The sequence below is a fragment of the Equus caballus genome, chromosome 29 (genome assembly GCF_041296265.1).
Source record: "Equus caballus isolate H_3958 breed thoroughbred chromosome 29, TB-T2T, whole genome shotgun sequence".
Taxonomy (NCBI): domain Eukaryota; kingdom Metazoa; phylum Chordata; class Mammalia; order Perissodactyla; family Equidae; genus Equus; species Equus caballus.
This window is the reverse complement of record NC_091712.1, coordinates 24,902,087-25,165,682: the sequence shown is the minus strand read 5'-3', so window position 1 is coordinate 25,165,682 and position 263,596 is coordinate 24,902,087. Positions and strand designations below refer to the sequence as shown.

General features: G+C 43.0%; 1 protein-coding gene across 3 annotated transcripts; it reads right to left on the bottom strand.

The window, feature by feature from the left end:
- Positions 1–93,467: 93,467 nt before the first annotated feature.
- Positions 93,468–258,419, bottom strand: PIP4K2A (phosphatidylinositol-5-phosphate 4-kinase type 2 alpha). 3 transcript variants are annotated; one of them, XM_023631945.2, is made up of 10 exons: positions 257,970–258,419; positions 158,291–158,388; positions 156,371–156,467; positions 141,532–141,684; positions 128,994–129,140; positions 123,887–123,925; positions 109,777–109,890; positions 99,761–100,004; positions 98,299–98,402; positions 93,468–95,751 (listed from the first exon to the last, which is right to left on the bottom strand). In XM_023631945.2, exons 1-10 carry the CDS (start codon positions 258,417–258,419, stop codon positions 95,671–95,673), a joined length of 1,527 nt encoding a protein of 508 aa, XP_023487713.2. In that variant the 3' UTR covers positions 93,468–95,670. The 3 variants fall into 3 exon arrangements, with proteins under 3 accessions (XP_023487713.2, XP_070111371.1, XP_023487714.1); XM_070255270.1 differs by lacking the exon at positions 257,970–258,419 and adding an exon at positions 207,627–207,763; XM_023631946.2 differs by lacking the exon at positions 141,532–141,684 and having other exon boundaries at positions 257,970–258,407.
- Positions 258,420–263,596: the final 5,177 nt, after the last annotated feature.

Here is a 263,596-nt window from a genome sequence, read left to right as displayed (position 1 = left end):
ATTCTCAAACTCTTGTTTCTTTTTTCTCAAAAGCAACCTACCCATTTATTTTTGATGTTTTCTCGATTCATCTGTCATCATTTCCTAACAGTACATAGCTTTGTTGCGTCTCTTTAAACGTCACCATACCCAAGATTGTCCCATTTCTTTTTGCCTTATGTCAGTCTCAGATTGCTTGCAATTGACTTTTTAATACTTTCTTAGGCCTATTTTGTTTCCTTGCAGTAATTTCTTTGATTCATTGCATGAGAAAATGTGATTTTTATTCTCAATTCTGTAGCTTTCCTTTCTCCCCTTCCTGTCTGCCCAGCTTTTCTTATGAACTTTTTAACAATTTGAGAAAAGCAAAGCAGTTTCATCTTTCTTCGTTAAACTGTTTTTCCTACGTGACCATGTTGGTAATGACAGAAACTTGTCTATCTGGGATAAAACCTCTCCAGATATTATGGGAATGGTGAATTTCCTACTATGTATTTCTTGCCATTGTATGTTGTACTTGAAGTTTTTCACTTCACACATCATTTCGTACTTATCAAGTAGTATTAAACTAAGCAAGGAATAAAATTTTAGTGTTTGGATGGGTGTTATAATGTGATCATATGCGATTTGGAAAATTTACACTATGAAATTTTTCTTGACATAAAACACTTAAAATAAAATGAAGCTTTATTTTTTGAGAAGTCGATTATGAGACTTTTTAAAAAATAACAAAATCTTTTCTATTTGTGCTAGAGTGAAAATACTGTCTTTCCTTGAGGGCATTCTTTGATATTTTCATCCCTGGTTCGAATTTTGTCAGTTCCAATTCTCGGGGCAGACCAACCCCTGTCCACTGTTTCCCCTTCCCCTTGCAGTTTATTTAAAATTCAGCTCTCATTAGGATAGCTCATTTAGCTCACGTGAACAATTTATTTTTAGGACTTCAATTCAGGAATAAAATCTGTTGAACTCATTATTGGTTGACTCTTATTATTATCCATTCAGTTCATCTGTTGTGGAAATAGATGCATATCAGTGGTGCCTGAAAAGAGATGTTGAAAATCTGGGTTTTACTCATATCTGTTAAATAGTACGGGTGATAATATTTGCTCAGCTTACTCATAAAATAACCATGAATAGCTTATGAACATAATCTGCAATGTTGCATGCAACAGTTTTGTAAACTGTTCCATTCCGTGCGAACCAGCAGTCGATGATAGATTACACATTTTGGCCAGCAGTTGGACACACCAGGCCCCATCCTCTTAGATAAGTGGAGTTTATACCAGATGATTTATGATAAAGAAAAGCTACATTTCCTGCCCTCATGGAGTTTTCTAATATAAACACATTTGCCCAGATAACAGGGAGTAAAATAGGCACAAGACACTTGAACACAAAACAGGCATATTCATTTAGGATGTAAAAGCAAATGACAACCTCATAGTTATAGGAGGTTGACCTGTTTTTCTAACCTTTTCCTCTCAAACTACCCCCTTAAAGGCAGGATTAAAGATTTGCTTGTTTCTAAACTTGATTTGAAGTCCTGCTTAACATAAACCCTGACCTTAAATTCCTGGGTGAGGCCATCTCGAATCCAAGATGTCAAGTTTAGAAACTGACCTTTAAAGAATGAGGATCTGTCTGTTGTGTTTTCAAATCACTAACCCTTTCCTTAAATTCATAAACCCTGACCTTAAATTCCTGGGTGAGGCTGTCTCCAAGCCAAGACGTCAAGTTTAGAAACTGACCTTGAAAGAATGAATGATTTGTCTGTTGTGTTTTCAAATTGCCAACCCTTTGATGAAGTTAGGTGCTAGCAAGTGTGGCGGCCTGCGTGTACTGTGGCTTATTCTACCACAAAATTCACTGTCTAGAAAATATTAATTTGTAGCTGTTCTGTTTCAGAGATTAAAAGGATCAAATGACAGTCTTAACTATAACTATTGCATTTACCAGTGGGTGAAGGGACTTTGAAGTTTTAAAATTTGATTTGTCTATGCAGTGTTGTTCTACTGATATGAATAATTTTGTTTTTAAGAGGTCTGGGTAGGCCTTAAAATTAGATACATATTCAGTGACATTGCTTTAAATAATGGTGAGTTTTATTGTTTTTGTAAAAATCAGTAAGTTATCTTTTAAAAAATTTAGGCAGTATATGAAAGTTTAAAGAAAAGGCAAAAACATCACTCCAAATCTCACAGCCCAGAAGTTAACATAATTCCAAATACCTCTCTGAACCTTTGTACAGATGGAAAAGTTTTTAGAAAAGTATATTCATGCTATACTATTTTACAATAAAAAGCGAAAGTTATAGCAGTTTGCTTTTTTCATGGAAGATAGAGTTTTCACTTTTTTGGTTTATTTCAGTGGGTTTAGGAAAAGGTCTTGGTGATAAATTAGGGATCAATATAAAATATTTATAAATGGCCTCCTTTTATTAATGATTGACTAGTATTTGCTATAGAGATTTTAAACCAAGTGCTATTTATGGCTTATCAGTTTTACAACATTGGATCAAGAATATTATATCATTTTGCCAGGTGGTTTGGTATAGATATTTATACAGTAAATAAAGCCTCTAATTTTCCCCATGTATATAGAATGTGTGGTAATGCACTCTGGCTAACATTTATACTAAAATGTAGAGCTTATGCATTACTGGTGGCAAATGTTGACTCAAAGGATTTTGTATATGAAGAAGTCCAACTCTTTGAGAACATTGTAACCTGTATCGAGTTCTCTGTTTTTTGAATTTCCTTAGCATGTGCAGTTTAAATCATACAAGTGTAATTAAAATGCCAAAGAGAATGTCATCATTCTCATTTTTTTTCTTCACTCCCTCAAGCATGACCTTTTTCTTAGCTGGGTGAAACCTGCCCTGTTCTCTTCAGTTCCCGGGCACACGCAGCATTGTGGTGAGCACACAGTAGGACTAGCGGCAGGCTGGCCGGAGCGGCAGGGCAGCAAGTCTCTCTGCGGTCAAGTCTCTTCAAGTCCCCAGGCCTTAGTTTCCTGAACTGTCACAGCTTAGCGCAGAAGAGGCTCTAGAGTTGGAGACCCGAGTTAGAGTCTCAAACTACTCCACCCTGACTCAGTGGCCTTCCACGAGCTACTGACAGCACCCATTTCCTGGGATCCTGAGGATTAAGCAAACAGTGAGCACAGGGCCTGGCATGTAGTAAGCAGTGCCACCACTAGTCTATATGAAATCTTTGTGTAAATAGAAAAAGGTGCATAGGGCTCAAGACACTTTACTTCCATCTGGCAGAAATTGTTGTAATATTCTGATTTTGTTAGGGCAAGACACTTTACTGCCATCTGCTGGAAAATCCCCTTAATAAATATGCAAATCCGTGATGTCTACCCTGTGAACTGCGCCCCCTTAGATGTGCCAGTGCGTTTGCAAAATACACAACCTGCACAACTGTACATGTAAGTGCTCAATAGATTGTATTTGCTACTCTTCTTTTCATTTTTGTAAATGGGGTTTGGAAGAGAATTCTAGGTAAACAATGCTATTGTAGGAAGCAATTCATTTAAAAAAATCAAGGAATCAAAGTTAATCTCTATAAAAGAATCAGCATTTTGTTACAAAGTCTGGAGACATATGGGTTTACTGCTTCCCTCACTTCCTACTTCCCCCACAGAAAAGTATGTTCTACGAGAAAACCTGCAATTTAAGTTAGCAGAGATACTAATTAAGCCATTACTTTCGCATTTATAAACAGTGAATGTAAGACCAAATTAGAGGACCTATTTTATATACGCAAAAGCAAAGCATATTTCGGAATAATCCATATAGTCCTTTAATCTTGATTTTTAAGAGTGGGTCAAGAATACATTGTTGGGTCGAGGATACATCATTATTGCAGGCTGGCACGTCTGCGGAAAACCGCTCTGCTGGAGCTCCAGTCACTTTTCTTCGTCCTAGAACCTGGGCTGGGATATGACAGGTTTTCCTCTCTTCTAGCCAAACAGTCCTTTTTGAAGGGACCCATAGAGTCCCTTTTTGCACACAATAGGGAAAATGTGGCTCATTTTCATACCTAGCAGTACGATCATGAAGAAGATTGACTAAAGTTGGATAAGGGAGAGTTTATTGATAATGGGAACACTCTCCCAGGATATAGGATTTATCACCCTAACAAGGACCCCAGATGCTCTTGAAGGCTTGGAGAAAGCAACAGCCCACACTAAGGGAAGTGGAAATGCCACAACTGCCATGGTGGACTGGAAGAAGACACCAAGTGGCTTAGAGGGGTGGGCATGCCAGAATGCATACCCTATGTGGGGATGGAACTCCCTCCCACACACACACCAGCTGACTCTGTTCCAAGAGAAGGCCCGGAGAACACACATTTACAAAGTGATAAGAAATGCGCTAAGAGGTCACCATCACTGAGAACCTCTGTGGCAGCGCCCTTCTGTATGCCAGGGCTCACTGGGGGAGACGCTGTTACAGAACTGGGCTCCTGAATAGGGATGACAGAATCCTGAAATAATAGAGGCCAGGTGACAGTACTTAACTGTCAGAAGCAAGGTTTGTACAATTACTGCAATGGGTTGCAAAATTGGTGCGGCATCCAGGGACCCAATCCAGAGAGTGCTATGAAGATGGTAATAGAACTCAATGTTCCTAGAGGCAAGACAAACAGGCAGTCAATAAGGGCATCAATTTATAAAATAAAAATCAAGAATGGATGGTCAGGAGGCTAAGGACAGCTGCCCCAATAAAAAGCCACAGTCAGTTGCCCAGTTTTCAGACCTAAGTCAGTTCTCAGATCTGGAGCCCATTGACTGAAGGAGAAGCTGGTCCCTAGGAGGATGGAGTCTGAAACACCTCAGTAAGTGGATTCAGGGGTTATTTCCCATGGACTTGAGAATATTGTTCCAACCCTTTCACTAAGTGACAAAGGTAAAAGATCAGCTCTGCAGCAGGTCTAGGCACGAGTACAAGCAGCCCCGCCATATCACTCAGCAGACCCTATGGTATTAGAGGAATCTGTGTTGGGAGAGGATGCCATGTAGAGTTACTAATAATCCCAATAGGAGAACCATAGCACAGCCTCCTGGGACTCTGGAGCAAGGTCATACCAAATGTAGTAAAGAACTATGCACCATTCAAAAAGAAGTTCTTACAGACTAACGGGCCTTGATTGAGATGGGAGCATCTGACCATGGGACATCAAGCAACTCTGCAGCCAGAGATAGCTATCATGAGCTGGGTTCTGTCAGATCCAGCAAGTCATAAGTTGGGAGGGCCAGTAGTAATCCATCATAAAGTGGAAGTGGCAGATAGAGCACTGGGCATGAGCAGGGCCAGAGGACACAAGTGAGTTGTACCAGCTGGTGGCCCAGATCCCCATGTCATCTACCATTAATGCATTGGTGTTCACAACTATGGTGTTCACAACTATGCCTCCATGGGGTGTCCCTTATGGCCAGCTGATGGAAGAGAAAAAAGGCCAACCTTCATTCACAGATAAGAGTGCAAGCCAAAAATAGATGCTACTGCACTGCACCCTACTTATGGTGACCCTGAAAGAGACCCTAAAGAGAGTGGTGAGGGAAAATCCTGCTAGTGGGCGAAGTTCCTGGTGATGTACCTGGTGTCCACTTTGTGTGGAAAGAAGAGTAGCTTGAGGTAAGAGTATACACAGGCTCAGGGACAGTGATGAATGGGGTGGCAGTTTGGTCAGCTGCTTGGAAGGAGAAATATTGGAATATCATGGATAAGCTATGGACACAAAGTGTGAAGAATTTTGCGTCCCATGTCAATGCACATCTAAGCATCCTCTACCAAAAGGGCATTAAACAATGTTCATGGCTCAGTCATGGCTGTCAGTTAGCCTCTCTCATTGGCTACCGGTAAAATGAGCACGTGAACGGAGTAGCCATGGTGGTGGGGGTGGTGGCTCTGAATAGGCCCAACAGCATGGACTTCCACTCACCAAGGCTGATCTAGCTACTGCTGCTGCCGAATGTCCAACCTGTCAATCACAAAAACCAATACCGACTCCCCAGTATAGCACCATCCCTCAAGGAGACCGACCAACCATTTGGAGGTAAGTTGACTGCATTGGACCTGTTCTACTCTAGAAGAGGCAGGAATCCATTTTGACTAAGACTGTTATATATTCTGGGTATGAGTTTTCTTTTCCTATCCACGGGGCCCCAGCCAGCGCCACCATCTGAGGACTTAAGAATGCTTGATCCACTGACGTAAGATCCACTTACACTGCCTTAGATCAGAGTCCACTGGTCCCATCCCATACTGTACCACTTCTAAGTCACTGGCCTGATGGGAAGGTGCAACAGCCTCTTAAAGACACACCTGAGGCTGTAGCTTAGAGATGATACACCGTGAGGTTGAGATGCCACCCTAAATCAATAACCATTATATGGTGCTATGTCCCAAATAGGAATGCTATCTGGGTCCAGGAACCACAGTAGGCCATGCCTACTTCCCAGTGGAGACTTTGTGCTTCCTGTCCTCAAAACTTTAGATTCCGTGGGTCAAGAGGTCTTGGTTCCCAGAGGGATGATACTTCATCATTGGATATAGAGTCCCATTGTACTTTCTGTTATAGTTGCCACTCAGTCACTTCAGTCTCCTTATGCCAAGAGATCGGCAGAAAGGGAGTCACTATACTAGCAGAGATCATTGACCTGTCATCAGGAGGAACCAGGGCTCTGTTACAGAATGCAGGGAGGGAAGAGCTTTTGGCATACAGATGATCCAATGGGGGTCTCTTGATGCCCCCGTGCGCAGTTTTAACAGTAAACAGACAAGAATGGAAGCCATGGGCTGGGATGGGCATGGTGACCAGGGCCTACAACTCTTGGAATGCTGGTCTGGGTCACTCCACCAGGCAATCTGCTGAGAGCAGCAGGGTTGCTAGCTGAGGCTGAGACAAATCTAGAATGGGTGGTGGAGAAGGGACTAAAGTATCAGTTACTGAGGCTGGAGATCCGTTTCCCACTAACCTCATAAGTTTCTTCAGCAGTAAAGGCCAACCAGAATCCTGAGGTTGTTGGTTAGTAGGTGGGAGAACCTACTATAAGAAGCAAGTGGAGGGGCCAGCCCAGTGGCACAGCGGTTAAGTTCACACGTTCTGTTTCAGCGGCCCAGGGTTCACTGGTTCAGATCCTGGGCACAGAGATCCATGCACCGCTTATCAAGCCATGCTGTGGCAGGCGTCCCACATATAAAGTAGAGGAAGATGGGCACGGATGTTAGCTCAGGGCCAGTCTTCCTCAGCAAAAAAGAGGAGGATTGGCGGAAGATGTTAATCTTCCTCAAAAAAAAAAAAAAAAAGAAAAATAGCAAGTGGATCTGAGCACCACAAGGGGCGAACTATAATACATACTCCAGTGCGCCACCCATATCCCCTCTTCAGAGCCAAGGGCCCACACACCCGTCCTCCTGCTGCTGCTCTTTTCTAGTCACACATTCTAATCCTTACGGCCGGTAAGAACTGAATTAAATCCTCAAGCCATAACCAGAATGAACTTTAATAATTTGCTAAATCTTAAAATTAACACATTAAGTTGAACCTAAAAGAATTTAAGAGCACTTAGGTGACTAGTTCAAATTGGAATCAAACCAAAGCACAACGTCAAATTTTCTCAGATCTAAACCCAAACCAAAGTTCCAGACACTTGGCACGTAGAATCCTGGGCAGACTTGGTGGCCTTAGCAGCCCTGGCTAATTAAATGCTCTTGCCTTTCCTCGGGCAGCTTAGCTGATAAATGTCTTCCAAAGTGTGCTCCCCCCTGAGGTTAGGGGAAATGGCTGGAATTTTTTAAAATTAACTTGCACTCAGTTATCTATTTGGTTCAGACAGAGAAGAAAACATCAGTTACTTTTCAAAAAGTAATTCCACACTCAGCCAACATCAGACTCTCCAACTCACATCATAAAAATAAGTGACACTTGGCTGTGGGTAACTGTGAAGCCATTTCATTTCTCATCTGATGTAGCCTAATTCTTTGAGTACGGGGAGTAAAATCTTAACCTCTTTAACGATGAGATTGCCTCACAGCTCAGGCAATATCCTTGGGTTTCTCATCCAAGGGGGTGAGGGGAGGGCATTAAGAAAACCAGTATGCATGTGAAAAATTATTCTTAGAAGCCCTTAGATTGTCGCGCACACAGGAAATACAGGTCTGAGTTTAAGCCATGAGGGCAGGAACCATTCATCTTTGTATCCAGCATATAGCTTAGCACAGTTGCCTGGCGCTCAGCGGGAGATCAATAAAGAATTATCGAACAAACGAAGGAGGCTGCAGAGTTCCATGAGCCATCCTGGTTGTTGGCACCCTTGAGGGGACTCTGGCCAAGACATTCTGAAAGTGTGGCTCACTCAAGCAAGAACAGCTCTGTTGAAGCCCCATTCTGCCAGGACTGCTGCCACTTTGTTCATCCTCGGCATCGGAATCTGGCTGTGCCATCAGCCGCGTCCGCTCAACTCCAGTTAGCAGTGCCGGAAGTAGTTCTCCTCAGGACTTTAACGTGGTGGCAAAAAGGACCAGTCTCAAATGAACCCACACTGTAGGACGATTGGGAGTTGGGAGTTGGGTCATTAATGGCAGCCCATTGAAGGAATTCTGCTTCTGAGGTCCTGGGCCAGCTCTCCTGAGGAAGGCTTCAACTCTTCCCTGGATTCCACGAGATACCCAAGTGTCTGTCCAGTAAATTTACTTAAATTCCCTCCAGTTGGTTTCCATTGTTTGCAAAGAGAAGAAAAGCTTTTTAGAGGAAACCAGTGTTTCTAAGTTGGACGCTGGCAGAATGGCAATACTGCTGAAGGAAATGGTGGGACGTGGGAAGGAAAGCTGAGTGGGGAGTTGAGGTGAAGGCTCTCGAAATGATCACCTTTCCGCCGAGAGTCAGCTGTGGACAGGAGGCTGCCAACCGGACCGTTGACCAGAGCTCAGCAGAGGGCTGCCAGGGGTCACACTGAGTCAGGTTGGCTTTTAAATATTCATTTCAAAAGCTGAATGCTTCCTCTTTGCCCTCCTCTCTGCTCAGGAATCTCTCCTACAGTTCTTGCCCCAACCACTTGTTTTGGGGTCTCTCTCCCTCAGCTTCTTTTCTTTACCTTCCAAGGTGCTAACTCACTGCCAACAAGAGGGCCACATGTCTTCGCTTTGATCCTAGGATATTTCTCTGAATTACTAGCCTTTTTATGGAGCCCAAGAAAGGAGCGTAAATGGTGACTTAATCTTTGCCCCTTTTCTCCATCTGCCTAAGTATTTCATTGTGAGAATGTGGAAGGCAAATTCTGCCTCTGCTTCAAGCCTTCTATTTAGACGAGTTTATTGGGTGCCACTGGGAAGGAGAGGCTAAATTAGGAGGAGGAAGGGAGTTGTGAATTTACGAAAACTACAGCAAATCTATGTGGGAAGAGGGAAGGGAAAGAGGAGGAATGTGGACTACTTATTTGCAGCGTGTCTTACTGACAGTTAAACACAGTGGTTTCTTCTGTTTTCTGCCACTCGAGGGTTATTTAATTAAATTCATGACCTAGGATGCTAACCAGCCCCGCATCTAAAATAATTGCTTCTCTGTTGGTGCAATGTAAAGCCGGATTGATTTTCCCCCGGCCGATAGCTCTCCTTTCTGAGTCATGAATGTCATCTCCACTCTCCTCCCCACGTAATTTGATCTCTGTGTTTGATCCCTATTTAGTAGTACACTTCACTAAACAGATGTCTGAGTAATTAAAATCCCACATGGGCACATTCGGCAGTGAGTTACATCTATTTAATAGTCAGCTTAGAAACTTTTCACCCTCAGCTTTTCTCGCATCCTGGTGTCGTATGTCACCGGCCTGTAGCAGGCTTGAAAAATTAGAGTTCAAATCGGCTATGTTGTTTTCCTGCATTCATGGAATTTCTCTTTTCTTTTTCCGACTACGTTTTCTTCACAAGTCCCTGATCTCTTTCTCCTTCAACTCACCTGGATTTTCTGTTCCGTTTTCCACCAGCACTCAAATTCTCACTGGATGAATCATCCTAAATTTCGTTCATGCCAGCACCAGCAATTTAAAAGAAAAAAAAATCAGAACAAAGTTGTTAGAACCATGGATTAAGAGTGCCTTTTATTTTTTTTCCCCTGAGGCATAGCCAAATATTTCAGTCTGAACAATCTCCCCAATTTTTTTTTTTTAACTATTTGAGAACAAATACTGGAAACCCGTTTGGTTGCTACAGGTCACGGAAGGATTTTGATGGCAACGAATTATAGAAGGAAAGAATGCATGTTTGGAGCAGGAAAGGGAAGTTAGAGAGGGCTTGTTACATGGAATTTACTCACTTTTGAGAGAGGATTTAGATGGAAATTTATTTATGAAAATGTTTATACCTAAAGAGACAATGTTCTTATGATAAACTTATGACACTGATATAACATTACATAAAACTTGAGGCTAGTGCTGTGGCTTACAGTAGGTAAGGAATTTCCCTTGCAGTTCACGATGCATATCAATTTTGAGAACGTTTCGAAATAAGTATAGAATATATGTATCTTTTCTGATACCTATCGATTCACACTTGGACAACATCAGATAAATGAGCCAGCAACAGTCACACAGCAAAAGGATTCTTTATGTTTTACGTATTAAATAGATAGAGATCCAGTGCATTTAACATGGATCATTTTATAAAAGTAAGTTTCTCAGAACATGCATGTTTCTTGTGAAGTTCCCTTATATTCACAATATTGGGGAATAAAAAAATAATGTGATTGGAAAGCAAGGGACAAGTTCAGAAGTTAACTAACACTGTTTTAGTTCTGTGTAAGCCAATTCTAAAGGTATTTGTATAAACTTTATTACGATGATTGTATTGGAAAATGAGGTGACAATCCAACTGTGCAATGGGAGCTTCATTTTGGTGGTTTAGACACCACTTCTAGCCTTGTTAACTAAACTGCCAGAGGTCAGGTAAATAAACAGACATCCAAATTAACAATAGGATTCTTAGACAAACAATGGCGTGGAATAGGAGCTCTTCAGGAGTTCAACATGACGGGAGCGGTCACGGACTGCAATGATGGGAGCGACCTCTGTCCCTGTTGGTCATCGAGCTTCGTTATAGACCTGGTGGCTCGTGAGCTGGAATGATTTTCATTCTCACCATGTTCAGGATAACCTCCCCTTGCCTCTTCCCATTTCCCTTCCCCTCCTCACAGCTTGTGTTTAATCTACTTAAAGCATTGCTTTCTCTGATCCCAGCCTTGTCAGCCTTGTTTTCCCCCTAGTCATTTCTTACCACAAGTCCATCCATGCTCTGCTGTCAGCTTCTTTCAGATCATTGAAAAAAAAAGATCACTAATTCCAATAACCCATTTCTGGCTTCCCACTGCCTTAATATAAATTGGGGAGAATGTTTCCTGACCTGCTCACAAAGTTGTGAGGGTCAAATGAGCTCTTGTGGATGAAAGGGCTTCATATATGGTTACGTGCAGCCAAGGAGCTTGGGCTCCAGCTCCAACTGCCTGGCTCAAATACAGCTTCTAGCATTTTCTAGCTGTATGAACTTTAGCAAGCTACTTCACTTTTCAGTGCTTCGGTTTCCTAATGGGGAAAATGGAGATCATAAAAGTACCTAAATCCTGGGGTTGTTTGGTGATGGTTACATGAGACAATTCATGCATATTATGAGGTCAGAACGTACCTAGAACAGCCCCTGTTTTAAGCTCGTGTAAGCGCTAGCCCAAGTGTAGCCATCAGACGGTGTTTCCCATTGAGGTCAGCCAACTTCCTCACAGCCTCGAGTCTCTCCAGCGAGGCCCTCTGGGACATGTCCTCATTTGGGCTGGTACAACCAGCCTGCATCCCTTGGGCATGGTCTGTGACAGCTAAGGATGGAGCAGGATGGAAGAACCCTGGCTGTGCACACGTATTTGAGGATTGGCAGGAACTTCTAATAGTTGCCTCTCTCTTGAAATCATGTTCACTTGGCTCAGCTTCTCCTCTAACGATTTTATTTCACATGGTTTGTTTACGATAATATTTCAGTTTGCTGTCTATTTGTGCTTAAAGCCAAAGGATACCTCCTTCCTAATCTGGGAAATGGGGATAGAAAGAGTATTTACCCCCAGGCCCGTGATGAGCTAGATCAAGTGAATCTCTTTCAGAGGATCCAGGGGAGCACAGCATTCAGGAGGTGCTTTTGAAAAAGAAGCTGGAGGAAAAAGCACGCGTAATCCAAATGTCACCTTGTACACGTGACATGAGGTGGAAACAAACGAAACAAAACATACAGACAGCAAAAACCTAGCATTCCAAAAGTGGGACAAACGATTCTTCCAAATGAATTCTCTTCTTCAAAGTGGTGCCCTCTGAGTTGATGCCCACAATACAATGCTGTTGTTGCCCAAAAGGTGCTGAAATTTCTTTTCTTTTTTTTTTTTTTGAGGAAGATTGGTGCTGAGCTAACATCTGTGCCAATCTTCCTCTATTTTGTATGTGGGGCGCCACCACAGCCTGGCTTGATGAGCGGTGTGTGGGTCCTCACTTGGGATCCCATCTTGCAAAGCCCAGGTCACCAAAGTGGACCAGATGAACTTAACCACTATGCCACCAGGCCAGCCCCTGAGATTTCTTCTTCAAAAAGACATTTAAGGACCTTGGTGCAAATACTAACTCGGCCATTTTATGATTTTTATGACAGATATCTTTCTACTTTGCATCTTATTATTCTATATTGTTTACAATTTTTTGACATATAGATGTTCTAAAATGCTTGTGCAGATACATCTGTATGATTTCTTCCATTGTTTTAGAGTTTGTTCTTTCCCGTCCAAGAATCACTTAAATATTCACTTATATTTTCTTTCACAGTTTCATTTTCACATTTTCCTCTTTAATCCATCTGAGATGTACTTCAGTGTATAGTACGAAGTGAGCATCTAGCGTGATTTTCTTCCTCCCAGATGATTGGCTGGTTTTCCTAGTAACAGTTATTGAGTAATCCATGTCCTGCTCATTGGTGACACTTCATTTATTGGTACATGGAATTTTCTTTCGGGGCTCTCTTCTGAAATATTAATCTATTTATCAATCTTTTCTCAGCAGTTCAAAATCATTGTAATGATTGTGGCTTTCTAATATGTGTTAACATCTGGGACTGCGGATCTCCCCTTATTACTCTTCCTTTTCAAAAGTTTTCTGGCTACTCTCTCCTGTTTTTCTTCCAAACGGAAATTAATTTTTCTCAACTTCAAAAAAATCCCATTGGAATTCTGGTTAAAATCATAAATAAAGGAAAAGGTACATTTATCTAGAAGCATAACAGATTTCTCAATCCATTCAAATCTTTTTGCTTTCATGTTTTTTCTCTTTTTTTATATAGATCCCTTCCAGGTCTTGCCAATATTTATATGTGAATAGGATCTTTAAAAAAAATATATTTCCCAACAGGTTATTCTTGGATAACTGGAAAAGTTATTGATTTTTTTAATAGTTACTTTATAATAGCTTTTCAATCAGTTCTCTTGAGTTTTCCAGGCAAAAATATTACCTGCAAATAAAGGCAATTTTTCTTCTGCTTTTCAATATTTTACCTATTATTTCTGTTTCTTATTACAGAATTATTTCAGCACAATTTTAAAGAATAGTGATGATAATAGGTATCTTTATACCTGATTTTAATAACACCTCTACTGTCATATCAATAAGTATGGAAATTTAAAAATATACCCCAAAGTAGATTGAATAGTCAAACGCTTAGATGCCCATCACCTAGCCTCAACAATTATCAACATTTTTGCATACACTTATATACTGGATTATAAATTAATCCAGCCTTTTTGGATGTTAAATTGGAAATGTCTATCCAAAAATGAACCTAGCATTTCCACCGCTATGCATTAATCCTACAAGTACACCAGCACTATCAGACAAAAGTATTCAAGTATGCGCACTATAACTGCATATAATTGCAGAAAATTAGAAAATAGCCTAAATGTTCCCCAGTAGGTGAGTGAAAAATTATGGTACATTTATATAATAGTACTCAGCTATTATGAAGAATATTGGTATATCTATGTGCTGATGTGGGAAGATGTCCAAGGCATTTTATATAATGAAAAAAGCAAGTGCAGACCAATATGTATATTATGATTCCGTTTGTTTCTTTCAAAGTGGATAGTCATATGCTTTTATGTGCATGGAAATTTCTGGAAAGATATATAGAAACTGTTAACAAGGTTACCTCTAGGAGGGAGAAGGAGGGGTGGTGACAGAAGGTTGAGGAATTAACTTTACACTTTCTCCTCTTCTTTACAGTTTGTCTGTCTTAACATTCACGTTATTATTTTTGTAAGATCTTACTAAAAAATCTGATGTTGGCTACTGGTTTAATATTTACTAAGAGGTCTTTAAAAATTTAGTTATTGTTTTAATCAAGAGGAGGTGTTAGATTTTTATCGTCTATTGCGATGATAGGAATTTTTTTTCCTATATGGCCTAAAAGTATAATTTGTTATTTTGATTATTTTCCTATTATTAAAATATCCTGGCATTCCTAGCATAAAATCTACCTGATACTGTTAAAAATGACTTACTTCATTGAATTTAATTTGTGGGTATTGTCAGGGGGAATTCTGGCATTGGATTTCTTATATGTTTATATTTTTTGAGTGTTCTTTTTGTACCATTTTTGATAGATTTTTATAAGAACTATATTTGTTTCATAAAAATGAATTAAATTTTAATACTTTTACGCATTTAGAAAGGGAATTATATGTCCTTCAAAATTTGCAAGAATTTGCCTATATAGTCTCTAGGGCTGAGCCTTTTTTGATTTCTTTCTGGTTTTGATCACTTAGCTTTTCTACTTCTTGATTCAATTTGGGCAATTTATGTTTTTCCAGGAAAAAAGTATTAGAGCTTAGCTAGCTACACATGGTATTCTCATATAATTAAAAACATAAACTTCTCCATATCTGTTGTGTCTCCTTTCTCCTTTCTAATTTTGTTTATATAGTTTCTCTTTTTTTATTAAATAGGTTTGCCAGACATTTCTCTACTTTCTTCCTATTTTTCCCAAAGAATTACTTTTGGAATTGATCAATAATGTGTTTTTTGTTTTCTAATTCATTAATTTCTGCTTCAATCTTTCTTTAATTCTCCTTTTCTCAGAGTTTAATTTTTAAAAAAGTATTAGTTCATCTAATTTTATTCTTTCTTGTTAAATCTTTCCCTGCTAAACAATGTTACTAAGCTTGGTCTGGTTTCAAATGACTTTTGGGTGTTTCTAAAAATTAAATCTACTCTCAGAAGAGGTAGATTTGCTTTTACTAATGATGTCATTTAAAAGAATGTGACTCAGTCTCTTGTGGTAAATTTCCAAAGAATTCTAAAAATGTTTGAGTAGGAACAGCAACACAATTGCAGTAAGCTTATGACCTCTTCTGAGGGGGCCAACATCTATTTCTATATATAAAACCTGTACGTTTGCTGGGACATTATCTTCCTTCAGATATTTGGGAAGAATCCAGTGCTAGGATTTAAGGAGAAGCTCTCACGTCTGCTTAATGGGATCTCCTCTCATCCTGCGTGTCTGTGACCCAAGATATTTCCAAATGTTTTCTCTTTTTGTGAAAGTGCATTTAAATACATTATGTGTACAGCCTCGCTTGATGTTTGCTTATGATTGGAATTAATCCAAGAAAACATTTTTCAAATGCAAAGATTAAAAATTGTTTACATGATAGGATGACCAAGTCTTCTCTGCAAAAATCAAGTCACTCTCATGATGTAGATGAAGGCAGAACATATTTTTTAAAATAATTTTTTAATGCTCTTATAATTGAGATTATAAGCAATAAAAATAAATCTCTAATAAAAAATATTGTGCCAATAGGAAGGCAGATTTGCAGGTGTGACCTCTGCCAGGGTACGTGGCGACAGATCATTAGACCCGTGTGTGTAGATTACGTAACGGTGTTTAAGTGACCAGAAAAGGGAGGACTTTGTGGTCAAGAAAGTGGAAATGTCCTATTTAACATATGACCCTGGCCAGTCCCATCTCAAATTACTGTTGATCAAGTTACAGATGGTTGGCAAGCCAGGTGGGAGGGAAGAGAAAGGTCCCACAAACCTGCAATAAACAGGAGGCCACAAAGCCCGTGGCTGTTATCACTAAAAATACGAACTTACTGAAGTCTTCAATATTTAAAATAATGCAAAGAAAAATTGTTTGCAAAGCATTCTGGACCAGAAAAATTTGCTTTAAAAGGCTTCAACATAGCTTCCCATGATGATAACATTTTAGAGAAGATAGAACATGGCCTTATGAGCGAAGCAAAAACATATAACTAGACCCCTCCCCCAGAGACTAACAGCTTTATGATGATTGAAAAGCATTTTCTTTGTTTTGCACCCACATGCATCCCAAGTTTTTCAAGCTTCCAAATGTTTAAAACATATAAGTGCCTGTGCTCTAGGAATTTACTCTTTCGAGGAAACACCACTAGGAACCAATAAATGGAAAACCAAACTTTTATCTCTACCAACTTCAAACAGAGGCACGTATATATAAATTTATGTATTCAGCATTGGACTCAACGGGTTGCTGTTTAAAGTAGCAGTTTAAGGCTAATAGGACAGTAAGCCAGAACCAAAAATAATCTTAATTTTGTTTGTTATTGTGGCTGTGAAATTTTCAATAAAGCCCGGACCTAAAGCCCAAATGCTTCCAAAGGATTACCTAGAAAGCAGAGCCTGAGGCCAAGTTTAAGTGCTAAGATTTTATTACACGCGCAATCCCAGGGCAGCCAGGGTGAAAGGAACGGCAAAGGAAAGCAAAATACAAGGCAGTGCATCATTGAGCTGAAAACTTCCCAAGAAAGTGCTGATTGCTCAGTCCCAAAGGACAGCTTCTAGACAAGCCATGCAGGACCATCATGCCTTGCGACCTCTGTCCATAGAGAAAAAGGGGAGGAGTTTATATGCTGGCTACTTCTTGCTTTCTGCCCTCTTTGGTGCTAGTTTGCCTCATGGGGCTCTAACGCCCCCACTCTTCTGGGTGTGCCACCTGACCCCTCCAGGCAACTGCCAGGGAAGCAAAAACAGGCTGAACCCCAGGGTTTTTTCACCGGAGGCTGGAACTGTGGGAGGAGCCAGAACCTTCTACCGTCACAGCCAGGGTGTGAAGGAGGCGGTGCCAAACCCTGACCCTCACCCAGGGGGAGCTGTCCCCAGGGGAAGCCACAGCAGGGGAGGCCAGACCTATGCACTGCCCAAGAGGCTAAGATGGGGATTGGTGGGATGAGATTGAGCAAATCAGGGCGGGTGCATAAACTGGGTCTGGTATAGTGCAACCTTCTTGGACCTGAGCTATTCCTAGCGCTGGTGTCCACTGATTCTCAGAGAACGAGAAGGAGCCACTCAACTCAGAGACAGGACCCATCTAGTTCTCAGATTTGGTAAATTGTAAATTTTCCCCATCAACTTGTCCCTTATTCCTCAACTACCCCTAGCCAGTACTTTAACTCTTTTTCCCCCGTTTCTTTGAGTTGTAATTTGAATACAATAAAATGCACCCATTTGAAGACTACAGTTTGATGCATTTTGGCAACTGTACCTGTTCTGCAGCTACCACTCCTATCAAGATACAGAATTATTCCATCATCCCCAAAGTTCCCTCCTCTTTGCATTCCATCCTCTCCCGTTTCACCCCTCCTCAGGCAACTGCTTTCTGTAACTACAGTTTTGCTTCTTCTAGAATTTCATGTAAACGGAATCAGACTTTGGTGTTTACCTTTTTCCCCATAGCATAACGTTTTTGATCTCCCTCCATGCTGCTGCGTGTATTAATACAGTGTCCGTTTTTATTGCTCCCTCTATGCTGGAGACATTACTGTGTATGCTAAAGGTCGGCATTGTACCTGCATTAGCTCACTTGCAATCCTCCCAACCACCCTGCTTTACAGGAGGTAGCGGGGCTCGGGCAGTCAGTCACCCTGCCAGCCACGGCCCGGAGCCCGCCCTGAGGCACCTGCTGTCAAGCCCGAGGGGGCAGACGGGGCTCGAGTTGGACATGGAGCCAGGCCCCAGGCGCCGCCCCCGCCCCAGCCGCCGGCCCGCTGGGCTGCGGGTTCCCGCTGCGGGCCTCCCAGGGACACTGCAGGGCGGCCGCGGTGACGCCAACCCCGCGCGCGGTCCTCGCGCCGGGCGCCTCGCGCTCCTGCGGACGTGTCCGCGCGCAGCCCCACGGCCCGGGCGCTTCACCGCGCGCCGCCTGGCATTTCCCTCCGCGCGCAGACGGCACTACTTCCGCCGGGCCGCCGCCTCCGGCCGAGGGGGGCGCGTGCGGAGGGGCGGCAGGGGAACGAGCGAGCAGGCGGGCTCTGTGGCGTCTCCTGCTCCGCCGCGTCCTCCTCGTTCGGCTCTTCGGAGCCTTCGCGGGAAGGACGCGGCGGAGACAAAGACGCTGGGGCCGCCGAGTGCCGCGGCGCGGCCTGCTGTCCCGCCGCCTGACGGGAGCGGCCGCGCGACGGTCCCGACCCCGGCCGGGGTCTCCGGGCAGCCGAGGGACTTCCAGGGGGCGCTGCGGCTGCCGCTCCCGAACGTCGCGCGCGGCCAGCTTCGCAGGGGACCCTGTGACGTCTTTTCTTTTCCTCTCGGAAATGACTGAACTAGGACGCCGGAGGCGGCGACGCGCGCGGACCGGGAGCCTCGCAGTCCTGGCGGGACCCTGACGGAGCCGCCGGCGGGGGAGCCGGGCGAGGGACCGGCGCTGGCGGAGGCCGAGTCGCTGGGGGATGCGGTCACTCTGGGATTTGTATGAACATCCTGTGAAAATGGCCGTCAGACGACATGGGGGCAGCCGCACCTGAGAAAGGGGCTTCCGGGCAGCCGATTTCACAGCCCCCTGCGAGGACCGAGGAGAGGGCGGTGGAAGAAGGATGCAGTTGGGGTTCAGAGCTTGTCCCTGCGCGGCGCCCCTGCTCCTCTCTGTGTGTCTTCAGAGCTCTCAGAGCCGCCGGCTAACGCTGCACGTTCACACATTGATTGATCGGCCTTTCTCCCTCCTTGGTACAAACCTCTGGGAGCTGGGGGTTGCTTGTTCCCTGGAGCCCTAAGTGCCTGGGGCTTTGCAAATATTTCCTGAATTAGTGAACAGAAAACAAACACGGCGCATTGTTTAAAGGCGTTGTGGGGGAAAAAGTAAATAGAAGCATTGTGAGAAGCACAAAACCAAAAGCCACGTGATCCGAGGGATATTTACCTCTTCAAACCTACTCTTCATTTTGGAGCAATAATTGATAAGGAATAGCCAAGAGAGAGTCACTTCACTATTGCATTTTCAGAAGAATAAGGAGAGAAGAGCTCGCGCTTCCAGGATGCTGTCAGTTCCTTCTAGGCATTGATTCTCTGAGGAAAAGGGAAGCCCTTTCTTATGTTCCTCCGTGACCCTGGGATACCTGCTCACCTCCGTCTGGGACGTGAGGCTTTGGGACGTTCAGGACACCTACAAGACGGACATCAGTGTGCCATAATATTTTCCTGTGCTGGGGTCTCTACATCATGTACTTGGAGACACGTGGGGGAGTGTGTTTCACATGGAAATTAGCTGGTTAAATCCTTCTGCTACTTGGACACCCTTTTAAAAATGGCCCCTTAGGGTGCTGATTCATAAATGATGGATTCATTTTGAAGGGAAAATGGAATGCTTACTTTGAGAGCGAAGAGGATCGGAAGAGCCAGCTCATCTAAGGAATTTCCTCTGTCTCAACCTCCATTTCTTTGGAACTTTTGGTCAGGAAAGGGCCACGCCTTGGCTAAGAAAGTTTATAATACCTGTCAGAGTATACCTGATGGGTTGGCAAGTTCTTCATAAAAAATAAGTTTAAGATCTCGTATCTTAATGCCTCAGTCATGCAGTAATCATAGCATCCTGGGATGCAAAAGGTGTCCTGAGAGGTCATTCATTCATCCAATGATTATACTATATTTATTGAGCATCTATTATGTGTCAGGCATTGTTCTAGATGCTGTAGATGTAGCACAAAAGACCACAAACATCTCTCCCCTGTTTTATATTGTTCCACTCCCAGGCCCCTTCCATCCTTTCACTGCATCTTTTTTCTTTCTTTGTTTTTACCTTTCATTTGCCACCTAGTTTACCACTTTTTCAAAACTCATTTCTGTTTTCTGCCTCTCTCTTCATTCAAAATATGAACATACCAAATAAAAATATGTGATGAAATAAATTTTAGAAATCAAGTCCTTTAAAAAAAACCTAACTTTTTATTGGAAGGGATCAATTTCTCAAATTTTTCTTTTTATGGCTATAATTTTTAAAAGTTTAAAAATAATTTTCCTGGTTTCCTTCAATTGCCTATTGTGTAAGTGGAAATAATTACTATCCAGTCAGCTTGCACCCTTCCATGACAGTGTTTCCTTCACCCAGACTTTGCCTGACCATACCAATCTCATAGTAGCATACAAAAAAACGTGATGTGGAGAATGGCAATATTAAACAAATTGAACAAATTTTTAAACAGATGTTCCTTTCCCAGATTTTGTTTTTTTAAGGAGTAGACCGAGGGTTGGCTTCGAGACTCAGAATCTAAAGGTACAATAAGGTTCCAGTGCACACACAGTACCAGAAGGAGTTTTCAAGCCTATTTTATCTTAGTTGTACCAACTCTGCTCTTTTTCACCAGTTTTCTCTAAGGTTTTTCCCTTTCGTTCAGTCCAAAATGCTCACGGCCCCAAATGTTCCCTGAAGGCCACGGCTTCACTACAATATTCCCCCTTCTCCATTTCACATTTAGATGTGTTATATTTCAGACTCGGTTAAACATTCTGAACTCTCCCTATATTCCTGCTCATTCTCGGCCTTCACTGAGGAAGCAAGGTAACGGCCTCTCTGTCCTGCCTCCTCCCTCTTCACCCCAGTTGTTCAAGCCTAGGGGTTACAGCTGGATTACCCAGCATGCCAGTGACTCTCAACCCTGGTTGGCATCCTAGAGTCATTTTTTAAAAAATACTGGCTTCTTGGACCTACCCCTGACCAATTAAATTGGAATCTGTGGAGTTAGGGTACCCTCACTGGTATTTTTATAAAGCTCTCCTGGAGATTGTGATGAAGGCCAGTTTGAGAAACAGAGCAGTGGGCAGCGCGATATCTGTCTAAGGCAGTGATTCTTAAACTTTAGTGCTTTGGGATCACCTGAAGGCCTTATTAAAACAGATTGCTAGGTCCTATACCCTTAGTTCCTGATTCAGTAGATTTGGGGTGTGGCCCAAAAATTAACGTTTCTAACAAGTTCATGGGTAATGCAGATGCTGCTGGTTCAGGGATCACACTTTGAGAACCACTCTTCTAGAACACCAGCAAAAACAGGGGCACCACAAAAAAAATGAGAGGAAATGAATCAGATTGTATTTGATATTTCCAACAAGTGTGATAGTTACCATCATAGTGCTAGTCAGAAACTTTTTGGGCTTCTGTACCCCTTTATTTTATGGTTTAGTATGATTATTTCGAATTGTATTTGGGGAGAGAGATAGGACTCTCATAATTCTTTCATTGCTGGGGTGACTCCTAAAAGTCTTAAGCCCTGTAGTTGTCTCCCACAAGTCAATGCATCTCGTCATGTAAACCTCAGCTTTCCCTCTTCCACGAGACTGTTTCCTTCACCAGATTCTGCCTGACCATAACAAGTCTTATAGTAGCCCACAACACAACACTATATGGAGAATAGCAAAGTAAAACACACACACACACACACACACGCACAAGCACATCTCACACTTCTCCCAACAAAAAGCCATAAGGCAGAAATAGTGTTTATCTTGTCTTCCAGGTGATAGGCAAATGAATCTTGATATTCAACTTTATGACACAGAACTTGACATGTGGAGGGCATGCAAATATCAATGCAGATGACCTGTCAGAATTATGGAAATGAAAGGTACTTTTGCTTTTGAATAACTTTCCCATCTGTTTTTGCAGTTTGTCTCCTCTCTACCAGCCTATGAGATATTTCTATTGTACACGGCGAAAATCAGGTGCAGGAAGCTTTTTTTTTTTTTTTTTTTGAGGATGATTAGCCCTGAGCTAACTACTGCCAGTCCTTGTCTTTTTGCTAAGGAAGACTGGCCCTGAGCTAAAGTCCGTGCCCATCTTCCTCTAATTTATACGTGGGATGCCTACCACACCATGGCGTGCCAAGCACACCTGGGATCTGAACCGCCGAACCCCGGGCTGCTGCGAAGTGGAAGGTGTGCACTTAACCACTGCCCCACCGGGCTGGCCCCTGCAGGAAGCTTTCAAACTTGCCCAGAACCATACAGTTCTTTAGGTATGAAGTGACGTCTCTTGGCTCTTAAACTCTGCATTCTTTTCTCTAGAACATGCTGTAACTTAAATGCCGTAACACTGGATCTGAAGGGAAGAGAGAAAGAATTTGAGATGTTTTTTAACACTGTAGAAGTGAAGTCTAAGGAAAACATCCTGCAGTTTTAAAGTCCATGTAAATAGCAGAGTTATCATATAGTTAGAAAGAATTTAGATGCAATTTATGATGCCTGAGGGAACAACAGTGTGAAAGGGGAGGAAAGAGAAATAGAAAAGATTTAAGGTAAAATATTTGTATATTTAGCTTATAGTCCTGGGGCCTGAAAGGAATTCTGTTGCACTTTAAAGAGAAAACAGGGCAAAAGATGCATTGTTTCAATTAACTACTGCTGTTACAAGCGACCACCAAATTTAGTGGCTGAAACCAAGACCGTTTTATTTGCTCACGATTCTTTGGGTTAGGAGTTCAGACAGGGCTCAGTGAGGATGGCTCCTCTCTCCTCCATGTCATCTTGACTGAGGTGCCCCCACTGGGGCTGGAAGATCCAATGTGGCCACGTCCATATGTCTGGGCCTTGGTGCTGACAGTCGGGTGGGGTACCTTGGTTCTCCTCCACATGACCTTTCTCTCTCCCTCCATGTGGTCTCGCATAATTCAGTAGCTAGCTCAAGCATTTTTACAAGGTGGGTGTCTTCAAAGGGGCTGAAAGGGATTATGCAGCATCTCTTTCACCATATTCTGTTGTTCAAAGCAAGTCAGAAGGCCAGCATGGATTCAAGAGATTGGGAAATAGATTCCACTCTTTGTTTTTTTTTTTTTTAAAGGTTGGCTCCTGAGCTAACATCTGTTGCCAATCTTCTTCTTCTCCTCCTCCGCCAACCCCAAAGTCCCCCCAATATGTAGTTGTATATTCTAGTTATAGGTCCTTCTGGTTGTGCTATGTGGGATGCCGCCTCAGCATGGCTTGTTGAGCAGTGCCATGTCCACACCCAGAATCAGAACCTGCGAACCCCTGGGCCGCTGAATCGGAGCGCATGACCTTAACCACTTGGCCACAGGGCCTGCCCCAGATTCCACTCTTGATGGGAGAATAGTACAGGCACATTGCAAAAGGGATGTGGTTATCCTAGGTGAAAGAAGCCAGACATAAAAGAGTACATTATGAATGAATCTATTTATATGAAATTCTAGAAAAGGCAAACTAGTCTAGAGTGACAGAAAAGCAGATCACTGGTTGCCTTGGGCTGGCAGGTGGGGATTGACAGCAAAAGGACATGAGGGAACATTTGGGAACGATAGAAATGTTCTGTACCTTGATTGTGGTGGTGTATACACAGGTTATACATTTGTGAAAATGTGTGCATTTTATTATAATTATTAGGTAAATTATACAAAAAAAGGACGGGGAGGTAGGAGAGACTGTGGTGACCATCTTCAGAAATAATCTCCCATTGGTAAAAATTTAGATCTGAAGGAACCTTTGAAGACCATTGGGTCCAGTGCCTTCATCTTACAGAGAAGGGAAGTGAGGCCCAGTAAGAGGAAATGCCAAAGGTTACTGTGCAAGGTAGTGACAAAACCAGGACTAGAACCCAGACTCCTAACCACAGTCTTCCTGTCACTTCTCTCATAGCCTCTAAGAAGATTGGGGAAAAGGATGCCCTGGACCTGTGTCCCGCTGAGACTTCACTTAGATGTGAACATGTCTGGGGATGAGGCCTGGGCCATGTGAGCTGTCAATATTCCTTTGCACTCTAGAACTTTCCAGGGGTCCCCAAGAGTCAATATGAAGAGTCAGGACGAGATTTCTGTGCTCTGTTCCTAGCTTTGCGAGACTATGCACGAGTTCCTGTAACTACTCCGTAAGTCGGTGTCTGTAATAAAGGTGAATGGAGAATATTTCTAAATAGAATTGAACACCGTGGGGAAAAAAATAGAGGAGCAACTATGCCACAGCCACCTGTCGTCTACAGTGCTATCTTTGGGTTTCCTAGGAGGGTACTGGTGGGAAAGGACAAGGAGGGCTATGGAACTATCAAAACAGTATTATTTACTTAAGTTTTACTAAATTAGCAAACCTACCTTTCAGGCTTGTAAGATGAGGATTATTGCTAGCTTTCATAAAATGTTCCATAGTAAGATAGAGCTGAAGTAATAATAAATAGTATTGCAACTCATAGTAATATGCAAATGTTAGGACATATTTGAGGAATTTGAAAAAGTACATACAGGCCATTCTCTATCTTTAGTATACTATCTTTACTCAGAAAAAAATGACTTTGAACCTTGTCTAAAGTGTCTCAGATATTAATCAGATGTATTCAACTCCTTTGGCTCCCAAAGAATCTTTTTAAACAACATCTACGAAAGAAAGCAGAATGCTGTGGGCCGAAATGATTTGCGGCTGGTACATCAGAGAGAGAGTAATACGCTGCTGATCTCGGGCGCTTGCCCAGAGGACCGCGAACTTGAACTGTAGATAGAATCTGAACCTTTTGCTAACACAAAGTCACTTTTGAAATTAGTTACCAAAACACTAAAAAATGAATGATTCAGCAAGGGAAGTTTTTTCAAGAGAACATCGCTCTGATAGATTTCTGAAGCTTGGGTTTTTCTTCATTTTAGTTTTGGGTTGTTATTTCTCCCTTTTTCTAGTTCCTATATCTTAAAAATTATTCATAGTAAACATTGTATTAAATGAGAGGACACTGATTTGCATCTTGAAGTTGTGGTTTCTGTCTCAAAGCTGCTGACTGGAAGGAGCCTGTTCATTCACAAACTTGAAATGCAGTTGCAGAATAACTCTGCCGGCCTAACGCTAATGCCCGGTGGGAAGAGATGCATTTATGGAAGTAGTTCAAGCCAAAGACATCTCCTCTCATTTGGCTTACCCCGTCTGGGCAATGCTTTGGTCCTGAGTGGATTCCGCTTGGTATAAGTTGGGTTAAAGAGGGGAAAACAATATGGAATATAGGGGAATTACCCTGAGGCTCTCTTAGAGTCTAACCTCAGCAACCCTACAAGACTTAGCTTCATCTAGGCCAGGCATTCTCACTCTTCAGACCTTCTTAAAAGTTATGTTTCTTGGAGCCGGCCCGGTGGTGCAGCGCGGTTAAGTTTGCACATTCTGCATCGGCGGGCCGGGATTCACCGGTTCGGATCCCGGGTGTGGACATGGCACCGCTTGGCACACCATGCTGTAGCAGGCGTCCCATAAATAAAGTAGAGGAAGATGGGCATGGATGTTAGCTCAGGGCCAGTCTTTCTCAGCAAAAAGAGGAGGATTGGCAGCAGATAGCTCAGGGCTAATCTTCCTCAAAAAAAAAAAAAAAAAAGGTTACGTTTCTACTCCATGGCTGCCATGTTTTGAAATATCTGGACTACCCAACATGTAGCATCATTCATAACCCTTGAAGCTTTTAGTCAGGTACACACACGTTGTGGCAAGGTTTTTTTTCAGTAGCATTGGGAACCATGTACGGATCACCAGTACTGACTTAAGAACTCAGGAACCCAGCATGAAGTGAAGCTCACAAGGGAGACACACCAAGACTTCTGGGTCTTCTACTTCCCTGCCAGCCCGGCTGCCACTTCCCACCATCACTGCCGTTCCTCTGGAATTGATGGTTGTTTTAATCACCTCCGATTCATGCCATTAGTAAGGGAGGTATTCCCACCCTAGAATTATGGGGATAGCCAGATGCGCAACACCTGACACTGGACAGATGCGATTGACCTATACTCGCAGCCAGGGAAGGGAGACCACCGCATACTGGGCACGTGGAGGTTGCACTCGGGGACAGAATGAACAACCAGGAGCTGTGGGGGCGCAGGTTCTTTGTAGTATCAAAAGGGGTGGGGTGGCCCCTGGCTCCCAAGAGAGGGTGTGATTGGCTTGTTTTGGTTCTCAGGGCTGGCAGGGAACTGGAACCCCCCACCCAGGGATAAGCAGAGGTGGCACCTGGTCCATTTGATAAGGAGAGTGGTTTGGCTAGGGGGCCTTAGAGTGAGGCAAAGGATGCAGGCCAAACCTTTCTAGTTAATACTTACAATTAGTCACATAGCAAATGATTACTGAATATCTTCATGTGCTAGCACACACATTAGATTAGGCGTGGAGACTACGGTGAACAGAACACAGTCCCTATTCTGAAGGAGTCAATGGAGGAGAATGGAAGACATAAGCAGATGGTCACGATACAAAGCAGGTGCAGGAACAAAGATTTGTGCCTGTGCTGTGAGAGCACAGTGATGGGAACAGTTCCTCCAGAGTGGGCATGATGAAAGGCTCCACAGGGACCAGGGAGTGGCCCCTGAGCTGGCCTTGAAGGATGAGTAGGAGTTTGCCCACCAGAGAAGGGAGAGATGGGAGCATCACATCAGAGGGACCAGTGTGACCAAAGGTGGAAATGATCATGTGTTAAAAATAAGTTAAATGTTAAAAGTAAGTGACAAATAGTCCAGCAAAGGTTGGGGGAGGGAGGTGGTTAGCATAGGGATGGGGGCAGGGTTGACACTGTCTCGGAGAGGGCAGTTTGGCATAGTCAGGGACATTGTGCCAGGAGGGCTGCCCTGGGAGCTTTCTGCTTCTCTCACCCTCTGCTCTCCACATTTCCCTCCAGTCCTTCTTTCTCCCCAGGCATCTTCTCGTCTTTGCAGAATCACATTCTGTTCTTATGTTAAGTGGGGGTGAGGTGATGGGGGAGGGAGCAAGGAGAGATGAGATGTGAGGAGCTTGCTAAGGGAGCTGAGGAAATGACAAGAATAAACTTCACTCGCCTGACCATCTTACCAAAGACTGCTTCTAAATACATGTGTAAAATATTATGCCAATCTCTTAATGTGCCAAAGCTCCCAGCCACAGGCCAGGCCAGCTGGGCACTGCCCAAAGCTTTGTCAAGAGCGCTCAGATCCCTTGCCCTCTCAGCTCCTCCTACTCCTTCTCTGCTGCTCTTGGAATCTTCTCCATCCTTGCTCCTGCTCCCCTTGGCCAAGATGATCAACTCTGGGAAAACCACAAACTTCTCTAGACACTGAGGAGGCTAGGCAGCTGATTTTCTTGGAGTCGAAATAAGGGAGAGAGAGTTGAAGATGTTTTTATCTAGTTCAGGAACACTGCCATCAATGTTCCTACCTTAGATGGATAGATCTTTGAGCTGTGTTTGTTTTCCTATACAATTCTTGCCTTCACAGGTGCTCACGTCTTGGGTTGGAAATTGCCTCCCCTTCCTCTCTGCCTCAGTTCTCATCTGGAAAACCCTTACTCATCTTTCAAAACCTAGTTCAAAGGTCACCACCTTGAGAAGCCTCCGTCGGGCAAGCTAGTCACTACATCCTCCCTTAGCAACTATTTTGAAACACTGAACACATTGCTTATAATTATGTCTGCATGCATTTCCTTCACTCTTATCTAAATTCCTGAGGTATCTTTGTTTCCGTAGCAACCAGCAGGAACAGACACATAGTAGGTATTCAGTAAAACTTGAATGAATAAAAGGAGATGAAAGCCAAAGAAAGCATTTTAAAAATCATACATATGGATCAAGCTTCCAACTACCAATTTACAGAAAATAGAGTACAGAAAAAGATGTTAAATACCACCCCAGGATACAGTCGGCAAAATCCTGGGAGAGGAAACTCTTTAGTACAAACAACCCACTTGCTTGAAAAATGAATTGCAAGGAGGGAAAAAAGAGAGATAGAGGAGGACCAGTAATTTAAGAGACAGAAGACCTGTGAATCAACTGCAAAGCATGGACTTTATTTGGATTTCGATTTTTAAAAAATATTACATTGACATGTATAAGGCTTTGGAAATTTGAACATTGATTGACCGGATATTTAATGACTTTAAGGACTGATTGCTGATTGTTTTAGATGTGATAATGGCATCATATTTATTTTGAAAAGAGAATAGTTGTTATATTTTAGAGATAAGTCCTGAAGTGTTTATAGGTAAAATTATGTCTGGAATTAGCTTCAAAATAGTACAAGACAGAGGAAGTGGATGAGCGTGTGAACGGGGCAGGGTTGGCCATGGGGTTGGTGATTGTAGGCTGAGTGACGGGCACAGAAAGAATCACCATATATATTTTTTAATGTACACTTGAACTTTTTATTGCATTGTTTAAAAACAATAAAAAAATTAAAAAAAATTTTTAAAATGTGAAGTCTTGAATATTTCACATTCACAATTTGTGGCACAGTAACTAGTTTAATAACAGAATTAAAATGAGTCCTCCTCGCCTTAATGTGAAAAAATTTTAAAGTTTAATGTATGCATATTTGCGGTTTTATTGTGTACTTGTGCTAGAATATTTTCCAAAGGAACGTTTTTATTTAAAAAAAAAACAAGTAATGCCAATTAGAAAATAGAGTCTTTATATTTGGAAATGCACTTTCTCAGCTAGTTTTTAGGAACACCTCTGTTTTTTTCAAAGGGATATCTATAGTGATGGCCAGTTGAACTGGTCCGCTAGTAAACTATAGTATTTTAACATTGTTACGAGTTGCAGACAGTTCTTAGATGCAAAGCAAATTTGGAACAATGGTCTCTAAGCACAATCACCAACAACATTAGCAATACGAAGATTTTGAAGTCTGTTCACTTCCACCAAGTCCAAAGTTCTATGAGTTAAGCAGTGGGTTTCCCAGGGTGCTTATCGGTGTGGTTAAACAAGGTGTGGTGATACCCACACGGGCAGTGCTTTTGAAAAAAATATTCTTTGAATCAGTCTGCGCGATATTGCTTACTTAGAACATTTTATTATCTGTATCTTCAACTTAATATTGCCTTCGATGTTTCTTTATGATAAATATCTTCTAAAACTTAACGATTATGTATCAAAACTTGTATTTTCTTTTGTCAGACTTATGCAGAGTAATCTGAGGATGAGGGGTCATTTTCCCTGCCCCTCCGCCCCCCCAACCTCACCGTGAATGACTTATGGACACTGAATCACTTGGTCCTTGGAACTGATGGTTGCCACTAAATGTGTATGTTTCCGTAACATAGCCATGTTATATGTAAAAGTTTAATTAAAAATATTTCTCAGGGAAATTAAACATATTTCTCAGTTTTAAATGGATCTTGAGTTTTTATATTTTTAAGTTGTGTATGAGTGTTGCTGTGTAACTGGGAAGTGGGGCTGGAGGGTAAGAACCAACCGTTATCGAATGTCTCCTCTGCCAGCTAACAGGCTAAGTGCTTTTCTGATGTCGTTTCATTTAATCCTCCTAATATGTAGTCAAGAAGAGCTTCACTAGTTCCACTTTGCAGATGGGGAAAGTAAGGCTCAGAGAAGATAAGAAATTTGTTCCATCTCACATGTTGGTCAAAAGAAGCCAGACACAAGAGAGTCCATACTACGATTTCATTTCTATAAAAGTAAGATGTTTATATTAAAATATAAAAACATTTTCAGGGCTGGCCCGGTGGCCAAGTGGTTAAGTTTGCGCGCTCCGCTGCAGGCGGCCCAGTGTTTCGTTGGTTCGAATCCTGGGCGCGGACATGGCACTGCTCATCTAACCACGCTGAGGCAGCATCCCACATGCCACAACTAGAAGGACCCACAACGAAGAATATACAACTATGTACTGGGGGGCTTTGGGGAGAAAAAGGAAAAAATAAAAAATCTTTAAAAAAATATAAAAACATTTTCTAAGGATAAACTAGTCTGTGGTGTTAGAAATTAGGATTGCAGTTCTGTGGGGCAGTGACTGGGTGTGGTGGGGTCTGGAGTGCTGGTAACGTACTGCTTCTTGATAAAGCTGCTCGTTACACGGGTCTGTTCACTTTGTGAAAATTCGTAGTCCTGTGCACTTGTGATTGGTCCGCTTTTTTGTATGTACGTTATACATCAATACAATTTACAAAATGTGCAGTGAGGTCTTTGAAGCTTTTAAAGAAAGTCTTTAAAATTTTCAGTTAACTCTGACGTTGTTTCTTTACCAGGAGAAATAAACTAAATTCTGAAATCTTGTAGCATTTGTAATATACAGACCTCATGATGGTTTACGTGTTGTTCAAAATGATTAGTCTCAAAAATTTTCTGTAAACCAGTAGTTGTCTGTTTAGAAAAAAACCCATTTGCTAAGCATTTTTGTAAGAAGCATTTAGTGAGAACCATGCAAGTTTTTATAGCCTGAAACTTCTTTAGAACAACCGTTTGCCGTTTTGTTAAGGAACAGTAAATAAATCAATTTCTGAAGGCAGATAATTTCTAATCCATCAGTTTGCTAATGTAGTCATATTAATGACGGGGATACGTCCTGAGAAATGCGGTTAGGCATTTTTTTTGTGTGCGAACATCATAGAGCGCACTTACACAAACCTAGATGGTACAGCCTACTACACATCTAGGCTGTATGATATTAATTTCATGGGACCACCATCATACATGTGGTCCATCATTGACCGAAATGTCATTATGCGATGCATGACTGTAAAATAAAACATGAGAAATCGAAAAATTCCTGGCATCAGAGTGAAATTACAATACAAAATTTCTTAAAACCACAAGTAAACTGACATCTGCCAATCTGGGCCTATGGAAGCAAAAACACATTTCGGCATTCATCCCAACGCGAGGTGCATCGTAGCTGCTCAAAGGGAGATGAGACTATAATGTAATACAGGATTAGTAATGCTTTAAATTCAGACTCTGCCAATACACTGTCACAGGCTTAAAATCAATATGGTAAGCATTAAGTGAACAGTGGCCAAATGCTATGGTAATAGCCCTCAATCCAACCCATGACAATGCTCCTCCTTTCCCACCAAGCTGCATAGTGAATCTGTTTTAAGGAGCTGATTTATTCCTTCCAGCCCCTACACTTACATCCCCCTCCTTGGTTATTTTGTTGAGTAGAGAAGTCAACTCAAATCTCAAAGTCCCAACCTAGCTTTTCAAAAGGGGTCCCCTCTTAGCCCAGTGTTTCCAGAAGTACCCTCAGCACGTTTCTTCTCCTATAGGACCGCACGCAAGAGTAGTAGTGCAGTAGTAGCAATGGTAGGAATAACAACAACAATGACAATAACTAACATTTGTATAGTATTTTCTGCGTACTAGGAACTTGTTTTAGTCAGTTCAGGCTGCTGTAACAGAATACCACAGACTGAGTGGCTTGAACAACACACATTTATTTCTCACAGTCCTGGAGTTTGGGAAGTCCAAGATCAAGGCTCTGGCAGATCTGGCATCTGGTGAGGGTCCAGTTCCTGGTTTGCAGCCAGCTGACTTCTCATTGTGTCCTTACATGGTGGAGAGCAGAGAGAAGGTAAGCTCTGTGTCTCTTCTTATAAGGGCGCTAATCCCATTCATGAGGGCTCCACCCTCCTGACCTAATCACCCCCAGATTCCTCCCCACCATACCATCACATTGGGGGTTAGGATCTCAACATACAAATTGGAGGGAGGCCACAAACATTTGATCATTAAACCATTTAATCCTGCCAACAGCTCAGTAAGGCAACTATTAAACTACCATCCTCATCATTCCATTTTATAGGGGAGAAAACTGAGGCACAGAGAGGTGAGGGGACCTGTCCGGGGTGACACAGCCAGCAGGGGGAGGAGTTGGGATTCTGGCTCTGGGTGGTGATTCCCAACCTTGATTGCACTTTGGATTCACCTGGACAGCTTTCAAAACTCTGATGCCTGGGTCTCACCCGCAGTGCCCACCCCCCAAGCTCCAATTCCAGATTCTAATTTAATTGGTCAGGCATTTTTTTGATGATCCTTGGGCAGTTTTAATGAGCTGCCAGGTTTGGGGCCTCTGGTCTGGGGTCTGGCATCTTGGCATCATCATATGCAGTCCATTAGAAGCGCTCGAGGGGCTGGCCCTGTGGCTGAGTGGTGAAGTTCTCACGCTCTGCTGCAGCAGCTCAGGGTTTCGCCGGTTCGGATCCCGGGCACGGACATGGCACTGCTCGTCGTGCCACGTTGAGGTGGCGTCCCACATGCCACAACTAGAAGGACCTGCAATTAAGACATACAACTATGTGCTGGGGGGATTTGGGGAGATAAAGCCAAAAAAAAAAAAAGGAAGTGCTCCAGTGCTCAAGCGGACGCTATACCTTGGTTCCTATGACTTTCCCCATTGGGCACAAACTGGTTAAAGGAACAGTCAATGGAAGAAGGCTTGTTCATGAAATAATGACAACTCGTGGGCTTTTAGCTAGCCACAGGGTCTTAGGCAAGTGCCTCAGGACTTAGTTTTCTCATCTGCAAAGCAAAAGGTTTGAATTGAATGATTTCCTGGTTCCTTTCAGTGCTACGAGTCTATGAAATCAATATATTAAACCCTTCATTATCCTTGAGTGGATGATCCACAGAAAACGCTTAGTCTGAGGACTGCTTCCTTCAGTCAATCTTCTTAGCAATTGGTGTACGCCCAAGGAATGTGCATCAATTTTATTTTTGGCCTAAGCAGAACCTAATGAGGAAGGAAAGAATCATGTGTGTTTGCGCGTGTGTACATGTGAAAACCATTCAGAAGATAAACTAAACGATTTGGAGGGATTATCTGCTGTTTGGGATTGTCCACGTCACTGCCCCCTCCAATAGCGTTGATAATTGAAAGTGGCCTGTCATCTGATTGTTGACAGCTGAAGGATCCATGTTGCCAAGGAAGCTGTGGCTGGATGCCAAGTAACAACCTGATTAATTATCCTTCTCTTTGTGCTGTCCCAGTGACACATACTCTTCCCTCACCAGAGTGGTGTCCAGTTTCAGGACCAGGGAAGAGAACAGTAAGTCCCCCAAATGAACAGTCCCTATTTCCTGAGGCAGAAAATACATTAGAGCGACTTTTCATCCCCACTCAGGTCCTTTGCTCACGGCCCTACTTGTTGACTCTGCCTAAGACAATAACTAAATCAAGGAGGGGCTGTCTAGTCGCACTGGCTTTCCACGTGGAGGGTTCCAATAAAATGCTCTCTCTTCTTCAATCTGATGCATATCGAGGTTGCCCCAAACAGTTTGTCGGAGGCTCCAAGATAAGACAAACCACCATGGCCAAGAGGCTGAAACTTATTTCCTGTGGCTCTACGCTGACTGGGCTTAAACGAGTAATTATCTTCAGCACATAGTTTAGTTTGGAGTATTAAATAGAATTCTGACAGCCTTTTCTAAAACCAGTTTGAAATAGTGGGCTTTCACACGGTATTAAGTGGGCACTGAACTTATGACGGCAGGGCAGAGGCACTGATGGCGGAGGGCGTGGTCTCTGGGCCACACCACCTGAAGGAGCGCCTTACCAATGGAGAAGAGCCCACTCAGATTTCTCTGTGGCCGTGGCTAATATCCGGGCCAAGGGATACTTCGTGCCATGGCAATTTGTGGACTTCAAAGGCTTTCCCTGTCCTCGACTCAGTCAGTGGCCTCCGCGCAGAGTCCCCCAGTCCCTGAGAGGCCAGAGTTTTACTGGGTGTGCCCACCAGGGGCCAGCTCTGCACTGGTATGCTGGGGCTTTCAGTGCTGGCACTCCAGGGCTCACCTCTGGGATGTTTCACCTTAACCCTGGGAAACAACTCCCAGGAAGAAGGTAGTTCTACTCACCTCCAGAGCTGTCCTGGCCCATGAGGGTTGGCTTTCTGGGTGATAGAGTCAGCCAGACCTTAGGCCTGGCTTCTGCTCAGTGGTGGTGATGATTTCACGGGGAACCTGTCCGACTTTACGTCAATTTCAAACAACTCTTTTAACAGTGGGGTCCCATCCTGGAGGTGGATGGAGGGGGAGAAATTACCTCTTAGAACTTGAGCTTTGAAGTCAATTCCGGCAGCCATCTTGCTTGGAGCTTTTCATGAATACAGTTGTCAATTGCTTTGCGATTTTATCCTAAAGGGCTGGAAAATGCAGCTTTCCTGTGTAGGGTAGCTCAGTGAAGGCACTGGAGCCCCACACAGAGCCCCTCTCCAGTGAGATTCTTCTAGACACCTCCTGAGATCGATAGAAAGAAGCTGAGCCTGTGTTTCTAATAGCAGAATACACAAGTTCTCAGACACTTGGACCTGATTTAGGCATAGAATTGTGCCTAGACCACAGAAAGAGTTTCCTCTGGGATATAAGCCATATGGATACGTGATTTCACTATCTACACAAGTCTATAGATCTAACTTATTAGCTTGTCTTAATCCCTTTCTTCCAAAGAATAATTTATTTCGCCTTTAGAAAACACATTGATTTTTACATAACAACATAGCTTTATAAAAGAACTTCAGCCTGGTCTAAAATTGTTTTGCTGGTTTGCACATTCCGGATTTACTGGGGTGTAAAATACCAAATTGATATCCTCTTTATCAGTTCACTAAACTGCTTCATGACTTTACCCATTGCCCTAAGGATACTTGTTGATAATCACCTGGACCTATGACATTTTCCTAGACGTCGAAGGAATGTAAACAGAGACTAGAAGGTAATTATTTTCCACCCATCACATAGCCATATTAGCAAGGAAACTAACATTGCCACATATTGCTGGTGTGACATCCGGGAACATAGCCTGACACAGACTTACTTTTAAATAGGATGAAAAATTTATGTACAAGTTACTTAGCACTACTCTAATTTATAATAATAAAAAAGTTGAAAAAACCTAAATATTTGATTACAAAGGAATCGTTGAGTGACTCACCATATTGCAATTAAAAATGGTTCCGATGAAGAACATTGAAAATGTTTATGATATACAGCTGAGAAAGCAGGCTATAACAGAGTGTGGACAACTGCAACTATGTTTTAAAAAAACACGCAAAGTATGAAGTGTGTTTCTGGAGACAACCCCCACCTGTCTTCTTCAGCGGCTGCTCAGGGCCTTAAGATAAAGCCCTGAAATTGAAGGTCATTCCCAGCTGAGCCCAGCCTCCCCTCTACTCCCACACTGCCCTGCTTCCATTGGGCCAGCCTCCTCGCCAGTGTATCCTGCCTCTGGACCTTTGCACACGCTGTTCTCTTGCCCAGAAAGTGCTTCTTTCTTCCCCTTCTCAGTGCATCCCCCAGTCCTCCTTGCCAAGTGTTTTCTGTGCCATATGTTGATCATTTAAGGTCTTGCATTCTGCTCTAATTTTTCACATGCTTCCATTTTTTTCATATTCGTCCAAAGCAGACTTCAGGTACCGAAGAAGATGAAAGCTCCTAGGAGGCGGGTGATTACTTTATTGTATTTACTAAACATACCCTGAAATGTATTTCATGAACAAACCAAAGAGTTACAGGTGCCCAGATCCCTTGCCACAGGTCCCAGGGAAACTGGGAATCAGTGCTATGTGATCCAGCCGAAAGTGGAACAAAGTTGTGACCAAAAAGCCTTAACTCATGTTGCATGACAAACTAACATTTGTGACTTAGATGCGAGGTCACTGGCCCTGGTAGCAGCAGAGTCAGTGATCTTGTGAGAGACAGGACTTGGAAGCAATGCGGCTGCCTCGTGAGCCCGCACTTGGGACGCTGCCCTGGTCTCCCTGAGTTCTGCCTGAAGCTTGGCGCTGAGCGTTTATCCCCAGACTAGACCCTGCTCCTGTTAAACAGACAAGCCCAAGGCTGGTGGGAGCAAAGTATCAGGAAAACAAAATAACATATAATGTTTAAAAATGCTATATAAGTCTTCCATGATTAGAAACATACGGATCAGGAGCGGGGCCAGGATGCTTTATGGCGACTATAGAATGTCCCTCAATATTTTTCTGACAATACAAAATCAATTTACGTTTAATACATTTTAAAATAACCAACCCACTCATATTATTTGATATTACTAACGAGAGCTGAAATTGAATCTTAATGTGATTCGTGAGCACATTCAGCAGAGGTTTATTATTTCTGAAAACACTTTGTGTTATCACAGCCCTTTATCGTTGGAATTGCTGGGTTTTGTGGTACAAACACATTAGATTCATAATTAAAATGCTGTTGTCTATTAATGCTACCATAGCATTTTCTCCAAGCAGATATTTAAAAAACTCCTGTACACTTTCAAGGATGAGTGGACTCCTCTGTGAGGAGAGATTCCTTCCTACACAGGCTCTGTTTGTTCATATGATCAATTCAGGACAGAATAGAACATTATAAGAATGAGCGCTAATGCAGCCTAAGGGCACAAAATTGGAGCTGGGCATCACCTTGCCCAAACTGTGAAATAGCCCCTCCAAACTACCCACCTCTTCTGTGATTTTAAAGTGGTATCAATTCCAAAGGCTTGGCAAACAATGTGGGCAGAATTATCGTAGGGAAAAATATAAAGATGTAACGAAAGTTTTTTTAAAGAAGGTTCCAGTATGGTCAGCATAGCTTACCTGATGCCCTACTCTCTGGTTTAGGCAGGGACGAGAGGTCTGATCCCCACCTGTTACCCACAGGGCTCTGGAGCAAGAGCGGATTTCCACTTATTTGCCATAACTGGACAAACACAGTGAAGCCAGTTGACAGGCAAGAGTGAGGCAGGAGTGGGCCTGGGTTGGAAGGGCAATCAAAAAGGGTATGGGACTATTCCTCCAGGTGTCTCTGCCCTCCACCAGCTAGGTGGTCAAAAATCCAAATGGGCTTGGAGGTATGTTGCTCTTGGAAAGCAATAATGTGTTTCGCCATGAAACTTACCAAGGGTGCCTAGGTGCCTCTGGCCTAAAAGAAACCAGACTTCTGGGTTTCAGGCAAACCAGGCCTTGGCCCTCAAAGGCTCATAATATCCTCACATTATTGTATAACCTGTCTAGTCCCCTTTTGTGGAATTTTCATGAAAATCTGTATAGTAAAATGGAATTGACTAGAGCAAAGGCATGCAGCCTTTTACCAGCAAGAACTCTTTTTAGTATTCTCCAGCATGGAAAAAAAAGTAATCATTAATTACTTTCCACTTTAAGTTCAGATCATCTGATCAGCAGAAGGGACAAATTTTGCCCCAAATTGTTGATGTAGTTCTAGACAAATGCCATGGCATTTTAATCAATCATGGGGACTCTTACATCAGGTCCGTGTATGATAGTTGTTAGACTTTGGAAATATTTAAAATAGTCTGAGGGCGGCATTCACTGTCACGCAGACTCTTGACAAGCTGGACTTGTTGTGCTGAGCAGAGCAGAATCTGGAGTGGTAGAGAGCTGGGGCAGGCTAATGGAGATGCTACGGGGTTGAGTTTTCTCTCTTTTTAATTAATTTTATTTATTTTTTATTGCAGTAACATTGGCTTATAATATTATATAAGTTTTGGGTGTACATCATTATATTTCGATTTCGGTGTAAATTACATCATGTTCACCACCCAAAGACCAATTACAGTCCATCACTACACACATGTGCCTAATCACCCCTTTCACCCTCCGCACCCCTCCCCTCTGGAAACCACCAATCCAATCTCTGTCTCTATGTGTTTGTTTGTTGTTGTTTTTATCTTCTATTTATGAGTGAGATCATATGGTACTTGACTTTCTCCCTCGGACTTATTTCGCTTAGTAATACCCTCAAGGTCCATCCATGTTGTCACAAATGGCTGGATTTCATCATTTCTTATGGCTGAGTAGTATTCCATTGTGTATAAATACCACATCTTCTTTATCCATTCGTCCCTTGATGGGCACTTAGGTTGTTTCCAAGTCTTGACTATTATAAATAATGCTTCGATGAACATAGGGGTGCACATATCTTTATGCATTTGTGTTTTCATGTTCTTTGGATAAATACCCAGCAGCAGAATAGCTGGATCGTATGGTAGTTCTATTCTTAATTTTTTGAGGACTCTCCATACTGTTTTCCATAGTGAATACACCAGTTTGCACTCCCACCAGCAGTGTATGAGGGATCCCTTCTCTCCACATCCTCTCCAGCACTTGTTATTTCCTGTCTTGTTAATTATAGCCATTCTGACGGGTGTGAGGCAGTATCTCATTGTAATTTTGATTTGAATTTCCGTAATAATGAGTGATATTGAACATCTTTTCCTGTGCCTGTTGGCCATCAGAATATCTTCTTTGGAGAAATGTCTGTTCAGATCTTTTGCCCATTTTTAAATTGGGTTATTAGTTTTTTTGTTATTGAGATGTATGGGTTCTTTATATATTTTGGATATTAACCCCTTATCAGATATACGGTTTGTAAATATCTTCTCCCAGTTGTTAGGTTGTCTCTTCATTTTGTTGTTCGTTTCCTTTGCTGTGCAGAAGCTTTTTAGTTTGATGTAGTCCTATTTGTTTATTTTTTCTATTGTTTCCCTTGCCTGGTCAGAGGGGCTGGGTTTTTTCGCAATAGCACAGTGAGGATCATGCAGACTGTCCTCATACCTTGTCCCCACGGACTCACAGCCAGATGCCAGCGTGAAGGGGACCGTAATTAGAACAACAACAGTAACCTCAGCTACAGCAACATCGACACGTTGATGGACATGTTTACTGAGTGCTGACCAGATTCAGGCACAGGATAAGCCTTTCACCTGGATCAATTTGTTTAGTCCTGAGGACATCCCAATTCCAGTGGTACTGCTATGATCATCCCCATTTTATAGCTGGAAAAACTGAGGCTCAGTGACTTTCCCCAGGCCACAAAACCAGAGAGGAGTGGCTGGGACCCAAATCCCAAGTCTGTCTGACTTCAGAGCCCTTGCTTATAATAATTAGACTAGGTAAGGAGGAAGGGATAAAAATGAAGACCTGCTCCACTAAAATTTCCACGGAACACAGAGAGCAAAGCAGGCCGTCTCAGTGGCCGTGGAGGTGGAAGAGTGCAGAACATGGAGCCTCGGGGGAGCCTGTGTAGACTGAGGCGGGCCCTGCAGTACCCAGCTCCCCCACTCCTGGCCGTAAGTGACAGCCTGCCATGAGTTGGGGCAGAAAAGAGGGAAAATTGCACCCCGACATAGGAACCAAGAGAGATGACTTCCACTCTCCTCACCCGTCCTTTCCTCCCAAAGTCCTGCGAATATTTGGGAGGAATCTGGGAACTCGAGAGGAGGGCTGGAGCTCCTGCCGGGTGAGTGATACTATGTCCTGAGAAATACCAGATGGTGACTATGGATTGGACACTGTTTTGATGCCCCAGCTAGCGGGCCTGGGAAATATGGCTTCCATTTATCGGATGTGAATAGTCTGGCTGGCTGATGGATTTCACATCTTTTTGGTATCTATGTAGGTATTTTCTGAGGTGGAGTTCAAGCTTCTTTTATGCAAAGACTTCACCTGCTTCTTCATATTTTGCAAATACGATTTTGCAAAGTGTTGTACGAATTTCAACGTTTGTCTATTTTTTATGATGGTGGCAAATATTACTAGGCAATAGGCATCTTCTTCACAAAACTCTTTAATTCTAGAGGACCCTTTTGTTAACAGATCCTTGGTGTAGTTTTCTTAGAAATGAGGAAGCTGTTCCACTGCTATTTTGAAATCACTGGGTTAAGTAGGTTCACTGTGTGTTAGTTCCTTTGTCTGATACTGACACATCTTAGATCAGAGGCTTTGAGCCCCATCTAGACCACTATTTGTCATCTGACTGTTCAGCCATCAAGTAGATTGCTTTATGATCTGATGTGATTGTTAGACTTCCAAAGGAACCAGAAGACCACAAGACGGATGATTCTTAACAGGCTCTCATTGTGTCACTACTCCAGGACATACAGTGGCTCCCGATTGCCCTTGGCATTCACCCAAAACTCCAGCCCATACTCATTCCTCCCTCTCACGCAGCACACAAATGTGTGCCGCATGTCATGCCTCAGCCCCTGTGTGCTCAGGGGCCTCCGCTCCCATGGGGAGCTCCCGAGGAGAAATGTGCTCCACTTCCCAGAGCCAGCAAGCCGCGGTAACCAAATGAAGATATGCTCAATCAATTTATAATTAACATACCATTCAATGGCCTGACGAGTATCACGCATTCTGAAAACCAAAGACGGGATTTGGAATGACTGTTTTCAAGAGTGGAAAGAAAAAACAAGCTTTAAATAAGGACTGTTTACATTTGTCAACATCTTCTACTTGAAATAATAAAGAACAGAGAGCAGAAGCAGCCTCGTGCAAAACAGCCTGTTCAAAACCACTGAGATGTATTAAAATACACAGCAGCACAGACGCTCTGTCACTTTAAAAACGTTTTGAATCCCTAATGCCAAGCAGGATGCTGGGGGCTTCTTGCAGCCAGCACCAAGTGTTGGGAAAACAGAAAAAAACAAAAACCAAACAAAGCCCTCTGTGTTGACTCAGCCATAAGTCAACTTCTGTACCCCCATAATAAGGACAACTTCGTGGAGTGATGAAATTCCAAGTAGACAGCCTTCCAGGTTTCATTATATATATAGGCAATTTTCAGACCCGCTTAATAATAGCCTGCATGATAAAGTATTGGACTCGATTGGCTGGAGGGACATCAAAGGAGAAAGACGGTCCTGTGAATTGGTGGACTCGGGTGCTCTCGGGGAATCTGAGGGATGATTGAACCCCAGGACTAGTGTGCAATGTGCTAGGTGCTTACTGACAACGTCCAGAAACTTAAAAATAAACTAACTGTTGAAAATGCAAGGAGGCTATGTCCAGGAGACATGCTAAAAAAACAAATTTCAGGCTGGTTTATGGGGTTTTTTTAAAAAAGATGAAAGAGAGAAGAAAGGAAGGAAGGTAGGGAGGAAGGAAAAGAGAAAAAAGGCAATGATTTAAGTGGCTTTGTAATTTCCCCCTCTGTTCATGCGAGTAGCAATTGCCCACACATTCTTCAAGGCATTTCCTCATATTTTATCTGGTTTCATTCTCATCACAACCCTGAGGGAACGATTTTTTAAGGGAGGAAATGAACGCACGGAGGTTAAGTGACTCACCCAGGATGATCAAGCCAACAGGTCAAGGAGTGGCAACCACAGCCAATCCCTCTAACAAACAAAGCCAAGAGGGCCTGCTCTGTGTTGTGGAATGAACCCTCATGCCTCTTGCCTGGGGTCCCCCTGTCCTCGTGTTGCTATTGAAATTACCATATGGAACGATTTAGAGAAAGTCTCTCTGTAGACAGGGGCATGGACTTAATGATGCCCAGAGATCCCCAGCCACATGATGGTTTTCTTGTGATTCTAAAAATGCACAGTGGGCCTCCATGGAAACAGAGTTCCATGTGCTGGAAGTTGGGACTGGGCTCCCTTTCTTGTCATTGATCCGTTGCACATGTTGGGAAGGGCATAAAAGGAAAATAAGCAGATGTTCATTGATGGTCTGTCTTCCTAAGGAGATCTTGTTGCTTGTCAACCAGTGGTCCTCACCTGGACTATGTGGACTTCATGTGAAGTCCAGCTGACAGAGTGAGAACTCTGAATTTAGGTGGCTTCCTCTCGGACTCTGCACCAGAGCCTCCTCATTCCCTGATCTTCTGGGCTTGAAACTGTGTTGGCGTCTACACCGCTCAGTCCCTTATGGTAGACAGGGGATGGAGGCTCTTTGAGGGTGTGGGGGTGGCTGGGAGGGGTCTTTGGGATGGCTTTCTCCCTCTGATACTCAGATCATCTCCTGGAGAAAACCTGCTGCCATTTTGACTCCGCAATCATTTAATGTGGTGAAGAGTTGCCGTAGCAACGTGATTTCTGCATCCGGTTGACATAAATTCATGCCTGCCTGGTTTGAAAAGAAAAATTGGACATTCAAGCCCCATCAGAGAACTTACACATAGGAGCAGAGAGCAGCTATAAATCCTGACTTCATTATTATTTTTTAATTTTTTAGCATGGGTTTGAACATATGCAAAAGTGGGGACAAGTCTAATGAAGCATCGTGTGTCTGTCGCCAGCTTCAACAGTTATCAACACATAGCCACTCCTGTTCTTTTCTACACTCCTTCCTTCTCCAGCCCCCACCCACTGTATTATGTTTAAACAAATCCCAGCTGCCATATCATTTCATCCTCAAATACTTCAGTATGAATCTCTAAAAGATCAGGACTCTATTTTTAACAAATGATTCTCACATGAATAGTAAGCAGAAGATAAAAATAAAAGAAGATTTCAGAACATAAATTCTGCCTTTCTTCCAAACCAAATTATTTAAGCTGCATCCATTTCTTTTTATTAGTATCTCTGCTTCAGACACTACTTACATTTTGGCTTAAAATATATCAGCGCTACGTGGCAGACAAAGTTCCGAGTACTTTACGTGAATCATCTCATTTAATCCTCCCAACACCCTGTGTAGTAGATACGAATATTATCTCGTGTTACAAACGAGGAAAATGAGGCACAAGGAGGTTAACACCTTGGCTAATGTCAAACACTTAGAACGTGTAAATGAGCAAATACATTGTTTTTAGTTGCTAGTCAGGGCTAATCTTACCATTGAAATGGTTGCATATTGAGCTTACAACTTGCAGCTGGTCAAGCAGAGCCTTCTCTCCTGTGCTTTGCATTACAGTACCTACTCCTAAGACTTGTGGGCTGGCACTGTTACATAGCGGTTAAGTCCAGTGCCCTCTGCTTTGGTGTCCCGGGTTTGTGGGTTTGGATCCTGGGCGTGGAACTACATGCCACTCATCAGCCGTGCTGTGCTTGCAACCCACATACAAAACAGGGAAAGATTGACACAGATGTTAGCTCAGGGTGAATCCTCCTCAAGCAAAAAAAAAAAAAAAAAAAGTGGAAGATTGGCAACAGATGTTAGCTCAGAGCAAATCTTCCTCACCAAAAAAAAAAAAAAAAGACACCATTAAAATCTTATTGAGCAGAAACTAAGAAGCATGCTAGGTGATTTAAGATTTATGCTCAAGATGACCACCTATCTTCATCCTCACAAGTATATTTTCAGCTGTTATACTTATTCGATTAAATCCTGAACAATGTCCTTCAATGGAAATATTTGGGAGGTTTGAGCCCTGAGAGGAAGTACCATGAGGCAGCCATGATGTTGCTCAACCACCTGCTGTGTGACGGAGGACAAGCACCTGTCTCTCAGCTCCTGGTGCCTACCCTGGCCCCGTCAAAACCTGGATACTTTGCACTGTGATTCTCTCCTCACAGGTCTGTTTCCTTAGAGGCTCCTTGAGACAGGAGATGTCGGTTTGGCTGTTTGTTCTTTTTCTGTGTCCGAGCACTGAAACCGGCTCATAGTAAATAAGATTCTCCAGGTATTATGATTCTCTGAGTTCTTCTTATTCTTCTTTCAAATCAAGCAAATAACAACATATCCGGCAGTGACTAAAATTCAGAATAGATAAAAGCAGCCACGTAACTCAGAGAAAATGCTAATTTTTAAATCGAGGGGAAAGATATTCTTGTCTGATTTTCCATTATGTCTGCCCACACTGACATTATTCAATGCACGATTTTCCAATGCGTTCATAGACAGAGTCTTTGGAGTTGATCTTGGGAAAAATTAGCAGTTTTTTATCTGAAGTTCACATTTAACATTTCTCTGAAGTTTAACATTTTAATATTTAAGATTCTTAAGTTGACTTGTTATTACTAATAGTTATTTTAGGTTTGTAAAAGATAGGCAAATATACAGAACAAGATCTGAAGAGGTTCAAATAAGGTCAGTATTAATACAATGTTTAAGCATTCCCAAGTTACCTCAAAGTGCTTTTCTCACACTTAATAATACATTAAGAAGATCAGGGAAATTCTCTGAGACTCTTCTGGTTTTGAATATTTGCCCTGTTGTTCCCACATGTATTTACCAGAGCAGATGCCAGGTTTTGGTTTAGAAAATATTACTGTGCAGGGGCCTGGCCCAGTGGCCGAGTGGTTAAGTTCATGCACTCTGCTTTGGCAGCCCAGGGTTTGCCGGTTTGGATCCTGGGCACAGACCTACACACCACTCATCAAGCCATGCTATGGCAGCATCCCACATAGAAGAAGTAGGATGACTTAGAACTAGGATATACAACTGTGTACTGGGGCTTTGGGGAGAAAACAAAAAAAGAGGAAGATTGGTAACAGATGTTAGCTCAAGGCCAACTCCTCAAAAAAAAAAGAAAGAAAAGAAAATATTACTGTACACAATCGGCTAATAACAATGTTAAACTTGTGCATTGACTTGACACTTGTCCTTCTTACACAAGCTTGTGCTTTTTTCTGTATTTTATTCCAAGTGGCAGCAAATATGGAAATGTCTTATATGATGTGTGCTGGGATTATATTGACAACGATTTTTTTAAAAAAAATGTGCTGGGTAGTCTATATAGTTCAAACTATTTCCTGAGAAACAGAAATAATCCTAGGTGAACACGATGCGAAAAATCAGAAGTCTGGTAATATGTTCTGCCCTTTTTGCTTCATATAAAAATATAGGAAACAATTTAACATATGTCACTCATCACCCATTTTCTGCATTTTTGTCAAGAAAGATTCTAAAACTGGGACTTTTGATACTGAAAGGTGTGTTGGTACAGCCTAACCCCACACCCCTTGATTCACCCTGGAGTTCTTTTTTAACTGAAGAAAAATCAACTGGCAACTGAACCATATGTATGCTGAGCACACAAGAACAGGTTGGAAGTGCAGAAGTCATGCCGGTGTCACGCGTGAGCAGGAGCGGAGGCTTGTCTGCGCTCCCTCACAGGCCCTGCAGGATGTGCTGACTCCACCGCGCTGAAGAACAAAACCCTCCCCCGGGATTCCCTGCGCCCCCAGGGTGCTCTCCTGAGCAGGTCCCATGCTGGAAAGGCGGCAGCTCAGTGCAGAGTGGTGCCCCTCCCACAAGACACAACCTCCCACTGCTCTTTGCCACATCTCTTCTCCACTGGACACGGACCAGGCAGGGATGTTGGCCAAACATCATTACTGTCAATGCAAACTTCCTGCTGAATTAAACTCTACCCCTTGTCAGAAACAACATTTAAAACTGTGTTTCCTTGTGAAGCAGAGTCTTGGTGCGCCTGTTCCAGAGCTCTCAGAGAAGCAGCATGCACACTTGTGTTTAACCAAAGATCATGATGCTAGTGCCAACCACTGACACGAGGGCTGGCCTCACGTTCCAGTCTACAGAGCTCACCCTTCGAATGGCTTTCAGAATCGTTTGGACAGTGGATGGGAAATTCACCTAAACCGAAGGTCAGACAGTGTTGCCTTTATCTGAAAGGAAAAAGCCTTTTGTTGCCGCCGCCATTATAATTCTGGAGAAGTGTAGAGCAAGGTCTCAATTTCACCTAAGAAATGACACCTAAAGCTTGAGATTTGTTTTTATTGATGTAAAATTACAGTTCCTGAAATAGGCAAGGCCAATTCTGGTATCATCTATTTTAAAGGCAGGCATAATTCTATGGACAATAACAAATCCTGGGATGGCTTCTTGGAAGAGCCAAAGCTGGAAGACTTCGAGAAGTGAACAATCTGAGAGACCAACCTACTCTAAGCGGAACTTGGCCCCAAGATGGTTAAGTGGGTCATCAGTAAGAGCCACATTTATTGAGACTTACCATGTTGCAGGTGCTGTGCTAGGATATTACACGGATTACCTGATTACCTGATGGAATCTTCATGACAAGTGAGAAAAGTACTAGTGTGGTAACCAGTTTCTAGAGGAGGAAACTGAGGCTTGGAGTGTGAACTTGCCCAAGGTCATCCAGCTGGCAAGTGGTAAGGCCTGGCAGGGTCCACACTGCCCCAGCTCCGTCTAATGCCCCTGCTCCTATCTGTCAGGCCACACGGTCTCTTCCAAGCGATGGAGTCCTCTCTCCCTCGACACCCACCCCAGTCAGGCCATCTGAGTCAGTAAGAGTGATTTCTTTGTTCATAGCTATTAGAGCTTCATATTTTGGTTACAAGTGTGCCCAAAAGAACAAGCAAGGGAGTCGGCAGAAGTGAAATGTATGTATTATAATCCATTTTCACAATTCTTAAAACTCCCTGAGAAGTGGTGTAAGAGTTAAACGTTTTAAGCTAAATGAGGGAACGAACTATAATTCTGTACATACTTTATTGGGGGATTGGAATACGTATTCAATTTAGTTATAAAGTGACTTTCTATGGAGAGAATGCTATTTTCCCTTTGGGTTTTCCCACTGATGAAAACCATAAGCCTATTTTTCACAGGAAATTTTCTTGACCGAAAAGGGTTAAAATTATAGGAATGATCACACAGGACATCCCGGAAAACCTTGTAGCAGGCTTTCGTCACGTTTCCAAGTCAGGTATGGCCCTTCCCCCCTCCCATTTTCCTACTGTTATGTCTTCCCTCTTCCTGGATCACAGAGGTTTCTCCCAGGAGGGAGGTTGGCATCTCACAAATTCTTGGCGCTCTCCTTTGGATTGAGTATTGAGCCTTGTAGAGCTGGGAATGGCAGAGGACCGCAGCGGCCGCCATTAGGATGCCTTCTGCTCCAGCCCTTCTTTGAGTGGCTTGCCCCTCATTCGTGTGGCCTTAGGGATGGGCTCCTAGCAGCCCTGTACGCACAGGTTACAGCCCCTCCCACCTGCCCTCACTCCTTCCGAACCTTGTATCCACCTGTAGACTGGGACATCTCCACTTGTCTGTTCCCTAGACACCTCAAATTCTTGTATCTGAAGTCAGACAAGACATCTTTCTCCCCAAACGTGCTCTTCCTCCAGGATTCCCCCTTGGTCAATGGCTCTACCATCCACTCAGTCCCCCAAACAGAAACCTGGGGTCCTCTTCACTCTCTCCTCTCCTTATTCCCCACATCCAATTGGTATCCAGGCTTTGCCTCTCCTTCCGCTGGAATTTAATTCCTTCTCTCCATCCACAGTTCATTCTCAGCTCAGCTCTCCTTATTTCTCACCTGGATCAATGCCACGGTTCTTCCTCTACACCCAGGGTAGGCACCTTCTCTGGGAGGTTTTTCTTGCCTACCCACACCGCTCACCTGGGCCCAATGCCCTATATGTTCACACTGCCTCTTGTGTGCGTCTCTATCATAACACTTATCCTGTGTACCCTAACTGTATGTTTACTTTTGTATCTTGACCCAACACACCATAAGCTTCTTGAGGGTGGGGACCGTGGCTTATTTATGAATAGCCAGTTCCGAACAGGGCCTGACCCTTGGTGGTTACTCATTAATGGCACTTTGCAGTTGGCTCTGTCACCAGCCATCCTGGGGGAGTCTTGTCAGGATCTGTGTGTGATTACACAGCTTATCCACCTGGGCCTTTGGGCTGGCTCACCAGGAGTTACATTTCCCTTTTGTTTATATCTCTTTGGTGATAATGAACAAGAATACAGCAAAATTACAGGTCCAACGGGGCTCAAACCTAGGGATTCAGTTTTTAGGCTCCATGCAGTTAACAGGTCTGTTTTCTACATTACTGAAAACCTTGCATATAATATATTACCTGGCTACAGTAGCTACTCAAAAATTAATAACAATAGAAACAATAATGATAATATTTATCACTTACTGAATGCTTCCGATGTGTTTCCTATTTGGAGCATTACGTGCATATATCATTTAATCCTCAGAACATTTTTATAAAATTGGTATTATCCCCATTTTACAGTTGAGGGCACAGCGTTAGGGACATGCTTAAGGTCACCTGCAAGTCATGGCACCAGATATGGCCCCGGCTGTCTGATTCCAGAGGCACATTCGTTAGTCATTACTGCCTGAACCAGTGTTCATGGGACTCTGTGTCATGCTCTCCTCAGCTGAACTCTCAGCCTGTGAGTGACGGCTGCTGAAATATGATTTGTAAGCATGTAGAAAACACAGATCTTTGTTTCTGACATCCTTTCTGATTGTCACAACTTCCCCAAATTCAGGCAAATATTTAAAATATCACACATGCTAAGTTATTTAACATTACATCTTTGCTTAGCTGGAATTTAAAGTAGACTTCATTAAAAAGGCATTTCTCCACAAAGAATTCATATTCTCTTCCTCCCAGAATTATCTTCCTGAATATATTTGTTCATATTACTTGTTTTTTGCAGGACTTGAGGGTTTCTTTTTAGAATAGGAGGAAAATATATTTATGCTATTACACAGATTTTTGAATCTTCTTTTGTCATGGTCAAAGAATGAAAACCATCTGCTTGTTGCCACCCAACCTTTGAACTGTCTTCTAGCCCAGTTGGCTTGGCTTTTATTTGTAGACTGGGAAAGAGAGCACTGGCTAGAATTGTGTTGGCACAAAATTGGCCTGACTCAAAAAGCTATGGCAGCCAAAAATGTCTTCTGAACGGCAGTTCCTGGAATTGTCGACAGAAGTATCCTCTGCCATGACCGGCTTCAACTACACGTGGTCAGAAGGTCTCCACCCCACTGGGCAGGCTTGTGAGTTTCTTAAAAATAGTTGTGCATGATTGCTGAATGGCAAAGAGGAGAAATGTGACCTTAAATTTTGTTTTCTCTCTGACGTCCACTATTCTGTGCTACCAACCATAAAAATGTGATCCACTGAGCCTGCTACCATAAAAATGAAGAGGAAATTAGAAAAACACAATTGATAGAATTGAGTGCTTTACTCATCTGTTTAAAATGTATGTCTGCATCAAGTTCTGGGTTATTGGATCCGTGTTCACACTGGGGTATGACCTTTGTTTCCTTTTTCCTCATTATTGAGCACCAGTTCTAAGTTTGTTAACATCATTTAAAAATACATCTTTGGGGGTTACACCATGTGCCAAATTCTCAAGGACTTAAGGAAACGTGGGGAACACATTTTTGCACAGTTCGGGGAATCAGTGATCTATGAAAAAATTGCTGAAACGTAGTTAAACACAATTCTCCCAAGAGCTGTGCACAAATGCGTGCATTAATTATCCCTTCAATATTAAGAACATAAAAATGAAGAAACTGTTTTCAAAATTGTTAAGCTACCCCAGTAAGCTTCCCAGACTGACTCATTCCCCAATTTGTCTGGTTTCTTAACAAGCATGCCTAGACTATACTCTCCATAGAGAAGCAAATGTTCTAGAACAGAGAACAACCAGTAGCTTAAATTCTGTCCAGAAGAAGATTATGGAACTAAATGATTAACAACTCATTGAGACCAGATTAGATTAACAGCTTTTAACATCCTTTGAAATGGAAAAATTTTAAATATAAAGTTGGAATTGGAAGGTTGTGGGAAAGTTTTTAGTAAATTGTGTATAATTGTGGGAGAGACTATACAAATACCTCTGCAATGTTTGTGTGACAATACTTCAAATATAAGATTCGATGTTTTCCATGAAAAAGTGGATTATATTAGGTATATGCAATTGTCAAAACTCATAGAGCTGTAACTTGAGGTCTCTGCATTTCTCCATGTATATGTAAATTTTACCTCCATTTAAACAAACCCTCAAACTCTTAAGGTCAACAAAAACAAGGAAAGTCTGAGAAACCGTCGCTGCCTAAGAAGACTTGAGGGCTAAAGGTAATGTGATATCCTGGATGAGATATAAGAACAGAAAAAGGAAAACAAAAAAAAGAATGAAATCCAAATGAAGAGTGGATTTAGTTAATAACAATGTAACAGTATTGGTTCAATATTGTGACAAATGTGCCACATTAATGTAAGATATTAACTACAGGGGAAACTGCGGCTGGGTGTAGGAAAACTCTGCCACTTATCCGAAGCCTGAAACTATTCTAAAATGTAAAAGGCTTATTTTAAAAGTTAGAAAAAAGCGGAATAAGGGGAGGTGGAGGAGAGGACAACATGGCAGTTACCCCAGACAGTACTGGAAGGTCAAGAAAATGAAAATATCGGTATACATCATCTATTTCAAGATATGTGTAAACTAGCCATAAAGAGCAAATGTTTTTTATCTACTGGCCATTAGCAGTGAACAGATTACTCCTCCATGAGACTTATTTTCCCATGATAAAAAAAGATTGTCATCATTATCACATTTTTTTAGCTGGGCTTAAAGTTAAAAGGGTTGTACACACACAAATGGCAATGGGCTGAATAAACAGTATAGTTTTTATTTTCAACGGAGCATATTCCACATGGTAAATTATCTAGTGCCACGGTTCTGTCCTGTTTAACTCCACCACCCATGAGTTACATACATTCTTTATATGGATAAACAGAAAAATTCATTTCGTGCCTGCCAAAACGTTTTCTTCTCAGGTGTTATTGTGTGTATAGAGCGATGTGTAAAGAAAACTCGCTTACAATGTCATCTGTGTCTCTTCGTTAATACGCCTTTATGCTATCATCCATAATCATTATAATTGTCATATCGATCTCCCTTTTAATAAACGGAGTCTTCCTCATCATTTATTGGTGTCGATGCTAACCAGCCCTCGGGGGCTTGAAGGGGCCGAGCACAACCGCGAAGCAGTGTCTGGTCCAGTGTCGCCACATCTGGGTCTGGCTGCCAGGAGCAGAGTACCCACAGGATGAGGCAGGATCCTTCCTTTGTGGCGCGCAGCTCCCTCGAAAACACCCCTTGCGACGACAAACTCCTCTTTTTTCAGTTAACAGTTCGGGGACAGAGGTCGGTGGGGAGGCCCCAAGCTGACGTAGACCGAGATGAAGATGAGGAAGACCGGGAGGAGGAAGACGCTGGCTGCCGCGGCGGCCCCAGCGAAGAGCTCCATCCTCCAACCGCAGCGCAGCCTCCCGCAGCCGGGACTCGCTCGCTGCCAGGAGGCGCCGCGTTGCCATGGGAACCGCGACGGCGCCCCCGCGGCACCCGCGTTTATTACCGGAGAATCGACCCGCGCGGACGCGGTCCCCACCCCCCGGCGGAGGGCCGCGCTTGCTCCTCGCCCCCGTCACGCGTGCGGGAAAAGCAGAGCCAGACCACGGCGCGAAGTGCAAACTGCAAATGCCTCGTAAGCGTTGGCCGGAGGCTGAGAGCGCCGCTGCGAGTGGAGGTCGGTGCGGGCCCGGCCACGCAGTCCCTCCTTCCCCGCCGCTCCCGCGCGCCCCCCAGGCCCGGAGCGCGCCCCGGGACGCAGAGAGCCGTTCTCGCCCGTCCCAGGCTTTGCAGACGCCGTCGGACTCCGCCCGCCCGGGGAGGAACCGCAGCGTAGCCCCGCAGATGGAGAAAGTTAGAGGGCCGACTTGAGTTTTTGCAGGACCGCCCCCAAACAAGCCCACCTAGAATCCTTCTGGTCCTTGCCCCGCGGGCTCTCCAAGGGGAGGGAGGGAGCATAAAAGACATTTACCCCGAGTCCTAGTTATTGGAACGATTCCTTAACACGCCGTCTGTCCCGGGAGCTAGAAACAGATTGCAGGACTGCAATGTTTGGGTAATTAATAAAGGGACGATAACGGGGCTTCCGAAACGTTGGCTGCCCGGAGCGGGGCCGCAGGCCGGGCGGGCGGCGCTGCGAGGTGCTCGGCGCGGCTTGGCCGCCCTCGGGACGCACAGACAGTGATTCGCTAGGGAGTCCACACCCCGGCCTGACTTTTACGATGCACGTATTAGGAGAAACGCAGAAGGCTGGCGATCCCCATTTCACCCACCAAACTTTCTCCTCCTGGTCACTGGCGGAGCTCCGGGCTCTGCGCCTGGGCCTGAAAAATCCGCCTCCAGGGAGCAAAGGGCTTGTCGCTTCCGCCTATAAATATTGATAAGCTGAGAGGTTCGGGCGTAATTATCTCCCTTTAATTGCAACTCAACCAAAAATCCAGCCCCCTGCCACTCAGGCCCCCCTAAATCAGAATTGCTGGGTTTCGCTTTCAGGAGACTCCCTGGGCTCAAAGTCGTTCTTTGTATCCGCCGCCCAACATGGAAACCATATGCCGCGCCTCGCCGCGTGTTAAAATCACCCTCCGAGAGATCCGAGCTGACGCCCCTTCGCCTTTCATTTCGTCGACTGCATCCATGGCCGCCTCATGCCCCCAATTTCTCTCCCCGCCACCAGGGAACCCCGCGTCTATGCCCCCTCCCCCCGACCTCACTCTATTAAAACAATAATCTGAGGGGTTGACACGCAGGGGCGGCCCCTGGAGGGGGTGGGATTCGCCCATGTTTGACCCGAAGTCACCTGTGCTGCGCCCAGGGGAACAGCCCTAGCGGCCTCACCGCGGCCGCGGCGCTTGGGTCCGCAGGCCCGGCCTCCTGGGGGCCCTTCTGCTTCCCGGACCCTCTGTCTCCAGCACCCCGCCAGCCCACTCCTTCCCCGAGGGCTCCTCCCTGTGTCCCTAAGGAGCCGCGCGCGGTAGGGAAGGGGCGCCGGGCTGCTTGGACTCAGCGCGCTCTCCCCGGGGCCAAGGTTGGGGCGGGGGTCGTGGGCTGGGGCATTTCGCCGCGCTTTGTCGCCACGCGCCACCAAAGCTGAGAGCCGGGGTTCCGGCGCGACGCCCGGGATGCTCAGCCCCGCGCTGGCTGCGCCCATTGCCCCGGCCTCCAGGCCGGGGGGCTTGCGGGGGGGCGCGCGCTGGGGGTTGCCAGTCAAGGCCCGGGGTGCGGTCTCCTCCGTCCCGCCCCGCGGGCTTCGACAGCGCAGACCCACACTCCAGCCCGCGCCTCCACCGGGTGTCCTGGGGCTTGCGGAGCCGAAAGGAGCCTCCTTCTCGCTCCACAGGCGTGGGAGCCAGCAGCGGGAGGAGGCTGTGCGGAGCCCAGGCGCCCCGGACGCGGGAAGGAGCCCGGCCGCTCCCCTCGCAGGAGAGCGGCGGAGGCCAGCAGTCCTATCGGGAGCACTCATGTCCCGTAGGCGCCTCCAGGAGGCCCAGCTTTGTGCGCTCAGACATCTGAGGCTCCATCACAGGCCAGGAGGAGCTGCCGAATTGTTTCTTGCCCTCATCTTTCTGTTCGGAGTTGAGCGCTAACAAACAGCTGCCCAAGGCAGAGAGGTGCGGTCCGCTCCCTACGGGATGATTATGAGCGTTTGAAAATATTAATGTCCATTTACTCGATACATTCCCATTTAAACTGCATCAAGAGGAGAGATCAAAATGCAAAATAAGGATTTAGGTTAAAACACAGCGATGAAATTAGTACCCGTTTTATTTCAGTTAAAAATGCAGACCCATCCAGGAGGTCCAATGAAAAGATACTATGTGCCCTACGATTTGAAGGTCAATTCCAGACTGTGGTGGTCCCTGAGTTTCATGAATGTTAACTGTCCACTGAAATGACAAAAAGAAATCCACCTCGGAGGTCAGATGCTTGGGCTGTAGCTATGTGAGATGCAGGCGGTTTCTTCAAGGCACTCCAGAGGCAGGATCAGCTTTTTTGCTGACCAAGTCAGTTTCCCGTAAAATTAACACAGGCTCAGGGCTCTGGCAGCAAATGGTTAACTGGGGCCCAGAGTCGGGAGGACCCATTTTGGTGGTCAGGGCGGGAGGTCAGTGCTACCACCATTAGCACTGTGGTTTGGCATCTTCCCTTTTCTGCTCCCACCATCCAGCACCCAGGTCGCCATATGTGGGAAGTCAGCTGCAGTAGTGGCCTGGGAGGAGGTGGTGATGAGGGCAAGAGCTACAAGACAAATGGAGGTGGTCGCACTGGGCATCTGGACTGGCGTGGGTTTTCTTTAGTCGTATTCCTGCACCCAGGACGTGTGGAGTAAATGTTGAAAGACCCAGAGCTACAGGAAGGTAGTGTGGGGTTGGCCTTCTCCAAAGGGGAAATCTAGCCTGATTCTAAACCAGGCCTCAAGCCTGCCTGGAGTAACAGTGCTCTGTCCCACTGTGCTTTCTGCCGTGGTGGGTGGAGGCAGGCAGTGGTGGGAGCGGGCAGCTACAAAGGCCTCCTGTCCCTTAGCGCTCAGGCCGGCATCTGGAAATCTGCTAGTGGGAGTATTTCTCCGATCGTCTTGGAAACTCTTTCATCTCGACCAAGAAGGGTTTCACAAGGCTGAGACGAGCGTTTAGAAATTGTTCTTTGCTAATGACAGTCTTGGGATTCTGTGTCTTTCTCTCTCTCTCTTACACCCACCCACCCACACAGACGCAGACATACAAATCTGCCCTTTTCGTATTTTGTGTTAAACTTTTTAGCTTGATAGAGATCAAAGTCACGCACCAACTTGTCTCTCCGACACCCTACACTCGACTCCGAGTCGTCCCTGGCAGTAAAAGTCTAGAAGCTGTTTCTGAATCCTGCTGGCTCAGCCTCACCCTGCTCCTCCCCGGATGATGCAATCTGAGCAGGGCCGGGAAAGCTGCTGGGTCTGTCCCCAGCCGGCTGAGTCTGGCCTTGAGGGGCCGGGCTGGACCGAACAAGAGCTCTGCTGAGTTGGTCTCCCCTGAGCCCCGGGAGTTGTGACAGGAGTCACAACTGTCCCCTTCCATTTCTGTAGGACTTTAGGGCTGACAACAGTCTTGCTAGTTCCTTACAACAACTTCTTTTTCTCTGCATTTATAGGTGAAGCACCTGAAGCGCAGAGAGGTTGGGTGATCAGGCCAAGGCCACATGGAGAGAGGAGGGTCTTGGGAGTCTGGCCCTGGGCTCTTGCGACCAGACCTGTCACTTTAAAGTTACGGTGAACACTGTGAGCGCTCCTGGGTGTTTCACCCTGAATTCACATTGCGTCTCCACTCTTTTTGGCCAGAGGTGGATGTGACGAATCTCTCAGCAGTGGAGAGACTTGTGGCGGCCTAGTCTGGGTGAAACTGGGTGCGGTCCCGGCCACAGCGCCGAAGACACAGGTGGAGCCAGGCCTTCCGGCAAAACAAGGCCTTCCAGCTGGGGGCATTACCTGAGGAAGGGGAAGCCCCTTTACAAAGACAGCAGAGGACAGGGGAGTCCCCCCGTGGCGGTGATGGGGCCCCTGTTTCTCCTCTTCCCTCCCCGCCACCCTTGCCTGACTCTCTGGACACAGGCCCAAGCAGCTGGCCTTGATTAGCAGAGCCAGCCGTGGACTGGGACAGTTTCTTTCTCCTCAGAAGCTGCAGGGTGTGACGTTTATTAGCACTAGACATTCGACAATCTCAGACATGTGGTGCCTCCTGTATTTTATAGAGCATAGGCACCCGGACACACCCGCCATCCACGGTCGCGACAATGAACTGTCATGTCCACCTGGCGATGAGCGAGACTGAGATTTACAAGAGCTGAATGTAGTCTTTCTTTCTTTTGCTTGGATTTTCATATTTGCTACTGAGAGTTGCTCGTGTCCTTAGCCTGGTCGCATGGAAAATATCGGACTGAGGTAGCAAGGAGTATTGGAAGAAAGGAGATGGCACCTTTGATGAGTAGGGCAGGGGCTAACAAGTATTTGAGGATTTGAAGATTTTTGTAAACTCCTTATAACTCTATGAAAATTATTGCTCACCTGCTGTTCACTCAAGCAGTGAGGCTGGTTGGTCATGGAGCTAACATTTATGAGTACCAACTATGCGCCTGGCACACTGCTGTCTCTGTTCCCCTTCACAATAGCCCTATGGAGTCGTGGCTATGACTATACGCATTTTACAGGTGAGGAAACTGAGGCAGAGAGAGGTTCTGTAACAGCGCTGGAAGCGGCGGAGTCAGGATTTGACTCAGTTTTGTTCATCCGTGAGTTAGCACCAGCCATCCGTCAAACAGGTGGAGCTGGTTTCACCAAACTTGTGGTCATTAATGCCAAGTCGCTTCATTTGGAAAGTAAGTCTTCCCTATTTTAGCAAGAACACGGTTCAAGGTGTTTTCTCCTCCTGACTGCCCCGTTCCCCATCAGAGCTGAGATTCCTGTAGTCGTGCCTTGAGGAAGGTGGCAAGTGTTAAAAATGGGAGATTTGTTGCCATGAGTTCCCCTTGTAACCTAAGTCCCACATCGCTCTCAGTCCGCAGCGCCCCAGGCCGATTCCGGCAGGGCTGAAGTGTGCTGAGAAAATACCTGGGACCAGTCGTTCAACATTCGATGTGTCTTAGGTCAGTGACAATAGTGCCTTTCACACAGATTGCGTGTATGTACAGTCCACAAAGCATATGCACTCACGGCCTCTCCTTTTAGATGTTTCCTCTTTGCACTTGGGGCCTTATCTCTGACTGTGGAATGAAAGGCTGTGTCCCTGGTTAAAAAGATCCCAGGCCAGGCTGGCCTGCCCCAGGTGGAACTGAGTGACTTGATGTGCCCTCTGAAGGAGGAAGATGCAGACGGGCCGCCCTCAGGATCAAAAGGAGGCTGGCTTACCAGACACTCCCACAGGGGGTTCGCTTCGTTACAACGTGTAGTATTTGCTCACATTTCAACTTGTTTCTCCTAAATTGTTCCCCAGTCAGAGCTTGGAAACCCTGCTGTCCGTGGGCCGGTCCACAGCATGGCACAGAGCTGCTTCTCCGCCTCTTCTGTCCTAAAGATCCATTTTGCTCTTAGGTGACATTCAGACAAGATCCAGGATGTCAGAGTGATTTCTCCAGAAAGTGGATGTGTGTTAAAAGAATTTCAGGCATCTTTTCTCTCTTCCTCCTTTTTTCCCCCGTCTTCAGCAAGACAGAAGGTGGGGCGATCACGTGCAGGTTTCCTCATCTAAGTAGAAGATTCAAATTAGGTTCCCGGGTGCATACACCCTCTGCCGTTGCGTCTGCTTCTCTCGGCTCTTTCAGGAACACGTCCAGCTCTCTGACCTCCTTCCCTGTGTTATAGGGCTGGGACCAGGTGAGGTGAACGAGCTCTTTGCCTTGTGCACAAAATTTAAGGGGATTGGTGCCAAAAAACTCCAGATCAAGATCAATATTTTAATGCAATATTTTAAAAAATCTAAAGTAACACAAAAAAGTCCATGATGAACAAATAATCAAAATTTTTAATAAAAACAGTATTACTGACTCAAGCTTCAGTATGGCTGGTCACGGCATTGCTTTCTTCCTTATCTTTCTCTTAGATCAGAGGAAATGAGAGAGGCGGCAGGGATAAAGCGAGCCGAAATCGAGGTAATAAACCAGAGAAACGAGAGGTGAACAAAATGAAACCAAAAGTAAAATAAAGCTTTGAAAATAAAGAGAGAGAATAAGAGGGAGTGACTAGATTAATATATAAATAGCTTTTTATCAACGCCGATTAAAGATTGTCGTAGAGAACTGTTCGACTCAAGCTGTTACCTTGTTTGCAGTAATTATTAAAAACCTTGCTCAAGTGTTCAAAGTGTTTTTAGACATTTGTGTATTTCCCCTGGTCCTCCAAACATACTTTTTAATAACAATACTCTCTTTTTAGGGTGCTTGTTTATTTTTCAAAACTTTGGTTTTTTGCATATTTTTTCACTTATACTCGAATCGAAAGATGTGGGTAGGGCATGGTCTCCTTTCTCAGAAAATGGGTAGGTGGGCTTGGGGGACAAAAGGAAAGGATGTTTCCTGAGTGCCCGACACTGAAGTCGATGCTCTCCATATGTTTTATTTATTTCCCAAATAACCTAGAGTTACAAATATGGTCAGCTCCTTTTTACCGATCCAGAAACTGAAATACAGGGCATGGGTTAAACAGCTGGTCATACGTTCAGAATATTGATTTCCTAAAAAAACATATTGTGTCATTGTTCTGGTGCTTTTGGTTGTTAGGAAAACTAGAAAAAGCTCGATTAAACTAAGACGAATATTCTAGCTCCAAAAAATGTTTTTTGCCTCCGTATCTAGTCAGAGGAACTCCAAGACTTTCTCTTTGCTTGTGCTGAGTAGGCAGAACCAGTCAACCTCCAAAGTTCGAGTTTGAGAGACGTAGAGGGTCTCTGAAGGTGGAAATATTTGGAGTCAAGTAGATATAAATGACTGGTCAGGAAAGTGATTTGGTCTTTTTTTTCTTCTCTACAAGTGGCTTATTTAATATACTGAATACGTGCTAAAGTGTGGAATCATTCTTGTGTGGCCTGATTTTAGTACCCTACTGAATTTTATAAATAACAGTAAAGCAGTATTAAAATAACGTTTAATCAGCCACAATTGCCCCCACCCTTATTTAACTGTTTTTATTTTTGAATAATGAATAGTTTCAGTAAGAGTAGCATATTCTCTATGTTTTACTTAATATATTATTGTATAAACATCTCAGGATTTCTGTAGTCTTCATACTACAAAAATGGCTATGCAAATGTTTTACTGATTTACCACAATGTGTTAAGCCATGCCTCTGAAAATGAAAACTTAAGTTGTTTCAATTTTATTGTTTTTTTTAAAGATTTTATTTTTTCCTTTTTCTCCCCAAAGCCCCCCAGTACATAGTTGTATATTCTTTGTTGTGTGTCCTTCTAGTTGTGGCATGTGGGATGCTGTCTCAGCATGGTTTAATGAGCAGTGCCATGTCCGCGCCCAGGATTCGAACCAACGAAACACTGGGCCGCCTGCAGCGGAGCGCGCGAACTTAACCACTCGGCCACGGGGCGAGCCCCTCAATTTTATTGTTTGATCTTCAATTGGTAATGAGATGCAGCCTGCCACTTAGTAAGCCTTACTTTGTGCCAGGCACTAAGCTAGGCTCTTAAAAGCATGTATGATTTCACTTAAGGCTTACAGAAGCCCTATAAGGTGGGTTTTATTAATCTCATTGGAAACCGAGGCACGGAGTGGTGGTGGCAGACACAGGAAGGGGCTGACCTGGGATTCTGAGTGAGCTCAGGCTGCCCCGCCCCCGTGTGCTTTCAGTCACAGTGTGACAATCCAGGCTGCCGTGCCCCTCCCTTTAGACTTTTATTGATCAGTTTCCAGGGGAGAAAAAATCTTTTTGGCTCTCCCTATGCCCTGCCCTTTACTGTCTGAGAGGGTTGCAATAGTGCATAATCCTTCCATCAATGAAGAAGAGAACCAGTCTCACCTTTACCTTGATGACATTGGATGTTGTTCAGACTTTAGAAAGATGCTACCTGGGCAGGTGTAAAATCACAGCTTGGGCTTGTTCTGTCTATTTCCTTGATTACAAATGAGGTCAGATATATTTTTTAGATGTTTGCCAATTTGTCCTTTTTTTTTAACAACTGTTGCCAATCTTTTTTTTGTTTTTTCTCCCCAACTCCCCCCAGTACGTAGTTGTATATTTTTTAGTTGTGAGTCCTTCTAGTTGTGGCATGTGGGACACCGCCTCAGCGTGGCCTGACAGTGGTGCCATGTCTGCACCCAGGATCTGAACAAGCGAAACCCTAGGCCGCCAAAGTGGAGCGTGCGATCTTAACCACTCAGCCGGGCCTGGCCCCCTTTTTTTTTTGTGGCCAATTTGTCTTCTTATATGTGAATTGTGGTTAATATATTTTGCTCCTTTATCTGCTGGTGTCAATGTTATTCTTAGGAATTCGAATGATCTCTTTGCACTTTATACGTAATAATCCTTGTCTTTCAGAGCTGATTTAAATATTGTCCTAATCTGTGGGTGACCTCGTCATTCTTCGTAGACTACATTTAAGAAAATAGTTTCATGATTTAAATGATCAATTTTGCAGCACTGCCAGATGACTCAGTGATAATATGATAATTATGCAGTATTATTTATCAAAATTAATTGAAATTGATCGTTAGAAGTTAGTCAGGGGTGAATTTCCTCAACTTGAACAAGTCAAGCTGCAGCTCGGGTGGAATAGGGAACTTATTCCTGCCATTTTCTATCATTGAAGTCAGAGACACTTAAATAGAATCATATAATTAGAGTAAGCTTATGTAGCGTTTATGTTTCTCTTTAAAAATAATAACTTACATTTATTTTAACAGAATCTGGCATAGGCATCTCTGATTTTTATGCTTATAGCCGTAAAAATATTTTAAAGCAAAGAACAGAGACGAAGTTGTATTCAGGTCAACATGAGTAACCTGGAAGAATAGACTATGTTGTTAATTCAGACTTAGCTTTCACTCTCCTCTTCCTGTACTTTCCCAAAATGGAAGAGAAAAATTTTCTGTAATCTTACTAGGTCATCCGCGAGACAGCCTCTGGGGACTACACATGACTGTCCTCCCCTAATTGTGAAGGCTTTCTGAGGTGGAAACACCACGTACCTCAGAGTTAGTCTTTCCTAATTTAAGGTGTAATCTCTGCCTATACACCTTAAAAATTGTGCATTTAAGGGGCCGGCCCAATGGCCGGGTGGTTAAGTTCACGTGCCTCGCTTGGGTGGCCCAGGGTTTCACTGGTTCGGATCCTGGGCACAGACCTAGCACCGCTCATCAGGCCACGCTGAGGCAGCATCCCACATAGCAGAGCCAGAAAGACATATAACTATGTGGTGGGAGGCTTTGGGAAAAAGAAGATTGGCAACAGATGTTAGCTCAGGTGCCAATCTTTAAAAACAAATTGTGCATTTTAGCAAGCACCCACCACACACACAAACACTGAATCTTTTAAAACTCATTCACGGAGGTTTTTAATTTTTGTTTTTGTTTTTTAAAAATCTGCTCATCGTTAACCAAGGTCCAGGAACACACCTATTAGGTGGAGAGATGTGACCTGATTAGAAAGTGTTACTCTCCGCAACCAAGTCCCCACTCGCCACCGACACACAAAGTCCCTGTTTGTAAAAGTTAACCCCTAGGTTGTTCTCAGTTCTCCAGAGCTGGCACCACGGGCAAATCGGCGCTTTGCGTAGAGTCAGAAAATCCCCTACTTCTTCCTTTTTAATGTCTGAGAACATGTGTCTTCAGCCATCTTGAAAGTGTCTTTGCTGCAAATACGCAGACAGCAAATCTAAGTATAAAAAGAGGTCACGAAAATAAAACGATTACAGAGCAGCGCCTGCCCTTGTGAGGTGTCAGCGGTCACCACCCCGTTGTCTTAATGGCCACCGTTAGCCTTTGCCCGGCCACTCTTCCTTTCCAGAAAAGTGCCCGGAAGCAGAGCCCTCTCATTTCTCTCCGAGACCATCAACTTTTGGCAAAGCTCTGCCACCAGAAATGAGTTATGTGCTCTCAGAACATCTGAAGGGCTTGCTGAGGCAAAGTTCAAAAATACAAGTGAGTTGGAATAGGTTATATTTTACTTCCAACGGACGCTTCAAAATTGTTCAAAGCACAGTAGCTTCAGAAAACAGGATATCCTTGAACCGTGAAGTTAATTTGACCCATGTGGCGTCCAGAATACTGAGGAATCCATCCCGAGAGAGGTTTACCGCCAATGTGCGCGCTCTCTCCTGTTCTGCTATGCGGCACCGTGTCACTATTTATCCTTGGGCCTCCCTTCTCCAATTCTGAGATCTTTACAGATGCTTTTCTTCCTGAGCTGATTGTATGCCCAGGGCTGGAAGTGTCCCTTTAAAAATCTCAACATTCACATTTAAAAGCAGCTTACAAGACCCTTTTTTGAGAAAGAAGAATCAGAAACTGTGTCCCCTGCTGGGTGGCGCATCGTCCCTTTTAAGAATGCCAGTTTATTTTAAACAAACTTGTTTACATTTTTTTTAAAGATTGGCACCTGAGTTAACTTCTGTTGCCAATCTTCTGCTTCTTTTTTCTTTTTCCTTCTTCTTCTCCCTAAAGCCCCCCGGTACATAGTTGTGTATTCCAGTTGTGAGTGCCTCTGGTTGTGGCATGTGGGACGCCACCTCAGCATGGCCTGATGAGTGGCGCCATGTCTGCACCCAGGATCCAAACTGGGGAAACCCTGGGCCACCGAAGCGGAGCTCGCAAACTTAACCACTCGACCCCGGGGCCGGCCCCCTGTTTACATTTTTAAAAATTCACCTGATCTTCCTTCTACGTGAGGGGAGGGGGAGTCACTTATTGTAAAGACCCAGAAAAGTCCTCTTGGAGGAAAGATGGAGACATCTCATAACTCTTCAAGTTTGAATGCAGCAGCCACTATTTGTTATATCAAAATAATTATTGGGCTGTCTTGATTGCATTTTAGCTTCCCACATTTGTGGAAGAGCTCATCAGCAGTTCTTGGCAATTTTTGTAAATCAGAATATATTCACTGATTTTCTTTGAGGTCAAGTAGACAGGAGCACGTGCTATCACAGGCTCTTTTCAACAATAAAGCTCAAGGAACGCTGGAATATAGAATGAATGCCATATTGATTTAATAGTGGCTTTTAAATGAAGTGGAAGGACCTTTGTTTAATTAACTCAGTCATTTGTTCAGTAAACATTTATTACGTGCCTGTGGCATGCCCCACTCGAAGAAGCATCTGCCGGCCCCTGGGTGCTTGCTGAAGCAGAGTCGTCAGACCGTGCCCTGATGGCTGCCGTTCCTGTGAGCTCGTGCCACACGGCAAATTTTGCGCTCGGGACTCTACACGTATCATTTTATTTAATCCTCTGAACAGTCTGTCCAGGTAGGCATTATTACTCTCATTTTGAACATCAGGAAGCCGAGCCTTACGTGCTTTCTCTTTCTCAAGCTGGTGGCGGGGGAGCTGGGGCTGGCCCCACTTGGCCTAACTCCAGGTTTGGGTCTGGAATCACTTTAGGGCCCTGACAAGTTCTTCAAAAGAATACTGAGGATGGAAGAAAGATAAGAGGGTTGAAACTGAGGGAATCATGAAAAGTGTGAACTAAAGTCACTTTCTGGCCTTTATTGTCCATTTCATGATGGCTGCAGGTTTATTTTTAGATCACGTTATTGGACCCTGTTGTTGCCTGTTTATTTACGAAGCCATCGCTCCTTAACTTAAAATTGTAGGAGAATTATTGTTCTAGGCCTCTAGTCATCAGTCCCTACTGGTCTCTAATACCTTGCAGCTTCCCAGGGGTTAGGTAAATCTGACCACCTCCTCCAAGGAGCCCACCCTGATCACTCGGGCCAAGCTGCTCTCTCCCGTCTTAGACTTCCACGCACAGCCACCTACCCCTTTCACTGCGTGCTGCTGCTGAATGCTTTGCCTCTTTGCCACCAGGGCAAGACCTCTCTCGTGCACTTCTCTTGAATCCTTCCTGGTGCCTCACACGTGATATGTTCCTTCTAAATATTTGCTAAGTGTAGGAACACCACTTATTGTTTTCGAGTGATCACATAGGTGAATAAGGCTGGATAGTTTCATGATGTGTTAGGTTCTCTGAGAATAGCAAAACCTCGGCAGGTGGTAAGGCTCCACCGAAAATCACTGTCAGTTTGTTACTCCCCGAAGAGGCTAGCCTGAAAGCCAAGAGGTCCACGGTTCATAAAGACAGATAAATGTTTTATACGGGAAATAAATTAGCAAATTCCCTGTCAAATTCCAAATGGCAAGGAAGCATGGAAAGTCAGTTTAAGTCCTTAGCCATCCTGTCACCGACAGCCAGATGACAGAGCCTGTCAGAGGAACCATGTGTCACTCTGGGAACAGATTGCTGTCTGACACGCAGCATTCATTCCTGGGCCCATCCCTGAAGACTAGAAGAAGAGTGAAATCTCACAAAACCATTTGTCATTTGACTGTACCAAAGTTTCCCTTCAATTTTGAGGGTATTTTGAAGCCGTGTAGATTCCCACCTATGAAGAGGAGTACGGTCATGGGAGTCTTTTATGGGAAGTAAAAAATATTTGAAAATTCACTCCGGTTACATCATTTCATGTAATTTGGGGTTTTGCTCATGGCAGACATGTTATGAGTCAGAGAGGGCAGACCCAACTCATTTCTTTGTCATAAAGACTTCCCAAATCTGGCCCTGGCTGCTAAGTGTATCACTGTTTGATCAATGTAATGGGGAAGTAAGAATTGCCACACTAAAAATATGCCAAAGTATTCCGAGGGGCTGGTGGAGATGATGATGAGAGTCTCATCGTCAGTGATGAGATGAGGACAAATTCTCCCATAATATGGTTGGAGAATGAAACACTGAGTGGGATCAATGATCTCGTTTACAGCCCACCTGTTCAACTGCAGACATTTATTGGGCATCTGCTGTTTGCCGGATGCTGTGTGAGGTGCTGGAGAGACAAGATGGAGTCGACATAGCTGCTGTTCCCCAGAAGGCAGCCGTGGAGCAGGTCACACGCCGTGTCGTGAGATGAGCTGTGATGGACTTAGGTGCCCTGTGGTCCTTGAAGAGTTCCATGTATTCGCTTCTGGAAAATCACCTTCACTGGGTCCTCCATTTATGACATCTCACACTTAAAAATCATATACAAAGAGAATGTGGATGCTTTTACTGCTGAAGAAATGGCCCCTGGTGTCTCTGAGAAGCCCTGTTACTAAACATAGCCCTAAATTTTGTTTTGCTTGCTCAAAAGGCTCATGGATGAAACTTAAGCAGGACAAAGCTCCAACTTTAAAATAAGACCTTACTAATACAAAAGAAAGCATGGCATAATAAAAGGAAAAATAGGTAATAATAGTAAAGGTATTAGAGGCACACAGATCTAGGCTCAAATCCTTACCTCAGCTGTGTGACATAGGTGGCTTTCTCAGCTTGGCACATGGTAATTGGTAGCTATTGATGATTATAATATCAGTGACGGGAGCCGTTAATTCATAGAGCAACTGCCCTGACAAGGTAGAGACTCGACTGCTCTGACGGCAGCTCTGGGGCAATGCTAGGAGTGATCTGGAATAAAGGATTTCTTGTAGGGATTACATGATTCCGTGTCACTGCTGCCTCTGAGCCTGGGGCCACCCTGAAGTCACTTTAGGTTGGCAGGGCTGGCAGTTGGGAGGAAAATCTGCATGCAAATAGGGGAGAGTGAGAATAAACCGGAACCATCAGGGACGAACTGGAGCCTGCATTTTCTCTCACTAACCCCAACCTTGAGTGATCAGCACAACTACAGAACGTGTTGGCACCCTTTACCTTGGAGCTGCGTGCACACCGGGTCCAGGCCTCGGAGAAGCTGAGGCAGGAGATCCAGTGGCAGCTGAAGGAGCCTCGCCAGGGGCTGCTCCTCACCCACAGGTGAGCCAGCAGATCACGGGCATGTGCCGCGCTGGCTCCTGGCGTCCTCCATGGACCTTCAGAACATCATGCTGGCCACTTGGCTTCTGCCTTCCAATCCAGTGCAGATTTCTCCTGGCCAAATCTCACTGGAACCTTCTGGGAAGGGATCTGGGGAAGAGTTTCAGCTCAGCGAAGTTGACACAGAGCAAACTGCCACAGAGGGGAAGCTTGCATTGCTGCGCAGCTGCGGAGCCAGCCTCTTCACCTCTCTGGGTTCCTGTCCCCCTCACTCAGTCCCCCTTCCCTCATGACTCTTCAGGTCTAATGGGGGGCAGGGGGAGACATTAGTTAAATAACCAGATGCATAAATGTGAAATTTCAGCTATGGTTAGTGCCATGAGGCAGAGGGTACATGGTCCTCTTGAGAATGCACCAAAGGAGGAGTTCACCTAATCTAATAAAAACACCTGAAACTCGATAAAGTTTCACTTCTCTAAAGACTCCAGATTTATCTAGAATCACTGAGAATGCTATCGATTCTCATTGACTCCTAAGGTCAGTCTCAGACCACTATCATCACTGATACACAACTGTCATGGTGGACCAGAATGAGAGCTGACGATTATATCAAGATCTGGAGAGATTTCTTGTAGTTTTGTTGTTATCTGACAAGTTAACTCTTCAGGCAATTCCCGTTCATGTACCCACAAAAGTGCTGAGTCACAGGGAAGGGGATGGGAATGGAAAGTTCAAGCAGCAACACCCGTGTTACTTACCCAACGTCCCAACAGGACATCCCATTGATTGAATCAATTTTGAACTGTAAGACCTGGTACAACTCAGATTACTGTACAAACGTGGCATCTCAGTTGCTGAACGGACAATTTAAATATGCTCCAACTTTTTGTAAATGAACTGCTTTTTCCAAAGTGGCGTACAAATACTGACACAATGCGTGCTACACAAAGACAGGAACTTGTTTTTCTTGTTCCCTGTCTGCAGCACCTGGCATAGTCCCCGCCGTGTGGTAGGTGCTCAGTACATGTCCCAGGTCAGCTTGAGCTGCTATGACAAAATACTAGACAGAGTGGCTTATAAACAGCAGAAATTTATTTCCCATGGTTCTGGAGGCTGGCAAGCCCAAGATCAAGGGACTGGCAGATTTGGGGTCTGGTGAGAGCCCACTTCCTGGTTCACAGATGGCTGTCCTCTCACTGTAACCTCACATGGTGGAGGGGATGACGGAGCTCCCTGGGGCCTGTTTTATAAGGGCACTAATCCCATTCATGAGGGCTCCACCCTCAGGACTCTCTCAAAGTCCCCACCATCCCACTGAGGATTAGTTTTCAACATATGAATTTTGGGGAGACACAAACAGTCAGTCCAGGGTAGTATTAGCTGAATGAAGGAATCCCTCCAAATCCCTCCAAATGACTGGTTGGATGCCAAGATCTGCCTCATATGTTAGGTTGCTCTATCATAGCAAATATTTCCTTTTGTTTCAACAGCAGGAAAGATAAAAGGTTTCACACTAGAGTCAGGATTTGTCCAAATCAAGGTCTTCCTGTATCTGGGGTCTGCCATTGTCCTGACTGCTCACTTGGCTTTGACCCTCAGCTCTGGAGTGACCTTTGGGCTCTCCATACATGGGTGGAGGCAGTTGTCCACTGTAGGCTCACCCCTCAGTCACCACCTCTGACTCCTGTATTCCCCAAACCCAGTTTGTCTCTTTGGTTTGCCCTGACACTCAGTTTATAGAGATTCGGCTTCTGTTTCTTGGATCTTTGTTCTATTTCTGATCTTCTTCCTGCTGCCCATTTCCCACATGATCTACAGTTGTCAAACCTCCAGCATGCGAAGGCCAGCATGCCAGCTGAGGACCACAGGCTGAAACAACGCATGGGCGAGTTACCTGACGCCCACAAGGCAGCCACCAGCATCATAGGTGCTGCCGAATGTGCCATCATAGACATCCCAAGGCTGATTTCTCGGAGTTACATTGATTAGCTGCAGACTGAAGGCGCTACTCCTATTTCTTAAAATTCTCTTGAAATTAGATGCTAGTTTAATTTTTTTGGTAATAGCTTTGCTTAAAAAAAAAGAGTGAGCTTTTCTGACTGTAAGAGAAAAATATGCTCATTATAGATAATTTGGAAAACATAAGACATTATAAAGAAGGCACATTATCCGTGACTTACTATTCAGAGAGAATCGCTATGAATACTTAGACCCTGTTTAGATGCCACAAGACGGGAACCATGGCTTGTGGTATATATGTCGTATAAGCCACAGGGAGCACTTCCTTCTTAATCTAGGGGATTATCCATCTTGTCTCCTTCAACAGCCCCACGGCCAGCTGTGACAGTCCAGTTTCTAAGCTGTCTTCCCTGCTGCTGTCAGAGCATCTTCCTAGAGCAGGAATCTCATCTTGTCACTCCCCCACTTAGGCTGTTTTCCATTGACTCCCTGCACCTTCCGGATAAAGTCTCTCCCCTTCGCCTGACACACAGGCCTTTCTTTCTTCTTCTTCTTTTTTTTGTAATCAGCTTTATTGAGGTATAATTTACATACAATAAAATTCACTGATGTTACCTGTATAGCTCAATGAGTTTTGACAAATGTGTTTATCCATTGATCTATCACCATGACAATTAGGATACAGAACAATTTGCTGGTGTCCTTTGGGTACCACCCCTCCCCTTGTCTCCACTCCCTGGAAACTATTGATCGGCTTCATGTCATTGTAGCTTTGCCTTTTGAAAGAATTTCATATACAAGGAATCACAGAGGATGTAGTATTTTGTATCTGACCCTTCACTTATCATCACGCTTTTTATATTTATCCATGATGTCGTGTGTGTCAGATGTTTGTTCTTTTTAATGGTTGACTATATTCCATTGTGTGGACATATCATAATCAGTTTATCCATGCACCAGTTGAGGGGCATTTGGGTTATTTCTAGTTTTTCACGATTCTGAATAAATCTATTAGGAACATTTGTGTGCTTGTCTTTGTGTGAGCATGTGTTTTAATTTCTCTCAGGTAAATTCCTGGGAGTGGCACTGCTGCATTGCATGGTGAGTATGTTTTTAACTTATAAGAATCTCACCAACTGCACAGTGGCCGGACCACTTTACAGTCCCTCCGCGAGCATTTGAGAGCTCCAGTCGTTCCACATCCTCACCAACATCTGGTATCACCCATTTTTTAAATTTTAGTCATATAGTGGGTTACACGAGGCTTTTTAAGCCCATCTTGCAGGCCTTCAAGGGGCCCCCTCCGGCTCCAGTCCTGTGGGGTCACACTCAATTCTGGACGCAGCTGCTGTCAAGCTGCTTCTCAAGTGCCTAGCTTTCCTAAGGGAGCCCCCTGCCTTTCTCAAGGCTGATCTGGGCTCCTTGCTCTGGCCACCTCAGTATCCGCTGCACATCCACCCTCACTGTGTTTGCTGGCTTTCTTCTGCCTTCTCCTCTCCAAGCTGAGGGGCAGGACTAAAGAACGAGAAGAAGTTTCCACATCTTTGCATCCCAGTGTCCACCAGAGCATAAAGAATTATTTGTTGAGTGAAAGAATGAACAAACAAATCTTAAGGCTTTAATATATTTTCTAATCACCAGGACTCACCCTCCATGAAAACGTGCATTCAGCCATTCTTCAAAGAATGGATTCCTGCACATCTCCCCATGGGCACCTTGGCCGCCATTTGCAAGAAAGCCAATGATGCATCCAGCTCCAGTCGATGAGACACAAAACTGAGTAGGCCTTAGTGGGACTGGCGCTCTGACTTTACCCACTCTGTGCCCATCGAAGCCATTCACACATTCAAAAGTGTCTATCAGACACCATGTGCAAGTACTGTGCTAGGTTCTGAGGGTGCCATCCAGAAGGGCTCCAGGGAAGGGGGGAACATGGGTGAGCACTTAGACACAGCTGGAGCCGTGTGAGAGACCAAGGAAAGGTGTTCCTTCTTTGCGAGTTCCTGCTCACAGAGCTGGAGGACGGCCCTAAGTCTGGCCTGCTCACCCAGTGAGGTCCAAGTCAGAGCCTGGTTAGAACAGAGGGTCCCTGTGGAGAACGGCGGCACCTGTGATCAGAGGCGTCCACGGCCAGTTGGGGAGGCTCTGGAATGCTTGGTGGAGGGGACTGAATTGTGTCTTACAGGCAATGGGCTGGAGGGGAGCTGGAGCAGTCTTATTTTATTTATAACAGGGTAGCAAAGTGATGAGGTCAGTATTTCAGGAAAAGATTCTGATAACCGTGTGAGGGAAAGGAATGGGAGCCTGAGCGGCCCAGAAACCATCTTCAATGTTTCCACTAACCAGCGCTTATCCTCTGGGCTCCTAGGCCTCCCGGCAATGTTTCCCACCTAGCCTCCACTCCCCAGGTCTATTTCTTCAGGACAGTTGCTGATCCCATAAGACGATTTCTGATGCTATGTGGTCTTCCAGATTGGATGGCTTTCCTTCTGTCCTGGCCCCATCACCAATGGAGCAAAGCTACTGGGTGACGTCTAGTTTTATTCGACTGTACTAATCATCCATCAGATAAGAAAAATGAACATCGGCACAGTGACTTCGAGTGTACCGGGCACCCAGGAGCCCCTGCATTCCTGGGAAATGTGACTGTCAGTGGGCTTCTTGTACAATTATGCGTATGACCACCCAGGACTCTTCTCTGTGGGCAGATCACCAGGCCTTGAGGGGAGGCCTTGCACAAAGTTCTGCTCAGCAGCTCACAGACTCCTTGGGAGAAGTGGGGCGAGCCCCCTGGGGCTAGGCAGGGGTACTGGGGGGGGGGGGGTGGTCACTGCAACTAAGAAGACAGGTGGTGCCTTCTCCACCATCGCACTTTTGATCTGTCCTCAAAGGGCACAGGCTTCCTTGCTGAACCTGCCATGTTCTCACGGAATAAGCACCTTCATCTTTCACACTAGGAAATCCCCATTCGGGGATCCCACATGCAGAAGATTCTGTGAAGATACCCCCCGGCTTAAAGTAGTGTGGGCTTGATTGCCTCTTTAGAGAGCTGGAAACAGCGCGCAGCTGGTGTGCGTGAGGGAAGCAGAGCTGTCGTCCAGGGCTGCGCTGTGGTTCTCTTGTGTTGATGGTCATCCCCATCACCTTTTGTTTATAAACTGTTAGAGCAAATATAAAATGCTGTAAATTCAGATAACCTCAAGAGGATGCTTAGTTCACGAGGGGCGTCCAAGTCCCTGCATAGAACACTGCGTCTGCAGGATCCTCATCTGGTCCTTCTGATGGGGATGGCTCAGCCCCTGGTGAGGCTCCCCAGGGAGGCGGTGCAGCCTCAGTCCTGGATCCGTGTTTCTTGGCAAGTCTGTCTGCTCTCTCCACGTCACTACCTCAGCTGATTTCTCTCTTCTGTCCTTGCTCAGAATGGAAAGCATCTGGCCAACCTCCTCATCCTTGAGAGTGATTTTTGAGTTCTGCCCTTTAGCATTTTCCTCGGTAGCTTGTAGCCCTTTGTCACTCACTGGGCATCTGAGGTACTGCATGAAACTCATTACCTGCCTGCCTTGTTCCGCCGCCTCAGCTCCTTCTTGGAAGCAGGTGGAATTCTCCATGATGGAATTCTCCATCAAAAAGAAAACACTCGTGGTTTGTTGTTAGACCGGCTCCTTATTAGAGACAGTCCTCGTTCCAGTTAAGTATATTCCAAACCACATGAAGGAGCTTCCTGTGTGGAAAGTAATTTTTCTTCAGCAATTGTCAGAGGCAGTGATTGAAAAAGTGCAAGTTGCTGGGTAAATGAATTAGCCAGCTACGGGAGATATAAACGTTGCTTAGTTATGCATATGCAAAGATGTTTCCTCTTCCAGGCGTGGAAGAAGTCCTGGATGGTGGAGGTAGGGACACAAAGAGCTGCGTTTAAGAGACGTGCCCCTCCCTCTGGGGCGGAACTGGCCTGTCAGTGGTGAGCTGATCTGGAGAGGGGCTGCGTGTGGAAGAGGGACAGCTTGCTAACTCAGAAAAAACCGTCAGCAATTAGTAGTGAGAGAGTGGTCGTCAGCCGTGTGAGGGCCTGGCAGAGAAAGAAAGTTTCCAAATGTGGTCTCCAAATTATAACGTTAATTTCAATGACTTTGGATTAATGAGTATCACTTCCCTTAGGTTCCTCCCAAATTTGGACAGAATATAGAATAAGAGAGAAAGGAGAAGAAAGGAAAAGTGAGGGGCTGTGATGAGAGAGGAGGAGAGAGAGGGAAAAAGGGACTCAGACATTTGTAAAGTCAATGAAAAATTACTTGGTGAAATTGGACCAGGCCTGCAAGGTCTTTGACTGCTGGGAAATGTGAGTTTGTACCCGGTCATTTAGGTTGTTAGAGCAGCTGTCATTGGATAGTAAAGAAAGAGCTATTTAAATTTTGGCAGTTTGATAGACTTTTTTAAAACCTCTTTTGCAAGGTTGATTTTAACATAAATCTTGAGCAAGCATAACATGTAAAACACCACTCAGGGCCATTACAGTTATGTTAAGGTTTTATTTTCTCTCGCCAGCGGGATTTCTCTCTCTGCTGGTATTATATGTGCCTGCCAAAACCGTATAAAAGGCGTTCGTGAAGAAAAGTTTCCAGCGCCAGCAGCCAATCCAGTTCTTTCCCAAATCTGAAGGTTAACACGGGCCTGCAGCCTGGTGGGAAGTAGACGTTAGAAAAGATGCTGAGTGAGAGACACGCGAAGGAAGATGGATGCATTCAGCGTCCAGTGGTCCCAGCCTCGGGGGAGGGATGCCGACGCTTCATCACGGCTAAAGCTGAAAAGAGACAGAAGTTGGTGGTGTTTTTCGGTGACGTTTATTTTCTCATCTGTCAGGAGTTGTTTTCTGCCAACATAGATAAGCTGCTAAAAAAAAACCCAAACCAAACCCTGCAGTTCACAATCATCAATATGCACATTTGCATTCTTTTACACAAATTTACGACAACACGAGTCATCCCGTTTCCCCTCCCCCTTTTAAAATTAGGAATTATAGAGGGTCATAGAAAAAAAGTGATGGTCTGTAGTAAGTAATGGCTTTGATGAAACACACACAACCCCCGCCCCCCACTTCCTGCGGCATTTAGAGTAACACAAACCTGCCTTGAGCTGACAGTCATATTTTTACACTGTGACACGGGCCATATATTGAGGACCACCGAGACAGATAAGAATTCTGAAGTCCCCTGTGATTACACTGTATGAGGAGGCCTTTGTTTAGCTGGTGGCAGTGTTCGCAGGACAACGGACTTCAAGTGATATATGCAAATGTGTCCTTTTCCCATTACTGAAAGTGACCTTTATGATTAGATTGGAATAGCAACATCAGTTCCTGGGTTAATAAGGCTTACTGGCCTACGGGGAGGGAGCACGTTCTCCTCGCAAGATTTAAAAACTAGCACTTAGACACATCAACTTCTAGCCTTCACCACGGCTGCAGGATCTCACGTGATGCTGGCGAAACCCTTCGCCTCCGTGCGCCTTGTTTGCTGTCTTGGGAAATCAGAGGAAACCATCTTTCCCAGGAGTGTTGTGAGCCTTTAATAGTTTCACATAAAAGTCAGAAGAGACGCCTTAAATAATATCACAACATATCAGATCCCCATACAGGACACTTTTCAGATTATTCTAAGCCCCAGTGGCATGGGCTGATTCAGGTCAGATGCAGAGACATCATGTCAATAAAAGTCATTTTTAACCGCAGTTAAGAGTTATTGTTTAGGGGCCGGCCCAGTGGTGTAGTGGTTAAGTTCACGTGCTCCACTTTGGCGGCCCGGAGTTTGCGGTTCAGATCCTGGGTGTGGACCTACACACCATTCATTAGGCCATGCTGTGGTGGCATCCCACATAGAAGAACTAGAGGGACTCGCAGCTAGGATAGACAACTATGTACAGGGGCTTTGGGGAGAAAAAAAAAAGTAAGATTGGCAACAGATGTTAACTCAGGACGAATCTTCCTCAAAAAAAAAGTGATTGTTTATTGGCAAAACGGTCCTGCTGCAGCTAAATACAGAAAACACCAGAAGGTCATCTTCCTGAAGGAGTGGTATGGCCTCCCCAGGCAAGCTGCTCCCTCCAGCTGCCCGCCAAGCAGGCACAGTGAGGTCAAGCTCCTGCTTTCCCTTCGGGACAATGGGTTTAGCTGTAAGTTAATCGCCCTTTCCATACTCATCATCATCATTTATTTGCCCTGTCATAACAACTTTACATTTTTTAAATGCCTTAAAATAACCTGACCAGTTTCTCCAAGTCAACATGTAGTAAGAATCGGTGGAGAAAGCCAGACTAACTTAAAGACACAGAGCAAGAAAAAAAAAATTAAAAGTAGTGTTATTTAAAAGAAGAAAGCACCAGCTGCGGTTAGAAAGAGGAGACTCTAGCCACTTTTAGTCAAAAAAAAAAAAAAAAAGAAAAAGGCAAGGTTTGCAAGTGCATGAACATTTGTATAGGTTACACTTACTGTTTGCAAATAAAGGCCCATTTTAAAGCGCTACTAAAGTGTATGTAGCAAAAGAAATTGACATCAGCTTGTTAATGTATTGTTCTTTGTGCAAGAGGCATTTGGCTGGGTTTCCCATCCATCAGGTTAAATGGTTAAGTACTTAATTGCTTAGAAAGTAATCCTATTATTTCAGATTTCATGCATAATGAATTTTTTCCCCTAATTTGAGGAATTATGAAGGGAAAGTGAGATTCTCTGGTAAGTTTATTTTTGGAAAAGCACTTGACAGATGTTGTAACATCCAGGCGGCCTCGGTGAGCACAAGGTTGCCAGCAGCAGACTGAGGAGCGGGTCACAGAGGGTGACCATGTGAAACCCACGTGACAGTCAAATGAGGTGATGTCTGCCTTTGGTTCTGAGCATGAAATCACCGTCAAAACACGACATTTTAGGAGCAGGGCATAAATGAATACTTTGTTTCATTAAAGCCTCTAGCAGTCCTCAGGGGAAGTTGTGAGTTTGAGGATATGTTTCAGTCCCCGGCATTTCACAGGAAATTTGCGCACCTATGAGAAGTTTCGGGGAAACAGGGCATGCCTTTATTTCACCATTTCTGTCACAAATGACTAGACAAGAAGGTGAGTACAAGCAGATGGGGCGACCAGGATCGACGGGCCAGAGGAGGTGCTGGGTGAATAGAGGAATTCTGAGCACCCACAGGCTCCCAGTATGTAACGCAAGTGTCCATACAGATTTATGGTGTGGACGGAGGACCTGACAGACCGAGTGACAAAGAAAGATCAGCCAATGCTTTTCCTTGTAGGACCCCTCCACTCCCCACCTCAGATGATTGGGAAATGGGGCTTCTGATTAATATGCCGTAAATGAACCACTCAATTTCCAAAAAGTGTTCAAAGGCCTTAATAACATTTTCACCACCCAGACCAATCCAGCCATGATTCATGTGACTCTTTGATTCGTCCTAAAGCCCTTTAGGATATTGCAGGGCCTCGGCATCATTTGTCATGCCACAGTTCAGCAGAAGCATTCTGCAAATGCTTGTTTTCAGCTAACTTTGATTCTCAACAAATAGGAATTTATTGCACTTACATTTTTATTCTTGCTGTCATCATTAGCCAGAGAGATAGGTTCAGGAGGATGTCGAGCAAGTAGCTAGGTAATGATTAGACAAGGTGAAGGTGAAGAAAAATATGTCTAGCATGTTGTTACAACACCTTCAGATCAAATTCTAGTCCCAACAGAAAAACCATCAGAGCTATGTGCATACCAGCTACTTTAACGCTGTTTTTCTGTCACTGGAGGTGAGAGTCTGTCACATTATCTGCCTGGGAGAAAATTCTCATTGGAACGTCGGTGAGTGGGGCGAGCAGTTGGCCAGAACTCCTTGCCCACTCCTGTTTCCTCTTCCTTTCCCCCAGAGCCTGGGGCTCCTGAGGCAGGCCACCAGTCCTAGGGAGTTATAACCTTCTCCTTACTGTGTTGCTTTCCAGAAGGGCCTGAAGAGACGCCACTTCATCTAGGGCACACTCTGATCGCATTTGATGACCCATTTGTTCCTGCTACCTTGGAGCCCACCTTCTTGTACCTACAAATCAAATCATAACCCCAAAACGTTGACCTTGCCCTGACGTATTAAATTAGACATGGCTGACCTTGCTCTGAGACATCATGTGAACATATAACAAAGGAAGTTTGAAAGGAAGAATGAACGAGACAGAAGGACAATTGTCTGATAATTTGGGTCCGTAAACAGAAAGGAATGGAAACCATGGATGGAGACAGAACAGTGACATCTCTTATAACTATACAGCATCTGCGCTTTCGTACTCATCTCTCATGTTAGACGATTCTAGGAAATGGATTCAGTTATTCCTTCTAACTAATAAATTAGGAATTTCTGATGGATAGCCACAGTTCTGAGTGATCTAGGGGACCTAAGCACCTGCTGTATGCTAAGTCCTAAAACCAGTGCATAACATAAATTATCTCAGCTAATCACTAAAACTACCACGTGAGCTGATAATATTATCCCCTTTCTATAAATGTGGAAACGGAAGCTCAGAAGCCTGGTCAGGGTCACGCTGCAGAGCTGGGAGCCAACCTCAAATCTGAGGGATTTTAAAGTCTGTGCTCTTTTATGGTGGGATATGAAAGGAGAACCTCGAGGTTTTCCACTTGGAAGTGCAGACTGTGTTAGGAAGATGTGCATCTATCCACGCGCAGCAAGCAGAGAACAGCGCCCATGATCGCGATGGTCCTGGGATGGTCACGCCTGCTGGTATCCCTAGCCGACAGTTCAGGCATGACATTACAGCTATCTTTCATCCCAGCCATAATCTCCTTTAGTTCATTTACTTTTACACCATCAGTAGCTCAGACAAAGCTTAATGCACAGTAGGAATGCAATGCAGTTCGTTAAACGAGAGATTATGATGCATATTCTGCATAATCAAATCCTAGGGGGTCTGCCATTTCCATTCGTCTGGTGCTCTTGTTTCTTGGCAGCATTTTCTCTGTCTCAGGCCTGGTGTCACAGGCGCCTGGGACACCTCCTCTGACAGCCCCAACACAGCCTGCCCACGCAGCCCTCACTCCTCCTCTGCCGATTGTTACGGCTGCTGCTGCACAAACATCATCGGGGCTGCTGTTGACATCTGATTCACACGTTTCCATTGTTTTTGCCCCTGTGAGAATTCTGGTTGGGGAATAACTAATACATGAAAATAAGTGAGGAAATAAAAATGAGGAAGAGGAGAGCGGGAAAAAAGCTTCCACATCCTATTTTTTTACAAGTCAGGGTATAAATGCTGAATAGACATTCACTCAAAGAATAACGAGGAGGTGAATTACATCTGGTACCCTCGCTGACCCTTGTGATTCAATTTAGTCATGAAAAGGTCCAGCCAGTCATTGCCTAGGTGTGCCCAGACTTATGCAGTCTGCTCAGGGCTGTGGAGAACGTGGAAGTGAGAACTTAAGTCAAGGTGAACCCGCAACTTTCTCTGCAAACACAAGGGCTTGAAAATCGGCCATGCATTACCCTGTCTGCTTAATACTCAGGCAGCAGCACTTGGGAGCACAGCCACCATGAGAAAGGAGAATGGACCGCGTGCTTGCACAGCTTCGTGGACATCCCCATTCCCACTGTTTTCTGTGTACCCTTTGAAGCATAAATGCCTCCAGAGGAGGTGCAGATCAACCGTGTTACAGTCTGAGAACAAGTTCTATATTCCCCGCTTGGAGGGGTTGTAGTGGATGTAGGAAGTGAGCCAGCTCACTTTCCATCTCCCCTACCTCCAGGCCTCACTCTGGCTTCTTCATTTTTTTTTTTTTTTTTGAGAAACACATCTGCTGCCAATCCTCCTCTTTTTGCTGAGGAAGACTGGCCCTGAGCTAACATCCATGCCCATCTTCCTCTACTTTATATGTGGGACGCCTACCACAGCACGACATGTCAAGCAGTGCCACGTCCGCATCCGGGATCTGAACCAGCAAACCCCAGGGCCACTGAAGCGGAACGTGCGCACTTAAACTGCTGCGCCACCGGGCTTCTTCATTTTAATGAGAATGAACACCCAGAACAAGAGAGAGGCTGAGTACTCCAACTGACAGCAAAGAAAACTCTGAAAGTCAAAAGTCTTTCCCTCAATTTCAGTACCATTGCTCTTTTAAAGAGTTAGGATTTAATTTGTATTTTTTATTTGCAAAAGGTACAAAAGCGTAGATAATGTAGAGGAAGTCTGTCTCCCGTCTCTGTTTTCAAGTCATATACTATCCCCGCCAAGGGCAATCACTGAAACTGGTTTCTGGGGTTTTCTCTGAGAGACACTCGATGTATCTACAAGCATATATATTTAATATTTAAATATATTTAAATATACGTACATATATATTTCAAACACAAATGGAATTATCCTGTATACACTGTTGGGCACCCTGTTTTGTTCTGCTTCTTGTTTTCTCCTTTGTCAGTGTGTCTTGGACAGATCATTCCAACATCAGCACATTTAGAGCGTCCTCATTCTTTCTAAGGGCTGTGTAGTATTCTCTTTTTTGGACAAACTTTATTTAACAGTCCCTTCCTCTAGACATTTAAATTGTTTTCCATTGTTGCCAGTACGAACAGTGCTCAGTCAATGTCCAGATATTATTTCACACGTTTCTGTGTTTAAGGAGGATCAATTCCCACTGGAGGGATTGGGGTGTCAAAGGAGTAAGGTCTAACTACTACCATCCTCAGATACAGGTGTACACTGTGAGCTACCCATTCGCTTCAGCCTCATGTCTACTCTTGGCCTCCACCTTACACCCCAGCCACAGGAAACCACTAGAAAGTGCTGTGTTGTCTCAATCCTCTCTGTCTACTGTTCTCTCAGCCCGAACAGGCCCTCCTACACCCCATCCCACCTCCTCCTTTGGCACATGATCCTTTGGATCTCAAACTAGACAGCATGACTTCCTCTTGGTAGCTTTCTGGTTTCTCAAGAGATGGCGTCCACGCCTTCCCGTGTGCACCCAGAGCACCTGCGCTTTCACCTAATGGCAGAGAACATACAGAAGACCAAAAATAAATTAGCAAACAACACACAGGAAAAAATTACAGACCGTGAAATGGATTATAAAGGAAATAAACAGAGCATTATGACAGAGAATGATGGAAGAACCTTCATTTCCTGGAATGTTCCGCAGGAGAGGGAATGAGTCAGGTGAAGAGCTCGGGGAAGTGCATTCCAGGACGTGGGAAGGGCAAGGACAAAGGCCCTATGTTGGGAAGAACTTGGCTTCCTTGAGAAACAGAAACAAATCAGGTCTAAGCTGGAACACAGGGAGCCACTGCGAGAGGGGTAAATAAGCTCTAAGAAGCAGGTAGGGGCAGGATGATGTAAGGTGGCCATGTGAGCAGTGTGGATATTATTCTAAGTACAATTAGAAGCCATCAAAGGGTTTTATAGACGCGAGTGACATGTTTTGATTTACAAAAGGAGAATACACCCTTTAGTAACAGGGCGCTTGGTGAGTGATGATGGTGGCCTGGACCAGGATGGTGGCAGTGGAAATAGAAGTTGATGGAATGAGGTATTTTGAAAGAAGAGGCAGCAGGATCTGCTGATTGATTGAATGTGATAGTGAGGGAAAGAAATGAATAATGGAAGTTCTCGGGTTTCTGTCTTGAGAAACTGAATGCACCCTGGGAGCTTAAACAAGGTGGTGGCCATGGAGAAGAGTGAATGGATTTGAGGGATATTTAGGAGGGAGAATTAGGAGGGTGTGATATTGTTGGATGTGGGGAAGGGTGATGGAATGGAGGTTGGGGAGGAACGACTCCCAGTATTTTGATGTATATGCCTGAATGGATGGGAGTGAGACAGGAAAAACTGCAGGAGGCCTAGGTTTGGGGGAGATAATACCATGAATTTAGTTTGGTCTTTGTAGCATCTGTGGATTAAGGGCCTTTGAAACATCTAAGTGAAGATGACAAATAGGCAATAAAGTTTTGGATCTTAAAGGAGAGAACTGGGTAGGAGATATATATGTAGGAGGTAATGATGTATAATTGATAACTGGAGTCATGAAAGCGGTGGAGGTTGACTGGGAACAGTTTTATACAGTGAGCAGAGGACCCAGGCCCACAGCTGGAGGAGCTATGGCATTTAAAGCTCAGGTGCAACTTTCAGGTTTGGAGGACAACGTTGGCTGCCTAATTCTGAACTTTCCCAATTACTCTTCCAAAATATCCATAAATCCAACAAGGAGGGCAAACAAAACCACTTGTGACCCACATCTTCAGCAGTACTAGGAGATAGAAAATACCATGACACTCAAATTACCTGTAAGTAGAAAACAAACCAAATTCCAACAGCTCCTGCCACCCACTCCCCACCACAAGCCTGTGGGTGTGGAGAACAGGGGAGAGGGAGCTCAAAGACTCAATAAAACAAGAGTGGAGGAACACGGAAGACAGAAAAACGCCACCTCCGGAAAGAGAAGGTCTGAATGCAAGTCTGGGCCTGGTAATTATAGCACTAGCTGCAGGAAAGCAGCTTGAAAGTGTGCAGGAAAGGAAGTGGCATCGTGGAGAAGCATGGCCTCTGGGGGAGACTCAGCTATGTGGGAAAGGGAAGGCACCTCCTGGAGACAGGGCAGTGAAGGAAAGGAAGGAAACGAGGAGAAAATGAAAGCTCCTGTGGAAAGAGAAAGCATGCCAGCGCCTTCCCCCACTCTACTGGAATGAATGAAAACAGAAAAAAGCAGACTACATCCATACAAAACTCTACATTGTAAAGTCAGAACACATAACTCAAAGTATTTCAGCTAGTGAAAATTCTCTCCAGAAAAATGACCACGAAAATGAAGAAAACCATAGCATAATACTTCACGCTGGATTACATATTTTCAAGCAGCATTTAGGGATTTGAGAAAACATCTTGAATGAGAAATACAAAAATTGAGAACAAAAATGAAAAGAAAAAGAAATGAAACAAAGGAATATTAAACTCAGGAAAACAATAGAAAAATATGAAATTCTTACAAGAATTGAAAATTCCTATCCAAGGGAGAATAAATTCAAATAAAGTTTTCATAAAGGATATTGAAGAAAAACAGGAAAAAATCAGGAGACAAAAAATGAGGCAAAGATATAAAAAGGGTCATAGAAAAAGTGATTGGAATGGAAGGCAAAATAGGTCCAGTATTCTTATACTTGGAGAACCTGCAGAAGATTTAAGCAATGAATCAGAAGTTAATTTTAAAACTGTAATCCAAGAAAACTTTCTAGGAAAAAACTCAAACCCTGAATCTATTCATTAAAAGGACCTACTGGTACCCATGTTCATAGTAGCATTACTCACAATAGCCAAAAAGTGGAAGTAACCCAAGTCCATCAGTGGATGAATGGATAAATGAAACATGGCATATACATACAATGGAATATTATTCAGCCCTAAAAAGGAAGGAAATCCTGACATATGCTACAATGTGGATGAACTTGGAGACATGCTAGGTGAAATAAGCCTGTCACGAAAAGAAAAATACTGAATGATTCCACTTGTAAGAAGAACCCAGAGTAGTCAAGTTCATAGAGACAGAAAGTTGGGATATGGGAGTTGTTGTTTCATAGGTGTGGAGTTTCAGTTTGGCAAGATGAAAAGGTTCTGGGGATGGGTTGCACCACAATGTGAATATACTTAACACTACTAAACTGTACATTTAAAAGTGATTAAGATGGTAGATTTTACATGTATTTTACTATGATTTTTTAAAAAAGGAAAGACTGGGCACCTCAGAATGAACCCAGGATGATCAACTTTGAGATATCCTAGTGTATTTGTTATCTATTTTGGTATAACAAATTACCCCCAAATTTAGCAGCTTAAAATATCAGACAATTACTATGTCACAGTTCCCTTGGGTCAGGAATCCAGGAGCAGCTTAGCTGAGTGCCTCTGCCTAAAGGTCTCCATGGAAGCTGCAATTAGGTTGTCATCCCCGGTCTCCCCTGGAGGCTCGATTAAAGGAGGAGCTCACATGGTTTCTGGCAGCTACGATCCTCAGTGGCTGTTGGTAAGCCATATCAGTTCCTTGCAAAGTGGGCCTCTACATAGGTCAGCTCACAACATAACAGCTGGATTCCATCAGAGTGTGCAAGCGAGAGAGCGAGAGAGGGTGAGGAAGAAGGAAGCCAGAATCTTTTTGTAACCCAAACTTGGAAGTGACATCTCATCATTTTTACCATATTCTATTTGTTAGACGTGAGTCACTGTTTCAGCCTACACTTGAGGCGAGGGGACTAAACAAAGGCATGAATACTAGGAGGAGGGGATTGTTGGAGTCTGCCTACTAGGCCTAGTGAAATTATTAGACTTTAAAGACAAAGAAGAAATCTTCAGGGCCTCCAGGCAAAAAGATGAAATAATTTTCAGTGACAACGGTAGAACAGTATTCTCAAGAAACTTAAGGAAAGAAATTATGAACCAGGAAAAGTATTCAGCCAAGCTATCCTTAAAGTCTCAAGGCTATCGAAAATGGTCCGGAGTGGGCAAGAACGCGGGAATACCAGACACAGGTGCTTTTCATAAGAAATCTAGTAAAACAGGTGTATTAGGGTTTTCCGGAGAAGCAGAACCAATAGGATAAACATATAGGAAAAGATTTATTGTAAGGAATTGGCTCACGCAATCATGGAGGCTGAGAAGTCCCATGATCTGGCACCTGCAAACTGGAGACCCAGGAAAGGCAGTGGTGTAACTCAGTCTGAGTCCAAAGCCCTGAGAACCAAGAGCGCCTGGGGCAGGCGAAGATCAAGGTCCCAGTTCAAGCAATTCGGCAGGAATGATCCCATTCTTCCCTCCTCTGCCTTTTGCTCTAATCAGGGCCCTCAACAGATTGGATGATGATCTCCCATACTGGGGAGAGCAACATAGATTGCTTTCCCCAGTCCACTAATTCAAATGCTACTTTCATCCAGAAACACCTCACAGACACACCTGGAAATAATGTTTAGCCAATTATCCAGACACCCTGTGATCCAGTCAAGTTGACACATAAAATTAACCATCACAGCAGGGATCAGCAAACCGTGGCTGTGAACCAAATCCAGCCTGCCTCTCATTTTTGTAAGTAAAATTTTACTGGAACATAGCCCCACCCATTCACTTACGTATTATCTATGACTGCTTTCACACTACAGCAGCAGACTAATTCGACAGATTGCCACAAAGTCTAAAATATCTACCATTAGGCTCATTAATGAAAACGTTTACCTACTCTCATACCAGACGATGGGCTTCACCCAATAAGAGACGATAGGAGAAATTGGCAAAGGAACTGACGGTGAGCATTTCCTATATTGCAGAGCCCAGGCTAAAATAAGGCTGGAATTATGGGTATAAGAATAATACATAAACATTGTATGTTCTGAAAAAGCAGGAAAAAAATGCATCTCAAAATGGGAAGACGAAAGAGAGTGCAAAGAATAAGATTATACATTTCTCTACGCATAATACTAAAGGATGCTATTAAGAGTGCGCATGCGTCGGCATTGGCACGCCGGGTCAAGATGGCGGCGGTGGCTCGCGGTGGCTGCTGGGCCAGAGCGGCAGGTGGCGTGGAGCCCGCTATGGGGCACCAGACGTTTGGGGCTGTGAACTTCGCCCACTGGGGAGAAGATCGTGCACACTGACCGGGTTTATGTTAAAGCCTGCAGGAAAATTCCATCTTTAGGTCATCAGAGAGAGGTGAGTGAGACCTTGCTGTTGAATTTGACAGCAGAGCAGCCGGTAATGAAGTTGAGAGTCGAGTGATGGCGTGTGACGGCTGTGGGGGCTTTTGGCTCCCCGAGAGTGTATGTAAACTTGAACAAAGAAACCCAGACTGGGTCGTGCAGTTATTGTGGACTCCAGTTCAGACAGCACCATCCCTCGAGTGCATCCTGCCCCCTGGGTCTTAGGATCCTTTGGAAATATATCAAACACCACTCCCTGATAATAGAGCACATACAGAGAACATTCTGAAATGTGATAATATTTAGGGCGCAAAGAAACCTTGATAGGTTTTATCAAAGTGAAATATTACTAACAATTTCCGAACACAATACAATAAAGTTAGAAATTAAAGACAAAACTAAAAACAAAAAAGACACTTCCACCTGGAAATTTTGAAAAATTTCTGTTAAACAACTTGGGTTATAAACAGAAATGTGAACAAAAATTACAGAATTTCTGAAAAATAATGATAGTGAAAAGGCTGTAAGTCACTATATATATATATGTCTTCTATGTATAAGAAGCAATGATCATGCAGCATTATTCACAGTAGCCAAGAGGTGGAAGCAACCCAAGTGCCCATCGACTGATGAACGGATAAAGATGATGTGGTATGTATATACAATGGAATACTACTCAGCCATAAAAAAGACAAAATCATCCCATTTGCAACAACATGGATGGACCTTGAGGGTGTTATCTAAGTGAAATAAGCCAGACAGAGGAAGACAAACACCATATGATTTCCTTCCTATGTGGAAGATAAACAAACACATGGACAAAGAGAACAAATTAGTGGTTACTAAAGGGAAAGGAGGTTGTGGGGTGGGCGAAAGGGGCAAAGGGGAGCATATATATGTTGACTGATACACAATAATGTACAACTGAAATTTCCCAATGTTATAAAGTATTATGACCTCAATAAGATACGAAAAAAAGAGGAAAAAAAGAGGCAATGGTCAGAAAAAAATTATGGCCCTCAACACCTACATCAAGTAAAATTTTAAAATGAAAATAAATGAATTACATTCCCAATTCAAAAATCCAGAAAAAAGAATAAACCAAAAGAAAGCACAAAAAGATAATAAAGATAAATATGCAGAGATTAATGAGATTGAAAACAGAAAGATAGTAAATCAAATCTACTAATCAAAATTCTGGTTCTTTGGGGAAAATGCACAAAATAGACCACTAGCTAGTTTAATCAAGAAGGACATGTGATGACAGAAGCAGAGTCAGAGAGAGAGAGATTTGAAGAGGCTACACTGATGGCTTTGAAGATGAAAGAAGGAGCCACAAGCCCACAATGCAGGAAGCCTCTAGGTGCTGGAAAGGCAAGGGAGTGGATTCTTCCCAGGGCTTCCAGAAGGAATGCAGCCCTTCTCTTGGGTATGTACTTAGAAGTAGAATTCCTGAGTCATATGGTAACCTGTGTTTAACCATTTGAGGAACTGCCAGACTATTTTCCAAAGTGGCTGCACCATTGTACATTTCTACCAGCGGTGTCTGAAGGTTCCAATCCCTCTGCTTCTTCACTAACACTTTCTATTGTCTCTCTTTTTTTTTTTTATTATATCCATCTTTGTGGATGTGAAGTGATCTGTAGCTTTTATTTGCATTTCCCTAATAACTAACGATGTTGAACATCTTTCCATGCGACCATTTGTCTATCTTCTTTGGAGAAACACCTGTTCAAATTCTTTCATCATTTAAAAATTTCTCTCTTTTCTTTTGCTTTATGAATTCTGGATCCAAGTCTTGTTCTTTTCTTTGGAGCATCTTTGCCGGATTGTTCATTTTCCTTGACTCTCTGTATTGGTGTTTGTGCATCAGACAAAGCAGGTACCTCTCCCATTCTTCATGGACTGGTGTTGTACTCTGGTCACCCAGTTCAGACAGAGATTCTGGGAGCCTCTACCAACTCTTTTCCTCCTCAGGGAGGAGCAGGTAGCTGTGGTTTTCATCTGCTCACTCTGTGCTGAGCTGGGGTTTGGGGGAAGCCCTGGCAGCTGTTGGTCCAAACCACTGTCTCTGTTCTCCCCCATGCAGCTAGACTGTGCTGACCTGTCAGAGATTCAAGACTGGTAAGACAGATGCTAGTTCTTTGGGCAGTCCCAGAGAGGGGTAGTGGACAGAGAGATCAACTGTTTACCTCCCTAGGGGGCAGTTGATGGCTGGGATTTTTCATCCACTGACTCTGTGCCAGGCTAGGGAGGGTCTGTGGCAGCTACCAGCCCAAACCACCATGTCCGTTTTTCCCTAGGAAGCTAAACTGTGCTAGACCTTTTAGAGCTCCAAGATTGGCAAGACAGAAGCCAGTCCTCTGGGGAGCCTCCTTGGGAGAGTGGGGTGCTGGATGTGTAAACCAACCCCTTCCTTCCCCTGGGTTAAGCAGGGAGCTAGGAGGTCTCTTCCTGATCAAACGGTGCTGTGCTGGGTGCAGGGACTCCAGCCAGAGGGTGTCCTGAATCTCCTTACTGGCGTTGGTGAGTCCAGTTTTTGCTCTCCCAGGTGCAGGAGGCTTTCAACTAGTTTCTGGATTTCTCAGAAAGAGACTTTGTGAATTTTTGCTGAATTGATGTGTGTGGGGGGGGGAAGGAGGGTCTAGGGCTTCCTACCCCACCATCTTGCTGACATCACTCTCATTTCAGCTTGAAGGACCTCGTTTATTATTTATATAGGGAAGGTGTGCCAGTGACAGATTTTCTGTTTTTCTTTATCTGGGAATGACGTAATATTTCATTTGTTTCTGAAAGATAGTTTTGCTGGATATAGCATTCTTGGTTGACAGTCTTTCAGCACTGTCACTGTGTCATCCCATTGCTTCCTGGTCTCCATGGTTTCTGATGAGAAGTCAGCTAAAAATCATACTGAGGATCCCTTGTATATGATGGATCACCTTTCTCTTGCATGTTTCAAGATTCCTTCTTTGTCTTTCTATAATTAGACTATGATCTGTCTAGATGTGGATTACTTTGAATTTGTCCTACTTGGAGTTTGTTCAGTTTCTTAGATTGTTTTTGAATCAAGTTTAGGAAGTTTTTGGTCATTATTTCTTCAAATATTCCTCCTGCTCCTTTCTCTTTCCCCTGTTCTTCTGGAATTTTCACTATTCATATATTGGTATACTTGATGATGTCCCACCAGTCTCTAAGGCTCTGTTCATTTTCCTTCATTGTTTTTTCCTCACATTAGGCTGGATAATTTCAATTGGCCTATCTTTAAGTTTGATGAGTCTTTCTTCTGCCAGTTCAAATCTGCTCTGGTACCTCTGTAGTAAATTTTTAATTTGTTATTGTACTTTTTAACTCCTGAATTTCTATTGTATTTAGTAATTTCTCGCTCTGTATTGATATTCTCCATTTGTTGAGCCATAGTTCTCAAACTTTCCTTTAAATCTTTAGGCATGGTTTTCTTGAGTACTTTGAACATATTTACAATAATTGATTTAAAGTCATTGTTTAGAAAGTCTAACATCTAGGCTTCTTCAGGGACTGTTTCTATTAACTGCTGTCCTCTCGTTGCCAAGCCCCCATCATAGATAGGACATACTTTCCTTTTTCTTTGAGTGTCTCATAATTTTCTTGTTGAAAACTGGACATTTTAGATATGATGAGGTAACTCTGGAAATTAGATTTCCCTCTCCCTGCCACCTACCCAGGGTTTTTGTTGTTACCATTTGTTGTTGTTGTTTGTTTCATGACTTCCCTGGATTAATTCTGTAGAGTCTGTGTTCTTTGTTATGTGCAGCTACTGGCGATCTGCTCATTTAGCTTAGTGGTCAGCTAACAATTGGACAGATTTTCTTAAATGCTTTGGACCATTAAATCTCCCCTTTGCTGAGGGGCTCTGTGTGTTTGTTGGGGCACACCTTCAGTGCACTGTCAGTTTGTAACTCTGCCTTAGCCTTCACTTCTTGCTCATGCAGAGCCTCAAGGTCATCTAGAAGTGAGAGATTAGGGCCTTCTCAGAACTTTCCTGGGCATGAGCACAGCCCTGTATCTGTGCGTGGACTTCTAGATCCCCAGGAATATGTTGGAGCTTTTCAAAGCCCTCTTTGTACATCTCACCCCCCAGATTGGCCTTTTCTGTTTTTCAGCCCCGCTGTTTATTCACCTGGTATCCCCGCCTCAGGCAGCCAAAATGTAGACAAGCAGCTCTGATTGTTTCTGACAAACTCCCTGGGGACAGGGCCATTTCCACTGAGTGAGCTCTCAGTGAGGTCAAATAAAGGAAGTCGTATGAATGGGGCTGTTGCAGGGAACTGCCAGACAAGTCAAATAGTGACAGTTCTCTGGGCACGAGCCTTGGGGAGCTGCAAACCCATTCTGTCCCCTCCAGTGGCTGATAGGCTGCCATTTTTCACAGTTACTGTTGTTGCCAGGCTGTTGGTTTGCAAAGTTACTGTGGCACTGTGGAGAGGGGAATGAGAATAAGGTAAGATAAAACACAGAAAGCTTACTGTTCTTTCCAAGATTCAGTTGCTGTCTTGAATTAGGACCCCTCAGATTGTTGCAAGCTTTTGGTTAATGTCCGCAGTTCTGAAAAAGTTGATGACGACAATTTTTGCTAGTGTTGTGATTGCTTTTATGGAAGAGTGGATTTTCAGAAGTTTTTATCCCACCATTCCAGAACTTCTTCCCCTTGTTCTTGAAAAATTTCTGGAAGATCTCTATCAGTTAGGGCTCCATCAGAAACACACAACCACAGGAGTTATATATGAAGAGATTTACTGCAAGGCATTGGTTTATGTGAGTGTGGGAGCTGATGGGGTCAGTCCAGAATCCACAGGGCAGGCTATCAGGAAGGCCAGGCTGGACCTCTCAGGCACAAGCTGAAGCTTCTGTCCACAAGCAGAATGTCTTCTTGTGGGAAACTCATTGTGCTCTTAGGGCTTTTCAACTAATTGAATCAGGCCCACCCAGATCATCTATAATAATCTTCCTCAAAGTAAATTGATTATAGACTTAAATTGCGTCTACAAAATACCTTGACAGCAACACCTAGATTAGTGTTTGAATATTTTCATCTGGTCTCTGGGGAAACCCAGAGTGAGTCTCTGAAGGCAGCAGGTTTCAACAAGAGCTCTAAACAAGGCAAGCCAAATATGACTGTCCAAGTTAGATGACGTCCAGAGTTAGAGGAAGCGGTTTGACGCCACAGGCAGTAAATGGAAGGAAATTGAAGAGGATGTCTAATATTTTTGGGAAACTTGAAAGGAGAGGTGATGTGATGTTGTACTAAGATGATCTGGCTGAAGACATGGCCCTGTGACTTATGTCTCAGAGAGGTTACCAACATGTCTGAGCCTCAGTCTTCTCAACTGTGAAAGGAGGATAATAAAAACAACCCATGGGTATGAGATTTAAATGAGAGGATGCGAAGGAAAATGCTTTATAAACTGTAAAGCACAATGCAGACAACTGAGCTAATGTAAAGACTGTCAGAATTAAATTTCATCACACCAGTGATTTAAAAACCATTTTATGTAACTTTACTTAGAATAACCAAGAAGCCAAGAGCATCTATACATCTATGGCGTGTGTATCCTCTACCCACATGGGAACAGTGGACGTGTGCCCGGTCAGCACGTCCCAAGTGCCCCTGGGTCTGGTCCACTGGAGCTGTGATCAATACACACAATTCATTTGCATATTTTTAGCATTTTTGCTGCTGCTTATTTTTGGTCAAAAGAGGCAATGCTCAGTTTTATGGCATTTTGTTTAATTAAAAGCTAAGTCCGTCCATGTAGGAAAATATTAAAAGAAAAAATGAATGGCTTCATAATTAAACAGTCAGTGTTTGCTTTTTAGAGCCTCGTGCTGGACAGCGTGAGGACATTCTGCCTGCGTGCCCGGCAGTGCCGCTGCGTTCACTGCAAGAATATGTTCTGTGTACTTTGTCATTATTTACCTAGTCTTAGAAACTTACAAAGACCTGCTAATTTTCAGTAAATCAACTCCACAATCTAGAAAAACAAAATGGGAGCGGAGTGGGGTGGGGTGGGAGAAGGATGGGAGGAGGATTCTCTTCTCAGAATTTAACCAGAAAACTCCCTCATTTTACCTTCCGAACCCTGACTTGGAGATGTGCAAGTACCACCCAAGCAGGAAGCAGCTCTTTTCTGGACTTCGGGGGGAAATTATCTGAGGTATGTAAGCCACAGGCTAGGGAGTTACTAATCCTCAGACTACAGCAAAGCTTCAGGGGAAAAAACGCTGGGTAAACACAGTCCAACCAAATCCTTTATCATCTTTGGTAAAATTAAGTAAAAATAGCACGTAGTAGTTGCCACAGAACCCTTAACTAATACTCCCTGAGGCCAAAAAAATCAAAAGAGCTTGTATGAAGATATTAAAGTTGTTTCTTAAAATAAAACAGGGGTTGGCCCAGTGGTCTAAGTGTTTGGTCCGTGCAGTCTGCTTCGGTGGATCCTGGGCATGGACCGACACACGGCTCATCAAGCCATGCTGTGGTGGCATCCCACATGCAAGGTAGAGGACGATTGCCACAGATGTTGGCTCAGAGGCAGTCTTCCTCAAGCAAAAAGAACAGGATTGACAACAGATGCTGGCACAGGGCTAATCTTCCTCACCGCACTCCCCACCCTCCAAAAAAAAGAAAGAAAAGAAAATGTCACATATGTTGAACTCAACCATCTGTTTTTATGGGACTTCAACAAACTGATTGACCAAATGACTTAAAGTTCTGAACCTTTTATAAATGGGTTTCTTGGATAGTCAACTCCACTGGTAACTGTGATGTTAGTTTAAGATAACCACAGCAATTTACTAAAAAACAAATTCGAAAGGCAGTATAACTTCAATAAAACCCAGAGGAAATCATGAAGTTGCAACAACTTTAGTATAAGGATGAAAGAAATCTCGTCTTCAGGTGGAGGTCAAAGTTTTCTGTGGATAACATAGGAATTGCAGCTGATGTCCTGGCTTTGCAGAAACTACTTTGAGATACTAAAAGGAGCTTCTGTTTCAGAGATCAACAGACTTTCTCTGAAAAGGGCTCAATAGTAAAGGTTTGGGATTTGTGGGCTGTCAAGTCTCAGTCACAAATACTAACTCTGCCACTGTGGCTTGAAAGCAGCCATAGAATATATATGAAGGAATGGGCGTGGCTTGTTTCAATAAAACTTTATTTACAAAAATTATGTGGTGGGCTAGATTTGGCCCTCAGCCTGTGGTTTGCTGACCTCTGCTTTAATCAGTGAGAAGTCACCTTGTTTGTATGAGTACAGAAAAAGGGGTGAGGAGAAGGAGAGAGAGAAAAGTGAGAGAGGAGAGAAGAGAGAGAGAGGAATAGAAACGTATTACAAAAAGTATTTAAAATTAGTAATCAGTTCAGAGGGAGGGGTTAACCACTAAAGATAGTGGTTTCCAAATTGGGCCATTCATCAGAAGCACCTGGGAAACGTAATAATAGATTTCCAAGTTCCACCCTCCCGAGACTGCCATTCAGTAGATCTAGGAATATTTTTATATTGCTCAGTGATACTTTTTATCTAAAAAGTCAAGTAACCGTAAGAAAAAGCCGTTGACCCAAGGGAAAATGATAAGAAAATGAAATGATATAGATTGACTCATAAAATGAACCGTGTGGAACATTTGTTCTAACATCCAGGCGGTGGACGCCAGGCAGGGCTCTTCAAATGCAGTTGAAGGGACTGGCAAAAGAAGAGCTTTGGCAAAGGGAGGGTGGCAGGGAGGTCCTGGAGCGCTGGGAGGGGACTAGGGCCATCGCTCATGCATTGAGCTTTCAACCTCCAGTTGCGGCAGAGAGCTGAGTTCCAGCCCTGGCTTTGCCGTGAATGTCATGTGACCTTGGGCAAGTCCCTTAGCTTCTCGGGGCCAAGGTTTCCTCATCTGTGACTCCTCTTCTAGCAACAAGTGTGGGATTCTGTAAAACACAGATATATCACAGTGGATTCTGAGAAATCCTAATCTTTTGTCCTTTTCTTATGACGTTAAACTAAACACAAGTGTTTAAGAGTGAGAGAAAATTAGACTATGGCATTTTAACTGCCCTCTGGAAGGGTTTTCAGTTGCAAAAACAAGACTAAATGAAACTTCTGGAAGGACTTTTGGTTTAGATGAAAAGGTACCCACTCTACTCTTCAGGGTTTCCTTTTATGAAGGATGTCTCAATAATCGCTCTAGGTAACTCATCAACTCTACTTTTCCAGAGACACTTCACTGGTCCTCCGTGTCACTTTGCCACAAGTGCGTCTTCAATATGCTGTTTAAAGATACTAGTTCATCCATAGATGGGAAGAGGAACAGAAGGAGGGCTGGCCAGAGGCTGAACAAGGCTATTCAGGAAACTCCTGAGCATAGTAATTCGAAAGGCACAGCAGGTTTCTACCCGTTAGGGAGAATGACTTTTTTTTTTTTTTTTTGAGGAAGATTGGCCCTGAGCTAACATCTGTGCCCATCTTCCTCCACTTTATATGTGGGACGCCTGCCACAGCATGGCGTGATAACCGGTGCATAGGTCTGTGCCTGGGATCTGAACTGGCAAACCCCGGGCCACCAAAGCAGAGCCTGTGAACTTAACCACTACGCACCAGGCCAGCCCCAGGGAGAGTATCTTTTATATTTTTAACAAAGCAATCTCCACATCCTGTGACTGGAGCTGAATAAAAATGCTATTTAAGATAGGGAGAGAGGAAGAGATGGGGGCAGTATTTTGAGAGCTGAAGTCCGTACATGTGCACAACATGCTATGACCACTGATTTTGTGCTAATTTAAAATTCCTAGGAAGGCCGTGTGCGGTGGTGCTGGAGCCCTTCAGAGTCTGCTGATGTTAAGAACTCCAGTTTAATTTCATATTCAACCTGTTGGCCTACCTTCTCTTCACTACCCCACTTCACTAGATACATTTCTACATCATATCTGTTACCGCTCCATTATATGCAGTTCCTAATCTCTTGCATTTAATAACCTTCACCACTCTTTCCAAAAGGATTAATGCTTCATACCAACTTTTATCTTTCTGTGAATTAGCAATAACCAATTTCCTGAGACCGATGTGAATTCAATCCAGGAAATTAAATAGCCAAAATGAAAATGAACGTCTATATTCCAACTGTCCACAGAGAAATCTGAATTTAAGCTTGGGCCGACCACAGTCAGCTTTGCTGTAACGCAACACGTGCGTTCCTGGAATTCCCTGCTCTGCGCAAAATCGCACAATAAAACCACAGAGCTTATGGGAATAATGAGACTAGGGGAACACCACCCAAAAACGTCATCAGTGATACATTAGAAAAAATCTAAGAACCTAATAAAAACAGTAGCACAGTTTTAAACATGCTAAATGGTCAGGAAATATATAAATACCCCAATAAATGTGGCAGGATACCTCGAAAAAGATTTGAGGGATGCCTGTGGGAGTGGGCGTGGGAAAGGCTGCAGTTTTTGGGTTGTTGTTAAGTCGGGAGAGGAGAGTGATTTGAAGTTGCATGGAAAGTTGTAACTCCAGATGTGGGCCAGTGTGACTCCGTGACTCCAAACACGTGTTGAAGTGAGATAGCTGGTAGATGTTTGAGGGATGTGTGTCTTGTGTATTCCTATGCAGCACAGTTCAGTTGGGTGCAGTTTTCTGTGTTCATCTAATGTTCCTTGAGGACGAAAGTGCATACAGCAAATGTGAAAAGTGCTTTATTCTCAAATTATTCCCTTACTATAGCAATTGCATTAGAACAAATACGCATTTTCAAAACAAGTGTTACAGCTGAACTGTGTTTGCTAACCTGGCACCAATGACAATGAAAGGCTATAAAAAAGCCTTCTATCCATCAGTGGTATCTCAGTAGTTTCAAAAAATGCTGACAGAACACAGAATGGCTAGTAAAAATTTAAAATGAAATTATATAACTTTATTCATTGAAGAGACGTCTTTTCTCTGTCCGCCCATCTTGCAATAAGTCAGTTTTGTCACGGAAGTTTCTATTACAGTCATGTGTTGCCTAACGATGGGGATACGTTCGTAAAAACGCGTCCTTAGGTGATTTCGCTATTGTGTGAACGTCAAGGAGCATACTGAAGGGACACAGAATTTGCCACCCCAAAATGTGTCTCTTTAACATGAGGATTATTTAGGCTGATTACTTTTAAGAAAAAGACTCAAAATTAAATTAAAAAAAAAAAGAAACAAAAGGCTCAAAGTTTTTGTTACCTCCCCTTTGACTGTCTGAAAGAATTTAGAAGAATTTAGATTTAAAAAAATCTGTCTCAGGAAGCGAACTATCACCTTGGCATCACATGAACTAGGTGGCAGACAGGGGGCAACCTAGAAAAGCTTGCTTGTCGGGTTCCCTCTGCGTTCTTGTGTTTCTGTGTGACCAAACACTTGTTTTCCAAACATTTGCTCCTTTTCCCTCACCTGTGAACTGCCTTCCTTCCCTTTGAAGTCCCTGACTCGCCTCACCCCTGACATCTTGCTTGTCTTTAGCTGAGGATGGTATTTAAGGTGAGGGCTTTGGCTGTTTTGGTGAGTTAGTCAGTTTTCCTGGGTTTCCCTGATGTATACATTATTAAACTTTTGTTTGTTTTTCTCCTCTTAATCTGTGTCATGTCAATTTAATTCTGAGACCAACCAGAAGAACCTAGAAGGGTGGAGGAAGATTTCTTCCTCCCCTCCAACACTTACACAAACCTAGATGGTATAGCCTACTACACACCCAGGCTGTATGGTACTAATCTTATGGGACCACCATTGTATACGTGGTCCGTCCTTGACTGAAATGTCATTGGGTGGCACATGACTGTATTTACTAATAACATAGTTCACAGGTTGAAGGCAAAGCTCTAGTTAGTGAAAAGACTGAATTTTACTTTTACTTCTTCAAGGCTCAGCTAAAGATGCTCTTATATTAATAGATACTCTTATTATCGTAACAGAGAGAAGCACAATTGAGAGAGAGGAACAAAGGATCCACTTGTGAGTCGTCAAAGTGCTTTATTTTGTAAAGCCCGGCTCGTGACTGGAGTGTGTTGTTAGCACTAGGAGATACAAGGCAAACTTCCTCATTCTGTCCCAATACTTTATCGACAGAAATGAATGACAGAGACTGTTACAGACAAAAATAAAGCATCTTGTAAACTTCTAAAAGCATACACAGATTGGCCACAAAGGAAATGGTTACTCAGATAATGTACGTGTACCTTGTCTTTACTTCAGGGTCTCACCTTTGTAGTCTTGGGTCAAAGAAACTTCAGTCTAACTTCAGAACACTGAAAGGGACTTGATGCCAGAATGCATGATGGGAAGGAAGAACCAAATCACAGTCTCAATTAATTGAAATGTCTAAAATCCAGATTTGGACAACCATGGCAAGGTGGTGTTACATCCTCTGTTGAGGATAACAAATCTGTGGGAAGTCAGTGGATAGTAGCAGAATGGCATTGCCGCTGGCTTCCAAAGGTGATGCGTTGGGTACCATCTCGTGTTTTCTGAAGTAAACCTGCATACCTCGGGCACACGGCAGTCTTGACAGCCCTGAAGGAAAGCTGCTGGAAGAGGCAGTATGGCGGGGGAATCGGTTGAGTTATAAGTAATTATTGAAGGGTGGATTTTTTTTCTTTTCTGAAACTGCCTACAAAAATCATCTCGTGTTTTAAACAAAGAATTTCAAAGGCACAGCTTTAGCACAGTGTATAAGTTGATAACCTACTCTAAGCAAGTCTAACATTTTAGCTCGACGCCTTTCAGAAAATGCCGGAAAGTTGGTAAATACATGATCGATGTGGGAAATTTATAACTTGATTAAACACAATCAGCACAGTTTAGGGCAATGAACTTACATAACCAGATTTGGGTTAAACATTTTTTTAAAAAAATCATTAGGTTGATAAATGTACATCTGGAGGAAACAAAACCCTTTTCCTTTTATTGTAAAAGACTGCCTACCATGGACTCTGAATAAAACATTCACCCCAAAACATGACTGCGGATACATTTCAAAATATGACAAACATTATTTCACCTACACTGTAAAATGACTTTACATGTAAACTTCAAAAATCACATGCTGTACATTAAATTTTTAGATTCAAAAATATCCCTGTTTTCCTAATAATGTAAACAGTAAAATTGAGGGCTTCAGTTAAGGGATAATTCATAACAGAATACCACTGTTGAAACAATGGTTAACATCAACGTCTTCTAAGTCAGATTTGCAATCAGTAACAGGAGAATCGAGAGTTCTAATGCTCTGCTCACCTTCCCACCATGGGAGATGTAGATACCATTGCCCAAAACTATGCACTTTTCGGGTAAGCTTTATTTTTATTTTGTAGCATTAATTCCTATATTGCAACATAAGAGTGTAACAGTGAAGAAGCTCCAGGCAAGAAAAGAGAAGTAAGCAGTTTTCCTGGACATATTTACTGAGGTGAAAATGTACAGAGAAGGTCACCAGGGGCATCAGCTTCTTGCTGGAGGAGGGGCGTTTGTCCCCGGACACCAGGAGTCCTGACACAGAGCGGAGGCAGAACCCTGAAGCAGGACACGCTGGAGAGAACAGCGCTCTGCGGTCCAGTGCCAGGTCTTGGGGTACAACTAGTAAGGAGTGTCAGCGTGCGTGATGGAAGTGTAACATTCGCGGTAAGTTTTTTTTCTTTTAATCACCATCATTATTATTATCATCATTATTATTATCTTCATTATTATTATGAATACTGTCTCACATCTTTCAACTCCAGAAAATAAACTGATCCACAGTTTATCGTGTGATGATGCCAACATGGTTGGGCTGACATGCATTTCCTTCTCCCCCTCCCCCTTGCATGTGCTCACTCATTCACTCATTCATTTGTCCACAGCTGGAATCAGAGGATTGTTGCCCAAACCCACTCTGACTGAAGCTGATCCGTTTTCATTAATTAATTAATTAATTTTAAAGATGCGCACGCTCGCTCGCTTTCTCTCTCACACACACACATACACACACAAGTCAGAAATAGCTAGAACAATGCTGGGAAATATCAGGTAGCTGTTAAAGCAAGTAGCCCCCGGATCAGTCATCGTGGCCTGCAGATGTACACAAGGAGGGGCTTCACTGAGTGTGGTTCTCGTTTGTCCCACACCGAAGCCACCTCTGTCCTTCCCATACTCGTGTCTGTCCAAGGCCGTGCAGGAGGTTACGTCAAGATGTGGCCAATAAAGTCCAAAAAGCGCTTTGAATACTGTTCCGGGTTCACGGTCGAGATCTCCGCACCAGCCTGGGCAGTTTTAAAGGAGAAGAAGATTGATATAATTACTACGCGAGATGTACAGCAGTTTCTGATTACAGCTGAATGTAAAGCTAATAATTTCAAATCTGTGCAGCCTCTGCTCTTAAAATATAACTCAAAGCATCTTGGATATTGTGTCTGAATAACCAAGGTTCTTAGGAGTCTGTGTGTGGAAATGAGGCCGAGCCGTAGGAGCAACAGACGCTGTTACCACACACTGAGCCTGCTGCACCTTTAAAACCAAAATCCAACCAGCCATGTTTGGGACGTTCCTGTCCAACGGTGACACCTGTGTAGCCCACAGTCGAAGCCATGGGGACAATACTGTTTTTCAAGGAAGCAGATTGGGGATACCTTGGAAATGTACAGACGTGGCATCTGGCTAAAGGGAAACCCTGATGACGATAACATAAGGATCGTGTTCATTCTTCAGGACTGGGGTAAGCACTTGCGTGCTCAGAAATGAGGGGTGACAAGAGCAGCAGTGAGTTCCATGTCAGCTGCCTGGGCTCTCTCCTGGCACCGTAACTGGGTGAGACACAACACAGCTGCGTGCCTCTCCCCAGAGGGGCCGGGGCGGGCTTCCCTCAGCACAGGGCACAGGGGGCCATTGTTCCCCTTCACAGAGACCTGCTTGCAGCCAGGAAGCCGGGCCCCTCGCAGAGGCCCAGCGGGGGATTTCCTATTAGAGAGGCACAGCGCTGGCAAGCAGACTCCGCGTCGTTACTGGCCAGCTTCCTGAGCTGCAAAGGGCAAGCCCAGCGTTGTACTAAGTCACCAGGTGTTATTTTTAGACAACCGTGCCCACCAGGGATCCTGTAATTTCCATGCCTGGCCTGGGCCACTGGGGTCTCCATGGAGGAGCCCAGGCCTCGAAGACAGAGAATGGTTCCCAGCAGCAGCTCAACACAGCCTGCCTTCGCCAAGAGTGATGTCTTGTTCTTGCAAACGGCCCCATGATCTGGGCCCAGGCGGCACAATATAGAGCTGAGCGAGCAGCTCACAGGAGACTAAGGTGGAGCCATGTTTGGCATGGTACATTCCAGCTCCCTACGGTATGGAATATTACAGCAGGTTCGAAGGGGGATGGGAACAAACACAAGGGGTCTCCCCCGTGTTCAGCCTGTTCACCTCATGTATCCCCCTACAAACCCTATCAGCAAGGCTTTAGGACCCCTTTATCAGCTGGGGTAACTGAGGCTCCAAAATGTCCCCTCAAGGTCACACAGCTGGGAGAGATGAAACAGGGCTTCCCACCCAGCTCTGTCTTTGCGGTATATGCACATTTCCAAGCTGAGGTGAGCATCAGAATGACCACAGGGCCTTTTAGAGCCCCTCCCCAAGTCCCTGGACTGGACTCCAGATCAGCGAAAGGGGACGGTGCAGCTGGCACGCACACAGTTTATGAATGGTACCCAGAAGGTGGCGACACCAGCTGCCGGGCGAGAGCTCCTGTGGACGCCCCTCTCAACAGCGTCTGCGGCCAGGCAAGGTCTCGGGCGGTGCTCTGCACACAGCAGGGACGCCCTAAGTCACTGTGGAGGATGTGCCTGAAGTATTTCTGTGGCAAATGGAATATGGTTTTGGATGGTTCCACTGCTGGGATGACAGCCTGTTTGATTTTAAAATAGAGCAAAAGAGCCTGTAACAGAGGTGGATGTTCTGGTGTATCTTGGTTAGCTCTACACTCTGCTGGGAGGTACCTCTCCTTCCAGTGTGAACAAACCAGGGACCAGGTCCATCTCTGTAGGATGGGCTCTGTGGCTTGTCCAGCGCATCGGGAAAGCCTAAAGGGAGCCCTATGATATAAGCATAATGGGTACCCCATGCCTTGTGAAGGTCAGTTGGGCAGGGGGCCGGGCCTGGTTCCGGGGAGTGATCCCATCTCTACCACTTCCTAGTGATGCGACCCCCGCAAGTGACCACTGCAGCTCCTCTCCTTAGCTTCTTCAACTGATAAACAGGGCAACACTTGTGTCCCTCACAGGCTTGTCATAGGGAGTTGACTGGTTAACAGATGCCTGGAGCAGCGACAGTTCCGAGCAAGCACAACAAAGGCGAGGAATTCATACTATTAAACTGTGACCTTGCACTCAAAAGATTTCTGCAATAGGAAGAATATAATTCATTGTGTGAAAAGAAATGTAATACTGCAGATTTCGGAAGTGCCTGAAGCAGAGAACAGTGCTTCACTTCTGAATAGTTCATCTTAAACACTTAACTATCTTCAGCACTTTTATCTTTGTAATAGTTTTCAAAAAAGAACATGTATGATATTCTAGGGATGCACGTGTCTATTCCTGTCCCCAGTGTGTGAGTTCCAGTGACTTGCCAAAAGCCTGGGGTGCGCGGTGGGAGCAGGCTGGTGTTGGCATTCGTGGCCCTGAACCTCGCACTCAGAACATGGGCCCCGCAGGAACAAGAGCCACTGCAGGACTCTGAGCGGCTGCGGGAAAGGCAGACCTGCGCTGGCCCCGGCACCGCAGACCCGGTCGAGGGCCCAGGAGCAGAGGGGACGAGCCGGCAGATACTTACGCCGTGTTTAACAGTCTTGGCTGCGTGGGCCGCTTTCTTTTTCGCATCATAATGAGTCAGGATGTCGATAATTGCCATGAAGTACACCTCTTTCCTCGGCGAGTCTGTAGAGGGATGAGAGCAACGATTGTGGCACACGTGGCAAGACCTGGGAGGGCACACGCTGCTGCCCGAGGAAGGAAGAGGGGACCGGACATGGTGGGGGGGCGGGGCAGGCTTCAGTAGGATGGGGACTGAGGGAGTGGGAAACAGAAAGCCACAGAGCTCCTGCATTTCCCTATCAAACAGCTTCCGTCCCGTGACCAGCTCCCTCTCAACTTTAAAAGTAAGAGAAAAAGAACAGAACCCCAGGACATTCACAGTGGAGGTCTAAGGGTGACACTTTTTATTTTTTGTTAATCTGCATTTTCTTTAATGACTGTGTATTGCTTGGATGTAAAGAAAAATGCTATTTAAAAAATATTCCATAAAACAAGTAGAAGTAATTATGCTCCTTAATCCTTTTCTACTATTAGATGCCACTGTTCACTGGATTCTCATAGGATATTATCATATCAGAAGTGGATAAGGCAGATATCATCTACAATATCTATTTTCTAAATATTTCCACAACAATGATGCTGTTTCAATTATGAACAATAAGCAAGGCACATTTGACTCATTGTTATAAACTGTTATAACAGTTGAAGAAACAATTTTGGTGAGTAAAATAAAAAGCACAACTCAAGCTCACTTGGCTGATATATCAGATTTTTTTAAATAATGATAAACTACAGTTTTTATTACTCAAAAAACCCAACTGCTTTGATCATATCTCTAAAATATTTTGCTTTTTTTCATGTGTAAGTAGCTATGGCAGAATGTAATATTCCTTCAAATATGCAACTGCCCAGATATTGAGGATTAAGATGGGTCCCACCCTAGAGAAGGGGGCCACAGACCCCTTAATGAGGGGAACAGCAGAGGACAGCCAGAGCGGCACAGCAGAGAGTGTCATCCCCACCCCGGGCCGCCTTCAGTGCTCTTGGGAAGAAAGGACTGTAGATGAGATGCCTGCCCCACAGGAGGTCCACGGGGGTTTGCAGGGGACCATGTACAGCTGGCTCAGGACAGATCCGTGACACTTTAGATCCACAAAAAAGCGAGAGAGCTAAGAAACAAAAATGCTTTTGACATATGTTATCTATATGTATATAAGTGTGTTGTATATAGAAAATAGTTTGTGGTTTTGCTCTATTCTCTCAACATCATGAAACTGAAGGACCTCTTCACATTACACTTCAAAAACCAGAGATTACAGTTACCTTTAACGGACTCTTGTCCCCAAACCAATTTATTGGGACTCTGGAGAATGAGTCTTAAGGGCAGCATGCTTTTAACTGGGGTTACGATTACGGGTAGATGGCAGTGCAGAAATCAAACCACTTCATAGGTAGAAAGAACTGATAGTAACTCAGCTTACTTTCATGGCATTTAATTCCATAAACATCGATGTTTGGATCAAACTCCCCGGGAGCCAAGGGCGGGGAGCTGTTGAGTGTATTTCCGGGGCTGTCCGGAGGGGTTCCCACGGGGTGGGTGCCATCACTCTCCCCCTCCTCCTCCCCTTCATTCTCTTCACACTCCACCTCTTCCTGTTCGGCTCGCTCCACGTCGTGGATTCCCACCAGAAGGCTGTAGTCCATGAGCTTTAACTGGGCAAGAAACTGGAGGGTGGGAGGTCACATGGTCAGTTATGCCTCAAACAAAACCCCAGATTTATAGAAAATAAGCTCAGAAAAGTGCCCACAGGGGAAGGCTGTGAGGAAGGGGCAGCAGAGTGAGAAGAGGACCCCCCCTAAGAGGTGGCCAGGAGCCCCTTTATGATCTCCCACAGCCCCAGGCAGCTGCCCCAGCCCCAAATGTAGCCTCCCACTCGGGGCTGGCTCCGAGCAAGTGTTTTCCTGAAGTGCAGAGCTGGATGCTGAGAGGCATTTGTTTATTACACGGAGGCTGGATCACAGCACAGAGCAGAGGGCATGACTGGCAAGAAGGAGACACCGAGGGAGGGAAGAGACCATTGCTCCCAACAATTCAGACCGGCTAATGGGAAGAAAACCCAGGACCTCCCAAGCAGCTTCCAGCAGAGTCTCAGAACGGTTTGTGGAAGCACTTTGAAATGCAGCCCACTCTGCTGAGGAGATTATTATGCTGTCTGTCACAAACAAGCAAAAGCCCAAATGTCCCCATCAACCAGCAAATGCCTGTGTCAACGCTCTGGTGAGTAACCCAGGCCGTCCGTCCTGGCCGGTTCCTTCTGCTGAGACGCTGAAGGGGGTTTGCTTTCCACGAGGCAGCGCAGACCCAGATTCCTGTTCTCCCTCCCTCTCCTGGTCCGGCCGTGGCTAGAGGGTAATGTGGGGCAAGACCTAACTCTGTGGGTTTGGCTACTCCTGTCTGCCAAGTGCTTTTTTGACTTTTCATGTCATGATTTTTCTCTTCTTCTCTTCCTTTTTAGCAGATGCATCCAGACACATGACCTTAAGCCCAATGTTCTAACTGATCAATTAAAATGTGGGTGGTATTACTGAGGGCAAATGTGGCAGCCCATCTGCTGGCTGGAATGAAGAACTCCCTGCTCCCCAGTTGGCTGGCTCTGCACAGGGGCCAATTCTACTCTGGTCCTGGGGGTCTGAGAAGGTGACCCTGACTCTTGGAGGACTTGGTGCCACCCCCGCTCAGTGATGCAGAGCAGCTGATGGCCTTGGGGTTACCCTGGTGGAATGTAGGAAATAAACTTCCTTACACAAAGGGTAAGCATATGAAATTATGGGTCTTGAAGTACTGGCTGAAAATGACATGAAATTGATTGATGAGACCTACAGAGCCCTTTCTTCTCCCAAGCCTGCTGGGAAGTAGCTTGTCTCTGAGCTGAAAGAAAAGCCATGCTCCCTTGAAGACAAGGCAGAGAGGACCTCAGGCCCGAACTGTCTCCTAAGGCCTTCAGTTCCTCACCGGCCGAGGCCTCCTCCTGGCGACCCCTTCCTCAGCTCCCATCTGTCTGCCTGCCCACCATGAGTCCCCGGGGGCCAGGCTTAATCTCCCACATTTGTTTGGAGCTCAGAAAAAAGAAATTACACAATCGTTGTGTTTACATATTTAAGCAAAGTAGGAGAAACCTAATACTTAAAAATAGATAGAAGCAAAGCCTTTATCAAAAAAGGGTGCTTAATGGCCAAAGGCGACCGGAAAAGGTGTTCAGTATCACTAAGCATCAGGGAAATTCAAATCAAAACCACAGTGAGCTAGCACCTCCCGCCTGTTAGAATGGCTCCTGTCAGAAAGTCAAGAAAGAACAAGTGTTGGCGAGGCTGTGGAGAAAAGGGAACTCTGTGCACTGTTGGTGGGAATGTAAACTGGTGCAGCTGCTATGGAAAACAGTATAGAGGTTCTTCAAAAAATTAAAAATAGAACTACCATATGATCCAGCAATTCCCTTCTGGATTTATATCCAAAGGAGCTGCAACCATGATCTTGAAGAGCTATCTGCACCCCTAAGTTCATGGCAGCATTATTCACAATAGCCAAAAGAGGGAAACAACCCAAGTGTCATCAATGGATGAATGGATCAAGAAAATGTGCTATATACATATGCATATACATCCACACACACACAAACACATTAGAATATTATTCAGCCTTAAAAAAGAAGAAAATTTGTGACAACATGGATGGACTTTGAGGGCATTATGCTAAGTGAAATAAGGCAGTCACAGAAGGACAAATACTGCATGGTATCACTTATATATGGAATTAAAAAAAGTCTAAATCATAGAGAGTGGGAAAGCGGTTGCCAGGGGCTGGGGGTGGGGGAAATTGGGAGCGGTTGGTGAAAGGGTACATACAAACTTTCAGTTATAAGATGAACACAGTCTGAGTATCTGACGTATAACATGGTAACCAATGTTGGCAACACTGCATTGTATAATTGAAATTTGCTAGGAAAGCAAACTTAAATGTTCTCAAAACAAAGGTAAATATGTGAGGTGATGGATGTGTTACCTCGATGGGGGGAATCTTTTCACAACAGATATGTATATCAAATCATCACATTGTACACTTTAAATAGCTTACAATTTTGTCAATTATAACTCCATCAAGCTGGACAAAAATAAATGTGTTACTTACTCTATTAAACAAACAAACAAAACAGAGTGCCTATTCTCAAGCCTTGGATCAGTTTTCTGAGCCGCAGAGAGAGAAGCAGCCTCTGCTCCTCCCCATGGCTTGCCCCAGACTCCCCCATTAAAGTAATCACAGAACCAACTTGCCACCTCCACCTGCCTCCACCAGACTTTCTCCCTTGTGGTCAGAGGCTGTCCATCCTCCCAGAGCTGTCAGGCTTCAGGGTGCATCCGGCTAGGAACCTGTTTATGTGGGTGGCCTTCCCCATCTCGAGAGAATAATAACACCATAAAACACTTGAACCCTGAACCAACACAGAGCCAGTCACCCAGCCCTCGGTCACCTGTTCTGCTCCACATGGGCCCATGGAGGTGGCAGAGAACTAGGCTCTACGGGGCACAGAGACAGCTGGGCTGGCACGAGGCAGGCATTCGGATCCCCGTGCGAGAGGGCAAATAGGCTCGGAATGATTAAAAAGAACTTGCGCAAGGATTCAAAGCAAAGAAGTAGTGAATTCAGGACCCGTGTTCAAAGCTCTTATTCTCTTTGCTGTATCACGCGGCAGCTTTTCCCAAATCTTGTTCTTTACAACACTAGTAGGGAAATAATGAGTTACACGAATCAACTGGTCTGCGAGGAGGAGGCCCTCCCAGAGCTCCTGAGTCCCGTGAGTCTCCAGGAGGGGCACCCGCCAGAGCAGGCCTCACACTGAATTATCAGGGAACCTTTTCTCGACCACCGTGTAGGCCTAGTGTTTTGGAAACAAGACATTTGGGAAATAGTGCATTAGATGCACCCAGTCATATCCTCTGACCCTAAGAGGCATCCCGGGCAGGATGCTCACTAGTGGCCCCACTTTGTCTCATCTGCTGCCAAGGTTCCCAGGAGGATGTGCCTCAGGCTGAGCTCAGCCTCTGGGCTCCTAGAGAACAAGGTCAGTGCCTCCTGCTCGCCTCCATTGCCCCCTCCCACGCCTAGCATGGTGCCTGGCCCCCACCCCTTTATCTAGGGCCTCTCTGGCCCGCTCCCCCCGCTCCCACTGCTCATCCTGGAAGCCTCTGGAGGTCCTGGCACAGGTGGAGACACTGGATTGCCAGGTGGCAACATCTCCCAAAAGAGTCCACCTGTGTGTGGTGCATGCAGGGTGGGTGGGAGCTCAGCCGGGCTGGGTCCTGCTCAGCTTGTATGGTGGCAGGGCAAAGGCCCCTTTACCCCATTCCTGCTCCCTCTGGACCCTTGAAAGGTCCCTGGGAAATAGTAAAGATCAGACGCTACTCGAATTTTCCCCTCTAGCCCTCTGGAAAGGGAAGATCTTTTCAAAATGTAAATTTGATCCTGTCATGCTCCTGCTTAAGACCTTTCAGTGGTGTCCCATTTCCCAACAGGCAGTGGCAAACGCTAACATGGCCCAGGGGGCCTGGATGGTTGGGCCCCATCACCCCTGGGGCCGTCTTGAACCCTGTTCTCACCCCGTTGTGGCCCTCTCACCTGCACCCAGTTACCTCTCACTCAACCTGCAGACCCCAGCTGCAGGGGCACCTGCTCACGGAAGTCTTTCCAGATGCTGTCCAGGCCACATCCCCAAAGTACGGGCGTGGACAGCACTGCACACTTCTCCCTAATGGTGCTTGGCTTAGCTGCACATTCAGTTTGTTAGACTATCTGAGTAGCTTCTGTCTTCCCCAAACACGGCAGCTGTGTGGGGCAGGAGCTCTGGCTGTTTCTGTCACTGCAGGAGCGGGGCTCAAGCGAGATACTCAATATTTATTGAACAAATGTATGGAGTGCCTGCTGCTTCTTCCCCAGTCCCCCCAACTCTCCTTTATTTCCCTCAGCCCCTTCCTCCAAGAAATAACCATCCAAACCAAATAAAAACGAAGAACAACAAAAATGCTTTGTCTGAGACTGCAAGAGGCAGCACCTGTCAGAAGCAAAATGAGACCGTTTACAACACAGCTTTGCTCTGTGGAACAGAATCTCTCTTTAATGTGTAGGTCTACTGTTTGACCTTGAGACGGGTGACCTTCCAAGATACGTTCAAGAGTGCTTTACGTACAGAAGGAAGGGGCTGCCTTTAATCAACCTGCCAAAGGTCAGACACAGAAGGGGTGACAACAGGGTGGGGCTGCTGCCCTGAGTAGGGTGGGTCTCTGTTCCCCTTATATCTGTGCTGCTCACAATGGCGGGCAGGCCCAGAGACCCCTTCCTGGGCTTCCGTCTGTGGTCACACCACTGTTGAGTCTCCTCTTCCAGGAGGAAACATTTGTATCCAATAAATGAAAGTGAAGTTAGCTCCCAGCACTGCCCACTAAACCCTAGTGAAATGACAAAGGCACCTCTAGGTAAGGAGCCATCTGACATACCCAAGAAGATCAAGGAAACCAATTACAGTTCCAAATGGGTTATTATATACATTTCCCAGTCTATGAGACCAAGATAGAAATGGAAAGACCAAGCACAGCATGGTGGTGAAGAGCAGAGGTTTTGCAAACAATCTGATTAAAAAATAGGCAGAAGAGCTGAATAGACATTTTTCCAAAGAAGATACACAGATGGCCAACAGGCATATGAAAAGATGCTCAACATCACTAATCATCAGAGAAATGCAAATCAAACCACAATGGCTATCACCTCACACCTGTCAGAATGGCTGTCATCAAAAAGACAACAAGTAAGTGTTGGTGAGGATGTGAAAAAAAGGGAACCCTTACATTGCCACCAATATTCCCACTGTTGGTGGGAATGTAAATTGGTGCAGCCACTATGGAAAACAATATGGAGGTTCCTTTAAAAATTACCAGTATAACTACCATATGATCCATCAATTCCAATTTTGGGTTTTTACTCAAAGAAAACAAAAATACTAATTTGAAAAGATATCTGCACCCTTATGTTCAGTGCAGCATTATTCACAATAGCCAAGACATGGGAGCAACCTAAGCGTCCATCAATAGATGAATGGATAAAGAAGATGTGGTAACACACACACTGGAATATTACTCAGCAATAAAAAAGAATGAAATCTTGCCTTTTGCAAGAACATAGATGGACATGGAGGGTATTATGCTAAGTCAGACAGAGAAAGACTAATATCATATGATGTCATTTATATGTGGAATCTAAAAAACAAAACAGAAACAGATTCACAGATACAGAGAACAAACTGGTGGTTACCAGAGGGGGAAGAGGTTGAGGGGTTGGCTGAAATAGGTGCAGGGGATGCAGGGGTACAAACTTCCAGTTATAAAACAACTAAGGCACGGGGATGTAACACACAGCATGGGGAATATAGTCAACAACATTGTAATAACTTTGTACAGGGACAGATGGTTACTAGACAAATCATGATGATCATTTCATAATATACATAAATGTCAAATATCTATGTTGTACACCTGAAACTAACATAATATTGTATGTCAACCATACTTCAATAAAAAAAGAAAAGGTAAAAAAGAGCATAGGTTTTGCTGATAAGAGCGACTCATTTATTCTTCTTTAATTAAAGTATCAGATAATCATAAAAACAACAAAAGAGTATAAGTTTTCGAGTCAGATGGGAGATTAAATCTTATTTCTCTCGCTTCCAAGCTCTGTGCCTTGACAATGAGTTCACCTCTCTGAGCCTCGGTTGTTCTAACTGTGAAATGGGACAATGCCACTAACCTCGCACGGGTGTGGAAGGATGAAAACAGAGAATGCAGCCAGGACTACAGCAACAGTGCCTCGAATGTACCGAGGGACGCTGCTCTTAGAACAGTCAGCGTTGTTATGACCATGGAAGGGACCTTTTCTCAACAAGTATGCAATTCAAACTTGAGAGATGGGATCAAGTTAGGTGGGCCCAGAGGAGAAACATGTGGAAAAGCCCGTTGATTCACTAGCTCTTATCTTCACAAAATTTACTTAAAATCTCTTCTGCAGTCGAGTAAAATGAAGCGTGGCAGTAAATCCCAGATTCTTGTTAGAGAAAATTCCTTTTGGGTATCACACAACTACTGTGGACTGGAAAATGACAGGCTCAGAGGAGAGCAAGGGTCAAGGTTCCGCTGTTGGGCTTTGCCTCCAGCTAACATCAGCAACTTAATATATGTTCGCTCTGCTTTCTGTTCATCCCTTTGAGCTTCTGACTCAAATTTATTGATTTTTTTAAGTGCATCAGATTTCAAAGTATGGAGATTTTAAAATCTTTGTCATCTTTAGGTCCCCTCCTTTCCAACCTCTTAATAATTATCTGCCAGACCTTTGATCAGCCTATTTTTCCCTCAGAATATCCCATCTAATCTGATTTCCCCATAATTAATTCCTTGTTACGCCAAATCCTCGCGCTAGTATCTTCCTCCTGACCTTTATGAGGCCTGTCACAAACTCTTCTAGAAACCTCTGTGGCAAAAGAGCCGTTAATAAGCTCTCCACAACAGATTTAAGTTCACTTTATTTGCTAACTTTATTAACACATTCGTTCTACTGGATTACCACCTCCTAGCACATCTGTGAGGCAGAATTAAAATTCCAACCAGCTCTATTTAACAGTTATATTTTATTGCTTGTTGAAAGTTATAATAATCCTCCTTTGGGGCATTTATCAGAAAACAAAGTCTCAACTGTGCTCTCATAAACATTTTTAATTTGCATTTTATATCAGAGCAGTTAGGCGTGTGGCCTCTGACGGCCTCAAATCTCAGTCTGAATTTAATAGCTCTGTGTCTTTGAGCAAATTATGTAGTGTCTCTGGACTCAGTTTTCTCATCCATAAACTGGGATAATAACAGCACTCATCCTCAAAGAGTTGTTATAAGAATGAAAAGAGATAGTGATGCCTAGGAGGGACTCAGACCCTACGTGCTCTGTAAATTCTGGCTGCCAACCACCCCCCACCCCCCAACACCCTCTCCAACCATTTCCAAGGCTGTGGGACCATCAACATGAGAGTTGAGATGCCCTGTGACAAGGGCGCTCCCAGATAGCCACAGGGAGAATGCAGTTTTGCATCGTGTGACGTGGTCCCCAGTGTGAGCCAATGAGAGGAGAAATCAGAGTCGGCTCTCCGGGACCAGAGTTAATAACAAGCAGGTCACAAAGCAAAAGTGACTTTCACTCTCTGTAGAGCACTTTCTCTCGGAGAAAAGAGCTCACAAATATTTAGTTATGTGCAAAGCTATCTGAACAAAAGCTCTTTTCGTGGCATATGAAAAGAAAAGGATTACAACTGCAGAAAAACAGCAGCTGGATTCTCCAGTGACAATTCTTTCTTCTCCAAAAAGTGATTATTTATTGAGCTATAATAAACTCATCTTTTACTTTAAGCATTAAGGAAACAACAAACCCCTCAACCTGCCCCCCCCCCCCCCGCCAAATTGTACTCACACTAACAGGCCAGCCAGCTAAATTAGAAAGCGGGGAATTGATGAAAAACCTAAACTAGATTAAATTCTAGCCTCATTATCAAGATCAGATGTCAAGCTACTTCACCATAATTACCTGCTTAAAAATTTAATGATGCTTCTGCATGAATTTCAAAACTAAAGACACTTTTATCAACCATTGAGAATTTTTTTCAATGAAAGAAGGCTTTATGCCCTGCTTCTATTTCAACAAGACATCCAAGTGTGAGAGCCACGTATGGGATTAAACTCCCAAATCCTCTAATCAACACCATTATTACAGACAACAAAGGGCCAAGAGGATCCTTATGCAATTCGACTGTAAATCTGAACTGCTTCAGTTACGTTATTTCTGGAGTCCAAATATCACAGTGATATTCAGCCAACTGAAAAAAAGATGAAAACAATATTTTTGGCAGATCACAGATAACCCTAAGGGCTAGTTACTGTAATTGCTAAAATTATATTATTCTCAGGATCAAAGGTTTGCTGATTAATGAATAAAAATCCAAAGACAGTATGTCTACCTACGGTACTTAGTTATCAGACCAAGTTAACCCACAGTAAGATAAATGCTTAACAAATACGCATTGTAATAATAACCACTGACAACTGAGGAAAATAAATGCTTATTAATGAAAGACTGGAGAAGAATGTTCCACGATGAAAGCAAACACTTTTATCTACTTTTTTTTAAAGTAGACACTTAGATCCTTTACTAATAACCAATCTTTAGGTTCTAATTGAAGCATATACATCATGTAGGTTAAAATAAAGCAAAAATGTTCTTATTAAAATAGTTTATGTCCTAAAAATAACTAACTAACTTGGTCAGTCTGAGTGTCTTTCAACGAAAGAGCTGTTGGATGATTAACAAGGAAATTGTAACACTCTTCTGCCCTCGTGGGGAATATGATCTAACACACAACATTCATTCTTTGGCTCAAGTCATTTAATTGTTTTTGTTTAATGACATGGAAAAGAAAATCATTCCACAAAGCCTCTCTCTCAGCAGCAGATCTGTACCGGTATGCGGAAACCGTCTTTCAAGGAAAAAAGAAGTACATAGGCATACACACATTCATATGAATGAAAGCACCAGCTAAGAAAAACTTAGTTTAGTAACTATCTAAATTGGAATTCTCTTTGCACTGCCTTGTAACCTAAGGAATTTCAAGAAAATCACTTTTTTGCTGAATTTATTTCTAAAAGAATTATATAAGGAAGTCCAACAGGAGAGTTGCAATGCCTTCACGATAAACGAAAGGATAGGAAAAGGTCTATTTTTAATTCTTAAAATGATACTTAAAAAGAAAATGCCTTCATTCCAGACTAAAAGCCCATTTCCACATAGTATTTTATTTCTCATAACCCTCCCCCGTGACCCCGGAGTCCCAAACCGTGCTGTTCCCATGATGTGGAAGGCTGGCGTGATGGATCTACTGACACTGATGTCATGGCGGCTGGTAGAAATATTAAAGCATCAAGTGACTGAGGCTGTGTTTACCAACATCAAGATGTGGTTTAGAGGGAAAAAGCCCCCAATTCAAACAGTTACTAAACATTTGTTCTTGAAATGCTCCGTTGTTTGACGGGACACAATCTTCCCCTCCAGCCAACTCCGCTTGCTGGGGACAGTCAGTCTGAACGGGCTGTGACTACACACAGGCTACCCCCACGACACAGAACACGGGAACCTGAGGGTGGGGACACCCCACAGAGACAGCAGGAGCTTTCTCTGGCCTGTCATCTAAAGGAGAGAGATGCTGAATGAGTACACTTCTTCTTTAAACCAGATCCGATCTTAATAATGTACAATATATATTTTTGCCTTGATTGCAGATGTAAATAGGTGGTTTAAAAAGCTCCTAAAAACCAACAGTGTTGAAATTTATACAATGGGGTTGTCCTTTATATCGATTTCTCTTACCTCAACATCCTTTTTCAGTTTTTCCAGGAACACCTTTTTGTTGTTGTCATCAATATAAATCTTTTGGCCCTCATTAATGAAATCATTATCCTTTAAAGTTGGCAGTTCTTTGGCCTAAAACAAATGAGAGAAAAGAAGGTTGAAAAAAAGCTGAAAACAACATACTCCTTCCAATCCTGGAGGTTAGGCGTCCACCCCTGGAAATTGAGTTCGCCCTGTTCACTGCAGGGGTCTCGCTCAAGACAAGGAAATGTGAGGTGGCTTGAGTACCGCAAGGGGGCACCAGTGAGCTACGAGCACTGGAAGCATTCCCACCAGGAATGGAGGGTTAGACACACCCCATCTTATGAGGCTTCTGTAACACATTGCATGGTTTTCATAGGCACGAACCCGACTGCTTTCTTAGATTCACTTTCCTACAAGAGGTCTTCTAAGGATAGAATTTGTACTCTTGGAATTCTTCGCCAGGAACCCTCAATTCTCTTACTCGTACCACCCAACTCCACACTCCCCCACACTTTTGGGGCAGCCTTTGCTGGGTTCATGTTACCAATAACATGTTGTCTTGTCTCATAAAAGCCCCATCCATAATCGCATCTAATTTCTGAGTCAGGGAGAACATGCAGCCAGAGTTAGCCACCTGCCCTTCCAGGCTTTCCTGCTCACCACCCCACTGAGAAGGAAATTCTGTTTTCATTTGGACAATGTCAAGGGACAATGTCTTCTTTTAATATAAAACATTAAGACGAGAAGTTCTATCCATTACAAATAAAGAAGGTGGTGGGCTTGTAACTAAACTGTACTTAACGCTGATCAACACAAAGTAATGAGCAACTATCAGGACATGGGTCGCAAGAAAAAACTTCAGCTTGTGCTGCAGCATACGGGATAATATAGGCATATAATTTTAAAATAGTGTGCATTATTCTATTTAACGTCATGCAGCCTGCATTCTGGGTGAGTTCAAGACCTCAACCCCCGCTTGCCTCCTTTCGGCTAACCACAGCTTATTTCTTCCAGTTAATCCAACATACTAAATTGCCTTTCTTAGTATCTGAATGGTTCCCTTTTCCAAAAATATGAACCAAATGAAAAAAAAAAAAAGATCCAAGGAAAGAACATATTCTCCTTCCTGGTCCCCACCTGCCTCTCTCCTCTGATAAAAGAAAACTACCGAACCATCTTTCATGCCTGAACTGCTTACTTTTTCTTCTTATTTTATAAAGTGTACACACGTATGTAAACTACTCATCTATCTATACATGCACATACACTACGCAATTCCCAATTAGTAGCAAAGCTACTTTAACTTTGAGAAGATTTGAACAGTTGCGTGACTTTAAATTTGATATAGTGACTGCCAAAATAATTACCCTTACAAAGCGGGTGGAGCGGAGCTCAGAAACCCAAAGATTCAATTCAATAAGCAGTTACTGAAAGACCGTCATGCACAGGGATGCAAAAATGAGTACGTCAGCATTTCTATTCTAAAGGCGTTTGTAATCTAGTACGAAAGACATGAAACAAGGCTGCCCGGATACGTACGATGTAGTGATAAATAACACGGTCCTGGGGGAAGACTGACCTACCGTCAGATACTTTTATGCTGAGTCATAGAGTTGAGGAAATGAAAACGCAATGCCATTCTTTATAAAAACTAAGGAGGGGCCTGGTAGACTAACCCCCCAAATTCGTCATTAATAAGTTAAAAATAATGTAATACATGTAAAAGGAAACCCTGGATGTGAAGACAGCACATTAATGTTAGATGTCTGAGGCAGTCACACTAGACCAGCATCAGTTCTTCTATCAGGATTATAAACCTGATGAGGTTTCACAGTGAATGAAAGCGAGGATCTGAAATTTAACAAACCCATTCAGAGGACAGCGAGCAATATGGCCAAAAAAATACAAAACTGGAAGTGCCTGAGAAAAAAGGGTGGAAGCCAGATCTACAGACAGAAACGGAGATGGAGGAGGGACCATGAGGCTCCAAGGAGACCACGTGGCATTTCTGTCTAACTATGTTTTGGAGATGGGTGTGTGTGTGGATGGTGGTGTTAAGGATTAAGATGTCTGCCTCAACTCCACAACTCATTTCATACATGGAAGAAAAGAAGGGGAAAGGGGTCTTCTGTTTTTGTGTGACTGAAACCTGAAGGCAGGGATGACAGACCATGACAAGGCAGCTATGTGTTTGTGAGATCAGGCATGTGAACACAGGTGAGTGCCATTTCAGGGTCACCCCAGCAGCATCACCTCGTGTGACCGGGACGGCATAATCTGCCTCATAAAACTCCGCACACCCTGCACGATATTCCTCAGCGTCCTTGTGAGTTTCACAGGCACGAGGGATGTATTTAGATTGGAGCCAGTTCAAAAAAGGCCAACCAGGTTGTTTAAAAGACTTAAAGGCTTATTGAAAGGCTCAAGAGGCAAAGGTGGATCCTTCGCAGGGCAGCTGCTAGAGGAATCCAGCCGTGGTTGACAAATACCCATCCCCATGTCCGTGGGAGGGGAGGGCGCTCGGGAGCCCCAGGGTTGGAGGCTCCAATCCCGGTTCCACTCCTTACTTTCCAGGGACAAGGCCCGGTTCCTGAACCTCTCCCGGTTGTCTGCTTAGGTGTAGAAGGGGTAAAACAGGAAAACGGCACCAGCACCAGCAGCAGCCTCGGGTTAATTTATTTAAGTGCATCGTCCCATTTACTTTGCAACAATCCTAATGATTATTCTTGAACTCATTTTACAGACAAGGAAACTGAGTCTATAGAGATTATGCAACTTAACTAAGGTCTTGCAGCCTTGCACGTGAAACTGGTTGGCCAGTTCTCATGCTGAGATGGGACGCCAGGCTGCCCGACTCCTCATCATTCTGTTCTGAGAATTCGACTGAAGCCTGTGCGACACATTTAGAGAGTGAATGTCACTTGTTCTTGTTATCATCATCACCACTGTGAGCATTCAGCGAACTGTATGGATTTACAGCTGGCATTACAGGTTGAAAAACTGCAAACACAATATTTTCTTTAAAAAAACCTTTAACTTCTTTTCTACTAAGAACTAGATGACAAAGATGAGGTCGCCTGATAATGATTCATCCTCAAGAAAACCTTACTGCTTAGCTTTTAAAAAATTTCAATAGATCTCTCTGATAATAAGCAGTGTTTGTATTAAAAACACATCATCGTTTTAAAGTGAATTCATTTTACTATGAGTTCATGAGCTTCATGAACTCTTGGCGTGCCACTGCCCACAGAGGTGTGTCTGCAGAGAAATTATTGTGGGCAGCCACGAGTCTACCTTTTGCTTTGCAACACTGGATTATTTGCACTTAGGGGAGTTCTGAAGGCCTCAGAGTCACTGGGTCTGGTTCTCTAATGGGTATCTTTCACACCCATTCGAGTTCAATGTGGAACCAGCCAGAGGGTGGAGGAAACGGCCAGGGCTCAAGGCATCGGCTCAGAAAGGCTGCTTAGCTGCGGACTCTCCGAGGCCGGCTTCCAGCCAGCGGTCAGCAAGCTTTCTGAAGGGGTAGTAGGTTAAGTCTTTATTTCTTCGCTCTGAATTAAGTTCTCCCGGCCACTTTGTGTAGACTGGGAGCCTCCAAGTGTGATGGGGGAATTGTGGTACCACACAAAGTAGCTGCTGGGAGGTGACGCCAAGGACAAGGCACGAGAGGGAGCTGCTTTTCCCACGTCACCCTCCCCAGTCTGCCCAGGCCTGGACAGGGTGTCCTGCCTGGCGGCCTCCAGCAGCTGCTCCCAGGGGGGAGGCTGTGTACCACCCAACTCAGCACCGAGTCCAGCACTGCCAAAGGAGGCGGGGGAATTTTCTCTTTTGCCTGAGGTAATTCTACTGGGGTGGGCTGGACTCAAAGTGGCATTCATCTCTACTAATGTGACATGTATGTGCACAAACACAGCTAAAGGCATATGCAGAGCGACACCGTTCCCTCTGCAACCCAGCTCCCCTGCTTCCGCTGTTCGGATAAAATAAGCAGGCTGAACATCCCTCACACTTTCCTGCTGTGTAATGCCAGGCCCCAAATTGATTCAGTATGGCCCAGCTTTCTATTTAGGACACAAATTGAAGCCTGTGGTTATGAGCACAGACTGGATCCGGGCTGCCCGGGTTATATCTTAGCTTCTCCAATTATTAGCTGTGTGACTTTGGGCTAGTGACTTAACCTCTCTGTGACTTGGTTTCCTCATCTTTAAATGGGGATTAGCAAACAGCATTGTTGTGAGGATTACACTAGTTCAATCATACATGTACAAAGCTCAGGGCAGTGCTTGCCACCTGGAGAGTTATATACAAACATGGCTCCTGTTATTCGCTGGTCATGTTCTCAAGCATGGCTGGTGTATCTAGAGAAAAGCTCATCACTAATACATCAAGAGCAAGATTTAAAAAAAATTATGTTGGCATATTTAACATTTTTGTACTAGCTGTGATGTTCTGGACCAGCTGCTTAATCTGCCCAAACCTCCTTTGCTTATGTGTATAATGGGAAATCAATGATACCTACGTCACAGCGTGAGGGTGTGAACGAAATGACACAGAACACACGGGGCTTGGCAATAAGAACTGGCTACACATTAGTTTGTTTCTCTTCTTTTTTCTCCCCCTTCCTGACTTTTTTTTTTTTTTTTAAAGATTTTATTTTTTCCTTTTTCTCCCCAAAGCCCCCCGGTACATAGTTGTATATTCTTCGTTGTGGGTTCTTCTAGTTGTGGCATGTGGGACGCTGCCTCAGCGTGGTCTGATGAGCAGTGCCATATCCGCGCCCAGGATTCGAACCAACGAAACACTGGGCCGCCTGCAGCGGAGCGCGCGAACTTAACCACTCGGCCACAGGGCCAGCCCCATCCCCCTTCCTGACTTTTTAAAGCAACAGGCTCTTTAAACTTGAGATATCAGTAATCTACAACCATGTTTGAAATTTCCTTTGTTTTGGGGCTTTATCCTTAGTCACAAATGTCTCCCATGGCTTCTCTACAAATTGTCTTTGCGTCTGGAAGACACTTCCCTTACTTACTGCACACAAACCTGGCATACCCAAGCGCAAGGTTACTATTTCACGTCACTGCATCAGACACACGAGGGAACGCGGAGGGTACACGAGCGGTAAAGGCGACACTGGCCACAGACTCCTACCCCTGCCGTGACAGCTCCATGCCCTGCTCTCCAAACCTCTATTGTAAATTCCGGCTAGAAAACCTGCGGTCACCTGTAAAAGCTATTCCTAGTTGGGAAACCTTGCTGAAAATACCCTCTTCCTGATTTGATGTACAATTACTGTCATCTGCAGGGAGTTTAGTAATATCGGATATTTTGAGGGTTAATAAAACCAGAAATTATTTAGAATTCTTATTTTAGTGAGATTTGAAAAATCTAATCTTTTAGACGACTCAAAAAATGGTTTTTCAAAATCATAAATATCTTAAATCTGTATTTACAGTCTAAAAATAACTTCAAATACATGGAATTCAAACTAAAATGATACTGGATTTTATCATCATTCTATAATTATATGAAATTATGCAAAAAGAGTCTATTGTATTTTAAATTGCCACTAACAATCGGGAAATTAAAAATATATGTATTTAAAATGCACAAAGCCAAAATCTATATAATACAGAGCCATGTTTTTCTTTTAGCCTAGATGAAAACCTAAATAGGAAGATGAAATGTGCTCCTGTCACAGTTGAGTGTTTAATGCAAACAGGATTTTGGCACCAGAAGGTTTCAATGCAAAGGGTAACATATAGCATAGTACTCAGTGATTAAAGGACTTACATTTCAGAAAGAAATGAATTTTTGTTCAATGTGCTCATTTGGTTGGCAACTCGTTTTAAAAACGTCTAATTGTAAGCCTTGATGTCAAAGACTGCCGCCTGGTGTCCCTTTGATGGGCCATATTGTGACACCTGGGGCTGAATACACAACATAAAAAATATGTACTAATTATTGTCTTATGTTGGGACTGCTTCTGTTCCTGATTCACTTGTTATTCCAAGCTCACCTAAATGAAAATAAATTTGTATAAAAAAGAATAATCCCCTTTCACCAAGCTTGCTTCATAATATGAGAGTCCATGGGGTTGAAAATATAACCCAGAAATATTGCTGAAAGAGAGAGAATTTCAGGTGATCCTTACGTTGGAGCTAGGATAAAGATAATTTGATTGAATAACATCATATATGTGATATCAATTTGGCGGTAATAAGAGATGGTGCAGATTGATAATAAAATCAGTTCTGTTTCTCAAAACATCCAAGCCACAAATTTGATATACAAAAAGGCAAATTAGTAAATATGGGTAAAATTCATACAGAAGTAGTAAAGATAACAGATGTTTTCTCACAAAAAGCACATATAACAACCTTCTTTAACAGAAGTGGAATGTTTACACAAGTTCATGGCTGGGGAATGACCTAACAGGTCATTAATAACCTGTAATTTCCACAAGGAGAATGTGTACATTTGTGACCAGCACCTGGACGTGGTCCTGTTACTTTGGACGGTTCGTCTGTGTGTAAATGTAGAAAGAATATACCTCAATGTACTCGGGAAACCGAGCTGCAACTAAGCAGCACAAACCTGGATAAGCCCTCTCTTGATTTCGCAATTTAGAACTGTTAAGGCTGGTAGAACCCAGCTGTTGGTTATTTATTTTTTCCTAAAATTTTCAAGCTACTCTTTAAAAAGTGGAATTTATTCCTTTTCTAGTCTTGTCATGCTTTTCAGAGTGTAACGGCCCTTCATCTCTTGGTGAGGATGTTGATGGTGATGGTTTGGCTTTCCTCCCCAGGCTGTGACGTGACAGTGAAGCTGCACGCAAGACCTACAAATAGGTCTGTTACAATCTGAGCTGAAGGTGAGCTGCAGGGATGTCAGCGGTGGGAAGCTAAGAAATGTCAAACTCCAGAAGTCTGCAAACCCAAGAACTCTGCTAAGTCCTATTGTTTCCGGTTTAATACTAAGCTAGTGAAGCCCGTAATTTTATTATTTTAATAATTATACATCTGCAGCAGCTTGGCTTAAATTCAGGCCACAGACGAAATTTTGGAAGTCTTCTCTCCACCCCAAGTCTTTCTGGAACCAACTGCATAAGAGTTGTCAGCTTCAAAAAATTCCCACACCTCATAGCACTGCTCCAGATGGGGTACTCTGAGCTGAGTTCAGTCCAGTGAAATAAAAATGCATGTAAGGGGCTGGCTCGATGGTGCAGTGGTTAAGTTTGCACACTCCAAGGTGGTGGCCTGGGGTTCACTGGTTCAGATCCTGGGCACGGACCTACACACCACTTATCAAGCCACGCTGTGGCAGGCATCCCACATATAAAATAGAGGAAGATGGGGAGAGATGTTAGCTCAGGGCCAATCTTCTTCAGCAAAAAGAGGATTGGCAGTGGATGTTAGCTAGGGGCTAATCTTCCTCAAAAAGAAAAAAAAGACTGTAAGGCAACTGGGAGTTTATACCCCACCACAGGCCAACTGGCTTGAGGTCTTTAATGCTGGCGTCTGGGAGATGCTCACAAGAGTCATTGTATGTTCTTTCTCACAACTCTTACCAAATTCCAAATGAACTGAATCATAAAAACCCCACTTTCCAGAATAACCCCCAGGGTCTACATCATAGGGTCTTAAGGCTTGCTCAGACATCTGCTGATATTATACAATGGCTCAGAACATTCTTCTCATTAATAACAGCCATCACCTTAACCCATACCTAGAACAGACAGGATTTTAGTGCCTGTCAAGTCCGGATTTAAAGTCAAGTGTGCTGCCAACCTGCAGCTCTGCAGGAAAGGAAAGCATCATTGGAAACAAGAGACTCTTACAAACACTAAAGAATGGGGACCAATGATACAGTGCATCTTTTAATTCTACAAATGAGGAGAGAGTCAAACGGTTTATCCCCAAACCCCAAACTTCCACTGATGCCAGAGCAGCGGCTGGGACTCAGACGCGCTAACTTTGGGTGCCAGGCTCGGTGATCCTAACAGTGGCTGGCCAAGGGAAAGGATGCCCCTCCGTCTGGGGAGAAGGGAACTTCTACGGAAGAAGCTTCAAGCCTTAGCTGAGTTTAGGGCCTAAGAACCTTGACGATCGCCCTTTAACTGATCATCCGCCGACAGCGGAAAAGGAAGTGCTTTTGAACTGAACGACACACTGCTGTGCATTTGTACCTTATGCTCCCAGCCTGCCATCTGAGTTACCTTGCCTTGAGCTGCAGCGCAAAGAACCCGAGAGAGGTAGTAATTAATTATAATTTGTTACAATTTAAAGATCACAAAAGAAATGCTGAAAACTGGCTTAGGAAAGCATTTTTCAGTGTGAGGGTATTAATGACGAATTCTCCTGAGCCTTCAGTTGGTAAAATGTCAGAGACGGTGACAGTCAGTTAATTGCTAGCACGATTCACAATGCCTAAGAATTGACAAGGCGGCTTTTGTAGCCCATTATCAAAGTGTCAACAATGATTATTGCCAATATAGTCATACAAATGCCAATGGCAGGGCAGCTGTTTGCTCTCCAATGGGTTCCAGGGAGAAGGTAATATGTTAAAAGGAATCTTCTTCTTGTGACCCTACGACTCCATTACCCAGGCTTTACTTTACCTAATAAAATCAGACGTGAGTTTGGAGAACTGTGCAGGACGATGAACGAAATGCATATCTGTGCAAATCCCCAGGACTCTCTCTCTCAAGAACACGGGCTTTCTCAAGAGTCAGGTCCAATCCCCCGGAAATCAAGTGAGTCTAGTTATGTTTTCTTTTACTCGCCCGGCTTCCCCGCTGAGTGGCTTGCTTGCTGGCAGCATGCTAAGACTGTCATTTGTAAAAAGCAGTCTGCTCAGCGATAATTACTAATTTGATGTCACACTGGAATCGCAGCGCAGCTGTGAAGAGATCGACCACCAGGGAGATTCGCATTTCTCTGTCTCATTTAGAGGGGGCTAAACTGCTGGAGCCATGAATGGAAGATGCCCTTCCATTAAAAAGGAAAGAATTAAAGACTAAAACAAGTCATAGCAGCTGTCAGAATTTGACAACGGTTTAAGAAAAAAAAGCACCGTTCTGCTCTTTTTTTTAGAAATTCAAGACATCCGTATGTGCATGTTCTGATACTTGTTGCCATGAAAGTGATTCCATCATTGTTGGAATAGAACTTCTTTATTCCCTTCAGTTCCAGCTTCATTATCATGCTAATACAAATCACACTAATTATGTGTCAAGCTGAAATCGAAGGGATGGGACTTGTCTGCACCTATATCACTAGATATTTGAAATGACAGTTTTAAAACTTGTCATCAACAAGTTAAAAGTATGGGAAATTAAAACAGTTATAATGACTCGAAAGAAGAACTAAGAATTCAGATTACTAATTAAGCCATGTCAATGGAGATTCTCTGAGAAAATTGTTCTTTGCACTGTGACAATCATTTTGTAGAAAATATGGTTATGCAAGGATAGCAATGAAAATAACATTCTTGCAAATCATTTGGTTTCATTTACAAAAGGCTAAAATGTAGAAAGTATATATTTTTAACCTTCTGCAAATATTTCTAACCAGAGGTAACATGATTGTTTTGATAATGTTTGTGGTTTTATTTGTAAAGACAAAGAATAGCATGTTTTTTGGAAGAGTCAAAAATATTAACTGATCATGGAAAGAAAACCCGAAAATGGACATAAAAAGGAAATTTTTTTTTTTTTTTTTGAGGAAGATTAGGTGTGAGCTAACATCCGCCACCAATCCTCCTCTTTTTGCTGCGGGCGACTGGCCCTGAGCTAACATCTGTGCCCATCTCCCTCTATTTTATATGTGGGACGCCTGCCACAGCATGGCTTTACAAGTGGTGCATAGGTCCATGCCCAGCATTCGAACTGGTGAACCCCGGGCCACCGAAGCAGAGCGTGAACTTAACACTGCTCCACCGGGTGGCCCCCAAAGAAATTTTTCAGAACTTAAAAACCCAATGTTTTTAAGAGTTCAGTTCCATTAATACATTCCACTTATTTTTACGTATTACAGTTTAGTAAATGGCACCTCAGTTGTTGCCAGGTTACAATCAAATTGCCCTATCAGGGAGACATAATGCCCCATTACCAAGGCAGGCACAGCTCCAGCAATGACCAATTTTCATTACTTTTACATTCCATATCTTCAGGCTATCTCCTCTTGCCCTTCCCAGTGAGCATTTGTAATGCAGAGGGCCAGGTGGGGTGGCCTTTGGCCCTGCTCCTTCTGGAAGAAGAGCTGTCCTGCACGCCCAGCCCAGGAAGAAGCAGAGAGCACTGAACCCGTCCGCAGGGCAATCGTGGAGAGAGTTTTACTGTTTACATAGTGCAAGACACAGGAACACTGTTTTGTCAGTGTAGTGAAAGTTTCCTTGTTCCTCTTCATGATTCATGGGATTAACATAAATTTTTGATGATATGTCCTTTAAAAAAAGGAGAGAGAGAACTCCCAAACATTTAGAAGCCAGAACCACACAGTAGTTAGAAATGTGAGCTCTGGGCTGGAACCCTGGCCCCGTCACATCCTAATTGTGGCCCCGTGGACAAGTTACTGAACCTGTCTATTATGTAACTTCATGTACTCAAAGGAAGCCGCCACAGCAGCTACCTCATAGGGTGGTTGTAAAGCTTACACGGCCAAATCCACGTAAAACTGAAAACAGTGGCTGCCATATAGAATACACTCAACAAAGGCCAGCTATTATACTTACCTTTCTAAATCCCAATACATCGAAATTAACAGTAAAAAAAAATAACCCCCTGAATAGGGTGAGGTTTTACCTCTGCCGCTGACTGAGATGCAGCATGGGAACTTAAGCTTCTGGGTCTCAATCTGTCACGTGTCAGGAAGGGAAACTGAACTCTGACCTCTCAAGGTCCTTCCCATTTCTGGCTTCTCTAAGCCCACCCCCAAAGGGAGATGTTTTGAGGAACAATAGGCACATATTCAATACAGGATAGAAGCATCCTAGCAGCATCCTCAGAAAAGTGGGTTTCCGTTAAACAAATTCTATAATTCTATGTCTTTTCACAGAAACCTACACCACTACAGGGCGAAACATTTTTGGAGAGGTGGGCGGTGGAACTGTGGCGATTGCCATGGGTTGGTTTCTGGAAAGTGTGTGGTCCTAGAGGCAGAGCAATGGAGGGAAAGATAAGGAACTGAATGGTCTGCTTCTGATGAAATATGACAGCTACAAGGACATCAAATACTCGTGGCTTTCCTTCATACGTGTCCTTGTTTGATGAATTCTGCTTCAGCAGCAACCACCCCTTTGGCTGTAACTGTCTTTCTTGGCATTGGTTACTGTCAGAGCAGACCAAGCCCTTGGTGATGTAACCTGAAGAAATCAAAATAAACAGAGGGGGGAAAAAAGGCCACCGGCGGTAGTCTCAAGGGACTTGGGAATGAACCAAAAACAGACGCGCCAACATGGAGTAGTGGTGGATCATGTCCACAGTTCTCACTCGGGGGCTGGCTTCTTGTTATGATGCTGAAAAGTCTGTGTTGGCTCTTTAAATATCCACAGTGGGATTTTCTCCTAGGAGAAAATACTAAAGCTCTGAGCTTCTCAGGGACTAAAACTTAAATACCCACTTGAGTCTTTGGCACCTGGAAGAAATGTTTAGTCACAGCAACATGAAAGTGGACTGTCCATCGTTTCTGCTTCTTTTGGCCAAAGTGGGTGCCTTCAGGGGGATGTATGTGGAGGTTGGAAGTGTAAAAATATATTCACTAATGCACAGTGAAAAGACAAACTGTCAGAGAAGGATCCACTGTGTCCTTTTCTCCTCCTACTTCTTAACCCACCATTGTCTGGGCTTCTGCTCCGTCCATCATCACTGACAAGGTCACCAGTGATTTCCCTGCTGACAAGTACAATGGATAATTCTCAGTCTTCATGCTCCCTGACCTTGCAGAAGCATCCAATTCTGGGAAAGCTCTCTTCCTCTGGTTTCTGGGATACTTCTAGAATGCAACTTTCATAAGAGTAGGAACATTGTTTGCTGAGGCGTTTCTCATTAATGGGTGGCAAAACGCCTGCTCATAACAGATGCTCAATAAATATCAGACCAAATGATCCAGACTTTCCTGGCTCATCTCCTGTCTCTTCAGCAGATCCTTTGCAGGACTCTCTTCCTTGACCCACTCCTTAAATGATGATGTTCTTCTGGGCTGGTTCTGGACATGCTTCTCTTCTACTCCATACACCCTTTCCGGGTGACCTCATCTACTTCCCTGTCTTTGCTGAGCATCCTTCCCATGAGGTTTCCACGCCCTTTTTTCCAGCTGAAACACTCTCTACAGCCTCTCCTGCCTATTGGACATCTCTGTTCTGATGCCACATTGACATTCAAAGTACTCCTCCCACTCTGCTCCCATTTTCAGCCAGTGGAATCAACACCTACCCAACTGTCCAAACCAGAAACCTGGGAGTCATCCTTAACCCTGCCCTCCCTCCACACACACTCCCTGGAACCACTCACCTCCCACACTCAATCTCCGAGTTCTGTGAATTCTTCTTCCCAAATCTCCCTATGATCCATCCTCTTCCATTATCCCAACTCAGGCCACCATCTCATCTGGGTTATTTCAACAGCACTTCCAACTGGTTCTGCTGACCTCTGCGGCTTCATCTCACCCTCCAGCTACAGCACCAAGCACGGCCCGCTCTGGGCCCTTGCACATGCTGCTCTTTCTCGCCTCTTCCCCTGGCTAACTCCTACTTATCCTTCAGGTTTCCAAACACCTCTTCCAGGAAGTCTTACCCTGACCCCACCAAGCCGGAGTTAGGTGCCCTCGTTACGTGCTCCCTGTGAAAATACTTATCACATGATGCTGTCATTCCCTATTTAACGTCTGTCTATGCTGCTAGATGTGTCTGTGTGGTTCACTATTTCAGCCCCTCACGCTAGGACAGTAACCATAAAGATGCTGACAAACACTTCTGAATGGATAAATAAAAGCAGATTTCCAACTGTGTAAAATTCCAATCAAAACTGAATGATATCATTCTAAAAGAATTTAATTTAAAAAACAAAAACAAAACGTTGAGCCTAGCTTTAAATAGTCAAAAGAAGGCACTTCCCAAGGCGATGAGGAGGAATAACCCTGAGTACAGAGGTGCCTTCCAGACAAGCAAACGTCAGTTTTGGTCAATTTATGTTTATATCCACAAAGCTACTTCCCAAACTTATTCAAAGTGATCCTTCAAGTTGAATCTGTTTATAATCTTGCATAAAAAACTAAATGTGGTTCAAATATTACCTAATGTCCAGTGACTCAGGAAAAGATAAAAAGATGTGGTCTCCTCATCTCTAATTCTTTAAGCAAAAAAACACTCTAATCGTATCTTAACATTTTATAGTTGGAAAGGAGTCTGAAGCTCATCTCAGCCAGCATTTTACAGGTGAAGTTGAAGCTCAGCAGCCTCCTTTTACAGGTGAGAAAACCGGGGCTCAGAGAGGCAAGAAATAATACGTATTCAGGCCACGCCTGGCTAATTAGCGATACGGCAGGGCTGGGACCCTGTGGCTGAGCTGTACCTGCCTGTCTGCATCCTAAGTTGCTACACAGGCAGCGATGTTTTCAAGACCGTGTTGCATGTGAAGAATTTCTTTCAACCACACTTAAAACTAAGAACGATGTCGTTATTCGACAAAGAGGGATGGGCCAGGTACTCCAAGGAAGAGAACTAAGGTGGAACACTTCTCAGTCCAATAATGTGTTTTTCACGGGTGCGGCAGCAGGAGAAACGGGAAGAACCCAGGGGTGGAAGTCAAGAAAGAATGAATGAGGGGGCGGCCCCATGGCCGAGCGGTCAAGTTCACACGCTCTGCTTTGGCGGCCCAGGGTTTTGCCAGTTCGGATCCTGGGCACGGACATGGCACCACTCATCAAGCCAGGCCATGGCGGTGTCCCACATGGAAGCACTAGAGGGACTTACAACCAGGATATACAACTATGGACTGGGGCTTTGGGGAGGGAAAAAAACCTCCTTAAAAAAAAAAAGAACAAATGAAAATAAGAGGTCACACAGGCTGGCAGGACCGCGGTGAGGAATGTGTCAGGGGACTTACCTTTTCTTTGTCACTAGCTTCTCTAGCCACTGTGGAGCCCTGAAACACACAGAAAAAATAATAAAAACATGCACACGCCAGGCATCGGGTTTCACACATTTAAAATAGGCAGACATTCCAGGGCAGAGCGCAGAAATAACTGCTCTGCTCTGGAGCCACATTCTGAGTGAGCGCTGTCCCCTCCCCAGTCACTAGCCTCCGCCCGCGCGAGAGCTGCTCCTCTGCAGGTGTCCTGTCCACTTGTCAACCACCCTCTCCCTGTCATGTCACCTGTGTGTCTTTTCCCTGGTTCTTGTCCCCCAGCTGGAAATCAGACAACTTGACAATCATTGAACCATCACTTACTAAATATGGGATCAAAACCACACGCTCCTTGACTCAATTGCCAGAAACGGTTGGTCTTGGGGTCTTCGAGTGTGAAGTGGGCGGTCAGCTGGCCGCAGTGACCGCTGGGGTATTAAATGCCTCTTTTCCCACATTAGGTCCTCCAGATGGGGGCATGTCCTAGCCCTTTGATGGCCTCTCTCTCCTGTTTTGGGCTAGTGAGGACCATATCTTCCTCACTTACTATGAGTCAGACCCTGGGGGTGCTTCGCTGTGGAGATCCCTTCAAACACGCATGTTCACTTGCCTCCCCTGTGCCAGGCCCTAGGCTGAGCACAGAGTGGAAGAAAACACAGTTCTTGATCTCGGCGACTTCTACTCTACTGCACTGGTTTTTGAAACCCTGCCTCAGAGCTCTGGGGTTGTCTGAGGAGACCCGAGTCCGCCTCCGACAGGCGGCCTTTGGGTGGAGTTCAAGAAGAGAAACCTTCCTTTGTTTGGGGAAGATTTTAATGCAAAAGAAATGCTGAAAAACAAAGGCCAGTGAATTCCTAACTATGTCAATACAACAATGACTATTTATTCTTTGTGCTCCTCAGTGACCATCGTGGTGTCTCGCACAGCAATGCTTGGCGTTTGCTGAATAAATGGTTGGAGAAGGATCACAGACCAATTTACTGCTCTCCCTTCCCCTCCAGCACTGGACACCCAAACCACGACTAGGTCAGCACAGAGATTCGTCTACCTGACCCGTCTTAAACAGACATTTATTGCCCTGGATACCGATCATTAACAGAACTTGCATGTGACGGAGAAAGGTCAAAGTAGCTTCTAGGATGGCCATTCTTAAATCAAAATTTTATTCTATGACCGTCTTCCATTCAAGCAGTTCAGGCATTGATTAGGATGTGTGGAACCTGTAATTCATAGATGAGGTGACTCGACTAAGGTGTCTGCTCGTATTGGGGAAGAGAGCCAAGACCAGGCCAGGGTCTCCCTCGGGTCAATTCTCCATCCCCCTGGCGCTCAGTATTCCCAGCTCTGGTGGATCCAAGAGGCACTGCTGCCAGCCCCGGGAAAATGTTCAGTTTCTTGGGGACGTGTTGGAGGAGCACAAAGATGACCCACCAAATAAACACGGATGATGTGAATTGTTCATGAAGGAAGACCTGTGGCCCGTTCCACAACCACAGCACACAACTATCACTTGCAACGGCCTGTTCCTCCCTTTAGGAATTCTTGAATACAGGCCAAAAATATTTTCCTTTACACACTGATTTCTAACGAGGAATGTTCCCAAATTAAAAAAAAACGAAACACCAAACTGGGGACATCTGTAATACTTGAGCACTGCCTATCCTACCAGGCAGAGGAAGAAACCATTTATTCCTCTTTGTATCTTTAACCAAGTTTTTGGTCTGTGTGTGTTCTTTCCCTCCTACAGTATAATTTACCCTGCTTCTGATTCTCAGCGAAGCTTCATCTCTATGTGAATGCAGATCATTAGCCTGGAAAAAACTCACCAAAGTTCAAATTAATTCAGAATAAAAAATTAAAACAAAAATAGGAAAGTAAGATTAGTAAGTCAAGGCCAAGAGTTTGAGCCATGAAATGATGCCAGATGTCCAGGTTCCATCACAATGGAAAGTTCTGGCAAGAACAGAATTTATTTATTCTACCAGCTAAAAAGGGAGATGAAATTATGAAGTTCAAGGCAAATTCAAAGTATAGTGTCCAGTCTGTAAGTATAATTTACATCAAGATATGTTTACCAGATGCCTACTTGAACGAGGCACTATCTTAGGCATTTCAGGGGGATAAACAAGAAAGTAAGACAAAAAATGTGCCTTTAAGTCACTTCCTCACTAGTAGAATGGATGAGACAACCACATTTCATTGACCAATTTCCATATGCTACGCTTTAGGCTGGACATGACCTCTACATATGTCGTTTAACCCTCACAATGACCCAACAAAGGCAGGTAAAATTATCCGTGTTTTACAGATGAAGAAACTCACTAGGTTCAGCAACTCACAGACTCCTAACTAGTAAGAAAACCAGGACACGTGGCTTCAGAGTTGAGGTTGCTCTGGCTTCTTACATGGGGGAGTCAGACCAGGGACCAGAGTCCTGTGATCCTCAGCAGAGGACACTGAGTAACACTGCAGAGGCTTTGTGAGAGAGATGGTGCTGGAAAAGAGGTACATACGGGGGCGGGGATTTCCACCAGGGAACAAAATGGCTACGACTCGGAGGCAGATAGAGCACAGCTGTATTTGGGAAGCTTATACGGTTTATCTGAACTCCAGAGGGTAGGAGATGAGCCTAGACCATTTTCCTTTCCTTAGACTAGCTTTTCTCAAAGCGTGGTTTAGCACCCTGGGGCCCTAAGACCCTTTCAGGGGTCTGCAAAGTGAAACTTATCTTTATAGTAATGATGACACATCATTTGCCTTTTTCACTGTCTTGATACTCGCATGGCTACTGCAAAAGCAATGATGGGTAAAACTGTTGGCAGCTTACCACAAATCCAGCAGGGCACCAAATGATACTACTACCGTCAAAAATATATGAAATATATGTATATGAATGTCCTTGATGAAGCAATGAAATTATTAAATCTTGACCCTGGAGTACACATCGTGTCAATATTCTGTATGGAATTATGCACAACACACTTCTGTTTATAAAAAAGGAATGGCTAAAGAACAGTCATTTTTGTGATGGTTTGAGTTATGAGCTAAACTAGCTGCTTTTTTATGAAATAACATTTTTACTTGCAAGAATAACTGGCAATCTACGTTTATTCAGATCTGGGCATTTGGAAAATATTTGCTCAAAGATGAAGAAAGCTGCTGGGCTCGGCTATGTGCAGGGGGCTGCATGCTGTCACTTCAGAGAAAACAACTGACAGGACTTGTTGCCAATGGTAAAATTTGAGCTTTCGAGTGAAAATTAGAATTTTAAAAAACCTGTATCCATCACCTTGAGCTTGACAGCTTCTCAATACTCAGAGACTTTTCTGATAAGACTGGTGATGATATTAATGTGACTTCTTGACATAGTACACTCATGCGTCGCTTGATGATGGGGAATACGTTCTGACTGAGAAATGCGTCATTAAGCGATTTCGTCATCGTATGAACATCACAGAGTGTATTGACCTAGATGGTATAGCCTACTGTACATCTAGCCTGTATGGTGCTAATCTTATGGAACTACCATCATACATGTGAGTCCATCATTGACCAAAATGTCGTTATGTGGGAATAACTGTATAAAGAAATGTGTCAGTTATTTGGAAGAGCACATAACTCAGTGAACCCATCCGTTCCAAATGACCAAAGCATGATGCATTCAGACAAATGCATGCAAAGAGACTAGCAGATTTTAATGATGCTGCATGGAAACTAAGCTTTGAGGAATTACCAGTTGTCAGGTTTTGGTATAATATCTAAGAATATCCACAAATTTCTGAAAGAGTTAAAACATCCTCCTCTCCTTTTCTAATTATATATTTGTGTAAGGTCTGATTTTCTCCATACACTTCAATCAAATAACAATTGCAACCGACTGACAGCAGAACCAGACAGGATATTCCAACTATCTCATTTTAAGTCAGACATTAAAGAGATCAGCAAAATGCAAAACATTGTCACCTGTCACTAAATTTTTTCATTTGGAAGATACTCTATTTTTCATAAAAGTATGCTAACATAATAGTAATATATAATAATTTTATTATTTTAAATTAAAATAAGTATTTAAAAATTTCTCATGTTAATTTCTAACATTGTAAATATCAGTAGACACAACCTAGATAAGCAAAAGCTTTTGGGGGTCTTCTTTTAAGAGTGTGAAGGAGTCAGATCAAAAAATTTGTGATCCACTGATGAAGACCAAAGTGGTTGGCAAACTTTTTCTGAAAAGAGTCAAGAGGGTAAATGTTTTAAGCCTTGTGGTCCACAAGGGTCTCTGTAGTAACTACTCAACTCTGCCATTATAACATGAAAGCAGCATATGCAACACAGAAACAAGGTCATGGCCGTATTCCAATAAAACTTTATTTACGAATATGGCCAAGCTGGATTTGTCATGCAGGCAGGTCATAGCGTGCCAACTCCTAACTCGGACATTCTCCATCTAAGTCAGGGATCCTAGAAGGCTGACCATTTCATTACACTCTCACAATTTCCAGTGGAATGCTTCTTACTCAACGCCATTGAAACAGCCTGTCTCAGGGCCTGTTCCCTCTTCTAGAAATGTTCTTCTCTCAGCTCATTCCCTCACCTCCTTCAGGTCTGCTTCAGTGCCATCTTTCCAGTGAAACCTTACCTGACACCTTCTTTGAAACGGTATCCCTCCCCATTCTTTCCCGCCTTCACTTCTATCCATGGCACTTATCACTTCCTACTATGCTATAGGACTCACTTACCACTGTTACTTATTGTCTGTCTTTTCCCACCAGAATGTCAGCTCCTTGAGCCTAGGTTTGGTCTGTTTTGCTTATCACACTATTCCCAGCACCTAAAACAGTGCCTGGTACGCAGTTGCTGTTTAATAAATACTCGTTGAATAAATCAGACATGATATCTGTGAAACGTTCAAGGGTGTTCTAGTAAAACCAGCAAGTAATCCTTGCTTAACACGAAGGAGTGTGCGGCTAGTCGCCTGGTGGCTTTAAGCTCTGGGCACCTCCTGAGCATTCAGCACAATCACAATATTTACAATGTGGATGAACAAGCTTAATTATTTAATACAAATTAACAAAATCACTCTCACCTTTAAATCGTATTTCCTATATACAGACAAACGGTGGCTGAACACATTTCTTGTAACAATCACATAGATTTCAACTCCATCAACATTAAGCCGGTACATGCCCAAGAACTGGGGGAGGAGGGTGATCCCGTGACATTCCACTATGTACTGCATAAGAGAGAAAGAAAGAGGAAAAACAATGTTATCCAACCAAAAGGTGCTCATTCACATGCAAAATATAACTCTTCTGCCTCTGGTGTTCATATAAAGTGAAACTCTCTAACCATCAAGGTCCTTTTTGCAGAAAATGACCATGTTTGTATTATCTAACAAGCATCCGCATTGACCATATATACACAGATAAGAAAATTCACCTTTATCTCCAAAGAGATATTTTTTCGTAAGCTTCTCAACTAATTTGTAAAGTCAAAACTGGGATATAATTAATTATGGAGAGAGCCCAGTGTTAGAAGCTGCAAGGGTTGAACTCTAGTTCTAGCTTTTCTATTTCTCACTGAGACGGGGATGTCTTGAGCCAAGATGCCCACCAGAGAAACGGCTGAAGGGCAGGTGCCCTACCACGGAAGGCTCGCTCCTCGCCAGACAGATGGGATTCTCTGGCCCCATGCTGGATTTCATCAAGTCCACTAGACAAGTCCCAGCTTTGACTCCACTGCCAATTAGCGTTGCAAAAATGCAACATGAGTCTATAGGTCTTTAAAGACCATACTCTAAAAGGCCACAAGATGGAGACACTTCTCCTTAAAAACCTATCTTTATAAAATGGGTCCCCCTGCACTCTACAAAGCAAAGTTAGATTTTCCTTTCTTTCCAATGAGGGAGAAAGAAGATTTCAAAAAAACCTCTTTTATGTCCACGATATGTGTGTGAAATGTCTAAGCTATGGAACAGCATGAATAGTATGAATCCAAAATTGTAAAAATTGTATGCATTATGCATATTTACAAAAGAGAGGTGCCTGGAAGAATGGTGACCAAAATGGTAATGGTGGAATTTGGGGGAACTTTGCCTTCTTCCTTTTTTAAAAAATTATACTGTTTGAATTTTTCTGTTTTACAATGAGCACTTTATAAAAATAAGAAAGTAATTAGAATGCACTTTCAAAATCTTTAGTGGTAAACACCGTCAATAAACAACTCTCATAATATTTGTCCATCTTAGAAGTTAAAAAGCCTTTAGCTTTTATCACTAAAAAAAAGATGAAAAGCATCTGTATGAGTTTCATTTTTGCCACCCAGAATTTTGGCAGATTTTAAAGACACTTCCGCCCTTTTTTTTTTTTTATCATACTGCCCATACTTAAGCTATATATTTGAATTTGGTATATTTTCTGAGTAGAGTTTCACCTCAACTTGTTCTTAATTTGAGGTCAGATCAGTGAAACATTTTCTATTTCTCTCCTTTTGAAAAACAGTAAATTAACTTGAGTTTTGCTAATGGAAAACAGGTGGTAAAAAGTCCTTGGTTAAAAATAAAATGTCTCACAACTGATCTAAAGAAATAAAAAGTGTTATTGTCCCTCACCTCTGAAGAAAGATGGTTGGGTGGGCCTTAAAAACACAGAGGCTACGGGAGTCTACACTGCGTAAGCACAGTAGACAGAACGTAGGTTTGTGAGCCAGAAAGATGTGTGTATATATCCCGGTGCCTCGATTTACCAGCTGTGGGATCTTGGGCAACTTACTAAATCACTCATCATTTTACTTCCATTTTCTGGAAAATGAGCACCATAGTTTGTACTATGAAGGTTATTGTGAGGATTACAATAAAAGACATCAGAATTACACAATATCTGTGTACTGTACTATACTCTTCCTCCTACTGCAGATGACAGTAATAATAATTATTTTCATTCAAAACTCTGATAAGAAACGTTACTGCTACACCTATCTGCTTTGTGCTGCAAACCAACTCTCAGACGTGTTCTGGTGTCTATGCTGAGGGAGGCTCTCCAAGTATTTTGGTGGCTCACAGGACGTGCCCCCTGCCCTGGGGGGGACACACCAGTTTCAGTTTGGCCATTCAACCCCGCTTTGAGCTGGTCTGCTCAGATGATTCTCATCGTGGCCTATCTTTTCAAAGTCCTGCCAGTAGAAGAAGTCTCTTTGATGAAAGCCTGTGTAGAGGCCACAGGGTACCGTGGAACAGACCGGATACTAATCATTATTCACGTTGATGAACATGTTAAAGAAACCTTCTGAATACTACACAGGAAATGGCTGACAAGCTTTTTTTTCCCCAAGGAAAAATACCCATACAGATAACATTCTACATTCCTCTATCTTTAAGATTAAATAAATTATTACATAGAAAAAATATAACAAATCAGGTCTCCTTCATCAGCAAGTTTCTACACGCACGCGTCCTCAAAGGCACGGCTCAACTCGGAGGCTCTTGGATGAACATCTTGAAAAACAGAGATTGAATAAACAGAAAACTCCTGAGTATTTGGGGCTGGCCCGGTGACGTAGTGGTTAAGTTCGTGCACTCTGCTTTGGCAGCCCAGGGTTTGTGGGTTCAGATCCCAGGTGTGGACCTACACACCGCTCGTCAAGCCATGCTGTGGCAGTGTCCCACATACAAAATAGAGAAAGATTGGCACAGATGTTAGCTCAGGGCCAATCTTCCTCAAGCAAAAAGAGAAAGATTGGCACAGATGTTAGCTCAGGGCCAATCTTCCTCACCAAAACAAAACAAAACCCTGAGTATAGAAATATGTACAAATCCACAAACCTATTAAAATCTCTCACATTAGATTCCAGTACTGACAAGCAGCAGTGGGTGACAAAGGTTTAGAAAGCATTCAAGTGTCAAAAGTTTGCAGAAAAGAAAATTCTACCCATTCATTGAATTTCTACGTGGGAACACTGGGAAAAGAATACACTGTTTCATTTTAGTAGAGGAACATTTCACTGGGTCTCTGAACACCAGGGGTGAGGGACCTCTGTACTGTAGCATATGTGTCACTGCAGGTGGGAGGTGACACAAAGAGGCCTGAATGCTAATCCTTTCAATTCTTCCCCAGCTGACCTGGGGAACGCTGTGCACAGACTCTAACACCAGTGGGCACATCTACAAGGACTCCGACCCGCACATACTGCTAGAGGTAATCCCACGACCAGGGAGATGGCCACATCTCTGGCTGGGCTTTCAACACGACTCAGCCACATCACGCCGCTGGGAGCCCTCTTAGTCCAGCTCCACATTCACTAGCTGTGTGACCTTGGGGGAATTACTCAACCTCTCTGTGTCTCTGCATTTGGAGAAGGGGGTAACAATAGCACTTAGCACATAGGGTTTTGCAAAGACCATGAAGATCAGGGACATGGGAAAGAAGGGACTGCTGGTGACTCCAGCAGGAGCAAGAAGAAACCAAGGCCCTGGGGCAACGGGTGGATAAGGACAGAAGGAAAGGGTAAGGGAGGGAAACTTCCAAGAGCACCTGATATGTTCCTAAAATGCCCTCTGAGAAATACTCTCCATAGAATAAAGACTTCCCGAAAATGAATACGGTTGCATACACATATTTTTGTATGTGTGTACGTATTTGTTTATAAAGTGAGCAAATACTTTTGTAAATATAAAAGAAACACTAAAAAATTACATTTCTCACATGTCTTGATTTTAGGATCAGAACTCTGAGAATTCTTCCTTCAAGAACTTAAACATCATCGACAAATTAACAAAATAACGTAAATAAATGCTTCAAAAATAAGAGAAGATGTATTGGGGGCACTACAATAGCATGTCTTTCTTTAATAATCAATTATTTGGCATAAGCACCTTCCTTTTTTGAAAACATCCTCAGCATCAGTTAATTTCTTTTTAACATTGTTGATTTGCTCGTAAGGCAATCTAAGCAATCTCTGCTTCCTCCCTTCTACATGTTTAATTTCTAGATTGCAGGAATGGAGAAATATCAATTTAATCCCGAGGGTCACTCTTTAAGAAAGGGACCAAGATTTCTTTCACTTTCAACCACTGCCTTGATGTGGCTACCAGGCTATCTACGTGCCCGTGAGAAGGACAGAATCAACACTGGTGTTCCCTGTCTGCCATGTTAATGTCTCTGTTTACAGACTCAACAGCTGCAGTGCCCTGGGGCAGCCTGGGAGATTCCCTTCTAGAAGTCAGACGAGTCTGCTGACTTCCCTCCATCACCTGCAGACACGCTCTTCCCTCACATCAACACAGAAGCTCTGTCTGGCACCTGGCGTGGCAGCTCAGGACGACACTCAGCGTTCATCTGAATAGGCACTGACTATTTACTCCCAAGTTTTTAAAAAGTGAACTTGGTAACCATCAATTCTCATTATGCTTACTATACAGAGCGATTCAGTCACAGTTATTCTTAGGGTCAGTGTCCAGATTCTCAGTGTTAAACTCACTGCATCATCTACGTTTGCATTTTAAAATGCTGCTTTTATTAAGTATTTTGCACTTTTGCATTTTCATAGCTGGACACCTCATGTCACCTCGCTCTGCTATTTATCATGCAGCAGCTTCTGTTTTTCTCAAGCATGTTCTCAGAGGCTTATATTTGCTCACAATGTTTTGTCTGTACCCTGTGTTTCCAACACTAAGAGATTTTACCTTTTTGTTTTTTTAAGGAAGATTAGCCCTGAGCTAACAACCACCACCAATCCTCCTCTTTTTGTTGAGGAAGATTAGCCCTGAGCTAACATCCGTGCCCATCTTCCTCTACTTTATATGTGGGACGCCTGCCACAGCGTGGCTTGACAAGCGGTCCAATGGTCTGCACCCGGGATCAGAACCAGCGAACCCCGGGCCCTGAAGTAGAGCACGCGAACTTAACTGCTGCTCCACCGGGCCGGCCCCCAGATTTTACTTTTTTCTGTGTTTTTTTCAAAAAGCTACTTGTCAATGATTCCATGGTGTCATCAGCAAAACCAAATGCTCCCTCTTCATAAGTCTCCCTTAGAGCTTTTTCCTCTATAATCGTGGGCTTGTTAGAACGGTAATGCAATGATAAATTGATGTGGTGAGATCAGAATTTTAAAAACTTATGAAATCCAACAGCCACAAGACCTCAGTTTGCTTTGCTGTCAGACGCTCAACAAGAATAACAAGTATTATGAGTCCCCAATTTGTTGCTTTTCTCATGCAAAATGAAATGCCATTAACAGATTCACAGCTGACTGAAGGTTTCAGCCGAGAGGACTCTAAGTGACGCACCGCAGCAGATAAATATTTATGTCTCCACAGGATGGTGTGAACCTGGGCGCTGGCTTTTGGAAATTGCTGTTATTATCATGTTTCTCCCCTTTTTTTAGAGGCTTGAAGTGACAATTTAATATAGCACCGAATTAATACTGCAGTGTAAAGTCTTGTTTCAGTTAATGTTTTTGAAAGGTTAAATTATCTGTGATCCTTATTTGTGCCTCTGGCTATGTTTACAGATCATTCCAACAACATACTTGACATAAAAGAAAGAAAGAGAGAGAGAGAGGAAGAAAGCCAGCCAGCCTGAAATTAAGGACTGCTTTGTTGTACACTGACCAAATAAATAAATAATTCAAACGTTCCCTGACTTGATGTTTTGGGAGAATGGTCTACAAGTGTCAGCTAATATAATTTATTTTGGTTTCGAATAGTTTTTAAGTCAAAAAAGAATGTAAGGGTGACTACATTGAAGCTAATGTAAATACAAAACTTTACTGCTTTTCTTAAACTTAATAAAACCAGATTTAAAAGGAACAAACACTCCTCTGGACTGTTTATAAACATTCTTAGTACTGAGATAACAAAGATATACCCGAATGCAAACACTGATGTCCCTAATCCTGTTTGTTACACTATAATAAAGACCCAGAAGTAACAGTGTCATCAAAGATGAAATGACTCTGTAAAACATACTCTATCATAAGTACATGTGGCGTTTACTCATTGACTACAATAAATGTGCAGAACGGCGTGATGACCTTTGAGAGGCTCTGCTGCCCAGCTGTGGCGTGCGGTCCACAGCCTTCAGTGGGGACCTCCTTCTGGGTCTGCCTTTCTGTCCCTTTGGCCCAACACGGGAGCTTCCGGGCGAGGACTCCAGTGTGCCCCACCAGGTTGGCTGTGGCCTGGTGGGGCCTGGTTGGCAGTTCGACTTCTCCCTCTGTCCAATGCTACTTCTTTCCTCTTCCCTACATAGGCTTTGGTCTCTAATCAAGCCCAAACTGTGCATGGGCTTCTGCTTGTACAAGTCACTCTGCTGCGAGTCAGCAGACACAAGAGGCAACAAGCTCCGGCCAGGAACTGTAGAGCTTAGGGCTACTGGAAGTAGAATTTAAACACAAAACTTTAATGCAAAAACGCTTAAAGAAATAAAGGATGCGATTTCAGAGATGAGCACATAACAAGAAACTCTGAGGAAGGAATTGGCAGGTTTTTAAAAATGGATCTTCTAGAAGGAAAAATATGATTAATAAAATAAAAAAATCATTGAATAGGTGAGCCAACAGATTAGAATAGTTGAAGAGAGAATCAGGACTGCGACTAATGAGGAAATGACGCAGAATCGAGCAGAGATGTTTGGAGACGGAAAACGGCAAAGAAAAGTTAAGTGACATGGAGGCCAGAAACAGAACGTCAAATATATAGCTGCTGGAGAAGCAGAAGGAGAGATCGGAGGACACAGGCGAGGTATACTGACAAAAGGACGACAGAATTTCCAGAAACTGGAGAAAAACTGTAGCAGAAAATGTGTGCTGGTGAGGCGGCTGGGGACCCCCCTGGAAACCTGGGGAACAAATGACAAGGACGCTGGGACAGAGGGCTCCAAAAGTGCCCTTAGCAAGCGGTGACTCCCTGTCTGCAAAGTGGACCCTGGAGATGGCAAACACCTTCCCGACATTTCTAAGAGAAAAGCAAGAAATGTGTCTCCAGCTTCTGACAGCAGAGAGTCTCTGTGGGGACCTCACCTGTAGTCACATAGTCCTATGGTACTTAGAGACTTAAAACTTGAACGTACTTGTCAAATTTCAGTTGACCTCTCCTCCAGATAGGGAACAAAAAAGCCAAATGTTTCTCCTGTTCTAGAACACAGGGACTGCCCTGCTTCTTACAGGACTTCATCAGCATCACCTGGGAGCATGAGAGAAATGCAGCATCTCACATGCACCCCGGATCTACCGAGTCAGAATCTGCGTTTTCACAAGATGCTTGGGTGTTCTGTCTATAATCAAAGTTTGAGAAGCACTGATGGACGGTGTAATTTTTTCCTCTTTCAGCACCACACTCCCAATTTTTTTTTTTTTTTGCTTGAGGAGGATTATCCCTGAGCTAACATCTGTGCCGGTCTTCTTCTACTTTGTATGTGGGATGTCTCCACAGCGTGGCTGATGAGTGGAGTAGGTCTGCACCTGGGATCAAAACCTGCAAACTCGGGCCACTGAAGCAGAGCGCATGGAACTGTAACAACTCAGCCACAGGGCTGGCCCCCTACACTCCCAATTTTTTAATTTTAATTTTTGGCTTTTATGGTTCCTATTTTCTCAAGTTTTCCTCTATTCGTGGCTCATTCTTCAAATGATAACGCCAACCCACAGTCCTTCATGGGAGGATAAAAAGGTGTACTCCAAGGAGGGTCCAAAAAAGTCAAGTGTTCACCCTAAAATCGTTTACTGAAATTTGAGGTACCAGCTAGCTTATTCAATAAGGAGTTCAGAATTTTAGCCATAATTTCTAGATTCAGCTAAAGTTAACTCATTGTCTCCCAAATACAAAGGATAAGAAAGGATTTTTAAGTTACTTTATCATTTTATTGATTTATCAATTCAGGCACTTTGAAATAAAAGAACAAATAAATTTAAACCCTGTATTTCAAATACCTCAAAAATATTCTTAATGTCACTTTCTGAAGGCATTTCTTCATCATCTACATTGTAACTTGTTCTCACTCCTGAAACTTCTAAAATTTTACTGATGTTGACTCTTAATTTTAATTAAGCCTGAAGCTACATGATACCCACACACCCAAGGAATTCAGGTCAGTGGGAAAAAAATCAGTCAATTGAGGAGAAATAAGAAATTTATGTAGTGTCTTGCTCATTTTTTCTTTTGTGAATGCTCTTCTGACATTGTCTAGCTAATCAGTTGATAACCATCATTTATAAGACCTGAGTTTGTTCTAGCCTAGCAGAAATTTAAAGAAAAGGGTATTTACACCAAAACATTAAGTTACTGTCCCAACTATAAGAAAGAAAAAAACCAAATAAAGGAAATGAGACTTATAAACGTTTGCTCTGCTTCATATGAATTTTCCGTTGGTCTGAGAGATGATGTCATCCTTTTTTGGTACAGAATGGAAATAAGGGTAGGATTTGGGCAGCACATACAGACTAAGGCAAGATGCTGGGGCTTGGGACAAAAATCTAACCCCTTACGGTTCGAATCTTCCTAATTCTGCGTCAGTGCCACGCACCCAGAAACCAGGCCCCCTAGTGGATTGAAAGAGTTCACGATTTCAACACTGGGAGGCAGGAAACGGAGTAGAACAGTATTTAATGATCTTATTCAATCATTTATACAGCACTTATCATAGCCCGACACTGTTCTGAGCAGATTATAAATGTCAGTTCACTTAATTAGCACAACATCGAATGAAGGAGGGACCAGCATCCAACTTTTATAGATGGAGAAGCAGGTGTAGAGAGCTTAGGTAGCCTGCCCAAGGTCACACAGCTGGTCAGGGGCACTGAGATTTGAAGGCCTCAGCCAGCTCCAGCATCCATGCTAGGAACCACCTCCCACACCGCACCGTGGGTGAGGTTGGCTCTCAGAAAACTAACCACAGGGAGAATTTATTCAAATATCTAGCAATGTGCCACTTCCCCAGAGGCTGGGACTGTGGTAATTTTAACCTTCCAGAATATACCGGCAGCTGGATATATTTCATTAAAACAAAAAACAAGGAAAGAGAAGGAAACAGAGAAGTCAAAGGGCCATCGGGTAACCAAAGCTGCCAGAAAGTCCAACCAGTTGACTCCATAGGAGACGCCCTGAGGGCCTGTCCCATCCTTTGATACGCGATTGGAACAAGACTGATTACCTGTGCAGACGGGGCAGTTCAGAAGCACAGGAAATCAGAAGGCCAAAGCAACAAAGAGCAAAACTGACAGCCACCACCAAAGCAGGAGACTGAAAACTTATAAGACAAGAAATAAATCCTAAAAGTAATCAGGCCTATTGAAAATAGGAAGAAAAGGTCTAATATCCACCTCAATGCCTCTGAGCATCACTGACTGCAACAGAGTATGACAAAGCTGGGAAGGACCACTCCTGATTACAGACGGCGAGGCCTGCGTCTGATCGCATGGAATAGCTACACCCGAGGATGCACAAGGCTGAGCACACCGCTGTGTAACACTCATCAACACCTTGTTTGAAAGCAGCCCTATGAGAAGAGAAGCTTGCAGAACATTCAAAACCCGCCTGGTAGAAACCAGACTGGCGGAGCACAGGGGAGCCGGGGCGCCGGGCAGCCTCCCTGGGTGCAACTGCATTGACTCAACGCAAATGATATGTTAGTGTGGTTTCAGCAGCCCATAGTCATGATTTTCTGTCAAAGTTCTATGAGATTCTTGGGTGTTACACGGCTGGCTGCAAGGATGATGTTTATCTGTCACATGTCCTCTCTGTGGAGCAGGCCAGAGAGGCACCCCGTCTGATCTTAGCACCAAGAACAGTAACATTCCTCCTTAACAGCTGGCTCATTTGGCTCTTCAGGCAAGGAGCTGTGTAACTGGCTTATTCAAGTTTCCTTTTCCAGGGGCCAGCCTGGTGGAACAGTGCTTAAGTGTGCACGTTATGCTTCGGCAAGCCATGCAGTGGCAGGTGTCCCACATATAAAAAGTGGAGGAAGATGGGCACGGATGTTAGCTCAGGGTCAGTCCTCCTCAGCAAAAAGAGGAGGATTGCCAGCAGATGTTAGCTCTGGGTTAATCTTCCTCAAAACAAAAAAAAGTTTCCCTTTCCAGTTTGGCTACTAGGACACGGGGGTCGAACAAGTGGCCCTCCACGTAGCCAGCATGCCCATCACCAGGACAGGAAGTTTTAGGCTCATTCCAGGCTCCATTTTGTGTCATCATCCCTGCCTCCCTTTTCTTCCATTTATTCTATCTCATATTTCAGACTTTGAAGACCACCTTACATCCTTTCTGGAATTAGACCAAGAGGACATACATCAAGAGATGAATGAATGAAGGAGATGCAGATGGGGAAAGTGAGGTTCAGAGGAACCAGCTCATAACAAGCTAGAATCTGTCTCCTGACTTCCGACTTAGTGTCCTTTAAATAAATTGTATTGATAATGGTGATTCTCAATCAGAAAGACCCTTTAAATTGTATTTAAAATAATATTTCTAAAAAGAAAGAAAAACACAGATGTTGGTCAAATGACACATCTCTGGATAAAGAACACCAAGAAAATCACTATTTTGTGTAGTTGAAAAGAAAGGAGCTCTTTAGTACTAAGAAAGCCCTGAAGCATGTCAACAGGCTTATTTTGATCCCCAATGTACTTCATGTAATACTGATGTTACATCACATCTGCATGTTAGGTTACAGTAACTACCCCAGAGAAAACATCTCAAACCGTGACTTCCGCAAAGTCAAAAAATTCTGAACGCAAAGCTGTCATCAAGAAGCTGACATATGAATACAGTCACATTGTATTAGAATGGTATGATAGCCATTTATCAGAATAACATGTCTTCATCAGTCACTGAGGTATCACTTTGCTTTGCAAGTTCTGAAACAATTTAAAGAAAGTATAAAAAGAATGCGTAAGTATGACATTAAGTGCCAGAGGGAAAGAATGAAACAGCAGACAGTCCAAAAGGCACGTGGTTAAAAGCTGCATCCTGTAATTGAATTCATTCAGAAGCTGGTGCCTTGGGGTGCTCACCCTCACAGGCACCAACCGGCACAGTAACATTTCCTTTGTAAGACACGATAGCGTAAGTCCTGCAGTACAAATCGCAAAAGGAAGAGATGTTATGAAAGATTTATTCGATGTTAAACGAATTTAGAGGCTGACTGATGTTTTTAGAAAACAAATTAGGGGAAGTCCCGAGTTTCCAGAAACAGAATATTGCTCAAAGACCTTTATAGACTTCGCTGCAGGCAAAAACGCAATTGATCACCTTGCAAAATCTAGAGGAATAAGTAACTGCCAAGAAATAATCCAGGATGTTAGAGCATAAATCATGACCGCGAAGAAGGAAGCTGACTGTTAGACATCTCCGAGCTCACAAACCCAAACGGGCGGTGCCTTCAAAGCACCACTTTGAGAGGCCGATACTTAATAATGCGCTTGTTTAAACACTCTGAGAACCCTTTAGTTAACCTTTGGTGAAGGCAGTCCGGGTCCTCAGCACTTTATTTTGAATATCCTCTGCGACAGTCAATCTTCACCTCTGAGGGGGATTCAGAGCTATTTAGGTAAAAAAACGAAGCAGGACTTGAAAAGCATGTGCGCGCATGTGCGTGTTAGCGCATGTGGTTTAAACATCAGTCCATAAGACGATTCCTGCGACGTTGCAAGCAATGGTCCTATTCATGCCATAAGACTACAATGTCTCAAGATGACCCGTTGTTACTGATTATTTGTACAACTTGACGATGACGACGACCACCACCACATACTGACCGCCTCCATGTGTGGCAGAAACTGTGCTAAAGTAAGTACCCGGCTACCATCTCCCGATTAATCTTCAGGACTCCATAGCTGGGTGGTGTTATTCTCTCCATGGCATAAATGAAGACACTGAGGCTTCAAAGTCTCGGAGTCGCACGGTGAGCAGGTGAGAGGGCTGGGGTTTGAAGCTAGGATTGTCGCACACTGGACTTCACGCTCTTACGAGTCCACAGTAAGAAGGGCCCCTCACAGCTCAGCGCCAGGGCCTGCAAACAGGTGCTCCACCAGCAAACCTGTGCTAGCCTTTATTCCATTAGAGAGAGAGCGCACGGCTCCCAAGGGCTCTTTCATTTTATCCCCAGGCGATCATGAAAAGGCGGTGCTGAGGGGTAAAGGGAGGCAGGAAGCAGACAAACACCCACTTCCTAAAATCAGAGAACTTTCTCGCAGTAGACTGTGAGTGGGGGTGGGCCTTTCTGGGGCCAGGATAGGAAGAGACCAGCGAAAGCAGGATAGGATTTGGAGGTGTCCAATGGAGAAATACTCAGAGATCAACACCCAACTTCTGGCACGGGCAGCACTTCTGAAACGGTGCCAGATCTTAAGCTGAGTGATTTTGAAATTAGAAGGGTAATCATTGAAACTATTATTTCAGGAGCATTTAGATTAAAAGTGTTATATAAATATAACTAGTGACCTTCATCGTATAAGCATCCCTAAACGCGAACTGTCAGTCATCGGGCCACAGTAATTTAAAAAAACCCAGCTAGAGGAGATGTCAAATGCGTTCTCATCATTGCCTAACTACATATTTAAATCTTTGGCCTTGATAGTAATTAGTCATGAATGTTGACTTTCTCAGAGTTTCAAATAAAGATAAAGAAAGATTACCTGGTGGTATTTCTTCAGGATGTTGTGCATTTCGGCCACATCTTCACTCGTGATGGTCTTGATGACGTATCTCTTGTCGCAGGAAGTGTGGAAGCGAGCTCCGCTCCGCGCCTGGGAGTCGTTGGGAAGCGGCGCGCTCCTGGTCAAGGAGTTCTTCCCGTTGGGATGAGATGGGAGGAGGGAAGAGAACTGGTTAAAGACATGGCTTTCTGATTTCTGGGTAATTTGTTGTCCTCACAAGTTTTCGAAAACATTTGTGTTTGGAAGAAATTGGTAAGCAGAGTGACAACATTTTATATTCATCATAACGCAAACTGCTAGTCTTTCAAATGAAATGAAAACAGCTTGGGTAGGTACTGTGATTCTTAATGTCCTTAAAGTAGGCTGACATCTAGAATTACAATCAAAATTGTTTTGTTCACCTTGGTCTCTTCTGAGTTGGACAAGAGCTCAAATTTTCCTCTGAATGAAATTAGGTTCCAATCATGAAAGAAAATTTTATATTCACTGACTCTTTCCTCATATGACAGGTATTCCGCCAAGCATTAGGCAGAAAGTATTTCTCCCAGTTCTGACCACCTCCCCATGAAACGGTTACTATTAATAGCATCATCATTTTACAGATGAGGAGATGGGGATCAGAAAGGTTTAATACTTGGGCAAAGGTCACACAGCTAGGAATTCGAAGAGCTAGAATTCCATCTCCAGTGTGGCTGGCTCAGAACCCCAGTTCTCAACTAGTAAACGACTGGATAAGTCACCTACGCTGCCTATAGTGTGCCCTGGGAGGAGCCTGAGCGGGTGAATTCTAGAACAGCTCCTCAGAAGATTCTGCTTGGTCCACTCTCCATGCCCCCATCAGTCATTTTTGAGAATGACTAATATCCTGGAGGGTGGACAGGAGGGGCTCTGAGCAGGGGCTCTTCCCGCACCATTTCCTTCCAGTATCCGGCTCACGCTGTTGACATTCTTGCTAGGTAAGTCTACCCTTTTCTCACACATGACTCTGAAATTCCTGTTTTCTTAGAGCCTCCAGGAAGCCCCTCCCTTGTCCCCCAACCTTCTTTCCTGGTCACCCAGATGACTGGGACAAGCAAACACCTAGCGTCTAAGAAGCCTGCTCTTCCCCTCTGCCACCTGTGTTCTTCAGTACTGGCTTTCCTTTCCTGCCTGGCCCCACTGGATTGCGTACAAGGGAGTCAAAGGCAAGGCACTTGCTCTCAACTTCCTCCCTAAACGTGGGCATTCAAAGCCCCCGTGAGCCAAATGCTGTCTAGCAGAGGGACACAGATATCATTAGAGAGGTAGGTGATATCGGGCGTTACGGATTTTCAAGGAAAGAGTTCCCTTTCCTTCTAGTACACTCAAGGCTCTTAACCCTTTCCTTCCTTTCTGGATGAAATCCAACACCATCTAGTCATAGGAAGTATAACTGCATTGCAGAGGCAGAGTGGCTCATGGAGGTCCTTCGCGTGCTGAGGGAAGTGGCCTATGAGCTCACTCTCATTTCCGAGGCATTGAAAATGGGCCCTGGCACCGCTGCAGTGTATTATGACTTTCTGAGCTAGTCCACCTTGATCTGAATGCAAGCAGGTGCACCTGGCCAGTGCAGAGCCAACACTGCCAATTAACTGAACCTGCTTTCCTTAGTGTATTAGAAAACTAGAGAGAAGGAAAAAAAAAAATCACTGTAACTCCCAATGACTTTAAATAGCAAGATTTGGGAGTGTTAAATTATTCTCAAGACACTTGAAATTCATTAGATGGATTGAGAATGATGAAAATGATTCTCAGGATGAAAATGACTATCTTAACAAGAGAACAAGAAAATGACAATATTCTCAAAAAAATTTCTCCTGGTGCCGGCCCCGTGGCCAAGTGGTTAAGTTCGCGCCTGCTCCGCTGCCGTGGCCCAGGGTTTCGCCAGTTCGGAGCCTGGGCGCGGACATGGCACCACTCATCAGGCCATGCTGAGGCAGCATTCCCAATGCCACAGCTAGAAGGACCCACAACTAAAATACACAACTACGTACTAGGGGGCTTTGGGGAGAAAAAGGAAAAAAAAAAAATTCTCCTTTACACTATTTCCTACTAAGAATAAAAAGGAAGAAAATCAAAATGAATGACCCCTTTTGGGGTTTTAAACCCTACCAAAAAGCTATCATTGCTTTTGGATAACAGTCTTACTTTTTCATCCTAAACATTAATTTGCAAAACGTTATTCCAAAGAAAACAAGAACACTAGGAATCGTAAGATTACAAACTACTTTCAGGCATAAAATCAAAGCAGGAACAATCAACTTTACGACAGCCAGGCAGAACAGGTTATAAACTTTGTAAAATTGACAATACGAGTAAAGTAATTTCTGGGGGGAGTGGGAAATAGTGAAGGACAACGGTATCCGGCAAAGGCCAGAATTACAGCCGCACCAGTTTCACGGATCATTGTCTTCGGCATATTAGATAGGAAAGTAATGTTCTATCCCGGGCCAATGGGACAGAGTAAAATTGAAAGCTGCATTGTCAGTGCTTCTCAGACTTTAATGAGCAACCGAATCACCTGGGAATCACGTTAAAATGCAGATTCTGACCCAGCAGGTGTGGGGCGGGGCACTAGAAGCAGCAGATGATGCTGACACCGCGGGTCTGCAGACCACAGGGGAGAACCAAGAGTTTACTGATTTGTGGCTGTGATGTGTTTTTTCAGGTGCGGAGTCTATTATTGTGTGTTGTAAGCGCAGTAAGTGTGTTATAATTACAGACTGACCTGCATGAACACATTTCCCATTATATTCTGTCCAACTCTGTTTGGTTAACATGAGAAACTTTACAGCAAAGAATAATAATTCACTGCATTCACTGTATTAATTCTTTAAAGAGATGTTTAATGATACTATGTTCAAGGCAACATATGGACTTATGAAGTAAAGGGCTAGAAATGCATAGTCAAATAACGTAGTAACTCCTTAGCTCAGATGTGGCCGCTTTCCAAATTCTTTGCCTTTCCCTTCAGTTTTGAAGACACCGAGAATCACTTCTTATAGACTTGGCACTAGGATACGGGCCATCCTATATTGCCCTGGGATAGAAAACCCTACAAATTCGAATCTTGATTCTGCCCCAACTCAATTCTTCAATAATCTCATGAGTAGTCTCAACCCATAATACCTACTTCCAGTGTGTGGAAAAATTTTTTTAAGGCTCTTAGTTGTCAAATAAACTGAAGTCAAGAACAAACATTTGTCCAAATTTAGAATGTACCTTTTACAATCACTATGAACATAAAATATATGAATCAAATTTATTGAAAGCCTTAGACAAGCAGAAAATCAGGGAGGTAAAGGCAATTTTACACAAAATACATGATCCTTGGAATGATTCTAAGGCCTGGAAAAATCCAACTCACTATTTCATATTTATTTTCACGACATCCCTGGGAGAGGAAAAGCCAGGTGCATTTTCCCATTTGAAGATAACGAAACTGGAGTACAGTGGAGTCAAGCAATATGCCCAAAGGCGCTGCCTAAAACTTTCTCTGAGGTAACCAAAAAGGGCAGTTTACAAAGACAAGACGAAACTTTTGCCATTACTTAACACTGTAATCACAGACTTTTTGTGGCCTTTGAAATAAAGCAGAATTGCTTGTTCGTGTGTGTGTGAAGGCGGTACTGTGTAATGTGTTGGTCTGGGACCTAGAACATCTGTGACTCATCAACCCCTGGATACGTCAGTTAGCCTCTTTGAGCCTCAGTTTCCAGGTCTGTAAAGCGATGAAGAAGCCCAGGGGAGAGTGTGAGCTGAATTACATCTCTACCTCAGACTTTCTGTAACTCCAAAAATGTGTTTACCTGAAGGCAGGGCACACTGCCCCAGCAACCGCTGGAGAGTATAGACGTCAGAAGGTGAGTCAGTGTGTCTCCCAACAAAAGAGCAGTCAGAAGAGAGTCCAACCATCATCTCAGGAGGGGCATAATGATGGTTTAGGACATTGGGGCCAAGATTAAATAAGTAAATAAATCTCATAATCAAAGAGCACTACAGTCGGAAGCAACCTTGGAGATTATTCCAAACCACTCAATTTACAGATAAGAAAACAGGGACCTAGAGAGCGGAAATGACTTGCCCGTCTCAGTTCTTCAACATCTGAGCGGGATGGAGTACATGGAGGGAGGTCCTGCTGGGCCTTGCCCAGAGCCTCCATCCCTCCCGCCATTGCTGCCTCCCTGCCTGGACTCCAGTCTGGTGGGCGTTACAATGGGATCACTGAGAAAGATTCTTCCATGGTGACAAACACCTTCTAATCACAAGCTACAGCGTGAGCCAGCTGGCACAAAACCAAACCTGTCTTTATGTTTTCCATTTTGCCAAGTAAGACATGTAAAAATATCAATAACAGCCTCAATGTGAACACAGCCCAGAGTCTTTAATTTACGCCTTTATTAACATGTGTGCAAATCTATCTTGACTCATTCTAGGGCTGTTCATTACTCCATTTTAACTGGGGTGGGTAGGAGTTGGAGCTGTCTTCTCTCAAGGCAACAAGGCTTTGGGACAGGAACACTATGTGTGGCCAAATAGAGTCAGACAATCCATGCGGCGCAAAGACAGGGCTGAAAGATGCCCAGCACCTACCATTTCCTACAATCCCGTGGGAATGTCAATCCTGAGAATTCTTCACATTTCTGACCACGTGGCACAGTTCATCATGTCTGTTTTAATTAACTCACGTGTTCTAAGAATAGCTGGAGGTGTTCATTCTCTTTTGCTCACTGGCTTTTATCTTCAGAAGACTGTTCCATCCTCTGTCTTTCCCTGCTTACAACTGTATGAGTTTTCTTAGCAAAGAATGCCAAGGCTGAAAGGAGTAACCTTTTACACTGCGGATGCTGAATTCTGGGTTACTTCTATAACATTAAATGTGTGGGGAAAGGTGCGAGGGGCAGAGAAAAAGAAGTTAAGACAAAATTTGCAAGTTAGAACAAGATTGCATGGAAAAAAGAAGGTCTTGCTGAAGGCATCATTTAAAAAAATTCTTTCTCATCTTAACCACTTAATGTAAAAGGGCAAGTCTGAGATGAAGACTTGATCCAACCAACGGCCGAAAAAGCACCATTTGTAGGGTTGGTATAGTCATCTTCAAGATAGCCCCCATTTCCAAAGCAAAATATTCACTTTCAGGAATGCTTACCTTTACCTGCCTGTCTTTATTAGCAAGCTCTCAGATAAAATTACCGGATGAAATCCACCCAGGGTTTGGAGAGATCTACTTTCATTAGAAAACAAATTCCTTATCCAAGACAAAGCTGAGACAGTTCCATGTTCAGAATCTGGGATTCTGAACCTCTCAGTTCAAAAGTGTGAACATGGACATTTTGGGTCAAAGTCACAACACAAGACAAAGGCAATCAAGGGCTTATTCAATGTGTGAAATCGTCTGCTGGTCTTCTGAAATGTCCTAATACACCTCCCCAAGTCTAGAAACCATCAGAAGAGAACACATTCACAAACCCATTAGGTATACATTCACAGAATGTTCTGAACATCATAACCATCTCTCCATGTGAAGTCTAGTTTCTTCATCCTTTATTTAGTTTATTCATATTTCCTCAGGTTCATATTGCCGTGAGCAGAGGCCCAACAGCCTTTCAAGTTCCAAACAGTGCTGATGACGAAGCTAGAAGGCAGGAGAGCATGGCGTCAGACATGGAAGCTTAAGAAGTCCAGACTGGGTGATTTGGGGTAGTTATTTAAGCATTTTGTGCCTCAGTTCCCATATCTGTAGAAAGGTGATAATGATGATGATGATAATAAGAATAAGTTTGTTTGGGGGTTTAATTAGATAATACAGTTTTAGTGATAGTGCCTGGGATATAGTAACACAATAAATGGTAGCTCTTATTAATAAATTTCAAATTGGAAGATGAGAAGTACAGCCCAATATTAACAAATTATTCTGTAAGCTGGTAAGATAAAAATGAAGAATGTCTTATAGAATAACTTCTTCCAATTTGCTCTTGATTTGTTTTCCCCCACCCTGGCCAAGCCTCTGGTTTGTACCCAGTGAAAATGGAGAGCTACACACCCTCCCTTCACTTTTACAGGTTACTTTCTACAGGCTTCAATAATAACCACTTGTATTTTTAAAAGATGGTTTGAAACTTTATACAAAGAAGTTTCAAGTTGAAACTTCCTAACCCACAAGGGCTTCCTTCTATCCTTGTCCCCTGCTCACCTCCCAGCATCCTCTCCAGCCAAAGAGAGGGAGGGATGACAGAGGGTAGGACAGCTCTCCAAAGGAAGTAAAAAGGATGGGGGGGTGGGGGGGAGAAGCTGGGGCAACTCCTTCCCGAGAGGGAGGAGGAAGGAAAGCAGGCTGGCCGGCCAAAGATGCGAACAAATTTGAAGGTACAGGAGAGGGAAGGCCCAGGGAGCCGGAAGTGGGGCCTCTGCTACCTTGAGGCAGCAGCAAGAACCAGGGGGGGTGGGTGGGTGGGGCCTGAGGAGAGAGGCAGGTTTGGCAAAACAAGCCTGGAACTGACAGTCGTGGAAGTCATCTGTGTAACATGCTGGGATACCACGAAATCCACAATCCCACTCAATGCGGAGCCTTCCAAGGCGTTTGCCACATTTAAAATAGAGATGTAACAGAAATCTGATCCGGCGTCCTGTTCCCTCCCCTGCCCACAGCGGTCACTCATGGGCTCCTTTACCACCTTTTCTATCCTGTTCAGGCTGTCGGGTCTCAGCATGGGTGGTGGAAACAGAATGAGTTAGAAGGCGAGGAGAGCCCGCCCCTTACTCTGTTATCTGATTATCTGCAAAGAAGGACAGTTGGACTTCATGGTCTCGAGGTTTCCTTCTTGCTCTCCCAATTATTCAGTAATTACTACTTTGACCCCAAATACCCACAGAGTACCATGTTTTGCACACTCACACTTTTGAACTGAGAGGTTCAGAATCCCAGATTTTGAATTTTAAGATAGTTACTATTCAGTAATAGTAACAGCTCAGTAACTGTAATATTCAGTTGGTAGAGACATGGGAAATAGACAAAGACTTGCTATTAGTTTAGGGGGGAAAAATCCAATGACAATTGTAAACAAACAGCAAAAAACATGCTCTATTCATCGCTACCCTTTTCTTCCACACATTTAACAGTTTCATATGATAAACTATGTAATTCCTTAAATTCATTTGTTCTAAATGGAAATACTGTTATCATAACTCCTACCCTCAAGAAAAAGGCAGCCAAAACCAGTGGTGGAGGGAAACAAAAGTCTCATATTGAATATAAACTGATCTGAAACCCAAACATTCTTCTTTCTTAACGGCTTTACTGAGAGGTAATTCACACACCATACAATTCACCTATTTAAAGTGTACAAATCAATGGTCTTAGTACATTTACAAAGTTAAACAACCATTCCCACAATGAATGTTAGAACATTTTCATCTCCTCAAAAGGAAACCTCACACCCGTTAGCAGTTACTCCCATCCCTCTCCCCACTCCCCCAACAGGAGACCACTAATCTACTTCCTGTCTTACAGATTTGCCTATTCTGGACATTTCATCTACACGCAATCATACAGTACACAGGCGTTTAGGAGTGGCCCAAACATTCTGTTTGCAAGTCCCCAGAGCACACTCACCACCCTGAGGGGACCCACTGTGCCAGGTGCAGACCCTGCGCCGTCTCTGGGTGAGTGAGGTAACATTGTGGGTGCTCTCAGTTCAGTGCAGTGGACACGTTCTAGCCAGCAAATGCTACTTCTTAGGATGCTCCTAGGCTTGCTGGGGAGTTGGGGATAAAATGAACTGTCTGACAAAAATTGAAGTTCTAGGGCAAAACTATTAGGCGCAGGGCAGGTAAGAATATGACAATGGAGTCCATTCTTGCCTGGCTATCTTGCCACTTGGTAAGTGAACTTATGTTTCACCATTTCCATTTTCCATAGCCAAATACATTTCTGATCTTACAATACACTGTCTCAAACCTCAACAGCTGTGGTGCCATGTCAGCCCTCAACAGGAAATAAAGGAAGATAATGAGAGATGAAGCTCTCTCTTCAATGGCCTTCTTACAACTGTAATCGGAAATTTATTGTTATTTCCCCTAAGAAAGGGATTAATGGTGCTATCCTTCCTCCCCACCCCCTCAAAGTCTGCACTGAAGACATTTATTTCCGAGGCGGGAGGTCCAGGATTAGCGGGGCCTCCAGAAGGTGCAGAGAACGTAAAGGTCAATTTAATTAGCTCATTCCTCCACCAATCTCCTGTACTTCTCATCAAAATGTCACACTTTACTAACCATTACAGTCCCCTGTATATTTTTTAAATACCCAAGCATTTTGAACACTTAATTCTCTTGAACTACTCATACAGTCTTACATATATTTTTGGTCTTTTTCCATTTTGATATGTTTGTATTTCTGCTAAATATCATGTATGAAAAGTTTTTATTTTCTGTGAACAGAAAGGCCACTTTAAATCAATTCTGCCATGCTCAGTCAAAAAAGCCACCACCTTACGAAGGGAACATGTCGATAGCGTGTACAAGAATCTAAGTGACAGCCATCCACTCACGGTGACTTCATAATAGAGTCAGAGATTTGGCAGCTGGGAGGGCCTCAGAGAGCATAAGCATCCTTCTCTCCCATTTCACAGATAAGAAAATTGAGACCTACCAGGATGAAGTGACTGGATTAAGTCATAGCATTAGTCACTAAAGATCCAAGACTCAAACCAGCCTCCTAACTACCAGGAAGATGCTCTTTCTCCTAACCTAGACTACCTGTTTCATGGACTTTGAAACCTCGAAGCCAAGGGCCGCCCTGCTGACAACTCAGGATTGTGATTACATGCTTCAAATCACACAGCCCAGGAGCTGGGGACGACCGCCCAGATGAGGCTGCTTTCTGGGTTTGCATTTGACAGATGGTCCTCGGACCTCGTCAGAGAGGCAAAGACCAACATGCTAACTCCAACATCATCATCAAGGATTTATTACAGGCCCACTGTGTTCAAAGCCCTGTGTGAAGGTCTTGGGGGATTTCAAAGGAAGTTTGAGCTGTGATCCCAGGTGTAGAGTGGCTTTCATTATCAAGGGAAGCAAGACACAGTGCAATTTCACACTTATCAATAATGAAACAACTTTTCAGAAAAGAACACAAAATGAACAGGAATGACCAGCAGAGAAAGAAGCAGAGGTGCGGGAACTTCATGGCACGCCATGAGACCTCCTTTAAAAGTTTCAGGCTGGTACTTGACTGAGATTAAAATACCAGAGACCTGGGCCCAAGGCTCACGAGAAACCAGTACAGGGTCCCGCCTGTACCCTGGACAGGGCTCCCTGTGGCAGGGATGACTGACCGTCAGCTCTTGTTGAAAATCATGAGTCATAACCCAAAGTGGGTTCAGGGGCAAGAAACGCAGGCCAACAGGAAGCCTGAGTCATCAGCTGGGGGCTGTTTGTGGTGGGGACAGTAATGGGTTCAACTCATCAGAAGGAGCAGCAAAAGCACAAGAAAAAAAATCTGATGATGCTGATGGGTGGTGAAGGAGTTTCCCCAAAAGTCTATCATGAGACTTGTCCAATCTGAGGGGAGCGCCTTGGGTTTACAGCCAGGCGGAGTTTCTGTCTGATATCTGCTGTGAGGTTCATGGTGCCTCAACTGTGAGGCCAGCAAGTGTGAGGAGAAACAGTGAAAGACTGGGCTGAGCAAACCCAAGAGACAACAAACTGTTAATGAGGAAAAGAGAAGCTCACAGCGTTTGCGGAGTAAGCAAATCCAGGGTGGCGACAGCACAAGGCCTGTCAAGAGGCTAGCACCTCTATGCCGAGCACGCCCAGATCCGGGGTTCTGCTCCGGGTCCCCATCCTGAGCACCACCCAGGATGCCCAACTGCGTGACGACCAGCCACACACAGGCACCTCCAGGTCACCTCCACATTCAATAGGCTAAAAGCTCAACTTCATCTTCCTCTCTCTCCTTCCCCATCTGCAAACTTACCTCCCGCAGTGCGCGCCCCCCTTGCCCTCCCAGTGTCTCAGGCCCCAACACCTCCAGCTCCTGTCCTTGGCTCCTGGGGACGGTCAGCCACCGCTCCTATCAGTTTTCTCTTCTCCCTGCCTTGTGAAGCTGCTCTCTGCTTGATTCTATCATTGCCAAGTGCCCTGTTCACACCTCTGCTTCACCTGAGATATTTCACAGCCTCCTAATTTCTTTATCTTCCTTGGATGCATTCTCTACATAACCAGCTCAATGATCTTTAGCGAATCCACATGTCATCACATCACTCTCCCGTGCACAATCTGCAGGGCTGCTCTCAGACTGAAAAATCTGGTCAAGGCCTGCAGCCCAGTTCCCACATTCTCCGCCTCCCATCTTCATCTCCGGCAGTCCCCAACCATCCAGTCACACACTTCCTGAGCTCTCGGGCCCAATGCTTAGGCCAGAAGGCTCACTTCTCTTGCTATGCCCCCCTCAGCCCTCCCTCCCTTTCCTTCTTCCACAAATATTTCTGAAGTGCCTGCCCAGAGCCAGGAGGGTGCTAAACGCTGGGCCTGCAGCCCGGGAAACACGCTAGACTCAGTTCCTGCCCCCAGACAGTTTAAATCGTATTTGGGAAATCTACATATGAAAACATGGTGACAGGCTTCATATTCTAGAGATACTGGCAGAAGTTTTTTGCAAAGTTTAGTATTCTCTGAAGGTCTTAACACTTTGGAATTGTATTTTTAAACTTGAAACAAGAACATCCAAAGTTTAAAAAGTTAGCTTTTAAAATTAATTACTTTAAAATTAGAATTCTCTGCTACAAATACAAAGAAGAAAATGCATCAGATGCGAATAATGAGGGATTCTAATTCAGGAGGCGCAGTGGCGGAGAAGTAAACCTGGTATTATCCCCCATGAAGAACAAGAGGCCTCGGTTTCGATTATGTGGTGAATCTGGGTGTATCTCCATCCTGCATAACTTTTTGGTTTCTGCTGGGCAGTCCTGTCTGCAGCTCAGAACTTCAACAGAAGCCTACCTTTGACTTTCCAGGCCTGTTATGAGAGGTTCTGATACTCGGAGAGGCTGGAAGGGGGGATGCAGATATTCTTGAAGGACATTCAAAGTCAAGATGTCTGGGTGTCTGTAAATTGCATTGAAACTGGCATGCAATCGTGAAAAAAAAAGGAATTCCTTCACTCTTTCTTTTCTTCTGCGTCCCCTAGAACGGCTAGTACAGAGCCTGACACTTGGAAGGTGCAAATAAACACACAGTGAGTTGATAATTGTGCGTGAAATCTCTGACCTAAGGGGAACCGGAGTTGAAGGTGGCGGTAGTGATGGCAGAAACAGAACTACAGGAACAGCAACAGTGAGGCCTCCATGGGAGCATTCACCAGGAAAGACATCTCACCTTAAAAGTACGGTAACGGGGAGTCACACTGGCCCAACAAGGATCAGGAGAGCATAGTTCAACTCTGAGCATATGACAAACCAATGAAGTAATTTTGAGAAGCACCAAAGAACTGAAGACAGTTCTGAATCTCGAAGCACTAGGCATGCAGACACACAAACAGGTTTACAGCTGTATGTTAGGTGATACTGTTATTGATGATGACTATTCCAGAACTGTTGCTTGAATCTTTCTTTAAGAGCAAGAAAAAGTTTTATTTTTATTTATTTATTTGATTTTTTTTTTTGTGAGGAAGCTTGGCCCTGAGCTAACATCTGTGCCAATCTTCCTCTACTTTAGACGTGGGATGCTGCCACAGCATGGCTTGCTGAGTGGTGTGTAGGTCTGCGCCCAGGATCCAAACTTGGGAACCCTGGGCTGCTGAAGTGGAGCATATGAACTTACCCACTCCGCCACTGGGACAGCCCCATTAAGTTTTATTTTTAAAAGACATTCAAGAAATCAAAACCAAAGGAAAGATACAAATGTTTACGGGGACTGCAAGAAGGCTTCTCAGTTCCTTTCAAGAAGTTTAAGTTCGCTAGTAGAAGTCAGTTAGGTAGGCTAACTACTGTGCTCTTTGATCAGAGTGATCAATGCTGACTTTTTTCAGGTGCAGCTAAATGGCGTTCACACACACACACACACACACACACGGTGGGTGGAGACCATTCATCCATTTGATTTAATCTGAAGGTTTGAATACTAAATGAACCAGACAGCAGAGCTCCTTATCACCTCGCTGATTTAAAGGCCACTCGTCCAACAAGCAAGCACCTAAGAAAAATAAACGCAAAAAGGCAAAGCAAAGTAGCATGAGGCCTGGTCCCCTTTGGCAATGCAGTGTCCCCAAAAGATGACAAGACCCCAGGTCACTGATCCTACTTTTCAGATCAGAGTGGGAAAGAGTATTCAATTTGGTTCTACATGTGTCAACAGATACCTATTCCTTGTTCTGGCCACAATGAATGAAACATCTGGGCAGTGGTGCATCCACGTGCCCAGCAGCTGAGATGACAGGCCCCGCTGGTCCAGGCCTATTCCACTGCCGGCCAGGGCCTTCACCCCTGCAGTGCGCAGGGGCCCTCGAGGCAAGGACCCAGAGCCAGAGTTGGCACAACTTCCTCCTTTTTTCCAGGTAGCCAAGAAACAGGGTGGAGCCCCACATGTATAATCTTATCTTTGGTTTAAACTCAGGGGCCCTGCCCCTGCTGGAAATTTTTTAAGAGGTATGGATATTGGGAAAGGAACATGGGATCGAGGAGGGAAACTGGTGTATCTCTAAACACCCGCCTTTTTTTTTTTTTAAATAGAAACACAGTTGCCAAAGAGAAAGCAACAATTTAAATGCACAAAGCACCAGGCATAACTGAGCAAAGGAGCGGTGTTCAAATATTAATTATACCCACACTGGCTCTCCTCTATACTGATCTCACAGAGCTTAACAGACTTGCCAGTTAGTGCAGGCGTGAATCATCTTCCACTTGCCTAATTTGCCTGCAAACTTTGTACTCAGCAATTGGCACTTACTTAAATATCACCTTCCATGGTTTTGTTTTTGGGGGAAAAAAGGTGGTAGTATTTCAGCAACTAAATGGGTCATTTTAGGAAATTTAAAAAACTACTTTTATCTGCTGCAGCACAGAATGCAGGATGCAGTGGGTCCATTTTAGATCTCACTTCCCAGGGCTGATTATGAGAAGAAATACAAGGACTTCTTTTTGGTAACGAATTGAGGAAGCTAATAAGATCTTGTAGCAAGGCCCCCAAAAGTCAATTTCTATGAAATGCCGGAGGAGCTGTTTTATTTAAAAAAAAAAGAGGGGATGAAGGAAGAAACACACCTGAGTTGAGCATGAGAGAGTCCGGCAGACACCTTCTTAGGACTCAGACAAGTTCTCAGCTGTTCATTCCTTTTAAAGTACTCAGTTTATTTTCATTTGGCCTCTTTAAATGTAGTAACAGTGCTCAAATAATGTAGAATTACTCCTTTTTATTATTCCAAAATTTATTCTTCAAAACGGACTTATTTTTTCAGTGGTAAATTTCAAGTCTGGCTTGATCTGAGTTTTCTCTCCTACACATGGAACCCAAACCTGAGCGTGGACTCCACCGCAGCTTTAAAAGTAAACCCTGAGCCCACATGCTCCTGGTCCCACTTCCCCTCAGCCCTCTGCAGGGTGTGCCCGAGCTGCTGCTCAGAGCACAGACCTCCGTGGAAACCTGGGCCCTGGTCCACCAAGGAGGGAACGTCACCAGCAGCCTGACCAGCATCGCTTTTTCAGAACGCGGCAGCCTGAAGGTTTCTCATGCCTGAATGAGCATGTGAGAAATTCCTGGAAACTTTCAACAATGGAACAGGGCAGGGCAGGGCAGGGAGGCCCACAAATCTTTAGGAAAGTGTACTCACTAAGCTCCATTTGCCTCAGGGACCCTTTCATTAAGGAAAAATAGAGGGTAAGCTGTGCCAATATTCAACTTGCAAGGTCACCCAGGATGGCAATATGGCACTTAATGCAGGATAAATTAGGATTTCCCATTGAGAGCAAAGGAGAGAAAGTGTTTACTAGATTTGAAAGGATTTAAAGTAAGTCAGTACTCTGACAGTGAAACAATTAGACTGTCGTAAAAGACCAGAAGGCAGCCCTTGCATCTCCGAAGGGAGATTTCTTTCGTGGCTTTTACAAACCTGGCTGGCTGCGTGAAATCAGGTAACTGAGGGCAAGCCCCTTCTTAGGAAAAATGAGCAGGGCCCAACAGAAAGGACAGCACTATGATCTCGATTCTAAAAGTTAAAACTGAGAACCAGGCAAATATGGGGAGCAAGGCAATGGGGCACATTTTTATGTGGTGAGGACCAAGAGCAAAGGAAGGCGCTCCACAGAACTGCTCCCAGGACAGCGGGCTCCTGATGATGACAAGAGCACTGCGGTCACTAGGCCACACCATGTCACAGTGCACAGAGCGAGGCCTCTGACAAAAACGCTGTGGGCAAGAGGCGGGGTTGGCCAATTTGAAAAGCAGCAAATCAGCAAGAACAAAAATAAATTTCTAGGATTCCAAAGTGGCCTCTATAAGTACAGGAAATGCAAATTCAACACACACATGCACAGTTGCACAGGCTGTGGACCTATTATATAAACTCTCACATACTTGCTCTCTTCCCAAAGGACAATTTCTTTTCCTACCGACTACTGAAATCATATTGCATCGAAGTTCCTAAATGAAAAGAATCCTTTATTTCAGAAAGAACATTGAAAATTCCTTATATAAAATGAAAATTACTATTATATAATTACTTGTCATGACAAAAATGTAAATTCCTTTCCCACAAAGCAAAAGGCACGATGAAACTCATCTGAAGCGAACGTCAACGAAAGCAACTCACCTGGAAATCTTGATCGTCAATTCCAAACCTCTCCCGCAGATTCCGGAAAACCATCGGGCAGTACTCCTTAAACTTGAAATGGCTCGGCATGTTCTCTCTGAAACAGTCATATTGTGGAATAAAGCTCAGATAGACAAAGAGTTAACCAGATTCGAATCTGACACTGAAACCGGTTCAACATAAGGTTGACATAAGGAAAGCCATATTGTAGAAAAGAGACCATTTTGTAACTTTGAATGACCTCTGATTAACTGACCCAGCTGGATATGCACCCTCCAGGAGATATACACGCTCTGTAGAGTTTATGGCCCCTCCCAGCTGTAACAAGTTGATAACTTTGTTCTTGTGAGTTCCTTAGGAATGTGATGACCCCCGGGCAGAGGGTCTATGCTGATAGCCATCATCAATGACAAGTGAAAGATCAGGGTATAGTGTGTTGCTCTGGTCTCTGATGCACATCCAATAAGACAAAAGATTATCGGGAACTAAGACAAGATGCCTCCTTGACCCGGAGACCAGCCTTGTATATAACTGGCGAGCAGTCTTTGTTCTGAAAGATGTTTCATTCGGACATTAGTCAGCCATTTTCTTCCTTGCTAGCAAGCCGTAATAAAACCCTTTCTCTCCTACCACCTTGTCTCTCAACTATTGGTATATCTTGCAGTGGGCAGATGACCCCTCCTTGGGCGGTAACACCACCGTCTAGTTCTATGTGTCGCCAAACAAGTGTTTGGAGTTCCTGACCCGCAGAAGGTACAGGTGTGCTTCATAGAACCAACTGCCACAAACAGCACGATATGGGGGACAGAGGGACAGACTGATAACATTTGTCTCCTCTCACCGCCTAGGAGCACTGGGACTCCAGGACCTTTTCATCCTGACCACATGTTACAGCCACTTCCCCAAGGAGGAAGAGGCGGAGAGGGAAGAGGCCACGCAGAGAGAACAGTGAAGGGAAAGCCGAGAGCTTGGCAGGGAAGGGCAGAAGAGCGAGCCACAAACAGCGCTCCCCACACTTGTCCTCAGTTCCTTGCTGATTAGAGCTTACAAAACAAGACTGGTCTCATTCCTTGAATGACCTATTTCATGTTTTATATAAATTACCATGTTCTAAATTCACATAGAAAAGATCCCCTCAAAAGGCCAACCTCTAAACAGTATTATGATAAGAATGAACACATCAGCTTCATATTAGAACAATGGTCCATTAAGAAACTTCATAATTGATCCTCATGGGGGAGGGAGTTCTTTGAGGCTCATCCCACTCATTCGGAATTGCTTCCTCTTTTGTGTTCATACACACACACACCCCCCTCTATTGTGGTACTCTGCACACCAAATTACAGTGATTTGTATATGTGTCAGTTTTCAACCACTCGCCTGACTGTGAGCTCCCTGAGGGCAGGGCCACGTCTCATACCTCCTTGTATCTCTGGCTCTCAGTGCACTGCCTAACACACAATGACATTCAAATGAAAGAGAAATATTCTCAATGTCCAAGATGGCATCCATTTATGTTTTACAAAAATGTACCTTAGTTCTTTATTATTCTATGAAGTAGTCATTCCTGTTGATAAAGTAATCATATCAGAGTTTTGGGTAATACAGCTGAGGTCCATAGCTGCTCAAAAATCCAAGCAATTTACAGCTTCAAACATTTAAATTGTAATGAGAATATCACTTTTAACATATAAGATATTCATAGAGAATGATATGCCATATGGCAAAAGGATATTACCCACGAGGGCCTGCTGTTTCTTTTCTGAAAAATGACAGATGGTTATGTTTATCACAGGATTAACTTCATCAGCAAAACTTTACTCCCACCCATTGAAAAATAATGGGTTACAGAAATTCACAAAAATCATACTTCTGGCAGCCACATCAGTTCTAGAAAAAGTCGTCATTACTTGTACTTACTTGTTAAAAAGGTGATTGTCCACCTTTATCTTCGAATAGGCTTTGAAGTCATCTGGCATCAACATAACAGGGATTTGAACATGGCTCAGTTCATTGATCTGGAAAAATACAAAATAAATGGCACAGGTTATTACCATCTAGGTGGGAAGTGCTTGACTTGAACGCGTATCTTGTGAAGAAAACTTTGAGACACAAGAACGTCCTGGGCCACCTTCCTTCCTATTCCCATCTAAGTCATCTCTCTTGTTTTCCTCACTCCCCCATCAGACTTCACCACTGCCTCCCACCTCACATCCGTCTCCAACTCCCACCGCTCGTCTCTGTCTGCTGCTGGGCCTGTGGGGGCCTCCAGGACAGCAGTGGCAAGGGAGCAATTCTAGAGGGTGAACCCTCATGGCCAACTGTCCTGCTTCCCCCAATCCCTATCCTCCCACTTCCCCTGCAGAGTCTCAACGCAGCACTCTGATCACACGTCCAGGACAGCTTCCCCCTATAAAGAAAATGTTATCTGAGAAAGAGGGCTTTCAAATTTCTGATGCAAGTGTTTGTTGAATAAATGCATCTGACTATTCCTTTACTCTTTTGGGTACTCAAAAAGCAACACTTATTCTTGTGGTCTTTATTTTTCTTATAGGAACTTAATTTAAAAATAAGTTTTGGGGTAAGGCATGAATTTACCAGAAGAGGAACCTTAAAGGAAGAAAAGGAAGAAGACATATGGCTCTGGGACTAAAGAAGAAGGAGACGGGTTGGATAGAGGTCAAGGACAAAAGCAAAGATGTGGTTACAGAGGACAAAAGGTTGAATCACGTTCCGTTTATTTGCTGGTGAATGGCAGGGACAGCTTTGGACACACCACTTTGAAAAAGCTGAACTTTCTCTTGGTTAATTATTTTTTGCATCTTGGTTCCCAAGCTATTTCTCCCTTGTTGCTTGTAATAAAAACCACATTAAAGATTTATACTTCCAGTAAAATGGAAGCTACTTGGAAGGGTTCTCAGCCACAAAAGCAAAACAAACAAACACACAAATGAGTTCCTTGATAAAGCAAGTTGTTAACACATTGCTGGGTTCACAGAAAGTAGGGAAAATCTTCAAGATGCCTTCCTTCCCCAAAGTGAGTTTAATCCATCGGGAATGTGGTGACCATCAAGCCAGAGAGAAAGGAGGGGTTTCTCTAAAGACAGTTGGCAATTTCAACACTTAGTTGAGCCAAAGGAAAGTTGGGGAGCTCAACAGAAGGCTTCAACATTAAACTAGGACCCTTGATGGAGGCAAAAGTGGTCCCAACACCTGGTGAAAGTAAACGTAGATGCGTCTGTAGTAAAGCATCCCCAGCACAGGCCTCTGGATTCCCACAGATGAAGATCAACCAAATATGAGCTCACAAAGATCACAGGAGTGGGAGTCAGCAGAAACAAAAATGGAGGATTATTTTCAAGACTTCAGCTATTAGAATGATAAGATAAAGAACAGAAAACAAAAACTAGGTGTAAAATGTTCAAAGTCAAAGATGGACTGGCAAAAATGAGTAAACTAGGAGACTTTCAAAATGACCAATCAGATTTGGAAAAGAATCAAGTAAATCTTACAAAATGAAAACTATAATTGTTGAACTGAAAACAAGCAAAAAGCCTCTAACCCAGGGCTTACGCAGCAGACTGGATAACTGGTATTCTGGGGGGTCGATCTGAGGAAGTTACCTAGAATACCAGAGAGAGCGACAACAGAAACAGAACATACAAAAGAATGGTTAAGAAAAAAAAGTGGTCAAGGCAGGGAGTTTGGAGTGAATTTAAATGGAATCTCAAAGGAAGAGAATGGAGAATATGAAGAAGAGACAATATTTGAAGATCTAATGGCTGAGAATTTTCTACAACTCATGAAAGTTATAATTCTATGGATACGTAATACCTAATGTACACAAAGCAATCTAAGGAAAAATCCACACCTAGATATACTGCAGTTAAACTAAAGGATACCAAAAGCAAAGAGAAGAAAAGTGGTCAGAGAGGAAAGACAGAACACAACAGAGGAATGGCATTGCCAGCTAACTTCTCAACAGCAAAACTGGAAGCCCAAAGACAGTGGTGGTACATCTTCAAAATGGAAAATTACTGACAACATAAAATTGTATTCAGTGGTACAATAAGACATATATTTGGTCATTATTCAGGTTCCTGGCACAAATATCCTAAAATCTTTGAAATTTCCTGAGTGATAGGAGTGTCTTTTGTCATTCATAAGGAGCCCCCCCCCTTTTTTTTTTAAAGATTTTTAGTTTTCCTTTTTCTCCCAAAGCCCCCCAATACATAGTTGTGTATTTTTAGTTGTGGGTCCTTCTAGTTGTGGCATGTGGGATGCCACCCCAGCATGGCTTGATGAGCCGTACCATGTCCGCGCCCAGGATGCCAACAGGCAAAGCCCTGAGCCGCCGAAGCAGAGCGTGCAAACTCAACCACTCGGCCATGGGACCAGCCCCGGAAATCTTATTTTTGATCAATTTTTTTTTTTTTTTGAGGAAGATTATCCCTGAGCTAACATCTGCAGCCAATCCTCCTCTTTCTGCTGAGGAAAACTGGCCCTGAGCTAACATCTGTGCCCATCTTCCTCTACTTTATATGTGGGATGCCTACCACAGCATGGCTTGCCAACCAATGCCGTGTCCGCACCCGGGATCCGAACCCGTGAACCCGGGGCTGCTGAAACAGAATGTGTGCACTTAACCGCTGTGCCAGCGGGCAGGCCCCAGGAGCCCTTTTTTAGCACATCTGAATTTATGTTAATGAGGTGACTTAGGGTGGAGCCCCTAGACAGCCACAGGATGGAGCTGGTCACCAGAAAAACCAAGTGACTAGAGCTTTGGAACTTTCAGCCCCACCCACTGACCTCAGGGATGGGGAAGGGGGATGCTGGAGAAGATTAAGCGCCATATAAACTCTTGAACAACATCAGTTGACGAGCTTCTGGGTTGGTAAAGCCATCCACATGGTGCACCCCAGTTCCATAGGGACAGAAGCTCCTGTGCTCCAGACTCTTCTGGGTCTTGCCCTATATACCTCTTCATCCATATTCTTTATAACATCCTGTATGATAAACTAGCAAATGTAAATAAATGTCTCTCTCTGAGCCGCTCTAGCAAATTAACTGAACCCGAGGAGAAGGTCAAGGGAACCTTCAGTTTATAGCCCGGCAGTGAGAAGCAGAGTGACAACCTGGCCTTGCGACTGGCATCTGAAATGGGGGCAGTCTTGTGGGACTGAGCACTTCATCTGTGGGATTTTACGCTATCTCCAGGTAGGTAGTGTCAGAATTGAGTTAAGTGTTTGGTGCTGGTTAAGAAAACACACATCAAATACGTGTGTGTGCGTGCGCGCACATGCGCGCACGTATCAACACTGTCTTTCAAAAATGAGAACAAAATAAAGGCTTTTTCATATAAACAAAAATTGAGAATGCACCTACAACAGACCTCACTAAAAGAAACTGTAAGCTTTAGAAGCATATTATTTAGAGTCTAAGGATACACTTCAGAAAGAAGGTAAATGTGTGTGGAAGGTCTGAGATACAAAAAGAATTAGTAAGCAAATAAATTAGTAAATAGGAGGATAAATATAAGTAAACATCACCTATATAAAGTAATAACACAATTTATGGGACTAAAAAGGACAAAAATAAACACTGAATAGCAACAGGATGTGGGTTGGGAGACAGACGGTAAAAGTTATGGTGTTCATGTATTGTTCAGGAGGAGGGTTAAGATGTTAACTTTAGAGTTAAGCACGAGGGGAAAATGTCAAGGGCAAACATTAAAAGACTAGAAATAATATATAACTTCTGAACTACTAGAAGGGAAAAAACAGAGTAAGAAAACAAAACTTATTTTTTTTTAAAAAAAGAAAGTGAGAAAGAAGAAAAAAACCAGCCTCGCAAAAGTGGGACAAATTGAAAGTGAATGATAGAAATAAATCTGGGTATATACATAATCATACTTGGCACAAATGGACTCCTCGTTAAAAACAAAGAGCGCCAAAATGAATTAAAAACTATACACTATATGCAAGAGAAACACCTAAAACGTAAGAACTCAAAAAGGTTGAAAGTTAAAGAACAGAAAAAACATTAAATAGCACTCAAAGTTCATTGAAAAGCTAGCTTACCTTTAGTAATATCAGATAAACTAATAACTTTAAGACAAAAGCATTATTAAGGATAAGAAGGTCTGTACGTGATGATAAAAAGTTCAATTAGCCAGGAAGATAGACAGGATTCATAGCTTCTAAGTATCTAACTAGCCTGCAAGTATAGAGCAAAAATTGTTAGGACCTCAGGAAAATGGACAATCCATCATCATAGAGGAAGATTTGAATACGCTTTTATTGACAGTTCAAACAGACAAAAAACTAAGATACAGATTTTTAAACAACATACTGAACATCATTCATTCAATATTTGCTGCACACCTATTATTGCCAAGTACTCTTCCAGGTGCTTTCGATACACTGTTGAACAAAACAGATGAAGACACCTGCCCTCCTAAAGCTTATATTCTAGTGGGAAGAGTCAGAAAATAAAACAATAAACTTAGTAAATTATTATATTAGAAGTAAATTGTCTACTATGTTAGAAAACTGTGGAAAAAAGGAAAAGAACAGGGTAGAAGAGGTAGGGATGTCCCTCAGTGCAAGGCTGGGGGTCCCTGAGTATTTAAAATGGGGGTGGTCAGGGTAGGCCAAAGTTTGAAAGAGATAAGAGATTTAGATTCCAGTGCAAAAGCCCTGGGGTAGGGGCAGGCCTGGCATGCTTGGGACTAGGAGAGCAGTGTGGCTGGAGCACATTAGGTGAGGAGAGAGATAGCTAAGAGCTGAGCTCAGAGAGGTAAGGAGGAGGGGGGCGGTCCCTCAGGGCCTTGCAGGTCCCTGGAAAGACTCACTTTTACTCCCAGTGACATGGGAGCTGTGGCAGGGTTCTGGGTGCTAGAGTGATGGTATCACCTAACTTAGGGTTTAAAAAGATTATTGGGGGTAGGGGGAGGGCACAGGTGTAGAAGTAGGGAGACCAGTTACAAGGAACTGTAGTAACAGCCTGTTTTGACCAGGGTGGCAGCAGTGTAGCGAGGGAAAAGGAGTCAGATTCTGGAGATATTTTGAAAGTAGAGCCAATATAACTTCCTGCAGTTCTCAATGTGGGATGTGAGAGAGAAGCCACAACTCCGAGGCCTTGGCCTGAGCAATTATGAGGACAGAGCTGCCATCAACAAGATGGCCAAGACTTCTCAGTGTGTTCCTTGATATGCTGTTTGCATCAGGTTAAAGGTCTATTGTAAAAATTAGGTACTCTAATAATTTTTTTAAAACTATGACAAAAAGAAAAACATATATGCAAACATATATATACTGTGTTGGCACTGCAGAGATTCTCAAACCTGATGATCAGATTGGATGCAACCCCCTCATCTTCCGATCCGCTCTGGTTTCTGTATGGCACTTGCTGAGTACTTACACACCAAGTGCTGAGAACCCAGCTTCCCAAAGATAGAATGTCATGGAAAGGAATGCAGTACAATCTAAGCTGAAACTGTGAACTCCCTCAAGCTAACAGTTTGTAGGGTGTCTTATAGATTTTGAGTATCGCCACGATTCCCTTGCAATTGTAAACTATCCGTGGCACTCCTGGAGAATTTGCTGCAAAGCCCGAGGGCATCTTGGCATAGTTTGAGAAGTACAGATACAAACAGCAGCAGATGCTTAAAACAGCAGATGATGTAATCTAATTATAGAATAAGAGAATCAGAATCCTCCTTAAAATGCACTATGATGGATTATAACCTATAACCACTTTATATTCATCCCAAACAACCTTAATTACAACCACCAATTAATCCCCAACTCGTATCAACTGATGATCTATATAAATTTTCCAGCAAGTAGTTTTCTTGGGATAACTCTCTTTCAGCTGCATTCGTGCAAGGCCAAGTTACAATTCTGTTTCTATCAAATGACTGCAATAACTTAATCAGACATCACTTTCAGCTTATTCTATACGATATTATTAAAATCTCCTTCACGTTATGGTCCATAAACATGTATGAAACTGCCACTTAACAAAAATGCTAGACTAATTTAAAATCATATAATGTCTCCCATTCAGTTTAGTCAAAGTATCTTACAATATTAAATAATTCTCAGAGTGTATTTGCAAAAATTAAAAATTACATATCTTTGTGCTAGCACTGGAATACCAAAGTTTGAAAAAAAGAGAATCAGAAGAGAAAGCCAAGTCTTGTGATAAGCACAACTAGAACAAAGCTGGATGACAATTAGATCAATTTTTCTGTATCTTGTGGAAATATTAGAGGGTAAATAAAAACAAAGAATGCGTACAGGGTGGCAAGAAAGGAGCAATCAACTTCATATCGCCTTCCCCAAATTATACAGAAAAAAGTTGGAGAGAACAAAATAAGGACTCCCATCACATCTACGCTTCAAGAGCTCACCGAGAAAGCAAAGCCCAGTTTGGAAGCAGGAGCCCAAATGCCTCGATTCCTCCCTCATGCTATTGAAATCTGTATTAGTCATAGCATCTTCTTTAGAAAGTAAGCAGAGCAGAAACTTCTTGAATCCTTTTTGCTTTATCATTCCTGCTCTGAAAAACCTCTCGTGGAAAAAATATGAAAAGCTTGTAGCCCAAACGGAATGTGCCATGTGAGAATTTCCCTTATGGATATTCATTCACCACCCATCCTTTCATGAGTCCAATAGGTGAGCGTCCAACTCTGGGCTGGGCACTGTTCAAACCCCAGTGTTCACCCTCACAGTGTTTACAGTCGAGAGGGGCACACGCATTAAATGAAGAAGAACTGCACAGATGTAAAGTCCCAGCAATGACAAGTGTCGGGAAGGAGAAGGACATCAGGCTCTGAGCAAGCATGACAGAGGCAGGGACCAGGACGGGGGCGGTGATGACTGAAGGAGGGGCTAGATTCACACAGGAGAAGGCAGGTGGAGAGGGGTTCCAGGAAGTAGGGAGGCAGGTACAAAGGCCCTGTGGCAGGAGGAGGCATAGTTAACTGAAGAAATGAAAGGCTAATGTAGGAGGTCAGAAATCAAGAGGGCATGTGATAGGATGGGGCTGAACAGCAAGCCTAAGAGGACCGTAAGAGGCTATTATGGAACTCCATGAGAGGATGCTAGCCTGGCATAGGGCGGAGGCAGCAGAGATGAGGGAAGTAGATTCCAGCAATACTGAGGTGGTAAAAACATGGGCTTTCCTGACAGGACAGACTGTGATTTCTTTGACTGAGATAGAGCATTTCAAGAGAAGAGTTCATTTTTGAACTCATTAAATTAATGTGCTCTTAAGACATCTTAAGTGTGGATGTTAGGAAGGGAGGTTGACAAGAGGATCTGAAGTTCCCAGTGGAGGCAGGAGTGGGAGATAAAAATATGTGTATCTATGTGTAAGACAATGGTTTCTCCTCAGGAGTGAGGGAACCTGGAGAGTGGACAGAATGAGAGGAAGGGAGGGCCTAGAGGCAGTCTCGAAGAACACCGATGGTTAACAGCCTGAAGAGGAGGATGAACCTGCACTGGTGAAAGGCAAGAAGTGTGAGGTGGGAAATGGAAAGCTCAGTGTCACCTCATGGACATGAAGGAAAGAATGAGTCAAGAACAAAATGGGACGAAGAGTGTTGAAGCCTTCTGAGAAGTCAATGGGATGACAATTGGAAAATGTCAGCGAGACTGTGCAACATGGAGGTCTTTGGGGACCTTAGCGTGAGGGGTTTTGATGGATCACAGCAACAGAAACCAGACTGGAGGACGCTGAGGAGAGCAGGTGAGGTGAGAGAATGCAGACACTGAACCTGGCTAGTTTGTAAGAAGTCGGGAAGTGAAGGAGAGGAGAGAGATAAAGGGCCTGAGAGAGAAGGGATATTCCTTCCACAGAACTTCCTGAGACGGTGGGAGGGGATGGGGTCCAAAGCATGCATGAAGGAAATGGTTCTGGGGAGGCAGCTCCTCCAATGACAAGAGGGAAAAGGGACAGGAGTTGTGGCAGAATCTGAGCGGGGGAAGACAGGCTAGTTCCGTCCGCTGGCTCCCACATTCTCTGGGAAGGAGGAGCTGCGGCCATGTGCTGAGCGTTGAGAGGCAGGCTGAGGGTTCAGAGGCTTAGAGGGAACTTGAAAAAGCATTTGCAGAATGTGGGAAAACAAGTTTGGAGGGAGAAACACGGCTGGGCTTGGGGGCAGAGGTGAGTCCACTTGCAGTCCTCAATGGCTGATTTACAGGGAACCGAGGAACTCTCGGAGTGACATTCCAGCAGGGCCCAGCCGCCTGCCGAGAGGGAGGATAGTTGGGGTCCTTCAGGTTTGAGGTTTTTGCTAGTCGGGTGTGCCATCAAGACGACACAAGGTGTGACGTAAAGAGCAACAGACTTCCAGGATAATCCCTTGGAAATAAGAACTCAGTACAAAGGACCATGAAGAGTTTCCACTGTAGTTGACGGGGCAACACATACACAAAGAGAATGAACACAGAGCAGCAGAGAAGAAAGGCTGGAGTCTAGACATCAGGGCCACAGGAACGCAGGGCAGGGATCCCACGGCAACAGGCCTGGGGCAGGGCTGCTGGGAGGGGTGAAGCCCGGTGTGGCTCCTGACAGACGGAGAGATGGCACTACTGCTCCAATTAAATGAAATCTTCACATATCAGAATACCCAGGAATTAGGGAATATTTGGCCCCTGTTATTAGAGGAGAAGACAGATAAGAAATCAAAGAGGATTACACTTACACCTGCATTTACAAAGAATCAAAAGATGGTGAAATTAAAAGAGAATCTTGGAGATCCTAAAGTCTAATCTCTCATTCTGCAGATTATAGTGCATCCTGGTATAGCTATTTCTTTACAGTGGAGTAGTAGCTTGATACTGCGTTTTATTAGACAGCAGCTTCATGGGCATTTTATCTTTCTTCCAACTTGCCTTTCATTCACAATGGCTTCACATTTCCTTTGGGTTTCTCTTTTCCCAAAAAGTTCTCCCCCCAAACCTCTTGGTCAGGTGAGTAGCCAGATTTAATGACTTGTGATCAAATGCTTCATGAACCAGAGGATACACCACTTAAAAGAAGCTTTTAATGAGTAAACAATATTTTTCAATAGTGTACCTAGGTGCCCTTATATTATTTTTTCTATAATCATATTGTATTTTGTTGTATATGGGTTCACCAGGAATTCATCAGTTTTACCAAATGTACTAATTACAGCGCTGCCTGATAATTGAAAGGCCATTTAAATTCCCGGATAACCCTCTCCTTTAGCCTATTACTTTGACTTCATACAAACTAAAATATATTCTTGTCTCTAGTTCACATTCATGAGCTGATGCAGGTAACGACAATGAACTATCCTCTTGAATAAGGTTGAGTTGATGCTATTTGTTAGCTTCTATATTCCACATAGGGCGATGGGTTGTGAACGTTCAGATTTCAGGACAAAATTCTTAGATTTCAAAGTCTTCAGTTTGAGAAAACTTTAATTTGTTAGTTTGGCATTCTACCTAGCCCAACCATTTTGTACGGCCCACCTCCAAATGGGCAGCAAAACTAAAATGGTTTATCATCATTAGTTTATATCTGCTATTATCAGTATTCTAACAAAGCATTTACACTTTTCTTCCTCTTTCTTTATAGATACGTACATAGGGAACATATTATATATAGTTATATTTATATATGTTACATAATATAAGAGGAAAAAAATGATTTATGTTAACCATTTTATTTTTTTGAGGAAGATTAGCCCTGAGCTAACATCTGTGCCCATCTTCCTCTACTTTATTTGTGGGACACCTGCCACAGCATGGCTTGATAAATGGTACATAGGTCTGCACCCGGGATCTGAACCGGCGAACCTGGGGCCACTGAAGCGGAATGTGCGAACTTAACGGCTGTGCCACAGGGCCGCCCCCTTAACCATTATTATTTTGAAGGAAAGAATAATACCCTCCCCATAGGAATAAGCATTTATCATGAAATCCAAATAGTTTTAATTTATGGAGATAAAAGTGCTTTTGGAGTTTATTAAAATTTTATTAGGCCAGTTGAACAATAAATTGAAAGCGCTAGTTCTATTATTAAGGCCACGTTTAAGGTTCCTTCAGGTGGCAAATACTTAACAAACTCTCACAACAAAAGTGCAATTCCACTTTATACTTGCAAAGTCCTTAATTGTAAGCCACGTTGGCAAATATCGTTTCCATTTCCTGTTTGTGCTGACAGCCACACTCACAGTCCTATAAAGCTCATGAGCATGAAAGTGTATTGTAAATAGCCCCCTGCAGAGAGTCTGGGTCTCTGGGTGCCCTGGGAAGGGCCTCTTGTTCCTGTTTATACTGTGCCAGTCACCCCCAAAACAGACAGGTGCGGACCAGCTCTGCCTTTCTGCTTAGCCTCTGGGCATCAACGTGGACAGTGCTGGAGCCAACACAGACATAAGATAAAGCAGCTTTGTTGTCAACATGAATAGACACAGGGCAAAGAGGGTGGGGAGGGTAAGTAAAAGGTTTAGTACAAAGCGCCCAAATGTTCCTGATTCTATTGTAACTCAAGAGAGGGGGAAGGGAGAGGGAAGAGAGTGGTGTAGAGAGGATACTGGTTGACGTGGGGGGTGGGGGAGAAGGCGGGGGATGGGGAGAGCCACGGAGGTCCAGGCTGGGCTCGGCCTTAACTCACTTTAACACTGGGCATGAACCTTGCTGCTAAGCCTTAGTGGACACCTGCCAAGCATCCCATTAAACACCTCAGACACAGTATCTTACCTGATCTTTACAACCCAATGGAGTAGCTACTATCATTACCCCATTTTCCAGATAAGAAAACTGAGGCCTAGTGAGATTAGGTAAACTAACCCAGCCTGAGTCTTCCTCAGTCAGGCAACCCACTTGAGTGACCTCAAATACAAAATTCAGGGAGCGGGGCAGGCTGACCCCAGCATCCCTTTGAGCTCCTGACACCCTATGAGGTAAGATTCACAGCAACTTCATATGACATCCACCTGAAATTTAAGTTTTCATTGTGTTAAAAACTTCTAAAGGATTCTTTTTTTTGGAAAGGATAATTAAATAGATATTTAGAATAAATGATTAAATGCATATTTAACTGAACATGCACCATGGTCTGCTATAATTCTATCAGCTGTGATTTCGGGAGAGCCATCTAAATTTGGAAGCACCTGCCTCACCGGAAAGTTATGATTTCTCTGACATTCCTTGTCTTTGCAAAAAAGGGACAACAAATATTCCTCAAGGCTCCATTAAATCTTAACCAGTCATAAACAGTATCCTTGAAGGATACAAAATTGCTTTCCAAAGCAATTATTTATCTATTATGAAATTATTTATTTCATATTATCGAAAAGTATGATGAACACACTGCACAGTAAAATTTATGTGGACTTTTCCTTTTAAAATACTAGATGGAGGGGCTGGCCCCGTGGCCGAGTGGTTAAGTTCACGCACTCCACTGCAGGCGGCCCAGTGTTTTCGTTGGTTCGAATCCTGGGCGCAGACGTGGCACTGCTCATCAAACCACACTGGGGCAGCGTCCCACATGCCACAACTAGGACCCACAACAAAGAATATACAACTATGTACTGGAGGGCTTTGGGGAGAAACAGGAAAAAAATAAAATCTTAAAAAAAAAAAAAAATACTAGATGGACAACTCAGAAAGTATCTCAACTCCTCTCCTGAGCAAGACACTCCAATTTCTGTCCCATTCAAGTTACCTCCAACACTATAAAACATAGGTTTGTTTTTTTGTGGGTTAGATCCGCTGATTGCAATGAGGGCCACTCTTGCAGATGTAAAACTGAATTTACACTGGCAAGAAAACAGGGTTTGTAATTAAGCTGCAAAAACGGGAATAATAAATAGCTGCTGGACGAGGGATAAACAAATGAGATTCAGCTGGCAATGGCTCTGAAATTAAGGCATACAGAGGTGTCCCCACAAAGCCATTTCACACTGCGACATTTAAAAAATAAACTTCACTAATTTATATGATTTTTAAGTCGAGCAAAGAATATGTTCAAAAATTGTGAGGCATTATTAACGACACTTAATTAATTCACACATAGTCACTCTAAATGCTATGTTCCCAGACTAATACATAATTAGTCATTGGTTTTCATTCAGCCAAGAATACACAAAAAGGATTAAAAAAAAAAGAAAACCTCTCACATGCAGAGTAGACACTGAGATATTTAATCTGATTATAATAGACAATTCACTACAAATTATGCCATATGGAGATGAAATAGGAGGCACCCAGCTCGGGAAGCCTCAGGCTCCACTGCTGGGTCTAAGAGCTCGTGGATGCGAGCTGTGTGGCGGGCTGTTCTCATGGCAGCGTGTCCATCTGAGATGGGGGCAGGACAGGAGATGGCACAGGTGGGAATTACTGTGAAGGCCCGTTCACCCCTCTGCAAAATCTCAAGACGTAAATCAAAGAGGGCTTACTTTATCACCCAAACAACATTCCTACCACTTCAATAGGAGTGCATATTATAAAACATAATTCAATAATAAAATAAAATGGATAGAGTGCAAGGTGATAAATCTGAGAAAGAATAAGCACAAAGGATTCAAGATCAGTAAGGACCCCATGGGAAAAAGAATTGTAATGAATAATTCGACGTGACTATTATTTTGGATACTATTTTAACTGTAATTAACTTCTTAGGGAAATCAAATAATAAATATGTGCTACCAGATTCCCCAGATCTGACAAGTTTTTCATTTGCTTCTGGCTTCTACAAAGGGATCCTGACTTCACAATAAAAAAGTGACACAAGCTCACATTAATGTTAAAAACCACTTTTTCCCCCTCTGTATCCCTTCATACTAGTGTCTGAAAATAGATTCTTTCCCCTTACTGGACTCTCCTAAACAAAACAAAATTCCTTTGTGACTCTCTGGTTGATAAGCATAGAAAGATTCCTCCCACCAAATAATTTACTTTGAACATTTTCTGCCCTCAGGTTCACTGGCTTTAGGAAATGAATGGGTAGAAAACTAAAATTACCACTCCGAGGAGATAAGAGCTGAGGGTATTCCCAGGGGTGCTGGAATGAAGCCCAGCGGGAGGTTCTGACAGTAGGGCCCCCAATCCACAAAGAGCAGGGCCGGTGAAATGTGAACCTCAGCTTTCACTGGTTCTCCCCAAAGGTAGAGAAAATGACCCTGGGAGCAGTTCTAAGAGACTATTTTCCTTTGTGTGACCTACAGAAGGTCATCAAGATTGCGTTCCTCCACACGCTCTTCTCCAGAGCCATCTGCACTCGCTAATTCTAGAGAGGGGGCTTGATGAAGATCAGGGAAGCAAAGACACGGCAGGCCTTTAAGGGTTATGAAAACAGACTTTAAGAAATTAGGTAGACTGCCTGGTTTACATAAAATTGTCCAAATTAGGAGCAATACCTATGACCACCTCTTTCAAATACCCGGGTATAGACTTCTAAAACATTCTTATATACATATACATACATATTTGTTTGTAAAATGGGAATACCACCACCAACTTACACACCAAAGTTCCTATTTTCTGCTTGTGGTAGCAATCGTAACATCCTTAGAACAAAGAATATTGTAAAGGCACTATTTTCTCTTACTTTATCCTACTCTCTCAGCAAGTTTGAGGGAGGGAGATTTCCTAAAAGTTTTAATCTGATTTTTACTACCTATTTGTAGTTTCTCGTTCAATATTAGAAAAAAAATAATAAGCTGTGCATCAGCTCTCATTTGGAAATAATTTCATAATCTTGTAATGAATATAGGTTGAAATAACTAAGGATTTTTAAAATCGAAGTCTCACATAGCCCGCTCTTGGTATGGTGTGGCTCTCATTACAACTTACACTGCAAACTGAATAGCAATTTGAAAGTTCTGAGGTTTCAGAGGGGCAGGCAGAGCAAATGAGAGTCAATTATAGAAGCAGGAAAAAACAGGCAGCTGAAAATGTTTGTGAAACGTATTTTTATTTGTCTTGAGGCAAGAGGTCAATTTCCTACTGCTGCTCCATCACTATTTATTTCCTAAGACCATTTTCAAGAAGTTAGTATCTTTGTATCTGCAGAAAAGACAAAAGCAAAGACGGAGGACTATTTTAATTAAGGCCTCCTTCTGAAACGTGGGCTACCTTCAAATGTCTCGAACATAAATGCTTTACTTCGATGAGCCAAATAAAACTACTCGGATAGCAAAGCTGAGTAGAGATGTGAACCAAGGCACAAGGGTCTGCCATTCCAGCATCTATATACTCAAAAGCCCAAATTAATACACTTAAGGGGATGTTTCTGTTGAACAAGGATCATTAAGTCAACCTTTTGATTAATAGCTGCTTGACTAAAATTAAAATGTCATCAGACATATTTAAACTCTTGCTTAGGATTTTCCTTTAATTTATAACACAGACCCACACTCTACCATAGACCATCTGTCAACTTGGTATCTGCAAACTCAATCAGAGGCTTCTGAGGGGCAGGCCTTGCTGCTTGGCCCACTGCCAACTCCATCCCAAAGCATGAAGTCATGTTAAAATTTTACCTCCAATGAACCAAAGAATCTGACATGAAACTACGGCATTGAGGCCAAAAAATCACAGGCTATTACAGAGGTAATACTGGCTTTTAAAAACTCAAGGAAAATGTTGCCAATGAAAACAAGATCTTACAATGCGAGCATGGTCTGTTCCCAAGGACCCCAGGCTGGAAGTCAGGAGACCTAGCACAGAGCCCTGGTACCACCTCAACACTGCCTAACCTTAAACAAAGTGCTCCAGCACTCCTGATCCTGCTTCAAACTTTTAAAAATGGATTCAAGAAGATAAGAGATTGCAAATGATGTACTGTTTGGCCCAGACAGTGACTTAGGAAATGTCTGAATTAATTACCAACATTTTTCAGACTTGAGAAAATTTACACACGGATTTGGATTTCTGGCTTCTTTGCAAAACAGGAAGACCTGGCATCCTGCCTGGCATCACTCATCTGGTGCTGAGTAGCAGCGGGGATTCACCCTCAGCTGGGCACAGGCCCCACCACTCCCTATAATCTTCAGCCTAGAAGACTTGGCTCATTCCAGGGTTTCAGCCACCCCTGGGCTCCAGTGCCCGCATGGAGGAGGCAGTCCTGCAAATACAAATGAATCACAAGACAACGTTCCACAGAGATTCTCTTAATTTCTAGAAGAAGCAGACGACTTCATGAAGTGTTTTGTTTCTATGAGTGTAGGAGGGCGGGAACAAAGGTAGAAGGAGAAGCCACAGCTCCAATATTATGAGTGAGGACCCTGCATGATCCTGATCCTTCATTACAATCAACATAAAGACACGGAAGGGATGTGAAACTCAGAGAATATGCCTGCAGCTGCCTGGAGCCATATCTTCAGCCTGTCTCCAGAAGGGCATCGAGCTGACACACGGGAAAGCTGGGATAGGAGAGACAAGAGCCACAGGGAAGTGACTTGAATCCCTGTGGATCTTGGATCTTGGGGCCAGCCTACCCACTGCCATCCTTCCCAGATACACAAACCAATCATGCTACTTGAGAATGAAAACAAACAAATACAACACTCAAATACTGAGTGGAGGTCGAATGAACCTGAACGTCCTTCACCTGGGAGGCAGGAATACTAGCAATGACACAATACTCCAAGAAACTGATCTTGAAAAGTTTCAAATGCACATATTTTACTCTTGAAAGTCAGGAATCTAACACATCAAAATAATTTAGTACCTCCTGATGTCTTTCTGTATATTCATCCTGTGGTGAGGACACCACAAAAGAGCAGTGCCCCAAGTGGACTGAGAAAGAGAAGCTTCCAGAAGGCACGGGAAGATGCAATGCTGACAGCAATTCTGGCAGGAGGCCCTAACTCCCACACCCCTCTGGAAGTGGGGCCTGGCTGGCTATGGAGAAGATGGGCAGGAGTTGGGTATGTCAGACAGCCACCCCACCAGCTCGCCCAGAGAGGACCACATCTGCTGAAGAAGCTATGAGAGACCGCCACACATTTAGAAACCCAATCACTCACGCATAATTGATAAAACCTACAAGACGATGGAGGAAGGGATGGGCACGTCGTATAGTTCAGCATTTTTTCTCTTAAAAATGATGTCTTCAGCAAACTTCAGAGTTGGGACCTATATTAAGATCCCAGAAGGGAAGCACTGCATTCCTGACTGGCTTAGGGTTGGACTTTTGTTTTTCTTTCCATGAACAGAACAGACGGGCAGCCTGTTTTACCGCACAAGAAAGAACAATATGAGGAAGGTTACCACTAGGTGGTTTATATAGCTTTCCCGGATTCCCGTTTTAAGAGATGAATTGACCATGCATTTTTAGCTCCTTCCCTTCCAGAAATTCTGCTAAAATGACAATAAAGGAAGGCAAAGGTGGAAAAACAACCATGACGAGGAAAATTGGAGAGCAGACAACAGGAGAGGAGAAATGTCAAACAATTTTAAAAGACAAAAAAATAAAGAGAGGGTTGTTAACTGATGAGAGAGAAAGCTGCCACCTCGATGCCCACGGCCACTCTGCTCTCACTGAGGCCGATGGACCAAGCCAAGCACCTGGAGTTCAGGCAGCAGAAAGTGCGCTGCATGTTGCCAACCACCACAGCCCATGGGCGACAGGACTGACTCCTCAGAGAACTGAACCCAAAGGTCTTCCGAGTTGGCAACAGCATGCACAGAGCAGGCTGGGCTGGGGCATAGGAGGAGTGGAAATCTCCACTCTCACCCCAGGGACCTCTGCCCCTACCCTATCACACCTGCGGCCTGTGGCCACTCCCTGAGGGGACCCTGGAGGATTCCCCTCAGGAGAAAAGGCCCGGAGAAAATTCCACAGTGGGCAACAACATAAAGGCTGGGCCACTCCCCAACCACCTTCACCTGAAAGTCCACCGGCCAACAAACATCGCCATTCCAGGTACCCAGAGTGTGCGAGCTGTTTCCAGTGTCTCATTCTGAAATCTGAATGTGGAGAGCAGTGAACCACCAGACTGGTGAGGAAAAAGCCTCTAACATGAAAGAGAAGGACTGAAACAAACCTACAATTTTGTCAGTGATTTTTAACATCACACAAGACTAAGTCACTAAATTCAGTACTTCTCAAAGTACTCAAAATAATTGAGACATAGTAAGGTGAATACTGACCATTACTTTAACCAAAAGCTGTGTATTCTTTTAACCAAAAGGAGAGATGAGAGGAGAAATGAGCTAGGGCATCGTCTACAATGGCAGAGAGTCAACAGATGACATCTGCGGTTGACAAATTCATAAACAACAGTATAACCCTATTACCCAGAAATACAGGGGTAAATACAGGAGAAATTATTATTATGTACATCTGTGTGTGCTAACATGGAAAGTTCTCTAAGAAATAGCATGAAGTGGAAAAAGCAAGATGTGTTTACTACGCTCCCATTTAGGTTTTTGAGAAAGGTTATACATTCATATACTTGTATATGAAACTTACAGAAAGTACATAAAAGCTGGAGGAGTGGGTTTGGGAATCTGGGGTGGGGGTGAAATTCCTCGCATGTAATTTTCATAATAACGATGGAGGGAGAGACAGAAGCACTGTGCAGCATCTAACTGGCGGCATATCACAGAACCCCAAGGCAATGGTCCCAACAAAGGGTGCCTGCTCCCCAGCAAGGAGATAGGAGAATTTCTGCTTCTATTTATTTTATAACTAAAGAAAATGAACCTTTGCAAAATGTATTACACAGTTTGGTATATGGCCTCATCAGTCCCCATGTCAGTCATGAGCTGTATATTGCAGGGGAGATAACCTGAAGAAATTGTAGGAACCCCACAACTTGGAGGGGTTGGCAGCGGGCTCCGCTGCAGCGTATTGCAACAGATCGCAGTTTACACGCGCCCAGCCGAGTGGATTTACAGAACATCCTATCTGGTTTTAACTAAGCTAAATTAACCCTCACAAAACAGACACATGCTTAAAAAGATGCCTGAAAAGAAGGTAACTGAAGCTAATACTAAAAACACAGGCACCAGTTACCAAGAATATCAGAGCTAACAGAGAACCGAGCCCCTAGTGCGTTTTCTCTATTGACCAAATTATGAGGTCAAGGCATTGATGATTTAATCGGATCTGACAATAGTTCAAACACAACTGAAATTATTGAGGAGACTATTTACAATGTGGGCTCCCATCCATTTGGGTTAACTGGTAGAAGTGGACTTTCCTAAGTGTGCGGTGTCCTTGAGACATTAGCTGATGACAGTATGGAGCTATCAAAATGGACAAGTCATTTAAAAACTAAGCGCTCGACCTGAACACAAGCATCTACGGTTTTTCAATGATGTTTAACATCATGTAATACTAAACTAACAAATTTATCAATTCCACAAAATTTTGCTAAATTAATCATAAATGTACAGAAGCTTCTTTCTAGGTTCCTTTACTAGCAAAAGACAACCACATTCCATTATTTATTCCTACCAAGATAAAAATGGCCAAAAGTATGTGAAAACCAATATGGCACCAAATTCAAATGCATTCCTTTGTCAGCAAACACTGTTGGCAGATACACAGAAAATATTGGTCAATATTTGCAGACTCGAGGATTAGAATAAATTACACAGCCTGAGAGGTTTGCTTCATCGCTGCATCGAAGTGAAGATGATTCTAACATTTTTCTGCCTCTGATATTCACTAACTTACTCCATATATTCAAAGAACTAGTGCGTGTGGTGGAGAGGGAAGCAGAGCCCAAGTACTTCCAGAAGTGGTGGAATTTAAGAGGTGAGTCATGCCTTTTTCCTTTATAAAAAAGACAAGTGTTCCAAATTCGTGGACCTTTGCGGGGGTCAGAGGGTAGCACGCTACCTAGCAGCAAAGAAATAAACACGACCCAAAGCCTCCTTTCAAAGTAAAGGTGAGACTCGACATCGAGTAAGAGAATAACTGCTTTTCAAGAGAAGCTAATGCTTTGAAAAGAGAGGATTCTAAAAACAGATGTTTGGAAATGTTTCCACTGTTTTGTGATCTTGTTGCCAAAAACAACGTGACTGTGTCACCTATGAAAACTCATATCAGCACACTCCAAAACTGGGAAATAGAATATTCTAGCCTATTAGAAATCTTGCCAAAGAGTTTCAAGCCCATTTGTTAAAAATTAAAAACATAATGCCTTTCAAAAAGTTTTGAAGTCTTCAGGGAAAATGTAATTTAACATTTGAAAGTCAACTAAAACTTTTGTCAACTAAAACTGGTAGCTGGGCTAAAACAAAGAGTATGGTGATTAAGTAAAAATGGCCAGCGATACGCTCCTTCCATTTGTATTTACAAATCTTTGTGAGTATATTTTTTCAGCAATGGAAGCTATTAAAACCAAGAATCAAAATATACAGAACGTTAGAGGAAGGTTTAAAAAGAAAATCAAGGGGCCATCCTGGTGGCATAGTGCTTAAGTCTGCACGCTCTGCTTCGGCAGCCTAGGGTTCACAGGTTCGGATCCTGGGCGTACACCTACTGATTCATTTTTTAGTGAGAGCAGTATAATTAATTTGCGTATTTTTTGAAAATTTTCTTTTAATATTGATTTTATTTATTTTAATTTCTTTTGTAAGGGAGATTGGCCTTGAGCTAACATCTGTTGCCAATCTTCCTCCTTTTGCTTGAGGAAGACAGCCCCTGAGCCAACACCTGTGCCAGTCTTCCTCTATTTTGTTTGTGGGGCACCACCACAGCGTGGCTTGATGAGCGGTGTGTAGGTCCACACCTACATCAAGCACTGCTCATCAGGCCATGTTGAGGCGGTGTCCCACATCCCACAACTAGAAGGACCTGCAACTAAGATATACAACTAAGTACGGGGGCGGGGTTGGGGAGATAAAGCAGAAAAAAAGAAGATTGGCAACAGTTGTTAGCCCAGGTGCCCATCTTTAAAAAAAAAAAAAGATTTATTTATTTATTATTATTAAAGAAGCATCATATTCTTGCTGGCAGACACAGGCACATACGACAGCATTCACATTTGGGCATAGCCACAGCCACAGCACATTTTAAAAACTTGTAAAAAAACCTCCACATATACCTGATTTTTCCTTCCTAACAACTGAGGTAGGATTATTTTCACTGAACAAACAAGAAATAAAGTTTAATAACTCAGCAGAGAAGGTAACTGGCCTCCCTTGGATCGTTAGAAGAAAAGACAGTTAGACTCCTGACACTGGACCCTGTAAGTCCTCAAGGGGGTGCCCCATGGACAGAGATGGGTCCAGCCTGCTGTGGCCCCGTATTTCCCGGGAAAGCAGGGGTCCTTCCTGTGGGCTCGTGGGAGGATGAGCCCAGGAACCACAGGGGAGAGATAGCATTTGAGGAATTTGCAAACACTTTGAAAGTTTGGGATACCAATTTGCATCAAACGATTACATGGCATTAATAGCATTTTTGGTATGTTAATCTCAACCTTCTGGGTTAATTTCTCCTCCACCCCATTTCTAAAATATATTCAGTACAAAAATTTCAGAATAACTTGTTTCTGAACTCAGAGCTTTTTGATCTGATATGCTGAATAAGTCATGTTTTCCTGGTGAGCTACATTCTTTAGCCTAAAAGACTTTTTCGTGCATGTGTAAATGCATTTTTCTAAAAACTGAAAGCCAACAGGCAACTCAAGTTCTGTCTGAAAAAGAAATAATTGTTTAGCAAACAATAGTCCAAAGCTATTTTATTCAGAACAAGAGGATATTGTTTCTAAGACATACTAGACTACATTTCTTACAGAATTTACTTTTGTCACTGAAAATGTATCCGAAAGTTGAGGATAAGCTCAATTTAGGTTTCAGTTTAGGTTTTAGCAAACTTACACTTCCATCACACTGAACTGCAGAAAATCACTTTTTCATACAGTTACAAACTTACTTTATATTTTGATGTAAACCAGAGGGGTATCGTTTGAAAAATAATCTTTAGCTCAACTAATTTCTTTTTCATAGCTGAAAAAAGGATATTTTTAACCCTTAGATGTAATATATACTCACAAACAGATGTATTGAAGTGTTTTACAAAGAATAAAATAGCAGCTACTTTTTTTAACCTGGTAAAAAAAGACTGTCACCATTTCATAACTCAATTTTCAAAAACATGATACCAATTAATATACATATCCTATCCACAAATACTCCAAATTCACAAACTCTCAAAAGAACAAAATTGCTAGTCTGTTGTCATTATTTTAGGGAAAACAGCACTTGCCATCACATGAGTTTTGCATAAATAATTCTCTCCTTTCCCCACCTCCTCCCACTATAGTCTACGGATTCTACCAGCTATAAAAATAGACAAGCAAAAAACCCCCTGAGAATTAGATGACAGAGAATCTTAATTCCTAATTAGATCAACTGACATTAATTTCTCCTCCAAACGCTATGACCATGAATTAAGGACGAAACACACTCGGTTTAATCCAGGCGGTTCTCACTGGATTTTAAACCTGGAAACTTCTAACAGGGTTGGACAGGGAACTATACTCCTAGCTGTTAAAAAGATCCAAAGTTTTTCTTTTGTCATCAACCCAATCATCTTTTTTCTGAATCATTTGAGGCTAATAGTTTTCATTAAGAGCAGACTGCAGGAGGGCATTTAACCTGTTCCACCCCGGCCCCAACTAACATTATACACAGATTCCCAGCAACAACAGTCACTCCAAGGGAAGGTATGAGGAAAATGACACAGAGCTTAAATAGTGCATTAGTTTCTTTAACATCTTCACATGAATGTCTTTTTCAGGTTAACTCCAGGCGGCAACTTCTGCATTCAGATTTATTTTCCTCCTTGATCTTAAAGGCTAAAAGTTCAGAGTCTTGAGCATGCTTGCCTATGGAAAACACGATTTAAAGAACCTAACAAAGTTTATCAGTCAAATTAGAAGGCATACTTAAGAGTGAGAAACGTGATTTAGATAACCCCAAATTCATGTTTTGTCAAGTCTGAATAATTTAATTCCTGATCATTTATTTTTTCTACCTCCAAACCTATTTAAGGTAAAATCAAGGCGATATTGTATGAAATTCCATGGAAATCACCAATTTTTAAAATCCTAGCAAAGGAAAATCAAAATTTTCTTGTTTCATTGTTAACTATCATTTTTCCCTCATGCTCTCTTTTTTCCCCCTTCTGTCACATGTCATCACATGTATCTCAGGAAAGGCCTGAGGACTGGAATTCACCTGGGTCCCTCGGCAGCAGGGAATGACACTTGAGGCCATGCACAAGTCACTGCTGCCTGAGGAAATGTTCAATGACGACAAGCAGGAAGCACTTAGGCCTTTAAAGCGCAGAAGGAGGGCTTCACGGATGCTCACTGGTACCACGTCAAGATAAAAACTAAAACAGAAACAAAACTAGGGGAGAACACAAACAGGAAGGCGACCAAATGCGACCGCATTGCATTTCCTGCTCATCAAGGATGTGAAATCTAAGAAAGATTTGAAATAAACCTGCATTTGTGAAACCAAAATCTAATATGTAAAGAAAAGTACGGAGAGCCACTTAAAACCTTGCTGTGGTACATGACAAATGATGCTTTTCATTGCTGCCATCTAACTACACAAGGCTTAGCCTGCAAGCAAGCATTTTCATTGTCGAATTTAAGAATCCCCATGATATTCAGTGACAGCAATTATTTGAGGAGCCAAATGATTCCTTATCTAAAGACAATCTAAGGAGAGTATGAGATTTTAAGCATGTGCTGTAATGGCAGGATAAAATAAAATTTCTCCTTGAACCTAATTTTTTTTTTTTTTTTTGAGAAACATTAGCCCTGAGCTAACATCTGCTGCCAATCCTCCTCTTTTTGCTGAGGAAGACTGGCCCTGAGCTAACATCTGTGCCGATCTTCCTCTCCTTTACATGTGGGACGCCCGCCACAGCATGGTTTGCCAAGCAGTGCCATGTCCGCACCCAGGATCCGAACCGGCGAACCCCAGGCTGCCGAAGCAGAACATGCAAACTTAACCACTGCATCACCGGGCCGGCCCCAAAATTTCTCATAATGAGAGAAAACTTGGCCTATAGTCATCTTTCTTCCTTACTGATAAGCACATAAAGGGTGGAAACTAGATTTCATTCAACTTTGTACATTCATGCCTGCCCCAGGGACCCACTACAAGAAATTGTTGTTGAACAAATTTTAAACTAACTCCTTCACTGATGAACTTTAAAAGCGACTTTACTATTCTATCTAGCAAAGACAAATCCTGATAGTCACGTTTATCTCTCAGGAAAGCGAAAGCTACAATGCCAGTTATTAAATTCCTATTTCCAGGTTACTGAAGTTTGGACTGATAGAATGCAAGGTGACTTACTAAAAGATTACTTAACTGGCATAAAATAAACGAAATAGAATATTCTCTAAACTCTATCTAATTCTACCAGCTAAGCAACCCTTGAGGAAGACAATGTTTGTTTTTGTAGATCTGCATAGCATTTTAAATTTATAAAGAACGTTTGTGTCCATTATTTAAATCATCTTTATAACCTATGAACCTCTGTCATGATCCATCCTGTCATGATTCTGTCATGACAGAAAAAATGGTACCCTAAATGCTGCAGTGTTCCTGTATACTGAGGAAACAGTAACTCCTCATACAAAACAAAATGAAACAACAATAAACAAGTTACTGCTCATTCCCATACAATTTGTCGACACCCAATCAAACAGAACAGAACATCCACCAGAGACTTAGGTCATAATGCTTAAGGATGTATTCAGTTTTAATACACAAACAACCTTAAACTCACCGCCTCTAAATAAACACTATTGAAAGCCTGAAAAATGAGAAAGAAAAAAAAGAAACTAGCTATTATAAGCATGCTTTATTTAATACTTTATTTACATGTGGTTAAATGTTTACCGACTTGCACGCTTCAAAAATGTGCATGCACAAAGAGCTCCCTGGACCTAGGATTATGCTAAGACAAGGGCAGTAATATCTCCACTGACACAGGAAGCAGGAGGCGGATGACAATTTCTATTTCAAGGAAAGCAATATATCATCTGAGTTAACTATAAAATAAGCTGTCCTCTTAAAAAAACATTCTATTTTACATTTCAAAAAGCAACAGTGACTTTTAGGTAATATATAAACAACACTGAAGATAAATTTAAATTACAAATAATAACATATCTGACTATAAAGTTTCGAGTGGTTTGCCATTTTCACTAAGGAGACAAGCCTAACCGCACCAAAGCTTTAGGAAATGTCATTTTCCTAATTTGTTGATTTGTTAACCCAATCTCACCTTTTATTTTTTTTTTAACACTCTAGAGGGAATCTACTTCTCATGTAAAGTACTACTTCACAACAAAGATGACAGAGCTTGTAATTACTGACGGCAATAAATGTGTTCAATTGTAAAGGGGGAAAACTGTTCTTCCTTCCTAAAAGATTTCTTTCAAAATGGGATTAAGAAAAAAAGATATTTTACTTTCACTAAATGTTAAAAAAAAAGGAAAACGTATTAGACGTTGCTATAGTCGGAATGTCTGTGTCCCCCTAAAATTCCTATGTTGAAATCTTAAACCCCAAGATGATGGTATTAGGTGGTGGGACCTTTGGGAGGTGCTTAAGTCATGAGGGTGGAGCCCTCACAAACTGGATTAGTGCCCTTCAAGAGACCCCACAGAGATCCCTAGACCATTCCACCACGTGAGGACAGAGGGAAGGAGCCACCTATGAACCAGGAAGAGGGTCCTCCCTAACACGTGACCAGGCTGGTGCCTTGCTCTTGGACTTGCCGGACTCTAACACTGTGAGAAATACATTTCTGTTGTTTATAAGCCACCCAATCTGTGGTATTTTGATATAACAGCCCAAACGGAGTAAAACAGATGTTCTCCCCGAAAGTCTGACCCTTCAGTTGACTGGACCAGTTGACTGGACCATATATATGATGCTCGGGACTTGGGAGGCAGCTTCCATCTGACTACAGAAGCTTGCCCACTAGAGTAGGTTTCCAACCACAGGCCACAGCATGAAGAGAGTATATAAGACAAACAGCCTTCTTGTTTGATATGAAGCTGCTAATGATACCATGCCATCTCCTGCATCCAATTGCTAATTTTAAAGACTTACAATGCCCCTGATGATCACGATAACAGTTTATGTGGTTTATACTCTCTGCTAACCCTATGATACAGAACACTAAAATTCAGAGTCCTGATGGTGTTTATGATATATTGTGATGTTATAAAGATTGTTTCAAACGCCCTTCTTTGTAGCCATTCAGAATATACTACATGTGCTACTTAGATATTAAAGTACAGAATTACTAAACGATTGTTAAAAATATAACTGGAAAGACTTGATCTTTATAACACATGAAATAGAGATTTGGCAATGAAAACTCTTCTACCTTCCCAATGCGAGTCCACTGAGTCAGCAGTTTCTAGAACTGTTGTATTTGCTCACTTTACAGAAATGACCCTACTGTTCTGTTTTTAGACTGAGCAAATGGATGATTATCAGCAAAATATTAACATGAGCCACAGAGGATAACAAAAAACTCGAAAACAACAACAAAAAACTCTTATTCTCCAAGTTTTGGTTTCGGGAACGACAACACCCACCTCAAGCTCAGAAAGGATGTGCAAATTTGAGGTCTGACTCATCATCTATCAATTACTGCATTGTACCTGGGTGCTGAGTCCTCTCACCTTTGTCAGCCATCCCAATGAAAGCCAGCAGACTCAGGCAAAATTTGACACATCAGTCCTCTTATTCTTTTTACAAGAGTAAATACTAACGAATAGGAAGATGGAAAGAGGGGTGAGGGAGGCTGGCAGGAACTAAGATGACAATTTCTCACAGCTCAGGAGCCAAGTGGTGTACGCTGCCCAGAAAGCAGCATGGTGAGACCACAGTACACCACCACACCAAATGAGGTGTACTTGCACTTGGTGTTGACAGTCAATAAAAAGTTTCTTTGCTTTAGTAATAATTCCTCTTCCAGGGGCTGGCCCTGGAGCCGAGTGGGTGAATTCACATGCTCTGCTTCAGTGGCCCGGGGTTCACAGGTTCGGATCCTGCACACGGACCTAGCACCACTCATTAAGCCATGCTGTGGTGGCGTCCCACATAGAAGAACTAGAATGACTTGCAACTAGGATATATAACTACGTACTGGGGATTTGGGGAGGGGAAAAAAAAAAAGAGGAAGACTGGCAACAGATGTTAGCTCAGGGCCAATCTTCCTCACCAAACAAAAAGAACCTGTTTAAAAATAAATAATTCCTCTTCCAAATATTTTTTTAAAAAATAACCTTTTTGTAAATAATGATAATAGTTTGCAACTCAAAGAATAAGAACCTATGAGTTCATGCTAAGATAGCTAGACAGAGAAGAGGAAACTATTCCTTACAGTAGAATTCCAACTAATAAATGTAGAAGGAAAGATGGAAATCAAAAAATCACCAATTGGCAAATACTATAGTAATAACTGTTTCAGGCAGGAATCATTAATAGATGCAAAAGTATGGTGAGAAACAGGATATTTACATAGTCTCCAAGGATCTCCCCATAAAATACTTACTAAGAACAAAGGGAAAAAATAGTAACCTTACAATGGAGAAAGCTGATACCACTATAACCAAGAGATGGAATAAATCAACATCACGTGTCTTCTGACTTGATGGACTGAGATGGACATGGCACCAACATTCTGGGTGTTCTGATGAAAAAGGCATAATCTGAATCCAATCATTAGGAAACAAACCCTAACTGAGAGCCATGCTACAAAATAACTAGTCAGCATTCTTCACGAAAAGTATAAAAGATCCAGAGAGACATGTGAAGACTCAGAAACCGGTCCAGATTGGAGACTAAGGAGACATGATAGTCAAATGCAACATACAATCCTGGACCAGAAAGGAAACAAAGATGGGACAACGGTGCAAATGTGAATGAGATCTATAGACGACACGATAATATTGTATCAGTGTTAATATTCTGATCTTCATTAGCTGTACTCATTAACACCTGGATGAAGGGTGTATGGGAATTCTTTGCATTGATTTTTGCAATATTTTTATACATCAAATTATTTCAAAATGAAAACTAAAAAAAGACAATTAAAATCGTGTTTTTAGTCCATTCCCCATTGTTTCTCTCCCTAATAATCTCTACCCCACTTGCTGAAGCTCACAACTTGGTCTCACCTCAATTTGCAATTCTTATGTCACATATGCATCTTACATAATCGTAAGTGGAATATTCCTTTCATGCCTCATCGGGATAAGAGTATCATCTGTTCTATTCCATGAGTAAGAAGCATTTTCCTCAGGTAAGATTTACACTTACATCCCAGGCAAGCTCAGTGTTGAATGAATAAATGATTCCTTAAGGCGTACTTTTTTTTTTTTTTTTAAAGATTTTATTTTTTCCTTTTTCTCCCCAAAGCCCCCCGGTACATAGTTGTGTATTCTTCGTTGTGGGTTCTTCTAGTTGTGGCATGTGGGACGCTGCCTCAGCGTGGTCTGATGAGCAGTGCCATGTCCGCGCCCAGGATTCGAACTAACGAAACACTGGGCCGCCTGCAGCGGAGCGCGCGAACTTAACCACTCGGCCACGGGGCCAGCCCCCTTAAGGCGTACTTTTTAAAAATAAAAATTATGGGAAAAAAGACAAGGGGAATAGGACATAAAACCTTCTTGACTCTGTTACATTATCAAGTTTTGTGAATAATACCCAGTCAAGGAAAAAAAAATAAGCTTTACTTTTGGAAAGCAGTTGAGTTTTATTTTTCTGTTTCATATTCTTGAGTTTCCTTTTTGTACAGCACCTTTCATCCTCAACATTCATCCTTTCTAAAAGTTAACAACAACAACAACAACAAGGCTAACATTTATTTAGGGCCTTACTCTGTGTCTGGCATCTGCTAACTGTTTTACAGTCTTTCTCATGGAATCATCTCAACAACCCTGTGAAACGGACAGGGCTGTTATACCCCCCATCCCCTTACAGATAAGGAACTGGGGCTAAGAGTGGTTAAGTGGCTGACTCAAGGTCACAACGACCTCTACACAGTGCCTCTGATTCTGTTCACCTGGTCAGTGCAACTCCTGAACCTGGGCTCCCAGCCATGGCACTCAAATGGCTCTTATCTTATACACACATCAATAAATGAAAAGGACATAAACTGTAAAAAGCAAAAAAAATCCAGTTCGATCACTTAAAGTAACTGGAGGAAAACTGCTTAAGGGGCAGACGGCAACTAAATAAAACACACACAAAGCCTCTATGTAAAATACCTTATCCACTTTTTTTAAGTGTACACAACTTTCTGTTCTTTTTGTTATACCCAGTCACTTACAGTAAAAATTCCTCATGAAAAAATCACAGCTTTGCCTCATCTGCCAGTAAAGAAGGGAAAGAATAATGCTATCCTCATCATTGAGCATAAGTTGGGGCTCTGGATGCTTCTCGAAGCCTGGGGCAAAGTGTGCAGGGAGAAGGAGCAAGGTGGTGGGTGAGGGGAGAGGGACACGGGTGAGAACCCCAGGAAGGAAGGGGTCAGAGACACGGCGGGTGCTCATTCCTTCTCAACTGGGCTGTCATTCCTTGACACCACACCCAAAAGCTGTTCATAATTTTATGCCCTAAAAACACTTCATAAAACTCTTAACTGAGGAAGTGAGCCAACACACACTAAACACATTACTGGAGTTTTGTTTTCTCAAAGCCTTGCCCCAGGATGGGGACAATTGAGCATAAGGAAGTGAGAGCATGCAGAAAAAGGAGTGTCAGTCTTTTCAAGGCATCTCTGATGCAGGTTTGGAGCATGGATTTCGAGCCATGTGCCTGCAGTTGCTGGGTCCTACAACAGAGTCTGGCACTTGGTGAGCCCACCTTACGTCACTGTCGTCAATAGCCCCGGAGTGCTGCTCCAGAGTAGACCCTTAGGAAATCTTTGCTGATTTTCACTTAAAACAAAAGGTGGTTAAACCAAAATATGACATTTGACTTAGAGCCATGATGACCCCAAACCTAAAGTGAGAAGCTGCAGCTGACAATCCACAGCAGCTGAGAGTCCGCGCAACCCTGAGCACCTGTAAAAAGTCCGTCCACAAATGACAGCCCAGACCGAAGAGCTCAGCCAAAGAGGATGGGGAGAAGCAGGCTTGAGCAAAAGAGGATGTCGTTCCAGAAGTGGCACTGCCTGTTTTCCTTCATTACCATTAGCAAATCTACGACACCTATGCATAACACCTTTCCACCAGAAACTGTAACGTTTTTCCCTGGTGTACCACCTTCCTCTCAGATAGCACTTCTTGTTTACTGCTCGCGTTCATTTCCCTAGTGCCTGCAGACCTGGGGAACATTCAGACCTTGCTGACAGTGCTGTTCAAACAGCTTTAGAACTCTATTCCTTTTTTCTTTAGCTCTTCGCAGCAGCATCATATTCTGCATACATCACTGCTAACCTGTTTGGCAGTTACTCGCTTGTTTATTATAATTAAATAGCATCTTTAAAAAGTCCGAATTTAGAAAACTAATTAAGAGGTGGTGGTTCACATTATAAAAGGACATTGCTTTAAAGAAGGATGCACTGAGGTATTCTTTTCTGAGGCCCAATTCTCTCTCTGGTCTCTGTCTCTCAACGCAGCAGAGTGCAAAGTTTTTTACGAAGCATAGATTTTTTAAACTGTGGAGAAACCATTTAGGAAGGAGCACACGTAGCTACCACAGAAAGCAAAAATCATCTCTAATATTACCAGATACTTATGGACCTTACTAAGCTGAAGAGTGTTTCCCTTAACTGTCAAGTTTCATTGCTCTCTTCCAAAAGCAACCTCTAAACCTGGTGGTGTGTGACCCCCGGAAAATTTCCAATTTGTGTAAAATCCAGGCCTTCCAATAGGAGATAATTACTGCTCTTTAATTGAGATTTTAAAGATGTAATCTATGTATTCATATGTTTTAGAGATATATGAAGTGAAGGGAGACTAAGTTGAGGGGGTTTACAAAACCAAGCGATGGAAACAGACATATGTAAGATGACCGAAAAGTGCCAGCAGCTTTGGGAGGAGGGAGGGACGAACAAGTGGGGCACACCGGATTTTCAGGGCAGTGGAAATACTCAGTACGATACCATAACCGTGGATACGTATCAGTATACACTTGTCAAAGCCCAGAGCATGTACAACACAGGCTGAACCCAATGTAAACTATGAACTCTCAGGGATAATGATGTGTCAATGCTGGGCCACCAATTTTAACAAATGTACCACCTGGTGCAGGATGCTGACGGTGGGGGAGGCTGGCGGGGAGGGGGTATATGGGAACTCTCAGTGCTTTTCCTTCAATTTTGTTCTGAACCTAAAGCTTCTCTAAAAAATAAAGTCCATGAATTAAAAAAAAAAAGAAAAGTGCTGGCAGCACGAAATGGAATCCATGAAACAGCATCGAGAAGGCAGAGACTGCTATTCACTGAGTTTGAGGGGATGGAGGAGCCAGACCTTGAAGGAGGGAGAGCACTCGGGTTTGGATAAGTCATTAACACGGGAAACGACAGAGAGGGACTTCGAGGGACTCAACGGACAGGACTTGAAGTGCCAGGTGAGAAGGCTGGTTTCTGTTCTGCGGCAGGGAGGAGTCATGGACGGTTTTGAGCCAGGGGGTTAGAAGATAAGGACCGGCTAAGGATTTAGCTCCTTACTTCCTGGAATGGAATTTGGAGCAAGGATGAAGCCTGGAGGCAGGAATCACAGTGCGGGCCTGGGGTGACAATGGGCAGGGGCACAGGATGTGGTGGTTGGGACACTGAAGGGGAGGTGGGGAGGGGCTGAGAATGCTTAAGAGGCTTTGAGCCCTTGAGACAGAACAGTGAAGCCATTACCCAAAATAGGAAATACAGAAAGAGAAGTACATTTAGGGTATGTAGAAGATGAATTATTTTGGTTGTGCACAGATTATTCATGCGGAGATGTCTGACATGCAGTTGCAAATGTGGGCTGAGGCCAAAAATATTTAGAAGTCATCGGCAAAGAGATATTTAGTAAAGCTTCAGGAGGAGCTGCAGCTATAGGAATGGATAATGTCACAAAGGCATTCATTCAGAGTGAAAAAGAAAACGGCCAGAATCTTCACGAAGAGGACTCAGCAAAGGAGTCTGAAGAGGAGCGATGGGAGATGAAGAACCAGAAAGGAACAGGCAATGCTCCCTCCTGGCCACACTGGGGGAAGTACAGACACCCACCTCTATGATCATGAATAATCTGGTATGCCCCCTCCCCCTTCACTGCAGGGCAGCAACACTGTTAAGCAAAAACTACTGTTACTTTGTGAAAGTTTACAGTCTAGCACAGGGAGTACAGACATGTACTTTACATGTGAAGTACAGATTTCCAAAATACAAGTTGGGGGTCTAAGTATGTGGTAGATTGCATATTAATCAGCCCCAGTGAATCACGTCTCCCTGTAGCCACACCCTTAGGTAGCCCTCTCCCACAGTGACTCTGCTCTTGGCCATGAGGTTTGTTTTGGCCAGTGGGACATCAGCAGATGAGACCATAAGCAGAAGCCTGACAAGTGCCCGTGCCCTGGGCTTGTCCTCTGCAATGCTGAGATGCTGCAGCTGTAACAGCCCCAGGTGACCAGACCTGCAAGCGGGGCTTTGGGGGGCCATCCAGCTCCAGTGGATTCCCCAGGCGACTGCAGCCACAGGAGTGAAACCAGAAGAACCGCCCAGCTGAGCCTAGCTTGAAATACAGAATCATGAGCAAATAGAGTTGTTTTAAGCCACTAGCTTTTGGGGTGACTTACTGTAGAGTAATAAATAACTGTGATAGAACATTTTAAAGGTGGGGACCAAGCACATCTACATAGGGAGACAAGGAAGAATAAACATGGAAGGAGTTTAAGGTTCAGAATGGAAGGTTATATCTATATCTATCTATCCCACAGAAGGTTGAAAATGGGCCCATAACTGGAATCCTGGATTGGTCCCCTGGCATTAAGCACCTTTTCCAATTGGTTCTTTTTAAACTCTTATATTTTCACCTGTCAATTCTTCCCATAATAATCTACAAATATAGATTCTAGAATTGAAGAGCAGAAAGGGCCTAGAGATGACCAACAAATGAGGAAATTAAAACCAAAGAAGTGACTCATTCCTAATGCACACAACTAATTATTTTTAGTGTCAAAACCAGAATCGGAGCTGCTACCGCTCAGCCCGATGTGCTGCGGGCTCTACAAACCTGCCTAGTCATAACCACACACTCTGCATATTTGAGCCTTTCTGGATTCTATTCACAGATTGGCTGTCCTCAAGTCTTTCTCATGCCCCAGTACACACAGGACATGTGGTCCCTTCTTTGTGCACTCAGCCTCAACTGTTGGATGGCATCACCGAGGTGGTGCTCAGAGAAGCAACACTGAGCACGGCAAGGAGCATGAAGTGCACTGGCGAAAAGGTCACAGTTACCATGACAGAACTCAGGCCATTGTCACCTAAGCAACCTCAGGAACAAAGAGCGTGCTGCCATAAAATCCCACAACACGTTTATTAAACACAGCCTTGGGGCACATCAAGTCTCAGGATGTACAGTACTTGTTTACCAGAAGGGTCTCACAAGAACACTTTGAAACAGACATTTCTGATTCACAGGATGATTCGAATGAATAATCTGAAAATAAGTGCGAAGACAGTTCTGCAATGGATCTATAAATGAACACCAACTCTGGAAAGTTTGCCCTTTGGAGATCCTGCACTCTGCAACTTAGTTGGCTTGTTCCCCCATCACCTCTCTTCCTGAAAGGTCCCCTGGGACCAAGGCCTACCATGGAATTTGCACTAATGATCCCAGAGGGGCTCCACAAGGGTTGTATTTTAGATAATAATCTGCACTTTGAAGCAGGTTTCATCTTCCTGGTTGACTGTACTTGCTCAGAACAAATATAATTAAAATAAAAGGCATTAGATTTTGATTTTTAAAATACTCCTACATGACATGAACTTAGGGGTAGGGACATTAAAAGCACATCATATTAAATGAACTCCATTCATCTCTACCACACTGTCCCTTTTCTCTGAATAATCTCTTTATATCTCCCTATTGAGTTTCTATATGGCCACACTCTTTGGTTAATTTGACAGAAACTTATAGCATCTCTCAATAACGCCTCTCCTCCCCTCCCCGCAGAATCAATTTTCCTGACTTCCTGTCCTCATTATCCTTAAAGGATGTCTTAAAGTATTCCATACTTAAATTAAGTATGAAATCCAGCACAACTCCTCACGTTCCTCCTTCCCTCTTCGTTTTTCCTACTTTCTCTTGATCCCAACTAAACATTTTTCAAAATAAACATTTTAAGTAGAAGTTGACTATTACTATTCCCCTAGTGAACAGGGGTCAATTTTTAAAAGGCAGCGGAAAAAACTCACTTTTCTATTGTTATTCTATGTTCAATCACAAGAAATTCTCTGACATGCTTTTTTGGCTTTTGTTTTAAAAGAATTATGTGGGACCTTGAAGTTGAAGGAAGGAGAAAGTCTAAAAATCAGGGTGGCTGGGGATATTTATTACAGTTTTCTTCAAAGATTAAAAGTTTTGTACCCAAGTAAGAATCTTTCTTGTAACTATCCACATTTTTTAATCTTCACCGATCTCCAGCACTTGTTTAAAAATAAATAAAAGTATGTTTGTTAACACCACCCTGAGGGTGTGCTGTGACTAACAGGGTAGTTAAGCTGGAAGGTATATTCTCAAGGCCATAAACAGAAGCACCAGCCTTTACCTTCAACCCGTGGCAGCAAAATCAAATTAGTTTGATTATACTGATAGGAAAAACAATTACCGTCATGCACGGCATAATAATGTTTCAGTCAATGACAGATGGCATATACGATGGTAGTCCCCTAAGATCAGCACCATACAGCTTAGCTGTGTAGGCGGCTATGCCACCTAGGTTTGTATAAGTGCACTCTATGATGTTCGCCCAATGAAATCGCTTAACCCTAACCCCAAGCTAACCCTAACCCCGTCATTAAGCGAAGCATGACTGTTACTCATGGTCAAGAAAGAGGGCAAAAAGAATCCTCAATACAGGGCACCCACCAAATCAAAGACATCAGAGAACAAGTATGAAGCATGTAAATTAGGCAATAAAAGGCAAACATAGATAATCCAACCGGAGCCAAAAGAGAATACCAGAAGCACGTTTAGGTAGTTGTTAATCTTTACCATGAAAGTCAGCAAAAAGTGCTCAGAGAAACCACAGCCTAAAACAGCCCCCACGGCTCCCCTGTGGACTCTACTTAAGAGAAATCAAAGGAAGTTTAAAAAGAATTTACATTTTAATTAATTTAGAGACACAAAATAAATGCATTTCTTTTAATTTCTCCATTCAAGAGTCAAGATTAAGAGCTTTTTGAGAAGACAAAAAGTATGTCTATCCCCAACTTTTATCAGGTCCAAATTGACTTGGACCTGAGCAGAAAAAAAGTGGATAATATACCCAGGAATACAAACTGATAAAAACACAGAGCGTGCACCATCACAGAAGGATACTCTACTCTAAAATTTCTTTAAAATTAGACCACAATTTTTCACAACACAAAATGCCTCTAATTTTCCTGATTAAAATTAACACCTGAAGGGACGATTTGCCACAGCTAATAAAAAGAAGGAGCTATAGCTTAAAACTGAACATCTTTTTTAGCGATCTCTTCCCTTCAATAAGCATAAAAGGATTTTTATGAACACCAACAAAACTAAAAAGGTGCATGTAATTCACAGAAGCGGGAACAATTAGTTACGTAATGTCCCCCTCTGCACAAATTCACAGTGCCTTCTTCAGAACACGCCAATCACGTGAAGGAAATTACTATGCTGAATTTCATCCAACTTCCAGTCGTATTTCAATTTTCAAACTTAATTAAAACTGGCAGTTTTACTGAGAAGAATCGCATTTCAATCAAATGGGTGTGTCTTTTTTTTTTTTTTAAGAAAAAGTAAAAGAAAAATCAGGATGTCCCAAGCAAAGGATTAACAGAGCTTTGATTAGAATTGAAAGCCACGAGTTAAACAGGTGTTCTGAATTACCACTTTTATTAAAACACAATCCTTTACATGAAGCTCACTGGATTTTTTATTAGTTCTAGAATATTGAAAGAAAATGTTTGTTTGGCTTAACATAATAGGGACTCATAAATCACGGAAGAATGAGGATGGTATTACATCCGGGAAATTCACTCCTTCAGCATCCCCCTTGGGAGCACCAGGTATTTTAGTACCAAAAGAAATCTTGGCAACGACCAAGATCTTTTTCTATAGACAGACAAGCACCTCCAGTTATGGGGCACAGTGAAATGAGAAATGAGATTCATACCCTAGAAGTGTCACCTTTTTTACCAACACAAGGTCTTTTTCATGGGAATGACGCAGTACATGAAAGCATTTAAGGGGCCGCAGAATTGGCTGGAAGGAAGCAGCTGTGGCAGGAAGACAGGATGGTGGAGAGCCACTGCCCCACAAAGGGCTCAGGGAGTGGATTATGCTGATGCTGTGTAATAAGGCAGCCCTCCCAGTGACCTGGGCACCGCCTTGGGGATTTGCCTGCCCTCTTCATGGAGTTGTGCTGAAAGAGACAATTATGGGCACATCCTAATATTCAGGCTTCTTGCTAGATCCAATTATTTACCTTCTTTCTCATCCTGTGGGAAAATGGAATCTAGACTCCAGTGATTGACACTAAGTTGCTTAAACATGGCTCAGTTTTATATTCCCTAATGCAACATGGAAATAAGTGCACAGCTGAGATAGCAGGGAAGCAGTTGTAGTTAGATGCAAGAGAACACTATTTAATATTCTATATAAACATACAGCAAGGATGTGGAGCCTAATGAGATCTAGGGGAAAATTATCAAGGAAAAAAACAATAAACAGTTCCACAAACCAAGAGAAAGATTTGGAAAAATATACATAATTTTATTCCCATTCCACTTTGCAAAAATATTTTAATGCCTCTATCTTACAGATAGACATCTGTATAGCTACCAGGCCTTATCAACAGACAAATGGCAATATACGCTTGTGGAACAGCAGTGTTTTTAAATTTATCATCATAAATCCTATTATAAGGTTATTATTCTCAATGACAAATGATGCTGCAGACAGAAACAGCAGTTTTAGATTTGGATGGTACTCCACAGACCATCTAATCTAACCGTCTCATTTTATAAATGAAGAGACTGAGGCCAAAGGCTGTTCATGGAAAAGCTGGGCAAAATCCCTGGACTCCAAATGCCCAGCCAGAGGCCTCTGCTTTTGCCCACAGCCCATGTGAAATGGTCCTGAGCTTATGCTCTCTGCCACTACAAACACTGTCTCCGAAAATGGATCCTTGGTAGATCACATTAAGGCGCTGACTTTGACATAAGAGGTGAATTTTTGTTCTCTGCAAGAGACCTCATATTTACTCACTTAATGCATATTTGACTCTCTCTTTTGAGTGCTCAGCTCACCACTCACACCCCTCCCCACACCCACCTGGTTACCACCAGGAGTAAGGATTTGATACACTGTGACCCTATTTCCTGGCTGTCAGAATTCCCTACTCCCACCATAATGGCCCTATCCAAGGCTGACCCCAGCCCCAAAGCAAGTGCAATAAGTCTTCTTCCCAGGGTTGGACTTGGGACCTGCACACAGTGGCCTCTGCCCACAGTCGAATGATGAGATATAAAGCATGGAGGCTGTCAGCATCCTCCACGATTTGGCCTGGAGGAGGCAGAGGGGCTGATGGAAGCAGAGATGAGAGTCAGAGGTCCTGGCAGCATCTTCAGGCCTGGTTCCCACCATGCTGCAGGCTTTGGCCTCCAGAATGCACTTAGTATCCTGGAGACAAAGCCCTCTTTTTGCTCAGCTAGACTTGGGTATAATATTTAATTATATAATTAATGCAGGTAAAACATTTTTAATTTCATGATCAACTTCCCTGAGAAAATCGAGGATCCAGGCAGTGCACAATAACACATCAACAAAGAGGACCACCTCTGAACACCAACTTCCCAGCAGACATAAGGAAGAAACAACTTCTCTGTTTTCTGCAGGGTGGCTCTTTGGTCCTGAAGGACCCACCCCTAGGGAGGTGACGTCCCTCTCCATGAAGACAGTGCTTGTCCCCCAAATGCAGCTGGAGAAAACGCCAAGAGGAGAGGCAGAAGGGAGGGGAAGATTAAGATTTGCTTGGACTTCTGTTTATATTCTTACTTTAAAAAAGAATTCAGATCGTCTTCCATCTCACACAAAAGAACTTACACCAGTGCAAACAACTCATATTTTGCTTGCCTTTTGCTTCTAGTTATCTTGTACTCCTCTAATAGGTGGCGGTTTTAAGGATTTTAAGTCCCACACATATTTTTCTTACCAACAGCCTGGAGCTCTGAGAGACAGAAAGCAGACTCGTTTGGATGGCAGAAAATCAAGACCACCCTTACTTCTGCCGAGAATAATTGTTTGGAATGCCATCTGTTTATCAGAGAGTAAAAGCTACAGTATATACACCGAGTTTCTAACTTACGAGGGACAGTTTTTCTTCCCCTTTTGAACCCAAGCAGGGGTTGGCACCTAGGTGGTCCTCCTGGGATCCCCAGAGAGATGCATGCTCTCTTTACACTCACCTGCTGAGTATGAGAATTAAGACTGATCCAAAAAAGAAAGACGAAGATTATCTAATTAGATCATTCTCGAGTTAAGTCGGCTGATATATTCTTTTCTTTAATCACTGCCTTCTATGTATGTAGACTGTGTAGAACTCCCACTCTTCTTACAGAAAAGAATCAGCAGGAAAGAAAAAAAACCCAGGATGAAAGCTGACTAGCCTAGAAACTCGGCTGACCCACGGATGTTTTCTCTCCCTAAAATAAACAATATTGTTTACTTAAACTACAAAGTTTTTTCAAACAAGGATTGAGACCCACTTTCTAAAAAGAGGCCTTATTGCTCTCTGGCAAAAGCAGACTAGGAAACCCATGGCCTCATAACTCCTGTGACCATTACTGTCCTCACCGTTCCTGGGCTGGAAGAAGCCTGTGAAGAATGTGTCTATGTGCCCACAGGCCACTGTCTGTAGCACAGCTCAGGGACGGAGAATCACATCCTGTCTTTCCAGATAATTTGCTATCTAAATACTGTGTGTATGTGTGTGTTTTCCTGCTTTGTCTTAAAGTAGTGTGTCACTATTTTGTGAAATTTGGGATAGAGGCAGAGACGGGGGCGGGGTGGGGGGGACACAGATAAGAAAATGAAACGAGTTAAGAGATAAACATGCATTCCTGGGATTTGACTTTTAAGCCCCATCTGAGACCCAATCATTTAGAAAACACTGACCATGATTCAGTGTGCCTTCACTTCTACGGAAAGAACAAAGTGACTGGTATAATGGCCGACAGGGAATGCTTCTTCCCACAACCTGTCATCTCATCTTTGTTCCCAGGAACAAGGGAATTGCCCCTGAAAGGTCACAGAGGACTCTGGGCACATTGGGTCCACTGATGAAGCTGGCACACTAAGCCACAGCAAATGGCCCAATGAAGATACACTACTGACAACAAGGCTATGCCACGATTTATGAAACAAAATCCCCAGTGAGTCACAGCAGAATTCAGCTTTAGCCCTGGAAGCAGAGGGCTGAGATCAACAAAACAACGTGTGAAAAAAAAGAAGAATTATGTTCCAAGAAAAGCACTGAGAAGATAAAAATATCAAGGAGAACATCTCAGCCATATCTTCATATCCTTATCTCAAAATGCTGCTGAATCCTTTCCTGTATCTACCCATCCTTCAAGGCTGATCCAATTGGATCTCTTTCTTCCTCAAAGCCGTCCTGGGATATTCCACCTCTGACTCATTTTCCTTCCAGTCTCTGGCCTCTGGAGGACATTTAACAGACCAGTCAGTGTGTTTATACATAGCGTTTTCTCTCTCTTTTTCTGCAAAGGTTGTATCTTAAAATATAATAAGTCAAAAAAAAAAATCAGGTACCAAATAATGAGTGATATTATGTATAGAAAATATTCAGACAACAAAAAAACTAGCACTTGTTTAAAAAGAGGGGGACATCGGTGTAATACAGTCACTCTGTTAATACTCTGTTAGCTGACATTAAATGACCCTCAGGTCATTACTGTATCAAAGAAGAGGAAAGTAATGGAAAGGAAATTTCTTCCATGGAACAGCTTCTTTGCATTATTCCTCTTATTCAAATTTTTATGAATACCTTTGAAAATCTTTAACCACTTGTTCCAGACAATGAACGTCCCACCTCTTCTAAGTATTTTCCTTCAGAATGAAAAACACTCATTAATATTTGACTCTTTCCTGTCACTTCATACATCTCTCTGATTTTATGGGCGGGACCCTCAAACACTTGATCTTTTTTTATGCAGTCTATCTCCAGGAAGAACAGAAAACTGATTAACCACAAGCAAAGATAAAAAAAATTCCCTTGCTCTTGTGGTCTGAAACAGGCGCATTTTCTTCACATGTTTCAAGGCAACGAATAGAATTGAATGTAACTATTTAAAACACACTCCAAGCCTAAGGAGCAAGAAGTTGCTTTGCGAGACCACAAAGTCTCTGAGAGATCAATTTAGCCAATAAAGGCTAGAGACTAGAAACGTTCCAGAAATAAGAAAGCAGAGATATTTGTGATCACCAGGACATAGCGCAAAGATATTTGCTTGGGGGCAGCAAGCACCTATCAATCTTACCTTCAAGAATTTATCCTCTGACTTCCCTCAAAATCTCATTTTTACAAGTCAGAGAGCCCGGATAAAAAATAATTCACTAATACTGGTATTGTAATATTTTCATTCATGGTTCTAACTGGAGTTTAAGTTTTATCATTCAATTTTTCACAATAAAAATTTCACCAGAAATTCTTGCAGATGTAAGATTGGGCGTGCATTTGTTTAATGGATTCTCTGGAAGGCTTTGCCAAATTCTAAACATTCCATCATGCATTTATTCACCAGTTATCAAGCAACTGATGAATAATTTAACATTTTCCCGTATTCCACTGACTATCAGATGGGTCTATAATGTCTCTAAGTTTCTTCGTCTTTTGACCACAATTTTTCTATTCAAAAAAGGAAGTTTCTTCATTAAGTTCACATTTTTAAAATTTTAACTTGGCTATCAAATGAATCATCTTCCACATAAAAAGGGCAGAGTGACTGGAATCACTGTTGAATTTGAGAGAGGACCCTGAGCCAAAATACATGTGGAATTGCCATTTCTTTTCTATGTAAGAGCCATGTTGTGTCTGGCACAGGGCAACATGTCTGGTCACAGCATTATAAACACACTCCCTGTCCTCCAGGAGAGAGCAAAGTCACTGGAGAGTTGACACGGCCCACACAAGGAAGCAAGCAGTTTGAGAGCATGGGGAATGGAACATAAAGAATGTACACAGGGCTCACATGTACTCTGAACACACTGACCTGCCCCCCTCCACAGAGTGAGCATGCACATAAGCAGTAACATCAGGAACAGGGTCCATGGCTACATAATGAATGGACTCACTCGGTGGGAGGAATGAAACATGACCGCAGCAGAGCCCTGGTGAGGGGCACGGTGCATGAAGGAAGGCCGGCCCTGGGCAAAATGCTTAAGCAGATTCATTCTCCAGCAAACCACCACCAGCCTTCTCTGCATTTTTCTCAAGACCTTGCACACCACCCTCCCCTCTCACGCAGTCACAAAAGGTCCCCTGTTCCTGCTGCAGGAGACCCTCAGGAACACCCATCGTCTCACCGTTTATACATTATCTGTTCTCGTTCACCCTCCGACCCCCATAGTCCCCAACCTCCTTGGGGACAGATGCTACTTTTCACCCCAGAACCCACCCATGGGATTTGGCTCAATAAACCTTTATTCAACTGAACTAACGTGCCACCAAACCATGCCCCAAACTTCTCCCCCACCAAAACTGTTCTGTTCTGTACCCCAATCCATCGGGGTCTTCTCAGGTGACAGCTGATCTGACCAGCCATGGGAGGAATGTACTAGTGGGCATAAATGTTTTGCCGTCAGGTCACTAACTCTTTCTTAGCCTCAGTTTTCTCAACTATAAAATGGAAATAGGAACACTGCCCTCCATCCTTCACCGTGAAATATCAGGGTACACTACAATAGCACTGCAGAAATGTGAGGTCATATTTTAGCTAGATTTTGTTAGTAACATGGATTTCTTCTGGTCTCAAAAGTATAGTCTCTCATTTACGTATCACTCATGGCATGTCAAGATAGTAATATAACAGAAATAAATTCATTCTTTATTTTAAATTAGCTTTTCCAGGCACAGTCTAGCCGTCAGTAGAAATGGACACATGAACCAATCTCTGTAGTTTTTAAAAGTAGTTTATTCTAAAAAATAAAAATATTCCCCGTAAACTCAATGAAGAGCTTCTTCTTTTTGGGAATACACTGATTTTACTTGAATTTTCTTTCCTATCTATTACTGGCTATTGCTGCTCTAGCCGCCTGCGACAAGTTACAGATGTCTGGGCTCGCCTTCTCCTGCAGCATCCTCTCTCAGGGCTCCCTCTTCCGCCCCATGGCTCCTTATCTCATCTAGATGTGATGGCTCCCTGAGTTGTGACTCAGCTCGTATCCTCCCTCTGAGCTCCAGACTTCTACAGCCAACGGCTTCCTCCACATCTCCCCTCAGATGGCTCAAAAGCACTCAGTACCCAGTTAATTATGCCAGAAACCAAGGAATTTTATTCTGGACACTTCTTTCATCTTACTCCCCACACCCAATCACTCTCAGTCGTGGAGAGTCTGTCTCTCTAATTATGGGTCCAGACCTCTGTTTCTCTCCCTTTTTGCTGCCACCACCGTAATCCAAGTCTCTCCCACTTCTTACCTGGCCTGTCTACCACACGGCTTATCTCTGGCCTCCTGGCTTTGGCTCCCTCCCTCTTCCAAGCCACTCCCCAAAATGCTGGGATCATTTAAAGACACTCATCTGCTGTCGCTCCCATACTCAAATGATGGCTTCCAACTACTTTTAGGAGAAATCCTTCTAGTGACCTCAAAGCCCTGCCTGATCTGATTGTACCCAATTCTGCAGCCTCATCACCTCTCAATCCTTCACACTGGCCTTCTGTCTCCTTCCAATAAGCCTCAGGCCTCACCTGTGCTTCCTGGGCCTGGAATTCTCTGACCCACCCCGCTTCCTGCCTCACCTGGCACACCGAACCCCACCTTCAGCCCCCTGCTTAAATGCATCTTCCTTGAGAGGCCTTCCAGCACCCCATCCCCCCTCCAGTTTAGATTAAGTCCCTTATTTTTTATTCTAAGCATCATGTACATGTCTTTCCAGCCTCATCACGACTGTCATTATTGCTACTTGTGTGTTGTGTTTAATGCTTTTCTCCTCTTGACAGCAAACCCCCTGAGAGCAGACCAGGCCTGCTGGTTAGTGCTACCCCAGGAGTCAGCTCAGCCAGGAGCAGTGCAGTGCAGACTCATTCCCAATTCCTGCCTTCTTGCGCGCCTTCCTCTACTGCTCAGGCTCGGGGGCTAAACACGACATTTCTCAAACTTCCTTGCCAGTAGCCATCAGGATATAAAATTGCACTTCCCAACCCCTGCCTCAACCTAGAGCCGCTTCTTCAGCATTTGCAAAGATTGTTCGAGCCACTATTAATACCCACTAATACACTTAATCCCTTATTATCTAAATCAGCTTCAGTAGATTCTGTTTTCTATCTCTGAACCCTGATTCATGCAGTGCTCAGTACGGGCTGAAAAAGCACTGAATATTCATGAACGAATTCATAAACTACACACATGACAATTTTTAACTATCCACTTTAGCAACTGTCTTACAGATCACCGAATTGCGACGTTTTGTGGGGTGACTCTCTGCAATGTCTTCAGAGTGATCAACACTTTGGTTCTATTTCACGTAATAACTAAAATCAAAAAGTTTAAATAGCTATGATAAAAGACGCCAAGCATATTATTTCATGAGTTGAAGGTTACGTTTGTTTTTAAAATAGTCAAATGTGTATGAAAACTAAAAAATCAACAAAGTCTATCGCTGTGATAAATTCAGTCTTATAACTCAGGTTATATTTAATGCATACAGCACAGGGAAATGGAAAATATTTGTTCAATGAGCAATATACAAATAATTCTCAACTGAAAATGCTGCTCCTTGTTTTACTTCAAGACTGCTTTAAAATGTTTATGAGAAAGCGGCATCCCAGGGGGCATGAATCATCCTGTGTGTAAGTTAAGTTCAGGGCCACTCCAAGGACAACTCTGAGAAGGAAAGGACCATTTTAAAGAACAGACAAGGAAGAACGTACAGAAAAGGAGGCAAGTCCTCCCCCCTGCCTCAGATATGGGTGGCGTGGGAGATAAGGAAATGAAGTGAAGCAGAATATGTTCTGCAAATAAAGCCACTTCCTCTCTCCCCGCCCAGTTGAGGGATCCCTTAAGACTCTGGGCCACGCTGATGAGAACAGTTTACTCTCAAACTTCTAAATCTTTTTGTCTTCTCTGCACAGGCCAGTGTCACTGAGGAAGTGAACTGTTAGCATCAACAGGCGAATAGGTTCCATCCACCCATCTTCATCCTTCTCTTAACGACTCAGTTTAGCAGATCCACACTCTGCATGCTGGCAGCGTGTGAGACAAATGGAAAAGAGGAAGACAGTTGCTGCCCATAAGCAGCTTCGAACTTGCTGGTTCAACCGCCGCACAGAGCAGGGGACACCTCTCCAGGTGGCCTGAAGAGTTAAGATGGTGCTCTGGGAGTTCCGTGACTGCTCTGCTGCTCTGCTGCTCTGAAAGCTGGTGGAGACGCTGGAAAAGGTCTGCAACCCGAATAACTGACAGTCTGTAGCTCAGTATTAACACCGAGACCGAACAGCTGTAGCCGCTGAAGGAACTGTCCATTCTGTAAATGGTGCGGCTTTTGGTGAGTACAGCAATATCCCTGCTTGCTACACAGCAGAGATGTAATAATGTGGACGACAGGACCCCTGCCACCTCCAGCTAGGAGCTCTGGAAGGGGAAATGACTTTCTGCTGGGTACAGATGCCCAAGGCATTCATATTTCCAGTTTAATTTTGGAAAACAGATGTTTCTGTAAATTTTTCGAGAAAATTTAATCTCATAATTATTTCCAGAAACGCTATGAAAACGTTCCTGAAGGATGAATTACTTTATTTCCTCGAGGTCGGTCGGTCGGTCATTCAGGACTAACTGAACTTCCCCCTAGGAGAAAAGTTAACTACTAAGGAAATGGAAAACATGGCTCTCACTTTCCAAGAATTTATCATGTGAGGAGAAAAAATATTGTAGAAAAATAGGTACTTACAGTAGACAAATGATTCAAATCACAAAGTATCAAAAATTACAAATTAGAGAATCCTATTAACAGCTCCACCTGTGAAAGGTGTTCTTAACATGGGCTAAGATTTCAGAATTGAAAACAAGGTGGTGGGAGGGAAGGTGGTTAAGTGGACTGAACAGTACCAGTTTAGTTGTCTCTGGAAGGAAGCAAAGTCTTCAAAGAAAGGTAAATTTAAAAAAAAATGCGAAGGTGGTCATCCATGTAATTCCCAACAAAGGATCTGGTCCTATTGCTGGTTGGGGTCAAGTTCTCCTAAATGTTCGCAGCAACACCATCCCACAGACAGCAGACTGATCTGGCTATGTCATCCCAGGCAAGCCAGACTCCCTGAGCCCTCTGCCTCTGAAGCAGGGATTCTAATGCATCTGGCTACAACACAAGGTACCAGATGAGATATGTGAGTGCTCTCAAAACCGTGAAGGTTATGCCTGTGACATTTCAAATTAAAGAATACCAAAGTGGAAGGCTGTTGCAAAAGCAGGCCATGGCTTCGCCCGAGGAGAATGCAGGAGAAAGAAATGAGTGGACTAAGGAAAGAGTGCTTCCTGAGAGGGAGGAGAGCAAATTCGGGCAGGAGGGTCTGGGAGGGTGGTGCTGTACACAAGAGAAGCTGATGGAAGTCCTGGAGAACCACCAGGTGGAAAATAATGATTTGACCCAACAGCAAGGGGGCAGAGCTCTGTAGTTTGTTTTGTTTTGTTCTTGTTTGTTTGGGTTTTTTTGGTGAGGAAGATTGGCCCTGAGCTAACATCTGTTGCCAATCTTCCTCTTTTTTTGCTTGAGGAAGATTCGCCCTGAGCTAACATCTGTGCCAATCTCCCGATATCTTATATGTGGGTCGCCACCACAGCACGGCTTGATGAGCGGTGTAGGTCCGTGCCCAGGAACGGAAACCAACCTGCTGAAGCAGAGCATGCTGAACTTAACCACTAGGCCATGAGGCTGGCCCCTCTGTAGTTTTTTTAAGGAAAGATGAGTTCTTAAACCAATGCAATAGGCAATGTGGAAATAACTTGACCATATGCATTAGAGAGTGGGTATTGCTTTCTTTCACTCAATAAAGACTGTGCTGAGAGACGCTAGCAAGTAGCTTGTTAGGAAGATCTCTTAAGCAGTGTCTGGAAACAAGTCCCCCCATGCTGGACACAGTGATTATAACTTAGACTACACCTGCTGTCTGCCATCACCGCTCCTGTGTCTGCAGACACAGACAGTATCTTCTGGGCTGGAGCCCTTTGCAGGAGTTGAAGGCCTTTGTGACCACTGTCTCGACTTTCAGAACTGTGGTAATTCATGTTCTGCCTTTGCAGAAGCCCGATGCCCCATGTTTCAAATGCTGTCTCTCTTGATTTAGCCAGTTCACAGCTGGGCGGTCTTTTTTGTTTTGAAAATACAGCTAAGTCTAAAGAACAGAGGCAACCACATATCATTTTGATGTATTTCTTTCTAGGCTTTTGGGTTCTAAGTAGTTTGCAGATGGCTGAGCTCATACAGTAAACCATTCTGTAGCCTAGTTTTTTTCATTTAAAAATTCTTCAAAATATTTTAATAAGCTCAGTAACTATTGATTGAAATGTAAACATGATTAAATGACTAGAAATCATTCCAACATGCGTCTTACCACAATTCACCTTTTCTTTTTTTAATAGTGTTGAACTACTCCCTGGTATTTTGCCACATCCATGATTTGTTCAGGTCGAGAGTTTAGTTTCTCAGTTCCTTTCTCAGGCTGAAGGCTGGGTCTACTGTGTAGGGTCACATTGTTCCAGTGGAGACTCACAAAGGGCTGGAATAGACACCACCAATTCTGACAACACTAGCATCACTGCCATCAGTCTCACTAGCATCTTGGGAGAGTCAAACCAAGAATTCCACCTCCTTAAGGGTCAGGTTCACATCCATCTGCTCCAGGAAGCCTTAATGCCCCAATCACTCCAGCTCTCACTATGTCCTTCTCTCAACTCCTACAGCACATTTAATGACATTATTAAGTAATCATTCGTTAATTATTTAATGCTATGTTACTTTTGTTCTCTTGGAATAGTTCTGTCTCTCTGTGACGGCCACCTGTTCTTACTGCTCAGCATCTGTTCACTTCCTTCTGGTGACAGTGTCCTGTGTTCTTACCAGCCCCACCAGCCCTTCTCTGACTTTCAGCCCAACTCCAGAGGTCGAACATGTGAACTGCACCCAGAAACAAGCACTTTCCTTATGTCCAGTCCCTGCACGTGGCGACTGCATCAGGGACAGACACATGACCCAATGTGCACAGTGACAGTCAGCCCCAAGACTCTTATTCATTAGAGGAAGAGACTTTCCTGCTGGACTCAATGATGTAAAATGTAGGGCTGGGGCTATTGAGGCTTCTTGCTACCACAAGGGTGAAGATAAAGCAAACACAAAGAAAGTGGAGTTGAGATAAAAAGAATGAACCGGGCAGTGGAAAATTCTGTGAGCCTCCGGCAACTGGATTTTTGTACACATGGGTCAGTTAGCTCCTTTCTTGATTAAACGAGCTTGAGTTATTTTCTCTTACTTGCCAAATCAATTAAAAACAAGTCCTAAATCATTCGCCAATTAGATTTTAAACTCGCTGAGCTTAAGCGTCCTCTGGTTCCCAACTGTATCAAGGACAGTGTTCAATGTTTAATGTACACCTTGGGTCCGGGGCCATGTTTTATTTCGCTCTGTTCTGTCCCAAAACCTAATACAGTGATGGACACATCAAACATCCATTACTTCTCAGAAATCAGCCCTCCAGGTGGAATAAAACCCTCTCATAAGCATCAACCCCATCACGGCTGCTGGTGGAGACAACACTGTTGGCAGTGCAGTTTCCTGCCCTCTTCATGTCCCTCCAGATGTCCAGGAACAGTAGCTGGGAATAATCCCAAATGACTCAGGGCAATGCGTGATTTTTAGGAACACAGCACCAATCTTGTGTCCATACCTCCAAATTTCAAGGAACTAATATTTGCCTTTTCAGCAACTTCTTAAATTTTATTTTTTACTTTCACTGGTCTACAACAATTCCTCTAAGAGCAATATCAGATTTTTTTCTTCACCTGAAGGATCTCCAAAAAAGAAAATGCCTTTAATTTCCATACTCTGAAGCAAAGAAAATGACCCATGTTGTTGAAAGAAAGAATATTTTGCCCAAAAAGCTCCGCAAAAAACTAATTTCGATTCTACACTAGTAATCATTGTGTCTTTATTCCTTTTATTTTTTAATTGTGGTAAGAACACTTAACATAAGATCTACTCTCAACAAATTTTTAAGTGTACAGTACAGTCCTGTTAACTACAGGCACAATGTTGTACAAGAGATCTCTAGAACTTAATCATCTTGCTCTTTGTTCTTAATATAAATGTCTTTTAAAAGAATCTGCCCACCAAAGAAAACGAGGACCTGATGACACAACTTGAATTTTGGAAAAGTGTTCTCTATCTCATGGGACTCTCTGAAAAGCAAGAAGTACATACAGCTGGCCTGTCTACCTGAAAAGCTTAAAAGCCCAGGCACGGGATGAGAGAGAGTAGATGGGAATATTGTTATTAATACTATGGTTTTTAAATGGGTGCAACCATGCTAAATTTGGGATCCAGTATCTTGTCTTTTTTTTTTTTGATGGATATAAACTAGCGCTACTGCGAAATCATTTTCAAATGGAATCTACCTATTTTTTGGGCTATAAACCCTCCTGAGGTCACCACGACAGAAATACGTGGCGCCAGAAGTACAAACAGGAAAAGAAACGTGTAATTTTTTCCAAGCAATCAGCTATGAATAAAACGCAAAAATACTTTACTCACCCCAGAGGGAAATTGTTTTCTATAAACTTCTTTTGTTGATCTTTTCAGAATTAGACTTTCAAGGGTTTGCTCTGCTTTGAATATGTGGCAACAAAATGTTATGCCACAACATAAATCATTTTAGAAAAACATTGCCAATTAGAAAATGTAACAGTTATAAAAAAAGACTCAAAGTGTTGCATGTGACATAAACTGCAAGGAAAGAGATTTATTCCTGGAAAGAATTGCAACACTTTGCAACATAATACCATCTTCAACACTTGAACCACACGCATTGGTGGAGAAATTGACCATGACATGAATGTTTTATACACTCACAAGAATTTAGGAACTTTTAAAAAATACATGTTAAACTGATGCAAATATATTAAAAAGAAAAACAAGAAGGATAACAGGTTTAAGCTACCAAAATACACTGACACAGTGAAAATAACTCAAATTCAAGAACCACAATAAGGAGTCGGCCTGGTGGCACAGTGGTTAAGTTTGCGTGCTCTGCTTCGGCGGCCTGGGGTTTGCGGGTTCAGGTCCTGGGCGTGGACCTACACACTGATCATCAGGCCATTCTGTGGCCGCATCCCATACACAAAGTAGAGGAAGATTGGCACGGATGCTAGCTCAGGGACAATCTTCCTCAAGCAAAAAGAGGAAGGTTGGCAACAGATGTTAGATAGAAACAATCTTCCCACACACAGAAAACAAAACAAAAAACGAAAAACCACAATTAGAAGAAATTCCATACCTTTTTGTTTGGGGGAAAAAAACAAATAAATTAGAAGCTTCTTTGACTAGATTTTTACCAAATCTCCTCTCTCTTCAACTCCCTGGGGTTATATAGTTGCTATGTAGCAAAAGACTCCACAGGAATGGGAATGAAGACATCTTCCTTTTTAATTAACCCTAAGTTGCTATCCCAAACCCACTAATACGCTAGGCATTTTACATATACCATCTCAAAAAGTCTGCAGAACAACTCCATTAGCTGTGAAGTTTTATCTCTATTTTAAAGAAGAGAAAACTGAGTTCAGAAAAGTTAAGTCACTCACCAAACATCACAAGGTCATACTTAACCCCACAACAAAACGCATAGCTTTTTAGGTCCTTCTGATAAAGACTCCATAATGCCCCTAAGCAGATCTCCAGGCTCCCTGAGGCTGCCTGGGGCAGCTCAGCACTGTGGAATGTGCACCGACCAGAATCCAGGAGACCTGTAGTCGGCCCTGGCTCCCCACTGGCCAGACAAACCACCACCCTTCTGGCCTCAGCTCAGGAGGAAGTTGGACCGGCTGGGTCCTGGTTCCTGGTTCTAATAGTTGAATTCGATTTGAAAAATCTAGTTTAACCAGGCTTCAAGGATTTTCTTTTTCTTTTCCTAAGCATATACTACCCAATATCCTCATAATAAATGATTCACTTTCCATGAGGACTAACTGGACAAAAGGTCTTCGCTGAACAGCCATAAAGGAGAGATCTCTTGGGGATCTCTTTCTAGAGGCTGTTTTCAGGGTGATAAGACTGTGGTAGAGTTGGTTATCTTCAGTGTAGCTTCAACGTCACCAGGCCCATGAAGCTTGCCCTGCCAGCCCACACACCTCCCACCCACAGTACTCTCAGTCCCTCCCAGCTGCAAGGCACAGACACTGTGTCCTTAAGGCACCACACAAGCTTTAATTGAATAGAAAGTTTAATTTAATAGAAAGTTGTTTCTACAACTTTCTGCCCTGCTAGATGTCAGCTCCTCGAGGGCATGAACACCATCTCACGCACCCCGTCCTTACTACAATGCCAAGCACATAACCAATGTTCCATCAGCGTTTACTTGAATATTGAATTTTCTGTTTTTTTAAAGGCTGATGATCTATGTGCTTTATGACCCACAGGATCCCATGAAACAGACCAAGTGCAGGCCTGTCTCCTTTTGCACAAAAGATCTGTTCCTGAAAGGTAAGGAGACGTATAAACTGATCCACCTTGCTAATAATTTCCAAGAACTTTAATTTCAAAGGTAGCATTTTCTTACATTTTTCTTCAATAATCTGTACGTTCTCCATCTCCTGACAACAATAAATACTTACATCCACCAGAGAGCCTCTGTAACTCAAGAAAATTTGCAGGATGTTTTTAAAGCAAAGAAATGTGTCATGGAACCTGGACACCAGCTCAGTTAATCTACATTGTTAAAGACTTGAGTCTTTTAACTTAGACCATTTATTTATCCTTACAGTTGCAAACCACAACACGACAAAATCATTTGTTATCTGCCAGCGCCTAAGATGAATCAGATGGAGCTTTCCCACACAAGATACCTGTTTATCCTCCAAATTCATCTTGTTTTAAATTCAGACTTATGTATGTTAGGCTATCCTATCTGTATGAAGGCTTTTAATATATGAGAACAAAGACAGGAAACATGTTCTGAAATCAGGCCGCGGAACCCTGTCAATCAAGGACACCCTCTTCCCTCAACGCCCTGTCCCCAAGGTGGGGCCAATCAGGAAGGCTTCAAAGGCGGGGGCCATTTTAACCCAAGTTTGAAGGGGCAGGAAAGAGGGAGCAGACTATGGGGGCGATGTTTCCTAATAATGGAAGAGCGGGACTGGAAATAATAAAGAAGGAAGCAGAAAAGCAATGTGCTTGGACAGCAAAGGGATCCTCGCCAGACATGGGAAATCCTCCCAACAGGGTGGACAGAAGCTCAAGGCTCAGCGCATGCCCTCGAGCCACTCAGTCCCTTCCCTCTCCCAGCTGCTCCCTCAGCGGTGGCGTGCAAGTAGCTAGCCCACTATTCTGCATATTCTGCAGCACTTTCTTCGCACCTAATTGCACAGTCTAACTCGGTGTGTACTTTTAAATTAAACCATAAGCTCCCTGCGGACAAGGAACTTGCTTTTCACTGATATCCTTCCCCTTGCCTTGATACCTGGTATATGGAGTAGGTACCCAACAAATGCAGTTAGAGTAAAGGAGTCAATAGACAAATACGTTATTTTCAGTGTTTCTGAGCAGGGAGTTACAGATCCTGGACGCAGATTCTGGGTTGAAGAACAGAGAGAAGAGGTTGAAAATGAGAAAACTAGTCACAGAAGGAAAAGCACAGACGACACCAGGAAAAATGAGGAGAGAGAATGGGACATGGAAAGAATCCTATGAAAATTCAGAGGCCAAAATGGACCTCACAATTTGTGAGAATAAAAATTCTAGAACCAGTAGAAACGACAGCCTTGACAGTTTATTACGAATCCAGCTGTGAAAAGCTGAGTGCAAGACAGGACAAGAGGAAAACACAAGACCCACCACTTAGGCTGGAGGAAGCAGAAAGGAAAATCTGTCCCTTCAGTGCTGGGTTTTGCAACACTCCCTATTTACTACATTCTCCGCTTTCCTACTGCACACATTTTCATTTTTTAAAACAGATTAAAATCATTTCATCTAGGCATCTACATTTTTCTATCAGACTGCATTCTTCCATTGGCTACATCTCCTATCCTCCCACACTCCAAATCCTTTCCTTTTCCCCTTTCCTGAATATAATTCAAAGAACCAAGAGCCTTTTGTAAGATCAGAAGAGTTTTCTCTCTGGTTTGGGTCCAACATTTCAGCGAGATTCTGCTGAATGCTGAAGAGGATTTCTGAAACGTTATGCTGTGAGGTTTCCAAAAGGCACCCTCAATTTGATATTTGTGAGCATGCCAATAGATGCGATTGAAAACACTCTGCACATAATTAAGGATTCTTGCCTTCAGCTTTGACCTTTAATAGGCAGGGCACATCATTTTTCTTCTGGGGGGAAACACACTTCTGAGCTAGATGAAAAGCTCATTTGACAAGGTGTGAAGTCAAGTAATGTAAAAGGAACCTTCAGCCTGATGACCACTCGAATGGCTTTGAAACTCACAGGCTCCCGCCAGGAAATGGAAAAATTATACCAGCAGAGTGTACCTGGTATAATTTTGGGAGGTGGGGAAATGGCTAAAAGCCAATGGTGGGGACATCTAAAGACTATGTTACACATTGTCCCCATAAAATCTGGCCACCTGACCAGCCAGGAGAAAGCTGGAACCTGCAAGCCTGGGCTTCAAGTGCAATGCACACATTTCGGTGGGTCTGGGACAAGCAACGCAGCCCACGGGCTTCTGCAACATTCAGGATATGGTTGGCCCAGGATAAGGAAGGAGGGGAGGCAGTTGGTAAACCCCAAACTTCTGGGCTCAGCCTAGAATTAGGATATATACACACACCTGCTATAGCTACCGACAATCCAGTGACCACTGGCAGATCAACCATTTGAGCTTCACGTCAGCAGTAATTTGAGAGAAACCTGACACTTCTAGCCAGATTTAAATCCTTGGCCTTCCAATTAACTAGCCCTGTGATCTCACAGGACATATTTCTGAGCCTATTTCCTTTTCTGTAAAAAGGCCTGTTTCTTGTGACTCTAACACAGTCATAGGGGTTTAATATATATTTGCTAAATTAGTTAATAAAGGAGAACTTAATCGAAATAATTTATGCAAAGAACGGCACACAACTGACGCTTACTCAATATTCACTACTTTGATCCTCCTCTTCCTCTCTAACTCTGAAGCAACGCTTCATGTCTATTTTCCATGTGTTTTTCTGTTTGGCGTTTTGTTAATGTATCCAGTGAATAAAGTCATTACTTTTCTAATTTTAAGAGTAATCCATGTTCTACAAGGCCTTGGGCTCTGCCGAGATGTGGTATGGGACAGGACAGCCTTTCCTGCAGGGGTTGGGGAGGCAGCCTTCCTTCCTCTGGAGGGAACGGCCTGAGCCGTGCTGTGGGGCAGGCTAACTGACGTGTACAGCAGTGGGGCATCACTTTTGATCTTTTGTAGTTTTATTAAACTTAAACTGAGAAAAAAATACATTTGTAAATTGAGAAATGTATCTGTATGCAGGCACTATATTTCATTAAAGAGATGAGGTTTATATCAGAATGCTAAAAAAAAATGCAAAGAGAAGAAAATAAAGATGACTTCTCCATCATCCAGGAATAGCACTATGTTTTGATATATATTCCTCCAGACTTTTTCCATGCAATGCTCTACAAATTCTTCTTTTACAAAAATGGAAATCATACTATTTTGCAAATTAATTCTTTACCAATTTTCTGTATAAATACACAGTTTCATCATGATCAGTATTAATAGGACTCAACTGTATGGCCATGTTGTAATTTAACCGCCCTCTCACTATTGTGCATTTATAATTTTCCCCTCATTTTTGGCCATTATAAACACAGGTGCATAATAAACATCACTGTACATACATTTTCTGAAGGTGTTTCTAATTAGCTAAATCATGATAAATTCCAGGAGTGAATTTACTGGGTCAGAGGTATGCATATTTATGTACATATATATATGTTCAGTGCCATTTATTTAAGGCATGGAATATGTATTTTATTATTATATATTATATATTATATATATTATATATATAAAATATATATATACACACACACATACAATTAAACTGTTGTCCAGAAAGATCTTATTATATTCTTACCAGTAATGTATAAATGTTGTTTTAATTTATATTAATTACTACCATGGTTGAACATTTTCATGTTTACAGGTTATTCATGTTTCTTTATCTGTAGTTTTTCTTGTTCATGTTTTTTACCCATTTTCTACTGAATTGTTTTTCCTTGATAATAAACACACAAAATAGTCTGCCTTTATGGATGCCAATTTTTCTCCACTTTTTCTTTTGATTTTACTTATGATAAGCCTTCATGATAAGTTTTCATTTTTATGTGGTTAAACCTATTAATCTTTCCCTTTATGTTTTCAGTTTGGTATCCATGTGTTTTTAAACAAAAATGCTACAATTTTGAAATATTTTACTTAATCTTTAATACTAATAAATGTTTTACAGATGTAACACAAAACAAACAGCTTTATGGTATTAATACAAATTACGAGCCCAGAGCCACAAATATTTTCATTCATAAACTAAGAAATGTATTTGTATGTAGGTAGCACATTTCATTAAAGGCTTGAGGTTTATATCATAATACTAAAAACACGAAACTGAATATTAGACATCATTGTTCTTTTCCCCAACACATGAATTTTATTTTTGTTCACAGAATATAGACATGGGGTTCTTGAAAAAAATTCAAATAGAGAAAGATTAGGAAAAAACATATAAACATTACTGTAATACTAATACCTAAGTTAGTCACCATTAATATTTTGAATATTTTATATACATACCTTTATGCATATATTCAATACACTCCTATAGACACACATACGCATACATATATATACTTTTACATAAACAACTGGCTCTCTATCTGTCTTATCACTTCACTTTTTCCCCTAACCTTCCTGCCACTCCCAAACCTCACAGCAGTGGACAGTTGGTTGATATGTACGATGATGAAAGCAACACAGAGAAATGCTTTGTTTTTTTTAAAATATGGAATCATATTACACATACTTCTCTGAGCCTTCCTTTCCCTAAAGGGTGGAGTTCACTCAATTGGTGTGACTCCTACTCAGTTGGCCTAACTCACTTTCAATAGCTACTTAATATTCCAGAGTGTGAATGTCCTACCATTTACTTGGCCATTCTACTGCTGAAGGTCCTTCACTTTGTTTCCAATGTTTTGATGCAACGCACAATGATGCAATAAATGTACTTGTACACACATAACCTTGCTAACCAGTGCTTTGATTCCTAGGGGACGGATTATGAGGTGTAGGACTGCGGGATCAAAGGCAATACATAGTTTTCATTTTGATAGATATTTCTAGATGGCTTTCCAGAAAAATTATAAACATATAACATTCTCTACAATGTTTGAGATAGGTTTCTAATAAACTTGACCAAATAAAAGTTGACATCACCCATATCCTGAGGAAAATATTAAATACCCACTAAACACATTTTAATTATTCCCCCCAAATTCTAATGATATGGTTTGTGCCACTTTTACTATCCTCTTTGTTCCTCAATAACACTAATCTAGTTATTAATCCTACATAAGAAAACATAGAAAAGATTATATTATACAAATTTTTCCATCATGAACTTCAAAACAGACATCTGAAAAATCTTGAGAGCTATGACGACTTTAAAATATACTGAATAACTTACTGATCATCAACCACAGTTTTTAGGTTGGCCATTTTAACTACGGTGGGGAGAAAAACTAGGTACGTACAAAAGTCACAAGAGAAACCAGGCCCTTTCAACGCCCCCTTCGCCAATTTACCGAAGAACAGCTTTTTATGCTGCAGGAAGGCATTAATTTAGGAAGTCTGTTTTGAAAATTTATCCATCCAAAACGACATAATCAGATACGAGGAGCAGCTCTAAAATTCTACTCAGAAGGCAACTGCACACCCAAAGGGGAACACAGCCGCTCTGTCAACATCCTGCAGCTGGTGCACCATCAGACGCTGGCTTGTGCCGCACAAACCCCAAGTGTGGTTCTTCTTAAGCGCCTAAGCACCCACTGCACTGTTTCCGGGCACCGGCTTTTCTACAGGCCCGCCTGAAACAGAGCTTTTCAGGTAGTCACCGGCATTTGATAAACCATACTCCTTTGCTCCCCAAATACACATTTTCCCATTACATTTGTAGAAAGTTTTTAATAGTTCTGTGCTGATAAGAGTAATGTGCCATGTTAAAAAAAAAAAAAAAGTAGGAGTAATGTGCCAGTATAGCATCAGAATCACCAATGTTCGCATCTCGGAAAGAAATCGTTGGCAGATGCCATTCTACGGGTCGTATGTAACAAGGGCCGGTGAATCCATTCGCTATTTGCTTTCGTGAAACTTACTTTTAAGTAAAATACATTGACAATATTAATAATTATACCAAATAAAATGGAAAGAAAAAATACTCATGTTTCTAATCCACAGACTGTAACTTTGTAAAAACTATAATTTGTTGACTGGCACAGAAATCCTTCATCAGATTCAGAGTATTTTCCACATCATGTAAAACACCTATTTTACCACGTAAGAGTGCGTCCTAATGGCTTCATATGATGCTTCAAAGAGCAAGATCTTGAACAAGTAGCAAGAAAATTTAAAAAACTAGCATCCAATTACATTTCGTTAAATAGCCTTAATTTCTCATACAGAAAAAAGAAAGTAACAAGCAAATTTTGATGTGTATATTCAAATACAGTATACTACCCTTGAAATACTGCATGATTATTTCATAGAATACCAAATTAAATTACGGTAGCAAATACGCAAAGATCGCACTATTAACTCCTTGCCTTTGAATGTGATGGCTTTCATCCAAAAGTTTAAATTGGGCAAGTCACAGCTATGTGATTCTAATCATTCTTCAACAAATGAAGGATCGTTTATAAAACTAATGGTCATAAAACAATTAACACCTCACAAAAGAAGTATTTCTCATTTTACATTCCATGGACACATTCTCACACCCACATGTTAATATGGAGGTTGTAAAATTGAAATTCTCTTGGAAAGTGAATCCTTTACTTGTATTTCTTCCTAACTAGAAAATATGTGTGCATTTCAGACAGCTTTCCCCAGGGACTAATAACCTATAAAAAGAACATTTAAAAAAAACTTTGAACAGCATTTTTAAAACCCCTCCAAAATATTTTAGAAGTAGGTCATGATTTCATGATCGATATGACTCTTAATCATGGAAAATCCTGAAGTTTTTGATGGACTTATAAGTAATATTTTTTAATTGGTCTTTAAAAATCTGAGTTAAAATTTTTAAAGGTTCTCTAAAAGTTTCTCAGTAGGCGTTTATATCACCATCACTAACTATAAGAAAATGGGGTGATTTCAAAGCAAAACTAAGAGCTTTCCTGGCTAATCAGCAAAAATCTTTTCTTCTTTACTGTATGTTAGATGATCTAGATGCTTCTGGATCACATTTCAACACAGTACAAAGTAAAAGCCCCTTGTCGGCTTGCAAATTAGGCAGCTCCCAACTGAGAAGGCATTTCCCCTAATATTCAATGTTATAAAGAAAACTTGGGTTTCTAAACTAGTCCACAAAATTCTATATGACCCATATGTGAATAAAATACTATACATGTGTTTCAATGCAGAAAATGTTTTCCTTTGCAATATCCATTCTATCACCAATATTAGACATTAAACAAAAACAAAACACTAATGGAAATTATGTAAGAAATATTTACTTCTCTTTAAGTCTGGTGTTTGAAGCAAAACATGGTTTGGGAGGTTTGAGTAAAAAAAAAAAGGATCATTTAATAGCAAACTTTGGGGATTATTTTCACGTCTGGCTTCTGTTAACTCAATTATCTGTTATAATATGTTTCATTTTTAATAAAATATCCTGGTTTCAATACCCACTCTTTTGCTGCCAGCTGATAATAATACACTAACTATTATTATGTAGAGAACTATCAGTTTAAATTTGTTTAGGAAAAGCATGTTCAATTGGAGAGAAAGACCATTTGAACATTTCTACAGAGCTTGCAAGAGCTCTGCACATCGAGGACGCTGCACGTAAGTCTCACTTTACTTCAAAATTTATAGTTCTGAAATTCCTTGATAGGTAAGAGTCACAAGTTCTAACCATGTTTTTCAACTATAATCAGGGGAGATTTTTTGGTACACAAAGAGAAAGAGTAAAAAGGAAAACAGGAGAGGCTGAAGATCAAAAAAGAAGGAAGGAAGAGACACGTATTGTGAAAAAGAAACAACAGGCCCCACATGGAGTCTGTGCTAAGCCCCATGTCAGCAAACCAAGACTGAAGACCTAACCCAGATGTCGTTTCAACCTCTCCCAGGGATTAATCTGAAACCTGTCAATCTGGAAGTTCCTGGTCAGCGGTAGTGAGGTAATCCACCTGACAGACCCCTTCCATCCCCCAAGGAAAGATGAGCCCATCTGCTCTTTCCTGGTCCCTGCCCCCTTCTGCCTTTCAAAGTCTCCCCTTCTGTACAGCTCTTCAGAGCTCCTTTCTGTTTGCTAGATGGGATGCTGCCCGATTCATGAAGCACTGAATAAAGCCAATAAGATCTGCAAATTTGCTCCAGTGAATTTTGTTTTTTAACAGTATGTATAAATGAGAAAAAACCCCCCAAAACTTGTCTGAAGTGGAAACTAAGCTATGAAAGAAAGAGAGAGAAGGAGGATGGACAACTCTGGCTACATCATTCATCTCCACTGAGTTAAGAGAGAGCAAGGCTTGGGGTGGAAAGAGGCCAGAGCTGTGGATGCAGCAGTCCAGACCTGGTGTGCCTGCTGGACTGGCAGCTCACACTCGGAGAATGCCAAAGACACAGATGGTTTTCAACTTACGAAGTTCCAGGTGCAGGTATGGGAGACCTGGAAAACTCAGCACATTTCCTTTTAAAATTTTTATCAAATAATCATCACTAGCAAAAAATATGGTGTTCTGATTGCTAATCTGCAGTTGATTTTTGCAGAAGCACAGTGTAAATGAATGTGATCTGTTTGCTGGCATACTGCCCACGGTTACAGAAACGGAGGCGCCACCAGCCACCAGAAGCAGAGCGCTTCATCTCAGTGGTGTTTACCGGGTCTCAGCACTTATCCAGACATAAAGTACTGTCCAACATTACAACGATCTATACTGTTTCTTGGTGCTTCCATCAACTGAAGTTTTTTAGCAGAGTAATCATAACACACATTATTTAAAACTCATTTTAACAACTAAAAAGTAAGATTGCACACCTGTTCTTTAAGTTTTACCTGATTAATTTCTCCCAGATGTAAACAGCTGTGCCCCTACGTCCTCTGCAGGCTACCCACTACAAGGCCCCGGGTTCATTTATTCATCCCCTCATTCAACAATTATTTATCGCCATGGGTACTGTGTACCAGGAGCTATTCTAGGAGCTAATAGCGCAACTAATGAAGACTGTAATTTTTACATTTTTTTTGCTCATTCATACTTTCTGCTTTTTCCATAATGAGAATATATTGTTTACATAATTTGTAAAGCTAAATTAGTAAGAACTCACTTTTAAGTGTGACACTGGAAACTATTATTTGATTGCAATTACAGTCATAGCTGCAGTGAGCACAAAATTCCTGAAATGAATGGACTCAGAGTGACAGGGAGCTGAGAGGAAAACATCCTACGGGCATCTGGAGAACATCACCAGCCTGGGCATCCAGTAACTAATGACTGGACGTGAATGCCTTTCCGTTCATTGAGTACCTCCAGGCACTGTGGTGAGTACTAGTGCTGACAGCAATTTCTTAGAGAAGAAATGGGGAAAGCATTATATAGAGAGATACATATGTATACAGTCATGAGTCACTTAACGACGGGGATACGTTCTGAGAAATGCACTGTGAGGTGATTTTGTCATTGTGCAAACATCATGGAATGCACTTACACAAACCTAGATGGTACAGCCTACTGCACACCTAGGACACATGGTACTAATCTCATGGGACCACCATGGTATATGTGGTCCATCGTTAATCAAAACATCATTATGGGGGCCAGCCCTGTGGCCGAGTGGTTAAGTTCGCATGTTTCACTTTGGTGGCCCAGGGTTTGCCAGATGGGATCCTGGGCGCAGACCTACACATCGCTCACCAAGCCACGCTGTAGCAGCATCCCACAAAGAAGAACTAGAATCACCTACAACTAGGATATACATCTATATACTGGCACTGTGGGCAGAAAAGAAAAAAGAAAGAGAGGAAGTTGGCAAGAGATGTTAGCTCAGAGCCAATCTTCCTCACTTAAAAAAAAAAATCATTATTTGGCACATGACTGTATATAATAGGCATATATATATTTTTATATACACACACAAATATGAGTCTAAAGTATCAAAACAGCTGATTCAATAAACCATTTATTTAATGTCCCTGGCGATGAACAATTGTAGAAATATGAATAAATAAAAATGCTGAGAAAGAAGGGAGAAGAAAGACCTAGTGAATCTTAACTACTGGTCTCTTCTGGATTAAGACCACACACTGATGAATTTTTAATAAGAGCTCGATATTCGCTGATTACCGTGGTCAGTCGCTACTCTGAGGTGTTTACCATCTCATTTAATCCTCATGACCACACGATCAGGGTGTGTAGCTGCAGGGGGCAGTCTGGGTGTCCAGCACGGCGAGAGACACAACAATAAACAAGACTGCCACGGTCTCGCCACAGGGCGCCCAACGCTGTGTGAGTAATTACACACAGTGTGCTGGGGGGCCCGGGGGTGCAACCAGATCTACGGGGCCAGGACAGGCCTTTAAGCTGAGATAAAAAATGTTTACTGAGAAGAGACAGTTCTCACTTTCAATTGCTTTAATTTCCAGATTCGGTTAGAATCTACACATATACACACGTACACACACACATGAACACAAACCAGCAGTCCAGGCCTCTCCTCCAAGAATATTTTTTCTAGCTAAATGTAGAGAAGCTCTTCTTTCATGGAGTAGGCAGGGCCATGACCAGGAAGAAACATCAAAATGTTTGGACTAGCACCCACTGGGAAGAAGAAATTATCAAAATAACTAATAACGCGTTAACGTGACCTATTTCCTTTTGGTAACCAACGTCTTAACGTAGATCAAAATTACTATGAAAATACGCAGCTATGCCTTACATATATTCCGTAACAACAAAAACCAGAGAAGGGATATCTCAACATACAGAAAAAGTTCTTCCTCAAAAAGACTTCGTATAATTCTTAGTCTATTAAGGATAAAGACCAAGCAACAGTATGCAATTATTGTAAAAAACAAAAAGAGGAGCCTAGCCATCCAACACGTTTAATTCCATTATACCACGAATCATCTGTCAGCTCGAGCGCCGGGACAAAGCTCCCCTGGCTGCCCCACCAACTCTTGGGGGAGGGATGGGGCTAAATACAGTCAGAATCCAACGTACTGCCCTTCAACAGTGAATCTATTTACACCTTCGCATCTGCTTCCAGAGAATTACAAAAACGGATAGAGATTCCTTATCCAGGTGATTTAACCTTAAAAACATGCTCACTTCTATTTCTTATATATGCATATTTCTCACTAAGGCAAAATGATGAAAATACAAACCATGTCCGTCAAGGTGCACCTGAGAATATGTACAGGGACAAATCCAGCCAAAAGTGTGGGACATCTACAAATAAGGGGGACGAGAACAGGGGAAGGATCAGAGAAAATAGAAATGCACATTTAAGTCCAAAGGAGACAGACGCAGAGATAAATTCCAGAAGACAGATTAAGAAGGGGCAGAAAGAGCCACATGGAAGCTTTCGCAATAAGACAGACACAGAGACTAAGACCGGCAGATACAGAAAGGAAGACACAGGGAAGAGTCTGAGAACTCAAACATGAGTCATACCAAGCCTAATTTAAGACGTCCTTGTTCAAAATGCTGCCAAACTCCAGACAATAAATACCCAGCCCTCAAGGTCCTAAAAAGGTGGACTGGCAGGTTAATATGTTATTAACCAAGAAGTGGCAAAGGGGATCAGGATACGACACTCCAAAATACGCCACTTTGACATCAGAATTATCTTGAGTGGAAGGCATCCTGAAATTCTGTATCTGCCTAAAAGGAGAACCTCTCAAAAGAACTCAACTGTCATCAACCCCACCCCTGGGAGCGAGTGAACTTCTCTTGGAGAGGAGAGGTCAGCACCACACCGGGACAGACTTTGTCCCAAACTATCACACCTCCCCCTTCTATTCTCCTAAGGGCCCATTTATCTTTCCAGAAAGTCACTTACTCTCCCAAAAGTATCCTTTCTCCGCCTCCCTTTCCCCTACTAAATTAGGTATACAGACCACAAATCCTAACCACTCCTTTGATTTACTCATCACTGGGTGAGCTGTACATGTTAATAAACTTGTATTTACTGTTCCCTTGTTAATCTGTCTTTTGTCAGTGTAATTTACGGGGCCCAGCCACTGAACCTAAGCTGGCTAAAGGAGAAAAAGACAAGTTTTTCCTCTCCTCCAGCAGCAACGTGAAACCTTCCAACAAAATGTGAGTTTCTTAGAAGTCTTCTAATAGTAACACTGCCTCATTTTCAGGCACAGAAACAGATCTAGAGATCTCCTTCTTGCAGCTTCATCTCCTGCCTCCCCGTCCAGGGCCACCTCCTGGACCGGGAACGCCTCTGAACATACCTGAGTACCATCTGACTCACTGTGCACTGCCTCTGGTCCAAACACCCCACAAAGCCCCTGATCCCCCAGGGTGGCAACTTCTACAGAGTTCAGACATCGCCTCCTCCAGGAAGTCTTCCCCACTGCTCCCGCCAAGGATGGTTTGGGTTCCTTCCCTATGTCACAAAATGGTCCATACACATTATCATTATACTTCTATGGATGATCCTCCAACTAAATTGATTCCTTAAGGACAGGAACCAGTGTTTATTCCTTTTTGTCTTGCTGGAACTTAATGCAGGAAAATGCAGTCAATACTTATGAATGAAGTCATTAAAATGACCACAACAGTCAAAGGCAGACCGAGGACTAGAACCAGTGTCCCAGTTCTGGTCCAGGGGTCTAGCTGCAAGCCAAGGGCATATTAAACTCAAAGTAGCATGCAATTTCCAGGAAGAAATTCTAAAAGGTATACAAATCACTCTAACGGCATTTAAATATATACCAAACACAATTCCAAAACAACCATAACTACCTTTTCTGTTCATGTAGCATCTCACACCAGACCCTTCTGAGAAAAGGGGCAAAAAAAAAATCCCACTATTCTTCTAATTGTGGACCATTATGTAATAGGGAGACAGACAGCACTGTTCCCAACCCAGCCAATAATAAACGAGACCCTCAAGCTGGATGATTGACAGTCCTTATAATTTTATCCCAGGGAGAACAATAATAGATACTATTTTTACTCATACCAGTATTTAATCCTTTTTCCTCAGTAATATACTGGATGGCACTAATTTCTATGGGTTAATTACATATTCCCTCCAACAGAATAGGTTTTTCTTTAGCTTTGTTTTATTGAATTCAGAGAGACATCCCAGAGGAATATTACAGCCAAATGAGAAGTCATTTCACCAACTGAAAGACCAACTTATTTTCTGCAGAAATATGCTGTGCAAGCAAGGCTTCTTTAGTCTGCCCTCTGGGTTCCACACAGAACCTTGGCTTTTCTTCTGCTTCTTCCTGTTTCTAATATGGTGTCAGATCTATTTCGTGCATGCTGACAACCAAACATTTAACCACAGGGACACAGACTTTCACTTTCCTTAACATCTTAGATTGTAGAGCAACTAGCAGACGCTGCCTCGTACGTGGTGGGTATTTACAAAACACTAACTAGCCTTGACATCTGTATTGACACTAGGCTCCACTAATAATCCTTTCCGTCTTATATCACTTTCTTTCAGTCAATCTTCCCTTCAAAAGCACTGTTTCCGTGCTTATCAAACACCTGTGCTCCTGAGAATCATGTGACAGTGACCAGAGAGAGAGAGAAGATGGAAGAGACTTGAGAGCAAAGAAGGGGAGAGCAGGCTGGCTGCTTTTACTGCTCCAATCTTGTTCCTTCAACGTCCAGTTACACAGGCAACAAATATTTACTGTGCATCTACTTTGTGCCAGTTATGAAGCTAGGTGCAGCTCTTTACTCTTAGCCTCAGCTGGCCACAGATGGAAATATTTTCTGAAAATGGAATTTCATAACTATCGATTCCTTATAGCATTTTAAAAATATTTTAGGCTACGAACCAGTTTTGTTTTATTAAGAAATTTCCAACTATGTTTTCCTTGGGCAGTTAAAAGATAGCCAACGTAACCATTTATCAAAGGGAACTTATTTAATTGCCTTAAGAGAACATAGTTCAGGGTGGTCATCATTGGTACGTGATATCTTTCTGGTCCTTCATTTATACAATTTACATTGTTTATTATTCATACAATGTTGATTGGTACATTGATTAATGGAAACATCTGTATTACAACAAGAGTAGAGAAAGTAGCATGCAAATAAAATTCTTCTATCATAGCCACCAATACACTACCTGACACCTTTGCCTTAACTTTTAGAAAAAACAGTCAATAAGAAAGGTCAGGGGCCAGCCCTGTGGCCGAGTGGTTAAGCTCGCATGCTCTGCTTAGGCAGCCCAGGGTTTTGCTAGTTCGGATCCTGGGCCCAGCATGGCACTGCTGGTCAGGCCATGCTGAGGCGGCGTCCCACATGCCACAACTAGAAGGACCCACAACTAGATAATACACAACTACGTACTGGGGGCATTTGGGGAGAAAAAGCAGAAAAAAAAAAAAAGAAGACTGGCAACAGTTGTTAGCTCAGGTGCCAATCTTTAAAAAAAAAAAAAAAGAAAGGTCAGTAAACAAGCCACTATAAGTAAGGAAAAGTCTCCTTTACAAGCAGGAGGGTTCCCTTAAATGATCACTGTAGCACATTTCTTACGACACGAGAACCACAGCTCCACAAATGGGCTGTCACGTCCACTCTACACGGTGTCCAGAGAAGAGAAACAAGGCCAGGAAGTGTTACAGCCTTACTAATCCATGGCCATCATCCTTGAATGCCATTTCTTTGACATTTCCTGACTTGGAAGAAGGAAACTGATACACATTTTGGTAAAAAAATGTAATTTATTGTACATAACCAATTACTTAAATACTTTGGGGATGCTGGTTAGTATTTCCCAACTATCATTCACAGGCAAAGGGACAAACCGTTGCCACCTCACAGCCACCCCAGATGCCACTCCATCTCTGTGCTAGGGCAGTCTGCCACTCAGCTCCTTCTCTTCCTCATGCCTCTCCTCTGCCGGTCTCCTCCTAAGGTTCGATGGAGAGCATTTTTCAAATGTATTATCCCATTGACAGCATAGGCTCAAAGACTACGGTCCAGATAAGACGTGTTTTCATTTCACAGAAGTTTCTTCCACTCGATAAAACTCTTTACCAAGTTGCATTAAATGGCATATAAGGTTAAGACTGCATCTAAATTAATCAAAACATAGTCCCTTCTTTTAGGAACTAGCACCAACAGAACTCTCCACGTATGCCACATCACTCCCAAATGGCAATGTGACCACCCCAAAACGTCAATTACCAGTTAGTCCTGAGTCAGAATGCATAGTTCAACCTTCAAATTGATCATCACCTCTCGGCTTTCTGCCTCGCTACCTGAACAAAATGGCATTTAAGGTACGTACTGCCCGATCAAGACAGATATTCTATAAAAACCTGAATGTGACAGGAAGAAGTCATAGGTGGGGAGTCTCTTCATCCGACACATCATTCACTTTCAAAGAGACTTCCCGACATGGAGGAACAAAGGTAAGAGACTAACCAAAGGGAATGTTGGACTCAATGATGGGCTATGAGGCAGACATTTTTTAAGTCGCCCATGACCCAGCTATTCACAGGCCCTTCTTGCTGAAGAATCATACAGCAAGAGAGAGCAGGAAATAAAGGATTCATTAGCGCCATGAAAATTTCCTGAGCAGCGACTGCATCCCAGGCACTAATCTAGGTGCTGAGGGTACCGTGGGGAACAAAAGAGAAAAACCCCCCATGGAGCTTCTTAGTGCGAGGAGACAGGCAATAAAAAAACCCACAGGGAACGTCAGGTGGTACCATGTGCTATGGGGGAAAGGCAGAGGGAAGAGCGATGAGAGATGGGTTTGTGGTTTTGTATAAGGGACTGAGGCAGGTCAGGCCTCCCTGGAAATTCTTTAGGGGAGACGTGAAGTAACCGAGGGACCAAGCAGTTCAGGACTGTCACTGCCGTGTGTGTGTGTGTGTGACAAAGAGAGAGAGAAAGAGAGAGAGAGTCTGCATTATACAGACATTAACCAGAGTTTAGGACTATATCTGGCAGAGGGTTAGTCTGATATAAGCCACATTGCCAATACTAGAAACAGGAAAAAAAGCACATTATTTTATTGCAAATTCCTTATGTTTCTCTTCGATGTTATAATTAGGGCATTGTATTTATTTATTTTTACTTATGTGGGTGGATAATATCTGTAATCTACGAGTTTCCCATCAAGCTGGTAAAGGAGATGGAGGAGGTGTTGGACGTGCCTGAGTTGAGCATTCCTGCTGTGATGTGTTCACTCACCAGGGCGTCACTGGGGAGTCACCGAGGAGTCACAGGGGTGTCACCTGGGAAGTCACCTGGGAGGCCATGTCGGGCCCCACCCATCCTGGAGGGGACGTTTTTGTAGCGAGTCAGACCGAAACTTGCCAGGCAAGTCAAATAATTAAATAACTACAAGTTGTAAGAGTGTTATAAAGGAAATAAACAGGAGGCTTAGAGAATAGGGTTGAGGGGCAGGTTTGCTGAGCTCTGAGGATCAGGGAGGAATTCTCTGAGGGGCCCCCAGTGGGGAGCGCACAACATCCAAACGTGCTGGGAGCAGCGTTTACACTTGGGCCACATCTCACTGCAACGAGTCACAGGTCAAGTGCTCAACAGCCGCAGCCCTAGTGGCCGCCATGCGGGACCCCACAGAACCATGGGACAGAAGCGGCTCTGAGATGATAAACGGTGAAGATGAGTCACAGGCGCCTGGGGGTTTGGTACACTACCCTCTCTACTTTTGAAATGTTTTAAAGTTTCCATTTGATAGAAAGTTTAAAAAAATGCCCTCAAGAGCACTTCTGGTTGTCAATTTCCTACAAATTATTTGCTTAGTTTAACTCATAGGAAGCAATGACAGATCCTAAAGCCATCAGAAAAAAATTCTTAAATGAAGCTAAAGGTAACTGAGAACCTCAATCAGTCACTAAGGCACTCAAGTGGCCTTCCAGCTAAAGGGTAAACAATGGCAACAATTTGAAGGTTTATTAAAACAAGGCCAAGTGTGTTTCAACAAAGAGTCCATATGATAGGCCACTAAGGGCTCTTAAAAGAATCTAAAAATACTAAAACACTCGTCTGCCACTCTGCCTCTTCTAAATGAAAAGGTAAACATTAATTCTGTTAACACAGATTTCACAGGGCCGGGATATCAGTTAAAGCTCCTAGAAGTTTTTCACTCCTTTTAAACAAATAGTTATAAATGATATAAAAATTATATTCAATTGTTTGACTTTTATTTTTAAAACGTCTTTATTCTGTCACGAGTATCCGAAAAACATCAGGTGAATCCATCTTAGCCCTGCCAATCCCCCTTTCAACGATACAATTAAAAACCTGTACGGGACCTCAGCAAAGAGGGAGCACAGGCTCCACTTTCCCCAGAGAGACCCTATCAGTTTATACACCAACAGACTCTGGCTGAGTCAGTAGCTTTCTGTGGCCCCTAAATTCTGTTTTAGCAGTGCTTGGCAAAGAAAACACAAACAATAAATCTCAATGGCAGAATGGCAACAGGGCACAAGGGCAGACATTTCTTGTGGCTATTTCCAAGCTTTTCTGCATTTCTGCCACTCTGTTGCTCTGTGGAAAGCAGTCCATTCTCTCACCTTAAAGAAGGTAAAATGAACAAGCTGATGAAAGAGTAACAGATCACAGAGCAACTCAGCTCTCTGAAACGAATCTGCTGTGGCGAAAATCTCTTTCATAGAGGTTTCAGAAGCCTTTTTCCTACCCAGTTGATGAGAGTGTTCAAATGCCAATGTAGGATAAATCTTAACTTAGATTTAGGTGAGTGGAAGCTTCTCATTCTATCTTGGGTAACGTATCCTGCAGGAATAAAGGCACCAGAACAAAGTAACAAATGTACAAGGACTTTGGCAGTCTTATTTGTGGCAAAACCCAAAAAACTGGAAATAAGCCTTTATGCCCATCAATAGGTTATGGTTGAATACATTAGGGTAAATTTATGCCATAGAATATTATGCAGCTATTCAAAAGAATGTGTTCCACAAGTATTGTCCTGGAGGGGTCTCTATTTTTTAAAAAAGCTTGGCAGTACTAGCTATACAGTTAAAAATAAAGGAATAAAATAATGTATTTAAAAATTCTATAAAATCGTTGTGACCTTGGTTTAGGCAATCATTTCTTAGATATGACATGAAAAGCAGAAGCAACTACAAAGAAATAGATAAACCAGACCACATCAACACTGCAAATGTTAATGCTGCGAACAATCCTATCAAGAAAATGAACACGAACCTACAAAACGGGAGACAAGATTTGCAAATTACATCTCTGACAAGGGACTTGTATCCAGAAGAATTCTCACAACTCAATAATAAAAAGACAAATAAGTTAATTTATAATGGGCAAAATATTTGAATAGGTATTCTCCAAAGAAGACATAGAATGGCCAATAGGCTATGAAAAGATGCTCAACATCATGAGCCATGAGGGAAATGCGAATCAAAACCACAATGAGATACCACTGCATGCTCACTGGGATAGCTATAATCAAAAAGACAACATCAAGTGTTGCCAAGGATGTAGCGAAATTAGAAACCTCATACATCAGAGGTAGGAATGCAAAATGATACAATTCCTTTGCCAAACAGTTTGGCAATTCCTTAGAAAGTGAGACATAGAGTTACCACATGACCCAAGATTTTCCCTCCTAGGTATATACCCGAGAAAAATGAAAACATATGTCCACACGAAAACTTGTACATGAATGTTCATAGCACATTATTCATAATAGCCAAAAGTGGAAACAACCCAAATGTCCATCAATTGATGAATGGATAAATAAAATGTGGTCTATCCATACAATGTAATAGTATATGACCATAAAAAGGAATGAAGTATTGCCACATGCTACAAAAATAGATGAACCTTGAAAACATTATGCTAAGTGAAAAAAGTCAGTCACAAAAAAACACCTAACTCTATAGAGACAGGAAGTAGATTTGTGGTTGACTAGGGCTGGGGGTACAGACTGGGAGGGAGATGGGGTTTGGTTTCTTTTAGAGGGGACAAAAATGTTCTCAAATTAGATTGTGATGATGGTTATAGAATTCTGTGAATATACTAAAAAACTGAATTGTACACTTTAAACACTATTCAAATACTATAGTACACTTTAAATACTATTTAAATACTATTTAAAGTGTACATTTGTATGGTATATGAATTATAGCTCAATAAAGCTGTTTTCAAAAAAAATTTGGTTTAAAAAAAATTTCTTTAACTTGCAAACCTGGAAATAGAAAATGAAGACCATGTAATACCTTTGAATTATGTGAATTTTTTATAATCCACTTTTAAGCAACTGTGGTCATTAAAAATGTTTTTGAAATATATTTAATGATGGTATAATACTACACAAAGCAGAGGACAAAACTATACATGTTTATAATTTTATAAAATAAGAATATGTTTGTAAAGACTGGAACAGTGATTCTCTTGTGATGGCAGAACATGAATAATTTACGTATAGTGCTTTAGAGTTTTCTATTCTTTTCTAAATTTTCTCCAATAAGCATATATTACTGCTATAATGATAAAAATAACTATTTAATTTCCCAGATGAACCACATACACCAGGAACTCAAGCATGCAACTGTAGTATCATTTAACTACAGTTTATTAACATCTTATATTAGAGAATATTTCTTCCCTTTCATCTTTCATCATAAAAAGTCACATATATTTCCAAACTTTTTCAGTTAGATAATAGTGCATAACAAAGCACTTCAAAACTTAGTGGCTTAAAACCACCACCATTTTATTGGCTCCCAATTACAAGGGTCAAGAATTCGTGTAGGGCTCAGCCATGTGGTTTTCCTGTGTCAGCTCAGCTATCCAAGATGACCCCACTCTTGGGTCTGGGTCTTCGTGATGGCTGGCAGTTGGAGCGCCTTCCTTCTCCGCCACATCCCTTCTTGTAGTCCAGCCCCTTTTCACTTGGTGGCTGGTTGTCAAGAGGGCAAAACTGAAGCTGTAAGGCCTCTAAAGGCCTAAAGTTATACAGCATCACAATTCCCATACTCTATTGGTCAAAGCCAGTCAGAGGGCCAGCCCAGATTCCAGGAGAAGAGAAAAAGACTCTGCCTCGTGAGGAGAAGAGCCATGTGCAAACAAGAATGGGAGGGACTGTCGGGGAACCTATTTGCAGACCATTTAGAGACACATACCTAGATGAAAACAATTTCCAATAGAGTGAGCCCTTGGCTGTTGGGATAAATACATTATAGAAAACCTTTATGTTTGATGAAAGGGTGCTGTATGGCCTGTATTTTCTACTGTCCTTACAAAATAAGAGATTCACTCCACAGAAAAAATGTTGGCCCTTTTGTTTGATAAAAAAACATTGTTTGCTAAAACTCTACCATTAAAAAAAAAAAATCACAGAAAAAAGGGGACAACTCCTAATTTCAGATATTAGCAATATTTTGCCATAGAAGGAATATATAGTAAATATTCTAGGCTTTCTGGGCCATATGGTCTCCGTCTTAACTAGTCAACTCTGCTTGACGGGAGTCCAAAAGCAGCTATAGGCAGCATGCAAACAAGGGAGGGTGGCAGTCTTCCAATAAACTTATTTATGGACACTGAAATTTGAATTTCACGTAATTTTCATGTGTCAGGAAATATTCTTTTAATTTTTGTTTTAACCATTCTTATGTATGTATGCAAAAACCACTCTTAGCTGAAGGGCCACACAAAAACAGGCAGTAGGCCAAATTGGGCCCATGGGCCATAGTTTGCCAATCCCTGTGCTATAGTTAACATATAATAAATGTTTTTATATTAAAAAAGATATAATAAGAATGCCAAAAGAGGAAATATACTCTCTGAGTACCTTATAGACACATCCACATATACGATTGGTATAGAATACTCAACCTTTAGCTACTAAATTTTTCACTCTCCTCAAACTGTTCTACTTAAGAGCCAATTTTACCTGTCATTCAACTTTTCTCCTTACAGCAACTTTGGTTTCTTTTAACTTGTTTTGTGACAGAGAACTGTAAGGTCTGTTCATTTCCTTTGTGCCAGGAGACAATAACAGCCCTCAAACCTCAAGGATGCACAGTTAGCCTTTTTTACTAGAAAATGCCAGCAACCTACAAATTAGGAAACTACCCTATTCTGATCATTTTATTCCTAATCTAGCGTTTTATTTAACTGATGAAGCAAATTATTGGTGACCACATTGTGAGCCGTGTCCACAAACCTAAAAAAACGTGCTAACAACTGGATACTTGTCAGATTAGCTAAAAACAAAGGAACAGACAACACGACTCGTGGTGGTGGCGGCAGGAACAAGCTGGTAAGCACAGATCCCACTATAGGTCCTCTAAAATACTAAGAGTAGCTGTTCTCATATTAAATTTGCCTAATTTGTGAGTTCCTCCGTACTTGAGTTTGGCTCCTAGAGCCTCTGTTCCGGGAGGGATAAAGCCTGACATTAACTAGGGTCAACATACCACATTAACCCCCGTTTGGAACAATTGGTATTCTCACCAGGCATCTGCAGAGACACAGATGGTCTGATAATCTTTAAATATGCATCATCTGTGTCTGAAAATTCTGGCATTACCGAAGACCCAGGAAACCAACAATGTGCGGTCACTTACCACATTACCTGCAGTCCTTTATTCACACAAGACTGAGCTTTTGGAAGCCTCTACTTTTTTGCCTAGCAGAGGCCATCTCAGATACCAAAAAAAAAAAAAAAAAAAAAAAAGCTTATTTTACATTAGTACAATACAAATAAAACTGAGGAAACATCATATTGGAGCAAGTCAACAAACTTAGACTATTCACCCCTCAGCCTCCAACAAGGGGAGCTATGAGATGACAGGTGACTCTCTATGATCTCAACTCTTCAAAGTTATGCTAATAGCACAAAAAGTCAAGACTTCCTTTAAGATCTTAATAGCATTCATATTTTACATTCTTACTTCATTATGTATAGCTTGCGGTCACATTTTAAGCCACCATAGAGGCAGACGACACGTGGTGCATATCGATCCAGAGTTTTCCAAACACGGAGGTGGGACAAGCGCCCAGGATCTGAGTCAGAGCTGGCTTTGATCCTGACCCCACTCCTTTTAGTGTCACTTTAGCCAAGTCACTCTCTCTGAGCTGTTTTCTCATCTGTCAACTGTGCATAATAACAGTGCCCTCTCCCCTCTCGGTGTTGTGTAAGGGTCAGGCAAATGGCAACGATCGTTTTGTAAACATTAAAACAGAAGTTACCTTCTTTTATCATAAACTTTCCTCCTTGAGCATCAACAGCTATCTTTTGTTCCATTCTATAGGATCTGGTAGAGAAGTCTGTTTCGCCCATGTATTGTCCCGTTTTTGGATCACAGTTTCATCTTTCAAGACTGAAGGGTCCTTTATGATTTTAGTTTCTCCTCTTGGTTTGGGACCTCTTTTAGTGGTCCTTCTTAGCCCTTCCCAGCTCTCTTACAGCTTTCCTACCTAACTGCGAATGAACACAAGTGCACATGCGTGCGCACACACGATTCAGTGTGAGATCTTGAAATATTCTCTTTACGCCTGTCCAGGAACTGGCCAGCATCTCCTCGTCATTGCCTACAAGAGACACACATCAGCCAAATACCTACCAGAAACAGCCTGAATGATCCCGTTCTGAAATACTAACAAGAAGTCTGGGGCCCGATATTTCTTACGTATCATGCGGACTCTCTTCTTGTTGTTCTAAATGCATTACCTTACATTCTTCTGTACACAGTTTAGTGTGCTGACTCCCTCACTCCTTCTTTCCGATCTGTGACAAGTCATCTTTCAGTTTATTTTCCCCATTCATTTGCTGGTTTACTATCTATAAATACTTAATATCAAAACGTAAATTTAGACAATCTCAAAGCTGTTACCGGGTCTTTTTAAATTAAAAACCAACAAAAAACATCTATGGTACTAACAGTCAGTCAACAGCAAGCATCCTTCGACCCTATCTCTTGTCTTTTCTCTCATAGCCAGTACCCTACTTCTTTTCCCAAAGGAAATTGTCAAAAAACATTTAAAGCTTATCTCTCTGTGCCCCTGCCAAAAGCTTATGTTCAACGTGTTTTATTATTCTTTGAACTGTACTTGTTTGTGTCACTATAATCTGTTATGTACATATGACATATTCATATTTTAAAAAATTATACCCACTGGCTCTCCTCGTGCTCTTAAACATATTTCCTACCTCAAAAAAAAAGCTATATTAATGAAACATAATTTATGTCTACCGGAAAACCTGAAGTTCCCTCCCAGTATACAACATCAGCTCTCGCTCCCTGTTATCGAAAGGATCCCTGGTCCACAGGGCACCAGAGCCTGCTCCGGCGCCATCCTCGTACACAGAGTCACCTGCTGAAAACCATAATGATGTCTCAGGCACATGGCAAAGCGACCACTTGTAAAGTACCCTTGAGTTCTTTGAAAACGTCTGGGAGAAGTCCAGTCTATGGCCGCAGCTTCCTAGCATTTCGCTGCCCTGCCAAATCATTTCAAGTTATGTGTCCTTCCAGTATTTCTTCCGCCCATCTTGCTGGTAGCTGTCCCACTTCAGCTCGCCATGCACAGCTGCTGAGCTTTTTGTATTGTTGGCTGTTTCAGCAAGTGTCCAGCCTAGTAAAGCCGTGAGTGAGTAAGCATTATTTTCAGGTTTGTGGAACAGATGCAAAGAAAAAAAACCCTCATTATTGGTGGCAGTCTTGTCATTTAATGTCAACTATGGCAGGTAGGCTATGTGTATTTTCTCAAGAATTCTAAGGTTTACATTTTCAGTAGGATTTGGATTCTTAAAACGGTTCTGCTTTGACAGTGTTTAAAATGATGGAACGGAAATTATAATATATAATTACATCGTATAAGAGATTATATGCATATAACTTTTAAGAGGAGTTTCTTAACAAAGTACCTATGCATACTCTTCAACTGATTTTCTTTTTTTTACCCCATGTTTTTCATATTTAGTATGAGGTCGATTACCTACTGCTAAATAGGCAGAATGGGCTAGGACATGAGAATCAAAGTCTACTTCTCTGAACCATAATATCAACTGTAATCGATTTCAGAAAAAATTGATTAATCCATAAAAAGAAAATTTTCCTTGTGCAATTTTGGGGTTCTTGGTCATTTGATACCAGTAATTATTATAGTTCCGCAGTAATTTACTTTTGAGATATGCAGGTAAGCAGATTCCACACCACAGTACCCCATCCCCTCTGGTTTCAATATTAATTCTTGAGCGAGGAGGAGGGGTGGACTTACAGCTGGTGGGTCAGAAATGCTGCGCAAACCCAGCTCCACCCACGGGAGCATGCTCTACTTGTGAATGTTTATCCATCTTGTCTACCACTGCGGGGGGAAACCTTTGAAACATGCTGACCCAGCACATATTCGGATAGTTTCAGGAACAGGAAACTCATTATTCCCAAGGGCAGCTGACAGCATCCTTGGACAACGTGAACTCCTGGACAGCTGTTCTTATCTGCTGAAGGAAATCTAATCTCTCAATCGTTTCCACATATTACATTTTCATTAAACCTCGCAAATGAATTGAGGGAGAGGACTTGGAACCCCTGGGTTCCTTTCAGAGATCTGAAAAGTGGTATCAGTAGGTGTCAAAAAGACGATTTTCTTCCTGACAGTTATTCTAGATTGAGGAGCCAATCAATAATTGAAGAAGGCAAGCTCTTCTTTTTGTTTTCGTCTATGGATAAAGGACAACATGGTAACAAGGAGGTTAGTATATTTCCATGTTTTACATTTGAAAATGAATACAGATCATGTTTTATTAGAGATGAGTAAAGGGTCTACCAAAATGAGAATAATGTGAAACATTTTTAAAGAGAAAATTTTCTGAATACATTAAGAAAGCAAAGATAGAGAAATTTGAAATGGATAACATAACACAAAATAGTTAAAATACAGTGTCAATAGAAAACAGGATCTATACAGACTTAAAATGAAGGATCAAATCTGGGGCCTGGGGCCGAGTGGTTAAGTTCACGCTCTCTGCTTTGGTGGCCCAGGGTTTCGCCAGTTCAGATCTTGGGCACGGACATGGCACCGTTCATCAGGCCACGCTGAGGTGGCATCCCACATGCCACAACTAGAAGGACCCACAACTAAAACATACAACTACGTACTGGGGGCATTTGGGGAGAAAAAGCAGAAAAAAAAAAGAAGATTGGCAACAGTTGTTAGCTCAGGTGCCAATCTTTAAAAAAAAAGGATTACATCTAATCAACCTGTGCAGTCTCAGATCTCAGGCACAATGTTATGAACCTCCTTATGGAATGGACGTATGTATTTCTGCAGTAGTAGTGACAGCATATGGTGGGAAAACTGCCTAGTCTCTAAAAGCATGAAATGCTTCACTCATGAAAGTTGAGGCATTCCTATTCCCACCAAATTCCTTACACATATGCATACCCAGGACCAAGAGCAAAAGATCTCGGCTTATTATAACTTATCACATATCTCAAAACAATTGACTATAATCAAGAACCAGATTCAAGAAAGGAATCATGTAAAGATTCCTTTGTCTGTCTAGAACTTTAAAGATACTGATCCATCCTTTTCTTCCTTCTTGGCAAGTTTTTCTTCTTAGTTTCACAAAACTGGGTTTGCTGGCAGCCTCCAGGGGCTTCTGGGGCTGGACGCAGCCCTAGAGCTCCCTGTCTGTCCTTTCCCCCTCTCCTCCTCTTTCTCCGGCGGCCCACCCAGAGCAACGTCCATTTCACCAGCATGTAACATACATACTGAGCTGCCTCCTGAGCCTCAGTTAACAATGGCTCCTGTGTCTAAAAATGTTGACAAACCAACCAACTGCTCTGCCGTGTCACTAACTCCTTAGATGAAACAGATACATACCTTTCTCTGTGAACAACACTGAAGGATAATGTATGGCTTCAACTTGGAAATGTAAATAACGCACGAAGGTATTACCTCGGAAAAAGCGGAACCACACACGAGAGCAACCTAACAAAGCCTACCCATCGCAAAGGGATGGTGTCACTACCATACCCCAGGGTCTTCACCGACTGCCCAAGCTTTCCTTCAGTAATGCTTTCACATCAAATAAGACAGATCACTCTAAGTACATCACTGAGTCAGGCCAGAATTTGCTTATTACTCTTTCCAAACCTTGAGCCCTGCAGAAAGAAAAAAGCCTTGTGATTGCTCATCCCAAGCAAATATTTTATTCTAATTATTTCTTTGAATTTGCATTAATCTTGACCAGATTAGCATTACATCAACAGTAGCAGTCAAACCCTAATAATAATAAAAAATAGTAGTTAACAGTGCCAGGCACTGTTTTAGGAGTTTTATGTGTATTAACATATTTAATCCTCAAAACTACCCAATTTTGGGAGGAGAGGGGAGAACAACCCTATGAGCTAAGTACTGGCACTATCCCCATTGTATAAATGAGAACACTGAGGCACAGAGAGGTTAATTAACTTGCCCAAGATCACAGAGCTAATAAGTGATGGGGCCAGGATTTGAACCCAGCCAGTTCGGCACCCAAGTCTGAACTCTCGGGCACCATGCTGACCGCCTTCTATATGCCTTCAGGAGAGCATCAGGTCACATTTAAATCATTAAGGGTCCCCCTCCTCGGAAATCAATCAACTCCACTGATTTCTTTAGGATTATTTACCATCTTAACGTGTTTTCCATGAATTGAAAGATTTTACATAAAATTTTGAACGATTTTCATTTCTCCCCTTGTGGAAGAGTGATAGAAAGCTCACGTATCTCCTTTCGAGAGAATTTTTCTTCAAAGAGCACAAATATGGAAGAAGCGGGGGGAAAAAACCAACATTTACTCAGTGTACTACAACTGTTAATACCGCCAGGCGCTTTTGTATTCCTTCTCTCATCTTGTCCTCATTAATAACACAGCAATAAATATCCACGCCATTTTACAGATGAGAAAAACTGCGCTTGAAAGGATAAATAACTTATCCAAGGCAAATGGAAGGGCTAGAGTTTCAAACTGTCGGGTTCCAACGCCAATCCTTTTTTTATTATGCAATGCTGCCTTGATTGTGAAATCCTTGTCTACTTCCTCTGAACAAGAAGAACCTTAACAGAGGGATTCAACGCAAACCCAAGACCAGTGGGTATAAATGCACTGGGGGCAGTCGAACAGCAAATATTTTTACCCCTGCCTTGTCCCGGCACATGCTCCATCTAGACCATAGGACGAAAAGCACACATTCTCCTAAGTGGTCCCCTCGTAACCCGAGGGAAGCAGAAGAGGTGGCGCTATCCCCATTTTACAAATAAGACAACTGAATAGCTTTGGTAAAGCCTGAAGGAATGCTGGAGGCTTGGCAACTCTGTTGTGCATCCGTGCCAAACAACAGTAAGTGTGCGCAGGGGCCACGACACTTCATTTCACGCAGGGAGCGTTCAGGATGGCGGCTGTGATTGACCGAGCCCACAGCGCTTCCCCTGGCTGACTCTCCTTGGGCTTCTGCCTTTCTGTGTCCCTCCTGCCCTTCTGTGTCCCTCTCGTCATAGCTCCTGAGTATCTGCACTGTCTCCCAGGACCTCACAGGTCAAAACCCTGGAATGCTTTTCCAGACACCATTCCTTATTTCTTCAGATCTGTGTATGATGGAGTCCCAGACTATCCTTATTCTCTCGCTCCCTCTCTTCCACTCAGGAGTGTTGACGTCTATCTGCGACTTACATATTGAAGTGTATTTCTTTGCATAGACATCCTCATACAGGAAGACAGTGGTGGTTTTTTCCCTCCAGAAGTGCTTAGAAAACTTTCAGTTACTGAGTTTTTAAAACTTGACTCATTACTTTTCATCATACAAGGTAAGTCCTTACACCATCATTTGTGTAAAACAGAACTACTTTACCACTTAAAGTTGTTCATTATCTATGTCTGCCTGACCCGACTCCACCAATGACAAGGCGGCTCATCCATGACTGCCACGTCTGGATGTCACTCCCTGTGTTTTGAATTGTAAGCTCCTCACAGAAGGGGAGACCCTGCTCTCGACACTCGCTTGACCCACGGGCCTTAGCAAGTGACTCTCAAGAACACACTTCAAAGCTGCGCTAACTTCTCAAAAACGAGCTTTCTTGATAACATTTCTAATAATCACTGAACAGGAAGAGCTGCTGAAAGCAACTCAGAACTAGAATCAAGACTAAATTCCTTGTCATTGTCAATCTGGGCCACATATCAGAAACCTGTCAGTGTCTCAGACAATAGAAAATATTCTAAAATCTATACCAGGTTGTCTGAGGAACAGCATAGGGTAGGCTATTATGGAAGCCGTATTAAGATTCTTCCAACATAAGAGTAAGCACTTGCTCTCTTATCCTAAATGCTGTCTTCCGTGCTCTGTAGCTCAGAATCTGGGGGCTTCCACTGCATATGACTGCTGAACGCTTCTGAGGAACACCCCGGGCCTGCCTGTGACAGACGGCCCTTCAGCAGGGTGAGTCCACAAGTCAGCTTCTTATTTTACCTAATAAAACATGATCTGTGCTACCTACGTTCCAAAGTACCTACGGTACACTAACCTTCCTTTAGTCAATGATGCCTTCAGGCACTCAATAATGACCTCAATTTGTCCCCAAGCCAGACTGGAAAAATGGATTCCAGAAGCAATCATTTATTCAAGCTTTATCGCAGTATAAAGCCAGATTAGGAGAAGGCCATCCACTTCGGCTACTTACCTCTGAGTCCCCACTTCTGTGTCACATCTTGCCCTTGGCTTTCACAGAATTCAATAATAAATAGTTAATGCATATCCAATAATTTTAATCCTCTTCTAATCTGTCTGGGTCGTTCATTTGGTTGTTTAATCCCCTTCAGAGCAAATTTCCCTCAGAACCAGGAAGTGAAATAAGCCAGTATTTGTCCTCCCTTTAGACAAGGAAAGTTATATCAGAGCTTTGCTTTCTCCTGGCAGTTAAGAAATTCAGACCTAAGTTTTGAGCTCAAATATCATAGTGTCCTTAACTAGGCTGTGCAAACTTCTTTGAGAAATATATATTTCCCTCGCCTCCCTTACAACTGGATATTTTTACCGTTTTCGTTTCATTTTCTTTGACCTATGCTTTCATTGTTCAAAGTCTCAAAAGCTTTTGCAGAGTAGACGGGTTATAAGGACTTCCTCTTCATCACTAACAAGAATCAAAGAGTGATGTTCCATTGCATCTTGATTCACTTAGCAGGCTACTTCTCAGGAAATGAGACTCTATTTATGAGTATTCTTCACATTTCAATAATATCTAGATGAAGCATGTGTCTAAGATAAAAAGGAAGGAAAAAGAAAAAAATAAAGATAATTTCAAGGCCATATGGCTGGGAAGCAAAAAAACAGAGCAGAGAGATTTGAGAAGGAAATTGGTCTCGAGGACGTCAGATGTCAACAGATCTCCACACCTTCACACCTGGGGAGCTGTTGGTCATCCACACGCTATCCAGAGACGAACTTAATACAGACAACGAGCCTGATGCTGAGTCGGGAAACGTAATTCTAGCCCTGGCTCTACCACTGAGCGCTGTCTCTTTATTTCTGTGTCTGTTCTCTCATCTATAAAATAAAGGGATTAAAAAAAATTGCATGGACCATCTGGTTCTAACATTTTATGATTGCTGAGATGGAATGTAAGAAATGCAGAGAACCTGATGAACGAGGCATGAATCTGGAGTCACTCCTTCATTGACACACTGCACTTGCAGCATCGCATAAGGGCTGTGTGGGGGAAGGGTAAGCGAACAAGCTGCTGGGTGCACGGAGAAACTACCAGAACTTCCATTGAGAGTTATTTTCACCTTAAAACGTAAGCAGTGCAGCTTATGTCAACACTGGCACCTCATTTGAGTTCACATGTTAGATGGCCCCTCTGTCCTTCATTCTAGTTTATTTATGGCAAGATGTCATCTACGTAGTACAAACAACAAAACCTTTAAGTAAGAGCGGGGAGTGGCCACAAAAATATTCTGCATCATACAGGGGCATTATAGCTATCTCATGGCAAAATACATAAAAGAACTGTCTTACGGATGATTAACATTTTTTTTTTTTTTTTTACATAAATAGAATTTGCCATAAATTTCCTGACCTACTTACTCTATGACCACAAGTGGCTGTCAGTAATATGTTACTGGGCAGACTTTTTTTTTTTTTTTTTAAAGATTTTATTTTTTTCCTTTTTCTCCCCGAAGCCCCCCCGTACATAGTTGTATATTCTTCGTTGTGGGTCCTTCTAGTTGTGGCATGTGGGACGCTGCCTCAGCGTGGTTTGATGAGCAGTGCCATGTCCGCGCCCAGGATTCGAACCAACGAAACACTGGGCCGCCTGCAGCGGAGCGCACGAACTTAACCACTCGGCCACGGGGCCAGCCCCTAGACTTTTTTTTTTTAATGAGCTTACTTAATCAGTCCCTTCAAGGTAAAGAGATTTTAACAAGTGCAAGAAAATATCTGCCTTTTGGAAAGAAACTTATAATGTGGACCAAGCATGTTGAAAAGAGACGAGCTTTTGTATCTATAGAGAACTTAGGAATACGCTTCTTATCTACTTTAAAATTTCAGCAAATGTAGAAGTGTCTTCTTTTGAATCCCCATCCTTATGAATAAAAACTGCAATACATTTTGTGAGAAACTGCTATCAAGGAAAATAGAAATTTACCAAATTTTCACCAAACTTCTGCATAACTGGTAGATGGTGTGAAAATGAGAATCGCTAGTTAGTAAATGTAGTCAATAATGCATTGTATCCACTTGGATCAGCATGTCTTTGTGAGCTAACTTTTTTTAGCTATTGTAAGTTTTACAACCAAATAGCAAAAATAAATTGAATGTAGGACCAGAGGTTCAAATTGCTTTATCACAAAGCGTTCACCAAGATTTTTAAAAACAATATTACAAATTCACCCACATAGCCTTCACCTAAAAAAAAAACACAACACAGTAATAATAATTTTTAACAGGAGTTTTTAGCTGCTAATATTTCATCTTTAGTGTATCTTTTTAAAATCTGTGTATTATAAAACAAACATAAGACAAGGCAGTAGCACACACATGAAACATATAAATAAAAATTCATATATTGAGGGCATTTGCTCAAATTTTTCACGGATGAGATGCACAAAAACTTGGATGTCTAGAGGCAAATCGGTGATAATCACTCCAGTTTATCTGTTTTTCCCAAGCTCATAAAAAGTAACAACTTTTAGAATCATTTATTACTTAATCGTTTCTCCCAATACAATCAATAATGCTTTTTAATGAAGGGATTTCCTGGGATGCCTACCCAAAGAAAAAAATCCCTTATATCAAGCAAACAAATCTATTTCACAAACAGAAATTTACAAGTTATTTCTGCCCCACCAAATTCAATATATACAAGATTTCTTCCTACCCACCATAGCTATGAACATCTCTTGTTTTCCTAATTATAAAAGTACTGCATGCTCAATATTAAAAAAAAAGTCAAACTATAAAAAAATACAAGCAGAAGGTGAAAAATCATCTATAATCGCTCTGCTCCTCAGAGAGATACGCAATATTTTCAAAACTCACCGTCTATGCCCTCATTCAACACATCACACTTCACAGCAGTACAGTGACCTCCATAGACATGTGTAATGGCTACAAAGTAATTCAACACATAGATGCATCACATTTTATTTGGCCCAAATATCACATTAAAGGGTATTTATATTATTTCCAATTTGTTTATTCTTATAAAAGATCAGTGTTTTGATTTTTGTTTTTTAAGGAAACACAGGATTAAACAGTTTCTCTTCAGTTGGTGTATCCAACAGTTACAAGTAAATGTTTCTAGCTTAACTTATTATTTAAGACTGCTCCACATGTCACAAGAACCAGTCTATTCTTCTTATAAATAAGCAAATTGAAGTGAATTCTTAAATACTCTCTCGTTTTTGAGATTCAGAATGGGAATAAATTTATTCTGAAATATGATTTGACCACTCTGGTTAAGTAAAAAACAATTCATTCCATTCAAAATATTACTTTGGACTTGAGTTTTTTTGAACTCCTGCAGAAAGTTTTCACACAAGGAAATAATGTACTTTCTTAAAAACAGAAAGCATAAAGGATTCATATTCATAATTCTGGGACTTATAAAACGTGAATTAAAGAGATTTCTTTAACAAGATAGAATATTTTCTGCTTTTTGTGCCAAACATTTAATATTTTAAAATAATGATGGGATAGGAATGATTCTCTATTAGGTAATCACCCAAGTTAAATATATATTACCATCTTTTATAAAAGGCCCTTAATTTTCTATTTAATTCAAGCTTTAAAAAATAAAAATCAATTAAGGTTCAATTTTCAAAGAAATGTATTACCTAGGGGCTAATTTTAAAGCTGGCATCCATCTGAAATAGACGGTAATTTAGGCCTCCTGAAAACTGGCAACTGTAGTTACCACTGTCACAATAAAGCACATGCACATAAAGTGGAAATAACAGTTTATCTGGACGGCTTTGCATGACCGTCCTTTCTTTACAAGAGAGCTCTGCCGTTGTTCCTCAATTTTCTTCAATGTTCTCAGGTGTTCTTTTTCTTCAGTTAAAGTGAAATGTTACTTTTAATACTATTTCAAAGATTTAAATATTAAAATAGGGAATTTTATTATATTACAAAAATACACAATATACTCATTCACTTCTACTAAAAGGAAAAATTACATTGCCTTCTCCTTTCTGAACATCAGTTACCTAATAGAAAAGAGCAAGGCACTCACAGCTATCTGGCAAAGCTTCAACCTCCCCTACCTGGCCTGGACAGGCCGCAGAATGTGAAGTCAGCACAGGTGACTGACATATTTACACCAGATAACGCTGAGCCGAGTGGACTGCACACAGAACCCGGCTCCAAGCCAAGCGACAGCACTACAGAGGGGTGATGACACTCAACCTTTCAAAAGCAAATACACACACGGACTCCACTGGATGTCACAGCACATTTTCTGAACAGTTTCATCTGAATCCTCTGTAGGTCAAGACTAAGGTGAAGCAGCGAGACTGGATCACCACCTACAAATTCCTGACCAGTTTACTCCTATTTGAAGAACTCTGCCCGCCGCTAAGTGCTATTGGCTTGGGTGTAATGTAAGTTACACAAGGTATGGCCTGTGGCAGGGAGCCAGTCACCAACCGTGGACACTGCACTGCTCCTGGGATCCACGTATTCTCTGCCTGACAAATGACCACCTTCCACTGAGCCACACCACAACTGTCCAACTCTATCTCAGCCCCAACTTCCAGACTCTAGACTTAGGGAAAACTCCTTGCTGCTTTTATTTTAAAAGAAAGAAAGAAAGAAAATTACCAAGCTTTATGTTTCAGAGAACCTGAGGATTCAGAAGGAAGAAGAATTTTGTGAGAAGTGGGTTGGGTGAAAGCAGCTTTCCTTAGAGGGCAGAGTCCTCAGAGAGCCTGCATGGCGCTGGTCCCACTCCCGAGACAGGATGCCCCCACACTGCCCACATGCGCCCCTCTTTTGTTGAACTGCCTAAAATCCCTCTAAACAGAGCTTTAAATGGGTTAAAAGCATCCTGTAAAAAATATACGTAAAGAAAAGCATATCTTTTTATTCCAATCTTTGCTGTTCAGCTTAGAAATACTCAAAGCAAGGAGACGTGGTAAAGAAGCTCTCACCCACATTGCTGGGATTATAAACTGGTACAGCCTTCTCTGAAATCAACTTGGCAACATGTACAAAGAGTCTTAACATATTCATACCCTATGACCAAGTAAGTCTCCGACAGGGGAATCTATTCTAAGAAAACCATCCAAAATGGGGAAAAGTTTGCACAGGGAGATGTTGATTACAGCATTATTTAATGGTAGCAAAAAAGTGGAATCAATGCACAGAGTAGTAAAACTTCATCAGACTATTAGGCAGTCATTGAAAATCATCACTGTGAAAAATACATAATGATATGAGGAAATATACAGGCAATATAATCTCAAAGAGATTTAAAAAAAAAGATACTGGAAAGATACACAGCAAAACGTTAACACTGGTTGCTTCTGGATAGAATGATTATGGTAATTCTTCACTATATTTGTCCATACTTTTTAAGTTTTTCATACAGAAAATATACCATATTTTATTATATATAAGTACTTAGAACTTAAATTCCACTAAAACCATAAATGTTTCCAGTTCATCTAAATAAAGCTAAGAAGAAAGAAGTTTTCTATAACACTAAATAAAAATATTCACTATCGGCTGGATCGATTCTTCTTTTACTGGAATTGGATCAAACCTGGGTCAAATCTTCATCAGTGTATTTTAAATTTGTGATTATCTGTTGCCAAAACTGCAAAAGAAAAGGGAATAAGCAAAGGGACACACTAGCTTCTCCTAACCTTTTTTTTTTTCTCATTTAAAACGTCTCTTAAATTCACTCCTGTACTCCTGGTTTGGCTCAATGTGCCAAAAATAATAATAATAATAATAATAAGTACCTCATGGATTTATCATAATTGTTTCTGAACAGTTCTTTCTAGGACAAAGCCTTTGAACTTTTCATCTGCGTGCAGGCAGATTCTAATTTATGAATGGGTTGTGTTCCAAACATTCTTTTGTAAATTGGCTGCTTGTTTCTACGCAGAAACACGGTCGAAGTGCCAATGAAATAAAAGCTGAGGTCCTGGTTCTATGAGGGAGGGGTCAGTTAAAAAAGTTCCTTCTCAGGTTTCTGGGCAGAGAAGAAAGCTAGAGCACATTTTCAAGAGGGTGAAGTTGATGTGCAGCAGAGGGACGGGATGTGGAGCATGGAAACAGAAGGAGTCAGGGCTGACTTGTGAAAGATACAGGAATACACCCGACACCTGGGAGTCTGAGAGAGTGGAGGGCAACACAGTCAGGCAGGAGGAGGTTACTAAGCAAACTCAAGAGCGCCCATAAAGAAAGGAAGTTTCTGCTTGTTCAGATCAGTGTCTTCAAACTTTTAAGACTGTGGATGACTCAGTCAGCAAGCCTTCTATCACATTTACACCTGGTGACTCCTGGAAACAAAACGACGACAATGATGGTACATTTGTTTAGGAGTGGGAGAATCCCAGCCTGGGCATACAGTCATGCAAAATAAATCGTAAATACAAATGTTTCTGTTTTAATGCAATATATGTGTTGTTGAAAAACTTTAAGTTCTGTATACAGACGAAAACAGATTTTAGGCAGACTACTCAAAACCCACAGAACTCAATCACCAGAACGCTGAAAAAATAAAATGCTAAAAATATACCTAACAGTCTTCCAAATTGTTTCATTCCAATTAAATACAGAATGGACTTTATCTTTAAAAATGCAACTGTGAAGATCACTCAATGGAAAGAATGTAAGGAACAATGAAGCTTCCAAGAGATACAGACTAGAACAAAATGCACAAAGATTGGAGAGAACCATGAAATGAGTACCTCCAAGACAGACCACCTGGCCACCTGAGTCAGGAGGAAGAACAAGGATGCGTGGGCAAGATGCATGCTCCTGTTGTCCTACCTGGTCTGCTGCCTTCGCTGCGTTAGTTTAATTTGCATCCAGTTGCTGTTACCTGGATATGCCAAACAGTGATGTGCTCAAGGAAAATTGTGTATAAACTAGTCTGCATCATACGCCATCATTCCTATTTACCAATCTTGTAGAAGCTAATTTGCACGATAGAAACATGCATATAGCAGAAAAGACCACATAATGATTCATCTTCTAAAGCAGATTCAAATCTGTAAGAGGACTTTATAAACCCTGCTTTCTTTCCTATTGGCCAGCCTCAACAGCACCTGAGAGCTTCCTCCAGGAGACCAACGCTTAGGGATTTGACATGAGAAATTTCGGACACACGACCGAGAAAAAGCAGGGCGAAGTAGGGCAGCTGCTGGTGCACAGAGCACCTCTGTGCCCGTCAGAAAATGAGCCTCCTCTGTGCAGGCAAATTACAAAAAGGACGCCTGTCTTTGGCCACTGCAGCCCCTGCCGTGGTGCAGGTGGCATGACTGATTTCAGCCGCCATGCCCCGCCCTCCTGGACACCTTTGGGCAGGTGATATGGTAAGCCAGGCCACAGAGGTCATTCTTGGGGGGATTAATATGGAAGACCTTCCTCGAAGTCCACGTTGAAGAAACAAAAGCAAAGGATGGTTATTACAATTACAAATAACACTAAGCTCTGAATGTTAAAGTGTCTAGCAACTTGCAGATACGATTCTAATCCTAAACAACCAAACCTAAAGAAATTAATGTAAACAGAAGAAATCTCAATGAAAATACGTGAAAAGTAATGGAAACGAATAAAACCATAAAAACAGAAGATGGTACAGATAACAACGGTACCTGAAGAAAGGTCCAGTAGTTCCCTGAAATTGCCACCCGCCCTTTGTGCTTCTGGGCATGCTCCTTACTCAGCCTACAGCCTGTTTTCTCCAGTGTCTTCACCAGGTTAATTACAATTCAATCTTCAGGATCTAACTCAAATCGCACTAACTCCCCCCCCCCCCCGGGGCAGTTTATTAATCCTCTGTTGCTATAGTATCAGCGCATACTACCCGGGGGGAGGGGTGCCCACCCAGGAGGACTCCAAGGCTTGCGAACTGTCACTGTCCCTCCACTCAGGCGCCGCCCAGCAGCCAACCTGCACTACAGGAGACCCTGCTCCTGTGGCTGGATCAGAGGGTCGCCAACTCTTTTTGTGTCTCCCCCTTTCTCTCAATCTTAAGAAATCTGAAATTAGGATGCTGTGTGGTTAATTGCCACCTGAAAGCACCTGGACCTGGGGGCAAATAAGCTTAGGAGCTGTGTGGGGTCTACTTGCACAGTGGAGAAAAGGCAATATTCTTAGAGAAAAGGTTCATGAAAAGTGATGCAAAGATTAGAGAGAAAGTGAGGAAGGGGCTGCTCTGGATCCTGGTCTATGTGTGGCTCAGCTGAGCTTCTGCCCTTCTGTTCCATGAGTTACCCAATAACGCTCCTTGCCCGCCCCATTTTCCCCTTTAGCTAATCCAAACTGTGTGACTGTCATTTACAACCAAATAAACCTTGAACTAGGCGCTTCTGTTAATTCACCAATCTACCACCTCGTTTACAAAGTTATATGCCTATCTTCCCTGTAAGACTGCAAATTCCTTACAAGCAAAAAAACTCTTTTTCATATTTCTTTCTCTAAGGCCTTAGAGAAAATACCTTAAAAAACCCAAACCAATTATAGTCTATTGGTAGAACTTTAGATATGAAAATGACACTTTCTACAAAATGAAGTACTAGTTACAGCTGGACCATTAAACCACATCTCAGGAATCTACTTCAATCTGGGACATCAAACGCTGAGTTATCCACCAAATGCTTGATTTATATATAAACTGTAACATTTGTGAAAACTTCGAAAGTGGAAATATAATCATTTCCACATCTTAGTAACGTTAAGTGCAGATAACACAGACTCCTTTTTGGCTCATAGCCCAAAAGATAACAATAATGTGATGGAGAGTATGGATGGTGAGAAAGCCATTTAGGTACCCCAACTAGAAAACCTGCAGTCACTCTCCACTCCTTGCTGTCCATTCCCTCACGCAGTTAGCAAATCCAGCTGACTCTCCTGCCCGACTCCTCGGGCATGCCCTTTCTCTTCATCTCACTGCACTGCCCTGGTTTAGGATCCGGTCACCTCTTAGCTAGGGGACGGCAAAGGCTTCCTGAGAGTCTCTCCTCCTGTCTCACCGAGGCCCCTCACTGGTCCATCCCTGGGGTGGCCATAGAACCACCCAACACCCCAGGACTCTGACTTGTCACTCCCTTGCTTACTGCCCGTCATTCTCTTTCTTAGGAAACTTTGATGCTGATTTCCCATTTCTGTTACTAGGTTGCTCAGATCAACTCTGCCCCTGCAAAGAACTAACTCCTGAATAAAATATTTTTTAAACATCTTAAAGGCATCAAAGTGTTGAAGAGGCAGGAGTTACCTTGCCAAAATCTAAGTGAAAGCTGGATGGAAGAGCAGTCAGCTAACCATGGAAGCCACTTGGGCTCTGACGGTCGCACAGGTTGAGAGGAACAGAAGTCAGAGCCCAGAGCCCACCCAAGGTGGGGGGATCCAATAGGAAACCCCTTCTCTTTAAGGCGAGGCCCCAAAGGATCACACCCTCAAGGTAAGAGCGAACCAAAAATAAACCCATTTGACCCCCAGGGAACCACAGCCCAAATTTCTATCACCATGTGGTCCAACAAACTCCAAACTATGAGTTTAGCTTAAGATGGGCTTGGGTCTGGAGCACCCTTAGCCACCTGACCAAAACAAACAACCCTCTCTGGAGGGACATACTTTCACCTTAAGACTTAAAGAATCCTCCCCAAATAATTGTCCAAGAGAAATGAGCGCTCACAGCCAAAAATAACCAAGCAAACATGGGAACGAGGCACCATGAATAAGAACAGCTGAAACATCACACAGTAGAAAGATATCCACAAAGACGTGGGAGATTGGGATTATGACTATTCTCATAATGTTTAAAGAATCTTAAATTGAACTTATGGCACACTTCTGAATACTGGAATTTTCAGAGGCACACCTGAAGACATTAAAAGACCCAAACTACATGGAATAAATCCGAAATACCACTGCAGCACACTCGTCCATGTGACAATGTCTCGGATTGTTTAGAAATGCATTCAGGGTCCTCACACAAATCGTTTGGTGGTCCTTCAACATTCTGACGTTCTATGAGAGACGCTGCTTCTCTTTGAACCTTCTCGGCTCTGTTCACAAGGCAAAGTTCTTGTCGGCTGCTGTAAACATACACTCTCTCTCTGGCATGAGCTAACGCGGTTACCCCACACCTCTTATCACCAGCTCGCAGCAAGCTTTCCCCCACTCTCACATGCATTGCACAACTCGCTCAGCAAAATGCTCTAAGTACTGTGCGCAATCATAGCAAAAATAAATTTTACACATTGATGAAAACACAATGCGGAAGAGCTCCCGCCCGGTACACCAGTTGAGCACTAATGGCCCACAGTTTAGAGTCCCAGATTCATTCAGTAATATTTATTAGGTGCCTACTGCATACAAGCACTGTTCTAGGCATGGGGATAAAGCAGTAAATAAGTCCCAGCTGCTGTGGAACTTATCCTGATTGGGGGGACAAATAACAAACATGTAAACAACTTGGTTATGGATAGTGCTAAGTGTCACAGAGAGGAAAAAAAGTAATACAAGAGTGAGGGGCTCCTTTAGATGAGCAAGTCAGCGAGGCCATGTAAGAAGTCAACCCTTCAAGCTGAGAGACTAAAATGACAAGCAAGGGCCAGCCATTCAAAGACCTGAGAGAAGAATATTTCAGACAAAGAGGACAGTAAATGCAGAAGCTCTGTGGCTGCTCTGGGCTTGGCTTGTTTAAGGAACAGAAAAGACCATCGTGGCTGGAATGAAGAAGTCACGAAGAGAGTAGCGAGGGATGAGGGCAAAGAGAGAAGCAGGGCCAAAACAGTAACACCTTGCAAGCCATAGAAAAGAGTCTGGGTTTATTCTGCAATGCCATAGGAAGCCTCTGGAAGGTTTTCACTGAAAAAGTGACAAGACATCATTTACATTTCAGAAAGATCATTCTGCCACTGCTGTAGAGAATCTGGATTGAAACAGGGCAAGGGTAAGTACAAGCAGATCTGGAGACTACTGCAGTGTTCTAGAGAAAGAGAATTTATATGGAAAGAGAGAAATATGCAGATTCAGGACTCAGAAATGGGAGTGGTGGTGAAAAGAGAGGAATCAAGGCTGGTTTCTAGATTTTTGGCTTGCGCACCCAGGTAGATGGTGGTCCGTTTACCGAAATGAGGAAGAAACTGGTTTAGGGCATGACAGGAGGTGGTACGGTAGGTGGGGGGAAGAAAGCAAGAGGTCTCTTTGGGACACATCTGAGATGCCTATTACGTATTCAAGTGAAGATATCTGGTAAGAAACTGAATATGGAGCCTGGCAGGGAAGTCAGAGCTAAAGACAGAAATTTCTCAATCCTCAGCATGAAATGGTATCAAAAGCCATGACACTAAATAAGATCATGGAGATAAAATACACAGAGTTATAGAAGACCGTGGACGGAGTTCTGGAGCATTCCAACACTTAGAGACTGGATAAAGGAGAAACCTGATAAGGTATGTAAAGAGTGGTTCGTGAGGCAGAAAGAAAACGAGAAATGACCAAAAAGAGCCCCTGGATTTGAAAACATGACCATCGCTGGTGATGCTCCGAGCTTCCTCAGAGGGCCGAGGATGAAAGCTGGATGGGAGTAAGCTACGGAGAGAGTGGCACGTAAGGAAGGGACAGCAATTATGGACCACAGGAGACAGGACTATAGACAAGGCTTGTCAACTTTTGCTCTAAAAAGGAACAGAGAAACAGTGGACGCCACGGTGAGAGATGTCATGCCAAAGGAGATTTTTGTTGCTGTGGCTGTTTGTTTTCAAGATGGGAGGTCCCAGAACAGCGAGTGCCATCCAGTAGAAAAGTGTCGTGATGATGGCCACAGTCCACAGCCACCTTCTCTGATTCACTAGCCACTACCCACATGTGGCTGCTGAGCACCTGATGTGAGCCACTCACTCTTAAGATTTAATTTTAATTAAATGAAATTTACATAGCCATGTGTGACTAGTAGCCACCAAACGACAACACAGCCCCCCAGCATGTTCGTCAGCGAACGGATTCAGCTGTCCAAAAGTCAGGAGATTGGGTGGTGGGAAGAATGGAAGCTGATGGCTTCTCTTAGTTCAATGTTTTCTAAAGCATGAAAGGTTATCAGGTGGGGGAAGGCAAAGGGACAAAACACAAGAGGGAAGTTTAAGGAGAGAGAAAAGGTAAATAGTTTCAAAGAACGGGGGAACAGTAAAATTTCAGGGTTGAATATCCTATGAGAATTATGGTAAATTTTAAAGTGGCCCTTGTCAGGGCTGTTGCTAAGTTTTTCTTTGGCAAACATTAGCTACTCAGCCCTTTAAAATCTGGCCTCAAACTACTTTTTCAACGACCTCCTAACATTGCCCGTCATTTACCTCTGTGGTTTTCAATCTTCTTGGTTTACAACCTTTTTTCCCCTGTACATATTTTCCCTTTTATATACACAGTATGTATTCAGTGCTCCCAATTTAAAAAAAGAAAAAAGGAAGACGAGAAGAACTACAGCTCCTCTGGATGAAGCCAAGGGAAGCCCAGGGTTTGAAACCAAAGATTTAGCCCAGCCAATGCTGCTCAAACTGCAATGTGCTTACAAATCACCTGGCCTGTTAAAACGCACCTTCTGCTCCACAAGGGGTGCAGAGAAGCCCACGACTCCGCATTTCTAACAGGCTCCTGGGTGATGACTGATGCCACTGTTCTGTGGATTACACCTTGAATGAGTGGCAGGGCTCTAGGCTAGGCTACAGCCATCCCCGACCACTCACCATCCTCCACTTGGTCTGCTTTCTTTTCCCAGTGTGGTCCCCCTGGCCACATATGCCTTTCCTTGCCTTCTCCAGCCAGGAGATTCTACTCCATCTTCAAAGCCCTCTCAATGTCAGTGCCTCTTTAACTCTTCTCCAAGAGTCCTGGGCAGAAGTAATCATGAGCCCATCCCTGCCCCCATCTCCTGCCACTTTCCCCCTTTCTCACTCTGCTCCAGCCACACAGGCTTTCTTGCAATTTCCTAAGCATGCGAAGCCAGCACCAGCCTCAGGGACTTTGCACCAGCTGTTCCTTCTGCCTAAAATGTGCTTCCTCCACATATCCTCATGTCCAACCCCTTCATCTCCTTCACCCCCCTACTCAAAGGTCTTCTTCATAAGGTTTACACCCTATTTAAGACCCTCCACTCCCACCATTCCTGATACTCTAGTTATATATATATAGTTACATATATATAGTTTTATATATATATATATGTTTATGCATATATCTGTTTCTCCTGCACTAAAAGCAATTTGAGGGCAGGGTCCACCATATACTTATTTTGCATGCCAAGCATCTTGCACAGTGTCTGGTACTTTTTAAAAAAAAAAAAAAAGGTAAAATATCAAATCGATAGCTGACATAACTTGCAACCAATAAATCTGAATTAAGTTTTGATACCTCAAACAACCTGATTAGTAGTGGATGCATTAGAGACACAAGAGAGAACATGATGACAAAATAGATATAGAAATTACAGCAAGGGCACAAAGATAACTCTAAAATGACTAACTCGTAACTCAAAGATGCACAAGGATGTCAAGTGCAATGGTGACTTTACATCTATGAACCAGGATAATGCAACAATTAATTTAACATGCACTCTAATAATTTTTCTTGTTTTATCATTTAAAATACTTTTTTCAAAATAATAATGACAGCTAATATTTATGAAGAACTTACTACATGCCAGTAATTCTTTGGGCATCTTACAAGTACCAATTTATTTAATCCACATACCAAACCTCTGTAATAGGTACTATTATTACCTCCTTTTATAAAGAAGGAACTGAGAAAGAGAAGTTACATGGGTTGCTCAAGGTCATACAGCCAACCAACCAGTGTGGCACCAGACCCCAAGCTCTTAACCACTGTGGCCGGGTGAAAAACAAGAGAGGCTTACTTTGAATGTAAAGGCTTATTTTTAGGTAGGTTACTGTTTTAAAACTCCCTGCAACACTTTTTATGAATAAATTTCATACCCTTTTCCTACATGCTTTGAATATAAGCACTGATTTTCTTTCTGTAAAGGGAAAATAGTTTTCTCTCAACATTAATACTCTGCCAAAGTATAGCTTTTAAGACTAAGGAAAGGGATGACGGAAAGAAAGGAATAACTCCCAGGCCTGGCCCAGACCGCTCTGCCCAGTCTTGCCCCATGCTCTCAGCGTCCCGCCCTGTATCAGACAATGCTCCGGGGCTATTTGGTTTTCATGGCCAATTTTTTCAGAAGTGGGTGGCCATGTCCTTCTTCCTAGTCTGTCAGCTCCGCTGAAACCTGTCCACATGGTTGAACCTGCTGGTATCTGATATACTGGCGGCAGAGCCTTCCGCATCACAGCGACATGCAGCCACCACAGTATGACACGGAGAGACTGGTGGTGTGGTTCCCTGACGTGGAAAGAAACCTGGGCTGCAAGGGTGAGAGCTGGAATCTTAACCACTAGACAACCAGTGCCAGCTACTGCGATCTCACTAGGTAATTCATTCAACCTACACACGCGCCTATGTACTACTATTCCTGGCTGCTGCCGCTCTCCCCCATTTCCCACCCTATACCACCCCCAATTTACTCTTGCAAGGGTTCTTAACTAGGTTCCGCAAACCCCTAACTGGTCCCTGGATAGAATTCAGGGCATCTGGGAACTTGGTAGGATGTAGCCTACGTATTTTCATTTATTCCTTCAAGAGCAATATCAACGGACTGTCATAGAGGTCCACGACAAAAAGGAAATGTGAATAAAAGAAGATACAGTGAAATAAGCTGGGAGGTATTTTTTTTTTTTTAACAGCCCAAGAAAGAGAGAAATAAATCTGGTTAGGATTGGCAGAGGTGAGAATGATAAGGAAGAGATGGAGTCAAGGAAAATAGCTAGGTATTCCTAAATAAAACGGCATCTTTCATCTTCCTTCTACTTCTAACCTTCTAAAAAGAGACGCTGCCTCTACTTCCGCTCATTAGCTCCTTCAATCTTTAAGCGCACGCGTACATGCATACGCGCGCGCACACACGCACACACACACACACACACACACACACACACACCTCAATCAACCACTCTTGAAAAGTACATCCACGAACGTCATAATCTCTGGGGCACCTAATTCTGCTGGCCTTCTTGTTGAGTTTTCTCTTGCTTCCTGTTTCTTCTACCTCTGTCCTTTCCTCAAAACCAAGTAAGTGTCCCCAACGTTTCAACTTTTCCCTCAGAGACCTATTTTACCCCCATGGCTTCACCTACCAGTCCTGCGTGGACAATTCTCGATTCTCCGTCCCAGCCCTAAACTTGCTCCTGAGCTCTAATCCCGCCTTCCAACACCCCACAGGTGGGCACTGTCACTAAACTATCCATCACCATTACTCACAATTCAACATTTCTTAAATTTAAAAAAATTTACTGGTTTCCAACACACAGTTCCTTCTCCTAACTTTTCTAACTCTATCACAGGTCACTATTCTTCCCAGGATTCATCATACACAGTCAGGGGACAGATCCTGAACATTTCTCTTTATTTTTAACGATGTTCCTTCTACTTTTTTGCTACTCAAAGTGTAGCCCATGGACCAGCAGTGTCAACATCAGCTAAGAGCGTGATAAATGCAGAATCTCAGGACTCAGCCCAGACCTGCTGAGCCAGAATCTGCATTTTTTAAATGTCCCCAAGTGATTCATATACACACTAAATTTTGAGAAGCAGTTGTCTAGTGCTTATTAATATGCTACTAGCCTAATTACATCTGAATTTGATCATTTTTAGGCATCAACTACTGAATCCTTATTATATGCTAATTACAGTGCTAGGCTGTAAATACATTATCTTACTTAACCCTCAAAATAATCCTGTGAGGTAATCATCATCATCTCCATTTAAGAATGTGTAAATTGAGGCTCAAGTAGTTGTCAGTGGCTCTTAGAGCCAATCAAGGATGGAGGCAGGATTTACACCTAATCTGACCACAAACCATTCTGCCAAATTGCACAAATCTCCTTACATCCCCAAATTTCTATTTCAAAGGGTATGTTGGGCAGAATTAACTACTCTGGTTGACTGCATTTTCTAATCAACTAAGGTAGATTTTGCTTGTTTATTACAATTCTTGCTGAAAATCTTTCGAAAGGCATAGCAGACAATCCTGCCGTAAAAAGGGGAATCGTTGCCCTGCCCTGTGTGTCATTCTGAACACTCAATCCACTCTAAGGTATCTGAGAAGACATGGACAAGAAAGCGTATTCTGTTCTCAGGATCATCCCAAATTCGAGGGGGTATACAATGCTTTCTCTAATAAACTTCGTGTATGTCTGCTTGGCATTCTTCTTTCCACTAAAAAGTAAAAGGAAGAAAAAAAATAGTGTGAGACTAGCTCTGGAGTGAATGATTAGTTGGGTTCCATTCAATGTCTAGCTAATTATTATTTTAATTTAACTGCCTCATTATATTCCATTCGGTCAATATTTCATGGTCATTCATTTCATTTTTAAACCTAGTTTCCTTATCTTTTTCAGAGCCCAAATGTAAACCCACAAACCTAAAAGACATCATTATTTGCCCAGTATACAATTTGCTTATTTCATTTCCCAGACCTTGCCAAGAATGTAACAAAAGCTATGGGTGCTCTACCCAGAAAACCGCATATTCGTCAAAACTCGGCTGGCAGACACCAAAATACACATCCCAGCTCCATTACCAAGACAGATGCCCGCCTGACAGCCTGGCAGGGCCCTCTCCCTTCTTTGGGGGACTGTTCCTCCCCCAACTCCAACAGGTAGCAGCTGCCACCTTTCGATAACTGCTTAGTCCAAGGGGAGGCCATGATGCACTGGAGCCAGACCCAGAGGAATCCCTCCACGGGAATTTAACAACTGAATCGAAGACACAAAGTCCCTTTTAGGGGGCAGAAATTACAAAATGTGAAATTCAGAAACTATTAGTTCCCTGGCCTGTGCAGGAAACCAGTCAGCTATGAACGAGAAGAAAGCCAAAGCAGACAGAAAAATCCCAACAGCACCCAATCACCTGCTACCAATTGTTCTGGAAGCCCAGCCCTATTCCTGGTCTTCTCCTGGTTTGGTTACTAATTCTTCCTTCCACAGTGATGGACCTCCAGAACCCTCCTGCTATTTTAAATTTTTGCCTCAGCTTATCTGTGTTTCTACGGCTTGCGACCAAAAGACTTTAACATTAATAATGGCTACTCTTAAATACTATATTTACTTTAAACAAGTTTTATGTTCTTTAAATTTTTTCTATACAGATGATGTCTTCCTCTAGATACTTAAAGAGGTTTTTAAACACTAATTTCTAGAAGGCTCACATTTCACTCTGCATAAAGATCTTCTAAATCGCTATTTAAAACAAGTCTTGGCTCCTATCATTCTACATGCGCCACACACTATTAAAATACAATTTTAAGAAGCTAGCTGCCTGATCATTTTTAGTGTAATTCCAAATGCAACAAGACAAAATTGCCTTCTTAAGTCGTCTTTCCCTTTATGTATTCAATTAGATTCTCTGCTTAAAATACTTAAAATAAAAATTGGCAGTGATCCATTCACTGGTGGGTATTTTAAGTTAGAAAGCAGCGACAGCAAATTAACCACACGAAGTCAGGCTTACTCTTGTCTTTGAGAATTATCACCACAATGGACTTGAAAATTTCCACCTTAATAGCAATTTTTACATTTTAATCAAAAAGACTTTGACTTAATACACTGCAATGCAGCCCAACTACAATCAATCCGACAAACTCTTAGTTCACACAGCCCTTAAAATCAGATTTCCTTCCTTCTGGTCACGGCCATGAAATTCCCTGAACGCTGATGCATTTGCAAGGTGCAACTTTTGTTATATACTATTTTATTGTTATAGACTATTGTTTATACTATTGTAATACTATTATTGTTGTATACTATTATATATATATGTAACGTTTGTTCTATACTATTACTATTCCTAGTCTATGGATCCTAATATAATGCTATGAACCCGGAAGACTATAAAAATAGTTGAATCTTGAAGGTAGAAAAAAACTTGGAAAACATCCAGTCCAATTATTTTCTTTCACAGATGCAAACACTGATGCAAAAACTAGTTAACATGCCTAAGGTCAACAAAATTAGAGAAAGAATTAGAACACAGATCCAATGAGCTTTTGACCATAGTATGCAGAAAATTCCCAATCCCCTTTTAAGATGCCTACGTGGTAAAATAAATACGCAGTTCCCCTTAGCGTTCCAAATGTACGGTTATTTCTAATTGTCCTTAAGACAAACCCAAATGAATTTTAAAAGCATGAAATCGCTTTATTCATGACAAATCTTTTCCTGTTAATTTTGATCACATTAGAAATGTAGAGAAAGACTCGGATTTGAATGACCTGTCCCTTCTCTGCTATGTTCTCTCAAATGTCCCCATTCATATACAACACTATGCTTGCTCCTTCTTAACAATGCTGACATATTTATTCTCATTATACTATAAACTTTGGTGCACACAGGTCGTATAAAAACATTTATCTAATATCAGACTTTGTCACCTAAAATGAAATCAATCAGAAATACACGGCACTAAGTGCTTAGATTTCATCTTTATATACACTTCCCTTTCTTTTTGTCAAAAATAAGAAAGAAAATAAACATTTTGAAAAAGGCGGCTGTGAAATCGCTTTGTTATGTCAACTCAGAGCCCTCAAAATAAAGATATCTGGGACGAAAATATGAGGGGCATTTTTAGGAATCTTTTGCACAGTGGCTGGCACTATGTCCCCAATATATATTTCAGGAATGAATAACATGGCTACATTACATACTATGGAAACTTGACTCCTCTAGATGATGACGATATTTAGAATTGCTAACTTTTCTTGAAGGCAAAAGAAAATAACATGAAATTCACTATCTACAAATTATACATTATTTTTACAAGCCTTAAGCAGTTTTAAAATATTTCCAATTAGCAAGGAAGTCTAAGCAAATGTAGCAATTCAAATATAATGTAGCAACTTAGGTGGTTACAGTAAAACACCCACAATTACAAAATTTTCTTTGGAATTCTGACTCATTCCCAGAGGGCACACTTTTTCAGCAGCATATTGTTGATGCCACTTTACTAGATTAAACTCAGACACATTCTCCTGACCAAAACACCAGAACTCCAAAGGAGATAAAAGCACCCACAAACACGGAACATAAATTTTTTTAAAAAAGGAAACTAACAACATAAATAATAAAAAAGCTTAACAGAAATAGACATAACTCTAAACTGTCAACTTACTACATAGGAAAAAATTCATTTTATTTACTATAATAAAACCTATGACAGTTTTGGTGCAGTAATGTATGCTGTTATAAAAACTTACATTCCTAATTGGCTAAAGAAGTTGTCAGGAAGTTAAAATGAACTTAAACAGATCAGGCATTAGGCTGATAGAAATAATCGTTTCTCAACCTGCTTAAAAACAGTCCCTGCATACAAACACAGTCAACCCTGGTACTGTTTCATCTTTTTCCCCAGCTCAGCCAGGGAAGAAAAACACAAATACGATGCTTTTGAGCCATTTTAAATACCTTCATTAAACTGAGACTGTTCTTTAAGAAGCCAGCATGGTTTTCTGTCACTTCTATTATGCTCCAAAGAACACAGACATGCACTGAAATCGACAATAGGGAAAGTAAGCTTACACTTTTCCTCAGATGCCAACTGACTGCAGTGGGTAAGGTCATGGTCAAAATTCACAGGCTCATTTAAACTTTCATGGCTCAGCCAAGAGCTCCTATCATGTTTCCTGATCCCAAGGAGATTAAAACTGCAGGAGTTTCTCGCTGTAAGATCAGCAGGAGGCTTTTTCAGACCCTCAAACCGCAGTCCGCAGAGCCCGCAGCGGCGCATCTTCCACCACCTCTGGCTGGGCGTTAAGCTAACCTTTCCAAGCGTTCTCCTCCAGCCTTTACAACAAACTCCCCAAACGGGTGCAGCCAACTCAAGACCCTCCTATGCGCGCCAGCTGAGACCCCCCTCCTGCTATCATCCCCCCGGCCGCCCTTCCGCAGTCGGTGACTTCGGCCTGGCTCCCCAGGGTGGGGGAGGTGGTGTGGGGAGGAAGACTCCCCGCCAAGCGGCTCCTCAGCCGGCACAGCGGCAGGGTGATGCTGGAGAGGAGCAGAGGAAGATGCTGAACACCAGTGCCATGTTTACACTGGCTTTTTCTTTGCCAAAAAGATTCCTTGTGTCCAATAATATCGCCTTTAAAGGAAAAAAGGACCTAAGCACCAAAGCTGCTGCCCCAATCTCCCCGATCTCCACTATTCTCATCCGTTCCCCCTCGGGGAGGCTCCGGACCCTCCTAGCCTCGGACAGGTACACCTGCCGGTCGGCGGAGGACCGGGCCGCCCAGCCGCCCCCAGCAGAACGGAGCGATCGCCAGGACACTGACCCCAGCAGCCCCCACCAGGGCTGACAGCCCAGGCGTAGCCGCGCCCCGCACAAACTTCCCAGTTCCGGGGCTGCGGGGACAGACCGCGGGCGGCCGGCCGGGGGGCGGCACTGGCCGCAGGGCTCAAATGCAGATGGAACCCTTCGTCCTGCACGCGGTCCTAGATCCCAAGGGGGTCTAAGTGGCGCCCGGGTGGCCCGGAGGGGCTGGCGCGCGCCGCGGGGCTGGGGGCACGGAGACGCCGCGGCGGGCGGGCAGCCCTGGAGGGGGAGCAGCCGGAGAGCTGGGGCCCCGCTCGCGCTCCCCGCCCCGCAGCAGCTGCAGCAGGAGGAGGAGGGGAGCGAGGAGGAAGAGGAGGAGGAGGAGGAAAGGGACTGCGCGCCGCAGCCCGAGCCCTTACCGAGTGGTTTACCCCCCACATCAGGACGCTGAGCAGCGGATCGCTGGCCCGAAAGAGCTTCACTTTCTGCGCTACGAAGTGCTTCTTCTTGGTCTTCGTCTTGCTCGCCAGGACGGAAGACCCCAGGTTGCTGGGGGTCGCCATGGCCGCCGCCTGTCCCCTCCACCGCCGCGCTCCCGAGGCCGGGGACCCGCCCTCTCTACACGCCGGCCCGGGGAGGCAGCCGCATCCCCCCGGCGGCAGCCCCGGCGCGCCGTGCCCTCCTCCGACCCCCGGCGCGCTCGGCCCCGCTCGGCCCCGCTCGGCCCGCTTCGCCCGGCCGGCTGGCAGGGGAGGGAAGCTGCGCTCGGCTCGCGCCCCGGCCGGATCCCGCGCCTCCGCGGCTCGGCGCTCAGCCCGCGGCTGGACCGGGCGGCCGCGAGCGGCTTCCGCGTTGGGCGCCGGCGTCATGACGCAGGGGGCGGGCGGGCAGCTGCGGCGCCGCCAGGCGGGGCGCGGGGCGCGGGCGCGGCCGCGGGACCGTTAAGCTGCGCCCTTGCGCTTCGGCTCCCGCGCGGTCTCCGCGGCGGCCCGGCCGCCCCCTGTGTGCGCGGGCGAGCTCCGGCCGTCCGCTCCCGGCCCGCGGAGGACGCCCGCGAGGCAGCCCCTCCTGCTCCCCAGGAAGAAAAGAGGGAAGGATGGGGGGAGTGGGGAGATCGGAGGAGAGGGGCCGCTTGCCCTGCCAAAGTCAGGAGACCTGAAATGCCACATGGAGACCGGGGCTTCCCTGGCACCGAGGGAAGGGACCTGGGCGCATCGTTGGCCGCCCCCCGAAGTGGCGCTGAAATGAACTCCTTAATCCCTTTGTGCCTTTAACCATCGGGCCCTTCGGACCCTGGATTTGGGCCTCCCCACACTCTCGGAGTCATGCAGAAGGGACACTCCCACCTAACGCCTGGGCTGTCTATTGCTAACACCACCAAAACCCTCCCCGGACAGGACCCTGCGTTCCTCATCGAGAGCCCTTGGTTTGGCCAGGACGATCATGCCCAAAATTGCACCTTCTACTTCAAATCCTCCAAGTTGTTCTTTACATCCCTAAATCAGCCCTTCTTAACGCTGGGAATACCTGACGCACCTCAGTCAGCTACCCTTCCACGTAGGTCTAAATACCTGCTGTGGCTATTTCTTCCTCAGTAATCATCAGCCCGTTCTAGGTACATACCCTGAGCCAGCCCACTGGGCAAGCACGCTATCTATTGTCTTTATTACTCCACTCAAATACCTACTGTGTGGATACCTACTACGTGCTTGGTCATCTGCATGGTTCTGTCAGGGAGACAAAGCGTGACAGACCCTTTCCCTTCAGGAGCTCGAGTCTCATGGGGGTGGGGAGTGATGGGTCATGTGGTCGCCTTCATTAGCTCCTCCTTTTTCTTTAACTGTTCTTTAAACATAGGGAGTTGCCCCAAAGTCCTCTTGTAGTCCTTTCCCTCTTGCTTCATACTATTGTCCAAAATGATGTGTGTTCCCCCAGCGTCAACCATCACCACTCTTAGTGGTTAAAAAAAACCACCCAAATTTGTAGTAAGAAGACATGGGCCAGTGCAGTTCCCCCACTTATTCCAGCAAATCAGTGAACGTCTCTGAGCCTCAGGTTCTTCGTGTTAACACTGGGGATAATCAGACACAGATGTCACTTTAGGGATTACTCTGGGCCTGGTTAGATAATTCTGCCCTACCTACTTTATAGGATGTTTATTGGAATCAAAATCAACACTGGACAATGGCTATGAAAAGCCCTTTGTAATCATACAGCACTAAACACATACAAGATAAAATGTAAATATTTGCAGATAGCCCGTAAATTCTCCCCTAATTCCAGAGAAGGGCCTGGTGGAACATTTTGACTTCAGTTGTCCACAGGGATCTCAAAAGGTGTCTACAACCAAGTTCAGCATCTTCCTCCATCCCACGTGTTGCTTCATTTTTCTATTCTATTGGGAATGGCATTCATATCAGTCAGCTACCCCGGCTAGAAGTTCATTTATTTAACAAATTTTCATTGATCCAAGCTTGAAAGCTTAGAATCATCATTGATTATTGCGTCTCAGCACCACTCCACATAAACCCCTTTATCAAGCCCTTGAAAACCATTGTGCTCAAATATTGTCTCTTCTCTGTTGCTTTCACCATCCTCCTAGTTGAAATGAATCCACTCACCTCAGTGCTTCCATAGCACTTTTGTTTCATAACAGCTCTATTGTACTTAATTGTATATTAATAATGCAAGACAATGGTCTTGCTCTGACTGCTAAAAAACTGAATTTAGTGACCACAAAGTGTTGAATGAGCCTACAGGAAAGGGAGATGGCTACCTGTGGGCACTGTCAGGTGAGGTTTTAAGTGAAAGGGTGGCAAGCTATGGTTGGGTACACAAGGTGTCACCCCTGTTAGGCAGATAGGGGCATAGGCATGGAAAGGAAAAATCATGTGGTATTTTCAGAGAGTAGTGAGGAGACTTGTAACTTTTAAAAGACAGAAATTTTTTTCCAGCTTTATTAAGATATAATTGACTTGTAACATTGGGTAACTTTAAGGTGTACAATTTGAGGATTTGATACATGTGTATGTTGTGAAATGATTACCACAGTAAGGTTAGTTAACATCTCCATCACACATAATTACTGTGTGTGTGATAAGAACATCTAAGATTTACTTTCTTAGCAACTTTCCAATATATAATACAGTATTGTAAAGGGACAGGATTTTCGGTGATTTAACTTGCTTTGAATGGCATTTAATATCACGCCATTCATAAATAGGTCATTTATTGATTTTGCCAATGACCTTTCACATTAACTTTGTACTCTGCAGAGGGGGTGTGTGATACAGGAATTTGAGAGTCACAGAAATGACCTCAGAAAGTACCTAATCCAGTTCTCAAATTATATCCACTAGACAACTGAGATCAAGAGAAATGTGATTTCCTGACTTGTTGAGAGACAATAAATTCTTTGAAGCCAGAGTCCATGTGGTACTCACTCTGTATCCTCCCTGTGAACCTAACATATTCCCTTTCCGTAGCACTATGGCAAAGTTTTGGTGAATAAATGAAAAGGAAATTTTCATCTCTCACAGCAAAGTTACATGTAAAAATTCCACCCCCAGGAAATGTTTGTGCAATGTTCCATTCAGATATATTTACTGAGAAATTAGGTTAGGTTAGACATAGCGTTGAAACTTGAGAGTTAGATACTACGTGGATTTAGCAACCTAGCAATTTGATCACTGTTTTCCTTTGGAGTTTGTGTGATAAGGGAACAATGCATATGTCCTTGGTTCAGCACCTTATTCAGGCTGCTCATGTTGTCCAGGATTGAAGCTTCCCAACCACCAGCATTCAACAATGATCTTAACCAGAGGCATGGCCTGAGAAAGAAGAGCAAGGAAGTTCGATCTCAGGATGGGCATGTGGTCGTGTCAATCAAGGAGAACGCTGCTCCTACCCCTTTGCATTTGGCCTGTTGGGCTGTTCATCCAGGTGCCAAGGCCATCACAGCTGCAAGAAAGGCTCCAGCAGCCAAGTTAACTACGAAGAGAGAAGGAAATGTCAGGAAGATTGAAAGGCTCCCAATACTGACTTGTTTCTGATGCTGTTCTGTTGTTTCTTACTTTCTTTTATTGTAACCAACATTATTTACTATTCTAGAAGAGCATGGTAAACGTGTTATGTTGACTGAGGTATACAATACCAGACATGGGGGTTGAAATAGGGTGGATGCTCTGATTCTTTATTTTATTACCATTTTCATCAAAAAAGAACTTCCTCAATTGAATGATTCCAAGAAGAATTCTTCCTTGAGAAGAGGAATTCAATAACTTCCTTAGTGCTTTTGGAAGCTATTATGCTTTTCATTGTTCTCTGAGGAGATCAGAGCATGATTTGGGACAATTCCATTCAATCTTTTGTAGTGTCATCCAGAGCCTTGCCGTTCAAAATGGGGTGATTTTGGAAGACCACTATTAAAGTGTATATTCAGTCAAACCCAGGCAAAATGCAATAAATGGGATCCAAGAATTCAATTGGGACATGTGAGTTACTTTTGGGAGGGAAGCTGTTGACATGATGCAGTACAGCTTGCCATCTGGGAGTTCTGAGGGTCTAGCTGTGCTGTCCAAACCCCTCATGGGATGGCTCTGGTTTGGCACCAGCTGGTAGGGGTTGTCCACTCAACCGAAATATTGATGGTGATTCTCCTGGCTTCTGCAGCTGGCTGGGACTTCCAGGACAGTGGCAGCAATTCCAGGAATCTACCACTCAGTTGGCAGCTGTTTTCTTGGCCTGACTTGGGGAGATTGGACTGTAAGAAGACTGGGTGAAAGGAGCCAACACATAGAGTAACCACTTCCATCCTGCCCCCACTTCCTGTCCACTCCCCAAGCAGAGGATGAGAATGCCAACAGCCTCTTTAGAAGACAGGAAGCTGTGTGGAGGACAAGAGTCAATCTCCAACAGCATTATATCTTTATTATGTATACCTTTATAATAGAAATAGAAATTTCCAACATTGGAGAGCAATTGAATGACAGTAGATCCATATGGCAGACTCTAATGCAACCGATAAAAATGCTATTTTCAGGGGCTGGCCCCGTGGCCGAGTGGTTAAGTTTGCGCGCTCCGCTGCAGGCGGCCCAGTGTTTTGTTGGTTCGAATCCTGGGCGTGGACATGGCACCGCTCATCAGACCATGCTGAGGCAGCGTCCCACATGCCACAACTAGAAGAACCCACAACGAAGAATACACAACTATGTACCGGGGGGCTTTGGGGAGAAAAAGGAAAAAATAAAATCTTTAAAAAAAAAAAAATGCTATTTTCACAGAAAAATGTAATGACATAAAATAACTGTGATATTAATCTAAGTGAAAAAACAGGATACGCAATTGTGTATAGATATGGTTTTAATATTATAAAATGTGTATGTGTATGTGTATGTCCCTGTGTAAAAGACTAAAATAAACTATGTCCTACTGTCGACAGTGATACGTAAGGAATGTGGTTTGAATTATGGATAATTTAAAAAATGTGTTTCTGCATTTTCCAAATTCTCTAAAATTCATATATATTACTTCGATAGTAATTTTTAAAAATGCAACTATCTTCTCTGCTTAAATAAATAACAGAGTAATGGCATTTAACATAGTAGCCCAATTCCTATAAGAGAACAGCCTTTTAAGTTACTCCTTGCTATTTATTATAGTTATTTTTGAACTAAGTCTGTAGTGGAACAGACCATTTTCCTATACATAGGGGGAGAGGAAGTTCTCTTGAGACCCCAAAGAGTCCTTAAGAGAAAGGAAGTCTACAAATACGAGGAAAACAGCAGTAGTGCTGTTTTATCTACTAGGCAACATATTCCCAATGCTTAGGGCTTGTGACTTTTTCATTTTCTTTTTTTTTTTTAAGAAAAACCTTGAGATCAGAAAAAAAAAAACTGACTCCAAAAGAAAACTGCAAACAATATTAATAATACAAATTTTATTAACTGTCTACAGCACATAACATAATACTATCAAGTTTATTAAATTTAGTATCAAAAATGCATTATATTTACAAGCATTTTGTGAGTTAGCCTTATTTTATAAG

Coding starts and splice junctions, on each gene's coding strand:
- PIP4K2A (XM_023631945.2), bottom strand. CDS start 258,419: ATGACGCCGGCGCCCAACGCGGAAGCCGCTCGCGGCCGCCCGGTCCAG. Junction 129,141..141,531: donor TCCTGAAGAAATACCACCAG/GTAATCTTTCTT, acceptor TCTCTTATGCAG/TACATAGTGGAATGTCACGG. Junction 100,005..109,776: donor AACTGAAAAAGGATGTTGAG/GTAAGAGAAATC, acceptor CCCACCCTCCAG/TTTCTTGCCCAGTTAAAGCT.